At 38.5% G+C, this 247017-nt stretch overlaps 3 protein-coding genes across 5 annotated transcripts; all 3 read left to right on the top strand.

The window, feature by feature from the left end:
- The first annotated feature begins 25330 nt into the window (after positions 1–25330).
- On the top strand, positions 25331–136624 carry efna3b (ephrin-A3b). Of its 2 annotated transcripts, none has more exons than XM_053493737.1 (5): positions 25331–26186; positions 108564–108850; positions 111682–111747; positions 113959–114033; positions 134029–136624. In XM_053493737.1, the coding sequence occupies exons 1-5, from the start codon at positions 26080–26082 to the stop codon at positions 134148–134150; spliced, it is 657 nt and encodes a 218-aa protein (XP_053349712.1). In that variant the 5' UTR covers positions 25331–26079; the 3' UTR covers positions 134151–136624. The 2 variants fall into 2 exon arrangements, with proteins under 2 accessions (XP_053349712.1, XP_053349711.1); XM_053493736.1 differs by having other exon boundaries at positions 113956–114033.
- A 56880-nt stretch (positions 136625–193504) lies between these two features.
- efna1b (ephrin-A1b) lies at positions 193505–204355 on the top strand. 2 transcript variants are annotated; one of them, XM_053493808.1, is made up of 5 exons: positions 193505–193721; positions 201745–202040; positions 203081–203146; positions 203316–203426; positions 203551–204355. In XM_053493808.1, the coding sequence occupies exons 1-5, from the start codon at positions 193627–193629 to the stop codon at positions 203667–203669; spliced, it is 687 nt and encodes a 228-aa protein (XP_053349783.1). In that variant the 5' UTR covers positions 193505–193626; the 3' UTR covers positions 203670–204355. The 2 variants fall into 2 exon arrangements, with proteins under 2 accessions (XP_053349783.1, XP_053349782.1); XM_053493807.1 differs by having other exon boundaries at positions 203316–203435.
- Positions 204356–209248: 4893 nt separating this feature from the next.
- slc50a1 (solute carrier family 50 member 1) lies at positions 209249–221179 on the top strand. The gene is made up of 6 exons (XM_053495501.1): positions 209249–209454; positions 212910–212987; positions 213112–213235; positions 213471–213632; positions 219047–219166; positions 220341–221179. Exons 1-6 carry the CDS (start codon positions 209387–209389, stop codon positions 220446–220448), a joined length of 660 nt encoding a protein of 219 aa, XP_053351476.1. The 5' UTR covers positions 209249–209386; the 3' UTR covers positions 220449–221179.
- Positions 221180–247017: the final 25838 nt, after the last annotated feature.

Genomic DNA, 247017 nt, shown 5'->3' with positions numbered 1-247017 from the left:
AATGCTCACTGATGCACGTCAAGGTTGGTCCAATCCAACAGAAGAAGAAAAAGAAGAAGAAGAGAGAGAGAGAGAGAGAGAGAGAGAGAGTACTGTGCAACAGTTTCGAGCCCCCCCGTAATAACTCACCTAAAAAAATTTTGTTCATGAAACAACCTCAGCAGCAACCTCATTTCCCCTCTCGTCTGTTCCAACTACTCAGCATTCAATATCACCATTATACTAATCACCAAGTATACATAATCATCTCTTCTCATATGCACCTGTTTCTCACTGGTTTATGCCTTAAGTTAGATTTTTTTTTGTTGTTGTTGCTTGAATGATTTATAAGTCACAGTGTGGCTTAACAAAAGAAAAACATTACTCTGAAAATGGTCTCACTGGACTGAAAATAAGAAGTAGTCCTTCAGGAAACCTGTAGAACTATTCCTCAAGACAAAAGAAAAGAAAAAAATACAGTATAAGAAAGTTTGGAGGCAAATATAAAGAAATGAGGGGTGGCTGAAGACTTTTGGACAGTACTGTACAGTACATATGTAATATATATTTTTAAAAATTCAATGCAATATACTATATACTGTAGGAAGTGCAGTAGGAACAGCATCCTCTGTCAATCTATTTGGGTATTAGGCAAACTGATGGAAGTCCAGCAGTGGTCCTAGGCCTAATTTGAGGTGACTCGTGATGGATGTCTCAAAGCACTTCATTATAATGGAGTTAGTCCAACAGGGCGGAAGTCATTCGAGCACTGCTAGTACTGCTCATTTGTTGTTGTTGTTGGTTTCAATTTGGCTGCTTCCTGATTTAATAGCTTGGTAGATTGCAGTAGTCCATTATGTTTTTAATTGAAGAAGTTACCTTTTGCCGCTCATTGTTTCACAAAGCAATATATGTGCATTTACCAACCTCAGCGGCAGGTTCCCTTGTGCACTGTGATCTAAGTTTGAGTCCAGCTTAGGCTTAGTTGCCGGAAAAGAAATAAAAAAAAGTAGTATCAGCAGTATGAGAATGAAAGTTTCAAGGATGTTCTTCAGGTAAGAAATATAAGTAAACATAGGGTCATACTGTATATTAACTATTCACTATTCCCAATACCGACAGCATCGCAAAATCTTGCCAAATGAACACTGCTGCAATATTTTGACGAACAAAACCCCCTGTCGGAATACTTTCCTCGCTCTGCATCTCGATCAGGCTCTGCCAGGTGTTGGCATTAAAAAAACCCAGCTTGACTATTTCACTTGCAAACATTTATATAATTAATCTAATGTATGCAGAACTTTTAACGTAAGGACCATAGATAAAAAATTAAATAAAATAAAAAGAAATCAACTTACAGCAGCAAGTCAAAAGTAGATTAATTGCACAGGAAAAAATGCAGACCTGGCAACAATCCCTCCCCAGGTATGTGCTCTAGTACTCCTTCAAAATATATTACCACCTTCAATATGTTGTAGCCTCTGGCATGGTGCCAACATTTTGCTTATACACTTTATATTGAAAAAAAAAAAAACATTATCCTATTTTAGGATAATATGTTAGTGTCTATCAGGTTTATCAGATTTGTTTCTAATCTATAAAAAAAAAAATTGAACACGGATCAATTTGAACGTTAAAATAAACAAGGCGAATGCGGTAGTGACTATTTCCTTGTTTAGATCTTGTTAGCCGCAGTTGGTGGCTGCCTGACAGATGATATCGTTTACTTCTGGACCTTATTACTCCCATTACTTATATATTGTTTACAAGGTTACTAAATCTGCATCACAAACAGGGCACGCTACTTGTTTTAAAACAAGCACCAGGACAACGATGCTCACTGGGCGACTGAACCATTTATAACTTCATTTGATTTAGCCACTTTTTCCATTTAAACCTCATTGTAATCCTCCAGTGGTTTTCTGTGCCCTGCTGCTTTTGGCATAATTTGTGTTTCCTGGTGGTAGCAGACACTTTAAATATACTTTATAGGATATTGTCTTCTTAAGAATTGGTCTATGTCCTGTAAAATAAATTACACCAAAAAAAAATCTTTGCAGCTGAAAACATCTTCTATATAGTCACATTTATCTGGTTAATATGTTTTTATAATGGTGGAATAGACAAAGGCAGCCCTGTTGCCCTGCACCTCCAGGTTCCAGGTTTGATTTCCACCTCGGGGTCTACTTACAAAAATAGCTAAGAGGAATAGATTGTTGATTATTTTTAAGTCTTTTTTAAATCAATGTTGAGGTGCATATACTTTATGTACATTACCATAGGTTTTTATTCATTAGAAATTTTCCTCTGCACACCAACTGTGAAGTTTTTAACCCCTAAATTGTAAGTATAATGTGAACCAAATACTCCAACCTTCGTTCCATACAAGAATGCATTCCTAAGTTCATCTGAGACTCATACAGTATAAAACTTCTGAAATGTTACGGTGTATTTAGAACATATTGAACTCTTTTCTTGGCCTGGAGCGACTGAGTCGTATGGCTAACTGGAGCTAGACAGAAGGCATAGTTTTACAGTACATTCCTCATATTTTAACACCTTTTGGGTAACAAACTTTATGACCAAGACCTATGATAATGACTTTATATGCATACTTATTTTTGATTCAAGTCAGCCTTAAAAAAAAATTCTATTTCTCTATACAACATAAGAGAATATTTTCGTTAATCAGGAAGTACAAGTAGATCATTAATCTACTGTGTGTATCAGCAAAAGAACAAGAACACTAAAAGATACGTGCACTGTATGTACTGAAAAAAAAAGACCTACATTTGATAAGCTGGTTTGTTTTTTGACCTTGCATAAAAAAACAACTACAATTTTAATCAGACATTGCAACCGTATAAGCTTATGTACAAGAAGTTAACTAGTGTGAGAGGTTTCAAGTGTATAGCCAGTATTCTTCCTGCATTAATGTTTATTCGGTGAGTTGCATGGGTAAAATAAAATTATATACTGATATCTATATCTATATCTATATCTATATATATATATATATATATATATAGATAGATAGATAGATAGATAGATAGATAGATAGATATCCAAGCACCTTGTACTGTCTCATGGTTCTTCTGAACTCATGGTTTATTTGCTGTTTGGTTCACTAGCTTCTTGACCCTGACTGTCTTAATGATGTTTCTTACAAACCATCTGGAAATATCAGCAATGTTGACCTTGGGCCTGCTCTCATCCTATTGACGCACGCACACACACACACACGCACACACACACAATATTAAATAGATAGATAGATGGATGGATGGATGGATGGATGGATGGATAGATAGATAGATAGATAGATAGATAGATAGATAGATAGATAGAGTACATACTGTACATACATACTTACATACAGTTCTGTGCAAAGGTCTTGAGCAACCTCTCATTCTTTCATATTTTGCTTCCAGATAGCCAGACATTCTTGTATTTTTAATGCAGTCTTGAGGAATAGTTCTCCATGTTTCCTGAAGGACTTTTTCTAGCTCTCATGTTTCGTCAGGTTTTGGCACTCATATTTTTTACCTGACCAGTTTCAGATGAATGTTTTTTGTTTGTTAATGCAGTGACCTATGAATCATTCAAGCATAAAAAAAATCCTGTATTTAACTTAAGGCATGAACCAGTGGAAAAAAAGATGCAGATGATGACAGATGATCAGGCTGATTGCAGATGATTAGTACACTGGTGATGCTGAATGCTGAATGGTTGGAATAACTAAGAGGGAAAATGAGGTCGCTGCTGAGATTTTTACATAAACACACCAATCTTTAAATTGTATACAGTTGGACCTTGGATTGCAAGCATAATTTGTAACTTTGCAAACATCTTTCTGTAAGCGGGCTTGTATATCGAAGAAGCGGGTGGGGGGAGGGAGGGGGGTAATTTCATTGTAATTAACATGATGAAATAATAAGGAGTGGATCAAGACTTCTGCACAATACTGTAGCTATAGATACATGTATATAACACAGATTTTATATGTTTTTATATTCAATCCTTCATCTTACTCTATCCTCATATCTATGTGGGGAAAAGAAGAGTTTAAGAGTCCTATAGTGTTAAAAAAGATATAATTTTACACTTTCTCTCACAAACCTACATTTTGCTCACACTGCTTGTGAGGTCCTTCCTTAGACATCATTATTAATGCAGCTAATTAATGCATTGCCTACACTGAAATTAACCTCCCTAACAAACAGGGCTGAGCCTGCCCACACCAGGATATACAAAACATGCCCCCTCCCAAACACACACACACACACACACACACACACACAAACACAAAGAACCCATTTACCCTAATATTTCAATAAAATAAATATGATCACTACACTGTGAGAGACAAATGAATTAGACGTTCAGTTCTCAGCAGACATAACAGTTCTGATGAGAACAGCTTCAGCCTCAGCATGAGGAACACTATTAAACCAGCTAATGACCCATCAGAATAGAAACTCAAAACCATGGCAACAACAGCAAAACCGGGCGCCGTCTCTAATTACACATTGAAAAAAAAAGACAGATCCGTAATTAGAGCGAATGAACTATGGAAATTGGACATAACTACATTGATAAATGTGCTGATGACATTTGATGTGTTCCTTGCGCTGATTGTTGTATCCAGTTGATTTATTTTTTTAAATATAATTATTCGTTCAGGAAATATATAATAATTTTACTATGAGGAGCTGTTTTAGTAACAAAGGCCTGTCTTGGTATACTGTGTGTGTGCATGTGTGCGTGTGTGTGTGTGACTGCTTCAGTTTATCAGGCCGTGTGCTTTCCTAAAGAGGTGTTTTGTATCAGTAAGTGTAATTTAAGACACATCCTGAAGAAGATGTTAAGATATTTCAATCTGATCAAAAATCATAAAAGTTATTATTATTATTATTATTATTATTATTATTATATTTCAGATGGAGCTTTATGTTCTGATTATTATGACAACTCGGCTCTTATAACTCTTCCCTTTCTAACACTAAATTAAGTCTTTATGTTATTTTTTTTCTCGACTCAAGGTACAGCTGATGGGTATGAAATATGAATGTATTTATTAGTGTAAGAATGTTGAAAATGGTAACAGAAGGCCTAATTTGCACCATTTGTCTGACGGAAACCTTTTAAGCAAATGTAATTCCTTGATCAGTCCCTTCTGCAGTTTGGAAAGCTGCAAGGAATAAGATTGCTTATATTACTGTCGGCTCCTTAGACAGCTCTATTCTCGGATTGAACTGCTTCAGTGGTAAGTCGCTTCAGATGACAGCATCTGCCAAATAAATAAATCGAAAGATGTTTTATGAACATAAATCTGCTTCCGAATGCAACTATGCAGAAATAAAACTGGGGGATGACTGAGTGAATGTAGACGCAAAGGCAAAGGCAAAACAGGGCTCAGGCAACATAAACAAGACAGACTATAAGGGGGAAGAAAGACTGACTGAAAATAATGCTGTCATTGAACAATTGCTTTACTCATCCATACTTTTAAATTGATGCACTGTTTTATATTTATAACACTTGCACAATGCATGAAACACCTCCCTCAGCTCGGAATTATTGCAGCAAGATGGTGTTGGACACGATAACGGCCAGCATCATACCAAAATTAATGTTGATGATGATAATGACTAAACCTGACCAGATGTTGTTAGCTGTGTATCTGATCCAGAGACTTTTGCATGAAACACGCCAGTATTTTCACGGCTCAGCTAGTTGGAAAAATGAGGTGATGATTACTTAGCTGTAGATCAGTGATGTAACAGAGTACGTATGAAATGAACTGAAAATGTGTTTTAAACAGGAATGGTCAGGAGGTGCACTATTCCATTTTATGCCAGAAAGCTTTTTACAGCATCTGGATGAGATTTGGGAATCCTGTAGGACACAAAAACATGCTAGCAGTCAGATATAAAGCTTTTGGGATAAGAAAGAAAGATTGTTCAGGTTTCTGTATGTCATAGACAAGCTGTCTGCACCTTATTATTAATTGTTTTTATTATCATTTTATTTTATGGCTATATTGCTTGTCCTTTGTAGGACCTGAAGCCTATCCCAGTGAACTTGGGGCACACTCAGTCATACACGATAGGATATTTGGAAAAGCAAATCAACCTGAAGCATACAGTATGTCTTTGGACTTTGGGAGGAGACCAGAAGAAACCCACAAATCATGGGGAGAACATGCAAACTTCACACACATAGACAGGAGGAGACAGGAGATTCGAACCCCTAACCCTGAATATATGAGGTGACAATGCTAACCACTCAATCTCAGTTACTCATCTTATATACCGCCTTATCCTGTATAGAGGGTCGGGGGGGGGGACCTGGAGCCTGTCCCAGGAGACATAGGGCACAAGGTGGAGTACACCCTGGACGGGGTACCAATCCATCACACACCACACACATGCACATTTACATGCTATGGGCAATTTGGGAATGCCAGTTAGCCTAATCTGCATGTCTTTGGGCTGTGTGAGGAAACCGGCGTACGGAGCTAGAGGAAACCCACTAAGCACGGAGAGAACGAGCACAATCCATGTAAACAGATCCCGAGCCGGGAATCGAACCCGGACCCTGGAGGTGCAAGGTGGCAGTGCTTACCACTAAGCCACTGTGCTGCCCCATTAAAGCACCATGCTGCCTACTATATTTATATGTACATTCATTTTGATCATTCGCTAAAAAACAAGATCTCGTACTTTTGCGCTACCCCAAGCTGCTCTTCCCTTAAGATTCCCTCCCTAGTGGGCGTCCATTAGCACTTGTGTTAACTGTAGGTTCCGTTTTTGACCACTAGATGTTAAAATAATTATTTTAAGTTAAATGGGGCACTGACCACACTGCCCCATGATCCATCAACATCAACAAGGTGAGAAAATCAAACCAAACCTAGTCTGCTTATATCTGTTAAATCGCAGCATTTAAAAACGGGTGATTATTCAGTGGAGATTATGGGTCTTTTAATAGAATTATGTAGAATGAATTATAGAGTTGACTTTATATTCGTTTAACAGATGATATATACAGGTCCAAGTTAGGGTTTATCTATAAATACAGACAGAGAAGTAAGCACTAAGTGAATGCAGATACAGAAAAAAGCATTGCATTACACCCTACTGTGGGTAAATCTACACCTCTAAATCACTGTACACTGTACTGCTGTTTAAATTCATGAATATAACTTTATATTACAAATATCTGGATCTGATGTCTGGACAGGAGAATCCATTTCCATAATAATCTGAAATAATCTGGTGTACCTGTGCAAGGCTTTATAAAGAACTGTACATGTAGTAAACAGTGAATAAGTGAGTGATTTCAGACAGAACTAGTGTCTCAGCTTTATGCTGAAGGACTACATATATATATATATATATATATATATATATTTAAGTATAGTCATATATATATATATATATATATATATATATATATATATATATATATATATATATATATATATATATAAGGTGACTATACATATATATATAGTCTTAGTCAGGTGACTGGGAAAATGACTAAACTGTGACTAAACTGTGCCGGCCCCCCAGGACTCCAACTGGTTTAAATGTGTGGAATAGAGATGAACATTGAATAATTAGGAGGGGTAAATCCGGCAAGTTTTCCTACTGACAATTAAAAGTCATCATCAGGAAACACTGATTAAGATATCTAATTGAGAGAATGATTGGAATTGAAGAAGAGGAGGGAGATGCTTGAACGAGAATAGGGAGGGAAATGGAAGAGGAGTGAGAGAATGGCTGAAAGAGACAGATCCAGTTGCTGAACGAGAGAGAGAGAGAGAGAGAGAGAGAGAGAGTAGACATGATGGATGCAGTGCTCTCATTCCGTGCCCCCTAACGAAGACTCTAATTAGTGTTTGTGTAATTCTGCACTGTCTTCCCTGCCTGCTCATCTTAATTAACCACATTCATCTTCTCCTCCCCTTATTCCCTCCTTTCACCCCACCTCTCTCTCTCTCTCTCTCCCTCTCTCTATTTCTCTCTGTGCTCTCTTAAAATAACAGTCACTCTGTCCCACCTGGAGCAGACCTGTTTTTTTTTTTTTTTCTTCTAGATCCTCCCCTGCTCCAATCGCTCCCTCACTATTGCCCTCTTCTCATCTCTCTCATTCAAAATTTAAATCAGAGCAATCAGTCGACGGCCGAAGCGAAGATATCAGTCATCTACACGTGCCTCAGGTTGTAGAGCATTAGTCAAACTTTGAGCTCTCTCACTCCTTTAGATAAAATCTGACTAGAAATTTGGAAATTATTTTAGACTAGTAAAGACAGGATTTTTTTTATGAATTAAGGCTGCAGGTGTGTATAATTACTCCACAAAGTGACAATTTCATATATTATATGAAGTAAGATTTAAGCATGGTATGATGGAATCAGGGCGGCCGAGTGTATAGCGGTGAGCACCGTGTTCTCGCACCTCCACGGTTGATGGTGCGAATCTTGCCTGGGGCTGGAGTTTGCATGTTCCCCCTGTGTTTGGATGGCTTCCTCTGGGTATTCTGGTTTCCTCCCACAATCCAAAGACCCGCGTAGTCTAATTGGTGTTTCCGAATTGCCCGAAGTGAGTGTGTATATGTGTTCTTGTGCCTTGCGATGGATTTGCACCCTGTCCAGGTCCAAGTTAAGGAATCTGGATCTGATGTCTGGATTGCATTGTGTATCCTGGGATTTTTCATGAAGCATCGTGTAAATATATGAAAATAAATGTAATTAATGTTTACTCGATACAATCCTAAAATATACTGTGTATGATACATCAGAACAAAGGCATGTGTTTTTGTTAACATTTAAACTGAAGGGGCTTTTTGTAAATCTAATCCAGACTGGAAGGTCACATTTGGATGCTTGTGTTTAATTTTAAATCTATTTACTCTGCTTTTATTAATGCATGATTATTTTTTTACTACATTTTATCCCACGATCAATTATCTTGATTGCACATTTTATTTGCTTTTTCGTTTTAGAAGCACAGAGGCTTTACTTGTGTCACTTGCCTTTAAAAGATAGGAGAATTTTTTTTTTTTTTCTTTTTCTCGTCATCGTCACACGATTTCTTCTATCTGCAACTCCTGGATGGTTGACCTAACCTTTTTTAGGAAGAATAGATGTGCATTAGCTATTTCATTTCTCATTTATTTATTTATTTATTTATTTATTTTTATATAAAGCGACACATCTTCCTTGGAGGACTGACCACTATTTTTTTATTTTTTTATTTCATCCAACATTTCCTGCTTGATCCAAGTTTCTAAATCTCATAATGATTTTACCAGCATTATACATGTAATTACTTCCTATAAGTGTTAGATTATAAGTGGAATTAGGTGTTAAGACTCGGATCAGGGAGACACACATACTGTACAGTACATGTTTAGACTAAACCTCATTTATATGCACTATAATTCTCTTTCACACTCAAACTCACACACACACACACACACTTACAGACACACACGAGCCACGTACATGCGCACAGGAACAGCGCTCAAGCGTGTGTTTTAGAACAATAGCGTTTGATGAACAGCCCTTTAGTTACTAAGTGCTGCTCTGTGTAAATCTCCAAAAACTCCAAACAAGGTGTGTTTGTGGGCTCGCATATGTGTGTGCGTTTGTGTGTGAAAGAGAGAGAGAGACTTCAAATGCATTTTAAAATGTAGGGACCAATTTAAAAAGAAAAGAAATACTAGGAGTAGATATCTAACATTTTAATGTTTTTTAATGCTCTCTCTTCCAATCTACCTGTCTATCCATCCAGCCATCCTTCTTTCCAACAGTCTACAGTATCTCTCACCCTAACCCATTTTCTATACTGCTTAACCTGTGTAAGGTCCCAGGGGGCCTGAGCCTCCCCCAAGGAGAGTAGAACAGATTCCCTGGAGGACATGCACACAGACCTGAGACGGGAATCGAACACTCGACCCTGGAGGTGCGAGGTCAGATTCTTCCTTTGCTGTCCGCCAATGAATGGCAATAAAATAATACACATAAAATAGAGTAAAAAAAAATTATATATATATATATATATATATATATATATATATATATATATATATATATACAGTATATATATATATATATATATATATATATATATATATATATATATATATATGTACCGTATATATATATATATATATATATATATATATATATATATATATATATATATATATTACTCTATTTTATGCTTATTTTATATATATATATATATATACTAAACCTGTAAAGTTCGCGTGTCTGTACATTGAAAATATTACACAATTATAACAGACGCAAGATGAGTAAAAGAACACATTGGAAGGTTTTTGTCATTTTGTTTGTCTGTTTGTTTGTGCACGCATCACGTTAAAACTACTCAACGTATTTTAATAGAGCTTGAGGTAACATATACTGTAGGCTTTATTTCATCACATTCGGCCCACGGTGAAGAGAAGATATCCTACTTTGAAATTTAAATGGAAAATGCCCTTATATTGACCTTGAAAGAAATCATTACATCATCTCAAAATTTAACACGGTACATTTTTTTAAATATCCAAACAAAACATGCACAAAATATTTGCAATACATCTGGTTTAATTTTTTTTTATTTTTTATTCAAAACTGTGAAAATTGACTTATCGCATTTTGCTGTCAAACTCTTCATATACTGCACACAGTTGTATGAGCTATCGTCCGGTCGGGATGAGAATGCTTCTAATTTCGCACCATTTCTGCTCTTCAGATAAAATTAATCTTATTTAAGCATGTTCTGTTTATCTCTCAGACAAAACGAGTGTTGCATGGGTTTTTTCTCCGAGGCTGCATAATTGCATTCACCAGATAGGAAGGAGACATTAAAAACATGTTGGGGACAGCTGTTGTAATAACCAGGGAATGGTTTTAATATTTAAAACAATGCCACGAATGAAAATTCAATATTGGCCCGACCATAGTGTACAAGTTTGTGTGTGTGTGTGTGTGTGTGTGTGTGTGTGTGGGTGGGGGGGGGGGGGGGGGGGGGGGGGGCTCTGTGTTTTAATTGGCTTTTCACAGTGTTATTTATGAACCCAGTGTTATTTATGAACTTAAATAGTTGTTGAGTGTGAAAATCAGGGCAAGTGGGTGCTTAGCTCTAGTGACCAGTGTGCTCCATCCAATTCAAGCGAATCAACGCTGACTATCTCTCGCTCTCGCTCAGTCTCTGGTTTAATGCCCCTGGACCACTTTTATTCCCGAAGATGTCCACATTATGTGCCAAAGTGCCGCGTTGTCTCTGGCGATGACGCATCACTTCACCCTCTATCCAAGCAACAACAATCAGCCACCTACGTGAAGACTCGACACCCACAGAAGGCATTAGCAATCAGCAATCAGTCTCCATTTGACAGAGGAAACATTTGCTCTCAAACAGGTGCTGAGCTTTACAGCCGCAAGCCTGAACCCATCCACAATGGGCCTGGTGCAGGATTAAAAAACAAAAAAAAAAAGATTTTGGTTTCATTTCACGAAATGATTTTTTTTTTCTTGTCTAGATGAAATCGCTGGAGCATTGATGCTCTGATCATTTTCACTGAAAAAAGGTTTTTGTGTGTCTCCTGTATATACATATATATGTACAAGTCAAACTGGGACTTGTGATTGTGCAGAATAGCAGAATACAGTTATAATTTAGAATACAGTTATCCAGTTAAAATTTATTATACTATATAATTATATTATTATTATTATTAATCTATATAATCCCCTGCTATACTAATGCACTTATCCCAGTGTTTCACTAGTGCTTGGATACCATCAAGGTAGAAAGTTTTATCACCAGAAACATGAATCGATCGCCTGCTTAACATCTGGAAACCTGGCCTCCCAGGAACTCTGCATTTGGCAGACGCCCTTATCCAGAGCGACTTACATTTTCATCTCGCTATACTGTACATCTGACCAGTTGAGGATCAGGGGCCTTGCTCAAGGCAACTTGGTGGGTGTGGGATTTGAACCTGGGACCTTCCGAACCATAGTCCAATCCCTTAACCACTGAGCTACCCCCAAACTGTGGAAATGGCTGGGAGCGAGGTACAAGGGATTTAGCAATAACTCTTAGCCGAGTTCCTGTAATGTGCAAGTGGTGTTGGTGAATGATTGTGTGTTCAGTTCCCACAAACAGATCCGTCTCTTGCGCAAGTTGGTGACGAGTTAACCGTTGATTTTTCGAAGATCGGACTTTCCACTCTTTGAATGTTCTCGTAAACATCTGCAGTGGGCTTCAAGCTACTTCCTCCGGGATCGTCAGTCACAAACATACAGCCTTCTTTAAAACGTTTTCACCATTCAAATGTTTTTCAGTGGTGTTTAAAGTGTCTGATCACCGTACTGTGCTTACTGTAAAGTCTTCTGTAAATTCAGTTTTCTGAACAATTGTTTTTAAGCCTCCATTCACAAGGAAGATCATCACAAGTTCCGGTTTGACTTGAACATCAATTGTATCTCTGAATATGATGTTGAGTCGTTGAGACGATGATAGAAGTAGTGAAGCAGGTTAAGTATTATGTTTGTGTGTATAGAATCAGAAGTGATTTCCTGTATCATTATTTCCCGAATATAGAACAGAACACGACGGTTAATCACACTCCTTCTTCTCTTTGTAGAGCGGCTCATTAATGATAGATTGCCACTTCCTGAGCTAAACCATAGCCTGCTTCATTTTCAGATTTTTTTTTTCCCCCTCAATGCCCTTGAGTGTTACATTTTTGCCCTTGATGCTTGATGCACTTGCTTTGAGAGTGTGTTATTAGAAATCGGCGGTGCCCTTCTTTTATGCATTTTATAAGCTACATTACATAAAGGCTCCAGATGGACTGGAGGAGGTCATGGAAATATTACAAATGTTAATGGAGGGAGCTTTACTTTTTCATCTTTTCCATGATTTGGCAAGATTCAATCTTATAGTCTTTCCTCTGTAAAGGTTGGGTTTGGAAATGGATGCATGTTTTGGGTGTCAAATGTCACCACCAGCATGTAAAGTCAGGGGGGAAATGTTGTCCTAATGAGATCTCAAGTGAGGATGCATATCCAGTACGCATGCACAGGCGTGTAGACACGCGCACACGCACATGCACTCTTCAATAATATAATGCCTAATAATAATGTTTTGTCATTTCGTAGATTTTGTCAGCGTTTTAAGGCCGAGCGATGCTCCTGTGAAAGTCCTGGGATTTAATCCTTAGGATATAATCTTCCCCAATGAGTTATTACTAAGCTCTAATAAGAGGTAATAAATAGCAGATAATAATTCTATTTGTGCAGAGCTTTAAGGACGAAATGGGTTTTCTCTCCGCCGCGCCTGACGTCCATTACTCAAGGCGGTGACGTGCCCATCTCGATAGCTATTAGGAGCCCATGCATTTGCAAATGTGAACGTGCTAAAGAATGCATTTGTCATTAGACTCATGACACTCGTCATCATCATCTGCAACTTTTTTCTGTTTTTAAATCCCATGCCCTGAATGTATTCAAACCAGGATTCTTGTGCTGCAATGAAATTACAGTGCTAGGAAAATGAAACAGAGAATGAGAGAGAGAGAGAGAGAGAGAGAGAATCAATGTAGCAGTGCAAATGTGAGACCCGTAACAGAGCTATCGTCCCATATCAGTTAATCAATCAAGCTGTCTCGCTGTAATTACACCTAATGGCCAACCAGTTCACCCTGAATCTGGCCTGAACAAACAGGAAGTGATGTCTACGCTTCATGAGGGGATGACTTACTTACTGACACACTGGTGAAACCAGGAGAAGGCTCGTCGGCACATGCGTGCACATTTCTCGGTCTTGGGTAGATAACGGCTGCATATCCGTTCCTGCTGAGAAATGACAATGCTTCATTAGATGCATGAAAAAAATAAACAGTAGTGTGTATTGCACTGTATGTAAAGTGTGCAGGTAGGACATGCATGGAGAGTTACACTGATTGAAGCTCCACACACACACACACACACACACACAGGCATACACACTTACAAGCTCGCGTGACAATCTTGCTTTTGCCTCAGGCTATCTGGTCTCTTAAGGGCACGTAAGCATCAAACCCAGCACACACTCTCTCCTCCCTCTCTCTCTCTCTCTCTCACTCACACACACACACACTCTCTCTCTGGCTCACACTCACATGTACCATTAGAGTGTATCATGTGAACTGCTGACCCAGGCTTTTAGAAGGTAGAATGGATGGTGCTGCTACAAAGGTGAGGACTTAATCCTCAGAATTAATGTTCCCTTAGAAACCAGTGTCCTTGCTGACTATTACTCATGCCCAAAGTCTCTCGTCTTCTCAGCCACTTCAATAATGTAATCCCTTCAATAACATACACATACCATTAACTATGACACCTAATTATGAGAAGTGGTAGTTCATCTCATGAGGTCCGGTGCTACCTTCCGGTGGGGTGGTGGCTTTCATCCCTAGTGTTATCGAAAGCGTCACTGTGCGACCCTCAGCAGGTGTGACCTCTTAACTGATCCGCTCTCGGAGAGGCCTGAGTACTGGCTCATCTATTAATGCTTTTTAAAAAAAGAATTTCGGATTTCAAATAGACATGGTGTAGCCTCTCGGTGTTTATTTAAGTATCAGGTTTTGGCATTAAAATGAATATTATAATAAAATATAATGGCAAAAAATAAACATTGAAGGTAATAGATTAAGTATGCCTTAAAAAACAGTGCATTAACTATAAACTATTAACATTAATCATACTGTAACTAATTATATTGTAATTAATATGAACTATTAACATTAATTATATTGTATGTGTCCTTTAAAAAAAAACATTAATGAACATTAATATTTATAAATTGTAACATTAATGAATGATAAAATTCATAAATTTAAAAGTGCACATACAATATAATTAAAGTTATAGTTAAGAAGAAATTTCCATTTTTTGAGGACTTTAGTTGATTTTACAGTTGCAGTCAAAATAATATACAGTATATATAAATTGGTTACCAAGAATTACTAAACTCACTTGATTAATTACCTTAATAGTGCTTGTTGGGCAAATTCTATGTCCAACATATACCGTATGTCCAAATTCGTATGTTTTAATCAACATTATGAATTTCAGTTAATCGTTTCACACATGATTGCAAAATATTAATACCATTTAACATGTTGAAGTTTTACTGGAATCTTAATATAGTCCAGGAAAAAAAATAAAACTTATATTATTATTTATGATACAGGATTGTGAGGCGCCTATCCCAGGAGACATAAGGCACAAGGCGGGGTACACCCTAGACAGGGTGGCGATCCTTTGCAGGACATTCTCTCATACCCTACTGTATATTACTATTACTATTATTATTATTATTTATTTATTTATTATTATTATTATTTTATTATTATTTATTATTATTATTATTAGTTACTGACCGGAAAGGCAGGTTCAAGCCCCAGCACTGCCAGCATACGAGTGCTGAGCCCTTGAGCAAGGCCCTTAACCCTTTCTGCTCCGGGGTGATGTATCCTGGCCGACCCTGCGCCCTAACCCCAGCTTATTAACTGGAATATGTGAAGAGAAAATCATTTCACTGTGCTGTAAGGTACATGTGACAAAACATTAAATTGAATCTTGAACTAGTAGTGGTAATAGTAATTGGGTGAGAAAAATGCCTGGAAACTGCTGGACTGCAGTAACCATCCCATGTTTATCACATGCACAGGTTTAAAGTTTTTTTTCCTAAGGAATGTGCATATTAAGGTGCAGGTTTTCTGTTCTACTGTGTCTTGTGTTTGTTGGTGCTTTAATATGAATGCTTTGTGTTCCCTGGTGATTGTCTCTGTCTTATGAAGCTGTGACTAGCCTCGATCTTGTAATGTTAGTTTATGTTTATTTATTGAGGTTAAACGATTTGCGATTGCATCTGCTGGCAAATACAATCTGCTATGATCTAACTCATCATGACTGACAAACAGCAGCAGAAGGAATTTGGTTTATTATTATTATTATTATTATTATTATTATTATTATTATTATTATCTAATAGTAGGCATTAGTATTAGTCTGGCATTTTGCTGTGACTAACTTAACAACAAGGCAGATGGTTTACTTTTTATCCTTATGAAAAGATTTTTGGTAAAAAGCCAATGCTTATGCTACTAATGATTATTATTTTAGAATAAAGAATAATAGTTCTACATTGTTATATGATGAAAAACAACAATATGCAATATTTTTTCTCTTATTATCATTATTACTGTTATTGTTGTTGTTAGCTGTCATGTGCCATAAAGATGTCAGATTATCAGAGATTTCGAAGAGACTTCCTTGAGGCTTGACATTACACTCTTCAGGGGTCTTCCTTATGAATTATTTTTCCTGTCACATGATGACAAAATAGCTTCCTGGAACCTTACAGCATGCTGACATTTTAGAAAATAGACTTTGTTGAAAACCATGCTGGTTTAAAATACAATTCCTTTACCCACGGTAGTCATCTCAATAAAAAAAAAAAAAAAAAGAAAAAAAAAGGAAAGATGAAAGATTGCACAATTCAGGCACATATGGGCTCTTTAATAAGATCGAAATAATTTAGTTTGGTCCAATCTAAGAATTAGATTACATTCAATCTAAATCAAGAAAATTATATAAATGGTAAAAGTAAATGTATTTTTTTTTCTTGTTAATTGAAGTGGGTGTTTTATAATAACTTTTGCATTTACTGTTGGATGTTAAACTTCAATACTATTCATACTGAAACCTTGATCCTAATGAGGATCAGCTTATTTCAAATCTGTTTTTTTTTCTACTGTACACAAGCTTTCATTTTTTTATATTTATGTTGTGTATAAACCATTTTTTAAAATAGAAAACCATAAATACATAACTAAATGCATGACACAAATCCACCTTCATTTAAAAATAAAGTTGAAAAAAAAAACATAAATATTATATAAATATAATAAAAAATATATTACAATAAAAATGGCGATTAAGTCTCTTGTAATGTACAATACAGTATAGACATTTCCAAATGTGAAATATTTTCCAAACCCAATTATAGTTTGTTCAATTTGCTACAAGATTAATTTATTATAATTTTTTTTAAACCAATTAACCATTTTGTGCTGCGTTATATCAGATTGGAGGCATCTCTAGTTATAATAAATATATTATCCATAAAAATATGTTTAAATGATATTAACTGCTCTGATTCCTTTTAAAAAGCCAACACAGTGTACATGCATTTACTGTTATTAGATTAGATTAGATTAGATTAGATTAGATTAGATTAGATTAGATTATGAATAATGGTTTAATGACATAAGATACAAGACTGTTTGAGACAACCTACAACAAATGCTTTCTGTTTACTGGCTTAACTCTATGATGTTAATTGTCTAATTAATATTTAACAGGGACAGTTGAGCTAATTTAAAAATAAAATCATTCAGTCAGTGTTTTTTAGTTTATTTATTAATTGAAAAATAAGAAGCTTATAATACTGTATAGTGAGTGTGTACAGAAAGTGTTTTTGTGAAAATGTGCTTCAAAAAGAATTACTGCTTTGCCCTTGCTGGCGTGTTCACGTCTGACCACCAAATAAGCGACAGGAAGAACTGGCTTCCACCCAAGCAAATTAACAACAGGCACATGAACAGAGATCATAGCTTATTAATGTTTTTGCCAAAGTTAATGTATGCAGGCGCAAGAAGAAGAAAAATGAGTCATGTCATTGACCTAAATAACTTTGAATAAGAGCATCTGCCAAATAAATAAGTGTAAACATACACACATGAGAGGACATGCTGTTAAGGGTAAAATCACTATGCTGATGGACAAATCACTAGCTACAAGTTATGCAAAAACATTTGTAGAAATAGTTTTATTAAGGATTATTAAAATTTTCGTTAAAACGTTTAGGATTAGGAGGTAAGTGATGACGCTTTAATTCGGTTTGATCATACTACTGCATTACAGTTTAATACGCATATCATAATGTCATATTTTATATATAATAACAATTACCATTATTAATAAAATAACATTAAAATAAAATAAAGCTGGCGTGATATGACTTATATAATCATTATATCAGCTCATATTAATATATATATGTATTGAATATCAATATATTTATCATACAGTATGATTATTTTTTTAAAGCACACTATGTTTTTAAATGAAGCCATTTAAAATGACCGGAAAAAGAGAGTAGCTTAAAAAAACAATAGAAAAATCACAATCCACTGCAAATATAGATAAATGAGTAATAGACGCAATAATAATATGTTTTATACAATAAAAATATCATAAATATAATACAATTTCATCCTAACAAAAATACAATAAGTTGTCTTTGTACTGTACGTTAGCATTTAGGGTTAAAAAAAAATCTAATTTTTATTCATGAAATCTTTTTTTGATTGACTTTTTTATATCTCTAAAATAAAATGCACATGCTGCACAGATGCACTCCTTATCCTCTCTCTCTCTCTCTCTCTCTCTTTCACTCACACACCTTTCTCTATCACACACACACACACAGATGTGCTCACACAAAAGGAGCAAGAATTAAAGGGCGGTCCTGAGTGCAGTGCAGCTCTGAGGCTCTGATTTATGTCAGTGCCAGGCAGCAAAACGCTTGGTAAGAAAACTTGCGTGCAGGCCTCCACAATCGATCGCCGATCAGCCAATCTTCTCTCCTCTTCTTCCCCAGTTGTGGCAGCAGCAGCAGGAGTGCTATTCTCCTCTCGCCTTTGCTGATGCTGAAGATTTACAGATGAGACTGAATAAAGCGCTGAAGCCGCTTCATTTAGGCCGGTCGATAAGAGCATGTGATTTTAGCCTAGGGTTTAAAAAAAAAAAAATAATAATAATAATAAAAAAAAAAACACTAATTAGTTTAGAAAGTGCAGATAAGAAAACATAATTCCGATTACCTGGATGATTAGAAATGAGTTGCTGTTGATTGTGGGGAGAAAAAAAAAACCAAATGATTGCAGGGTTTTGGGCTTGTAAATGAGAAGACTGGTATTTGATGGTGCTGAAAACAGCACCGGATCTGCATGGTAATTTGCAGGAAAGCTGCCATACATCTTAAATATTTGACAGTAAGGGAGAGGAGGAGATCAGTGAGTGAGAGATCAAAGAGAGAAAGAGAGAGAGGGAGAGAGAAAGGGGAAAAGAGAGAGAGAGAGAGAGACGAATGAAGGGAGGTGAGGATGAGAAAGATGAAACACTTCGCGGACTGATTTTTTTTCCAACGTAAACCATCTATTTTTTCACCAAAAAATGTTGCTTCTCTCTCCCTCTCTCCCTCTCTCTCTTTCTCTCTTTCAAAACCTCTGCCCTCTCTTCTCACCGTCCATCATAGCACCAAAACCGGGATTTCTTCCATCATCCATCTTTTGCTGCAGCCCTCGTCCTCCCTTGTCTCTCGCTCCATCTCGCCCTCTTTGCCAACACGCGCTGCCCAAATAACCATTGTATTTATCTCTATCAGTCCCTCCATTTTCCTCCCCTTTGTCATGTTTTCTTGCTCCCTCTTTCAATATTTCATGCCGCTGAGTGTGTCTATTCTGAGCTCTCTCTTTCTCTCTCTCTCTCTCTCTGTCACTAACTCTCTCTTTCCTCCCTGGTTTAAAAAAAAAAAGAGCTTTCTTTCCTGTCTTCATCCCTCTTTGTTTCCCCTCCATATACGTCCTAAGATCCTTCACTTTCTGACTCTCTGTTCCATTTCCCAGCTAATGTTCTGTGTGTCCTCTTGCTTTCTTTCTGCCCTTCCTACACACACACACACACACACACTGACCATTTAGTCAGTTGCCTTGTATGCCATTAGCTAGTGCACCCTTCGTTTAACCATCTGTCTTTGTCTCCCTTTTTCCTTTAAACACGCATTGTCCGCTTTTCCAGTTAGCTTGTGGCCTGAAATTACCCTGTGCTCTCTCTCTCTCTATCTCTTTTATTGGAACGCAATGAACCTATCTGTGTCTAATGTTCAAAAAGTTCATATCTGGATTTAAACCTGAAATTGGTGTTGCCTAAACTGTATTATTATTATTATTATTATTACTACTACTACTACTAATAATAATAATAATATCATATGGCCCAACACTATTACTTTGCCCGTGGAAACAGAAAAAAAAAATACTAGCAAAACTGAAATGTAACATTAGAACATTAGAAGCAGTGTCATCATGTTGGGAGAATTCTGCCTCAACATCTGCTGCACTATTCCAGTTCATAACTGGTCCTAACTAGGCTTTTTTCCCCCTTATATAAAAATGTATATTTTTCATTTCATTTCAAACCCCAAATGGCTTTGGAACTAACAATAGAAAATCGAACAGAACTAACACTACTCAACTTTTTTTCTCATGGGTCATCTAAAGTCAGTGGTGTATGAGATTCTGCCCAGAACCATCACTGCACTAAAGGAGGAACTCATCTCTACATGGAACTGAGTCTGTTCTGTGTTAATATTTGACATCTGCATTAGGAAATGTTTAACATTCTTGTATTCAGCATATACACAAGTGCCACAAAGTCAGAGACCCTTTTTTTGGATGATAATATTAAAATATCTTAAATCTACTCATATTTATCTATAATCCCCTAATATACAGTAAGATTATAACAAATCAACTATAAGATTGTTAAACCTATTTCCAGACACACAGTAGTGTGCAAAAGTTTTGAGTCACCCCTCATTGCTTTATATTTAATTTAATTTAATTAGATAAAAAAAAAAGAATAGAACAAATGTTCTGCCATGGAAGGCTGCAATGTGCCTAAAGATACAATTGAACAGTTTATTGTTTATGTAATAACCTTATTTCCCCTCTCGTCTGTTCCAACCACTCGGCGTTCAGTATATAATCACCAGCCTGATCATCTGTCATCATCTGCACCTGTTTCTCACTAGTTCATGACTTAAGTAAGATGTTTTTTTATGCTTGAATGATCCATAGGTCACTGTCTGGCTTAACAAACAAAAACATTCTTCTGAAACTGGGCGATGAAAAATGAGAGCCAAAAAATATGAAGAAATTGGGGAAAAGCTCAAGGCTTTGAAACAGTACTTTACTGTTTTTTGATGTTTTTTATTCTTTAAAATTTCTCATTCTTTTGGCTTTTGATTTCTAGAAACCACTTTGTGCTTTGTGTGCCAAGAGCACAAATCAAAACAGGATTTATGCTTAAGAACAGAAATACAGTAAACTTCAAATCCTATATTTGTTTTTATTGTAAACTTATAATAAGACACATTCGAAAAACTTGGACCAGATTACAAATATTACACCTTAGACCTCTTTTATCATATTTGCATTAAGGATTTAGGAATTAAGAATCTCCTCTCAAGTAAAACATGTAAGCGGAACAAAAACATAACGATTAGAAAAAAGGCATCGGCGAAAACATGGTATTGGTGCTAAAATGTGTCTCACCTAGGTGAAAAGATAGGATAAGTTTATAACACCATTTTTCATAATACTTAATGCTTTTTATCTCTCGATCCATGCTTCGTTTTTTCTGAATATCCCATACACGTTTATATTTTTATCAGATAAAAAGAAACTCATTTGCTATATACAATTTCATGCACTTTTATGTCGTGTCCATAATGTTCTTGATTTTAAATCTTTCAGTGATCTTGATACATTCAGATGGAACTTGGCCTGAAAAAAGTGTTTTATTTTAAAATGCAAAATTGTTAAGATGACACTACAGATTTTATTTATTTATTTATTTATTAGCTTTTTAAGCTTTACCAAAAACCTGGAATGTTTTATTGTAAGCAACAATTTTAACAGGTCATATGCTTCTAGAAACTTACACCAATTTTTATATTAAAAATCATAAAGAAATATGAATAATTTGCATTGTCAGACAGACTGAAAATTTGACATTTCCGGGGCACGTATAAAAAATCATGTGCAAAATGGATGAAGTTAGCGACTTGAAATTTTTAGAGAAGTAAAACTGGTCTCTTCCATGTTGCATAAACTTTTAAAGTAGCTTCTTTGGCGCACACATTTTCTGTATTTTATATATATAATATAACAACATAATGTTTAGGTTGAACTTGTTAAATAGTATTAAGCACACTTACAAATTTTGGATATTTTAGTATGTCTAAATATTTAGACATAAAATCAATATCTACAAGTTGTTTTTGACTTTTGAGCAACCCTGCGTTCAAGCCAAACCGGGACTTCAGATTTCGGCTTGATACATTAAAAGACCATCTATAAAGAGAATACTTTTTAAAGCAATGTTGATCCTGTTCTAATGCAATTCCAGAGACTACTCATGGAAACTACACCAAGGAGATTAAAGCTGTTCTGGTGGCTCATGGTGGACCAACACCTTACTAATGCACATTATGTTGGATTTTCTTTATTTTGTATATAATATATTGTGTTTTAAATTTATTCTGTATTTAATGTAATATATTTCAGATTTGTATCAATTGTATCACAGACAACCCGACACACACACACACACACACATGCACACAACTGCTTTTTCCCCTCTTTTTGCACCTCTTTCACATCCCACCCCAGACCCCATGGTCTCTAACACCTCTGCCTTTTTTCCTTCACCACATCCTTCCTCTCTGTCTCTCTTTTCCTCGTTCTCTGTGTCTCTCTCCCTCCCTTTAGCCCTACTCCCTCCCTCTCCTACGCGGGCTTTATCTTTGCCAGTGTTGTTTTAGGCACAGCAGTGGAAGGTAAACAGTGAGATTGAAAATTCATGTCAGTCAGTGGAGTGAAAGAGAGAGAGGGGGAGAGAGAAAACGAGGGAACGGGAAAGATATAGAGAGAGCTGGAGAAGGAGGCAGGAGGGAGGCCAGGGGAGGGGGAGGGGGGGATGTCAGCATGGTTTACTAACACAACACTGAACACTTTGGGGAATGACAGCGAAAGGGGGGAGAGAGAGAAAGAGAGAGAGAGAAATCAGAAACTTATTTTAATAATTTCATAAGAAAACCGAATCTGCTGAAAGCCACAGCTGCGATTGTGAATTTATTTTAAAGGTCAGGTCGTTCACATAGACACACACACACACACACACACACAAAAAGAAAAGCAAATGCGTTTTTTTTTTTCTCTCTTTCTCTAATCGCTCTGCTTGCTGGATGAATGCATCACTTTGTACTCTCCTCCACATCTCTGTGTGTCACACGGCTGTCTGAGAAAGGACTTCCTGTGTCAAGGGGTCAAGCCAGTCATGCCACCCTGCTTGTGATTTCCCTCGCAGCTGATGCGTGGAGAAGACTCGGCTGGGGGAGTTCGGTATTAGGTTGAGCGTTATGAGGGCAGTGAGATTGGATTTGAGCGGGGGAAACGGGCTGTGTGACGGATAGGGCCGCGCCAAGCTAAATGTCATAAGGGCCGGTGTGCCGCCGGCCCCGGCTTTGCCACAGGGGCCATTTTTCTTCATCTGCTATCGAAAGGGAAAAGCCCGATTGGACCGGGAGGCAGTGTTGCAAATGAGGGCTGCTTTATGAAATCTGACAATGCCCCCCTCACTGATATATAAAACGCTTTGTGTTGGGAAAATACAGAAATGAAAAACAATGCGAAAGCCACGGCGGTAAGACTTTTGCCATTCTTGGCTCGACCAAACTGTCCAAAGAGAAATTTGAGAAAGATAAAGGGATTTTTTTTTTTTAAAAAGCTACTTCATGTAGCAGTCTGCTGAAAATAAAGCGTGCATGTTTGAGTGTGTACACGCATGCATGTTAACATTCGGAGATTTTTGTTTCATCCATAAATGTACAAAATGTATTTGCATGGCCGCTTCAAGCTGTCACCAAGATGGAGTGAAGGATGAAAGGGAAAGAGACACATCTCTGTAGTGGAATTAAAAAAGAGGGAGAAACAGAGAAAGCAAGAGAGAGAGAGAGAGATGGATGGCAGATGGATGAGTGTAAGACACACAAAGAAGTGACAGGTAGATCACGAGAGAGCAAGGGAGCCAAAGAAGGACAGAAATAGACTGCAAAAGAGTCAACGTATTGGGTGTAGGCAAAGACAGGGCCAAGCGACAAAGAATAACACACACACACACACACATACACACACACACACACACACACACACACACACACATACAGAAAGCTCTTCTGATATGCATGTGACTGAGATAGGCAAAAACATAAAAGAGGAAAAGACAGAGGGATTCCCCAATGACACCTCATCTCTCTCTCTGTCTTTCCTTCTCCCTCTCTTTTTCTCTCCATCCACTTTTCTTCTCTTCCCTCCTTTTCTACCAATAAATCATTTTGACTTCTCTTTAACCAACTCATTCCCAGCAGACAGGCGAGGAAACCGAAACGATCCCTCTTCCTCGCTTCCTCTCTCCGTCTCTCTCTCTGCATCCCTTCATAAAAACAGCATCACCACAGCAACATGCCCTGAGGTGACACAAGAGACAACAAGCCATCCTCAATGCAAAAATATAATGATGGGTAGTGCGTGTGTGCGCGCGCGCGTGTGTGTGTGTGCACGCTCCATCCTTATCACAGGTGCATTAACCATCAATTCTACACCCCTGCATGCAGATGAGTTGAAGAGCGCAGAGAGGAGAGAATCAATTTACTCGCCTAAGAGGATTTCCCATAATCACACTGTATTACACCAGACTTACCCATGCTGGAGGGGTGCGGGGATGGGGTGTGTGTTCTAAAACCGCACAGAACATTTGGGTTGAAAATCATCACGCTTTCATACCGCTTTATCCTCTATACAGTGTCGCGGGGGGCCTGGAGCCTATCCCAGGAGACTTGGGGCACGAACTGGGGTACACCCTGGACCCTGGAAACCCGGAGGAAACCCACCAAGCGCGGGGAGAACATGCAAACTCTATGCACAAAGACCTCGAGACGGAAATCGAACCCAGACTTGGAGGTGCAAGGCAAAAGTGAAAACCAATACGCTACTGTGCCACCTGCAAAATCATCAATTTTGGACATAGTAAAGATGCTAGAAGCAGAGGAGAGAGGATGTAGGATAGTAGGATGTAGAGTGCCCAAAGCTCAAAAAGATGGAGATTAAAGGAAAGTTGTCCCAAATAGCTGTGGTTGCCATTGGTTACACTGGAGCCTATATGAATATCTAGTTCTAATTTGATGTAGTCTTGTGTGATTTGGGACACAGCCTGTCCTCTTGTCTTGTCTTGTCTTGTCTTTAAGGTAGCTGATGCTGAAGAACGTGGGGGCTGTTTATAGCGAGCTGGGGGGCGGGGCTACGAGACGCATGAGAACAGCCTACCGAATCGCGAGAGACACAAAGAGAGAGAGAGAGAGAGAGAGAACTTGAGGCTAGTTGATGCTCGGGCCGGTTGGAGGGAGGGAGGCGAATAAAACTCGCTTGAGGACCTGTTCTCATCACATATCCGTTAAACGTGCGGTGGAGAACATCACATCAGAACCTAAGAATAATAATAACAAAAGAAAAAAAGATCAAAGAAATAAAGACGCGATATTGAAACAGAGTTACCGGAGTCTCTTCGCATCTTCGTCTTTGTTCCCTCGGCTCGTGCTCGCGCGCGCGCGCGCAGCGTCCACTCTCCTGCACTGTCCTCCGAGAGGACACTTTTTTTCTTATCAATGTCACGCATCCGGTCAGCGTAACCTCCTCCTCCTCCTTCTCCTCCTCCATCCCGACACGTTGCGTGCACGCCGGGGGGTCTCAGCTCTCCCTCTCTCAGCTCTCCCTCTCTCCCTCTCTCTCTCTGCGGCGCAGGATTGCTTTCAAGGGAAAAGGAAAGAAGACATGGGGACGCGGTGCTCGCCGTGGATTCTGAGTCGCACCCCGCATGCACAGCCCGCGTGCATCGCAGTTTGAGTACGGTTGCTGTCCTATTGTCATTATTTTTTTGCGTTTTCTTTTTTTTTCTTTCTTTCTTTCTTCCCGCGACCGGGATGGTGGTGGTGGTGTCAGTGCTCTGAGTGACGGGACCCGCAGAGACGGACCGGACAGCGCGCAAACGCACGCACGCACACACACACACACACGCACACAGAAAAACAGAGAAAGAGACGGGTCGAATAAGCAGGGATTATGGCGCTCGCCGCGCTCGCGCTCTTTCTGCTCGCGCTCACCTGTGCGAACTTTTACCTGGCGCGCGCGAGCCGGCACGCGGTGCACTGGAACAGCTCCAACATCCAGTAAGTACTCTGCCTTTAAACCAGCGGGCTGTACGACATGTCTCACTGTAAATCACATGTTATTTATTTGTTTATTTATTCATTCATTCATTCAATAGGAGAACTATTCCTTTAGTGTAAAAAATAGTGTTTTTATAATAATAATAATAATAATAATAATAATATAGCCTAAGATTAGGACTTGTGAAAATAAGCTATGGGTTACATTAGCTGTGTGGCTAATATTATATACACTTCACCCCAAACAGGTGTGCGGTTACTCTCTCTCTCTCTCTCTCTCTCTCTCTCTTTATGTCTTAACCATAAATATTAAAAATGTTTTAAAGTAAACACTTAGCTTGCTAATATTTTTAGTTAGAACTGTTAATATTTATAAACATTAGAAACACTTTACCAAACCACAGTGCATAGTGGACTGTGTAGCCTGTTAATATGCTTGTATTTGTGTGTGTGTGTGTGTGTGTGTGTTTATTTGTGCAAGCATTTATGATACATTAGCTCATTAAAAAAAAAGGTGTGTAGCAGGTTGAGTGATGAATACACTGAATCTTATCATGTCAGTAGTAGTAATGGATCTATATGTTATTTTGACTAAAGTCAATGCTAAATTCACCACATAACTTTCTTCTATTACCGATTAGACAGGACTGAGGAGTGCACGGTACACCAGTGTAACTCATTTATGCTGTTACTGCCTAATTAAAAAAAAAAGAAGCTTTTTCCTGCTTCTATATCTACTGAAGTAGAAGGCTTTGAATGTTTTAACTCTACATCATTGTACAGTACATAATTGTGTGAACTTTGACCAGATACCAAACCACACACACACACTCCACAATTTTAATAATAGTCTGCTTATTACCATGATATCAGGGAGTGCAGTTAGGATAAGTTTTTATATTTCAGTCTTGTGGCCCTGGCCTGTTATCCGGTTGAAGCCTACGCAGTGGCCTTCGGAGGGGCGAAGGTGAAAGACCGACGGCAGCTATTTGCAAGATCATTCCAGACTTGAACTTGAGAAAAGCAAAGTAGTTATTACCTCCTAATGTGCCCTTGAATTTCCTTGGTATTATTTCAAATGGAAAAACAGCAGGGATAACTACTGAGGCCACCTCTAACCATAGGTCAAGTAAAAAAAAAAAATATGAGCACTAAAATGAATAAGTGTCTCATATAACTTTCGTACAGGTTTCGTATATTTGTCATGATCAAAGAGTAGCATGCAAAAGCTTGTAAATGTATTTGCAGACGTCTACAGGAAAATCTAAAGCCCATGCACAATTTGAACATTTAATGTTCTAATAATCCCATGGAAACTAGATAGCGGATGGTGTTAAAATCATTGTTTTTTAAAAACAAACAAACTTAAAAAAATAAATAATGTACCTGTTTTGTTTTAAAGTCTCTAATCAGTTTGTCTGATTAAAAAAAAAATATATAGAGAGATATTTATTTATTTATTTTCCCCCCGGGCTACAATAATCTCGGGCTGCAGAGGACGGTTGTGTAGCAAAGTTTTTGCTAGTCAAATCATTTATTTATTTATTTTTATTATGTTACTAATAGAGCACAGGCTGCATGTGATTGACCTACCCACCCACGCTATTTACAAACTTACATTTGTAAATATAAAAAAAATATTTTATCAGGAATTAGCGAATGCACTGAATCAAACTAGTAGTTTTGTATTTGTATTTTTTTTTTTTGTCCCTATCTATGACACTGACAGAGAACTTCGGCTTTGTAGCAAAATCTGAAGTTTGACGCTCTGTTACGGGTATAAAATCAAATATCTTATTGATCAATGTAGTTGTCCCTAAAAAGTACACTTCCCAGCCCCCCAAAAATTGTGCTCACTAATATTTCATTGGACCGCCTTTTGTTTTGATTACGCCCGTGGCATCGTTTTGACAAGCTTATGCAATGTCGCAACATTTATTTTATTTCATAGTCGCATTACGTTCTTCCAAATCCTAGATCTTTTATTGCTGATTGTAGAGTCAGATCGCTGCGTAAAATCTTCTCCAGCACATCCAAAGATTCTCAGTGGGTTTAAGGTCTGGACTCCATGTGTGAAAATGATGTCTCATGCTCTCTGAACCATTCTTCCACAAAAATTTACAATTTCAGAATTTTCAGCCTGAACAACAGGGGACCATGATGTGTTCGCACCATGGACATTTCTTGTCTAAACGCTTCACAATGAAGAATGGTCTCAGCCTTAGCATGAATAAACGCAGATACTAAACGGGTGCTGGCCTGATGCCAGGCCACACTTACCACGCTCATCCACTCCACACACCACCGTGAAATGAACCGGCCTGACAAAACACAACCACAACTCAACATTTAGCTCATATTTCAGGTACGATGCTGACCAGGACATGGAAATTACTTACTAAAAAGTCACCAAAGCATTCAGTATGGTCGAATTGCATTCTGTGTCGATTCCAAACGCTGTGAAAGCCTTAAACATGTCCCTGGCCCATGTCCCAGCGCCATAACCAACATCTTCGTCTCTGAAGTGAAGCGCAAGTACTTAAACAAATACTTAAAACATATAGTTTTGTTTTAGTTTTAGTGCTGATTTTGTTTATCAAATAAAATCTGTGTGTCAGATTGCAAGACTTAGATGTGACACAGGATCTCCAAGCTCTAAAGTACTTCTCTTCTGATCCTACCTCTCTCTCTTTCTCTCTCTCTCTCAGTCCCTTTTTCTTTAGCACACTGCTACTCCCTGGGAGTCTCCGTCTGTCTCCTCTCCTCTCTGTTCCCCTTCTTTCCTCTTCAGCCGTTTTTCACCGTGACCCCAATGTGTTAGCAGTGTGTCACCATTCCACGATTCCGTCTCTCTCCTTCACTTTTCTTTCTCTCTCTCTGTCATACACACACACACACACACACACACACACACACACACGACATTCAGACAAGTTGAAATGACTTTACGCCCAGAATATATGTGATAGACTACTTAACTCACAATTCCGAGTTAAACATAGTTGTGTCTTGGTTTCTTTCCTAAAAGTCTAGGAGATCATGCAGATCTTTGCCCTAGTTTGCAGGTGGTGCTGGCCACACCGTTAATGTAGTAGCCCGGGGCGGGATACAAATTTAGAGGAAATCACGATCAAATTAAATACATATGCTCCAGCTGAGCAGAGGGGCCGTGCCATGGGATCAGAGGGACTCTTACTTAATATCTTTCCTCCCTTCACAGCCCAGAGCATAGATATTGACGTAAAAAGGGTACACTTTTAACTTTTATAAAATGTGTACCATGTTTCAGACTAAGTCACTAACCCAGATTTATTTGTTTGTGTTTTATTTTCATCGCCAGTTATAAGTAAAATTCATGCAGTTAAACATTTTTTAAAAAGTTTTTTTAAATGTTTAGCTGTATTTCTGTATTTTATACTGTTTTTTTTGTCACGTAGCACTGTCAGGCATAAGCCCAATAAAACCTTGTCAGAATTGAATTGTAGTCCTTAAATCCCAAAGCATTTTCAGACATTTTACTACTGTATGTGTTAATAAATATATAGGGATCAGGATTGTGCAGTAGAGAGTGACATATTTATTTTTTCAGCACAACCTAGTCATTATTCATAGCCATAGTCAGAATTTTTAACCAACTATACAAAGGTGACTGAGCAAACAAATTAAAAATGGGTCACACATGCAAAGTTACAGCACAGGTACATATAATCACATGTTTCTTATGCTTGTTTTTGGTTGTTTCAGTGACCCAAAATAATAATATTTGCATTTTGACATTTTTGCGATGTCATTCCTACATTCTGGTAGCGGAAAAATGTAAGCGTTTAAAAAGTATGATAACTTTGGTCCTACCCGACATATACGGAAAAAACGAAATGTACAGTCTGATGTTTGAAGCCCTCCATCAACACACACTGGTAGGATGTCCGTGTAAGCAGTTATCTTTTATTTTTTTATTAATGCTTATTGATGCTCATTGATTAATGCTGTGTTGCCGGCACAAATCCATGCCGTTTGAGTTTAAATGGTTAAATTGTAAAGATTTTCAATGGCAAATCCTAATCGATTATAGTTATTGATATCGCGTATCGTCCGGAGCCAAGATCTCAAATTAAAATTAGCAAAAGGAGTAATTTGAGTTTTGTTGCATTCCTCACAATTATCATGTACGCTACACTCTCTTCTAGGCACAGAAGTGCGGTATTCAAGCATACTGTACATCTTTACGTTTAGAAAGTGCCATAGAAAGAGCATGGACATTGGGTGAAGGACAGAACTGTTAACATTTAGCTACTGTATATTTTGCTCTGTCTTTTAATTTTAATGTTAATACTCAGCATACGGTACACTACATGTAACAGGGAATTTTAAGCTAGTTATTATTAAGTGCTAAAGTAATTACAAAAACTGCAGAAAAAATGTAAAGGTTTAATATTGTATTATCTTGTAATCAGGGCTATTCATACTTTTTCGCTCGAAGGTCCACATCTGATTTTTATTCCAGGCAAGAGGTACAGAACATCATCTTTACCTAACAATCTAGTTCCCCAAGGGTGCGTTTGTAAATTCAAACCTTCTTAATGTGAATGAACACCTTCTATAGTTAGAAAAATCATCCTAGAGAAAAAGACACAGGTTCTGGGTCTGCAAAATTAGGGAATTCTCTGGAGTGCCGTGTGAACTAAGAAGCACATCACACAACAATCTCCCCAGCATGACATGACAACAAAATATTCTAGCATGTGGAGGTCAGTGACCTTTGATATAAACATTATAATAGGCAAATAAGATAAATTATAAAGCTGTTAGTCATTAGCACAAGACGCATTACCTGAGCGGGGCCATCCATTTACCAGACGATATTTGGAGGGACGCGTTGTCCGTCCCTTCACTTCCTACGCATCTGTGTTTTAAATATATCCATTACTTGACAGTAACACTGGATACTGCAGCTGCCTTGCAGTCTAATTTTCCACCTTTAATCATTTTAAAGGAAAACTATTTGTTTTACAATTCCAGGTGTAAATTAACCACTAAAAGTGCAAATGATGTTCTGATAAATCCACCTCATAAATGACAAGAAGAAAGTGAGAGAGTACAGTTGACTACCCTTATTCCTCTTTAAAATAAACAGCATGTAAAGTAATAGCTTGTAGTACTGATTTATACATCAACAAAAAAAATCCAGCTTGGATTTAGTTTGCAAAACGTTGATGCTTTACAGCATCGGCTTGAGAATCTAATTAGAAGGAAACTTTGGACACAACTGAGCATGACTTTTTTTTTTTGCCTGTTTATTTTATTGTTCATTTCACTGATTTAACAGTAAACTTTACAACATGTAAAATTATAAATAAGAATTTATTTACAAATGCATTAAGTTGGGTTTGAACAAGGTGAAAATGACAAATACTACAAAACAGAACAGATTTCATTTTCAATTTATTCAGGGACTTTATTGTCATTTTGCATTGCACAACATTCAAATTGCATTGCGCGCTCTGAAAATAAAACATCGGTCACCTGTGTAGAAGACCATAGCGCTATCTACTAGGATTTTTCTTACTGCACTGGATTAACCACAGCAGGAATGCTTTTAGATTTTAGTCCTTTAGTGTAAAAAGGCATTTCTTTTTGTTTTTTTTTATGAGGTACAGTACATTTAGTCCAACACCTACACTGGGAAAAAAATGAGTCATGTATCAGCATATTTAAATTAAGAGGAGATTTTCCAGTCATGTAAAATATAAATTTAAATAAAAACAATTTTGTCAAGTACAGTACATAACCATACTGTATACATATGGAATATGCATTAAAATTGCTTATACGGCTGTCAATGACCTAAATATACTAAATATATAAATAATATTATTTAATACCAGGTAGCTGAATACAATCCAACTAAAGATTGAAAAGAATAATAAAAAAAATATATTAATGAAATGATTCAAATTCAAATTCAAATTCAAATTTTATTTGTCACATACACAAACATACACAGTACGAAATGTAGTGAAATGTATTATACGACTGCTATTGACCCTAAAAGAGAATTAAAGTTTACAAATAAGAAATAAATATAAATAAAAGAATACGATAAAAAATTTAATAAAAAAATTAAATTAAACTAGAAAAAAATAGAACTAAAAATAAAAATAGAAATATGATATGCATAAAAATAGAAATATACTGTACATAGAAATATGATGTGCATAAAAATAGAAATATACTGTACAAATTGAAATATACTGTACTGGTGTGCAAATATGCATAGAAGAAAGTGTCTTTGTGCAGAGGTTATTAAAGTGCTATACAAATAAAATCGAATTAAAATTGAAATATCTAAAAATATATGAATTACGCAGAATTTACAGAATATGCAAATTTAATTCGAACAAAAATCTTGGTTAAAATTGTGATGTGTTCAGGTTAAAGTTAGCCTAAACTGATTAAATGGCTCAGCTCTCTGCTCTCAGGGCTCATTGTCTCACCAATTCATTTCTATTTCTCACAGATGAAGCTTTACCGAGGAGAAAAAAATCCTGCCTTAACGTTCCACCTTCGCACTCTAGGATTGGCTCCAGTGTCACAGCAGTGGAGACCTAACCAATCATAGACGAAGCCAAATATATGCGATGGCTTCACTTAATGTTAGAATCATCCCAGTGCGGTCACTTGCACTTTTAACCACTTACACAGTAAAATATGTTAAAAATAATAAAAGCCTGGCAGTGCTGATCGGTCTCAATCTCAACTGATTTTTCTATTCATTCTATTCTATTCGTTTTTGATGCACAACTACTAGCTTTAGTGCTGTGGGTACTGTATATCTGATCTACTGTATATACTGTAAGATTTCAGTGTGTTAGCTGTTTACCGTTGTTTAAACCCACATCAAACATAAAAAAAAAACGTCAGCTCCCCTCCTCACGATGGAGGGTATTCTGTTTTACACAGATTGTGTGCCATCCCTGTCAGTACCCCTGATAATGGGTTAAAGGCATGACAAAGATGACTCCCGATTCTGCCTCAGTTTCTCCGCATACAGAACATTACAGTATGTTCACTCCCTGAACCAGCTGTGTGAATGTGGGCCTACTGAGACACAGAAGGGGCTAAAACTGAGCACAATGTGCAAGTACGGCTGAGCAATACACAAGAACTGTAGCATGACATGCTCTACAAAGAGCACAATACAAGAACCTGATAATAAGAAAATTGCAAATTTTTTACATTTTGCTTCATCTTATGAGCTTGAAAAATATTCCAATCAAATTACAGACACATCACGCTTTCTCAGTATGAAACTTTAATTTACTTTTGTTAACATGTTAACATTCTTATAAAGGCCCATTTTTTTACCATCTACAAGAGAACATGTCAAGGAACATATCGGTCATATCAAGGAACGAATAAAAAATAGACATTTGGGTAGGTTTACTGATTCGTTCAACGATTCAAACAGTAAAAATCATTATTATTTCTTAGACAGTCGAGCACAAATTACTATTACATGCATTAAAATACTTGAACCCTCCAGCTTTTACCTAAAAAACCCTGAATGTTACTCCCCTGACACCCTGAACATAAAAGGTGTGAATCTTGGACTCGACCAAAAGACTCATAAGGATGAGGAAAAGATAATGTTAAGCACCCACACACACACACACGACTTACACAATTTATAAATGTTTAACAATACACCCGAAAGGTAAGACAGAGCTTAAAAATTCATGACGAAAGGATGTGCTGATTCACACGCTGACCCGCTGAATGAGAGAAGAGCAAATCTTGGTTAAACACTGATTCGCTGAACGAGAGAAGCGTGGAGATCCGAGCAAAAGAATTCACTGACTCATGATCGTGCGATTTAGTGATGATTAAAAAATGCGGGCAGATAAACAAATTATGTGAATTTAAATAAAATCTCTAATTATAAAGTCATCTGTGAGAATGGAATTAGTGTAGCAGCAACTGAACTCGAAACGACTCGGTAACTGATATTGATTCATTCACTGAATCGCACATACAGAAACCAGATAGAAATATCTTCTGTACGGCTTGTTTTAGATGCATATGATGACTCTACATCACACTTAAAAAAGTAAGGATTATCAAATTCAAACACCAAGTTCTTTTTTTTTTTTTGTCTTTAACTTAAGGGAAGTGCATGTTGTTAAAATGCATGTAATGTAAACAAGAGTGGCTCATTAAGTTTCAGTGTAGTATACAGTTCATTAACAAATACAGTGTTAAGATGGAGAAGAAGCAGCGCTGCAGAAGCAGTTTCTTCTGTTATCTGCTCCGAGCACTCTGCATGATGGGACAGATTAGCGGAAAAAGTATCCAATCTGCATGCTTCATTTGTTTCACAAATGGAGCACATTATGCCGGTCTGCTTACTTATACTACATTTGTTCTTATTTCAGTTTGAACAGCACTAGACAGTTGTGTAGATGGAAGCCTACTGCCTGGAATAATACTTTACAAATGTATATGACTTGAAACATAACTAATGACAGTGATGATGCAACTGACACCGTCTCCGCTCGCGAATATTAACCAAATAAATGTGCACATCAAAATGATGTATTGCCGGAGTGCGCTTGAATTGCAGGCAGTTTTCAGACTCTCATTAATTCAGAAGGACTCAATGTCATTGGTTGCTGAATATAAGTAATCATGCGTCTTCTTTGCCTTGAGAAGAACATTTTATAAAGGAATGTCATTAGCTTTTTTTCAATCTGTTGTTCATCCCATTCAGATACATTGCAATAACCTAATGATGCTAGCTCTAATTATGCTAGGTCAGATAAGCCTCTGTGTGAAGTCTTGCTCTCACTGGAGACTGTAACTGTACTCTGCAACTGTGCATAACAGTATCCACCGTATTGAATGTTCAGAAGTATTATTAAAAAATAAAAAAATAAAATTGTTCATAAGAAAATTTGGATTTAGATCCGTACTTTCATATATTGCATTTCAGGTTCAGCTGAGAAGTAAATGCTTGTGTAACATCTGGCTTTCTTTACAAGACCTCACAGAGAAGCCAGCGCTAGTCTTCAATCTAAAGACGCGGCACAGTGGGCGCACAACAGGACGTGAAATTTAATTAGGCATAATTGACTTTAATAAGATGTCTACAGGATTATGTAGTTGCACTCTGCCGGATCAATGATAGCAGGGAAATTTCAGTCAAAAACCTCAGCAGGTAGAGAGCGAGGTCGATATTTCAGTAATGGAAGTCAGAAAGCATGCACTCACTCATCAAAATGCTAAATTCATCTCAGAGTTGTCGAGAGGCCTTGTTTAAAGAGCCGGACTGCTGTAAGTGATATAGCAGGAGGATTTGCGGGGAAGAGAAAAATGATTTGGCTTGAGACTTGATTAAGTTCCAGGTCGACACTTTTTGAAGCGATTTCTACGGCAAGCGAGGATGTAGAAATTAAACCAGCATTTCGGCACCAGAGTCAGTAATATTAGTATAAAAAATATGGGATTCGGCTTGGCAGCTGGTATTGACGAAATTTTCATTAAAAATCAAAAAACATAAAATCAACCTCAAGATGCTGGTGGTGACAATTAAAGGAAATATTAATTTAAAAAATGTATTAAATATAATGTTTAAGCTGAGATAAAGCGGCTGCTTAGCCAAACATCATGCTGTTGTTTTATTTAGTTTTGGTTCTTCGGGAACATTTGATAACTGTCATTTGTGATAAAGTTGATACAGAGATGCTAGGAGTGAAAGCAGACATACTGTAGTGTGTTTACAACGGTGACGGATAACACAGCTGAAGGCTTTTAAGGGTTGTCCACATACTGTGCACGGAGAAATTACTTGTGGTGTGGTTTTGGGACAGTCCAGGAGTAAACATAAACAAAATAAAATATTTGAGTCATTAGGAATTTGATGCAAAAATAAAATGAAATAACAGGAAATATGCTTTTAGTTTTTTTTTTGGAAGTTGTCTGGTGACTGTTGTTTCTGTGAATCGCTGAAACTTTTACAACTCTGAGACTGACTTTGTAGCATGAAAATGAGGAGAAGCCAGATAAATAAATAAATAAATAAATAAATAATAAAAAAAAAGGTAAGATTAAATGGTTTTCCTCTGTTCCTTTGAAATTTGTTAAACAAAAAAATTATAATAATTTATTCCAAATGTACTTTGAAATACAAAATAATAAAATAAAGAATGCAGCACTGAGAGCATAAATGAATAAATATATCATGAAATATTTCAACTATTACAGTAAATAATATTGAACTCGATATTAATATGATTAATATCTTACTCAATTGAATGATCACATTTGCCTCCTTTCTTTTCATTTTGAATTTATCCTAACACGTTTTCAAATTCATTAAAATATGTTTTAGAAGCCTGCATTTATTTCATTTCATAAGACACTTTGATTCCACAATGACACTTTTCTTTCACTCTGTTGTAAACTGTCAGTCAGCAACGATGGCACAGAGACTCACTGAGACTTCTCATATTAGCCTGGCTAATCCATTGCCGTTGAATTTTTATACATTTCTAGCTTAGCAATTCTGCTCGTAAAGATGTATGGCAAAGTTCTGCGCTGACTAAATTGATAGGCATGATGCTGTTTTTTTTGCGGAAAGTACCCATGAGGAAGTCTCCTTAATCACTGCTGTGGGACATCTTACTGTGGAAATTTTGGATTTAACACTCAACACATTTGTCAAAAGGAGAACGGTGTGTCCGAGAATGTTGCATGAGCAACCAGTCCTTATGTCCACATGCAGCATCGTGAAATATCGGAAGGCATCATAAAATTGAATAACATTAAAAAGAACATTATCATGAAAGTGGTCGGGGGTAGGCAAGAATGGCCCCTGAGTGACAGGGCTCCCTTAAACACTATGGGGACTGAAAAGGGTTGGCCCAGTATTTCAAGGAGCTAGAATCTAACAGCACCCCTGGACGTGATCTTTGAGTGAGAGAGATGGAACTCTCTCTCTCTCTCTCTTCTCTGTCAGTCCAGCTGTGAGCATTTGTGAGCTCGTATGTGAAATCACAATTTTTCCCAAGTTCGTTACTCCAAGTTTGTGGTGGAAAAGGGACGAATTAAAACATAATTAGCAAGAAAATGCGATTGGGAGAGGAGGAATAAAGAATAAAAAGTGACAGTTATAGTGAAAACAGGTATTATGAAAACTTATTGTAGAATAACGGGTTTGGTATAATTAATTTCTTGGTTTATTTCACGCTATATTAACTTATATTAGCTGCGCTTATTCATTTTATTATTTATATCATACAGTACTGCCCTTCCTTAAACAGTCGCATGTGCCACTTTGAGGATGTGTAAATGTGAATCACATTGTGTAGGACAAACAGAGATTATAAAGTGAAATGCATGAATTACAGCTGCTACTCCGTATTCATGCAGCATAAGAATGTTGTGCGTGCTTAATGTTATCTATATTCTATATGTGTGCTTTTTGTCGTTAAGTATATTCTAGTCATGATGACACACTCTTACCTCAGCTTGCCCTAGTTACACCATGCGCAGAGAAGCAGGAGAGAAAGAGAGAGAGAAAGAGAGAGAGCGAAGCATTGTGTCAGTGGATAACAGTGCTGTTATGTGTTTGTAAGTGAATAACCCTTATTTTTCATCCCTCGTTCATGCCATTTGTCCAATCAATAAGTAAACTACCGCAGTATTTCAACACAACGAGTAAGCATGGGTGCGAGCGCGATCCAGTGATTAAAGGTTTACCTGAAAAAGGCTCGGGAGTGGGTTATGAAAACCGCACACAAAGACCTAAAAAAGCCCGCACCTTTTCAGCTCTAATAGGAGCTCCGCCTGTCATTTTTCACTGAATGGAGGCTCTCCCTGCTCTCACTTCCTTCTCACTATTTGACAGCTATTATTCACACCACAGCACCATTTATTCCTTTCAGAGTTCTGTATCATGATTCTCAAAACACTGCGTGATAACAAGCTACAGTACGTCCCTACTTCCTCTCAGGTGTGCTTGTATCATGTCTGTCTCTCAATTAGTATGCTTTAATTCGGTCTTTACTTCAATTCTGACCAGGAAACGCTCCTGTGTGAGGGCTGCATCAGCTAGATTTCTGATTCACTTAATCATTTGCACACCATTGTTCAGAAAGCATTTGAATGTAAATCAGACTGTTACATGCATGTGGAACACAAAGAATCAGTACTATTGAGGACTAAATGAATTCATGTTTGTGCTGCTCATGTTTTTTTTCCCCTCTCCCTTGTATTTTCCTGACACTTTTGTGTCATCCTGACAAATGAGAATGATTAGCTTAAACAACAGCAGAAGGTCAGAAAAATTTTAGAACTGATGAGCTTTTGAAAGCACTAGACAGCTTTAAGATAAAAACACACACGCACACACACACACACACACACACACACACACACACACACACACACATATACTGGTACCATTAAGTCAATTTGCAGTGTGTAAAGCCTGCAAAGCAGAAAGAACATGTTCCTCTAAATACACTGATCTTTTAAGACATCTTGTAAGAGTCTATTGACCCTTTTTTGAACAAACATCATAGAAGCAATCATCGATTGCTTTTAAATTTCTATCGTTTGGGTCACATGGCCCCGACGAGCAAAAACAAGATAAAATTAACTCAAGGTTCGGTGCTTAATTATAAATTCGAAATAGCGATAGGTTGAAGGTTAACATTTGAACTCCAAGTTCTCTTACACCACAACAATTTTCAAAATCAATTTATGGTTACATTTGATTTGTTTAATGCAATCGCTTACATTTTAAAAGGTACAAACAGCCTGGTTTTTTTCTCTCACTTGACATTAAGAAGACAAACACACCGACCTTGTGTTACCATGACACCAGAATCTCCTGAAATCTCCCCCCATAGACCTTTAACAAAATGTTAAATAAACACTTTATATATATATATATATATATATATATATATATATATATATATATATATATAAGGGTCACTATATCTATAATGCTATCATTTTTTTCTGTTAAATAACATGTATTTAAGAGTTTTATTTTTAGTCGCAAGTAAAACCCAAGTGAATGAGTGTGACATGATAATGTATTTAACACATTAAAATACATCAGGGATGAATTTTACCTTACTTTTGCCCTCCAAAATCAGAAACCTAATAGAAAATTAAGCCAATAAGATTTGATAACTCGTCAGCACTGAAGTATAAGTCAGGAATAACACACGACATATGCAGCCTATGCTATTACCATGCCAGAGTTGGTTACATACCTACTGTATAAGTGCAGGGCCAGGAGTGTGTTACCATTACAGTACATCAACTTGCCTGTGATTACAATGATTAAATATAGTTGCAATCATCGATGAGCACACCCAAGCACCCTGCGCCATCGCCACCTAGGCACACCAAAAAGACACAGTTGGCACATGCATTTAAATTAGAAATCCATAGCATTATGACATAATAAAAAATAAAAAAATGGCGAATTTTATGTTAAGACCTCCAAAATGCACCAGATGCTGGGAAAAAAAGCATCACAAGGAACATGATGTCACTCAAAATAATGTCCCACAGAAAGTTATTAACCACTTTTCAGCATAAGTTTAAGGCATCATCACAGCTGACCCGTTTAAGAAATCAAAAATCCCTTTGCAATTTTGCATCCTCAATGTCTTTAGATTACATCGCTGATGATCATATAAATGCCCTAGGAAGAGTGTATTAAATTCTAATGGGTGCGCTTTGCAAACGACAGAAAATAACTCACTTCCTGTTGAGTTAAGCCCATGACATGCACTGTAAAATTTGTTTAGCTCAATGAGCTCTAAATGTGTACCGGGTTTCACATGCATATGTGCAAGTGTGTATGAGCTATGCAGCAAAATCTAAATCTTGTGTGAGGCCCCCGAGCAACACCAGGGGCCCAGACTCTCAGGTGTCCTAATGGCAGCAGATTTCTGACAATTTTCATGAGTTTTGAGCATGTTAAAACCCCCAAAATGCCCCAAATGGTGGAAAAATATTTCCTTAGGAAAACAATAGGCCCCTTCACACACTATGAAGACATTGGGCTGATGCCGTAGTGCTTGGGCCCTAATTTATCAATGAATGACACATTTCGCAATTGCATTGTTTAGCATTGTCGCCTCACAGCTCCAGGTTTGGGGGATCGAATCTCACCTCTGGTCTGTGTGCGTGGACCAGTGTGCATATTCTCCCTGTGCCTGGTGTGTTTCTTCTGGTTTGTTACCACATTCCAAAAACATGCACTAGCGGTTTTAAATCGATCATAGTGTATGAATAGGTGTGTGAGTGTGAGTACAATGAGCCGTCATCCCATCCCTCGAATTACCTCGGAGATACTCCAGACCCTACATGACCTTACAAAGAATAAACACTATAGCTGATGCATGGATGGATGGATGAATGGATGGAGGGACAGTTTGCATTTCAACAGTTTATAGTTAAGAATTTTATTTTGTGACACATCTTAAAGACAAGTCAGTTCTTATTAACTTTTACATTATAGCAATGATAAACAGCTGTTAACTAACCTGCATAAATCGCTTTCTTTCAAAAAACAAAACTAATTTTAATGAGAAACCCGAAAGTGTAAGGTCCCTCGTGAAGACTTGGTGGGATATTTTGTTTAGCACACTGACACTTGAGTCTCTCTCCATGGGTGTTTAATAAATCTTCTAATAAGTCTCCTAATCGTCCATGATACAAGTACTGCACCTGTGAACAAACTGATACTATAGAAACATTAAAGTAAATAAAGACATGAATATATATATATATATATATAAACCTGGTTTTATGCTGGAACTACTGTAAGCCGCTCTTGTGTTAAAAAAAATAATTCACTTTTAGACTAATTCAATTTGCCAATTCTACATCGCTGTGGTATAAAGACATCTAAATAAGTAATTATATTTAATCGTAAGAGAAAAAAAAAACATTCAGGAGAATGTATAAAAGACTACTTTTATGTTCATACGCAAGGCAGCAGACAAAAAAGGGCACCGGGTGAGATGAAGACAGCAGAGGTCAAGCCATTAACGTCTTGTTACGAGTGCGTTTGAGACTGGCATAATAACAGATGTGTGTGATTGAGGTAGCATGGAAATTCTTCATATCTCTGCACTAATGTGTTCTCGTGAAGCTGAAGATGTTACAAATTAGCAGCTAGACGTCACGATCGTATTTTGTCCTGCTCTAGGTTGAGTTTGCATACCTAGGTATGTTTGGTTTGAAGCAGTTGCTTTTGTGGAGGTAGGATCCATAGCTGGTAGGGGTTGAGGTGATTGTTTGGTTTAATGAGCTCTTCTTCCTGATGGCAGCATTATCCAGATGCTGTGCAGGATACGAGCGCTTTATTACCCACAGCAATCCAATTACTCCCCCTCTCCGTGCTTGGAGGCACAGCAGTGTTAAAACTGCCTTGGGCATTAACTCAGGGGTGCGGTACATAAGCAGGAGCGCACGTGTGTGTGTGTGTGTGTGTGTGCATAAGATGGAGAGAGAGAGAGAGAGACAGTGAACGAGTGTGTTGTTCTAAATCCAAACAGCTTTGTTTTGTACAGTGCAGATTTGGTGTAAACAAGAAGAGGTTTGTTGGCCATGAAGCAGACAAAAAAACAAAACAAAGGAACCGGACCACACTCTGCTCATTCATCTTCTCTGAGGTTTATAGCAGAGAGAGCATCTTTTCTATACACACACACAGACACACCACACAGCACACACATACACATATTTCTGACAATTACCGAGTGCTGGGCAGTCCGTGATGCTAACACCGCTACATTCTCGCTTCACTGATGCAAGACCCTGAGTAAATAGACGTAAAACACAGGTGAATAAATACATACGAATAACCTGCTGATTTCCTTTGTCTCTTATTCTTAAACACACACACTCACACACACATAATTTCGATACGGCATTTGTTGATCCAACTACTTATAGGCATGCCACCAACCAGGAAGGAAACTGTATATGTGCATGTGTGTGTGTGTGTGTGTGTGAAAGAGAGAGAGAGTAAATTCCTTTGTGTGTCTGTGTTTTGGTTTATTATGAGATAAACACTCAGCTTGAGAAAGCCTTCCTGTTGCATCGTGGCCTCCGAAAAAAAGAGTTAAGATAAAGAATGATGGTGAGAGATGGAGAGCGGTCCGAGTAATTGAGGGGTTTGACTGCACGGCGCTGCAGCACTCAGCTTCCGGCCACTGAGCTTTCGCAGAAATCAGAAAACAGAAAAACAACAGACGTTGACATGATGCCACCAGCAGCGTCCAAACACAAAGCTCTTGCCATCACTCCTGCTATTCCCAGAGACACATGATAAACAGATTCACAGAACTAAATACAGTAATGCAGAACTGAAAAAAAAAAAAAACACTCAGCTTGTCATTTGTTGGAGCCCAGCTTTCAGAGAAGGCAGCATTTCTTGGCCAACTTTATAAGCAAGATAAGGACTGTCCAGATTGGAAGGAATATGCCTAGTATGATTCCTTATTTTTATCTAATTTTTATTTCATCACATCTTGCCCCTAAATTGATCTTGCCCAAATACCACCCAGGTACCAGTTACAACCTGCGGTGGTTAAAGTCACTATCTGCCCTCTTTCGCATACATAAGCTCACAAATGCCTGAGATTGTCAGAGGTAATTTATGCCAACCATTCCATCTGGACAAACCCTCCATGACGTCACCCATCGGTTTCCTGAAAAGCTTTTTTTTTTTTTTTTTTACAGGGAGCTCTTGTTGTCGCCATTTTGATAGACCCCAGTTAATCCATAAAAAGGGCAAATGAGAGAACAAACAAAGCCTGGCTATTGGTTGGAACATGACTATCCTACCTCAGTTAATAGCTAGCAATAATATTAAGGAGACTAATATCAATTTATATACTCGCGTTACTTTGCATTAGATTGAGCTCCGTCCTCCATCTTCTACACGTCGTCCTGTGTCAACTCCTACATTTCCTGCTGTGAGTTATACTACAACAATTCCAGTTAGTTAGTTATTTAAAGTGATACACTGCAGACAGCTGTTTGATAAGCCACATCCACAATTTGCATTTTTTTCTTTTTGCCTTAATGTAATTTTAACTGATGATTTACATAAAAATTCACCTCCTATACAGTTGTCATGAATGGGAAATCTAGCTTTGGTGACCAAAACTTTTAAAAGTTGGGCATTTTAACAGGGGGGTCTATGGGGAGTGACTCACTTTTGGAGCCTAGTGGTAATTTGAGGAACTGCATGTTTTGGCACTTCGACTTCGACTCCAGAACCAGAGGATGCCCCTTGATCCCACCCAAAGATAGGCTCAGTTTCACTCTCTCAGGCACCACAGAAGACTGTAGCATTTCCATATTTTGGCCGGGTGAGAATACAGCCGAAATCATATCTACCGTACTCCTACACATTTACATTTACGGCACGTGGAAGGCACTCTTATACAGGGCGACTTTATGTTTTATCTCATTAGCAGGTGAGTTTAAGGGCCATTCCCAAGAGCCCAAAATGGTGCGGCTGGGGTATGACCGTGGGACATTTCAATTAGTATTCTAATCCCTTAATCACTGAACTAACCCTTCCCCCAACACTAGAGGTGAATGCTGAAGTGGTTGCTTGGTCTGTCAGACACATTGAGTGCTGGTAGTTCAACCCGAGGATCTTTCAAGCTGCAGTACCTCATCTTAACCAACTGAGCTAAGTTCCACAGTCACTGTTTTGGACCTGTCACTCTGACTGCACAGTATGCTTACATAGCATACACTGTATGGCCAAAAGTATGTGAAAACTGACCATTATATCCATATGTGGTTCTTCCCCAAATGATTTGAAAGCATGTCATTGTCTAGATTGCCTTCATATACTATTGCTGTATGCTGAAAGTGTTTCAGAATTACATGCTCCTTTGTACAAAGTGAGGTCAATGGAAACATGGTTTGTCAAGGTTAGTGTGGAACTGGTGTGATCTCCACCAAGCCCTGATTCCAACTGCACCTCATGGGTGTTCACTTACCATTAACTCCTGCCCACACTAAAGCACTTATGGATAAAAGGGGAGAAATGGCCACAATCACTTTTACAAAATCTAGTGAGAAGACTATCAAGAAGATTAGAGGGTGTTACAGCGGGACATTTGGAATGGATTTTCAACAAGCACATACAGTACAGTATGGGTGTGATGGTGTGTGATGTGTCTATATACAGTTGACCTTATAAAGTATTTAAGTGAATTCCTTGTTTTTGTAGGCTGTATAACAGTTATAACAGCAATCTGGCTTCCTTTGGGTTCCTGGTTTTCCTTCCACCTTTCAAAAACTGTGCATCTGGCTGGATTAGCTCTACTTAATCGCCTGTAGGTGTGAACAAATGTGTTGAGCTGTTATCAACAGATAGATGTCAAGTTGTGTGCGCGATAGTAAAAAGTGATGATGTATGACAGCTCGGATATGCAACGCTCACCATTTTTTAAAGAAAGACCACAGTTTTTATGGTGCACGTAGCTGCTGGCATTTGTTAAAATAATAGACCGCTAGCTATTTACCAATGCTTGGACCCACTGGCTAGCTATTGGTGATGGATGGAGAAGTTTAACAAACGTAGCACAATGGAAAACACAGGAGCAGGTTTTCAGTAAGGAGAACACTGATTACATAAGGGCATGCGCTGTAGCGTTATTACCTCCGTATCACGGACGATCGCTTATTGGCTAATCCTGTACAATCTGTGGCTAAGTGAATCAGGTTCATTTGTGAATAGGATCCTCAGGTTAATATTCTTTGTCCAGGGATCTTGGTTCATTTGGTTTGCTCGCACTCTAGCTTCATTTGATTTATATTTTTTGTTAACAGTGCACAAATACTGTATGTATGTGCATGTTTTTTAATCTGAGTGTCTAATAGCAATGTTGCCCAGGAAAGTATGGAAACAAGAAAGGCAGTGGCATTTATGATGTTATTTAAAATAGATTCAGGTTGCAAAGTTGTTGTTTTTTTTTGCATATATGGATATGAATGTGCATATTAAACTATGTAAATTTAGACTGTGCTGCTAACTGTTGGTACTGTATTGTAATTGTTCTACACATCTGATTATACTCATTGTAAAACAAAACATATGTCAGTGAAAGTGAAAACACAGGTGGCTCCAGATGTTAAGCAGATGTCTAGTTAAGATGATGTTAAGTTCAGATGAGCTCATGCTTTGCCACTGGTTAGAACAACCCAAAAAAGTTTCGTCCGTCCCATTCCTACAGCTTACTTTATGAAACATAAAGAGCTCTCACCTGATCGAACATTAAACATGCCTCTTATTTTTTCCCCTCCCTGCAGTTATTAACGGCACGTCAGAACGCTGATTGACGGAGTGACTGTAAAGCCCGTATATCAGATAAACGCATGTGTTTTTGCATATGCAAATAATCCCGTGCATATTTATGAGTAAACAGCAAGATGTATCTATGTGACAGCGAAGACCCGGCGCTCATTTATCAACACACTGTTATCACAGAGACGGCCTGTCAGGCAGCACGTCACCCTGCGTGTGTGCAGGCGTGCACTTTCGGGTGTTTGCACCTCGCGATGCTATGCCGAGCGAAACGCAGTTAATTAATAACAGCGGTTAAGAGGGACTGTCGAGGAGGAGGGTGTGTGGAATCACCTTCACTTATCAGAGAAATCAGTGTTAGTTAGTGAAGCGCGATCACGCCGATCAGCGCCTGTGAATACAGGAAATGGGGGGAGGGGGGGTTACTGTACTCAGGACAAGTTACTATTTTGTACACTCAAGTTTCAATACTTCACTACACAGCTTATTTACATGTGTAATCCTCGATCCTCATTAACAGTAATACGAATTAAGCACTACCTGACCAAAAAAAAAAAAAAAAGGAAAAAAGTTGCTGTTTTAGAAGGGTCCAATTATTGGGCTGCATCAACTCATACTGACTTAAGCCTTTTTTACTTTTTGGGTATCGGGATGCTGTGACAGTTGTGAGACACTGATGATGTCCTAAAATGACCAGGCGCACAGAGCCCAGACAGCCCAGTGTGTTAATCTCAGCCCACAAATCAAACAAAGAGGAAAAGCTGCTGAAGGAATCATTGATTTTCGGGTGTTGATAAGAGCATTGAGCTGTTTTTGTACCACCTCTGGTCTGATCTCAAGCACCAAACAGTTTGTTTGCATTATACTTGTTAGTTTTTTTTTTTAGGTTTGATGACTACACAAAAAAATACATAAAATTAATAAAGAATATTACCTCAGCATATTATGTATTCTCTCCATAATGAACTGTAGACCCATGTAGTCCACTATACTGTAGATCTGTTGTTAAGTAATTGTCATTATCACTTTTCTCTGCCTTGATGTAAGCGTGGGTGTTTTTTCCCTTAGCTTTGCCTTTTAGCGCTTTGTTTCTACGTTTCCATAGCTAATGACATCAGAGCATGTCAGAGTCACAGCAGGCTGCGATTTTGAATCCATAGCAATCATAGCAACCTACAATGTTGGAACTGGGCTTAAAGCCATTTCTCCCACCCAGAGAGCATTTTGCTTTCCTGGAATCCCGCCCACAAACGGCTGTGCCTTTGCCAAGTTTCGAATACACAACTCTCTCCCAATAAAATGATTCAAACCAAGCATAAAACATCGATTAGATATTATAGTAGATATTATGGTTATCTCGAAATAAATATTAGGAGTCTGTTACACACTTGAAACATTTCGCATGGGAGCTCAGCATATTAACCTTAGTGCACACTAGGTATGCTACTGTAGGTAAACACCACTGAAATCACATTTGTAATCTGTGGGCTGGAACACTGACTGGTGAAAAAAAAAAACGAATTAAACGAACACTCTAAGATTTCATTCACTAACCTTTAGCTTTGATTACAGCACACAGTGTGGTGGCCAGTTGATGTGTGAGAAGGATTCCTCAAGCCCGCGGAAACACTCTTTCACAGTTTGAGTCCTGGCCCTGCCATCAGAGAAGAATAACTCCTTTGATGTGATAACCTGGGCTTTCCCATTGCTCGAAGTCCAATCTTTATGCTTTCTAGTAACATGAACATGATTATTTTCTGATTAGTCGCATTACAAGTGGTCAACTTATGGCCACACAGCTGTTTAGTCCAAATCTTAGTTTTCATCACATCACAATGCTCCTACTTTCAATATTAAACATACTGTAGCTATGGTGTTACTGTTACCAAGTGTTTAGGTGATCTCAATTCATTCACTATCCTTCCAGGTTTTGATTAGGTTTCGAGGGGTTCTTAACTCCTTAGTTGTTTTCTTTGCTTGATGCAGCCCAATAATTTGATCCTTCTAAAATGGTGATTGTTATCTTAATTTCTTTTGGCAAGGCTGTGTATTTTTAGTTAATAATGAGGGAAAAATCTATCAATGCTCATTTGACTCTGCTAACATTAGGCTAGTGTGTAATTAACATCCATTAACTGTATTCATTAGGGATGAGGGAAATTTTAAGCACAGGAAATTTACAGCTGAAAATGGTGCAAAATAGTTAATCTGTTTAAGGCAAGAAGAGAGAGAGAGCGAGAGAGAGAGAAAAGAAAAAAAGTAATGGACAGAAAAAGAATTTAATAGGCCTAAATGATGTGTCAAATGTAATACGACTAATAAGTGTTTAAAAACCGCTGTTTCTTCGCTCGTGCTTTTCTGTTTCACTCAGCGCAGACACAGGCCAACATTTCGAATTGCTGCAGTTAAGTAGTATAAATGGCAGCTGTATATGTGTGTGTGTGTGTGTGTGTGTGTTCTACCATGAGAGGAATGTAGACAAGTGATTTGTAAAAAAGGCCTCTATCAAATATATACTGGGTTTATTTTGTTTTTACTCAGCCCTTGCCTTTCTCTCTCTCTCCCTCTCTCTGGAGAACTATGCATTATTCTTCATTTTTTGCTTCTTAATATGCCTCTTGTTTCTTTTTCTTGCACTGTGCTGGAATCATGGGATTTGTGGTTTCTAAGCCTGAGCTGGAGGCAGTGCTCAGTGAAAGAGAGAGAGGAGAATATGGAGAAATATGGAAATGAAGATGGAAATGCTGCATCTTTTCAAGCGCTTTCAGCTCAGAAGTGGGCCAGATGTGACACATGTTTCATTAGACCTACTTATAATGATGTAACACCATCACAACTCTCGCTTTCCTCCCCTTCCATTTTGGCTCTCGTTCCCTCTCCTTCTCTTCCTTTCGCGTCCTCTCCGGCGAAGACGCGCTTTGTGTTTACACAGGGGGGACGTTAGGCGAGGATCAAACTCGTGCAGCTTCTAGTGACAAAGCTGAACATTATGCGAGTCTACAGTGTGCTGTCCTGTCTGTCTAAATGTTTGATTATCTAATCATATCTCCAACGCTGCTTTGTAAACCTTTATGCTTTAAAGATACAGTCAGACTCACAGGATAGGGGAAAAAAAAGAGGGAAGAAACATTACCTCTCTCTCTTTCTTTCTCTTTTTCTGTATTCGTCTTACACACACAAAAAGCACCAAACACTCCCATAGTGCTGTCCTTTTTTCCGAGCTTTGACCCGCGCACAAAACACCTGCTATCTCACACACAGACAGCCACAGGAGACTGTACACACAAACACACACACAAACACACACACACACACATACATAGAGTCATCCTCCTCAAACACACTGAAAGACACCTGGATGGTGAAGAGAGGAATTCAGAGAAAGTGCACAGCTGGCCAGGATTTGGGAATTGGTTCGGTTTGGTGTATGTGTCTCTGCTCCGTCCTTTTATTATTGTACTCAGTAATCAGCCGAACACAGAGGGCAATTTCAACAAGGAACAAGGAAAGAATACGCAAACGTGAGTTTGACCAAGGCATCTCCCTAATCAGGGTCGGAGGTTTTACCGATTCGGAGAGGAACTGTTGAAAGCGAATCGATCCCCGTATCGCTTACTCGCTGAAAAAGCTTATCAAATTAATTCTCACTTGCGCCATTTCTCTTTCCCGCCGAAGGTGTCAGTTCAGATGAAATGGGTGTGACCTGCGTGCTCACCAGTTCCAGGAACCCACTTGCTGAATCATATGGCTTTTTTTTTTTCCTTTTCTTTTTTTCCCCCTGAATGCTGCATCTTCTATCCTTCTCTTGCGGAACATTGTACAGTGTGTATAGGTACATACAGTGTATACAACTTTTTCTAACTACCTACAAACAATCAGACAATCAGCCCGCACGTTCCTAATTACCGGCGACACCGCAATTACCAACAACAAACGAACGTACGAACGAACAAACAAACCCCGAACCGGCGTCGTACGCACGAATCAATTTGCTTAGCGAACATGTTAATACGCGGAAGTGCCGCTGGTTGAACAAATATCTAATTTCATACCTCGTTAACACAGCCGCGAATGTAGCAAGTGACTGTGAGTAACGTGGTTGGCCTCCTTAATGAAATGCCGCAAATTGGAAATGTAATTTTCATAGTCGATTATAGATCGGCAGCTGCAGAGGCGCTCGAGCTGGAAGATGGAGTTTTCTGGAGAAGAGAAGAAATCCCACTGAAATCCCCCCACCGCTCACCCCGCTAAGGCTCGCTCTCTGCAGTTCACTCCGACTATGGCCGAGGGTTTCGTCCATGTCACAGTGTGTGTGCGAGAGAGAAAGAGACACAGAGAGAGAGAGGTTGTTAATGGAGATTTTGGCCATTAAAGCCATCATTAGGTAAGCCAAGTGCGCACCAGTTCACCCTAATCATGAACATAATTAGAGAATTAGCGGGAGATGATGTGTGTGTGTATGTGTGTGTGTGTGTGTTTTAATGATGAGATTTGAAATGGACAAACTGAGCTATGACCTTGTCTCACAGCCGGCTTCATCAGGCAATGTCAGACTATTCATTTGTTCGTCTGGGTCTGATTGTAAGTCAGAAAATAGCGTGCGTATATGTGTGTGTGTGTGTGTGTGTGTGTGTGTGTGTCTTTCCCATTCCCATCACACAGCATTTAAATCTATTTATGTAATCCAGTAGCATGTCTCTTTCTCCCTTCCAGTTTTCTGATTTGTTTGAGCCAGTAAATACTCTTGGGCAGTCATCTAATAAATATGACACGGGATACAGAGCATGCGTATATGTGCGTGTGTGTGTGTGTGTGCGTGCGTGTGTGTGTGTGTGTGTGTGGAGAAATGCTCAGCTGTAAAATCTCTCTTCTATGAACGTTGCTGTACTGAATATCAATGGCGTACTGCAGCTCTTATTGGGTGTGTGTGTGTGTGTGTGTGTGCGTGTGTGAGTATGTGTGTACGTGTGCACATCCTGTGAGGGAATGCCAAAGGATACAGAGGAAGACAAAGGGCTGTAAAATCAAGGTAGGAAGGGAAGATGGTGTTATAAGAGACACTAAGAGTCAACTCTAATCACTTCATGTGTAGAGTAAAAATTATGCTGTGTCATGTGTCGAAAGATGTGACGTAACGTGGATAATGGTGAAATAATGATGCTTGGAGTTGAAATTAAATGTTTTGCCTCTCGAGGTGTTATGCACACTTCTGCGCCAGGGATCATGTTTGTTCTGTATAGGATATTATAAACTTGAACGTAGTAGTAGTAGTACCCCAGTATCCCACCAACACTGACACCAGCAGCATGACCACCAGTCCCCAAATTCTCCATCCACAAGCCAGATTACCTCATCGTGCACTTGCGCCCAACCAGGGAAGCTGCGGTCTTACAGACATTCTTACACTTAGACATGCAAAGCCAGTTTTTTGGCAGTATAACACACTCGGAGGAAAGCGCAGTCTACCCTCTTCTGCATACATGAGCTCATAGAGACCTATGATTGGCTAGGGTACCTGTGATTGACAGGGAAGAGACAGTACGTCATCCCTCCTACCCAGAGCACACGGCCAGTTTAGCGCCCTTGAATCCTGGCCACGGGCGTTCGGGATTCAATGTCAAATGCGTACAGTAAGTACTGCATACATATTAGGGCTGTCAATGCTGACGCATGTGATTAATCTAGACTGTTTAACACATTGCTATTTTTTTTATGTTAATTATTCATAATTATTCATATGACCCAGTTTGACCCTAACAGCTTTCCGTACCCTATCCGGCTGTGCGTGATAATGGCACGTTTAACACGGATTATAAGATGACTGAGGAAACATCACCAGGTGAACTGTCATTATAAAAAGCTTCTGAATGGAAGTTTGGATAAAACCAAAGTTGTGTGCTCAAGCTACCTTCAAGGGGAACTATTTTCACAAGAATACATTAAATGTGAGATGTGGGTAGTGGTGGTACAGGCAGCTAAGGCTTTCGGTTGTTGATTTTTGGATCTGAGGATCAGTGTTCGAGCCCCGGTGTCGGTGCAGTGCCGTCCCATTCGAGATATTAAACAGTAAAAAAAATGAACGATTTGTTTGGTATGTATTTATTCCGACATTGCACGTTTAAAATACAAGCAAATCTGAGTAATTAAAATTTGTGATTAATCGTGATTAATCTCAGACTATGACTAGGATTAACTGCGATTAATCACAGTTTTAAAGTACTCAGATTTACTTGTAGTACCAAGTATTTTTAACTGTGATTAACTAGATTTAATTGTTCGACAGCACTAATAAACATCTACAATTATTGACTGGACATGCGGATTTCTAGTTGAACCTGTGTTTGTTTTTTGTTTTATTATTATTATTATTATTATTATTATTTTAGTAACCCCGCTTGACAGATTATTTTATTATTTAATATGTTTCCGTACCAGATGCTATTCTCAGATGATGCAGCTTTAATATTAAACAAACACAAAAAACAAGTCAAAATCTGGATAAAAAAAATACAAAGCAACCCATTGTGGCATGAAACATCGCAATGCATAAAAGATTAGCAACTGAAGAGAAAAAAAACAATACCTGCGTTCCGTTCCACTTTGTACAGTACTTAAACCATACTTCCTGCTGGGTTACTGTAAATGTCAGTTAAGCGTCAAAATCCCTCCTTTCGGACTTCCTCCGTGCGTTACCCTGGTTGTTTGTTTTTTTTCGTTTGTTTGTTTTTCTGTGTTGTTTGGTTGTTTGTATTTCTCATTTGTTTGTTGATTGTTTTGTATAGTGTTCTTGAAAAGTGTTATGAAAGGCGCTTATAAATAAAATGTATTATTATTATTATTATTATTAATGTGAACACTTCTGAACACATCATACTTCAGAAAAAAATACTGAATGTATATTAAAACAAAAACTGATACTATTATAAAAACTATTTAAATAATGTGTTTTTAATTAATTTATATATATATATATACAGTATGTATGCGTTATTTTTATTAAAAGAGTCACATTATGCAGAATTAATTGGTGATGCAAAAAAGACGGGCGGGGGAACTTATTCAGTTACATATCATGATTGATTCTTTTGTGTGGCAATTCATGTATCATCAAACAAAGTATTTTTTTTTTATTCAGTTTTAAATGTATACACCAATCAGCCATAACATTAACATCACAACCACTAAGACAGAAACTGGTGACAGGATCCTGACACTAACAGAATTTAAACTAACAGCCCGTGTTTTGATAATATCAGACCAGTTGGCGTAGTGGTTAACACTGTGGCCTCACACCGCCAGGGTCGAGGGTTCTGTTCCCACCACGGGTCTGCGTGCATGGAGTTCTCTTAGTTTACTTGCATTCCCAAGTTGCCTGCAGTGTGTGTGTGTGTGTGTGTGTGTGCACCCTGCGATGGATTGTTAGCCCATCCAGAGTGTACCCCGCCTCATGCAAAAAGTCTCCTGGGATAGATGCCAGACCTCACCGTCCTTGTAAACAGGATGAGAGTTATAGAAGATGAACGAATGAATAAATATATACGCTCATTATTTACGAATGATTATTATATAATGTTAATATTATGTTGTCTCTGATGATAATAAATGGTACACAAAAATAATGTCAGGCCTAAACTTGTTTTTCGCTCCAGCGAAGCGCAGTGACTGATGGGTAACCTCGCTCATTCATTTCTGGAGGAGTGATGAACCGTTGTTCAGTCGCTCCCTACGCTGTTCACTGTTCACAGCAGTTTCACTCCCTACAGTCTGGAATCTTTACATGGCTGAGTAGCCCGTGCAGTCCTCCTCGCAGGGAAACTACGAGCCACAGCCAAGGACGCATATAGAGAGAGGCTAATCACAGGTAATACAAAACAGGTGAGAGGGAGAAAGGAGGCGTGTGATTATAGGGCTGATGGGAAACGGCGTCCATGAGTATATCTATACACACACATACACAGTATGATATGGAGTGAAATGCTTATACAAATGCCTATGTGACCCACTATGGAAAGATGGAATAGAACAGAAAGAGTTTACTACAATAAAAGGAAAATTGCACTTGAAGAGTGCAATTAAACTTAAAGAATGAATTTACAATATGTTGTATTGTACAATGTTAAATTGAAATAAAAAAAAAATGGGATGAAATATATTTAAATTGACAATTTACAGATTTACAAAAAATACTAATAAAATAGAATTATATAAAAATGTATAAATTACACATAATGTGCAAAGTGTAACTGTGAACTGGGAGGTATGAAAAATATAACCGATGGGAAAGGAGTGCTGTTAAGTACATCGAATGATTTCCATGTATTCAAGTATTATTTAAAAAAAAATGAATTCATAATGTCAAATTCAATAATATTAATATTTTGTATTCAGGACTAGGCAGTTTTTTATGGCGCCATAAAATAAAATGAAAAAGTTTTCCATGCTAAATGCTCTTTATAGACTGTAATAACTATTCTAATCATTTTATGTATTATCATAAGAATTTATTACAATTCCATTTCAAAATAAGATCGCTCTAACTCTGCACCGGTAGACAGTCCGTGCTTTAATATAGCAGTAAAATCATATAAATGCGATATAATATTATACAGCTGATTTACATAATGAGTCATAATATTATGATTTTTCGGCCAAGTAATGTGATGCGGCGTTATCTAACCTTACACAGTGTTACATTATAGTCTATACCCATACACAACACACAGATTCCGGTTCCAAATTTATTCTCACATTTCTAAATTTATGCGCATACACACACACGCACACGCACACATATATACACAGCAACCAATCTTCACACAGAGCTGAAATTCTGCATTTTTGTCTAATTTTGGAAGAGCTTCCACACTATTGGTATGGAGAGGAAAAATGCATGCACACTGTACACACACACACACACACACACACACACACACAAACATCAAAGACACAAATGCCTCAGGTAGCAGGCAAACAATGAATGGCAACCCTGCCTCCACAAGCATAAAATATGCAGGCGAACACTAACACACACACACAAACGCGCGCACACACACACACGCACACACACACACACACACAGAGGTACAGAGTGTGAAAGGATGAACACAGAATTTGTGAGATATTGCACTGTCACGGGATTTATTTTGGAAACAGTGCCAGCATTCTGTCATAAGTTAACTCTAACAGAGTGGAAGAGAGCGACAGGGGAGGACTCCAGAGAGCAGAAAAGAGGGAAAAAGGTGCTTCGTTAAAAGAAAAGGGGGAGGAGGAGAGGAACACGGAGCTGAGAGAACGTGCAGAAGAACCAGAGAAGAAGGGGGTGGGGATGGGGGTGGGGGGATAAAGAGTGTGTGGAGTGCAGAGGGTAAGAGCTTTAGATAATGTTCATAACAAAATTCAGAATGGAGAAAATGTGATCTCAGTGACTCTAACCGTGGCATGTATGTTGATGCTGGAGTCTTTCAGAAACTTCTGGGATATTTACCTACAACGATCTTGAGAGTGCAAACAAAAAAAATCCAATGAGCACCATTGGGGACTTACAGTATAGGAAGTGTATAGTAACGCAAATAACCACTTTGTACAATCGTGGTGAGCAGAGAAGCATCTCAAAAAAAGAAGGCATGTTAAACACTGAGGCAGATGGGCTACAAAAGATTTTATAAATATATATATATATATATATATATATATATATATATATATATATAGAGAGAGAGAGAGAGAGAGAGAGAGAGATTTTAGTTGGAATGTTACAAGTGAGTATTGCTATTGAATAAGAAAAAGTATGTGTGTGTGTGTGTGTGTTCGCATTCTGTGTTCAGGCCAACAAGGGTCATTTAAATTTGAATTAAACTTCTGGGACAGAGAATGAACGAAAGGAAACAAAAGTGCGAAGGATGGTAAATAGTCGGTGGGAGAGAAAGAATGAAGGGAGACAGAAAGATAGAGAAGGACAAAAGAGTTCCAAAAAGACACGCTGGATGTGAGGAGATGTGGAAAAGACCTGACTGACAATCAATTGTAATTAAAATGTGGGTCAACTCTACTTCAGCTGAACCTTCACGTGATATTGCCCACTTAGCATGGGCATGTCTGTCTTTGTGTCTGTGTCTATGTGTGTGTGTGTGTGTGTGTGTTCAGCTTGGGCTTTAGCCAGTAATTGTAACATCTCGGTGGTCAGGAATAAGTGAAGAAATACCAGTGAGATTTGGCTAAGGGGAGCTCTCCAGTACAAGGCTAGACGTTTAGGGCCTGCAGATTTAAATACATTAGCATGTCAATTCGTGCTCTGGCCACCTCTGATTGCTTTGAGTGAGAGCCCTTACTGCGCCGGTCATTAGGGCCTTGCCATTGCCTTTCCTATCAATCTTCTTTCCTCCTTTTTTTTTTTTTTGCATTATTATATGCAGAAATTTTCGTTTCGCTGAACAAACCTCCGATTTAAATGTCTTCTCCGAGTTTAAAACGATTTTCTACCAACATTTAGGATTCGAACATGCTTCAGAAGTAGTGCAAAAGAAAGCTGACAGCAAGGCTGTTCCATGGACTAACACATGTGGGAAAGTGTGTTTAGCCTGGCTTTTGGCACAACCCAACCGAACATATCGTAATGAAGGCCCTGTTGAGCAACACCGACTCGCTTGGCCGCCCACATTAATACCATGTGCATATGTGTGTGAAACGAGTTAACAGACAGTGCAGCAGTGATTACCGAGGCTATCCTTGGGTACTAAACGAAGCATATCCAAAGGAGATGTTCCCCCTTCGGCTTTTGAAATAATTACATATGTACTTCACCACCAATCAGACTCGTGAAAGAAGATCCAGCTTGCGGTGTGACTGAAGATCAGGTGTGTCACCTGTAATTAGAGCGAAACTTTCTAGACTTTCATTTAACTTATTGGTGTGTGTTGACAGCTCAAGCAAGATAGTGATGCCCCCATCAGGGTTCCCAAGTCTCCCAACAGCAATTTTGTCATTTGTAATTAGAGTTGATTTGTTGTTGGGTGTTTTATTTTTTTTCTCTCTCTCCTTAGCTCTCTTTATCTCGTTCCTGCCCAACAGGCCTGTCTATGGTTACTGACAGGAAGCATGAAACCTGTCACTGGCTTGGTTTGAAAACGTTACACAAGAGTGGGGTGGCATGGAGAAGAATGCTAAACAGAGCAACCGAGTCTCATAAGAAGCATCGGTATATACAGTGGAAAGCACCCTGCCTTTTTTTTTCAATTCTGCTGTAAGCAATAATATAGTTTCAAAAGGGGAAACACTTTTGAGGGTGCTTGGTTTCATCGATTTTCACGTCTTTTGTTTTATAGTCGAACCACTCGTACTGCTTGCCAGAACATGCTGATTGATCTGACTCGCTATTAGGCTTCTGGCAAACTGAACCCAGCGAGAAAAACAATGCGAAGCCTCACAAAATTCAGGACTTTCTCGTAGGCGGGAAGTACCACTGATTGTATCAACGACACGGAAATTACAATCTCAGACTTTCAATAGGGAAGGGGGGAAAAAAGCCCCGATTAGTTTAATGTGTAGTTAAACATTACATTGACTCTGTGTAGCCTAGAGCCTCACACGGTCTCTCGATACATCCTATGGCACACAGCCCGGGACACTAACCAGCTGTCTCTAGCTGTCTGAACCCGGCAAGTCAGCCTGCTGAAATCATATTTAAGGGCTTCCATACCTCCTATCACAGGCGAACCACATTGCAGCAGAAGCTCACCAGGGACTTTTCACCTGTGCGCTATTTATAGCAAGTCCAAGGTCAAAGAATAGCAGCTGCTTCAGAAGAACCTTCTCCCAGTGCAAACTCTCATGTGCAAACTGTCCAGCAGGCACCTGAAAGCATTCGTGGGTTTTACATCTAATCCCAAGGCAGCAGGAGAGTACTGCACCCAATCACATTAAATTTAAACTCCGAATTTGACAGGATTGGATACGTTTTCATGCCTTCTAGCCAAAAAGCCTGATACGCTCAACTTGCCAAATGTTACAGGATTTCTAAGGGCCGAATAATTTTGCCTCCATCCAGGCACACCAACTGTTCTGGTTAAATCTAATATTTATCATGTTTAACTCATTCAAGGTAATCTCTTTTTGGTTTACAGGAGACCCTTTAAATTGCCTTGCACCTGGAGCGAATGCCACTCCAACGCGCTCTTTAGCACATCCCACTTCTATTTCTTTTGGGCAGGAAAAAGACGCTAAAGCTCTCGGAGTACAAGAAAAAGCCATGCCACAGAGCCTTCATTTGTAAGGCAGCTAAGTCTCACTAGAGATTTCCAAATAGGATTTCTCACCCGCTAATCTCATAGGCCTGGAATTCAAAATGAGATTTCATTGATTGCCAGCACGGCACGCTAGTTTCCGTAAAGAGGTTCTAACCTGCTGGATGGAGGCCAGAGTTTATCAGACAAACAACCTCTCACACTTTATACTTATCGGCATTCGACCACCTGCCTGCCACACCGAGCTTCTGAATGTTGCTTTAGCTGATAGATACTTAATGTGAAACAGAGCATGTCTTCTCTGTTAGCCACACCACTTGGCTAAAAAAGACTAGACATAAGTCTTGGATAAGGACTTTTTCCACCCGTCCTGAATCTTCCTTGTCACACTGCAGCTCTTTATGCTAGCTGGGACAGGATTATCTAACACTTGAAGGGGCCAGTCAGATAAGCAATAGATACGCTATCATAGTTATCAGGGGTGTTTATGTGTTGAACCATATTGTCGGTGTGTGGTTTCAGCAGTAGTTTATTTCTGGGAAACAGATTTTTTTCCCTTTTTTTTTCAGAGAGACTTTGTTCTTGTAAGCGAGCCAAGTTTACAGAAACAGACAGGAAGCGGACTTGCCAATGTTTCTTGGCTGATAGCTAGCGCTTAGCTTATCTTGTGGAGTGTGTAAAAAACCTTGTGTGTGTGGTTGTGTGTGTTTTCAATAATCAGCTAGCGTAATGGTTAAGTATCCTTACACAGCCATGGGGACTGTGCTATGCTAATGAAGAGAGCTCTACAATTCACATCCCATGCTGTGAATCAGCTGAAAACAGATCCTCTTCAGGGCATCGACTCCTCCAAGCCACCCCATCCCTCAAACACACACACACACACACACACACACACACATACATACAACCAAACACACATTATAGGCCCAATGTGAGGCCTAGTTAAACAGACAGACTATTGAAAGACATAAGTGGTTGGATCCAGCAGTTATAAAGAGAGACAGACAGATGACTAAGTGGAGCTTCAGAGAAGGAGAAGTGTGGGATCTCGGAGTGTGTGGCTGACAGTGTGTAGAGGACTAGCGTAAATCCCTGGCTCAGAGGAGCCACGGGGGAAAGCAGAACGGCTTACATTCACACAGGGAGACTTACATTCTTTCATTTTATCCAGCTATTTTTCCCTCTCTCTGTCTCTCACGGGACATGCAGCCTCATCCGATGCCCCATATGAAGCATAGTCATGGTCCATTGAGTTGGACGGGCAGCAATTTGGAGGAATCCTGCTCAAAGCGCTACTCACTGGGTCATTTTCTGGCTGTGTGTGGAAGAAAGAATGGGGTGTTTAAGGTTGATATTGGAATTTCGAGCAATTCATTCCAGAGATTTCACCGTATTATAATGCTAAACTCTTAAAAGCAGAGGGTTTTCATTGCCCTCTCTGTTCTTTTTTCGACACACACATGCAGCACGGGTTGAATGGAGCCTCCTGCCTTGTATTCATATGGATATGTGTGTGTTTGAAGCAGTAGGTGAGTGTCGAGGAGAGAGAAAAGAAAGTGCCATGCTTTTATTGTTGGTCATGGGTTAAATTTGATATGGAAGGGAAAGACTTGTCAGGGTCTGTTTGTGTGTATGTGTGTGTGTGTGTATGTCTGCTAAATAATTGTCACAAATGAAATGCTGAGAAGAGTTTGCCAACTTGAGATGCTAAGATGAGATGCTTCGCCTAAATAATAGCATTATGGTTAGTCCACATGTTTTTAATTCAGGTTTTTTTTCCAGCTCCTTCCAATAGGGGTCACTACAGCATATCATCCAATCTGCACATTTTGATTTTGGCACAGTTTACACCCAGATGCCTTTCCTGACACATATTTCCCATTTTATTCAGGCTTGGGGTAAGACTAAGGGTGTCTTGCAACCCCAGTGGCAGGGGCGGGGCTTTGACTGGGACATGAACAAGGTGGAAAACCTCTACATTGAACCACCAAATGCCCCAGATCTCCACATGCCCAATTCCAGTCAATAAAAACAGCTCAATAACCAATAACAGCCCAGGTATACAGCAAAGAAGAGAAAATACATTACAACACAAGACTGTATTTTTCGCTCATGATGTGGTGTTGAAGATTTAGAATGCTGTGTGAGTGGCTTTATGAGTGACTTTTTTCTGTATTCATTTTATTAATACGATCCTGCTGAATTTCTCTTCTGTTCGTAATTGCGAGCTGATTCAATTCAATTTTTATGGGCTTAGGTGTCAGATATTGTTTTCTTACACTCTGTGAAATCTGAACTTTGGTCATATTCTACTTGATGCACTTTTCTGGGATTTTAAACTAATTTAAACTTGACTCTACAGTACTTTATGCTTGACCAGTCTCTGGCCTCAAACAAGGGAGAAACTGTATAATCCTCTGCTACATTAACGCCTTTATCCCAGTGTTTCACTAGTGCTTGGACACCATTAACGTAGAAAGTTTTCTCAGTAGCCTGGACCCATGATCGGACTGCCTGCTTCACTTGTGAAACTCTGGCCTCTCAGGAACATTAATGGCTCAAACATGTGTAAATGGCTAGGAGCATGGCCAGGACTATACCGGGGAATTTTGGTCAATCAGTAAAAGTTTGTCAGCAGTTTTATTGTTAGTTTTAATGATAGGAGTGTCAGAGGTAAGAGATATAATGTCCTCTCCCTGGCCCCAATAAAAAAAAATAAATAAAAAAAAAGCCATTTTAGAAGGATTAAATTATTGGACTGGATCAAGCATACCGTAGCAAACAGCTAAGGAAAATTGAAATTACTGGAACTGGGTAATGAACCCTTTAACGCATTAAAACTAGAAAGGATAATGCTGTAAAAAATGTAATCGGAAAAAGGTCATGAATAGAGATGACTTAAACACTTGGTGAAGTTGCTAAAGGCTAAAATTCATACTCGTAACTTTTAAACATCTGTTTTTATCATTCTAAACTCTGTCAATATCTATATTTATTGACACTTTAATAAAAAAGAGTGCTTCATGAAGGTTTTTTATGCTCAAAAAAAGTACATTAGGTGCTTTCATTTGCAACCATTATATAATGTAATCTTTGCAAAGTCCACATTCACACATACACATGCACAATACACATTTGCAAACAAATAAAAATATCTCATCTCATCTTCTATACCGCTTTATCCTGCATTCAGGGTCGCGGGGACCTGGAGCCTATCCCAGGAGGCTTAGGGCACGAGGCAGGGTACATCCTGGATAGGGTGCCAATCCATCACCAGGCACACACACATACACACACTCACACACTACGGGCAATTTGGGAATGCCAATTAGGACTGTGGAAACCGGAGTACCTGGAGGAAACCCACCAAGCACAGGGAGAACATGCAAACTCCATGGACACCGAGACGGGAATCGAGCCTGGTCGGGAATCGAACCCAGACCCTAGAGGTGCAAGGCGACAGTGCTAACCACTACACCTCCATGCCGGCCAAATAAAAATATATAATATATAAAAAGGGCAGTAATCATTGCTCAAGTGACAGTAAACACTGACAAGCTGTGATTTGTTCTATTCAGGCTTTTATGTCAGATTTAATGAACTTGAAGCATTGCTGCTGGACACAATGTCAATACATGACCCTCTGCAGTTACACTTACTACCACTTTATTAGTAATACTGAGCAGCACTCTTTCAATTCTCTTTCAAAAGCACTAAGTCAATTCTTTGTGACTTAGTTTCTACATGGTGTTGGAAACATTATTAAGAGATTCTGGTTCATGTTCATTGTCATGTTCATGAAGCTAGTGAGAGGTACTTGACACATGATCATGACCTTTGGAAAATTGTGGCCTTAAAGCAATGTGAATAGTCAGCAGTGGTACTCAGTATAATGTCGACCAAAACACAGCATTGGTGCTGATTTCATTTTTTTTATGTTAATCATGTATAGTTCAAAAAATATGTGTGCCAAAGAAGCTACTTCTCAAGTTTATGCAACATGGAAGTGACTGATCTTGCTTCCCTCAGGTTGCTACTGTAACTTCAGCCATTTGGGAGAGATGATTTTATGTGTGCCCCAAAAAAGGCAATTTTTCAGCGTTATACTGACTCAATTTTCATTTAAATTGGGAATTATTAATATTTTTTAATGGGCATTGTTACTAAAATTGGTGTAAGCTTCTAGAAGCATATGACCTGTAAAATTCTTGTTTGTTTTTTGATAAAAGCTTAAAAAGCAAAAAAATCTGTAGTGTCCGTAACCATGTCAAATTCATGTTGCAATATGCAATAAATTTTTGTGTTTTAAAATAAATAGTAATTTTTGTGTTTTAAAATAAATAGTCAAATCTAAATTAACCAAGTTTCTTCTCAATGACAATTAATATCATTGAAAGATTTGAATAAAAAAAAAGTTATGGACACTACAAAAAAGAGCATGAAATTGTATTTCTTTTTATCTGATAAAATCACATATGAATGTGCATATATTTACAAAAAATGAAGCATGGATCGGGAGATAAAAAGAATTAAGTATTGAGAAAAATGGTGTTACTGTATATGATCCTATCTAAAAATTCCCCCCAGGTGAAACACTTTAGCACCAATACCATGTTTTGGATATGTGGCTTTCAAACGCTGCTCGACTAGCATTAAGAGGCCCAGTGTATGCCACATTTTGATGGCTTCTGCATTCCGAGATGCTTTTCTGATTCAGCTTGCACCAGATTAGCTATTAACAGCAGAACTGTTTTTGCTTAAATTAGAACCAACACCCATGCCGCAGTCATGTACACCGCATTTTTCTCCATTTTGATGTTTAATGAATTTATTTACCGAAGTGCTCGTCAATATCTGCACTTGATTCATCGGATTAAGGCATACAGGTTTATCAATAAGTGGCTGGTGAATGTATACCATCTTAGCCTGAGATAGAATATCCCTTTTAGTTTCTTTTCCTTTTTTCTATAAATTATGACTAGCTTGGTCTCATGAAAAATGATGATAGTAGTCTAAAAATTGATAAATACACGATTAAGTCATCAAATATTTAGATGAATGGTGTTGAAGTTAACCATCAAAAAGAGTGGACTCAGTTTGGTCTCTTTGGGTCTCATATTTATCTGAAGAAGTGCACACACCAGTCCACCAAATAAAGTAAAAATCACATGCATCTAAATAGTTTTGCTCCTAATTCGTTCGGTGCCCGTGGTTATTTTTCACATTTTGTTCACGCGCGGCCGCTTGCGATTTATGACGCGCGGCAGTCCAAAGCATTCTGCGTATTATTTTCACCCCACCAAGCCTGTCCTTGGGTTTATTGTGTCGATAAATGAGGCATATCCTTGCTTGTGATTCCTCACACACATTTATATACCGAGGTGATGATTGGAAGTGAAGCGGTTATGCTGCGGGCTAAACCTTACTTTAATGTGCTCAGCAGTCACCTGTGAGTGATGCATTATAAACACACGAAATGTTATTATTGAGCACTCTTAAAAATATCGCAAGGAGAGGTAATACGTTTCTATATTTACCTGTCCTGGAATATGCTAGGGCTTTCTGCATTAACTTGGCTTATTTTGTATCCTTTTATACACTGTAAAATGTTCCTTTAAACTTTTAATACTAAAATACTTTAAATATGGGTTTGATATTAAAAGCATTAACAATATCCACTGTGAATAAGTTGCATTTTTCCCCCTTTGCCTTTTATAAAACAAATTTTTTTTTTTTACTTTTTTTTTCTTTTTTTTTCAATATATATATTAAATATATGATCATATGATTCATGTAGCATCCATGGAAAACTTGTTTTATTTTTGGTGGATATTATTTATATTAAGAATAGATTTTTATTAACATGATTATAAAAATACATACTTATATTGAGTCCTAACTTAACACGCTGTATGACTTATATGATTTATACATATTAACTCTTTACACATATTAACTCACATTTTCAAACTTGTTTTCATATAAAATATATATTCCGTAAAGCTGCTTTGTGACAATGATCATTGTAAAAAGTGTGATAAAAAAAAAAAAAACAGAATGGAATATAAGTAACTGTTAACAGTTGAGTGTTTGGTCAGCTTATGGTTTAAAGGTCCGATATTTTATTTTATTTTATTATGTTACTAGATGTGCCCGCGACTTCTTTTGTATGGAATTTAATCGCAAACTCATAAACCATCTTGATGTGATTACTCATCTTACGGTCCCCTTAAATCATTTTTTTTCCGCAAATATATTCAATGTACAGACACACCAACTTTACAGTTTTATTATAAATAAATTATAGATTATATTTTTTAAGTTAACACAGGTCTTCACAGGTCTTTGTTTTCAACAAAGTTCTTGACCAAAGTATGTGTGTGTGTGTGTGTGTGTGTTAATGTTCCAGCTAAAGTACCCCTCAAATACTGCATTTATTTTTATACAACTCCCTCTGTTTCGTTTCTTTTCCAAACGCACCCTTTCAGTGTTTATGTAAATAAGCTCATGTCAAGCTCCGCCCCTTCAGAGAACAGCACAGATTCTTCTGTGAGGTCACAGTGGGGGAAATCTACTTGGCTTGTTTAAGTCCCAGAAATGGGACTTTTGTGCATATGCACATTGAAGACCAATTTCTATGTGTGGAAACGACTAAAAAGAAAAATGAATTTTACATAATACAGTACGTCCTCTTTAAGCTACAGGCACATTTTCTTTAGAGGAGAGCACATCGGATTCACAAAAACACTGACGTTATTATATTACTTCAACAATTTAATCAAAGTGATTTCAAATAGTTACGAAGTTGCCTGCATCCTGCGCACACTTTATTATTTCAAGACATTGATCAAGTGTCTTGTGGCTAGATTAAATTGTGCACAATACACAGGCCGGTCCAAAAGTCTGGATCAATACCCAAAAATACATTTCGAAGTATAAATGAGATAGGAAGATGATAACTTTATCATGTCTCAAAGTAGTGCTACCTACCATACATCAGTGGCATGATTACCTAATGAAAGTGTCCGCAATGGAAAAGACCATAGCGAAACTCCGGGTAACGATGTAGCATTATACTGATTTATTGTAACTCCTCCATTTGTGGTTGCACAAAAGGCCAAAAGTAACAAGGTCAATATGTTTGTCTGGTTGTAAATAGGTTTTTCTGTCTACTTTTTTTTTTTTTGTATCAGTTTCCTATTTTGAATAACAGAGTCAGATATGTGAATGTGTAAATTTAAAGTGCACAAAAGCATAATTTTTTATACTGTACTACTTATCCTGTACAGGGTCACGGGGGGGCCTGGAGCCTATCACAGGAAACTAAGGGCATTAAGGGCAATTTTGGTTGATCTGCATGTCTTTGGACTGTGGGAGGAAACCCACAAAGGGCGAGGAGAACACGCAGAACTCGGGAATCAAACTCTCGACCCTGAAGATGTGAGGCGACAGTGCTAACCGCTATGACACTGTGCCGCCACATCAATAAATGTGCTCACACTCTGATTTCTCAGAACTTGTGTATACATTGAATCAGAGGTGGGTAGTAACGAGTTACATTCACTCCGTTACATTTACTTGAGTAACTTTTTGTACTTAGAAAAAAATGTTCTTTTATGAGGATTACCATAATTTTATTAACCATAATTTTATTGCACCATAATTTTTTCTTTTCCTTTTCATGACTCTGTTTGACCAATCAGGTCAGGCGGCAGGGATCGTTCCGGGGTTGACTTTAAAAGACTCCTGACTTGAGATCTGACCAAAGAAAAATCTTAAATCCTGTTAGATTTGGTCCTTTTCCATCTTCTGTTTTTATTAAAAAAAAAAAAAAATCATGACAAATCTCTATGGATCTAGCTTTGTTGGGGATTCTGTATAAATAAATACCTAATTTGTCTTTCGCTCTGAACACTCGCCTCTGCATAAACTTTATGTGTTGGATCAAGTGCTATTTTATAAGCAGTTAAATAATAAGGATGGAAGGCATATTGTTTAATTAAACCATGTTTAACGATTAATGCGATCATTACAACCGTGATTATCCTTGCAGCGATATACAACCAATACACCAGACTGCTATTAGACGTTTATTTCAGCGCTCGCCATATTCTCATTCGTATATCATCCAGTTAGTCTTTTCCTTTTTATGAGTTTTATTTTTAGCGGCCTTTTGCTTTCATCATAGCTTTAGCGTTCTGTAACCGTTGAAAGTGATTTTCGTTCTTCTTCTGCTTGCTCAGTGTAAACGCTTGTGTTTTTAGTGTGTTGTGTTAAAGTGCTCTGGATGCCAGTGACTGAACACGCTCAGAGTGGAAGGAACATCTGGCAACCTCAGAGACGTGAAAACCTACACACAGGTATTTTAATAATACGGCCGGGCAAATCGATCGGTGCAACTTTTGAATTGACTCGGCGAAAGTAAAAGTAGAACATGAGATCCTCCAACATTCCAAATTGAATCCGGGTGCATGTCTAATCTATATATTGCTGTAGATGATAAGATCCAGAGCAGATGAGCGAACGCTTCTTTACGGAATAGTAGTGTAGATTCCCTCATTGTCTCCATCGCGTGCATTTTGAAACGGCCTGGACATTAAGAAACCGAACGCAAGCCCATAATGAAATAATAAAACAATTTAAGTGCGGTTCCACCAGCAGGAATTGCTTTTTAAACGAGCTTTTCATGCTCGGCTCGGCAGCCACTGCAACACAATTCCACATCATTACCACGAGCCTCGGCTCTCAGTGTCACGGCCTTACAAGACAATTACATTACAGAGTAATCACCCACCCACACACACTCGCACACGCACGCGCACATGCACACACACACATACTCATGCATGCATGGACACATATGCATAATCATATAAACTGTGATCAGGGTAATTTACTCAAACAATCTCATCTCTTGAGCACCCACCAACACACACATATGTTCATCGTATGCGTAATCACATTAACAGCGATCAGGGAACTTTACCTTTTAAGCAATATCATCTCATTCTCTTTTTCAAACCACACACACACACACACTCACACACACACACGGTGTCAGGTTTGTTATAAGGTGCTAAAAGGCTGAAACAGCTGATAGCCGATTTCCTTCCAAGCTGTCAGTGATGTTTGAGGCTTCAGTGAGAATGTGTGCCAAGATGAGTGTACCCACACACACACACACACACACACACACAGAGTGAAGGTAGGAACCAATGCAGTCTGCAAGCGTAGACCTATTCACCCATTTAATTTCCACAGTGTATGTGTATTATGACAGACAGAAATGCTTCTCGAGGATTTGCACGGATATGAGATTGATATGAACGCGAGCGTCGCCGCGCGCATGCTTATACTGGCATCTGTCGAGAATTACAAATCGAAACCTATTTACCCAGCTTACGTGCGTAAAGGCTGCCTGTTTGCCTGACATGAAATCGAAGCCTTATTCACCCCCGGCCTCTTCCTCACCGCGAGGACGGAGCAATGTGTAGTTCTGGGCAGAAGTGCAAATCCACTCACTTGGCCAGTTCTTTACTTCAATCACACAACATACTGTATGAGAGAGAGAGAGAGAGAGAGAGAGAGAATGAAATAGAGTAAAGAGAAGACAATGAGAGAAGAAAAAGAGGACAGAGGGGAAGCTTTGTCTGCGATTATGTTCCTTCTCTGTTTCAGTGCCCTGCTGTAAATGATTAGGGAGAAAATTGAATGAATCCCCCCCCCCCCCCCTCCTTCATGGCCCAGTCCTGCCCTCCATGCCAGCAGAGAGAGTAGGAAAGAGGAAGATTAAAGCCAGATAGATGGCGAGCCAGAGATGGATCTGACTGAGTCAGAGGTTATTGCCTCGGAAATAAAGCTCCCAGGACATCCGCGGCAATAAAGCATATGGGGAAATCAGCTTTAATTTGAAAGGTTATTGGGAAGAGCGAACGTGGGAGACTGCAGCAGGAATACAGATTGATAGAGCTGACAGGGGTGGAGGGAGGAGAAGGGGGCACAGATGGCTGAATAAACAGCTTCCAGACAGGGAGAGAGGGACTAACCATCACTTTGTCAAAGCGGTCAGGTACAGATTAAACCTAATGATGTTCACCGGGCTAACACCGTGCCTCTTTCCTGCAAGCGCACACACCTTTCCTCTACTTGTCAGGTTCTCATGCTGAGCGTGCTCTCTTTTTATCTGCTCATACACCACGCGCTTAATCTCACTAACTAATCGATCTAATATTTGCCTCCTCAATACAGAAAACATTCCTGCAGACACAAATCTGATAGAAGAGTTTATATATTAGACTCGTTATAAGAAGACCAAGCCTTGTGCTCTTGACACGCCCATCCTGTTCAGAGTTTCAGTATGACATGAGGCAAAGCCCCCCGTTATTTATTCCTAATGATCCAGAACCCTCTGTTTTTATTGGTAATGATGCAGAACTCTCTGTTTTCTGTACTTAAGCACTTTCTGCTTGCCGTTCCATGCACAACGAATAGAAAGGGTCTTTAATTCAGGTCGGTTCCAAGAAGAACGTCACGCGTTTAATTCGCTATACACACCTTTAAATCACCCGCATTTAGTAGAAGTTACGGAAAGCCGAAACTAATTGATTTAACATTTAAAAAAATAATAATAATAAGTCCCATGAGCTCATGCGTCAGGTAAATTACGGACCTAGCGAGTAGTAATGCCGAGCAAACACATTGGCCACAGAGCTTGAGCCTTGAGAGAGGATATATGGATTGGAAAAATGCAAGACTAAAACAATGCATTCAATTCAAGTCAGCCAAAATGTCACGGCAAGACAAAATCCCTTTCTTTTTATGTTCAGCATCGACTTCTTTGCCTTTAGAGAGCTGAGATGAAGATGTTTGTTTTATTCAATTTGAAGAAATATGCGTGGTGTGCTGAGCCAACCCTTCACATGCTCAAATTTTCTACTAGATTGTTTTTTTTTTCTTTCTTTTAGACTTTTAAATGTCTATTTTTTTAAGTCTAAAAGATGATTTCTGAATTATTATAAAGTGAGCAAATGAACATTTTTCCAACAATTAATTCATTGTTAGAAAAAAAAAAAAAACAAGCCTTGGACAAAAGTTAGAAGCATCACATATTAAGTAACAGACTAGTTTGTAGACAACATAACCAACATAATGAAGGCTGTCAGGTTTTAAAGGGATTGTTTAGGTTCGTAAAGTCAGTCTTAAATAAAAACTGAGATGCATATAACTACATTACAATAGGTCGTGATGGTTATTCATTTTCCGTGACTGTACGCCATAGAGCAAGTCAGTTTAGCTCAGTGGGTCTGTAGAAGCTTCATATGAGTGTCAGCTGGAAGAGGATTGTGGAATTTAAGGCACATTTGGAGACATTTCATGACTTAAGTGACAAACTTCATGAAAAGCAGGAGCAGGAAAATGTATAAGGACCGATACCTCTTGTAATGTACCTTATACGAATCTCAATTTTTATTTAAGACAAGCTTTAAAAAGTCCCATAATCCATGAAAACAGAAACATGTGTCTCCAAAAGGGCTGTCGCAGGTTCCCAGGAAAAAAAGGATTGTATGATTTCTGTAGAAAACTGTGCAAAGTGTGCTGAGGCATTTAAAATAAATAATAAAAAAAAAAGCAAAGCAGTTTCACACCAAATACTGACTTTGTTTAGTTTGTTTTTGTTTGCTCTTCTTTATATTTCTATCACAGAGCTCTAGACAGACTCAGGAAATCCTTTGCTCGCAGGGTCATACACTGTTTAACGCCTCTTTGCGGTGCCTGGGGACGTGATCGGGGTTGTTGTCCATGATCCTCCCTCAGCTACTACTCATTCTCAGTTATTCATGTAGACTTCTCTCACTCATCATGTACACTAATGTACATTGACCTTCATTATCTCTGGCTTGCACCACTCACTTTTTGCACAGCTGTCACTTTTAATTCTTATATTCTTATATCTCGGTTTTTGCACATCTGCACTAGTCTATCCACACTTTCCATACTTGCTCGCATATATGCTGATCAGCTGTAATATTATGACCACCTGTCCCCATCTTTGCCCAAACGGTAATGACGTGTGTGTTCCGACACCTCTCTATTGGAACGTAGCCTTAACCTTATCCTTAATTTGAACTACAAAAGCGCTTCCATTGGATCGGACTGCACAGGTCAGCCTTCACTCCGCATGTGCATCAGTGAGCCTTGCCCACCCATAACTCTGTTGCCAGTTCACCGGTTTTCCTCCCGTAGATCACTTTTGGTATGTCCTGACCACTGTAGCCTGGGAACGTCCCACAAGAGCTGCGGTTTTGGAGTTGCTCTGACCCAGTTGTCTAGACGTTACAATTTGGCCCTTCTCACAGTAGCTACATTTTTAATATCTCGTTATAATGGTGACTGGAAGTGGGTGGGATATATTAGGCAGCAAGTAAAACTTTTTTTACCCTGAAGCTCATGTGTTGGAAGCAGAAAAAAAGGCAAGCATAAGGCTTTGAGTGACTTTGACAAGGGCGAGCCAATAGAAGCATGAGTGTAGATCAAATTGAGGAACTGGTTAATGCTGGTTGTGATAGAAAAGTGGCAGAACACACAGTGCATGACTGTTATGGTGGCTGGGGGGGGGGGGTTACTCAATATTAGGCGGGTTTTTTATAATGTTATGGGTGAACGGTGTATATATAGTAATTTCAGTTAAAGCATAGTTTGACAATCTTGCTAGTACAACTACATGTCTATTGTATCACTGTCCTTGCTACTGGGTGTTTGTAATTTTCTATCTATCTATCTATCCATCTATCTATCTATCTGTCTGTCTATCTATCTATCTATCTATCTATCTATCTATCTATCTATCTATCTGTCTGTCTATCTATCTATCTATCTATCTATCTATCTATCTATCTATCGACTGCACAGTACTGCGGTATTTCTAAAAAAACAATCATTCAAGAACGGAAATACGTTTCCCTGTTTGCCGACTAGAAGAAACGTAATTTAAAAAATTTCATTAAAAAAATTCATGTAAAAGGCATTTAAGCTTTTTTTTCCCGTTTAAATGAGTGCGCTAATCTACTGGGAAAAAAATAACAATGAATTCTCAAGAATTACAAAAGTGTATTTACACTGGAAAATGAGTTCTCATTTTAATTTTCAGCCTCATGTACATCAGTCTCTGTTTTAACACCTGACAGAAAAAAATGCTCGAGGTGTTTAAACACAAGCCTCATCGCCCCCTTTTCACTCATCAGTGTTCACGCGAACGTCGCCCCATTGCTTTCTGTATCAAAACTTTGTTTGCTGTACAGAATCTGGAAGTGCTCGTCTCTCTGTTATGAGGACGAGCATCTCAGACATTCTAACAGTCGATTCAGAATTAACTAGCTAGTTTTTAAACATCTTCAGGCATGCTGCGTTTAATCCATTTAGTGCATCGTTAAAATATAGAGAACATTAATGTATAACCGTTATTGGCATAAAAATAAATTTTGGTTAAAGTTTTACAAGTTTTACACCACGCTTCAACTCTCGCGTCCTGACAAGCTTTCGCAGGTTGATACATGTATGTATTGTAACAAATGGAGAAATGATTAATTAGTGTTTTTGCAAACCATAGCTCTGTTAGATGTAAGTTTTTGCACTCCTAGACAGCCACCAACCCCTAATTCCCACCTCCTCATGCCTCCACTATGATGAAAACAGTTATAGAATTAGATTACATTATACATAATGTCTGTCTTCACCATTTGCATTGCTGAAAGTGAGATTTCATCACACATGTGAGTGACTGTGGCGGTGAACTGTGTGCATGGAGTTTCTCCCTGTGCTTGGTGGGTTTCCGCCAGGTACTCCTGGTTCCTCCCACAGTCCAAAGACATGCAGATTAAGCTAATTGGTGTTAACAAATTTCCCGTAGTGCGTGAATGAGGGCGTGGGTGTGTTTATGTGCCCTGCGATGGATTGCCACCCCATCCAGGGTGTACTCCGCCTTGTTCCCTAAGTCTCCTGGGATAGACGCCAGGCCCCCCACGACCCTGTGTACAGGATAAAGTGGTATAATCGATGAGTGAGTGAGTGTGTGTGCATGTGTGTCCATCTTCTTCCTCCATGCTGCACAGCATTAATACAATGTATTAATACAAAAGTAAAAGTTCCAGCTCCAAAGTTCTCTTTTTTCGTCTCCATGAATATTTCACATGCTCTTTAACGCAGCTTCAGTTTCTCTCTCCGCCCCGTCGGATTCAGCCGATCGCAGCCCCTTAGAGTCCCAACAGCTCTATCTGCATACAAACTGAGGGATTGTGGGAAAACAGCTGGGGATCAGGGATCCTGCTGACTCGCATTGAAAACAGAGAAGCTTAATTTCATTTGTAGTGCTGAGAACAGGTAGGGTGTTAAGGGATGTTCCGGCAAGTTGTTGCTTGTGCTTCTAACAGGCTGTGTAGATCGGAATCGCATTGCAGGTCATGACTGTAGCACCGAGACGCAGGAGAGCCGCTGCTCCACTAATAGTTCTTTTGAGCTTTAGAGCTTTGAAGAAACGGAACAAAGCAGTGTTAAAATTCATACAGAGACAGCGCATGTGTCTGTTAGATCTGATTGTGTTAAAATTAAAAAAGAAAATTAAGGTTGGTTTATATTTCTGTGCTGATTGATGTTATATCATATTTGAACATATTTAAAAGTCTAATTAATGCAAAATTGGGCTTTTGTAATTTTATTTTTACGGTCGGATTCGAAAAAGTTAAATCAATATAAAAGCTAACAAACACTTACATTTAAAAATCTGAGCACAGTAATTGCATAGATAGTGTTTTTCAATTATAGTTTCTTTGCTTGTTTGCTATGTGCACAAGATAATAAAAAATAGACTAGGAAGTTTCCAACATATGAAGAAGTTGCATTCGTAGAGCTCGTTCTTAAGTCTAATTTGTCTGTAAGTCCAACAAACATTGTTCAGGTACTAGGATTCTAGTTCAAATAGCTATAATTGTCCTTGTTCTTTAGAATATGGTTGAACGATTCATGTTAATAGAACAAGCAATTTTTTCTTATCTTTTCACCTTGCTCCGTTCTCTCAATTATGTTCACTTTTGTCCATATCGTTATTGCTTGGAGCTTCTTAGCAGTACCAACTTTATTGCCGCTACTTTTACACTTGCTTCCGGACATCCTGGGATGCATGCCACAATGTACGCCGATATGGTGTGATGTGACAATGTGATCTAACTTCTGCACTAACATGTGCACACCCTGTTCGTATCTTCGAATGTTTGTAACTTGAATGTTCGTATTGTAGGAGACTTATTGTATATTATTATACTAAAATGTTGACATTAGCAAAAAAACTAACAACTAAAGTACATATCAAATCAGATCGCGGTCATAAAAAATCATAGAATTTGGAAATCTTTAGAAAAACATCTCCCGAACTTGAAAAAAAGTTTAAAAAAAGGAAAAATTAAAAAGTAACAGAAAGTTACTCAGCAGCTCTTTCTGAAAGCAGGTTAACCTGCCACATGGGCACTGTAGAGGTGCGGCTTTTACACAGTGACTGGGAACAATAAGCCTCTACAGAAGCACGGCAACTTACAGTATGTTTCTACAAAATCACCTTCAATAAATAAGTAACAACCCAAACACATAATAATTTACATTATTTAGGTAAAAAGCGCTTAATAGTTTTTTTAATTAAATTTTTAAATTTTTAAATTTAAAACTCAATCGCATCATCCATCAAGTTTATTGAGACCGTGTGAGGCAGGCAACTTCAAGCAACTTAAAGCGCGACTTGCGATTGTGCAGGATAACAGAACACAGGCATGGGAGTAAAAAGAGTTCTCTCCTTCTAGTTCTTTATATCTCACTCATTATATAAACCTTTACACTAATGTACTTATGCCATCAATGTAGAAAGTTTCCTCAGTATGCCAGAGACAGGATCAGAGTCATGATCCTGTGGAAATGGCTTGGAGCGAGGTCAGAACTGTAACCCAGCAAAGTGTGCAAGTGGTGTAGTGAATGATTGTGTGTACAGTTTCCACAGATGCATCTCTTCTGCAAGGAGAGAACAACTTTTCTATCGATTTTCAAGGATCAGGGGTTCCACTCGCCTTCTGTAAATATCAGTTTAATGCCTTCATCCACAAGAGATTGGTCCCAGTTTGACTTGAACACCCATAATAAAATCAAAATAAATATATAAGAACATATTTTAAGAAAATGTATTTTATAGTAGAGGTTTAAAATAAATGCTCTTCAAATTCACTCGATCTGTCAGTATATTTAGTATATGAATTTGTAAATTCTCAAACCCACATATATCACTTCACAGGGACCTACTTTATGTTTAGAAAAAATAAATAAATGACTGTCTACTTGGTGAGAGCTAGGCCAAATGACCTAGTCTGGTAAAAGTCTGGTTAACAGCTTAACCAGCTTATCAGACCAGATGGGAAATAAACAAACTTGTATTGAGTTCAGACTTAGCAAAAGAGAAAAAAGAAAAGAACTGAAATATCTGTAAAATGATAAGAAATCAAATGTTTATCTATATTCAAAGGATGATTGCAAGATAATAACAGCTGGTTCTTCTATACAAGGTACATTTTTGTATTGGTGCCATAACACGTTCATTCTTGTTTCCTAAATGCAGTGGAACAGAAAACTGTTTTTGTATCGACTTTTAACAATTTATTTTCAAGCCCATGAAAAAAGCCATGGAAAAGTGTATGAACCGAGTACTTAATTTATTAATAATAATCTCTATTAGTAGTAATACAGGGTGTAACAGTGAATGCACCTAAGATCAATAACCCATTATTTTTAAAAGACGATATCCAATCTTTCCTTTCATTTTTCTTTGTCTGAGTAGACAATCTGATAATCCCAATCTGGTCACCTTTAATAACTAAAAACATAGTATTGATGAGGAGCTACATCTACTGATTCTTCTTTATTTATACAGACTTTCGGTAGTAAATCACTTTCAGTGTGTCACCCTCACATACTCCCGAACATACAGGCATGGCAGTATAAAACAGGCCACACAGGAGCTCTTTATATTATTAATTTTTATATTTTTAAAACTCCTCACGATACTTACTAAGAGCTGAGTATATCAGAAGGTTAAATTATTAATGGGATATGATGAAAATAACATTTTTGGTCATTAAGCATATTTGGGCCGCTCTTCGGATTCATCTGTTCTGTTATTCTTGATGCAATTTCAGTAGCAACAGGTTTGTTTTGTTGTTTGTGGATATGAGTGTTATTTTGCAATACTGTTTTAATTATAATAATTTTATTACATTTCACGATATACAATCTAAAGTGGGGCTAATATGGAGCTACATCACCAGTCTATCTTGGTTAAAGATGGGTAGATTAGTGACCATTAACGGCTTACGTAGCGTTCTTCACCCCTTAGTTGTGTTTTACCTTTTATAGTGCTGCACATTCAGGATGTTATTTTTGAATAAAATTGCTTAAATATATAAAGAATATTTTGGTTACTACTAAAAAAAAAACATCTTAACCAATTGGTTTGTTCATTAGAAATATCTCGGTGTGGAAATGTCTTAAAACAGGTGGGAAATGCTTTAAGCCATAAAAAAGGTCCAGAAATTGAATAGGTGAAAAAAGGGCATTTTTTACACCAGGCTTTTCCAGTCTCTGCATTCTGATTGGCTAGAAAAATGCATTTCTGCAAAGGGCCATTCGAGACGTACCAGGATGCAGGATCTGAGATGCATTTAGCTTTAAAATGAAGTGACACATTTTAGAGACCTGTAAGACTTACAGCACTGTGCAAAAGCGCCAAGTTCTTGTATTTGTTTATGTAGTATTTTAATGTAGGATTTTTGTTTTTGCTCTCATTTTTTGGCAAGTTTTTGCATCTCATTTTCAGTCCAGTCCCTGGACGGAAAATAGAATGTTTTTGTTTGTTAAGCCACACGGTAACCTATGAATCATTCAAGCATAAAAAAACATTGAACTAAAGGCATGTACCAGTTAGAAACAGGTGCAGATGATGACAGATAATCAGGCCGGTGATTAGTATACTGGTGATGCTAAATACTGAGTGGTTGAAACAGATGAGAGGGAAAATGAGGTCGCTGCTGAGGTTAGGGAAATGGGAATGTGTTTAAAATTTGAACACACCTTATAATACAGTTGTCTTCCCTGAATTTTCTTTTTCTACATTGTAAAAAGATACTCTGTTAAGCCTTCGTGACAGTTCTAATCTGAGATGCTGTTAATTGTTGATTTTTGAAGCTGGTAACTCTAAATGAACTTCTCCTCCGCAATGGAGGTACATTTTGGTCTTGCCGTCCTGAGATGGTCTTCATGAGAGCCAGTTTCATCATATTGCTTAATGGTTTTTGCAAATGCACTCGACAATACTGATCATGAAATAGTTGTTCCTTCGTGTCTTAGCTTAGTTTTGAAATCTCTAGTTAATTTTAAATGTAGAAAATAAATCACGAAAAAAAAAGCACAGGTGTGTCCAAACTTTTGACTCACTTCATTTAATTTAATATAAAAAACTGAGAGGTAGCCCAAGACTTTTGCACAGTACTCTGAATGTGTGGCAATAAAAAAAGGATTTATAAAGAGCTCACTTGAGCTTATCTCTGCCCAGAACATGCATGTCTTTAGTCTCCCATCTTTCTTCATGCTCCATCTATTTCTTCTTTTTTTTTTCCTGCATATTTGTAGCGTCTTTACCCTGAGTGACATTTCAGGATTTGGAGTTAATCACTGGATCACACCAAAGGCAACACCCGACACGTTTCCGAATCTTTTTTTTTCTTGCATCACACACAGCTGAAGGACGGCGGACCAGCATTTCAGCCCTGTGAGGCATGAGCGCGCGTGCGTCGTACAGTGAAGTGTGTCATGCACACGGCTGCGCTCTGGGTCCGCTGTGAATTCTAGATGGAGTGTGACAATATTGAGTAGCATTCCCAGTAGTATAATTCATGTTTTTTTTTTTTTTTGCAATATCGCAAAAGTCGCAGTGTCTCTTCATGTCAACGGAGTCAATCAGCCAAGACCTGTCCTTCCTAACATCTGTATTAATGACCATTAAACTGTAATAAATATAGAGAAATATGTATAGTATAATCTGAGCTCCTGTTCTGTCTTTGAATAAGCTGCGTGTAAAGCATTTTAGCTTTGGGAAGTGATGTTTACTTTTAAGCAACATTAGCCTCAGAGAGATCCAGTGCAAAACTAAAGAAGCCATCTTCACACAGTGTGTCTTGATGATTAACGACATCAAGGGGAAGGAAGAAATTGAGGTTATACTTTTTTTCCCCCACTAATTGTTTCTTTTTTTAATACATTAAACACTATATTAAACTGAGCGGAAGAAGCTGCCGCCACTGAGAGCAGAAAGTAACAAACACTGCTTCTTGTCTTGTAATAATACAAAGACATCACATAGCTGAGCTGAAATGATTGTCACCTGGTGGGTCGACACAGACGCTGAGTGAGATTTTTTTCTTCTGAGAAATAAGTCTGTCGCAGATCAACTTTTTTTTTTTGTATTCTTGGATTTCATTTATTTAGTACAGTAGTTACAGAAAGGACGGTGAACCTTCAAATATTTAATAGCTGTAATGATTAAACAAGATTTGTCAGAACACTTATCACCTGTGTGTGTGTGTGTGTGTGTGTGTGTGGGGGGGGCAACTATCCAGTTCTGTGAATGTTCTAAAATTATGCATACAATATAAATGAGGTTTAACGTGCCAAGGATGTGATTCAGCCTGAGCTACAAAGGTCACACACGATGCACACACACACTCACACACACACATGCCGACAAACAGAGGATGATTCGGAGTGTAGGCCAGTGCATAGGCAGGAGGAGAAAGAGTCAGACTGACCTTATTTACTCACACTGTCTCCTTTACTTCCATCACTTTAAAGCAAGCTCCTCTCTCCCACAATGCCTTGCTCTCATGGGTTACATACAGCGAAACACAGGCAAGAAAGGAAGAAGGTCAGAGACAGAGAGCGAGAGAGAGATCATAGATTTTCATAGATGTACTTGTGATGTTCAGGATTTGTCATTCTCACCTGCAGGATTTAACAAGTTTTATAGTATAACCCACACACTCACATTTCTTCAATATGAATATGAAAGATGACGAGAGTGTATGATCTGAAATCATTCTGTGCGTTGATGTCCAAAAACATTAATGTCAGGTTTGTACCATATAACAGTTTAATCATCGCTGAGCAATCTCACACCGCCATGATTTACTCCAGTTATATCACGAGACCTCCAATTTAATTTAAATTCTCATTTTATTTGTCACATACTGTACACAACCACACACCGTATGAGATGCAGTGAAATGTTTAACTGACTTGATTACTTTTACAGTGCTACGGGTTATCACTCACACTTTTCCACACGAAAGTGACATATGACTCAAGAATGATTCTTAAAGTTGCAGGACGGAAATATATTATACCGTCTGTAAAACCAGATTGTTATGGTCTAATTGATTGGTTGGTGAGTCACAGCTGTACCTAACATCCCTGTATACTAGACAGTTAGAGTGGATGGTTACATCTATTTGAAATGATGACTTCCACCCTTTGCACAGCAAGTTTCAGCTTCTTCCCTCTGGACTAGGTTTTTAGTCCCAAGTTGCAGTACAAAGCGGTTTTAAAACAGCTTTGTTCCCGCTGTTGAATAAGATGTAGGTCTATTATATCAAGAACATAATAATGATAGTCACTACTATCATTTAACTGCATAACAAATTTATCTCCGGATATAAATAAAGTATGAAGTAACCTAATCTAACCTAACCGTCTAAAAGCCACACCCTCTCTTCCCATGCTTACAACTAGACCAAAAAAAAAAGGATTTTCATAAATTGAGTAGAGAATTAGTAGGAAACCGGAGCATACACAGAAGAAACCCATGAAGCACAAGGATAACATACAAATCTCCACGCACACACACACACAGAGCAGAGACAGGAATCAAACTTTCAGCCCTGGAGGTGCGAGGCCACAGCGCTAACCACTACGCCACTGTGCTCCGCAGGTTAAGGATCTGGGTTACTGAACAGAATGGGTAGATGGTTCGAGCCCCAGCTTCACCATACTAGCATGATGGGCCCTTGAGCAAGGCCCTTAACCCTCAACTGCTCAGATGTATAATGAGTTAAAAAATCAAAGTCGCTCTGGATAAGGTCGTCTGCCAAATGCCACAAATGTAAATGAAAATGAAAGACTTTAATTTGTTGACAAATGAAGGCTTAACTTACTTAATTTAATACAATACAGTATGTAAAGTCACCCTTACTGTATACTTGCGAAAATAAGGGCCGTCAATGATCGATCCTTGCTGGATGTGTATCGCTGCTGACAAACGCTTAACCCATTGAAAAAAATATACTTTCACTTTTACATCGGCAACACGTCAGACAACAATGGCTGAGTGGCACACGATGTAAACATCCGTCATTTGGCCAAAACAAATATGACTGTCAAGTGACATATTAAAGATTGGCGGTGGATATTTGATGGTCAGTGAAAAATAACTGCCAAATCTTACAGCTGAACAGATGCTCGATTGACAGCAGATTGACGCCCTGAGTATGTAAGACAGCCAGAGACTAATGCAACAACCGCCGGAAAGGCAAATTGTCAGTAATTTTGATTGCATGCATCAAAACAGCTTGCGACAAGTTTGACAAGTTACGTCAGTTAGTCGAACCTTAGTGATAAAAGATGTAGTGTATGTCAACAGATTCCAGGCCATTCTTATAATTTTACCAATTGGGCATTAGCCGGACTTCATTTTATTGGACGTAAAAGCCATTTAAAAGCCTTTATTTTGAGTGTAGACTTGTAGGCCACTCTCATATCCGTCAAGGCAGAAGGAGAACTTTTAATAATGATGCATCAATAATGATGATGAATCTGTTAGCGATGTTAGTGAATATGAGAAGTATATACAGTGCCGTTAAAAAGTAAGTTTCATTTATTTTTTTGCTTATTTGTTACACTTAAATGATTCAGATCATCATACAATTAGAAAAAGCTGTCCAAACCTACATGGCCCTCTGTAAAAAAAAAAAAAAAAACTGCCCCTAAATCAAACAACTGGTTGTGCCACCCTTAGCAGCTACAAGGGCAATCAAGAGTTAATGATAACTGGCAATGATTCTGGGTTGCTGTGGAGGAATTTTGCCCCACTCTTCTTTGCAGAATTGTTTTAATTCTGCCACATTGTTTAAGGTCATCTCAGTCGAATTTAAGTCTTTGACTAGGCCACTTCTAAATTTTTTAGCCATTCAGAGGTGGGATCATTGTCCTGCAAGTGATCTTTGTGTAGTTTCAAAATTTGTTGGATGATCTCAGTCATTTAAGTGTGAAAAATATGATAAAAACTTAAATATGAGCATGGGGCAAATCCTTTTTTTCTACAGCACTGTAGTTAACATACTAGGCAGGTCACAAAAGAGAATCTGGGATTAAACTTTTAAACTGATTTGTCAAAACTACCATTTAAGAAATAATGTGACTGATTTGAAAGTGTTTATTGTAATGCGTTTTTGCTCTCCTGCTTTGGTTAGCATTCAACCACAGTACATTGATGTTTTCAGGGTCACATTTTGACTGTTTGAGCAGGAGCACCTACTGTACTGTACAGTGAAAATGCCGGTCAAATGAGCATGTGTACCCTTTTACGTAATATATTTACTTCAGGTTCATATTAATATGAAAATCACCTGAAAATCCACCATCCAGTTGGATTTTGATGATTGCCACAGCCAACAAAAAACCCCTGACTGCAAATCAGAAAATATAGTTACAACCTGTCATACTCTCCTTAAGTCTGATATAATTAAATAGAACCATCAAATCAAATGAAATCATTAACACATTACCCTGCACATTGAGGCATGTTCCTTTACACCTCCAGGTTTGAAGGTTTGAATCTCACCTCTGGTCTGTGTGTGTGTGGAGTTTGTAGGTTCTCCTCATGATTGATAGGTTTCCTCCTGTACTCCTGTTTCCTCATCCAGACCAAAGACATTTGGTGGTTTGAATGTCAATAATGATGTGCATGGTGCAACAATAAAGTAAATAAACTAGAATGTTGTCTTATATCACATGCGTAGCCCTTGTTCTGGACAGTTTTTAAGTATTCACAACAAACCAATTTACTCTTTTAGTGTTAAACCTGCTGATTTGAATACCCAAGGATCTTGTAAAGATTAAAATGTATAAGGCTGTGAATTTCTCATACAGCTTTGTGATGGAGGAAAGTTTTCAAAAGAACCGATCTGCATGCTTAGCATCTCGAGCGAGGACTATGAGTCCCAGAATAAACAATAAACACTTTATATTTCAACAGGGGAACTCGTCATCTAGCTGAGATTGCTTTTCATTTTCCAGAAGTATAAAAAAAAAGGTGCGCAGGGGAGTGTGTGAACAAAGCTTCTTGTGTAACCACTGCATCCATACAGATAGTTGTGTATAATGTATCAGCTTGACTTTACACAACTGTATTGTATGTAGGGTGAAATGTAAGATAGGTGTATGTTTAGTCCCAGCATCTTATTTCAGTTTACAGGTCAGATTAACAGTAGTAGCCTAGTTTGTACCCTAGTTTGTCAGTAGGCATTTCTTTATGAGAAAACGTTCTACTTTAGGAGCCTAAGTGCCAACTATTAATTATCGAAAACCATATATATATATTTTAAAACAACTCTTAATCATGCATGACGAAAAAGAGATCCTTAATTTCTGAGTCAACCCATACTCTGTGCAGTGTGTTTACTTAAAAGTTTTAGATTTAAAAAGATTTAAAAATCCCATATTTTACTATTTCTTTATTCAAGTCTTTAACACAGGTCTCAGGGTTTCAGATCTCTCCCAAGGTCCGTCAGTTAACGCACCAGCTGGAAGCTCCCTACTGTTTCACTCCTCCTCCGAACACGCCATTTCAGTGTTTATGGTAATGAGCTACAGCAGAGCTAAGCAACTGAGCAAGGTGGGATAGGGGCTCTTCTTATATGAGGTCATATTAGGGTAAAAATCTAAGTGGCTTGTTAAAACCCAGGCTAAAACAAACATACAAGAAAACTACTAACTACTGACTTCAAAAGTTAATTTTGTGTAATAGTTCGACTTTATGTAACAACATTTTACAACCCGATGATGTAGTTTTTCCCAGTAACCTATCTATATCTATATAACTTTTTTATTTTTTTTTATTCTACTAAGTATCCCCAAAGTCCTAAAGGTTGTTTTCAATCCTTTTTTCTGATTTCTCACCACATAAAAGTGGACGTGTGAAGGACTGTCGAGAGAGACAGAAAGGGTTTGAAAGTAAGGAGAGACAAATGAAGTAAGAGAAAGCTTAGTCATACCGAGGTGGACATGAGACTCGTAACAAACCATCATATAAAAACATTGTAAAAAAAAAAACTGCAGCAACCTACAGCATTTTATAGGCCATAAAACACACGCATGTATCTCAGAGGAAGAGTTCTGGGTGATTGCTGATGGGAGGGTTTTACGAAGCTTGAAAAAAAAAGGGGGAGTCATTATTTTTTGACTGACCCCTAAGCAAACATTAACGCGCCCCAACTTTAGAAGTTCTCACACTTCACGCACACACACGTACATACATACACAAAACACACACACTTGTGTTGAACTTTAATTAGTCCGGTGTGCTTGCTTTCAAAATCCAATAAAAGAGATGCAGCGGGATGGGGTTAGGGAAAGAGAGAGAGAGAGAGAGAGAGAGAGAGAGGGAGGTGCAAATAAGAAGTGTGACAGAAGAGAAATAGATTTAAAAATGCAACAGGATGGCAACAATTTTCTGTGCGTGTGTGTGTGTGTGTGTGTGTTCGTGCGTGATTGTCCTGCTGATACAGTTTGTTCAGGTTGGGATATTTGATCTGCCTTTATCATGCAACTCCATTCTTGGCGACTGGCGGGAGTTGTTTTGGGACAAACCAGGCAGAAAAAAAAAATCCAGTCTGAATATCAAATGTTGTGCTATAGGTAGGAAAGGAGAAAGGAAGGGAGTTTTTTGGAGAGACGGATAGATAGAGGGAAATGAGGCAGCATTGCGGGGTGTCACAGGGAGAGAGTGAGATGAAGGGGGTCAATGCAAGTAGATAAGAAACGAGGGAAATGAGAAACCCACGGAAAAGGAAAAGATAGGTATTTTACATAGAGCCCGCTCACGGAGTGCCGAGTCGGCAGGAGCTGGGGAGGACAAAATGAAGAGATAATTTGAAAGATATAGATATGTAAATGACAGGGGAATAAAGAAGAAAGAGATACACAGAGTGGTGGCTGAAAAGGAGAAGACTGGCACTATGACAGGAAAAAAAATGATAGACATCATGGTGGGGGCAAAGGAGTGTGAAGGGAAAATAACGCTGTGATTAAGGGGAATGAGCAGGGAGAGTTCAGAAGACAAAATGAAGACGTGATGAAACAGAAGGAAAAGACGTAGTAGCAAGAGTGCTGGATGAGCATCACATTCACAGCTTCCTCCCTTTCACTCTTTCCCGCTCACACATTTGTCATGCAGTACTCCAAAAGTATTTCAGTCTTTCTCTTGCTTTAAACTCCTCAGCATAGACAAACCTTAGTGCCCTGGCCTTCAGAAAACTCATAGCCATCACCACTTTATCATTCCCTCTCTCTCTCTCTCTCTTTCATTCACTAATATTAAACTTTCATTCTCTTCAGTTGAGGCAAAGAAACTGTACATACATGTGTGTAGCTTGTGCACCTTTGTGTGTGTGTGTATAGATGTGTGTGAGCATGCGCTCATGTGCCCGTGTGCTATTTTTACTCTTCTTGTTCAAAGCAAATGTGCACCCAAGGACATTCTGACACTGATGGGACATTTTGATGGCCTCCATTTGGCTCACTCAAAACCATCTTTCACTCACAAGGATTAAAGGTTATAGATAGCGGAATTAAAGGTGCACTTTGGATTAAGTGTTACTAGACCTAGAAAGAATGATATCATTTCAGTGGTACTTTACACAGCCATTGTATTATGGAACATAAAATACATTAAGCATTACGGTACTGAGTGGAAGTGTTTAGTTTTTATCAGGCGTAATTGAAAATTTTTATTGCTCTGTCTAAAATCCTGGTTCTTTTAGCACCTTTAGGGTTTTCTTGAAGAAAAGCAGGGTGTGTGTGAGTGAGGTTTTTAATTTTGTTACAACACGGCACTGCAATTTATTATAGTTATATATATGCTATAATAATTTTATTATACTAATAAACCTATTCATGGTTGTAATTTAAAAGTCTTGTGAATAAGGTAATTCAAACCGGAATTTAAAAAAAAAATGATAGAATGCATTTTATCCAAATATTACTGTTAAATTTAAATAAAGGGAAGAATTGTTTGGAGTGTCTGCCACAGTTTGGGGGCTCGTCCGGGCTGAAGAGAGACAAAGATAAAGAGAAAGAGAGAGAGATAAAACTGTGATTTGTTTAATCTGTCAGGAGTATAACAGAAAAATAAGGGTGTTTTAACAACTTTGAGAGTAGTTACAAAAATTTAGCTTTATCTATGACTGTTTAGGTGCTTTACTATGCGTCAAATGGAAGGCCAATCGGTGCCGTCCTCAGCCTAAGACCGAATGTATGAAAATAAAGACTTGAGTTCTTTGTGCTCACTGAGTCTAACAATCAGGAATGGAAGCTAATTTTTCCCTTTTTCAAACTCATTATGTCACATAATGTTTCTGAAAAGATCAAAGATACACAGAAAGAATATTTTTATTCTGATGTGATTAACTTGTCAAGATAATGTCAACTTGGACCTCCCTAATTTAGTCACATGCCCACCTGCTCATTCAGCTCTACACTAACATCCAACAGCTACAGAGTAGGAAGGATAAAGCCCAACTCTAGATCTGTGCGATTAAATCGATTATGCAATTGAATTGATCTCTTGTTGCTAAATTTAATTCATTGATTTGATAGGACAGTTTTTAATTCAGAATGAATTTACACTTTTTAAATTTTTTAGGGAACCTTACAAACATTAAATGGTCTAAATATGAAGAATTCTGTAAAAAGAATTGAGAAATAGAAGCTTTCTGACCATAGATCGTCACAGACACTAGTGTTTGGCTGCAATCACTGTGATAGACAGTGCGGAGACAGTAATTTACCCCGCCCACCCATGGTCAATTTTGCTGTTCAGACTTCCAATCGTCATTGATTTTGAATTTGCAATTTTAAAAAAGTATATGTAAAATAGGAGTTTGGTAAGCAAGATTTGCAGTTCAATCAGTGGTTTAATATAAAGTTAGCTGACATGATCCTTTAATTGTGAGCCTTCCTAGGCTTCCCTTCTTTTGGCAATACTTCCTATGGTACCCTTCCTTCTCTTTTGTTTCCCAGAAGCGAATGGCTTATGCCCGTTGATATAGCAATGAATAGACATGACACTTAAAAACTCTTTCTGTGAATAAACTAGAGAACATTCAGTGGGCCATTTCATCAAAATTTTACACTTGTGTTTTTAATTATAATGAAAAAAAAATAATTTAAACCTTGTGGGTTTTTTGCCCCTTGTTTATAGACTGTCATTAAGATTCTTTCATGGAGATTCTTTTTAATTCATTCAGCTAATGGCTTTAGACCCAGTTTATCAATGATCAATGTGGAACCCTGCCAGTTCGTATGATCTTCTCATGTAACACAAGTGTATTTTAATGATATAACATCTCTGTGTTGTTTGTTAATGTTTAAGTCTTGAGACCGCAGTGTAGAAGCTGATGAAGCGTGCCCATGAGGCTACCTCAGTAAAAGGTTTTAATATGCTCAAGTAAGCAAAAGCTCATATAAAAATAAGGTTTCTCTGTCAGATCCAGATTCCAGGGCTCAGAACAGCATACAGACATGACCGAAGCAGACTCAATCTCCCGGCTTATCCGGAGCAGCTCCCCTGATTACTGACACGTACCTGCACACACTTACACACCCTATTTAAGATTCTTTCAATCTGCTGCTCATTGCATGGTATACAAACTGCCCCTCGTGTCTGCTGTTTCTATTTGCTGATGTTCTGGTCATGACCTTGTGTTAGTTCTACATTCCTGATCCTGCCAAACCCCGGTGATTGGTGTATGCTCTCTCTCTCTCTCTTTCTCTCTCTCTCTCTCTCTCTCTTTCTTTCTCTCTCTCTCTCGCTCTCTCGCCCGCATCAACCCTGGCCTTTTTCCAAGCTCCAAGTTCTTTACCTTTGCTTCATTTTGTTGTTAAGTAAATATATAAATTTATATTTCTAATATTTTCTTCGGCCCTCCTAGAAGTCAAGAACTGTCTTTCAGGAAGGTTCGAAAAGGCATGCTAAGGCAAGTTTTGCCATTAAGATAAGCTCATTCAGAAAGAAAACGTTAACTACTACTTAACTACATTTAAAATCTGCAGTACAAAAATAAGTTTATATATTTTTTCATCATTACACAGGATTATTATTTACACAGGATGGAGAGGTACTGTATAGGTGAATGGATGGAAACACATGAATTCTGCAGATTTGATCAAGATCGGATATCTTTTAAAAGCTCCCATTAAATGGCCCCTGGTTGTTTTTCCTGACTGAGTCATGGGTGCAGTATTTAATTTAGCAAATTGCTCCACACAGCATGCACACTTCACATCTCATTATATTTGTCATGAGGAGAACTCGTTTAGGTTGTTGTCATGGTGATGAAATAACCCCTGATGATGATCCAGGGTGTTTTAACGGTTTCTATACATATGGGAAATTACTTATTTTTAAGCGAATTGTAACTTTATTGAAAAAGGATGCTTTACACACACACACACACACACACACACCAGGTACTCCGATTTCCTCATACAGTCCAAACAGATGTGCTTGAGGTTGATTGGCATTTCCAAGTTGCCCGTGGTGTATGATTGTGTGTGTGATTTTGTGTGTGTGTGTGTGTGTGTGTGTGTGTGTGTGTGTGTTGATGCCTTGTAATGAATTGTGACCTCATCCGGTGCCTCCAGGGTTTAGGACTCCTGTGACCTTACACACAGCATGTGATCGGATACTGGATGCTTAGAGAATGTAAAGTAAAATTTTGGAAGAAGTTCTGCTAATTTGCTAAAGTGCTAATATCCGCTACATATGGAGACTTTTAGGGCACAGAATGTTTTTTTGTTCCAGACCTGCAGGGTTGTACTGCTACAGTGGAACAGACAGATTTGGAGAACTGGCTCTTTAGTGCTGAAACTGCACAGAACAGTTGAAAATTAGGCAGCGCTGTTGTGCGAACAGGGAATTAAAGTTGATTGCAGCGCCAATGGAATCCCTCCAACCGATATGTGTGTGTGTGTGAGTGTGTGTGGATCTAAATGTATCGCTTGTTCTTTAAGCTTCATTAGTTACACAGTGTAATGTACACCACGTGTTACACACATATCGAGCTGGGGCAGAAAGCACACAAGTGTCCAATTTTCATACACACTTACACCCACACACATACACACAAAGCATTTGACAGGTGTCCACCCCATCCAGAGCATCATATTGACTCTGCATTACGCTAGCACAAAAGTCTCAAGAGAAAGCCTTATAGACAGAAGTGCGAGGAAGAAGAAACGAAAGGGACAGAGGAAAGAGAGGCCGAATGAGAGAGATGTCACGTAGAGAATGAAGGAATTAAAAGAGAGCCAGATGGAGGGATACTGACAGAGAGAGACAAAGAAAGGTGGTGGATGACAAAGGCACTTGAAGGAAAGAGTATGTTCAAGGACAGAAAGGAGGAAGCGAATGAGATGCCTGGTTCAACAGTGTGTATTTGATCAGCGAAAGACGGGTGACCGCCAAATAAAATATTCATCATTCATACACAAAACACATCCTGTCTTTTCAGCGTCGTTCTGTTATGTTTCCACACACACACACATCCCGCAAAGGAGGTAAGAGGAGACTTGTGGGATAGGACAGAGGACATGAAGGTTAATGCAAACACATGCATCAGGCTAGACAGACTGTGATACACATAAACCCCTTCATCCGTATTACATTTCCCTGAGCTGGTACCCTACACACACACCACACACACACACACACGTAGGTCTCAGGTGGTTATGAGGACAGTGTACTAATACTAATAATCAGTATTTTGAGATAGAGACATGAAGAAATCTCACTTTGATGTTCAGTATTTCCTCCCGTCTACGCATGCATGTGAGAATTTTAAGCACAAGCACTCCTACTAATTGTTTCTGAGACATCCTGAACAGGTTGTGACATTTAATTCTCTTAAAAGAGGACACTCCGGTAAGGTTATGGCATTAGGAGAACATTGCCCTTTCACGTGTGTCCTTATCAGATTACCTCATAGTTTTAAGGAGTTGTATAGTCGCATCAGTCTTTCTTAAATAGAATACTCGTACACAGGGCTGATCCTAATAGATTATAAGCCTGAAGCAATATCCTAATTGGACCAACCCATTCCACTCAAGAGAAAGCCTGAACCATAGACTTACTGGGCCACCTGGTGGCTCAAGGCTCCTAAGCAACAGTTTGGAGTTTGAGACGGACGCGCTCATACAGTACACCCACCAGCCCATAGTTAGCTTCAGATGGAAATGTCTTTCATTAATGGAACACAGATGATCAAATCTCCATAATATTAGATATTCAATATTATTAAAATCTCAATGGTACTCCAAAGTGTAGGATGGGCAGAGTGCATGCACACACAGACATACAAAAGAAAAAAAAACTTTTATGTTGTTGTACTTTGTTTCTGCTGCCAAAGCAGATCATCCGATCCGCATAGTTGATTTGGCACAGGTTTTACAACAGATGCCCTTACTGATGCAACACTCCTCATTTCTTTCTGAGCTCAGGACTGGCACTGACTTGTGCACCCACATGAATGGGGTATCTGAGGCCGGGTCCGGGAATTTAACCCTGGTCTTATATATTAAAATAAAATGTGCAACACTATTATGAATATTATGGAACATATACCAGGATACTGTCAGAAATGTAAGATTTTATACCATAATTGTAATATTTAATATTAATTAAATACCATACTGTATGATGAAACATAAAAAAAATAAGGTTCTGCATGTACTAAACCATACAAGGAGAATGGTACATTATGTACAAACATGACATAGTAGATATCTGCTAACCTTTTTAGCCACTGTGTTACCCAATAAGCACCACGTTATTCAACAAAGTATTGTAGTACACACCATAGCAGTACCACGCTACCCACTGAATTCAATTCAGTTTTATTTACATTGCACCTTTAACACTAGTCTTTGTGGCAAAGCAGCTTTACAGAAGCAAAGGTTTAATCAGAATTCACAGTGAGAAAATGAGCAACTATATTCGCACAAACTGCCTTCTGATTGGTCAACGTTATCTAAAATGTCCCGTTCAAGCAGACACACTCATAGTTTGTTTATTTATTTATTTAATTATTATTGATTGATTTATTGGCAAATAACGAGTAAGAGCTTGAAACCATGCTAGAGTATCAGCTTGAAACATTTACGAAGGCCAGTGTTGGGTACTGTGGAAAGTCTGAGAGTTTTTTTTTTCCAGTTAATATTGGGCATAATCCAAATTGTAATTTGTAATAGTAATCCAAATTAAACATATTTAAAACTTAGGCAGTAAACGTCTAAAATTAATATCTTGAAATATTTATTTTGTATCTTATAAATATTTATATTATATCTTAAACATATTTATTTGTAATGCAAATTGTAATCCTATCCAAATTGTAATTTGTGATTGTAATCTACAATAAACATATTTAAAACTTAGGCAGTAAACCTCTAAAATAAATATCTCAAAGTGACTTCTAGCAAGTGCATATGTTTCACATAGCATAGTAAATTTTACAATTCCTTTGTAGAGCTGTTTGTATTATAGCCATGTCATTGTAATTTACTTGTTAAAATGGCTGTGATGCATTCTAGCATGTGGGATGATTTCCTAAAAAAGGTGAGCGCAGTACTGTACTGTATATCGTGGCGAAATAGACAGAATCAGATTTCTAGGATGCACAGAGGCCTCCCTTGTTTCTTCATCTTGCATACAGAGAAATAAATGACAAAGCAACAATTGTCAATTTTTTTCCTATAGATGTAGGCAATTGAAATAATGACACCGGAATAGCAACTGTGATATTGTGACTGATGTTTTCTACATTTTAAGCAAGTTGTTCATGACATGGTAGAACAACACGTTCAGATGATCGGCTTTGTGTTCCTTGGCTTGGCTTTACCTGATGTGTTTTTCACTCAAAGTTTTAGTTTTAGAGAAACAGTCATTGGAAGCAGTCAGTGTCATTTTTGGTATTTTGATATAAACAGTGTTATATAGCTCTTACAGTAGGTTTAGATAATGTTTATATCAATCACTCCGATGAGGGAAAATATAAACTGGAACACATGGTTGTTGGTTCAAGACCAGTTGATGCTGACAGAAAGGCTATTGTAAGATAGTAAGTACAGTAAGTAAGTAATAAGCACTCTTTACGTTAATGGCGAGTAGGAAAAGTGGTACCTCGGAATACAAAAACCCTGCCTTACAAATTTTTAACTTAAGTGACATTTTGCAGGTAATTTGCCTTGGCATATGAAGCATGTTTGGCATACGAGCGAATTACCAGAACACTGGCTAAGTTGTGCGTATGTCAAGGAGAAGTTGTAAATTTATAAATGTGTCAGTATAAAGCAAAGCGAGCTTACTTATTTTTTATAGGTAATTTTTTTTGTTGTGAATTTTGTGCATGATTTAGTTAAGATATAGCACCATGGCTTCTAGCAAGAAAAATCAGTAGCAAGAAGAAACAGAAACCACTTTTAGTATAATTTTTTAAATGATGTTAATTCTCCATTTATTTCATATTTTACTTAACTGTCTGTTCTAAATGTTTTTATTGTTTCTATATGCATTTACTTTATTTCCTAAGGAAAAATTTTGTTTAAATTTACAAAATTTTAATTCGTATGCCAAGGTACCACTATAGCAGTCACTCACTCATCGTCTATACCGCTTTATCCTGTGTACAGGGTCATGGGGGGCCTAGGACCTATCCCAGGAGACTTAGGGCACAAGGCGGGGTATACCCTGGACAAGGGTGCCAATCCATTGTAGGACACACACATACTGTACCATACTACGGGCATTTATGGAACGTCAGTTAGCCTAATCTGCATGTCTTTGGACTGTCGGAGGGAACCAGAGTACCTGAAGGAAACCAACCAAGCATGGGGAGAACATGCAAACTCCATGCACACAGACAAGAATCACACAGGCGGGAATCAAACCCGGAACCTTGAGGTGCAAGGTGACAGTGCTGACCACTAAGCCACATTTAAGCCATATATATATATTGTAGGCTATAAACTAGACAAGGCTGTCTGAATCCTATCCAGCCAGTTACACTCTGACTGGCCATTTGTACCTCTGTGTGCTGGCCAAGTTTTTTATCAGCCAGACAGGAGAAATGAGTTTTTTATAGCAAAGCTTTTATTGATGTGTTACATCCATAAAAAAAAAGTTCTGTACTTTTTTTTTTTTTTTTTTTTTTTAAAAGCTAACTGCAAATCTAAACACATTATGTAAAAATGTATTTTAAATCGATCAGGCGTTTCCTCATCTGGTTTGCCTGAGACCGAAGTATCATGGCGTAAAACCGCTACACACCCACACTTACACCCACACCCACTAGAGGCAAACTTTTAGTGATTAATCACTTGCAGATGTGAATCGCTTTGTGTAGATTGTAACATCCACAGTGCGTGCACATAATCTGCAGCTAAGTAATAATGATTCGTCTGCAAACTATTTTAGCACCAATAAGCAAATCTGCAGTCTTTGCAGAGCCGAGGCCGTCTGTGGTCCCATTGGACAGAGAAAGTCGATCGACGGTCGAAGGAGCGCGCGTGTGTGTGGGTCTCAGAGAAAGCCCTTTGAGTATGAGCACTTTAGACCATTACACTGCTCCAATCTCCTCCCCTCGTAACCGCTTTATTGATTCTCCATAAGAGCCTCCGAACTAGCAATATCCAGGGTTGTAAACATACTCCGCGCTCTGTGTGTGCATGCGTGCGCGTTGGGAGGGTCGTAATTCCTACAAAGGTTAAAGGTTAACACGCTAGTGAGTGTTGAGTCTACAGTTCGATAAACAAACTCATAGGTACAGAGTAAAGCAGAACTGACTCAGACAGAGAAGGTGTTTTTGTCTTTACTGCTTCTCTATTTGCTTTAATTGTTTACACAGACTTTCCGCTCCTTGTTTTGTCTCTGTTCTGTCTCACAAAGGTTTTTTTTTTTTTTTCCCCCTTTGGCTTACAGCCTGTCAGATATTTCAAGCAGCTCCTGAAAACAATTTCTCTGTAACGACCTTATGCGTATGGGATTTGTTTAACATTAACACTACGACACGCTTAGATTTCCTTGGTACAATATGTGTAGTAGTAGTGTAAGACACTAACACTATCTGAGGAAGGTGAAAGTTCCTTAAAGAGAATCATTACCGGTGACAAGGCATGGATTCATCACTACGTGCGTAATAGTAAACAGCAGAGTATGGAACGGAAACATCCTCAAACGCCGACCAACCAACCAAGAAAAGGTTGAAAATCAAATCATTATCTGGAAAACTGATGCTTATAATTTTTCTGGGATTCTCAAGGCCCAGTATTGGAACGTTATCTGGAAAAGGATTGTAACAGTGAGATGCGTATTGAAGAGCTGAAGCCTAAACTTTGGATTAAACGCAATGCACTGCTTAGAATACAGTGTTCCTGTCAATACGCATCCTCTCTATAGTCCTGATTTCGGTCCATCGGACTTGGACCTGCTTGGTCTCCTGAAAGCAGTCGTATGAGGACGAAGATTCACTTCTGATGAAGAAGTGAATACAGCGGCGCATTCATGCCTCGCCTTCTAGCCTAAAACATTTTTAATGAGGGAATACGAAAACTTGTTGACAGAAAGACAAAGTGTCTTGCAAAGCAAAGAGGTTTATGTAAAAAAAAAATTGTATTTGTCTTTACAAATTCTACAGCCAAATAATTCTCTCAGAGGTTGGCCCCTTGGTATGTGTACAGTTCCCACAGACAGATGTGTCTCTACCGTAAGTTGGTGACAAATTATCCACCGATTTTCAAGGCTGGGATCATTATATACGGACGTACGGACTTCTTCAAAACCATTGCACCATTCCACTGTTCTACTGCAGCTAAGAGTCTCACCACCGCACTGTGCTCAAAGTCTTCTGTAAACGTCAATTGGTTTCCATCCTTGATGTCCGGTTTGACCTTAAAGCCCTTTATGTTGTAATTTTCTTTTGGTAAACATTCATTTAGTTATATTATCTTAGTGTAGTTTAAGTTAAAGTGATAGTTTTAAGGACCTCCAACAGAGATGTGCACAGCATGAGCTGTATACAGCAACAGCTTATAAAGAAATAAAGCCATTTCTTGGCCAGGTAGACATTCGGTTTTGTTTTGGAGGTCAGGCGACAGAAGCGAACCATGAAAAAGCATAAATTGCACCTCCTGTTCGTGAAAAAACATGGTGTTATCAGTTCATTCCAAATAATGTATTTGTCTTTAGTCGCAATCCGTGTCTACTGACACATACTTGATTTTTTTCCCCTCTCCTCTTTCATTCCTCTTTTATCCTCCTCTATCCTCCTTTATTTTGTTCAACTGCATTTATTTCTCTCTGTCTTTAATCATCTGTCCCCATTAAACACTCCCCTCACACACACACACAGCGTTAATGCCAAAGTGATTTTAATTCATGACACAAAACCTGTCCTGTTGCCCAAGGCTTTGAAAATTGAACATACTGCTCAACCTTTCTCTCTCTCTAATGCATTTGTCGTGTGGTGGTCCTTAGAGCTCAGGATAATTGGCGCAACTAAAAGTTGCCAGCTAAACAGGACGAAAAAGAGACAAACAAAAGAGGAAGAGGAAAAAAAAAAAGAAGAATCACTAAGCAGCAAACATATGGTGAAGCTAGTAGAATGCTAGCTACGTGTAATTTTTTTCGTTCTTTCTCTCTCTCTTTCCTTCTCTCTTTCAGTTTTTTATTGATAGCATTTAATTCCATCATTAGTTACAATTACCCGTATTGCCGAATGCATCATCAAAACGACAGCTAATAGGCGTTTTTAAAAGGTCCATCTCTCAGCGGCAGGGAGGAACGCATTTTTGAATTGTTAAAGAAAATGAACAACAGTAATAAAAATGGAAGTAATGAAAGTCGCTCTCTCGCTATCGCCAAACACATAAACAACACGGGCAATAACGCGCACACAGCGCCTGCCTTTACTGCTCAGTAGGGTGCTGTGTTCTCTACACACACTCGAGTGAGCATCGCCGAGGCAAGACAATGAAGAAGAGAAAATAGATTACACCCTCAGAGCTGCTCCAAAATAGAACGAACTAAAGACAAATTGCAGGAGTGTGTGTATGACCCTCTCAAAGGAGTATTTAATATTTATTTATCTCTTGACTTGACAAACGATCTCATTTTGCATTATTGGACTTATTTTTAGAATAAAAAGATCTTTTTTGAGATCACCCTTCCTGGTCAGAAATGTGTGGGGGAAAATATAACTGCTGCATAATAATCATCATAACTCATAACTCAGTGTTTAATTGCTCCTTAAAATTGACTCAAAGTTGATTTTCTCTTTCTTTTTAAATGCCGGTCGTTATATAAGTCTTGGTTTTCTGCCATTAAGTGTTATCAAAGGGTATGGAGGCTCAGCAGTGGCCTCGTTAATATTTATGCAGTCCATTGAGCTTCCTGCTTCTTCAGACAATTTGAAACGCTTTACTTTCAGGTGACACACCCGGCTTCTTGCTTTTTAAGTGAACAACAATGTGATGTCTCCTCTATCGCTACGGAACAAACCGCGCAGAATACAGAGAAGAGGTCAGAGTTAGAAACTTTTCCTGTGTTCTGGTCAGGAAGCAGTTTTAGCTTATTTGTGTGAAGCCAGTCTCAATAGGTGTCCTAATATTTAAAGGACACTAATTAAACAATATCACATGAGAGGGAGTGCTGTTGTGATGGGTATCAGCACGGCTGTGAAGGGTGCAGCCCTGAGCGGCAAATAAAAGAACACAGATGGTTCAAAGACAATTCAGGACGACTTCGAAGCAATTATTAAGTAGGCAAAGTGATGGTTAAGATGACATAAAATTTTTCGGATGTGTTTTCCTACAAAAGAGTTGGGTTACTGTCTATTATCCCAACGCGTATAATATTTATTCATTCATTCACCTTCTATACCGCTTATCCCGTATGGGGAAGGGGAAGAACACTGGAGCACTCGGAGGAAACCCACTAGGCAAGAACAAGAATCAAGCCCTCAACCCTGGAGGTGCAAGGCAACAGTGCTAACCACTATGCCACCGTGCTACAGAAACACATCATCCAGAACACCTCAGTCAGAACAGTCTGACCCGATCTGGCCTGATCTGAATGGATTTGCAATCAGAATGAGAGTGGAGCTCTTAGCCTTGATCCGATGATTTCTCTTTGTCAGAATAAATATATTCTTTTTTTCCTTGCATGGGGTAACATTAGGTGAATTGATGCGTTTCCAGGAAGGTAAGTTAGCTTCCATTTCCAATCAGTAAACTATGAGAACAGCTTTCTCACACGCACCAGTCTTTATTTCCATCCACTGGGCCTCTGGCTGAGCAAGGGGTGCTGATTGACTGACCAAACCAATCATAGATGAGACTTGTTGAAATCTTGTAACCAATCCCCGCAGAAGGTGGAATTAAGAGAAAAGATACAAAGCTTAACCTACCTTAAACCTGGAGAAACATTTTTTTCTTCTTTAATATTTTCAGCAGATTAAATGCTTCACATTTAAGAACCACTTTGCGCACGCCAAAAAAGTTAAATTCTTCTCAAATCCTTTAGGCATGTAAGCGCATATCTTGTCTGATCAGTGTCCGTGTAAATAGTTAAGTTGGAATATTTAAGTTAGATTGAAGAAATATTAAAAAGGTATAAAGACTGCAGTTTTTTTCCTTATTGCGGACAGTTTGAAGGCATGATTGCATGCAGCTTCTCAGCAAAAACAGCCCTTTAGTTCAGTTCATCAGACCATTGTTATCTGAAAGGTCCAAAAAGACAGTCCTGTTGTGCTACACACACATAGAAAGGTTGTTTAGCTGTGGAAACATTGTGTAGAAAGTTTATTTGAAAACATTACAGATGTTGGAACACAGTTGGTATTTGGTTATTCATGAAAGTTGGCTACAAGCACTGGGATCACGGTTAATGAACGACCACATCACAGTGTTGCAAATAGGTTTTTAAAACAGAATTTAGTGATAGCATATATTTATATTTCTCCTCTGGAATGTATCCTTGAAACACTCATATTGCTGATGCTAGGGTTTTTTTTTTAGACAACTAAGCCAATTCTCTGACTGGACCTTGAACCCAGGTTACAGTGCAGAATACTAGCCACTGGCCCACCAGGGAACCTGCTGTCCATGCTAGTAAATGCACATATACACAATGACACAAAAAGCTCCTCCAAGGAGAAAAACAACTAGACGACTGCCAACAAACCATTAATCCGGGACACAGCCAACAGAAAAAAAAAGAAAAAAAACTACCATCTGCAGGATGAGCAAATAAAGGATGTAGAAAATCCATTCTATGAAAGCGGACATAATACATTATGCAGTACTAAATTAGCAAGCTACATGGGATACTGCAGTGTAGCTGGAGTTGCCGAGTGTGACCTGCCTACATCGTGAGCAATACCGTTTCCTGATTTTCACTGAGTAACATTTTGTTTCACTTCCAAATTCTTCTTCGCCAATTCCTGCTATGACTAGTACAGGTTTTAGTGCATTTGGCATTTTGCATTTTGTGACTTAACAAAAAAAAACATTCCTCTGAAACTGGTCAGGTAGAGGGACTGACTTAAAAATCAGAGCTGAAAGCTTGAGTGACAAAAAGTAATTCAGGACACCTGAAGAACTATTCCTCAAGACTACATTGAGGGGTGTGAAGACTAAACAAATGTAATAATGCTTTCCAAATGATTGTAATGGCACAGGCTCTAGGAATACTGTTACGTCTGTTAGCGAGAAGTCAACGAGCTAGTACAGTAACCCTTTACTTAAATACTTAACAAACATTTAGGAGAAGTTCATTTCAGCGCCAGGGAAGTCTCTTAATGCATGTCTCAGTTGTATCTTGAATAATGGTAGGTCAACACTTGACCAGTGTTTGTGAGCCTCACTGTCGTAGGGCTCATCTCTGGTGGAGATGAGTCTGCCTACAGGGACGAGGTGGAGCAATTGACAGCGTGGTGTGGGAATAACAACTTGCTCCTCAACACAGCAAAGACTAAGGAGCTCATCGTGGACTTTAGGAAAAATGCAGACAACATCCAGCCACTCATCATCAACGGGGACTGTGTGGAGAGGGTTTCCCCTTGCTTCCTGGGGATCACCATCAGTGAGAACCTGACCTGGGGGACACACACTGCAAAGGTAGTGAAGAAGGCCCAAAAGAGACTCTACTTCCTGAGGGTTCTTAGAAAGAACAACATCCTAGAGAAACTGCTGGTGTCCTGCACAGTAGAGAGCATCATGGTCTACTGTCTCTGTGCATGGTTCTCCAGTTGCACAGTAGTATAGAGAAAAGAGCTCCACAGGGTCATTAAGGTCGATCAGAGGATAGTCAGCTGTCCTCTCCCCTCACTTGAAGATCTTCACAGCTCCTATTGTCTCAGAAATGCAAAGAAAATTCTTCAGGACCCATCACACCCAGGACATGTACTGTTTGAATGCCTGCCCTCAGGCAGATGTTTCAGATCCATAAAGACTAAAACAAACAGACTAAGAAACAGTTTTTATCCTCCAGCCATCACTATGCTGAACACTGCTAAATGGTCAATTTGAGCTAGTGCACCATTTATGTTACAGTACAACTCAGTCTTATGTTTACATTACAGCTTTAAGCTTCATGCCAACACTGGCCAAGGGACAAGTGCAATATGCTGTACTGTATGTATGAATTAATGACAAAATAGTGTTTAGGCTCTTATCTTGTTCATTTACGTTTATATGTTTTACTTACATTAGCTTTTTTAACTAGAGTGACTGTGTTTTATTCTGCATTGGAAAATTGCACTTTAATTTTGTTGTACAATGTCACATTGCTGCAATGACAATAAAGATTCTGATTCTAGTTCTGATGCAGAAGGTTTTAAATCTGTTGTGGAGAGATTAGATTAGATTAGATTAGATTAGATTAGATTAGATTAGATTAGGCTAGACTAGAAGCCAGTGGATGGAACGCAGAAAGTGGATCGTGTGAGAACATGAGAATAAGTCTGGCACAGAGAATTTGGATGAGATTGGGATGAAACTCAAGGGAATATCTGCCAGGAGCAAGTGGCAGTAGGATAGCCTGAAGAACCTGAGTGCCCTCTGTGAAGTGAAAGAGGCAGATCAGTGTGATGTTGCAAAAAAGAAAGATTTACACAGCGAATCCTAGGGGTTACTTGGTTGTCCAGCTCTGCCCCGCATTGTCAGGTTGTGAGATGGTGCGATCTAAGAGTTCCTCGGGGAAGATGTCGGGATGCGTCCCACAGGGAATATACAGCAGCTCAGTCTTGCTTTGTAAAGATCTACCATGCATGAGGAGAGGTCTTCCAGGCATGCTGAGATCAGTGCATAAGTGTCTGAGCGAGGAAAGGAGAGGATGAGTCGAGTGCCATCAGCATAGCAGTGGTATGAAAAGTATGTAAGGGCTTGACCTTACAGAAAGATGGGTATAGAATGAGAAGAAGCACATGTGGAGAGTCAGCATGGATCAGATGTGGATCATGTCCATGTCACTTGAAAAAGAGAGAGAGAGGGGGAGAGAGGTCCCTGTTGGCAGGATACCAATTCCAAGGCATGCAAGGTTGGACAGGTGAGGTTTGGGATTGACAGGCTGCTGAGAGGTCAGTAAGGGTTAGAAGTGATGACTTCTCTTTTTAAACAAGACACAAGGTAGCGGAGTACGAGACAGCGCATGGCAATAGCGCCTGGTAGAAAAGCAAGTCAAGCTGAACGGGATTTACATAGTGTAATCACTGTTCTACACTATCTCTATGTCCCTGTTCAGAATCGTTGGTACACAAGCAAACTCAACTTGAGTACATAATCGGGATACAAATGACTCAGAGTCGGAAACAGAGAGTCTCGCACACACACACACTGGAGAGTTGCGACATAGCTATTACTTTGCTACATAGTGCTTTTGGGTTTCTCTGGTGGAGTGGAATAGTGGCAGTAACCACATTTGTCATATAAATATAATAAAGAAAAAGTGAAAGCGTAAGCTGAGCGAAAAAGAAAAAAAAGGAGGGGATTTGGGGAAAGTACAAAGGGGTAATATGAGCATTAGCACCATGCTGTTCACTACTAACAGCACACACACAGAGAGAGAGAGAGAGAGAGAGAGAGAGAGAGATTTTTAATTGTCTGTGGCAAATAGGCTTTGGAGCAAGGTGAAGATGGGTTGGAGTGTGTGTGTGGACTCTCTTTCTCTCTCTCTATCTCGCTCTAAAACTAGCATCAGTGTTCTTGAGAGGTGAGCACCCCTCTCCACAGACACATATCGATTCCTGGACAGATTTAAACCCTGCAGAACCACACACACTCAGACACAAACACACAAAAGCCATGACTACTCAATCCTTCTCAATTCCACCTCTTCTAGAAAACAAACACTGTGTATAAATGAACTGCTCACCTTTTTACACTATGCTACGCTACGCTACACACACACACACACACACACACACACACGATCCTCTCTCCATTAAACTTACTATACATATTTATGTGTCGCCGTCACCTGTACGTGATCAGACGTCTTTTTTCTTTACCTTCGAAACAGAGTTACACAACGTTATTTCCGTTTTGTGTGTGTGTGTGTGTGTGTGTGTGTGTGTGTGTGTTACCAAAACAGATGCTCTCCTTTAATTAAATAGAGAGCTGGGGTTAATTAAGAAGAAGGGAGAGAAAATAAGGGCAACAAGGGAAGACAAGAGTGCTGCTTGCTTGTAATGCTGATTGCTGATTCAGCTCACTCTCTCTCTCTCTCTCTCTCTGTCTCTCTCTCTCATCTCTGGTAGTACCTGCAGTGAAGGTCAGTAATAAATGTAGAGGTTGAAAGCATGAAAGTGTTTGAGAAACAGGACGTTTCAGATAGAGCTTCTTCATCAGCCGTGCAGGGAAAGTGCTTCTCCAGCTGAAAATTACAGTCACTAAATTTACAGGCTCTCATCACGTGTTTCTGGCAAGCTCTCGTCAGGTATTGCCGCAGTGCTGCTCTCTATAGTATCTCCTACAGGACTAAGTTTGGGATGTACACCAGAAATTCTCTCGACTTCTCTCTCAGCGCGGTTTATTAGACTACACCCGGCTCATAGCGCCATTCCTCAGAGATCACTCCCAGCATCACCATCCATATAGGACTACTTAATACAATCTAAAAAAGAATGCTGAGTTAAATGTAACCCAGTTTGAGTCATTCCTGTAACCCGGCACTGGAGAACACACCTCAGCAGCCCACACACACACAAAAAATGCTCGTTGGGCCGAGGCACGGGGCACATTCGCCCTCATTTTTGGTTTGTTACATGGTAAGAAAAATTAAGCAGGATACACTCAAAAACATTCAAATTAACAATCTGAAGTATATAATTATACTTAGCACTGTACTTCTGTACTGTACCTCGCAGCTCCTTTTAGAGTCAGGGGTTCGATTCCCGTCTCGGGGTCTGTGTGTGTGGAGTTTGCATGGTCTCCTCCGAGTGCTCCGGTTTCCTGCCACCGTCCAAAGAAATACAGATTAAGCTAAATGGTGTTTACAAATTGCCTGTAGTGTGTGTACGTGTGTGCGCGCTGTGCGATAGATTGGCACCCTTTCCAGGGGATTGTTCCCAAAGTCTTCTTGGATAAGCTCCAGGCACCATGAGCAGTACAGAAGATAAATGAATAAAAGATAAAAGAAGAGATTACAGTATTTAGAAATATAAGGATTGTTTTTAACTCTCATAATTGCGTTTTGTTATTCCGCACAATCAAAAGTCCTGGTTTGACTTTGTGTATACAAGTGGCTTGGTGTAGTAATTTTTCTAATGATGTGTTTTTTTTTTTTGTTTTTTTTTTGCACGTGCCACCTGTGGTATCATGCGACTGACATGTGGGTAAACATGTCGAGAGGATGATTTATGTAGGTTAAAGGGTTACAGTTCAGTCTGACAGCTGAGTGCTGACCTGGCGAAGCATTTGATAGCTAGCATTAGCAATATTTGACTTCTCAACCCCTTCAGCAGTCAGCTAATGGACATAGCTAATGATATTCTAGCTGTTAAAATGAGCTTCACCATTAAATTTTTAAGCTGGTTGACCTTCGCGATGATAGTGTTTTCTAATGTGTGATCCCAACTAGATGAAATTAGATACCCAAAAATTTTTTTTGAGTAACATAACAGTTAATGTTGTTAGCTAAAATTAAATAAAATGAATACAGTAATGGCCATATTGATATAATTAGTACAAATTAATAATGTGGTAGGTATATGGTGAAGGAAAGACAGGGTGCATGGGAAGAAAAAATAGTCTATACACCTAGAGGGTGAACTAGTAAAATAGTGCATAAGGAGATAATATTTTTAATCTGAACTATATAGTTCAGAGTGTAGTGTGAAGCATGGGGGTGGTAGCATCATACTGTGGTTTTTGCATTGACAACTTTTTCTTTGCTTAATTTTTGCTACTTATTAAGTTTGATACTTTATCACATTACTTTACAGCTATATCACAGTGATTTTTCAGATAACCCAGTTATTACATGGAGGTCAGAGCGCAGGGTCAGCCAGGTTACAGTGCACCTGGAGAAGATAGGGTTGAGAGCCTTGCTCAAGGGCTCAACTTGTCGGTGCTGGGGTTCGAACCCACAACCTTCCGATAGTAACCCATCCACAGCCTTAACCGTTTGAGCCACGACTGCAATCATTATACTGTATACCTTTCACTACACTATATTGACTCCACACTTTAATATAATGGTAGCATTTGGATACTGTATGACCATTTTACTGCAAAATTAGATAAAATTATAATTAGATAAAAACGCATTTTTGTACTTTTCATTTATTTTCAATTTTTTCAGCAGGCACTTATTTTTTTCCCCCTAAAAAATGCTATATAGTCTTCTTGTACAAACATTCAACTATCAATAAAACTACTTGTGCTGCATTTTGAAGCCATACTGCACTTCACTGTAATATTCATGAAAGAAAATTAAGCAGAGATATAACTATATAACTCTACTCTGCTTGCTCTACAATAAACATGAGATATTGTGTTGTGTACAGAAGCTGTTGCATTCACTATATCTGGTTACATTTGCTACAGCGTGTTCTCCAGTTGGGATTTCTGAACTTTTTTCTATAACTTTATAAGACCACTGCCCTACTGTACATGCAGCCATTCGATGCCCAAAAAAACATTATACGGTGCATCATTGTACTATAAAGGTGCCGTCTTTAATTTACAAAGTGAAACTGAAAAGACTGGAGGGTGGAACGGATGATGCATTGTAAAACTGAACTTTTTATCTAGTTTTTTTATGATTGTTAACAATCTGTGTAATTAAAAAGATTTTGTGTGCAACAAAACTCAACACATTTCTTTCTTGTTTCAAACTGCTGCCAGTGACTTCTAATAAAAAAAAATAAAAAAAACAAGGCATGGGTTTCCTATTGTGTTGTATTTAAAACTTAAAAACAAGGTAGTATTGAAACTGCATTGCATATGTACGGTACATGACGACGAACATTATTGCAGGCTGATTGTGACAAAACAGTGGGATGTGTATTTATAGTGTTTTGCAAAAGTTCAGACTGATAAAACCAAAACTAGTTTGACATATTATGGCATTTGTACTTTTTAACCCTCATGACTCTCGTACAGAATATTCTCCATTCCCCATTTTGCACTTATGAAAACTGTCTAAATGGATTTATACTATTTTGTAGTTCATATATTTATATATGTATATATAATCCCACTTAAGGCCATTCAAGTTCTAGGTTGTAATGTTTAAGGGAATTGATTCCATGCTGCAATGTAGGCCATGCATATTTACATTACTAGGTCAAAAACAAATGTATAATATACACACATACTGTAGCTCCTCCCATACACACATTTATATACACAGGAAGACTTCAGATATCCTTATAATAAACATAATGAATGTAAGTAGGCATGAATAGAATAGTCTCATATACCAGTCATTCTTGGTCATTTCATTACACCCAGTTGTTAAGACATTGTGCGAGGCTTTCGATGATCCCTAAGCTGAAATACAAATTTAAAACAATCAGAATGATTGAGCGAAGACAATGCACCTCTATTGCGAGTGAAGCTCCATCCTGCAAACACACAATTACGCAGAATGAGGATCATTCCAAGATTGTCTTTACTACAAAATCAATTACTGTGTGCACAGAGACAGCGAGAAATGGTGTGAAACAGCGTTCGATTCAATATCATGGCTTTCAGTGTGTCATTGTATCTGCTTACAGCTTAAACTGATGCGGCATAGAGCTATACAGCGTAGAGGATAACATTACTGTTAAACTAGTTCTATTAGGAGCACACGTCTTAGTTTTCATTAGTCTATAAAAAAATGAATAATCGGGATTGGCAACTCTGTAGCATATACACGTAAGATTTACACTTTATTGGAAGATTCATGGAATTGTTCAATCAGTGGCACACTATATAAAACGATCCCATTAGTGTTTATATCAAACATCAGAATGGCATGATTTGTTGGTGCCAGACCAGCTGCTGATCTCCTGTGAATGATATGACAATCAGCTGACAATCAGACGGACTTAGATAATCACTCTTTACAACAGTGGTGCGCAGAAAAGCATCTCAGCTCACATAAGCTGGGAAAATCCCATTAACTGAGCAGAAGACCACATCATGTGCCTGTTCTGTCTACAGTGTTGTCACATTTTGTATTATTATTATTATTATTATTATTTCACTATTCTGTGTAAACCACTGAGTCTGGAGATCTGCAATTTCTGAAATACTCCCTAACAACCATGCCATGGTGAAAGTCACAGAGATCACAGGTTTCTCCATTCTGATGTTTGACGTGTACCATTACTAAATCTCATGATCTGTATCTGCATGATTTTTCAGCATTGTGCTGCTGCCAACCCTGTCTGACGTGACGTGATGTGATGTGATGTAGAGGTGTTCCTTATAAAGGGAACAGTGAGTGTATATTTCAGATTAAATCCTTAAATGTCACACCCCTGGAGTAGTGGAAGACTTGCCTGGATTTATCTGGAGAGGATTTGCATACATTGCAGGCCAGGGAAATACATAGTAGTTATTGTACAGTCATTAAAATATGAGCTTAGTACTGATAAGTTGAGCATATTAACAAGGTACATAAAAATGTTTTAAGTTTAAATACCATAAGCAGACAGTGTAAAATAGCCGGAGATAGAGAAAGGACATAAATGGAATGGGAGTGATAGATGTGTTTTGGAGGTGAGTGATGGGCGAGAGCAATCAGAGAGAGAGAGAGAGAAAGACAAAGACCACAATTTTGATTTTTCATTTAATAATTGAATAATAATGTCCCACGAGAAGTGACCTAGAACTAAAACGCAGAGAGAGAGAGAGAGAGCGTCAACATCTTTATACTGTCACCTGCTGGTGGAGCTTGGTTAGTACAGTTGTCCACACTTACAGTATTAACACGGACAGATCATATCTAAGAAAGTCCTGGCAGCTCTCTGGGCCTGGCTGCAATCTGTGTACGAGCGAGAAGAGGAGGGATAAAGTTATTGATGTTTGGCTCGCTGCTCTGTCTGTCTTTCCTGTGATGGATGAGTATGGAGGAGGAGATGACAGAGGGTGCGTTAAACTCCCGCTCTGGAGAGACAGACACCATGCCGCGGTGCCCGTAAAAACCTCCCGTTTGCTCGGCACCTCGCTGCCAGCCATCTGAACACCTTATCCTGAAGTGATAGCCAGACAATCCAGACGAGATCCAGACACTTCACAGATGGCCAGTAATTCTCTCGCTCTCTCTCTCTCTCTCTCATACAGTCTTGCTTACTCACTTGCTCTGTCTCTCTCTCTTACACACACATACACACACATGCCATTATGCAAAAACGTCCTTTTTGTCCTCATCCCACCTCAAAGCAACTGGCAGGGAATAGATGATGATGGTTAGATGTGTTAGATGAGTGTTAAACGTGTGTGTGTGTGTGTGTGTGCATGTGCCGGGCTGTTGGCCGACACCGACAGCGACAACCGCATGTATGTGTTTTCTGTCACATGTGACACACATGAATGCCATCAGTAGTTAGAAAAGCACTCGGTCACGGTATAGCCGTATTCCACAGCTCCAGCAGGAGCGTTAATGTTAATGCCTTAAGTATAATTCGATCCTGTTTACAATTCAACGCCGGCTGATTTGATTCAACTGCAATTTTGCCTCGGCTGAGAGATTTCATTTACTTCAATATCAATTTTCACCCCCTCGTATAAAGAGAAAACCTCTAAACTCCGCTTAACCCTTGCACACCTCCGCTACAGCCCGTGTGAGGTAAAGACAGACTGCCGTCTTCTCACCTGTCAGGCCCGAGACACTGATTCACTCTGATGCATCTAACAAATGAAATCAAATACACCTGCGGTTTTTCGAGCTGTCTGAATCAGATAATAAAAAAATGAGATGCGATTGCCTGTGGTGCACTTACCTGTGCCAAAAAAAAAAATAAAAAAAAAATACATGTCTGGTTCAGGAGTGTCAGGTTTTAGGGCTGATGCACCACAGCTATAAACAATCAGTCCAGACGATAGATTTATAATTAACTAGCGTTGACGGGTAGAGAGTTTGTAGGAATATTTAAAAGGTTAAAGCTAAAAATAAGCTGATCAGCATCTGCCGTGTAACTGCTCTTAACTTTCTCTTCTACTCAATATTTTGACTCAATTTATGATGCAAGGTTCAGTTTTCATAGTGTACGTTGCTGTGTCGCACTTTTGTTTGTGTTTGGTGAGAATTGTAGCAGCTTGTAGCTTTATTGCCGTCACTTCTGTGTCATCCGCATACTTCGTCTCTACGCTCTAACCTATTGCAATGATTGGCTTTATTGAGTGACAAGTATAGCCACGCCCACCTTGAGGGAAAAATTGACTTCCCTTCTACTTAACAGTCTGATTTCACTTAGGGCGAGGGTCGAACTCCAAGCAAATACCGAAGGACTGGCAAAGTTGCAAGAAATTCTATAAAAAATGCAATAAAAATATCTAGACAGACATGCAGATATACAATCATAGAGACAGCAATTTTCACAAGACTGGTTTCTGGTGCTCGAACACATCAAATGACATGTAAATATAATACTGAAAGAGCGAGTTCTGATCAACGTACAGACAAAATCTTTGATATAAAAGAACGAGACACGATTGCCTGCGGTGCACTTACTCATTTCTGGTCGAGAAGCGTCAGGTTTCAGTGCTGGAGCACCACTGCTATAAACAATCAGTTCAGACGATAGATTTATAATTAACTAGCGTTGACAGATACAGAGTTTGTAGAAATATTTAAAAGGTTAAAGCTAAAAATAAACTGATCAGCATCTGGCGAGGTCCTAACATGGTTATAAAAACAGGAACCTGAGGCGGGAATCGAACCCGGACGCTGGAGGTGCAAACCAGTGCTAACCACTAAGCCACTGTGCCGCCAAATTATTATTATTGTAATTCATATAGATTAAAGTCATCATGAAAAAAACAAATGTTACAATGAAATCCGCCAGTACGTTTAGTAAGTTTAATCGTGTCGTTCATTTTGACACCTCAAAATAGTTGTGGTCTACCTCTTATCTCTTACAGTATGTAGTGTATATCAGTGTGGTGGTACAGCGGGTCGCATTGTCGCCTTCTACTATAGCTATAACTACTATAACGGGGTGCCTGGTTCAATCCTGAGCTTGGGTTGCTTGCATTTCTCCAGTGTATTTTTTTTGTGTTTCCTCAGGTTATCTCGTAGTTCCTAAAAACATGCCAGTGAATGGTTTGGTGACTAAATCGCCCCGTGTGCAAGAGTGTATTTGTCCATGGCACCTTGCATACATTTCCACCTGGCATATCATACAGTGTTCCAAGGATTGGCTCCATGACCCTGACCCTGAGTAAAGCGCTTACTGAAGATGAGTAAATGAATAATATATCAGTATATCCTTTGCTACATGCACTATATGGCCAAAAGTATGTGAACGCCTCACTGTAACATCCACATCACAGCATGTGCGACTGAGTTGGGCTTTACTCTTCCTCTGGATGTTATGGCCAGGTTTCTGGTGATGATCAGGTGATAGCGTCTACCGCTGATGAATAAATGTGTCTTAAAGGTTGATGGTTCATTCGATTGTTCGAACATTAGTAGGAAGTAATATAGTAAGCAGTTCACTATGGACAATTTCTTTTTTTTTTTTTTGCTAATGCACTAGTTTGTTGTCTCTTGGTCAGTCTAATGGGATTAACTTTGTTAAGAGCAATAAGCCATCGCAGAAATTAGCCAATGCTTATTCGAACAAAGCAGACCATTAGACAAGCAAGACTGAGTTCTCAATTTACCACTTGGCATTTTAAACGGCTTGCGTTTAGGCGTCCCAAGTGTGCGCGTGGGCGTTGATGCTAGATTAGGACAGATTGCTCGTCTAGCCTGTCTAGTGTGAGTAAACATTTTGTCCTGGTGCTTTCGTTATGAAAAATGCGATCGTTTTTCATATGCGCCGTCGCAGAAAAAAGTTAAATAAAATAAAAATCATTGCAGATAGAATCAGCGCGGTCACTAGCGTGATTTGAAGTGATTTTGCAATTAGAGGATCGATACAGGTAGACTGGTAGAAATGATGATTGATTCAGTGATTCGGTTTAATGAATCATTACACCCCCGGGCTGTAACGTGTTTGTTTGTGATTTATGCTGTTTCTTTATAAAGCAGGGGTCGATCACAGCGATGCGTCACCGTATCAAGGATTCAGACAGAGGCTGATTCTTAATTGCATTAGCGCATATCAATTATTCAGATGCTTTTCTAATGGTGACTCAGAATCGCCAGCGTTTAGCAGAATTCGGCAGAGGGAAGATGTAGGTGTTTGGCTGCGAGACAAATTTTTCATGCTTCTCTGAGTCAGCGCATAACTCGGAGAAGAACCAAGCAATGTAAACAGTGTGTGTGTGTGTGTGTGTGTGCGTGTGTGTGTGAAAGAGAAAATTCAGTTATCGTTTTCCCCAGGCCACATGGGAATATATGCCACATGTACAGTTTTTTGCCGTGGATATCTTGTTGGCCTTACACTTCATAGCATGTAGATTAAAATATCCAATATATCTAACCCTCCCTGCATTATTATCAATCTAATGCCAAGAGTGTGTCCCAGTAGGAGTGTGAATAAGACGTGGCAGGAAATGTGACAGTGACGGAAATCACCTTTCTCCTTTAATATTTACAAAGACTTGCACTTCTATTTCACCTTATTACCTGCATGTCAGAATGACCTGAGCTGAACAGAAACATGATGATTACCCTGTCTTCTTGTCTCTTTTCTCTCTCTCTAGTCTTCGAAGGGAGGGCTACACGCTGAAGGTGAACGTGAACGATTACCTGGACATCTACTGTCCTCACTACAACGTGAGCCAGCGCGGCGTGGCCGAGCAGTACGTGCTCTACATGGTGAGCTACCGCGGCTACCGCACGTGCGACCCTCAGCTCGGCTTCAAGCGCTGGGAGTGTAACCGGCCGCACGCGCCGCACGCGCCCATCAAGTTCTCGGAGAAGTTTCAGCGCTACAGCGCCTTCTCGCTCGGCTATGAGTTTCACGTGGGCCACGAGTATTACTACATCTGTGAGTGAGAGCACAAGCATTACACAACACAGCATAGCACGGTTATCATGAAACTGCTCATCCTATAAATCTGTTTTATCATCTGTCATTTTATCAGCGTTTTGACTTTAAACTTAATAAATGCTTTATGTTTTCTGTCATGTAGCTATTAGTAACTAACTGGAGGGTAAATGTATAACATTTATTTATAACAAGTAAGATCAATAAGCCTATTATAAGACCCTTTTAAAACGCTAAAATTATACAGCAGATAACTGTGCTTCTTTCCAAAATAAATAACAAATCACAAACGATAACATTTCTATTTTCCTACAGAACAAGATATCTTTTAGTTTAAAAAGATCAAATAATATCAATAATGATTTGGCGGCACAGTGGCTTAGTGATTAGCACCACCAGGGTCCGGTTTCGATTTCCACCTCAGGGTCTGTGTACATGGAGTTTGCATGTTGTCCCTGTGCTTTTTTGGGTTTCCTCCCACAGTCCAAAGACATGCAGATTAGACGAATTGGCGTTCCCAAATTATTATTATTATTATTATTATTATACAATTTTTAAATTTTAAGATGGAATATAATTGTCACCATTGGCCTCCACAGTCTCTAGTTGGATGGATAAATGATTGCATTATCTTTAAATAAAATGCACATATTTTGTAAATAGGTTTTTTTTTTTTTTGGGGGGGGGGGGTTCATCTTTTTTCTTTATGCAACAGTCTTAAACTGTATCCATTTTACTGCATGCGATAATACTGCATTTATTTTTTTATTATAATCCATTTTCAAACCTGTTTTATTCATAAACAAAAAATAATTTAATAAGATTTATCCTACCTTAATCAAAAAGTTTAAATATTTGCAAGATATTTAATACCATTAATTTAAGCATACTGTATTATCAGTTTTGTTTTCGTTTTTTTTTTTTTTTTTTTTTTAGTAATACTTTAATAAAACTAAAATCCATACATGAAGCAATTTTGGCTATATCTGGCAAGTCTGACTATACGTCTTAATCATGTATGCGTGAAAGGGTTCAACAAATAAATGAGGAGAAAAAAATTAAACAGGGGCCTCAGTTCATTTAACCAATTATGGATAATATCTGTCAGACCTCATACTGAGGTTCCATATGTTCAGAAAAGGGAAAACAGGGAACAATAACAAGCCCAATTATTATAAGTATTTTTAGTATTAAAGTGATAATTTAAACATAACACACTTGGTCTGAAAGGTTTGTTTAGTCTAAATGGGAGTATTACTGCTATTTTCCCAATTTGGAATTTATGAAGGAGTGGATGTGTGTAGTAATAATAATAATAATCATCATCATTATCATCATCATCATGCTTAAATGCTATAATTTGGTATTAATATGATAACGAATTTGGAGATCTAATAAGAAAATACAGAAGGTCCAGAATTTTTTAAAGGTTTAGAGTGGGTCCATTATGCATCTATAAAAACATCAACATTAAAGGGGATCTACTGTATTATGCAAAATTCACTTTTTAGTCATTCAGATGTATCACCTATGTGTGTATAAAATAAATAAGTGAATGAATAGATAAATAAATAAAACTTCGGGAAAAAAAAAGCTTTTTGCCTATTTTCCATTTTCCAATTGGCCCGTGCTTAAACAATCCAACTTGATTTTCTCTATTCTCTATATTGTGACCTCATATAAGAAGAGCCACTCCTCCAGCTCTGCTCTGCTGTTTTTCCGGTCGGGCAAGGCTCTGCAATAGCTCATTTACATAGACACTGAAACGGTACATTTGGAGGAGGGAGGAGTTCAATGGAGTTTTAAAGGATGACCAGTACTTCAGCTGGATCATTAACACACACACACTTTGGGGGACCTTGAGAGCTGTGTTCACTTGTTAAAGAAATCGTAAAATATGGACCCTTTAACATTCCAGAGGGCATTCGAGAGTCCTTAATCTAAATCTTGTGCTCATGAATTTTTAAGAGTCAAACATGAGTGAGTGCTACGGCCAAACATTTCTGAATAAAAAGAGGATATTGCATCAGTGAGACCTTGGAAAAGTATATTTCGAGCAGACAGTGTGTGGATGTGAGGATGTGGGGGCCAGAAATCACCAGAAACCTTTTCTGATGATTATTAAAAAGTGAAGGCAAAAAAGGTATCATTAGACAAACTTTCGACTGATCTCTTAGCTCATTATGAAAAAACTCATGGTGCAGGCAGGATGTGCTAGAACCGTGTACCGTGTGTCTAAATAGTGTTTTTACTAGAATGTCAGCCATTTAAAAAAGGTCCCTGTTATAGAATCTATTCGAATAAGACTGCTTAGGAGTTGCTGTGTTGTTGATCTCATTAGTGGCCAAGAAACTGTAGCTTCCCAAAATGCACTTCCAGTTTTCAAACTTAAAAATACCATCTTTTTTTTTTGAGAACGCAATGACCAGTCAAACGCTCAAATTCACTAATTAGCTAAAATGTTATGAACAAGCTATTATAAAAATATCCCCATATGACACATGACATACTGTATAGTGTGTAAGTGTTTCCTTTGAAGTGTACGCAGATTTAAGCTCGGACAGTTCTCTACTCTGATGTCTGTCAATGAACGCTAGAGCAGCACAGTTATGTAAGCCATCAGAATAAAAGGAGAAAACATTTATGTGAAACATCCCCTCGCTTCCATCAAACTGACGCCTCGATGACAGCTGACTACTCTCTGTGTTACTTCATACTGCTAAACGAGTGCATGATCGCATGGCCTTTCTTCTAGACATCAAGGATAACAGTGTATTATGATCACTAGGCATGTCGTATGTCAATCACTGATTGGTTGTTGTCTCTTTTAGCCACTCCCACTCATCACCATGGCCGCAGCTGCCTGAGACTGAGAGTGTACGTCTGCTGCTCAACAGGTACTGCTTTGCATTTACAGTTTCGTCTTTCCTTTTTTTCTTCCATCTCTTAACTACCAATCTACTCATTACTTAGTTGAGCAATTGATCCACTTATCCATGATCTATTCCCCATCCATGCATCACCATTCTTTGTGCTCATTCATCCATCCATCCATCCATCAATCCATCCATCAGAGCACCCTTATATGCATCTCTTTACCAATGCTTGCTCTTCTACATTTTTTCACTCACTTATTTATCCTTTCAACCACCTACAGACTTCAATCTATCTATTTTTCCACCAATCTCCCAACCATCCATTCTTGCATCTATCAAGTCTCTGTTTATCCACCCACCTATCAATTTATCCATCCACTCATTTCTCTACTATTCCTTCCTTTTTCTTCACCAATCAAAATGTGTATCCATGCCCACTTTCACCATTTCTCAATCCATCCTTCACTCTTCATTTAAACTGAATTATCCACCCATCCTGCCTCTTATCTATTCACCCAGTGCCTATCCATCTGTCATCCATCCACCCATACATATGTCTATTCATGCACCATTCTATCCATCATTCCACCCTGCATTTATCCTCACCTTTGTCCATTAACTCATAGCCATTTATTCATACATACACTTCCTTTCATTAAAGCATCCATCCATCTATCTATCCATCATCTATAAGTGACTGTATAACTATTCATCTCTTTTACCAGAATCAAGAAAAACTCAAACCGACTAACTCCCACTGGTTTTCACCATACTGGCTTTTACCAGTGGACAGATTTTAAACGATCTATCAAAAGACAGAATGTATGAAAAAGTGAGAAAGAAAAGGAAAGAAAAAAAAATACAGGAAAGCTTGATTTACATTATACAATTTCAGCCATCTTTTATAATTATTACTTGTCACACCGTATGAAATGATCCCAGTAGCTGGATTCGTTAACAGACTGCGCAACTTGTCAGATTAGACGACGAAAGAGAACGCCTACGCCCTGCTTGCATCATCAGTCAGCGTGGCATCCGTTATCGTGCGGAAAACGGAGCCACACATGGGAACTAGAAGTCCTCGGTATAATGGTAGCGATGTTCCAGATGATGAAAGCACATTTTAAAAATGTGCAGAGGTAAAAAAAATTATTCATGACTGGGTCAAAGAGGTCAATGTGGAAGGTGAATTCTACAAAGTGAGCTTAAGGTAATAAGGACGTTTCTTTTATCTGGTAGGGCTTTGCTGGAACAAGGGGGCAAGTGTGAAGTGTGGGAGCTGCTAATGTTTATTAGGTGTATTCATGAGAGCAAGGTAGAATTTTAAACGATTGCCTGCTGAAATACTGTAAATTTGATTTTGCTATTTGTCGTATTCGTGGCTTGTGGATGAACATCCTGACAACCCGCACGCAGCTGGCACTAAACGGACTTCAGTGAGCAAGTCAGAGGACGTGCTTTAAAACCACAGGTCGGAACTCAGCAAAAGCAAAATCAGCCAGTTCAGGAACCAAAAGAATCAAGTCCTCTAGTAACGTGGTGCTTCCCTACAGCTAATACAACACACTCTCACACAACAGAGATGTCTCACTTTTTCCTCTTTCAGTCCATTAGTGTTGGTTGGTTGCAATGTGAATCCAGCATAATTCTTGCAATAACTTCTTTTTCCTCTGTCAGATCTTATTTTACACCCTGATTACAGCTACTCACTCCCTTACATCCTCTGTCTCTCTCCCAGTCTGTGTCTCCATCTTTTCCATCACTCCTCTCCCTGTACGGTTCAGGTTCGCGTAGCCTGACAAACTGTTTGTCAGCGCAGAGTGTTACTTTTAACCCTTTCTCCTCCCTCACTTGAAGTCTTCACCCTTCTTCTCCTCCACTTTCTGTCAAGGCTCATGTGCGCTTACAGTGTCTCTTCCCGCCGTGTGTGCGTGTGTGTGTGTGAGTGTCCTGCTGTGTTATCTTAACCCCTGCTCCTGCTCAGTGTGTCTCTGCATTCTCGTGTCAGGATGAGTCTGGTCTGATTGCTCAGTCAAGCCTGAGCACATGAGTTCATATCAGCACACTGCTGCCTGGAGCTCTGCTCTATGGTCCACACCATCTTAACACACACACACGCACACACACACACACAAACAAATGCCATAATCCATCATGATAAAGGATCTTTATCAGATTTTATGTGTGAGAGAGAGTTTTGATTTTTTTTTTACTGTTTATTCTTACCAGCAGCTGATGCAGATGATGAAGCGCAGCCTACAGAGGCAGACTACACTCTCAGACCTAACATGAAAATTGATGACCTCGGTGAGTTAATACACACACACACACATGCTGATGGGCCACTAATAACTCTCACACATGCATGTCATTTGACTTATATGCAAACAGATACACACACACACACACGCACACACACACACGTACATACATGCACATGATTCACTAACGGGTTTGACGCACGGGCGACACTACAAACACAGACACAAGACTTACAGAAAGAAGGTAATTTTATTCGGAATATTGGGTTTAAAAGAAAGGGTTAAAAGGAGGGAGGAAAAGAAAAAAGGGAGGAAAGGATGCACGTGCAGGTGTGTGGGCAGTGCCCTGCTGGCATGCGGGCACAGGTTGGTGAGCGGTGGTGACAGGCAGAGTATCCCCCGCCCTAACTGGTGCGGTGGCAGGCAGGTATCCCCCGGACCTTCCTCGCCCCAGGCCTCTTTCCCGGCTGGGAACGGAATCCTCCTCGTGGAACACACAGCGGCCTTTCTCCTTCAGGGGCAGGGTCACGAATTCGTCTCAGTTCGAGAGTTCCAGTGCCGGGGATCCCAGTGCGGCGACCAATGTGCCATTACATTCACTCATTTATAGTCCCGGACGCATAACGACGTGCCTCTCACATGCCCGCCTCGTGCCCCTCCTATTTTGTTCAAGGTCCATTCAAACAGACCGCTAGACAGACAGCCTGACAGACCTGAGCTACGCTCCCCACCATGTTTTTTAGTGCGGGGAGAGGCCAGAGATCCATCAGTTAGGATTAATCACCAGCCGGTGCCCATTCCCGCGGCCACGCTTCTTCACACAACTGCAGAAGGGGAGGCCGCCTACCTAGAGAGCTCCGGAGTGAGCAAGAAGCGATATGAGATTTGGGCACACACCACAACACACACATATACTTGCACATGAATCACTAATAACTGTTACATATGCATGTCATTTGACTCATTTACCTACAAATGCACATTCATAAACACACAAATACACAATATATTAATTTCAAGAGAATATCCCCATGCTTGGTGGGTTTCCTCCGGGTACTCTGGTTTCCTCCCACAGTTCAAAAGCCTGCGGATTAGGCTAATTGGCGTTCTCAAATTGTCCGTACTGTGTAAATGAATGTGTGTGCACCCTGCAATAGACCCTCTCCAGGATGTACCCCGCCTTATGCCCCAAGTCTCCCTGTGACCCTGAATATGGGATAAAGCGGTATAGATGATGAGTGAGTTTGAATATCTCCGGTATATATTGTAAAGAATCTAGCAATTTACACTCTTCTATCTGTTCACACTTCTCTTACTGTCACTTTGATCATTTTCTGTGTCAAACTCAATAACAACAACAACAACGGTGTTACACAATTAAGTCATTATCACCTCAGTAACTCTGATACTGTGCGAATAAGGAGGCTGTAAGTGTGGGCAGAGGAGAGAATGGATGCATGTACAGGAGGGTAATCCAATGATTATGGTCATAGTCTGGGTCAGAGGACAGGCAAGCAGCAAAACACAAAAACAACCCATTTACAGGAGACAAGAAAACAAGCGAAACTAGGCAAACTAGAACATGAGAAACAAAGAAGTTATGTATACAAACTGGGGAGAAAATAACTCTTCATCTTTTGTTAGCAAGCTATCCACTGTGATGAGTGACGCACGGTGCTGTACTTGAGCCGCCCCATATTTCTTCACATTTTGCTCCCAAAGAGTCAGACTTTATTGTCTTTCTACAGACTTTCTAAGGGATTTCTGGCTCTCATTTTCAGTCCAGTCCCTGCTCCTAACTAGTTTCGGAGGAATACTTTTTCACAGTGACCCATGAATCATTCGAGCATAAAAAAAAAACTTCTAACCTAAGACATGAACCAGTAAGAAACAGGAGCAGATGATGACAGATGATCAGAGCGGTGATTAGTTTACTGGTGATGCTGAGTGGCTGAAACAGACGAGAGGGGAAATGAGGCTGCTGCTGAGGTCGTTACAAAAACAACCAATTCTTAAACTTTATCTGTAGGGACTGTAGGTAGGCAGCCTGTCTCGGGTTAAACATTTGTTCTTGTTTCTTTAATTTATACACACAGCTATTATATATATATTTTTACTTTCTCAATAAAAATGTATTATCATGCTCTAAATTTCATTGTGCTATAAATTTAACAAGATCTGTATGTTGAGTGAACTAAAGCGAATAGTAGTATAAAGCGCATCATACGAGTGTTACTGTGTTTACTGCGGATGTTGTGAGGAAGCAGACATGGTGATTTGACATCACTTGATGAACTCGGCATTGAGGAGATTGTTCAGAGTTCCAGAGTGCAAAGTGGTACAGATAGAAAAACAAATCAGCAGCAAAACACAAAACAGGCGAACACAATCATGACACAATAGAATAAACCGGTGACATGACAGGGGCAGAGACGAGACTGAAATCCAAACGAAACGCAAAGGGCTATAGAAACAAAACATGACAGGAACTGTGTACAAAAGACAGGAACAGTTTTTGTGACACACTTTTTTGTATTGAATTTTTACTTTTGAATGGACAGAAGGAAGGGGTTGGTGTGTTTCTATAACACCGTGGACGTATATTAATACGTATTTTGTTATGATCTGTGTTTGTTAGGCTTCTATAGTAACAGTCCATTCACAGAGACTTGTATGGCGAACGTTTAATGTAATCTCCATGTAATCTAATGATAAATCACAATTTTTTTAAATAATGCATTGTTCTTTGTGAGGGAAAAGAATCGCCTCATTAATATGCTGGAGTCCTCTGTAAGGCAATGTTTATTCATTATTTCTGGAAGGTGATTCCAGTGTCAGTACTTTGTAACACTTTGGTATAATGGCCATTGCATTTCACTGTTTTTTGTTCTGTAAACAAGCCACATTCGCTTGTAGCTGCTAAAACTCTAGAAGAGATAAGAGGAATTAACGTGTATATACTTATATACACGTTATATTTTAATGATAAAATAATTCCTGGGAAATTTCTGCGGTAAGAGATCAACAAAATACTGTCATTTAAAAAAAAAAAAGTATTATTATTATTTGGTTTGTAAGCTTGTTGTGGTTATATTGTGCTCTGTAAGCTTCCAGCAAGCAGATAGATTTCTATTGTTTTTCTAAATTAGTCTTTAGTGTTAGCAAAAAGGAAAAACACTACGAAATTAATGTGCATCATATATACCGATCAGCAGTAAAATTACATTGCACATTAACATTTACAGCAAATAACATTAACACATAGATATTGATTATCAATTATATATGCCACTAAACTGGTGACTGGATCATGGGCACACAAGGCTCATTTATGCCTGTGGGTTGCAAAGCCAAGCCCACCAAGTCCGATCCCACAGTAAAGCCAATGCACCACAACTCAAAAAAATCAATGCTGGTCACAATAGAATGGCACCAGGACCCCCAGCCTGCCAAGCATGGGCTCCAAGGCAGCATGGTCCTGTCCTCTAAAATTCCCAGAACCCAGTCTGACCCAACACGCATGGGATGTGCCCGATAGACAAGAGCCCCCCCCCCCCCCACCCAAAAATCTTGTGGGGTCATTCCACGAGGGACAAGAGGTTTGCATTGTAATGTTAGGGCTGATCGGTTTAAGTGATACTTAATGTTTTCCTCATTTCGTTTTAAAGAGGATTAAATGTGCAAAATGTACAGATCCAGTGTGTGTACAAAAAAAAACCTGAGAAAAAAAAGCATTCCTTTTTTGTATTGGGTCGGTTTTTAAATCGTCCAATTTGATTAATTTCCCCTCAAGTGACATCATATAAGAAGATCCACTCCCCCAGCTTGCTGCTTAGCTCTTCCATTGTTAGCTCATTCACATAAACACTGAAATTGTGCATTTGGAACAAGAGTGACAGTGTGAGAGTTGGAGGTATGAATAAATGCATTATCTACTGTAAGTGGTATTTCAGCCGGAGCATTAATGAGCTCACTTTGTAGGACCTCTTTGAGACCTACGATAAATAAATAATAACATATGGAAACTTGTATATTGTACGGCATAATCTAGTAGTGGCAACATCAGCACCCATTTATTTATACTGTTAGCCCTAATTTGAACTTGTCACAAACACATCCTTTCAGACACTACATACATCAGGTTGATACCTACAGTAAATATCCACACCACATATGGGTGTGTGGACAGACATTGCCAGCATTGATTTACAAGCATCTTCTAATCAACTCCTGTGCGCTGTGTAAAATTAGCACCGCTAACACACGGCGCTACTGATGACTATTATTATGTCTTATTATGTAGTGACAATGGCAGGCTAAAGAGTTGAAGGATGTTGCTACAGCATAACCATGAGTCAAACAAGGTGTGAGCTATAGTTAGCGCTGATGAGCATCATGATGCGGAGGCCAGCATTAGGTATGATTAGCTCTGACAGCACTAGCCCTCGTGCCCCCTCCTTTTCCTGTCAGGCCTTCGGTCTGACAGGAAGTTATGCTCGGCTCTGTCACAGCGAGTCAGCTCAAGGACAAAGTCTGGGCTACAGGAGAAATGACTCGGATTCATCTGACTGGTAACGGCACAAGCAGGATCATATTCATGGTGAAAATTAAATCAATAAAGTCCCAATTAATTTTGCGCCAGTGTAGGTAAGAGTATTAAGTTAACAACGATTGGTTTACAGAAAGTTTGCCGTCCTGAGTGACACTTTAATGAAAATTATAGTTAAGGGCTGGCTGTGGGTGGGTCTTCTTTCCAACGCGGACTTCTTGCTCTCTTTATAATTACGTTTCGAGTATCAGCTTACACGGAGGCCAGAGAGGAAAGGACCGCAACCACAGGAGGCCAAAATGTTCAAGTGACTGATTGTTCAGTATTTCTTAGATTGAGACAAACTTCACTCTCTCTGATATTTAGCTTAAAGAGTAAGATTAATGAGCACTTGCTGAACCGAAAATCCATATCAATCCAAAGAAAAGAAAGAAAACCAGTTTCAGCCCGTTTTCTGCATTACGCAACACACGGCTCTGAGGCTGAACTTCCCCCTGGTATATCATATAGCTCTTACTCATCTCTGCGATGCTGATAATAGTCTTGGGTAATACCAGAAATACCAATGAAGTTATTCGAACATACTGGCAGTATGATTCAGATGCTTAATAACGTGCAAAAAGAAACGTATTGAAGTGGTAAAGTGAAGCCAAGCTGTGGATGAAGTGAATTGACTAAGAGTTTAATTTTATATAAGACTAATTCACATATTATTTACACAAGCTTGCTGAAGTATTTCCACCACAGGCAATTGCTTTAGGAATACATGAACCACACTCAAGCCAGAGTTGCACTTATTTTATTAAAATGCAGCAGTGATCTGTTTACAAAAAGGGTCTATATTATTCATCAGTCTTCACTAAATCGAAAATTTTAGCAGATCAAATACCTCACTGCAGTATCACAGTGTTTCTCTGATTCTGTCCAGTGCACAGTGCAGCCTGTATGAAAATCTCATTTAAAGTCAGTGACACAGTGCTAATAGACAGCTGTTAAAGCCCGTGCATCAATGAAGGTGTGTTACACAGTAAAATCCGCAGTATTGATTTAACGCTGGCAGAGTTCATTTTAGTCCAGCTAGTCCTATAAAAACACTATGCGATGATAACACTTGAAATGTTGCTGTACAGGTGTTCATAAAGCTGCTGTTTCAACTGGACGAGCACACCATGGACAGCAAGCTTTTATCGCCTCATTTTGAGCCCCGTATGGATGCACGACTTTACCTAATGCTCTTTGGTAGACCTCTCAAGGGGGCAAAAAGTAAAGCAGTAAACAACATGGCATTTCAAACTTTAGCCTTTACTATTTCATACTTTAACCTTTAGCATGCCACTCAACCATTTGGTAGAGCGTATTTTAAGTTAATATACACTACTGTTCAAAAGTTTTAGAACACTTGCAAATTTCTTTTTTTTTTGTTTAGTAATTTATTTTCTACATTCTACAACGATACTGGGAATTTTAAAACTATAAAATAACACATATGGGATTAGGTAATTACGTAACAACAATAAAAACAACAGTTAGTTGTTATTTTAAGACACAGAGGTCAGCCTTTTTGTATTAGTTCTTGCAAGAACAGTATTGTCAAGTGCATTTGCAAAATCCGTCAAGCACCATAATGAAACTGGCTCTCATGAAGACCATCCCAGGAGGGCGAGACCAAAACCTACCTCTGCTGCAGACGAGAAGTTCATTTAGAGTTATCAGCCTGAAAAATGACCAATTAACAGCACCTCAGATCAGAGGCGTTATGAAGTCTTTACAGAGCATAAGTAGCAGAAACATCTCACTATTAACTGTTCAAAGGAGATTAATGCATTTTCTGGACGCCTTCAGCATTCCTTTACAATGTAGAAAGAAATAAAAAATCAGGAACCATCATGGAGTTAGAAAGTGTTCTAAAACTTTTGAACGGTAGTGTAGCTTATTGAAAAATGTGTTGAATATAACCTGCTTGAGCCATCTCTACCACTCAGTTGAGGTATGCTATACCCCCTCAAAAAATACTTGATGTTATTGTGTCATTAAATAGTACATATTTTTAATTGCTTTATGTGGATTCATGCTCAAAAATGTTTTAATGGTTGCACCACTACACAAAAAGTAAGCACTTTGTGATTTTTTTTTTTTGTAAAAGTATTTACACTTCACCATGCATCAACAAATTTTTTAAATAAAATTCCATAGTTTTTTTCCCTATAGGGTATTAAAAGGTTAAATATATCTACATTACATAGGGTCACTTTGCGTTTATTGTAGGGCCATAATTTGTAAACTAGATACAATTCCTGGAACACAATAATGGAGGGGTGTAGTAATGCACCACTTGTTCTGGGCTAAACAGTGAAAACAGCTCTGCCCCAGCCCACACAAGTTCCCAAGATATAAGCACTGATACAGGCTGAGTGTCCAGGGAGTGTTCGAGTGGAGGGGCGTGGCTTGGCACCACTAAAAGCCACCCATAACCTGTGAGTTTGGAGAGAAAAAAAGGTTTTTGGCCATATTTGAATGGGTTACTTGAATTTGAGCAATGCGAGTTTTTTTCCAATGTAGTAGAGTTTCTCAAGATTCTTTTTGCGATGCGTCTTATTTTTTGAGCAGACCCAAAAGGAGTGAGCTAGGAGTCACAGGAGCAAAGTGGTTCATAAAACCACTTTGCTCATGGAATTTTGGGAAAACCGTCAGTTCAATTCATTGGAAAAGTAATAACGCCACATTTCAGAGGTAAAATTTTGCACAGAAAAAAAGTCAGGGAGATATTAAGCTCCTTTTAGTTCATTATTATTGTTATATTTCAAATCCCTGTAAATATATAAAGTGTGCAAACAAACACACACACACATACACACAGAGTGCATCTTTAAAAAAAATTATATCATGCAAATATTTCAAGCTTTTTTGTTTGTTTTTAATTTAATGATTATGGATTACAGCTCACAAAAAAATCCAGTATCACAAAGCATTAGAATATTTAACTTCAAGTTTAAGTAAATTACTATTCATTCTGTACACGCAACTACAATCATGGGGAAGACTGCTGACATGACATGGTGCAGAAAATGATCATCAGCACCTTCCACAAGGAGGTGCTGTATCACAGTATATTATTGGAAAGTTGCCTGTAAAGGAAAAGTAGAAAAGGTGCAACTTGGGTGACTGTAGCCCCAAAATTGTCAAAGCACAGTCAATTCAAGAAGGTGGAAGAGCTTTACAAGGAGAGGCAAGAGGCTCAATTCAATCAAGAGCCACCATGCACAGACATATTCAGGAAATGGGCTACAACTGTTCCATTCCAGGTATTAAGCCACTTGACAACATCAGAAGCTTCTTACTTGCACTAAGGGGAAAAAGAACTGAAATGTTGGTCAGTGGTCCAAAGTCCTCTTTTTAGATGAATGTGTTGTAATGGTTTGCTCAATTAGTGTACAAGTTACCACTGTCATGCACATATCAGGACTTCTTGGAGTCATTATTCTAACCATGGACCATCTTACCCATAATATTAATTCAGTTGTATACTGTTTTTATATAATATAGCATATTTTTGACATATAAGGATAGTGATTTTTGCCATGACAAATCTTTATCCATTAAGCTACACATTTGTATGTAGGCAGTGTATAAGCTGCAGATCCACTTTCTTACAGCAGCTTCAGCAATTGTCACTCAGAAGACTGCCCTAAGTCAAATAAATTATAGCTGAGTAAGACTCTTAGCTTGGCTGTGTTGCACCTATCAGAAACCATATAGAGTGGCCTATAGTACATATTAGTGATGGGTGTTTATGAACGATTCATTCTTTTTGAACGGGTCTTTAACGTGACTCAGAAGAACGAGTAGTTTCAGAGAGTGATTCGTTTATTTTCCACTGGTCGTGCATGCGCAAAGCATTGCAAAAGGTTATGTACAGAAAACAAAAATGAGTAGTTACTTTTGAGTCTTTGGTCCAAATCGTCTGTTCTTTCGTCATGTGACGTCAATAGACGCTATGCAGTGCAGTACACAGGAAACAGAATTGAGTGATTCTTCTCAATTAGTCTTCTAGTCAGAGTCGGGTTTTTTTGTACTGCACGGCATAGCGTCTATGAGAGTCACGTGAAAAAACAATTTGGACCAGAAGATATGAGAGGTGAGCTGCCCATTTTGTTTATAATATGTCCTTAGCTGCATTGTAATATTTTCATTAATGGAACTATAAGTTGAAATTTGAGTATGTAAAAGTGCTGGGGGTCTGTTTATTGAAAATGTAACATTTTATTTTATTTCTGATCAAAAGAACGAAATTAACTAAATGACTCAAAAAATGATTCATTCATTTTGATGAACTAGATTCAAAGAACCGAGTCACTAAAATGATTAAAACTTCCCATCACTAGTACACATCAGGACAAACTATCCCTTTTCTTTTCATTTTCTGATGAAAATGGAAATAAATGGTCTGTGTTGTCAACACCGGGGGAGTTTTATGGGAAATAGATTGAACAAAAAAAACTCTAAACTGAAAATATTTACAGCTTAATGACGTGACAGCTTTCTTATCTTCAAGCAAACTGAACCAAGATCAGTTCTTTTTAAACTTGATTCTTGCACCCTCACATGGTACAAACAGTAATGGCATGGTCAGATTTTAAATGCTATTAAAGTGAGAGGTAAAAAACAAAAACAATAAAAACAAAAAAACAGTGTTACGTGATACCAAATACACTGGTACATTCCAAGAAAGGTATGACAGGTCTAGGTGCTATTTCTTACTATCAATCCTGACATACTGTACACAAACACTGATTGTGCAAATACGCCTCCATCTGATTACTCCTGATGGTCAGAGTGCCTGCACAGAAGTCAGCTGACTTATCTGATGTTCGACACGTAATACTACTACTTACAGCGCGGCTGGTGCGTCAGCTGACTTCCTGCAAATGAGCAGAATTCCAGCACGAACACGCACTAATCCCAAACATCCTCCACTGATCCTCCCTCAGGCAATGTTCAATTACTTTTCACTATAAAACACACCAGTGCTTGGAAAAAAAATAAATAAATAAAACCTCTTGTACAGTTCAAAGTGTCTTTTTCCGAATACTTATATTTTTTATTTTAGACATTTTTCCCCCACATCAAAATAGTTGCTGGTGATATTGATAGATGTATTAGACTTACAGATAAATAACAATGCAATGCATATTCCTGAACCTACTTAATATCCATGGCTATACATAAAAAATAAATGTTCCCATGATAATAGCTGTAAGCTCATGGGTTACACAGTTTGTTCATGACAAGTATATAAAATATATATGTTTGGGTCTTTATAAAAATATATGGGGGAAAAATAATTTAGATATAAAAGTGTTGTAGATTTCTGCAATTATCTAAATGCCTTTCAAAAGAGAAGCGAGTGTGCAATGTTAAACTCAGGCAAATATTATAGAAGACATTTTTTACTGGGCAACAGTCTCCAAGTCATTCAAAAAAAAAAAAAAAAACCCTTGCAGAAGAAGCTACAGTATGCAAGACTCAGCATTTTTTATACGGTATTATACAGTACTTTGCAGTCGCATTGAGAATACACAGCACACGAGGCAACAGACTGGAGGGTGACATATTGGGAGCAGAACTGAATTGCATTTTATTTATCTAAATGTCTCCACTACAGTACATGTTCATTTACTGGAGTGTATTTAGTTATGACTAAAGATGAAAATTGCAATGTTAACATTAAAAAGAAAATAATTTTAAAAATCTGAAAACTTAAATTTTATATCACAAGACATCATGAAACAATTTCTCGACAAAGCAAAGCAACTTTACAGAAACTCCACCCCACCAAACCTCATTTCACATTTCCCTGGACACCAGTTCCCTCCGCTCTTTATTTAAACTGCCAATATTGTCACTGCTATTATAGGCAGGAGTACACTTTACTGTACTTTGGGGTGAAGTGTGTGTTATATTTTTTCGTTTTTTTTTTTTTTGCTGACTCTGTAATGGCCACTTGACGCTAAACTGGACTTAAGGAGAGGGAGGGAGACATGTTGACATAAATGTTAAGCCCCAACCTCTAAGGACAGTGGAAGGTTCACTTTGTTGCTCACTCTCAAAGGTTTAAGTTACAGGATATTGTACATGATTTGCAGGAAAATAACAGGGGATCTGTTATTGAAATGCGGTAGCCTCCCAGAACTTCCGGGAGAGGTGGGATGTCTGAATTTATCACTTCAAATTATGCTTCCACAACTAAGCATGCAAAACCTTTAATTAAGCCCTGAAAGAGTTATTAACTGAAGTGGTCAATGTCATTTAATGTCATTTATAAGTATTTATACACTTTATAAATATTGTTTTGTACAGTTGTCAGATGACACCCTGCTGCACTTATTTCCCTAAAATAAACTAGCGTATTTCAGAGCTTTAAAATAACATGTTGGTGACCTGCCATCATGTAATTCGTTATTGTGTGTGTATTATGTGCCCTTGACCCTTCCCCCTTTGAAAAGACTTTGTTCACTGCTGTTGTAAAACACTTTTTCTTTCCCTTGAAATTAATAATAATACTTAAAAAAAAAAAAATTGTCTTCGTCCCAGGATACTAGACATGCAGCATCATTTGCTCTGAAAATGCAACCATAAGGAAAAACATTCAAGCAACTCTTTTCATAATGTTTTTAAAGATTTCATTAAAAACCTTATTAGACTACAATCTATGCAATACAAGCTCTATATAGATTAGTTAAGGCATCATCGGTGCTGTGGAATAAATCACAATATGTGTAATGTCTATACCAGAATCTTTATCAGAACTATTCAGGAAACAGCAAACTATTTAAACAGTAATTTTTGAGCAGAGTTTCTTTTCACAAGACAAAGTCTGTCCCATCTGTCTGACATTATGACAGTTATCTTTTGCAGCTTTGTATGCAAAGGCTTTAATTCAGCTCACCATGCGAAAGTGTACTTCACATGAAACATAAATTGTCTAAAAAGTGTTTACAGGGAGATACAGCAAGGGTTTTATTTTATTTGTAGTTTATTTCTTGCATTTCAATTTTTACTGGTTTATAGATATTTGAATATTATATACATTCTCTTCACTCTCTCTCTCTCTCACTCTCTCGCTATCTCTCTGTGATTGTAAACCTGCAATAAGAAGATGTACAGTTACAATCCTAGAAGCTGTGCATAAATAACCAATGAGTCATTTGGGCGAAATGTGCAATAAAGATGCAGAGTCATCAAGTCTTATTTTTATGTGTGGTTATACCGTATACTGTATGCTGGGTGATTTGGGGTTTTAGATGAGCCTGATATATTATTCCAGATGGTCCCCCAGTCTAGCTTTTCCTGAAACATTGGCACACTCCTAGCTCTTAAATTAAATACACATCACAGAGCCAAACATTAAATGATTTTCAATAAATATAGTAAAAACAGAAGTTGTCAGGGTTCTGAGGCATAAACAGATGCAAGTGCAGATTTATTTCTTTTTAAAAACACAAAAGTGAAACTAAACAAGTCTAACTGCATGAACTAGATTTCAAGATAGAATTAAGAGACAAACTTTAACACAGACGGTGCAAAACAAACGCTGGGCAAAGGAACAAGATCTCAAGCAACAGTTCTTAAATAGGGTGTGAAATGATACACAGGTGAATTGAATCATGGACATCTGACTTGCATGGGGGAAATTTGTGCATCTTCAGCGCTAGACTAACACAAGTAGTAAGAACCAGTGATCCATAGCTTTAGAGTTGAATTAGACACCCTAGAGTAGAGTGGGAGCATAGACAGATTAAAGGTCCCATTTGGGGCAGTGATAGCTTAAACAGTTAAGGCTTTGGGTTGTTGATTGGAACACCAGCGGGGTTCAAGCCCCAGCACTAACAACCTGCCACTGTTGGGGTCTTAACACAAAGGGGTGCTGTATCCTGGCTGACACTGCACTCGGATGCAAACTGGAAAATGTAAAAGAAAAAAAAAGTCCTTACATTTTTTTTTCTCCAAGACATTAACACAGGTCTCAGAGCTGCACCAAAGTGTGTGTGTGTTGATACACTTTAGATACACCTCAAACCTCCTCTGTTTTACTTCTACTTCTACTACATTAAGGGTAAAATCTAATTGGCTTGTTTAAACCCTAAAAAATGGAAAAAGAACAGGGGCAGAAAATGTTTGTATGGACACACACATAGTGGATACCCATCTCAATGTCTGCAAATGTATTTTGCATAATATACGTTACTTAATGTCAGTGTTACTTAAACAACCAGAGGTGTCGCTTTCTAGCAGGTAACATGTCAGCTGTTTGTGTTATTCGTGTTTTGAAATTTTATCAGTCCCTAAAACCATCCTGCAAATATCATTGTAGAAAAGTTAATCGCCCAGGATATTCCGTTTCAACACGTTACCAAGGTTTAGGAATGCAGCAAAATATGAATGTGTTTTTCAGAGAGTGTTTCTAAACAGATATGGAAAGCTTTCCCAAAAAAGGAATTATGCTTCTCTTATTTGTGACAGCATGCCAAAAGGTTCATAGGGCATTCGGCTGCGAGGTATGCATCAGGTGCGTATGCACTACAGGACATGGCGAAGACAGTATTACCTGAATGCCATGAGGGAGCAGATTGATATGATGCTTATGGGAAAAACAATGACCTAACTCATTATCATGAACATGCAGCATTCATTTTATTTATCCTTAATAACAACATGGTCAAGGTCTAGGGCTTTACGCTACATTTTATTTTTATAAAACTATAACTTAGAGAAAAAGTATCACATGCCGGCCTTGGAATTTCACTTTTTGAACTGGAGTGATGTACTGTATATAAGGTTAAGGAAGTGTCACAGCCAGGATTCATAGAACATGCCGACAGTGCTGCCATTTTTGCTTTAATGTTTTTTGTTCCTTTTAAGGGGCATATGGCAGATTTGGATTAATTAGGTTAAACTAGGAGCATTCAACTAAAACCGGGACTTGTGAAGAAAATTGTGAATTAAAACTACAGTACTTACATAGACATTTATAACAAGCACAGCACTCTGATGAGACTCTTAGCCACAGTAAAATATTTGTATGGTGCAAACCCACTGCAGTCATTCCAGTGAATATTTCATTGAGTGGAACGCCTGATCCTTAGAAATCAGCAGATAACTTATTACCAACTTGCGGATAAGAGGCATCTGTCTGTGGGAGCTGTTGGACAATCATTCATGAGTACAAATGTCCCCTGTACAGTCCTTCCTGAGTTCCTGTGAGTCCAGACAGACACGAAGCAGCCAGTTCTCACGTTAGTGTAGAAGAAATAAAGGGAGTTTTTTTACTCTGATAACTGCTTCTGTTCTGCACAATCCAAAGTCCTGGTTTCACTTGAACGCCCCTAAATACACACACGGCTGTTTGGAGCACTAAACAGAAACAGGTACATATAGTGGCACTGAGATACACAAGTAGTTTTTTTGTTCAGAGTTTGCACAAAAAAAATCTGAAAATATTGAACCATTTCTTAAATCAGAATCAAAAGTGAAATAAGTCTAACATATTGATTTGGCAATTCTGATTTGCTATTTCATTAAATCGATTATTAAACATTATCGTATTTTTAAATTTTTTTTAAAGTTTTTCACATTTCACATCTTTCTAGAATTATTCGTCCACATGCAAACATAACCAGACAACAAGAGAAAAACACCAACGTTCTGATCGGCAGCACTGAGCCCACATCACTCCACAGTTTAAACTATGTGTCTGAACACGCACACACTGGTTGCGTGTCTAGAACTGTTTGTCAGGCTGCAGGTTTGCGTCACGCAAGGTGTCTTCCATGACCCGTGCGACAAGGTGTATGTTTACAAATCTGCCTGTCACTTAAAGTAGAGGTCACACACACACGCGCATACACACACACATGCACATACAGAACTGGTTGCATGAGATGGCTGTGCTGATAAAATAACATTCCATGAATGTGTGTGTGTGTGTGTGTGTGGATTCCACACCGCAGTACATTTACTACACACCTTGCAGTGGGGGGGGAATAAACCTTTGTACAGGATTCACTGATTCGCTTCATGAATGCATGCTCGTATGAGATCTGTTCAAAAAGTCATAGACGCCAACATGTAATAAATACGTATAGTCTTTAACAAACTACGCAGTAGATACCGTATTTATACCACAGCATGGTTTAAATCCTGATTAGTTGGTTAAGGGTTGATTTATTTTCTGTAACAGCAGGTCTCTGATAATGGTGCCATTTCAAATCCCAGGTTCCTAGAAATGAGCTCATACTAACACGTTATCGTTTCTATAGTAACAGCACATTCACAGGGACTTGCTTTTCTGCGAGGGGGTATTTATTTGGCATTTACCAAAGGAGTCTCGAGCGTAGTGCTTTGTTTTGTGACATGGGAAAATCTTCAGGGCAAAGGACTTTACGGTTGGACAGGGTGCATTTTTTTTAATCAACTTCAAGACAGGGCAAAAAAAAAAAGGAAAAAAAAGTGCTCCTGAGGTCTAGTATAAAGGCTGAATGTCTCGCAGATGTTTCACCAAAGCTTGTGTATTGTAACTTTGTAGTGGTAAGGTCACATCACACCACCTTGTCACTGATTATTTTCCTTTAACAGCATGCCCTGTCGTGCTTTATTCCTTCCTTCCTTCTGACTTCACCAGTCAGGTTTATTGCTGGAGGGATCGTGTGAACCTTTAAGCTAATGAGCTCGTGAAAGGACCGTAATTGAAGTCAGATGCTCGTATGTGGAATCGACCTGCCTTGCCATATGACAACCCAACCTTAATCATCTGCACTGTAGCCTGATTAAAAGGGATTTCCATTAGGTCCTTCATCCGTCCAGGGTCGACAGGTCAAATGTATCAGATACATAGATATTCAGTAGATAGGATAGTTTTCTTTATGGTAGATATCCTGCAAAGCTAAATGCAGGTCCGTTCAAACGAATAACCGAGTACCTTAGGGTGACAGCTAAAGATCTGCAGGCTTCCCTTGATAACATCTGTGTTCGTGACTCCAGAGAAAAAAATGTGTACGTCCGAGGTTATCTCAGAGACTAGAAGGGGGGAAAAAGTGGTGATTTTTCTCAATTCTTTTTTCACTTTTGTGTTAGAAATGGATGTGCATTTTCTTAGACCTTATCTGCTGTGCCTGTCTGCACATGGTAAACCAACATCAAATTACAGTCAAGTGACATGACATGTACCAGACACAGAGCAACGTTATAGATAGCAGAAGCATGCATGATTCCTGGGTAAACCTTTTAAGCATTTTAGTGTACGATATCATGGATAGGATTCCACAGCAGAGTATCAGGGGTGAAAAGCTGTACTGTAAGATGAAGTGGAGTGTTTTACAAAAGAAAAAAACTTTTTTTTTTTTTTAATCGCTGTGTGCAGCAGAAAGCTTTTACTTGGGGTTATTGCTAATAAAAGAGATTCCTCCTTTTACCAGATGTGAGGGTTAAATTTTTTTCTCCATAAATAACCTTGAGTTCCGATCCATTCGGTTAAGATGAATAATGTGCGCGAGTTTATTGCATCAGTCTCTCTTTATTATCAGTATGAGTGAGCTCACATTTAAAGTGCATGCCTGAAGAAATCCACTTCATTTCAAGAGGGTCATGTGTGTCAATGTGTGTGTGTGTGTGTGTGTGTATATAATTTTTTACATATATTTCATTCCTGTACATATAGTGTACACACACACATGCACACTTTCAAGCTACACTTTTTCACACCTGACTTTGATTTGACTCACAGTGTTTGCGATTGGAGCGTTGCCCTCAGGCGAGCTCGGAGACTACAATGCCTGAGCGATCACACAGTCTAGAACTGGAGGTGTTATTAACGGTTTTCTTAAAACACCCCTACACTGCAAAATGTGATTTGTAGAAAGTGGTGGTTTTTCTGTAACCCAGATTGATGAAACAATACAAAGTTTACAGAGTCTTTCAAACTGTGAAATATTTTTCACTTTGAAATGCGTAGTCATGGAGAGATAACATAACACAAGAAATGGCCCGAGTGTACCCATCTTCTGGGAGCAAGATAGTGCATCATGTCACGAAGCTAAAATCATCTCAAACTGGTTTCTTGAACTTGACAATGAGTTCACTGTACCCGAATGGCCTCCACAGTCACCAGATCTTTCCCAGTCCAATGAAGTACCGTTGGGATGCACAGCTGAAAAAAATCAGACGAAATCTGCATGATCCTACAGTATGATGTCAATATATGGACCAAAATGTCTATGGAATGTTTTCAACACCTTATTGAATCCATGTGACAAAAAAACCCCAATACAAGCAAGATGTACATAAATAAGTGAGTGAGTGTTTGTTAAAAAGCCATTTTAAAACCACTGGCATTTATATGGAGTTGGATCCCCTTTGCTATTATAATAACCTCCTTACTTCTGGGAGGCCTTTCCACCGAATTTTGGGAACTAATGCGCATTAGAAATTTGTGCCGTTATTGTTTCTTCAGCTTTCTGTTCAAGTGGCATGGTGATTTTATTTAATAGCATAGTATTTTGCACATCGACCCTTTCAATCAACTCTTGGATACATCATATCTACACAATTCAATTTGATTTAATTTGTATAGCACTTTTAACAATGGGCAGTGTCACAAAGCAGCTTTACAGAATCTCAAGAAAATGAATGAAACTAGTATAAAATGTGTGAAACAATATGTACAAATCAAAGTGATCAGATTGTCCCTGATGAGCAAACCCAGGGCGAAGGTGCCAAGGAAAAAAAGCTACCTGTGATGGCAATAGGAAGAAACCTTGAGAGGAACCAGATTCAACAGGAAACTCCCATCCTTATTTGCGTGATAACGGACAGCAGGGATTGATCTGCAGTCATAAACTGTGTGTTAGGAGGCTGGAAGTTCAGTATAAGGCTGAGGTGTTTAAATTAAAGTGTTAACTTTCGACTGGAGCCTCAGGGGCAAAACTGCACACACTACAGTACATAACATTTCCTGCAGTGTTTCTTATCGCATATATTAGTTACCCACTTGTATAAAGGCAAATTAATACATAATAGAAATAGAAATTTCCTTTCACAATTCATATAGACACACTGGCTACAAGCTCTTTTTTTGTTTCGGAGTAATTTAGAATTTATACATGTGTTTGCATTTGAGGTGATAAAGGAAACGTTGCCGTTCCTTAATAATCCTGCAGGTGGCATGTTCTAAACTGTTTACACAGCAAATTATTTGCTAATCATTCGATAATTTGCTAAACACGTTAGCTTTCTGTTTGCGCTCGAGTATTTGGCAATCTGTAAAGCTTTCTAGCTCACTTGTTACTTTTCTGCTTTGCTCTTCTCACAGCCACACACACACACACTCAGCGTACTGCTCAGGGAGAGATGAGGAAGAAAGCGAGATGCCATTAATACATCTAGGACGCATGCCTCAGATGTGTCACGTTAGTCATTACCCTTGTAGCTTGTTTTCAGACAACTCAATCTCAGCAAGAAAGCAGTTGATGTTACTAAAATAAAAAGCTTTCATTAAAAATGCTGCTTATGTGATTTACTGTAATACAGGGTTGCATTTCACACCAGATATGATCCATCAATCCAAGGAGACGAGCTTATCCCAGGATACATACTCACACATCTTTTTCACACACTACAGGCAAATTTTGGGGACGTCGATTAGTCTAATGTGCATGTCTTTAGAATATGGGAGGAAACCGGAGTACCAGGAAGAAACCCACCAAACCCCCATGCACACAGCGGCGGGAATCGAACCTGGACCCTGGAGGTGCAAGGCGACATCGCTAACCACTAACTCGTCAGACTAGTAAATATGAGGTGCAAATATCCGAACTGAAAGTAATGTTATGAAGGTGTGTTACCGCTCTCCGTGATCTAACATTATGCAGCCGCAGTGTGATTACAGGCTAAACGCTAGCTACATACTGTGTATATTACAGGCCTAAACCATGTAATGTTCTATAAATATTGTATTTAATAGGTTGTATTTTATATGTCTAGTTTCTAGTTACAAATCATGCTGTATGTGAGGGCGTAACTATAACACAAGTGAAAAATAAATTTCGTGTCTAGGTGCCATGCGAGTCCAGTATAAAAGGCCACCGTGATTAGCATGGACATGGCACCTCGTCTGGATGTGTTTACTGCATCTGGGGTACAGCGGGCCATACTAATGATATGTTTGTCATTTCACTAGTGTTACAGTGCTGTTAGTATTCATTTCATTAGCAGCCCTGGAGGAATAGCGTAAAGTTCAAATCTCTTTCTGCTTTTAGTTCTAGATTTCGAGTCACAGAGTGAGTGGGTTTAGAATTCATTTTTTTTAGTTGCTAGACTAAAAAAATAAATAAATAAATGTAAAAAATGGGACAAATAGAATAATGGGGGCGAGCGACATAGATACAATTCTCATTCAATGAGAGGTGGCAAACACTTTCATTAAAACAGTTTGCGATTAGAATACACTGCAAAGACATTCTCTGGTTTGAAAAATGCTGCAGGTTGATCTGTGCAGTTAATAAATACTGTATAATAGTCTTGCGCCACTCATTATTTCTTCATATTAAGTTAAACTGAATGATGTACAGTGCTTAGAACTTTAGCGTTGCACCTCCAGGGTATGAGTTCAATCCTGCCTCGGGTCTGTGTGCATGGAGTTTGCATGTGCTTGGTGGGTTTCCTCCGGGTGCTCCGGTTTCCACCCACAGCCCAAAGACATGCAGATAAGGGTTATTGGTGTTTCCGCAGTGTGTTAATGAGTGTGTTAGTGTGTGATGTATGCCATGCAGTGAATTGGCACCCTCTACCCTGCCCTGTGCCTGATGTTTCCTGCGACCCTGTATAGCATAAGCAGTGTAGAAGATGAATGAATGAATGAACAGTACGAAAAGTTTTAATGAATGAATTGAAAGTTTGAATGAATGAATGTATTTCGAGTGCTCGATGTAGTACAATGTGGCCTACTGTAAGCATGGATTTTTCTCCCCCTATGAGCACTTTATGTGAATGAAGCTTGAAACCCGTTTTCTTTCCAGGCTGATGTCTTTTGTGCTCCTCAGCACAAAGTCTTAACACATTAGTTGTACTGCAGGTTATGGCGCTAATAATGCCATTCTGGAGAATATTTGGCGCATCACATTTCAATCGCTGCTTTTTGACTTTTAAATATAACACTATCAGTTCACTCTACACTGTGGAATACATCAACAAGGCAGAACAAACGTAAACACCAGGGTCTATGTGTGCGAAAGGGGAGAAATGCAAACACTGGCACGGCTTCAATTTATTGATATCAATTATATATTAAATCATATACAGTAGTTTTCAATATTAAAATGACAAATTCTCACCTGAGTCGCCTGGTTTTCCAGTAGTGTTGCATACACACTCTAAAGCTTCCACTTCCACTTATTCCAGAAGAATAAAATGCTGAATTATTTCTTTGTCTCCTCTCCACAGACGATTACGACAACCCTGAGGTCCCGAAGCTGGAGAAGAGCATCAGCGGCAGCAGTCCGTCCAGGGACCGTCTCCTGCTCACGGTGGCCACGCTCTTCCTCGTCGCACTCTCCATCTCCTAGCACTCGTCTCCAGGATCTCGTCATGCCACTGAGGCCTAGAGGACTGCAGGGGCAGGGTATGAGAGAGGGAGATGAGGAAAAAGAAGAAGAAGAAGAAGGAAGGAACAAAAGGACAAACGTTTTAAAACAGGAGAGGAAATTGACAGCGTAAAAAAGGAGGACTAGCAGGCCTTCTTCTGTTCAACAGTGGAACATGAACCTGGACTTTGCCAATCAGCTCGAGCTGTACCGTCAGACAGTATATGAGTGTGTGTGTGTGTGTGTGTGTGTGTGCGCGCTGAATGAGTGTTCACACATGCTGTTTGCAAGTCATTCAAGCAAAATCCTTCAATCAGTCTAATTGGGTGCTTTATTAAGTAATGAATGGCCGCTCAGCGCTGAAGTTGAACTGATGCGCGTTCATCTGCAAGGCATTAGTGGCAGAAACAATGGTTAATTTAATGTAAAGCTGCGCAGACTTTAAGCAGCTTCACTACTAAATCAATTCCCTCTCTCTCAGCAGGATCATCACGTTTCCAAACCCATGAGAAACAGGGCTGCTCAGTGCCCTCCTTCTGCTGGCGGATAAACAGGTAGCAATCGCCAGGCAGGATCATAATTTCTATTTGTGTTTTCTGGACGGATTCTGTTTAGTTGACGGAAACCGTAGCGACAGAAACTTTATAACTGCTATTGAACCGATATACTTAGAATGCTGAAAAATGTCTGAATATTCCTGTTTAGAATATCAATTTATTCATTTCCTGAAAGAAAGTGAACTTTAGGAGCCATACATTTTCTTACAAAGAGAAAACTACATCACATGGCAATCAGCATGTGTGTGTGAGTGTATGTGTGTGTTTCGAGCTGAATTCGGTGCCTGTAGAAACAGTAGCGTAGGCTGGTGATACTGAAATGCTCTGCTTTTCTCAACTGGACTGCATTTTTTTTGTTGTTTTTTTCTATACTGAGTTTCATTTTTCTTTACCTTTAACTTGAGGACACACGTGGAAACGTAATGTACATAAACACAAACACATGACAGATCTTTGGATTTTTTTTCCTTCTTCTTCTGTTAACCGGTTCTCACAGGAGCAGGAGAGCCCTGGAGCTGAAACACCGAACCGGTTCAGACTGGTTTCGATTTACACCGCTTGCTGCCCGGCTTCATCGGATCCTGAACGGCTGCCACTATAAACTGACCCACAATGGTTGTCTTTTCAACACTCAGCTCACAGCCAGCTCGTTAAAGAAAAAAAAAGAGCATTATTAACCAAGATGGAGGACTTAACAACCACATGGTTTAGCTAGCGTACATGCAAATAAGTGCTCCGTGATCTGAGGGGATTTTCTTTCCTCAGAGCGACACTCTTCTTATGACTTGTTCTTTCTCTTTTTACATCTCGACTAGCAACTTACTGGCCCTGGGGATTAAACCCCAGGTCCAGCTCAACAAGCGCAACTCCAGCTCAACAGAACAGGCTTGCAGTCGTGGATTTTTCGCCTACGGAATCATGAGAATTCCTAAGATTTAGATTTAGGAGGTTTAAGTTTAACGCGCTAAACAAAACCTAACGCGTAACTCGCGAGGAGGAAAGATTTTTGATCTAGCATCGAAGCCAAATGAAGTTTTCGATTAGCTTTTAGATTAGCGGGAACTCATCTATGTCCACTCTGTTCATTCTGCTAATGTGGTTACCATGGTAACACGCTGTCGTAGATCAAAGAGTAGAACGCTAATGACTCGAACGCTGAGTGTGACGTGGGACTCACGTCATTTTTACTGACTTTGTTTCGACTTGTATGTTGATTTTACTCGTTGTGTATTTTAAGGCTAATGTGTTCGGGCTCGGGTTTGTTCGGGGGAACGCGCGTGTGTGTGTGTTCTGTTCGGGGGTCGTTACTTTTGTTAAGAAGAGCTGATCGGGCAAAGGATGAAAAACGTATCAACTGTTGCACTTCAAAACTTAGACACGAGTTTGTGCGTGAGTGTGTGTGTGTGTGTGTGTGTCCGTGTTTGAGTGGCTGTTTAAATGGTCACATAGATGAAAGACATTGTGTTTCTTTATACTGACCAGTGTGCGTGTGGGTATGTGTGCAAATGTGTGTGTGTGTGTGTGTGTCTACCGCTTGATTGTACGTTTTAACCGCGCATGTGTGCAGGAGAGTCTGGGTCGTTTAGAAGAAACAACAAAAAGCATTTATTAGTGTTGGAAACAACCATTTAAACTCATGTTTACCTTCGACTGGAATGAATTTAAAGAACTTGAAAACAAATAAAGTGTAACAGACCGTAACACAAGGTTATAATAATAATGATAATAATAATAATCATGATAACAAAACAAACCGCCTCAGACTGCTGTTTCTTCTACCTTGTGAACTGTTTGATGGATTTCTGCACAAAACTCACTCAACATCTGGGATGTTAACTGAAGGTCAATGAAAAAAAAATAAAACGAAGGGATGGGGGGGCACATATTAATGCACACAGTTTTTCCATGCACCTTCTACGAAGACCTGTCTGTCCTCTACAATCAGCCTACCCAAGGAGACTCAATCCCTCTTTATCTCTCTCTAGCTGCATTATCACAGCGTAGATAATCTGTGTGGTGTGTGTGTTTGTGTGTGTGTGTGTGTGTGTGTGTGTGTGTGGCTCCAGAAGCAAATAGATTACATCACTAACTTACTATAAAGCCTATCTGATGCTGTGAGGTCGCTCATATCTAATCTCACCTTTACACCCACAATAACAGCATGTCTGCATACGGAACGCACAAAGTCACTTTTCCGGTGATGAGAAAAAAAAGTTTCCTGCTTATCGTTATTATTGTTTTTATTATTACTTAACTTGCAAGCTTACACCTCACACTCCAAACTCCATGACTCGCTATCCATGGGCCCTGCTTTTTTTTTTTCTCCCTGTGATTACTGTGATTGCTCTCACAGCTGAAGCATCTTGCCCAAAGCCAGGATTGAAGGCTTGGCATTATAAGCGTGCACAACAGAACAGATGTTGCGGAACAGAACCGTAATTGTTTGATTCCTCTCCTGAATCTTCAATCGACCTGACCTGCCGAGGCACAGTGGGTAGGCAATCAGGAAACTTTCCACTCGCTAATTTCTCGCACATCCTGGTGGGGCGTTTTATCATTTTCCAAGCCGTGAACGGTGAGTAAGCCGTCTGCGTGCCGTCAGGAGGCGATGCGCAGCTCTGCCGTCTGCCGTCCAGACTCCGAGTCCATTCGGAAGACAAAGGCACTAAAGCGAAGGACGGTGCCGTGTAATTCCTGTCTGACGAGAATGAGTAACACTTCACACAGCGTACGCAGTGATCCCTAGATCCTAAAGCAGGTGTTTATGAAGGAGTCGAGTTAAACAACATTAAAGAACAAAAGCTCATTCTTGATGAGTTCTCCCATCAGGCGTTCTCTCATGCTCTGTATTTCTTGCATCATAAATGTTCATCAAAATGATTTTTTTTTAGGAACTCATTTGTTTGAATTGGTTTCCTTTGATTTTTTTTTATCTTTTTTCTCAAGCAAAGCGGCCGCAATAAAGCAGTTTTCAGTGACGTGATTCGGGAGATGTGTATCTTCCCGTCTGACCTTTACCATTTCCATCATCTGATGTACAAAAGATAAGTGTACGCTTTGATGTAAGATACTACAGGGGTTAAATAGTTAGCCTGTCTAATCGTCCAAGCTGCTCCATGTCCAAAAAGTTCATTAGTGGTGGCCAGTTCATGCATGAAAATGGTTCCTCGTGCTCCCAAAACCGATCTTTCACAATTTTAAGTCCCCAGGGGAAGAAAAACTCCATGGATCGGCATTTAGTATATTCAGGTCATCAACTGACTTCATTTTATTGGCAAATAAGGTGAGCCTAGACCTGACCACCTTAAGCAAACCCAGATCATAACATGCATGATGCATCCTTCTTACCCTGATGCGCCCATCAGTCTGAAGTAGGGTCGTCCTGAATTGATCAGACCACATGATCTTTTCCAATTGCTCTAAAGTACAATCTTTATGTTTCCTAGCAAACTGAAGCATTTTATCCGATTATTTTTCTTCTTCATTTTTTCAATTCTCAGCCATAGCCCCAAACTGAAAAGTCAGGTCGTGTAAGGAAGGACATCTGGCGTTAAACCTGTGCAGATAGGATGTTCTGCTGTGGCAGTCCTTTAACAGGAACATTCAAAAGACCAACAACAACTTGTAGTAAATTGCCATTGTGGAAGGGGAATTAAACACTTCAGAACATGCCAGTTCTTTAAAAAAAAAATCATTAGAATGAACCTTTAAAAATTTTATATTATTGCGATTATTTGAGACCCTTTTTTATACAAATGTATGTAAAAATAAAATAAGTCATTATCTTATCTGTACACAGTATTTAAAGGTGTATATAAAATATGAGGAATAAACAATCAGGACAAATTTGATGGAAATATACGTGAGGAAACTTAAAATTACAATCAAAAGAACAATGCAAAAAAATATATATATGACAATTGTAAAGTACAATTTGTTAACTCTGGTCAATTGCATATATAGTACTTAAAAAATATATATTCCAAGAAACTAAATATGAGATTATTAAATCTATTTATTGGAAAATTTTACTATGTGGCCAGTCAAGTCAAACTGGGACACATCTGTGAATGACGATTCCAACTGAGGTGGTTAGGGAGCCCACTTCATGAACCACTCCATTTCCACATGTTTGGACCATTAAAGGAGTTCCTGGGAGGCCAGTGTTTTAGACATGAAGCAGGGAGTCTAATCATGGTTCCGGCATACTGCATTAGTGTAGCAGGGGATTATATAGAGACTTAAAGATCGTTTTTAACTCTCATAATCCTGTTCTGTTTTTCTGTACAATTAAAAGTCCCAGTTTGACTTGAACGCCCCTCGTATTTTTTTAATTTACATTATCTTGTTCTATTGGAAGATTAAGAATTGTATTGCTAATTGTAAGAATGAATTTTTTTTAAATAAGTCAAAAGAAAATGTTAATAATATAACAGAAATTTGAATAGATTTAACATATCTTTTTTTCTTAATTCTTAAAAGCTTTAATTAAACGCGAGTCTTTAAGTCCTTGCTGGTTGTTGTTCTCATCACTAGTATCTTTATTTTCCATACCTGGATGTCTGAACCCCTCTTTATGATTCATCAATGTGTGTGTGTGTGTAACGATGTGTGTGTGTGGATGGGGTATAAGGAGTGGATTGCGCAACTGGAACACACCTGTGTCTGAAGGCAGTTTCCAGACAACAGACAGTCATTATATTACCTCAGTCTGACCTTTAAAAACAAGATAGACACAAAACACTCAAACATCACAAAATAAAATGGATCGAAAAATAAATTTAAAAAAACAATAAAACTCCACATTTCTAATAATGGTAATAATACATTTTTTAATCACTAGTTTTATTGATTATACTTGCATGGCTTTTGGAACGGCTTGGCATAACTTCATGTGTTAACTCAGTTCAAATGTTAATCCATTGATCAAGCTGATAAACCTCTTGGATCCTCAAGATAGTCATGGAGTTTTTATTTGTGTCAGTCGTCCATGATAATGTCAAACTCGAATGAAACAGGCCCCAGTGAGGACGTGCCAGTGTTTTGATTCATTTTGAGTATATTCTGAGAAAATCTAATTAGACATGTGAGTCATAACAGTCAGTAGAGTCGGTAAAGTCTGGTTCACCGGAGTGTGCTTTTTCCGCTACGAGTAAAACTGCATGCTATGACAGGTTTGTCTCGTCTAGAGGGGAAAAAATAAAAATGATAAAGGTTACGTTTTTAAATAATGACGTCTGGAGGAATTTCTCTCATTGTCAGGGCAGCGCTGTTACCTAATTTAGCACGAGATTAATTTAATACACCAGACAATTAAGATAAGGAGCTGAAGTGTGGTAATTGATGTCGAGGCTGTTTAGGAGATTATTTCATTCTAGAGGTGAATTCCTCACAGAAAGCAATCTCCTTCGCTGTCTTCCTTTTCTTCATTTCCCTGTATGACCAGCAGATGTCTCAGTTTGGTCGGCAACCAACATCAAAAAGAGGACCGAATTCTTCCCGAGACATTTCTCCTCGGCTGTGATATAAATAAAGCTAATGGCAGTTGTATAAGACAGACCGCCCATTAAAGAATTGCAGCATCCAGATGCATCAGCATGGTGCAGTATAAACTGCTTAAAACGGACAGAAGATGAGCTTTGCCTAGCTCGCTGCATGCTAGCTGTTCCTCACTGAGGTCAACTTTTAGTGACCAAGCTTTTGTGCAAAATAAATAATTGACAAATTGAATCTAGATAATTTCTTTAAATTTCGAATAGCCTTTTGTTGCTGTTATAATAATAATAATAATAATAATAATAATAATGTATTTTATTTGTATAGGCACCTTTTCCGTCACCCAAGGTCATCATCCAATTCAAACAAGAAATTAATAACATTAAGAAGTAGCATTAAAGCAGTTTTAAAAAATTATTTGTATGGATAGAGTGTCATCACCTAAAACATTTAAAAAATCACGTGGAGATGGAAAATCAGATGTGAGTGCATGGCCCTTAAATAGTAATGCCTTACTTCGTTCGTTAGTTAGTTTGTTTAAAGAATAGAAAACACACACAAAAAAAGTTTTTATAGTTTTTATATAACAATAGTGACTTTTTTTTTTTGAGTGACTTGACAACATGAGGTCTCAAATGTCAATAAGTGTGTAACACAAACCGCAAGATGATATCTGCACGTCTGGTTGCAACATGAAAACGTTTTTCTCTAACACAGATAAGATGCCATATCTCGTATTTACTTCTATCCAAATTTACATTACAGCACAAATGTATTTAATTGCATTTTCCATGCACACACGTACACACACACACACACACACACACACACACAATCATGACAGCCCCAAGTGTCTTGCCATACGATCAATTAAGTTTGCAGACTTGTAGCTGATTGCAGGCAAGCGTTTGTCTCGCAGTTCGGATAAGGTCTGATAAGTTTGAGAGCTATGAGTTCACCTGACATGCACATTTAATCTCTGGGCAAATGCCAAGCTAAACAGCCAGGTTGTCTGGCAGAGCGATGTGTTTTTCTCCAGCTTGAACACTTCACTGCGGTCAACACTGATAATACTGCTGAGCTGCATGTAAGTAAACTGTGTTCACTAGAAAGGTCTCACCCTTGTGCAGTTCCTTATTATTTCTGTTTTCATTATATTACCCACTAATGATGATCCATCGAGTCGTTAAATGATGAATCTGGTTCTGGTAAGAACCGGTTTTTGTAAAAATGCCCTGGGTATTGCATAAGATTTTAATTTCCCCTTTTTTATGCCATGATTTACACGCATGCACTGCTGTACCCCTTGCACAGGCTGGCACATGTTGTGTTTATTACTTCTGGTAATAATAGTGAATATTCCTCCCCCTGCTCAAACACCCCATTCCCAGCTCTCACACACTCATTTGTATAAAGATTTGTCTGTTTTTTTTTTTTCTGGCTCTGATATTTTACATAATGAGTTCTATCTTTTCTAAAAAAAATAATAATAATAATAAAAAAAATCCAGTTTATTCCAGTCAGCTAAGACCTGCCAAATCATAGGGCAAACTGGTCAAACTGGAAACTATCTTTGCTTGTAGAAAGGAAGAGTCACTGCTGAAGAAAAATCACTGCTCAAAATGTTATATAAGAGGCAAGCTGTTTTTAAGGAAATGTAATCTTTTGATTGTCCACAACTTTACAAGGCAGCACCTTGGACCTAATCCTTATCACATCATGTAATATGTTCAAGATACATTTTAACCTGGGTTATACAAGGACTGCTCAAGTCAAACCCGGCCTTTTGATTGGGTAGTTATGAGAGGGAAAAACTCCCTTTATTTCTCTATATAATTCCCTCCTACGCTAATGCACTTATCCTAGTGTTTCACTAGAGCTTGGACACCACCAAGCTAGAAAGTATCCTCAATACACTGGAACCATGATCCGACTGCCTGCTTCATGTCTGAAACGCTGGCCTCCCAGGAACTCCTTTAACGGCCCAAACATACGGAAATGGCTATACAGAGGATGTGGCAATGACTCCCAGCCGAGTTGTTGTAATTAGCAAGCGTTGTTGGTGAATGATTGTGTGTACAGTTCCCACAGACAGGTGCATCTCTTCCTCAATTTGTGACAACATATCCATCGATTTTCAAGGACCATGCATTCCACTTGCTAAATATTTACGGGAACGACTGCAGTGGGCTCCGAGCCACCTCAGCTGGGACTTGATGCAGGAACGTCATTCATGGTTTCATGTTTCATGCTTTCACATGTTTTACTGTGGCTAAGAGTCTCACCACCGTACCTGCTTAAAGTTAATGCCAATTGGTTTTAAAGCTTCATTCAAAAGAAATTCTAGTACACGTCCCGGTTTGACTTGAACGTCCCTCATGCATTTAGAAACACACATTTAAACCTAGTAATCGATCAAGATTTCTGATTATTAATTATTTTTTTAAGTAAAGTTTTCAGTACATACGTAGAACTTCTGACCAACTGAGTCTACAGACTTCATTCTGCTGGATGCATTTCTACCAGAGTTCACAGGCTCTGGATCAATCATGACCCTAGCTTAGAATTATCATATAATAAAGTCAGACTGAACAATTTAAAAACAATGGCAGGTGACGTTATGTACAGTAAGCTCATGGACAACAGTCGGGGCCTGCCATTAAAAAAAATAAACCTTTCAAAACTGACATTTAAACAATAATATACTTATACACATTACATTAATTCTATTTTTAAAAGAGCAAGATTAAAAAACGACTTCGAACCTAAGCATAGAGATGATTGACAGTATTACCCGTAACTTCAAGCTTAAGATGATGCGTAAAGAATCACTCACGCTGCAACACAGAGACCCCATTATCTCATATCACCTTAAGTTAATGGATAGCACTCAGCGCTATTGCGCAACTCTGTTTTGAAATATAATCAGCTTTCTCATTTTTGGCAGCGATGTTTATATTCATCAGTACAGTGAGACAGCGACTTGTCCTTCAGGTTTGTTAACTATCCCGTGATGTTATTGTGTTTCAGATCAGTTAAATTATTGGCCTGCATTGAGTAAAGAAGACAACCTAGGACATTGATGAAATGACTGGGATTAGGTTAAGAACTGTCTAATACATTATTAAAAACTGCAAGGATAGTGCTGAATCGTCAACTTTGTGGAAGTAATGTGGTTGTAAAAAAAAAAGGTCAAGAATGATCATGATCGTTTGCTAAATTGGCATGATAAAAAAAAAAACAGCTTCAGTTCGTCAGATCTAGACTCGGCAATGTTATGTGTCAATAAAATGTAGTCAGCTGATGAGCTGAATGTACTGAATGACCAGATTATGATCACATCCATGGAGCTTTAACTTATCTGACGGCATTGTCGTATTCCAGGAGTCAAATAGTGAAAGAGTGGTTCCTCTGGATGGGAGGAATCATTTTCACACATGGACTGGCCACTACAGAGTCCTGATGTTAAACCAAATGAACTCTAAGATGTGCTGGATCAGACTTTGTGCTGTGGTACAACTTTCCCATCATTAGTACAAGATCGGGACGGAAATAAATATTGTGACTTTGCATAAGGTTGTTGAAACGATGCCATGCTGAATGTGTACGGTAATCTAAACCTAAAGACAATCCAATGAAATATTAGAGTGTGCAACTTTTTTTTTTTTGGTCAGTGTTTATAGACATTACAGTATCTTACCTTTCTCATATCTGAATAATGAAGTGTAGAATTTGACATATCTGGTGAAGGGAAAAAAAGAGTTTGTGCAATATGTCCATTCACAAACAAGCAGGAAAGCTGTACAGCTGACGGACCCAGGAGTGTTTAGTAGTCTGGTGACATGCAGAATAGTAGTGAAAAGCACTTATTTAATAAAACTATGTCAACTCAATAAACTCAATCTAATATACCCTCTATTGTGTAAAATGATTTGGTGCGTTTCATGTGTGGCTTTTTAACAACATAACTCATGGCCCTGACAATCTCAGTTTGTGTTCTCAGTGAATTATCTCTGGACCGACCTTTGTTTCTACCTTTATATCTACAAGGTCACTTCAGTACAATATGTGCATAGAATACTTTCATTTGGCATCAGAGTTTAACTCATCTTCATCTTCCTTCTCCACTTCCTTCCCATCACCCTGACGTTCACAGCTCAGCCATGTGAATGTGGCATCCATACGTATTCAAACGTGAGAAATCCGGTGCTCCTCCATCAATATGTGTGTGATTAAACATGGCCTGATGTTTGCTGACCTTTCAGAGAAAGCCTCCACTCCTCCTCATCTTCTGTGACTCAGGGCTCTGTTGCACCCGGGCTTCTGGGTTAGTGGGGTTTCCGTCTTGACTCATGAGGGGAATCTGTTATTAGAGCATGGCATACACTCGACCCGCCCACTCTCCCAGATGGCCCAATCAGAAATAACTCGCTGACGTGAATACATGAGAACACATTAGCATGCATTAGTTCCTCCGGAATAGCTTGTCCTGTCGACGTGCAGGCGGTGTGAAAGGTGAGAGCGTGCTTCTCTAAAACTGCTTCCTTTATTCACCGTACAGTGTAATGAGCACTCATTAAAACCATCATTAATCCGTAGAGACAAGCGGAAAGTGATCCATTTTTCACATAATAAGAGAAGCATGTCCAAAGTGCAGACTGTTTTAAATAACTGTGGCTTTGCTGCTTGGGCCTGTGCAAATTTTTATATGGAGAAGGTCAACCAAATAGGGACCCTAGGTGCTAATGCAAGCACTAATGATATTAATAACGCCCGAATCACATTTGTTGCCAGTGATGACTTCATGGAGCTGTCATTCCTATCCCACTTTTTCTAGGCTAAATTCAGGCTAGCATGTGAGCCATCACTCATGCTGCATGACTATATTCAGCAAAAGCAATGTGTTTCCTCAGTCAACGCATACTGACGTAGCAGAGGAAAAGTTTTTATTTTGCTAAATCATAGATGTATCACTTCCACATTTTCACGCTTCACCTTTTACTTACACTTTACTATATTTTTTTCACTCTTGGTCATATTTATTTTACCAATCTTTCCACTCTTTACCAGTCTATATCCGTTACCCCTATATTTAGCCATAAACTTCTATTTAAGTGTGTACATCTGTACAGAACTCAACATCTGACTATTATTAATGTTCATTAGCGCTGAAGTTAAACCTTCTTTAAAAAAAAAATAAATAAAAATAAATAAATAAATAAATAAAAACCGAAAAAAATATATACCGCCATAAAAATGTAGTTAAAAAAAACACATACGCTAAGCTAAGGTTTTTTTTTTTTTTTAACCTTTCAAGTGCTCTTTAATTGGGGAAACCTTTATGTCAGGTCGAATGTGAGGACATGGGAACTGGGGTGCCATTATTTATTTCTTGCAATTTGGAAAGAGCAATCAATCTACCCTGGATGTCTGTGGAGTGTAGGAGGAAGCCCAGCAAGGAGAACATGCACACTGACTGGAGGTGAAATTTGAACCCCCACCCTGGCGGTGCGAGGCAAAAGTGGCAAAAAACCAACTGGGCAGCCCAAATACAAGGTGCTTCCTTAGTAAATGTTATGTTTAAATTACGCAACTAGTTTTGTTATATCTTAGGAAAGAGCTGGAAAATATATCACAAACTAATAACACCCACCTGAAAGCAAATATGAGTTGGAGGTACTGTCAGAGAATTCACACACCATGATGACCACCTGCCATCTGCTGCCATACTCAACTCTGTTTCTTTGAATTAAATATGAACCCTGTAGTTATACCCACAGAAACACTAAAACACTTGGGGAAATAAGACAAAAGAACTTGTTTTTAGGAAAATATTTTTTGTTTAAACGTTAAATACAGTAATATGGACATTTGGAACAAAGATGCCGATACAGATGGGATCTAATACACCACTAGAACAAACTAATTTTAAACAAATCAATGAATCAATAAATCCATCAATTTTCATTAATTCCTCTTCTAAACGGCTTATCCTTTGTACAGGATCACGGGGGCCTGGAGCCTATCCCAGGAGACTTTGGACATAAAGCAGGGTACACCCTGGTCAGGTGGGAATACATTGCAGGACACCCACACTACGGACAATTTGGGGAGGCCAGTTAACTTGAGGAAACCCAACAGAGAGAACATGCAACCTCCACACACACAGACCCCAAGGCGGGGCCGGTTTGGCCAAATTAAGGCCAAAGTCCTAATCTTTATTTTTGATAATGTTACCTTTTGATGCTTGGTGGAGTACTTCGAGGAAACCCAACAAGCACGGGGAGAACATGCAAACTCCATTCACACAGACCCATGACGGGAAATGATCCCGGGCTCTGGAGGTGCAAGGTGGTAATGCTAATCACTACGTCAACGTGCTGCCTGGTTCTTAACCTAGTTCCAGTAATTTTATATATTTTTAGTTGTTTTCTTTGCTTGATGCAGCCCAACAATTTGACCCTTCTGAAATGGCGACTTTTTGGAATATGTTAATTAAAAATGGATCCAAATAGAGGGGAAAAAGTTCAAAGATTTTATTATTGGTTACCAAAATGATGGAAAAGAGCACAATTTTGACAATTCTAACTAAACAAGCAGCAACAACAAAAATGTTGTTTAAAATTGGTAAATCCTGCCACTGATTTTTTTTTTTATTATTGTTTTTTTTTTGTGTAGAAATTTAGGACAAAGATCAGAGACACACTGCACTGAGGGGTGGAAAAGAGTCTAGAGAGCAATACAAATCAGAATAATGGTTTATTGGTAATGGTTTATTAATGGTGAATTAAATTAATGTTTTCAAGGAAGTTATTTGGAAGTATTTTACACTTTATATATTTTCCTAAAACAACAATAGGTATATGCAGTGTGTATGAAAATGATTAATTAGTTACTGTAACATTACATATGGTATGGTAATGTTACAGATTACAGTTTGGAAATGTTCTTCTTAGTTGTTGAAAAGGTTATTTTCTGAGATTATTCATAATCCCTTAATGGATAAAAAAAAAAAAAAACAGTTAAAAGTTCTTATGGACATGGAAAGATGTTGCAGTTAAGTTTAAACTGAAAACATCAATCAAAAGGCAGACATTTCCTGTTGGCAAATAAATTGAAATGAACGTGATGAGGCAGGATTTACCGCCTTCTGCTTCCCCCCGTGCTGCAATGAGGCCCCACGAAATTTACATTTCAGCCAAATATTATTGAATGTGTGACATTTTCACGTTTCAATATTAGTATAACCTTACATGCATTACAGCGAAGCGGATTATAAATTCAACCATTTGTAATACAGAGTATGGTTCTAATAAAACACTTCCATGGAGGGTGTGTGAAGGCTTGTAATTACACTCAGGCTGCCTCGCCTTCTTTGTGTTTTTCTTCCCCGGCCCTGGGATATCATGGGGATTTCATTTCTTTAGCTAATTGTTTGATTAAACATACAAAAGAATACCGATTATCTGTAACTAAAGCTAGAGTGTGTCCTGAGGTCATAGGACACCGCAAACACACACACACACACACACACACACACACACACACACCAAGCTTGAACATGTTAAAGATTACCAGGCTATAGACGCTTGTAAATAAGAAGGAGAGAAAACATTTGCTTTTACTGGACCTTGTTAGAGCTTTAACAAAAGCCTAGTCCGTAAGCTTTTAAAGCTCTGCTGGGATGTTTGCATTCCTGCGCCGGTGGGCGAATTCTCATTCCAGTGGAGTTCTAATCATCCACATCTTGTGTTTTTGCTCATGCAAAAGGTCACACAAAGACTATAATACAGCACACTTATAGTATACAGTGTACATACAGACACGTTAATGATCAGTGCTAGAATAATGATATAGTGGGCTACAATCTTAATTTCACAAAAATGATTTTTCAATACAGATTTGTACCAGAGACTTCCATTAACATCTGGCCATTCTCCTGTGGTATCTCTCATCAGCTTTGAGTTTCTGCCTACACAACTTCAGCTCACTGGATGTTATCTTTGCTTTATGCACCATTTTGTGTAAACTATAAAGACTGTTGTGTGAGAAAATTCTGAGACCAGCACTTTCCAAAATACTCAGTCCAACCCATCTGGAACTAACATCCATCCCACACTCAAAGTCACCAGGATCATATATATATATGAAATATAACAATTGCTTTATTTCTAGACTGCAATCTGCTCCATAAGTAGGTTGTATATTTCTTTTTTTTTTTCTTTTTTTTTTTTTTTCTTGTATGTATTCCCATATGCGTGACAGCCTCCACCTCCTGGTCTTTCACTTTGACCCAAGTGTCAAATGCATTTGAACCAATGACTTTTCCTCAAGCTTCACTGTGTATAGTTTGACTTTGATGGATGACGCCAGTGGACAATGGCGCAGGCATGTTTTTGTCAATATAGTATATACTATTCTTGTTTTTAAACTTGTCTTGTGGTTCAATCTAGTTTCCACTGAGGGACTAAGCTGATCAATTAGTTTTGTACACCATTTAACCATAATGTTAACACATTAACCTTAATTATTAATTATATGCCAGCAAACTGGTGACAGGATCACTGGTACCCAAGGCTCGTTCATGCCTATGGGAAGAAAAGGCCAGCCCGTCCCATCCGATTTTACAGAAAAGCCAATGCAGCAAAAAAAAAGTAAATTCTGGTCACTATAGAAAGGCACCAGGACATCCAGTGCAGCACAGCCCGGCACTCACTGGGCCCAGCAAGCAAAGAGCTCAAGGCTGCAAACCAAGCCTTTAAAATCATAAGATCCCAATCTTATCAAGCACCCAAGGGATGCACCAGACAAACAAGACTGATCTACAGTGGCCCCACCCACAGCCGGAACCCATAGCATTTAAAGGATCTACTGCCAAGGTCTTGTGAAGGCCCAGGGGAACCTACACAATATTAAGTATATTGTTTTGCGTTGTAATGTAATGGCTGATAACTGTGTATTCCAGTTAATTCTTCAAACAATTAGCTGTAGGAAATCTCTTTTTTTTGTATCATAGTATCTACTGTATGACTTGCCTGAGCTAAACCCTTTGGAAAATAAACTAGTGTTCTTCCTGAACCATGTAAACATGAGAGAACATGATGAGAGACTATGCAGACAGAAACCTGAGAGGAGCCGTGAGGCAGCTGTGCTACCTGCTGTGCCACTGTGCCCCCTCAAAAGCTTGTCTTTTTCCATGATACTCTTGATGGGCATGGGGCAAACTTTAAGGTTTGGACACCAGCCATTTCGTGCTGCCTAGACAAGAACCTTTACCAACCTTATTATTATTCCTTCTCTGCTCTGCTCTTTTGGGGATGCTGGATTGTCTTTCCTTATTTCTACTTAACTTTTAAAACCATCTAGCATCAAAGTTAAATGTACTTTTGCTACTATCTCACGTTTTTTTTTTCCTTTCCTACCAGTCTTCAATAAATTCTTATGGATTTTATAACCTTTAAAACTCTAAGCCATAAACTGCTAAACCATATGTCATCATAACATCTTTATCCCATCAGGTTCACACCAATTAACACCTTCAGCCCCCATAACACTCATGTCTCATTAATGTTCATGACTTTGCAGATATGATTCTCCCCCCTAGGTTTAAATGCTACTTTCCTATCAAGCAACAAAATTCCTTACAGATTAAATCCAGTCACCTTGAACAATGAATAAACTTTTAATTATATGATGAGATCATGCACTCCCTCCAAGAGTAAATTATCACAGTGGAAAACCTTATCACGCATATAAAAGCAATACCATGCTCATGACTCTTGTCAGAAAGCCATTAAAACAATCTAGCACTACTGCTCTATCTTTGGAGAATAAGACAGCTGTTCATGTTCGGTGCATAGATATATCAAAGTGCTGGGCAAATGTACACTTTTTATAGCTCAAGTCATCTGCTGTGTCTTTGTAGATGACATCTGCTGCCATTTTCTTGATCACAGGCCAATAACTTGCGTTAGGTTAAAATATTTTTAGTGTTTTTAAGCCCACGATTTGTTAGGAACTTATATGAACACTTCAGTCATGGTTTGCATAAGAGGCACACACGAGTGCAAGTTCATCCAGGGACATCTCCGAAGCTCCTGAAATACCAACCTCTCCATATCATTAAACAAATGCTTCCAATCTCTCTACCTCCGGCATGGAAACAGCATCACGGAACGAGGGTGATCAGCATTACATTAATATTCACAATCTTCTGAAGGTCAGTGAATTGGTAATTCTGCCACCAGTCAGCTTGATGCTTCTGGTAGACCTTCAGCTACTCAAAACTCATCCTAATTCTTTTCTTTTTGTGTTTGTGTCTTGCAGATCTCACCTCATCCCTCAGGCTTAGGTAACAATTAAGGCTCAGAGGACAGGCTAATATGAAAGTAGAACTAGCCATGACAAGCATGAAGAGATGTTCACTTGACCCTTTGAAGGTCTTGGCATTCCAGCCAGAAGGCTGATGGTTCGTCTGGCCCTTGTAAAAGTCACCTAAATTACCTGAATCTTATCATAATCATCTTTATGCTAGACGGGCCCTCCTTCACTCCCACGGTCCTTCTATCATGTTCAGACTCACTATGGATTCTTCGTACCACTTTTCTACTACTCTTACAACCATTGTTTTTTGGACACTGATTGAGATTACTCTAATCAGGGACTTTCAATGAGAGTTTTATTTTCAGTTTAAATGAACAGAGATTATGTCCTCTGTGGATTTGACTTTTAATACATTTAGGGACCTGATGGACGGCTAGATATCACTAATGTAATATATACCTTGACATTTAATCATTTGTTAAAAAAATAAAAAAAATAAATAAAAAACCTGCACTTCAGCTTCCCAAGCAGTCTCATCTACAGTACTAAGCAGTTGTAGTCTTAATCTAATGACAAAAGCTTTCAATCACAGGAGACGGTATCAAAGCAAAACTTGTGATGAAACACAATAGATCATGGGACACATTAAATGACTGTTCATATCCTAAGGTTGAATAAAACTGATCATAAACCAAGAGGAGGTTCATTTCCTCTTATTTCCAAGTACAACCTATAAACAATTACACAACCGTTAGCAATAACCGTTAGCCTGAGCAATTTGATTAGGCAAGAGGCATTCCACATGGGTAACAAATGGAGCACAATAGTACTGATATGCTTAACTACGTATATGCATCACTCCATGTCACAAGTGTTCCAACAATCGTTAATTACACTAACTGTTGGTCTCCAGCATGGGTGAAAGCAGGTCTGTACGGCCCACAGTACTGGAAAGAGGGGAGAGCAGCTGTCTGCCAAAACCAACATTCAAAACCAGCCACGGAAGCACTTTTATCAAGAAAACACATCTGATAACATTTTGTCAAATTCAAATTTTATTTGTCACATACACAGTCATACACGGTACAATATGCAGTGAAATGCTCATCATATTAACAAGAAATAAATCAAGGAATAAAATAAGATTAAGTTTAGCTATAGAAACAAATCAGAACATTTTAAGAAAATGTTAAAAATATACAGTATATAAGAAATATAAAAACTTATCTGTACAAATTTGGAAAAAAATAGCAATGAATTTAAAAGGAAAATAAAAATCTAAATAAATGGAAATGTCCAGGAAGTGTGCAAATGTGCAATGTTCATAAGTGTTCGTGTCTGTGTGGTGTGCAAAAATGCAGAGATGATTAGTCCTGTGTCTCCTTAGTGCTTCTTAATTCATTCTAAGGTGCCTTTGAATGATCTGTGTTGTTTTGCTCGTGGCTAACGTAAGCTACAAAGCTAACTAGCTTCTAACACAAGGCTGAATCCCAAATCATTTTTTTAACCCCTGATCATGGGAACTACTTGGTGTGTGGAACAAGGGATTGTACACCCTAGCACATGTGGAAATATAAAGTCATTCTCAAAGGTTTCTTAGACTGTCCACCACATCTTTCTTTCATTCTCCTCTTCTTTTGGCTACACATTAATGGTAATTACACTAAATGGGAAAGGATACGAGTTAGCGAAGGAAAATACCTGATAGAATAAACCCAATAAATAATAATCTGTTGGTAATAAAAAGTGTTTGTACAACTGTTATATAAAAACCTGCAGCTGCATCACAGCCATGCTGATATTCAGTACAACAGCTTGTGTGATAAATATACAAAATGTATTAGGATTAGTGTGTATGTCATGTATACCTAATGAAAAATAATAAAGTCGTAACAAAAACAATATGTGAGGTCACAAGATGTGAACCAGATTGCAAAGATAGTAAAATAAATAACAGCTGTGTACAGGTTTAGTGTTAAGCTGTCCGAGATAGAAATAGGAAAATATACACAGAGTATAAATTGCTAGTCCAGGAAATTGTTCAAGTTATTAAAGCTTCACAATATTTGGCTACAGTAGTATGTATGGTGTAAGATAAATAAATACGATTAAATAGTTCATATATTGCACAGACACTGGACATAGTCCTAGTGGCAGTAAAGTGTAATACTACCTTGAAATACTGCAACACAGTCCAAATAAAGTGACAGCCACGCCCGAGTGTCCTTGAGCTGATGTTATAGTGACCATGAGTGTACGAGCACAAGAAGGAGAACAGACAATGGATTACATTTAGTAAAGAATCCTGATGGTTAAATAATTGTTTCATTGACAAGGTTGTAAAATATGCTTCTTGTATGTTTGTTTTAAATCTTTTTCAACATCACAGTAATAAGTAAAGATGTGCTGTGGTAGCCGCTAGCTTTATCACCTCACAGCTCCAGGGTCCTGAGTTAGACGCTGAGCTTAAATTATTGTCTGTGTGGAATTTTATCATGTGCATGGACTGTGAGGAAGGAAGGAAGCAAGGAAGGAATGAGCTATAACTAACACAACCGATAGGGCAGTAACTATCATAAGCTACCTTATAATAAACCACACAAACTAAGTCAACAGGAGTAATTCAAAAATCCACAAACTAATCTTACATAACGTCATATTACAAATAAACACTCAGAACACAAGCAAATAACAGAAAAGTTAATAAAAAAAGAGCTAGCAGATATAATCGCACATAAGATTTTTTTTTAAAGAAAGAAATATAAACAGATATTATCCAGCCTTTACCTATCACTGCTAATTCATTATTGACTTGTTTTGCAAGTCATACATCCAAAATCCTGCACAATGCTCTGTATTGGTTTCTAAATGAAAAAAAGGTGTTTATCAGTAAGACTGACGGATTCGATCAGGATTAAAAAATGCATGAGGTAAAAAATGTTGAAAGTATTTCTGAAAGTCTAATAGTATCATATTATGAGTGGCGATCAAGTCAAACCGGAACTTGTGATGAAATTTCTTATAAATGAAGGCGTAAAACCGATTAACATCTACAGAAGACTTCAAGCACTTTGAACGGTGCAAATATTTAAAAGAAGGCCTATGGGATGATGATTCCGGCTGCAGCTGTTCCTATGAACGTTCAGCAAGTGGTACGCCTGAACCTTGAAAATGAAGGAGGAGGGATGTATTTGTCTGTGGGAACGGTACACACGAACACCACTTGAACATTACAGAAAATCAGCTGTGTGTTATTGCCACATCCCTGTACAGTCCATATACTGTACATATGTTATGGCCAATATGGGAGTTCCTGGGAGGCCAGGATTTCAGGCGTGGATCAGTCAATCTGATCATAGCTTCAGCATACTGAGAAATCTTTTGAATTTGATGATCTCCAAGCACTAGTAAAACGCTGGGATAAGTGCATTAGTGTTGCAGGGGATTATATATATATATATATATATATATATATATATATATATATATATATATATATATATATATAAAGGTAGTTTTTACTCTCAAAATATGTGTTTTGCTATTCTGCACAATCTAAAAGAGTATCAGCGAGAATGAAAGGAAAGGTGTACAGGACAGTGGTGAGACCAGCGATGATCTACGGCTTAGAGACAGTGGCGCTGAAGAAAAGACAGGAGGCAGAGTTGGAGGTAGCAGAGCTGAAGATGTTGAGGTTCTCTTTGGGAGTGACAAGGATGGATAGGATCAAGAATGAGTTTATCAGAGGGACAACCCATGTTAGATGTTTTGGAGATAAAGTCAGAGAGGCCAGATTGAGGTGGTTTGGACATGTTCAGAGGAGAGATTGTGAATATATCGGTAGAAGGATGTTGAGGTTGGAACTGCCAGGCAGGAGGTCTAGAGGAAGACCAAAGAGGAGATTTATGGATGCAGTGAGAGAGGACATGAAGTTAGTTGGTGTGAGAGAAGAGAATGCAGAGGATAGGGTTAGATGGAGGCAGATGATTCGCTGTAGCGACCCCTGAAAGGGAACAGCCGAAAGACAAAGGAGAAGAAACTATTCTGCACAATCAAGAGTCCTTTCTAACTTAAAACCTTATACCACTTTTGCATATAATGATAGAACAAAAATAATGCTACACTATCCCTACACCTAAATATAACTTAACTTCAATAACTGAAACTAAACCTCTGCCAAATCCCTACAAGGTCAAGCCTCCCAGATAATGTTATCCTTGAGAGGTTATTTGGTCACCTCGATCAGCTGGTGCAAAACAAATTGTTCCTAAATTACAGATAACAAACACCTCATTTATATAAAGACTATGTACTATAAACATCGTCTAGATCAAGAGAATGCAAGCAAGTTCGAACATGCTGACAGGATGGCATGGAGGACAGCAGACTAGAGACTAAATGCTGTCACAAGGACAACATCTGGACATGTACATACATCCACACACAAAGGCACTGTTTTATCCTAATCTGTGTTATGGTGTGTTGCAGAGTCTTGCAAAGAACGCCTTCGCAGGGCCAGAAACAGGACGTGACACTGACCTTATAGGGCCTCAGACACAAAACAGATTGTGTAGAGATGTTTCAGCATGTGCACTCATTCATGCATATACAGACATCAATAGTCCTGTGAATCAATTCTGAATTGCTCACATTTCCTAAACAGGACTGACACCGGACTTTGTTTACACTGACATGGGAACGTTTGTCCATTGAGCCGGTGAACCCTCGGCCTAACCCCTTTTTTTTTTTCTCACATGGACCTGCCCTTGAGTTCTCACACTAACAGAGGCCAATTGTTTACCATGTGCCCACACACACACACGCAAAAGCAGGTTTGTGGTGTCAGTGATGTCAGCCTGAGAAACGTTCACAAACATCGCACCAGCCATCAAAAGGCACCGGGAAACAGAGGGGCTTCTGTGTTAATACATGAGCGAGAGACGAGGAGTCAGTGCGTGACAGAAACGAAGTTTTACAGCTTTCGTGCAGCCAGTTTGTATCTATCAGACATTTGATGTGGTGTAAATCCACACCTGTTAAAGCAGCCCTGAATCCAAACCTGTGATTTGAGCTGTATAACTCCTTCAGGCTGGAAGATTCCAGTTATATGGGGGTCAAATTTGTTCAATTAAGCCACACCCTACCCTCTCTTTCGGTACACGTGCAATAAACCACCTTTAAAACTGTGTGTGAGAGATTGTGTGTTGTGACAAAAAGTAGCTGGGTAAATAAAGTCGCTGGTGATGTCATGCTCTTTAGGTGTGTGTGTTAGACTGAGCTTTTTTCAATGGTTACCCAAGCTATATGCACTTCTATTTATGGAGGTTACTCCAGTATTTGCATTGTGTAGCCAATCCCAGGAGCTCTCGTGACTATACAGATAGCGATGGGAATAATAAAATAGAGGCGCCACGGCCTATCTGTTAGCATTAATGGGTGTAGTTTTGAAGAGCTTAGATAATATAATGCCATTCCCCCCCAGGTTAGCTAAAGGCTAAAAGCCAGAGGGAGGTTGCAGCTGAAGTCAATACTAAATTGCAAGCATAATACTTATTAGTCACCCAATCGTTTCCAATGTTCGAGTTTTCTTATCACAGCCTAGTGCTATTTCTATACCTTTACCCATACGAAAGCCAGTATTAGCATTTAATTCCAAATAGGTAGCAGGCTAGTTTCCTGCGAGTGTCACATTGTTGCCACAAATTAGATACATGTGGAATGGTGGCATAGTGGTAAGCGCTGTGGTCTCGTACCTCCAGGGTCAAGGGTTTGATTCCCACCCTTATGTCCATGTTCTCCTCAGTCATTGGTGGGTTCCCTCCGGGTACTTCAGTCCAAAGTTATGCAGAATCGGTTTAATCGGTGTTCCCAAATTGCCTGTGGTTTGCGTGTTTGTGTTTCAGTAGTGCGTCCTGCGATGGATTAACACCCTGTCCTGGGTGTAATATATATATATATATATATATATATATATATATATATATATATATATATATATATATATATATATATATACTGTATATATACCCCTGTAAAACACAGTGAAAAAAGTAATAATGTACTTGTTCATGTAAGGGTTGTATTTGCCTAACACTGAGACCCACTATAAGAAGAAGTTTATAATTGTTTTACAAAAACAATGGTCTTTCCATATTTTTACTTCTTTCTACATCAAAACAAATCCTGAAAACATCCAAAATATGCAATAACCTCTGTTGAACAGTTGTTATTGAGATTCGTCTGCTACTTATGCTCTGTAAAATCCTTCAAAATGTCTCTAATCTGAGGTGATGTTAATTGTTGATTCTGAAGTACTGTATCTTAATTTTCCTAATAAATTGTCTACTATAAGCAAAGCCTATTAAAATATAAAGTACTTTGAAAAAGTTCCCCCTTAAGAAATAATTCTCTAGGCTTCCTGATGGACTTGTTTGCCTCTACCAACTCCACCGCCATTATCAAGTTTGCTGACGACACTGTCGTGGTGGGCCTGATCACCAACAATGATGAGTCAGCCCACCTAGAGGAGATTGTAAATCTGGAGAAATGGTGCCAGAGGAACAATCTCCTCCTGAACGTCAGCAAGACAAAGGAGCTGATAGTGGACTTTAGTACAAAGCAGGTGAGGAACTACCAGACCCCCATCATCAAAAGGAGCCCAGTGGAGAGAGTGGACAGCTTCCGATACCTCGGTGTTCACATCACGCAGGACCTGGCATGGTCCTGTCACATCAACAGCGTGGTGAAAAAGGCCTGGCAGCGTCTCTACCACCTGACGCTTGAGAGAGTCTAGACTGCCCTCTAAGGTGCTCAGGTATTTCTACTCCTGTACCATAGAGAGCATTCTGACGGGAATCATCACAACCTGGTTTGGAAACAGCACCATGCAGGACAGACGAGCTCTACAGAGGATGGAGCTGAACGCATCATCCGCACCGAGCTCCCTGACCTGCACTTGATCTACAGCAAGCGGTGCTGGACCAAGGCCAGGAAGATGGTGAAGGACCTCAACCATCCCAACAATGGACTGTTTTCTCTGTTGCGGTCTGGAAAGCAATTCGCTCCCTGAAGGCCAACACAGAAAGACTGAGGAGGAGCTTCTTCCCGCAGGCGATAAGGTCTCTCAATCACACCACACAGGAGTAATATCTTTTAAACATTGACATTGACTGGGCAATCATGGACACATTCATGCAACACATATTTACATATCTAAAACTATTGCACGTCACTTTCATAAGTCACTTTATACAATACATGTTTATATATATCTGCCATTTTGCACATGACACTTTGCCACTTTAAAACATTTTAATGCCACTTTAAAACATTTTTAAATTTATATATATATATATATATATATATATATATATATATATATATATATATATATATATATATATATATATCCCCCCTATATTCCTATATTTTGTAATATTTTTATGCCCTTATTTATACAGTTTGTTCGTATACGGCAGTCGTACAAGCATTTCACTGCATATCGTACTGTGTATGACTGTGTATGTGACAAATAAAATATGAATTTAAATTTGAGATGATCAGGTTGGTAATAAGTATACTGGTGATGCTGAATGCTGAGTGATTGGAACAGAGGGGAAATGAGGTTGCCGCTGAGGTCATTACATAAACAACTGATTTTAAAATTGCATCTTTAGGCACTATTCAGCCTGCCACAGTAAAACATTTGTTCGCAGTTCTTTAATTTACTTATAAAAAATTGTGGTGAGCCTCAAGTCGTTGGTACAATACTGTATGTATATGTATATAGTAGACAACTAGCATTGTGGTCATGACAAAATGATCTAACCAGCTAGACAACATCTAGTAAAGTCACATTTCATTTGTTACAGGGACATACTTGAGTTTTCAGTACAAGGGCGAAACCTAATTACCTTGTTTTTTCCCCTTGGTAATACAATAAAACATACAATTTCTGTGGTCAGAATTATTTACATATCCAGTGGGATTAATCCAAAACCTTATTTAGTCATGTTCCTAACTCAAATGCAATCATTGTTAATTGAATCACTGTATTAAACTGAATTCTTATAACAGTCTGTTTTAACTGTTTACTGTTTTGGGGGATAAGATGTGGCCCAGTAGTTACGATATCTCACTTACCAAAAAACTGTTTATTGATGTTTTGTAACAATTAGTTAAAGTCTATTGTATATGTGCATGTATATTTTGTGTAATATACTTGTTTGTGTGTATCTGTTTTGAATTAAACATTGTAATGGCTGCCGGGCGCAGCACCTGGAGCTCTACATACCTTCCTGCAGAGTTTAATTTCAGCTGTAATCCAACACACCTGATCCAAAAAAAAAAAAAAAAAAAGCCCTTCAGGATCGTATTAAAAAGAAAGTCAAGGCCAGAGAGTGATGAAGCTAAACTTTACGGCATGGCGCGTCTCCAGGAAAGGAATTGAGCATGCCTTGGTTATATGATTATCATGATGAGAGATACTTAAAAACCATGACAGAAATATGATCTCTCTCTCTCCCTCTCTCTCTCTCTCTCTCCCTGCATGCATAAAGAATTGAATGGTCAATCTCTTTGGAAATTAAATTGAGAAAAGGGAATCTAGGAAGATTTTAACTCTCAAAAACCTGGACTACATTATCATAAGATTTTTTTTTAACAAGAATTGCCAAATGAATACAGGATGATTAAAATGACATTAATTAACGCTTTTTAAAATTTGTTTATTAGAACTCCCATCAGACAGCACATTATGTGTGTGTGTGTGGAAGTATTTTCCAGTGATTGTAATCAATCTAACGTGGCATGATGGTGCAGCGGGTAGTGGTGCCGCCTCACAGCTCTAGGGGTTTGGGTTTGATGCTGAGCTCAGGTTACAGCCTGTGTTGTGTTTCGCCTGTTCTCCGTTTTTTCCCACCTTCCAAAAAGCGTGCTGGTAGGTGAATTGGCTCTGCTTAATTGCCTCTAGGTAGGAATGACTGTGTGCATGGTGTTTTGTGATTGACTGGCTTCACATCTAGGCTGTATTGCTGCCTCACACACACACACACAGTGTTCCTACCAGAACCATGACCAAGACAAAGTGCTTATTGAAGACTGAATACAGATTAATATAATTACTCTACACTGTTGACAGCTGAAGACAAAAAAAAACAAAAAAAACAATAAAATGAAGGAAATGGAAGTCGCCTTAGGGAAAAGGCATTAGATTAGAAAAGACAAGTATTAATAAGATGCCATAATAAGTTTGCTGAAGTTCTAGTGAAATGATCACGTTTTGTTTCTCATCATCATTCATTACCATGGTTATCAAAGTTCACTGTGATAAAATAGTGTTAATACAGTTCAGCTGTTGAAGAAGCCTCAGGCCTTTTCTGTTCAATTCCAAAGTGGAAAACTTGTCATTAATCCAGAAGACACTGTGGCACAACAGCACAGCACTGATTTATGAGCTCATAGGGCAGAACGTGTACATGAAGACTGGCATGTACTAAAGGGCACGTTATTCCTCTTTCATTGTTTTGTTTTTTACCTTGCAGGTGAAAAGTTGAGCCTGTGTACAGGTGAAAGTCCAGTCTGCGTAAGCTTCGTGAGTCATAAACGCTGAGGCTACATCATCAGCTTCAGATAAGAAATCACATTTGAGCGTTCTCTTAAATTAAACTGCTCTTATCATGCTGCTAGAGTTCTGCACACACACATGTACACCCTGAGGCACGTTTAATGATGCACGTACGCAATCTGACTCGAGCTCAATGCCATATTACGATTTCAATATGGCAGGCTGAAATAATCAAATTCAAATTTTATTTGTCATACACAGTACGATATGCAGTGAAATGCTTAGATTTGGGTTATAAATAATAATAATAAAAAAGAATCATCAAGCACTGTATAGAATTGTTATTATGTTAATGCATAATGTATACTAGATAGCATGGTGGCTTACTGTCGCCCAAAGCTTGCAGGATTGGGCGTTTGAATCCCCCCTCCTGAATCCTCCTTGAATCCTCATTCTTGATGAGTTTCTTTCATAGATTGTATTTTTAATAAATCTTTGTCAAATCATCTATAGGTGATAAAGTTTATCCATAGTCAATCCATAAAGGGCATTAGGGTGGCACAAAAAGCGCATGTCTGTTGGAACCAGCCTATATACACCTCAGTTACCACAGGCTAGCTAGCTAAAATGCTAATATGGCTAATGTAGCTAATGTTAATTTTTTATGCATTTGATTGAATCCCGCAATCCATTCTTACCCTACATGTCATCCTGTGTCGACTCCTACATGTCTTGTAAGTGAAACTAAACAATTTCTATACAGTTGACGAATGAAAGATCTAGCTATGGAGACCAAACCATTTTTTGTACCAGGCTGTTATTGTTTATTTCTGCTGCATTTTAATGTGGGCTTTATTCTTCAGAACTGGAGGTTGCCCCTTGGTTTCCTTCCGGTACTCCAGTTTCCTTCCACAGTCTAATCAGGTGCAGTGTAGGTTGATCGGTATGTGTGTGTGTGTGTGCGCATGCGTGTGTGTGCGCTTGTGCCCTGCAATGGATTCGCGACCAATCCAGGGTGTACCCTGCCTTGTGCCATGTAGAGCTTGACAACTTAATCGATTAATTAATTGATCTTTAGTTGATTGATACAAATTTATTTAGATGGATTAGTTTTTGGTTAAGAATATATTCACACTCTATAATAAATAATGTGAAGTTAAAAATACTACCAAATTGGAAAATTCCCTAAAAGTTTCCCACAGCTTATGAAGAAAATACAACCTGTCTGCATCAGTTGGTGCAATACTGCTGCCTACTAGACTAAAGTGTGAAGCAGAAGATTGTTGCTTTGTATGACACAACCTTTAAACAATCAACAACACACAGCATTTCAATGCTTATTAGTTCCTTTTAATAGTTTTTAACACTTCAAATACATACTTGAGTAAGTATAACATCTTTGAGCGCAGCTTGAACCTAAAAGGGTAAACATCATTGCTACTAATTTAATCACTATGCCCAAATCCTACCTATGAGTTTTCTTAGCTCTTAGCACTACCTGACTTAAATCAACTAAACACTCTTTTCATAATTGAAGTAGGGAAAATACCTAGAACTAGTATTGAGAACTAGTAGGATAGACAGTGGATGGATACAGTATACTGTATATGCAGAGAGTACAATTTATTTAATATATAATTATTAAATAAATAAAAGCCATGGAGGCAGCATGGTGACCCAGTGGTTAGCACTGTCGCCAAACCGCCTGGGTTTGGTTCCCGCCATGGGTCTGTGTGCATGACGTTTGTTCTTAGAGCTTGTGCCCTTTGCTTAGTGGGTTTGTTCCAGAAATGAGCATGGCAGTGTGTGCCCCCTGTGATGGATTGTCACCCTCTACACTGTGTACCCCGCCCCGTGCCCCACGTCTCCTGGGATAGGCTCCAGGTCTCCTGCGACCCTGTGTACATTATATAGCGGTATAGACGATGAGTGAGTGAATGGGTGAAAAGCCATGGTGAATGTCTTACAGAAAATTAATGTTAAATATCATCTGCAATAGTTAAATTGATTTCATATTTATTAAATAGTTTATATTTTTTATGTTTTGTGTTGTCTAAAAACACCGTCATGTCTTGTACTAATCCATAAGAAGCTTGAAGGTGCAAACCTACATCGCTCTACTCCTCCTGCGTCACTCTCGTATAGTTTACTTCACTAACGACCTCATTATTTGACCTTATTTGCCATATGTGACAAGGGTATTTGTTTAAACAAACTCCACCATATTTTCAGTAGCGGCGTGCCGATAAGACCCCCACACACATTTCTCTTCCTGCTGATTTGTCATAAAACAGGGGCTCCTATTCCCTAATGTGACCCAGCTGTGTGCGAGTTGTCACAGCAATCCAGACTGCCAGGAGCCTGAAACGAGTTGGACTTAATTAATACCCAACACTGTCTGCCCTGAACCTCAACCCTGCTTCTCCAATCTCTCTCGCTCCTGCTGCGTATTCTCTCCGCGCAGCCGAATAACAAATGTGAGAATGAGGAGAGGAGGTCTTAATGTTGAAATTAGGCAGTGAACTCAAAAAAATGTTTCACACCCCTACTGTGAAAACACATTCTTAGGCTAACTGATATGTATAAGTGCAGCTAAACGGTGCTATTACCGCACCTCAAATCCAACCATAAACGCAACTTTAGACATTGACAAGTGAAAAGGAAATTATTTAACTTAACTTTTATAGGTTTTTGCATGGAGCATTCAAGTTGGCGGCAAAATACAAGGTTTTTTTATGCAGTGTGCAATGTGTTCTCATAACAAATTTCCTACTTGTGGGACTAATAAAGGTTTATCTTATCTTATCTTATAACATCGTAATGCCACATTTGACTTTCCACTAATTACATAATGATCTGTAGGGTCAGTGTCAAAGATTTATCAAGTCTGTGCATTTATTGATCTCAAGAAAATATTTGTACATTTAAAAAGACGATGCTGTGGGCAGCCATTTTAATTTTACCTCATTTGCTGAACTTATAGTTGACAACCACTTCCCGAGTTTCCACTTCCAATTCCAAGTAGAGAACTTTAGTGTAAAAAGTGTGCAAGTGGATATTCAGACCTCAGTGGTAACTCTGGATGCAAGCTGTGCCCAGTATTCAGTAGTTTAAATAAAAATATTCTGCCACTTTTTAAATTAAGTGTCTTTTTCCTTGTCCGTTATTAAGTATTACGTATAAGCAGTATTAAGTTTGGTGCTTTCTCTGTGGAGATGCACACCAGCTCTCAAGTCATCTCTAGAAGGTCTTTAAAACTTAAGACTCCTATAAAGATCTTAAGGTCGTTTTCCTGAAAGTACAATATTACTAATTACTCTGTGAAGACGCCCAAGTATGAGGACAACGGTAAATTGGTCCTGAAGACGTCTAGAGTGTTAACATTTTTAGGACTTTAATGGCTCCTGGAGCTCCCAATAGATCTCTAATTTGTATGGTTCTGAAAACATCCTGCATTTCTACCTGTGTCCGCTGCGTTCAGGCTGTAACAACAAAACCATGTGGGTATGAAAAAAAAACACTTATTAGTGAGGCTAATCAGAAAAAAAAGTTTTTGATTTGATAGGGAGCATGAAGGACTTTGGAGCTAGGGAAAATGTTCATGTGGTCTGACGAGTCCAGATGAACCTATTTCAAATGGATGGGGGCATTAGGGTAAAAAGGAAAGCACATGAAACAATGAACTCATCGTGCTACTGTGCCAGCCTCTATAAGTATGAATAAAATAAAGTCGGCTGATGACCGAAATGTACTCTACTAAATGACCACATCAAGTGTTTTACTTAATTTATTTATTTTTAATTCCCTGATGGCACCGGCACTTTCCAAGACTCAAATGGTGAATGAGTGGTTCTGGGAGCATGAGGGAGGACTCACTGGCAAATTTGAATCGGCCACCACAGACTCCCGATCATAACCCGGTTTATAGTCTTTGCAGAAGCCTTTATGTACTGGTTCAACTCTCCTGTCGTCAATACAAGATCTCAGCAAACGTTAATGCAGCTCTGGACAGGACTGAATGTTGTGATGTTGCATAGGTTTGTTAAACCTATACCATGTCAATATGCATTGTAATCAAAGCTAAATGTGTGATGTTTTTTAATAGTTTTCAAATGTGGTTATTTGAAAACTATATATTATACAGTGTTCACTGTACAGTGGACAATTATGGAATGCCTTTAAGGGCATTATGTATTTATTGATATCTTCCTTATAAAAGGTCCCCTATTTGACTATGACCCTCAGATGATGCTTTTTTTATAGCCCAAACCCCCCTTGTGTTATTCCTCCCCTATTTTAGTGTCTATGAACTGTACATGAGCTTCTGCTCAAACATGCCTCACCAGAGAACAGCAGAGCTGAGCAACAACACAAGGGAGGGTTTCACTTATATAAGGTCATATTAGTGGTGGTGGTGGGAGGGGGGGGGGTGTAATTGATTTGTTTAAACCCCTTTTCAATTAAAATAGATATCTCGTTTATAGTCCTCAGTTGGAATATAGAGGATGGATGGATGGATGGATGGAATTTTAAAAAGCACAAAAAGCACAGAATGTCGTTTTCTCATGGTTTAGTTTGTACATGGACTCTGGAGATCCATTTAAATGTCCAAAAATAATAAGAAAGTTAATTTTGCATAATAAGTGCTTTTTAAATAAATAAATAAATAAATAAATAACAGGATAGTGTATAAAATTTACAAAAATGCCATATTTCATTCATTAAAAAAAAAAAAAAGGTAAACTAAAATGTATGCATTAAATATATTTTATAACCACACACAAATTTCTTTGATTTAGCATCCTGTAGCTTCATTAAATTGTGTGAACAGATTAAATGTCAGTGTGAAATACTTTGATTAGCTGCAAGTCAGACTGTTTAATTTAACCAAATTTGCTTTGATTAACGAATTAAGGAATTGTTTCTTCATTTTTGTAAACTCTCTCTTGCTTTTAAGTCATATATGTTACATTTAACAGCAAAGGAAAATCATGATATCTTTATTCAATGAATTTTGTATCCCTGATGTTTCATCTTATTGACGTTACTGGCAATCTGACACACATGACCTCCACACAGATCCTTTCCACAATTTTAATGGAGAGCCCAGAAACAAAGGTACATATATAAAGACTACCTGCAAGCAGATCTACCCATACGAGTACAGACGTCACATTTAGAAGACTGTGTAAAGGCCGCTTGTCATTATCTTCGTGTCTGTGTGGGTGTATTTTAACAACACCTTCTGCTGCAAGTCTTAGTTCTACTGAAGATTACAGAATAAGACTAGCCATTTACCAAGCACAGATTATCATAGATTATCATGTCTGGAGCTGCTGTTCAACTGGGTCACACACACCAACATACTCACACGCACAAGGACTAATGTTTAGAGTTTCATGTTACCACACACACTGGATAATTAAATTCAATGTAAATTCATTAATCTTTTGTGCTGTGTAGTCAAATCCACAAATGATTTATGTTTTAAAAGATTTAAATCTATTTCTTATATTTTGTCTTGTGCAAACCAAAGTGACAATTTTACTGCAGCGCTGTGAGGAAAACATGAATGAATGAGCCATAGTAACCTGCTGGCCTACTTTTATTTCATAATATGTGCAGTTTAAGCACCCATATGCTGCTCTTCTCAGACACACACACACACACACATACTGTATACAGACAGAACTCAGACAGACTGACCCTCGGCACGAGGTGCTATAAGGTTTCGCCCTGAGCCGAGCAGACTAAACTCAGACAACCCCTCTCAAGCAACAGACAGATAAATCAGTAGAAAGGGGGATGATACCCACAGGCTTACTTTTTTTTTTTTTTTTTTTTTACTGACCAAACCTAATTTTAACCTGTTCATGTAGTGCCATTGCTCTGGCTAAATGTTTTTATTTGATTTGTATAATTGGTTTTCCGTGGAACATTTTGTAAGCTACTAATGTCTGTCCTTGTATAGAAGTGACCCATGTACCAACCTGAACCATATAGTACAAAATACACAGGGTGTTCAAGTCAAACCAGGACAGTATAACAGAACATCTAGATGAGAGCAAAAAATACTTTTTCTTTATATAACACGCACTCAAACTATGATCAGACAAATATCTAAAACACTGGCCTCCCAGGAACTCCTTTAATGGCCCAAACATGTGGAAATGACATGAAGCGAGGTCAGGAACTTATGTGGGATGAGGAAAAATTTCCTGTAATGTACAAGTGGTGTTCATGAATAATCGTGTGGACAGTTCCCACAGACAGATAAGTCCCTTCCGCAAGTTGGTGACAAGTTATCCATCAAGGATCAGACGTTCCACTCCCTGAATGTTCACAGGAACGACAAACTGGGCTCAGAGCCACCGTGGCCGGGATCATCATTCTACAGCCTTCTTTAAAACGTCTGCACCACTCAAATGTTTTATTGCCACTAAGAGTCTCATCACCAGACTGGGTTTCAAGTCTTCTGAAAATGTCAAAAGGTTTGACACTTTTGATACATAACAAGTCCTGGTTTGACTTGAACGCCATAGTTTGTAAATTTTCTTAAAATATTTGATAAAAATAACAGAATTTTTCCTTACGTCCATTTTCCTTTTATTTTATCTCATATTCTGTGCAGAGTTTCAGGAGGCATGGAGCCTATCCCAGGAAATCAACCCATTGCAAGGCACAAGCACACACACAAACACACACTCACATTTCATACGCTAAGGGCAATTATAGAACACCAATCGGCTTAAAATGCATTTCCTTGGATTGTGGAAGAAAACCAAGGTACCTGGAGAAATCCCAGCAAGCTCAAGGAGAACAAGCAAATTCCAAGGAAACAGACCAGAGGCGAGATTCAAACCCCAACCCTGGAGGAGCGAGGCAGCAGTGCTAACCATTAAGCCACTGTGCAACTCAAAGATATTTTTTTTAAATGATCAAATTTGTTTAAAGCAGCGCTCATGTCACCCAGCTACACTGTATTTGCCTGATTATTTGTAATAAAAAGAGCAAACCATATTTGAGCATTTCTATAAGTCATGCAGTTTCCAATGCATCATTTGTATACCATCCTTTACTAACATATGTCATGTTGTATTTTGGATTAGCTTGATAACTATTTATCAAAGGCAATGATTAGAAATTATTTGATGTATAATTTAAACATCCATGACTGGGTTGCCATTTCAGTGCTTTTTTATTTTACAGTTATAATTATGTGTGTACTGTAAAGGTTTAACATATCTAAGAATAGATAATCGGTCTTTCATAACAACCGACATGCATGATTTGCATGAATAATACCAAACAACCTACAGATTCATATACATAAACATGCAGACAGACACACGCCACTCACGTCCAGCCCTGTCTAGCGAGCCAAACCAGTCTTACCCAAAAATACACTCTGACCCAGACATGGCTGCTTCCCAAATAACACAACACACTAACACACACTTAAACACACATGCGCGCACACAACCCAAATTACCACAGCCTGGCTCTACCAAGGCACAGCTCACTTTATGTACCGTCATGCCAAAATACAAGCTCATCAAATTGCTTTGGATTCTGGATTTAATCCTTGCACAGTCCCAGCTTGCATACTGAACACCCAACTCTTACACCACACAAACACACACGGAAATCCTAGAAACAGGTCTATAAAACACTCGGCACATGGAGTGAATATGTCCACGTGCGGTCATGCATTATTTATGTTTCGGAATGACCCGAGTAAGATGTTCAGCGCATGTCAGGATCGAATCAATATGAGAAGTCACTGGGTCACTGGGTCAACTCTGTTTAGAAACCAGCAAGTACCTGCTGCCTGGATGATTCAGTGAAGAAAAAAAAAAAGGAAGAAAATTATAGATTGGAACCACACAGCTGTCGAGTAATGAGAGAGCTCATTACTTCGCTACACACAGTGAATAAACAGCAGGGGGAGAAAAGAGGGAGAGGGAGATGGGGGGGTGGAGGTAACTGGATTCCCAGTACCTAATGATGTCAAATTTGTTTGGGCCCAGAAGCAGAGGAGAAACAGGCTTTGTGTGTGTGTGGGAGAGAGAAAAAGAGAAAGAGCGCGCGAGAGCGAGAGAACTTTTTCGATAAGATTTATAATTTATGTATGGTGTGTTGATTGCAAGTGTGGAAGAGAGTGAGCAGATTGAGTGGACACATTTAACCGCAAAAGGTGAGACGCGTTAGAGTTAGTAAAATAAAATAGGAAAGTGATGTAATATGTGCAGCGCAAGTGAGACCTTCATACATCTCTGGGCCTCACAGTCTAACCACACATGGGAAGACTGTAATTAGGGTCATCCCAGAATAGAGAGACGGAGAATGACAGAGAAAGGGGGAGAATATAACGGGGGAGAAAAAAAAGCATGCGTGCAAAGCAACAGGACATGAAAACATGAATCATAACAAACGACACCTACAGCCTGGATTAAAGCCACTTTTAATCCTTTTTTAAGCTCCAGGTTATGACTTAAGTAATTATTTCTCACGAGAGACCCGAGCAGTCTGCCCTATACAATAGTACAGAATAATTTAAATATAAATAAAAGTCTTTCACTGAATTTTATTAATAATTTCTAATTGCTTACATAATGCAATCTTTCTTGATCTTGATGCAATCAAACAGGCTAAGTGTATTATTGCATAAGCCATAAGTATTTAAAAAATAGATTAAAAAAATAATTGTTATATTTATTCATTTATATTGTTACATTATTAAATATATATATATATATATATATATATATATATATATATATATATATATATATATATATATGCAGGGAGGCAAACATCTGGCTGTTATCAACTGATGAGAAGTGTGTGATAACGTGTGTTGTGATGGCACACAGCATATGGTTTTGACCTGCTGCTTTCATTCTGATGTTTTGAAATGTTATGCTTTAGAAAGAAAAAAAAGCAACCTGTGTTTTGAATTAAAATATAACCTTTTTTGAAGAAACCGAATTATGAACACACTGATAAATAACTGTTACCACCCAAACGCTGATTATTTTCCAAAACCTGAACATCTCCAAAGTGACTTTTTCCTCTTTCTTTTAGCAATGCTTTATACTGCTTAACCTGTTCAGGGTTTGCTTAAGGCCTGGAGCCTTTTTATGTATTAAATAAAGCCATGTTATAATTTTAACTGCTTTTTCTTACATTTAATATGGCAGATAGAATTAATACCAGTTAGTTCTTGTTTAATGTTCTAACAGCTGTAAAATGTTATTCTCTTATCCCATGTCTTGTGTTAATAAAACATAAAAAGAGCAAATATTCAGTTTGCTTGTGGTATCAGGAGAATTTTGTGTAATGATAATAGTTATTGACTTTAAATGGCAAAAATCTAAGTACACATCAACTTATTGCCTGTAAAATGCTCAGGTTGCCATTATTTGAAGAAACAATCAAAACTATACCCCTAGTTGTGCAAAGTAAAATAAAAAAAATAAAAAAAATAAAATAAAATATATATATATATATAGATATATTAAAAGCACTGATGAAAAAAATAAAGGAAATTTAGAACTAATTAAACCTCTATGCAGCACTATCAACAAATGCAGATATGCGTTCTGGGACACGACTGACACTCGAATCGAGCATGAACAATAGTTACGTTCTTTCTGCTAAACCTGTAATTGCTGCCTCATTTCCTTTGTGTGTGTGTGTTATAAAAACTGTGGCCTGGACTCGTAGACATGCTAATCCTTTAACTGGCCTTAATGAGCATTATTCCCCCTCAGGCAAAAGGTCAGTCTGTGTGCCTTTTTGTAATCCACCAAATTACACACACTGCACTCTTGACCTCATGCACACTTACTTCTAGGAGAAGGCACAGAATGCGCTTGCCTGGTTCCAATATGAGAGTTTGAGCTTTGACCTGTGGATAATATAAAGCTAATCTATAAATGACCTTGACAAAGAGGACCTCAGGCAGTAAGGAATCAGTAAAACAGTTTTATTTTTTCAGTCTTACATTGCATTTTATTTAGTTTCATGTCCTGTAGTTTATTTATGTAATTTTTTCAGGTGTATAAAAAAAAAGGAGGAGGAGGAGTTCATATCATCAGGATGAAGAACACCAAAATTTCCCTTCAGATGAGTGGCAAACTGGATTCAAGATCAAAACTGATAAGTCCAGTCATTTTTGTGTGTTAGTCTATAAATCAGACTTGGTCTTGAGGATAGCGGTGCCTGTGCAGTTACGTTTGTTTGCTAGCAACTAGCGGGTTGTAAATTTTAATTCTAAAAATGCCAAAAAAGCCAGAGTCCTTAAACAAGACCTGAAACCAGCAACCGTTCCTGACTTGATTTTTGCCTAACAAGAACATAGCCTTAAACAAAATAAACTTGAGAGGCCATCACATTTGAATTACACTACAGGCTACTTTGGGAACATAATAGGCAATGGAGAGATATTTGAAATAGACACATTTGTTCCATTGTGTTTGATAAAGCAAATGTGTTTCCTGTCAAGGTGATACAAAATAGCTAATATCATTAACCAAGTATGCCAGATTTCAGCCAAATTTCCAGTTTGACTACATCATAAATGTACAAGACAATCCTGAAACCAGTCCAAAAAAATCAAGTATTGTGAATGGCAAATATTTTGGTTCTTTTTTTTAGGCTTTGCATGAAAAACAAGGACATTGTGGTGCACAGTCATTTCTGAAGTACAGACAATCCAATACACAATGTTAAATGTTTCTACCATGTATATTACAATTAAATAGGTTCTATGCTTATAGATGCACTGTCTGCATTACACTTTGCCTTATGTGAAAATGTATTATAGACTGGTTATTTGCTAAACAACAAGATATTGGCAAAGCTAATTTTTTTTTATATATAATAAAAACTGCAATCCTGGCAACACTGAAATTAAATGCCATATGTCTGCTGTTCCTCTCTAACATCAACAACAACTATGGGATAGTATCTATAGAGTAATTCCATGGAGTTCTGCCCCAATAGACCTCTAATTAATGATTGTTGTAGGAAGGGGAGTGGGGAAGTGGTGGCTCAAGTGGCCAAGTTTAGTTCTAGATCTGAGGAGCCCCGTCGACGGTGGGTTGCCACACCCCATACCATCCAGTCCTTTAGGCAAATGGAAGAGTTGTGTCAGGAAGGTCAAGTTTTGTGTGGAACGGATTGTCTGCTGTGGCGACCCATTGACAGGGACAGCCGAAAGAAAGTGGTTGGTAAATGGGGCGGCAAGTGTGCTGTGGCGCAAGTGCACTAGATCTAGAAAAGTCAGGAAATCAATGTAGAATAAATTGATCTGTCAAGCAGCAGCATTTCTGAAAGTCTTTGGTCATTCAAACAAGCAGCTGGTCTATCTGCGGAATCTAAAATCTATGAAGTTGAATGAATAAGAACTTGCCCCAATGGACAACCCTTCAACTGCTCGACTAAACCATATGCTTCAGGGTTGTTTAAGATAAAAGCATCTAAAAAAAATTAACCATTTCAATGACATAGAATAACACTTGTTAAAAAGATCAAAAAGCAGGAAAGTAGCATAAAAAGATGAATTAAATTAAATATAGAGTGAAAGATGAAAAGAGGAAAAAGCCGGATTATTATTATTATAACAAAAGGGGCTATTATGCTATAAAGATAGAAACTGAGGTTCTGCACTTAAAAATTAAAAGGCAAGTGCTTTTGACACTATGTACACTTAACTGCACTGTTCACAGTTGCTGGGCTTGGTACACCCAAGCACACACCTGTTGTACCTTTATTCTAAATCTTTTATGTGGGAAGATCCACACTGAATAACACAACTTTACTTTAAAAGATAATAACAGACCAATTATGCATCTTAAACCTTCTTTAAATGTACATTATATAACAAAAGATAAGAGTCCCACCCAAAAGAACAAAAAATGTGCAGTTTAGCTCTTTTATTAAAGCCTTATTTGCAATTACATTTACTGAATTTGAGGTCAAAAGCAACTCCATCTAAAACTCATGATACAAACAGGGCAGGGCCCATAAGTAAGCTCAAGATAATACAATTAGCAATATTTCCGTTTTTTGTGAAAGTTTTCAATCTTTATTTAGCATCTGCATAAATATCCAGAAGGGCTTATGAGAAAAGAACAAAATACCTTCATCATATTTGCCAACTATTATGTGACATTCAGTGGGCGCCAAATATGATTAAGGCATAAATTCACACTTTGTGAAACGACTAAATAGGGATTTATCTAATGATTCAAGTGTATTTTTTTTTGTTTGTTTTAAATATGGTCTTGTTGAAGCCTGTTAAGGTGTCTGAGCTGTGCTAGGAAACATGAGGATCAGATAGAATTAAGCTAAGCCTAGCTTTTTAATACAGTTTTTAAAATCTTATGTCATTATAATCTTGTCATTATTAGCTACTTTTATTTTTTACTTGTAAGTACTGCTAAATTTGAAACCAGAATTTTGGCACAAATTAACTTGTGTAACATGAATTTCAATCACAGATTACATCCCGTGCACAGTGCCATGTTTGTGACCTTTTTACTTGCAATCATTTGCTCTAACTGCTCTTTTAGCTAATTGTTGAATATTGTAACATTTAACTGATCTAAGTGGTATTGGACTAGACTGAGAACAGACGAAGGCATGTTATTGACACAGCCATATGTTCACACAATTTGCATTTTGCACACGCACGCAAGAAAACACAAAGAAACATTGCTTTTTACAGTTATCCTGTATATCTAGTTCTTATTTGCAATCTCTTCTCCTGCGTGTATGGCACACACAAAACTTCCATATGCTGCGGTTCATTCTGGAGTGATCATGACTATGCCCCACTCCCTCTGAAGTCCACACTCCCACCCTTCCTTCTCTACAGAGGTTGAAAAGAAAGGCCATTCAGAGTGCACGTAAACATCATTATCTGAGTCAGAGCCAGTGTTTTGATGTTGCACAATCGATGACACTTATGTAAATGTTAGGACAAGTACCACTATTTGATTATGAAGACAAGTAACAAATCCCTCCCTGTGGTGCCACCAATTTCATCTTTCCAGGCCTGAATCTGAGCAAATACCAATGCACAAGCTACAGGCGGTCTTCTAATGTAGCAATAAAAACACTGCATTGATTAACTTTAGCTTTTTTATTTTATTCATGTTAGCTCTCAACCACTAACTCCCTTGATCTGTTTCGGCCTGTTCGGGGTCACACTGGATCCTGAAGTCTGACCTTACAGCATGGATAAGATATCAATCAACAATCACACTTAAACACACACTTAAAAAAGATGTTTGAGTTTATCAAGGCGCACAAGCACTTTTTTATATATATATATAATTACACTAGATCTTTTCCACGATAAATTTTCCTGCTCTGCACGTGAAGTTTGTCACCTGGGTAACCAGAACTAGCATTATAGCTAACCAGAAATAGCTACACAGTTAGCCGAAAGGCTTAAAAAGTTGCTCAGAAAAGCAGGCTCCGTCATAGGAACCAGACTGGACTGGAAATGGTGGTCAAACAAAGGAGACTTAAAAAATACGAACCATTTAAGAAAAACTCTCACTGTTTTGTTACAAAACAAAAGAGCACATTTGCGGTTGCTCAGAAGGGTTCAAGCCTTCGCATTAAGTGCTGGACCCAAACCCGGTTAGAAAGGGCATCCAAGGTAAAAAAAAAAAAATCTGTACCAAGTCGTGTACGGATCAGATGGTCCGCTGTGGCGACCCCTTGATAGAAGCAGCCAAAAGAACATTCAGGGAAGTGGTGGCTTAAATAGTTAAGGCTGTAGATTACTGAGTTTCTGATTGGAAGGTCAGAAGTTTGAACCCCAGCACAGCTAGGTTGCCACTGCTGAGCCCTTAAGGAAGGCCCCTGACCCTATCTACTCCAGGGGCGCTGTATTCTAGCTGACCCTGAGCTCTGACCCCAGCTTCTTAACTGGAATATAAAAGAAAAAAAATATTTCACTGTGCTGTAAGGTGCATGTGACAAATAACTGAATCTTATCTTATTCAGTAAAAGACAGAGACAGGTTCGCTGCACAAAGGAGCATCATGGGAGGTCTTTATACCTGCAGCTACTAGGCTCTTTAATGAGTCCCTGCAGGGCAGCGGTATTGTTGACCTTCTTGTTGCTGATGAGGAGTGTATCGGCAGTTTATTCTCACAGCTGTTGTACATTCTTAAACACAGTATGCACAGTGTTTGCACAAATGTCTTCCCTAGACACATTGCCAACCTGTGTAAATATATACAATATATTTTATGCTTTTTGTCTGCAATGCTGCAGAACTGCAATTTCCCTCTGGATTAATAAAGACTTATTTATCCCTCTTATCTTATTTCCATGAAAAGAGGAGTTAAATTTGATCTAGATACACTGTAACTTTTTTTTTATTAAATGAGGGTGTGAAATTTGTTGCCGATTACTTGCATTGCACTCTTATTTATAATGACTAAGAGCTATTGTAATACACTTGTATAAACCTCACCTGTGATTTACAACAGATTTGAAAACATCCGATATGATGAACTAAACTTTAGTTCTTTTTAACCAACTATACAAACATGAGTGATTTTTTTTTTTAACTGGGTCACATAGGCAGAGAAATAGCACAGTAACACATACACCAAAAACATGTGTATTCATGATGGTTTTCAGGTGGTTTCCTTGACTAAATACTTTTTTTTTTTTTATGCTCATTTTGAGAATTCTACATTTTTGCGACGTCATTCACATATTCTGATAGTGTTAAAATTTACCCTATATAAAACCAATGACAACTTTTGACATACCGACAACTACCTGACATATCCGAAAATCAAAATGCCCCCATGAACACACACCAGCAAGGCTTCTATAAGCTCATATATAATTTTTTTTTATTGTCATTGACCTGTGCTGAGTTGTCAGCACGTATCTGTGCTGCACTACCATGGTTCAGTGGCGTGAGGAAAACCACACAAACATGAGGTAACCATATTCAGGATTGAAAGAGAAACCCTGGCACTGTGGAGCAGTAACACTGCTCACTGTGCTGTTATACCAACCCTCCTCTTGTTTTACAACATAAACTTGACCTATTCGTAGAGGTACTCGTCGGCTTTTCAATTGCAAGAGCTAATGATCCATTTATAGTGTTAACAGCGCCACTGGTCAACAATTACCCTATAAAGGGCGTTGACAATGAACATTTATAAGGCCTTTTTAAAATAAATACTATGCATCTCTTGTGCTAAACATGTGCTAAGCAGGTGTGCTGCCTGTACCAGCTTTATTAGGTGGTATGAAGTCTTAGAATACTGGAACAGTATTCATAAAGCGATAACATAAACCGAATTGCTGTTCAATACTGTTCTACACTCTCTAAGCATTTCCTGAGTATTTGTCATTACTTGTTTGCCTTAAGTGAGTACATATTTTATCCTGCTCCCCTATTCCACCACTCAGTGTAATAATTCATCTTAATGGACTCAAGCAACGCATTATCTAGCGCCAGAATGTAGCCGAGAGCATTAGCAATCATAGCAACACTTTGAACATTATTTCTGCCAACTCAACATGCTTAAAGTCTCTCTGAATGTATAATTTGAAACCATTAACAGTAATCTGTGCAAAAATCCTTTGCTTAATGTTTTTCCTCACAAAAACATACTAATAACACAGTGCTACAGCTTTACCTTTAGAAAGAAAATCTAGGCTATATGATAAATATACAATTTGGCAACAAGACTTATGCTAAATAGATAGATGGCTAGTTAACTGCTAGTAAACAAGCTTATATTTGCCACAGGGATACATGAATGAGTCTTGATTTACACTGTCGTTTTCTTAGTGGTTTTACTTAATAGTAGCAAAACATGTCCAGGAGATGGGAAAAAAAAAAGTACAAAGAAAATGTACTTTATGTGTAAAGTATAAAGTTTATGTGTAAAATCATATTAAATTAAAAGTAGAAATATGAAGGACAAAAAAAAAATTCTCTCTATAAATATACTCAAATGTTCAAGGATAAAATGTGAAACTTATTAGTCATTGTACAAGCCTACATGATTAGCTAGTTTACTAGTCATGAGGCAAGTATTCAGCAAACTCAGACAAACCTGTTAGCTTGGTGGTTATTTGGGAATGATTAATAAAGCTGATAAACCATGACAAACCAACACAAACACAAAATTGAAATGCTAATTCAGCTACCTAATAAAGCAAGTTATTTTAACAAACCTTTATTAGGTGGTTTAGTTTGAAAAGCTAATTTAGCTATGTAATAAAAGCTAGCTAGTTTAACAAACCTTTTTACAAAACATAGCTAGCTAGTTAATTTAACAAGCTAAATTACAATCTTATCTAGCTAGCTAGTTTAACAAGCTCTTGTACAACACTTAGCTAGTCAAAGAATTTTTGAATAACTCTTTATTATCTTGATTACAACACTTAACTAGGTAAAATGCCAAACTTGAGGTTAACTTAATGGAAAAGACTCCTTTTAACTTTAATGTTTTTTTTTTTATGTAGGCAAACAAACCACCTTGGATAATGACTCCCAACAATTCATAAATAAATGAAATAAAGAGAAAAGAAAAAAAAAACTAATAAATGACTAAATGATTGAGATTTTCAATGTATTTTGTAAAAATAAATAAATAATAATAATAAAAAACATTTGGGGAGAGTGTTGTAAAATACACTATATGGACAAAAGTTTTTGGCCAAACCTGCAATGACATTGTATCCAGATACATATATTTCGATATGGAGTTGGTCAGTTGGGTTGAGGTCAGCACTCTGTGTGGACCAGTCGAGTTCTTCCACACCTAACTCATCAAACCATGTCTTTATATTCCTTGCTTTGTGCCCTGGGGCACAGTCATGTTGAAAAGGGGCTTTCTCAAACGTTTGCCACAAAGTTGGAAGCATAGCATTGTCCTACAGTATACATCTTGGTATGCTGAAGCATCAAGTTTGCCCTTCTGTGGGTATAAGGAGCCTGATTAAAACACCTGAATTCAATAATTAACAGGTTTGGCCAACTACTTTTGTCCATATAGTGTGTGTAGACTATATCATGGTTCAGCTCTGTGTTAGGAATAAGCTCTCTTCCTGCATCTTATTAATGTAGTCATCTGTAAAATGGAAAGTTATCAGAGAATAACATCCTGAAGTAATATTAAGCTATAATCACATTCTCAAGTGAAACATTATGTGTATAGAAAAGCCAGAGGCAGAGCCCTTGATAATCTTGAGTTAGTGGCAGACATTAAGTTCTTGTTAATTATGTTGTGCTTGTGCAACATTTCACACATGCATCATCGCCAATATCACACGCTGTCCCGATCAGTCACGCAGAACATCAACACAAGCAAGACATAACAAAACAACACATGAACTGACCTGAACAGCACAATGCTGCAGCGTAAAGGCCGATATGCATAAAAAAAGGGGAAACAATAACACAGCACAATATAAGCAAATAGTGTGACCCTTCAAGAGCATCTCTAACCTTAATCACAAGACATGCATAGACGTGCGGCCCAAGTGCACAGCTAAATGAGATACACACAGTCACACACGGGGAGAGGAGAGCAGACTAGGGAGGAGGTGAAAAGGTGAAAGAGAGTGGGACGACATTGGAGGAGAGAAAGGAGAAACTGCGACCTGACCGCATTGTGGTCATGGCCTGGTCATTAACACACAAACACACACACACACACACTTACACTCTCTAGCTCTCACACACACACTCTCTCTCTCTCGCTTACACACACTAAGTGGTAAACATGCTCTGCAGGAAATCTACAGAACCACTTTAACACCATGTACTTATGTACTTACATCCAAATAGACACACAGGTCACTGGATACAGAAAGAGAGGGAAAGAGTGGGAGAGTTAAAGAGAGACAGCCTCTATAGGTTTTCCTACCCTTTAGAGCAAATAACAGTACTGTATAGTATATGAAATTTTTGAGACTCTGAGGACAATGTACAGAATATGTTACTATATGGCTGTAATCAAATCCACTATTGTCAGGCCCTAAATGCCGAGATCAAGTCAAGACCGAAAAGTCGAGAACGTGTCTAAATCTTAAGTGAAGATTTGAAGGTGATTTTAAAAATATAAAAATGTATTTAAAAAAAATGTAATTACTTATTTAGCTTTTTCTTTTTAGAAGAAGGAATGAATTCTTGTTAAAGTTTGTGTATGTGAAAAAAAGACAATATGAACACTGCTCTCAGAGAAGTCCAATACAAATATAGATAAGTCTGAGACCATCAAACAAATTCAAAGGTCCAACTTGAACTGCTAAAGCGTCAATAATATTTTATTGCCAGAAATAAACTAATTAACACACACACACGATAGATAGATAGATAGATAGATAGATAGATAGATAGATAGATAGATAGATAGATAGCAAGTTTTGCAAAAACAAGTAAGAAGTATTACATGCACAAAGGTGTTAAAAAGCACAAAGATGATAATTTACATATTTTTTCTTTATTTATGTTAGTATGAATTTGGATGGCTTTGCAAAACACCATTACTCCACCTCCCCCAATTTTAATACTATGGTTAAACCAGCCTACAGTTGTCTTTGTGGCCACATAAACATACGACATATTGTTAGTAATAATGTTGGCTGAGTTTTAATAAAAAGTATATATTACAAACTCATGCTTTGTGTTTTTGTAGTGAGCCATGAAAGCCTTTCCAATTGTTAAGTTTTGTTTTTACAAGATCATGAGGGGGGAAAAAAACCTAAACACCTTAGTTTCCAAAATTATCAGCCAACTGTATAAACATCTGGGATCCCATAAAGTTCAAATAAATCTCATACCGTGATATATATATATCATATCATATATATATATATATATATATACGTCTCTTGTATAAAAAGGGTATGTGTACTATTATCCCTCTATCTAATCTTCTTTTTTACTGTAAATAATACTTTGCCAAATATTGAAGTGCATCATACTGTAGTTCACAAACGTAGCAAAGCCAGTGCTATAAATACACTGCCCAGCCAAGAAAAACTTAAGGATGATCAAAAGAAATGGACAGCGCCTGAGTTAAATATAGACAGCACTGAGTTAAATATACACAGCACCCCATATTGACGGAAAAAACTGAATTGTTGACATTTTTGCAGATTTATTAAAAAAGAAAATCTGAAATATATATATATATATATATATATATATATATATATATATATATATATATATATATACTTAGGCCCATGTGATATTTCAGTTTTTCTTTTTTAATAAATCTGCAAAAATGTCAACAATTATTATATATATTTGTTTATTATGATTGGCTCTAAGTTGAAACAGCAAAAGTTTTGTGCTTACAGTATATATCTGATTCTAAATATTTGACTCTTATATGACATAAAAGCAAGTACATCCCAAATATGTTTTTAAAGAGTGTCTTTAAGACTGAGCAATATTTCAGAAGATTGTGATAATGCCATGAGTAATACATAATCCAGACTGGTGTACATGTACAATTTTTGTATGATGCAATGTATGATTTTCTGTAGTGATGGTACAGTACATAGTAGTACGGATCTATACTTGGTTTGTATGGCTTCTGAAACTGCCAAAATGTTTTTAGACTGAAAATACAGCTTAAATAAATGTCAAAATGAACAGGATCATCACTGGTTTACATTTTTTAGCTACAATGGCTGGACAAAAAGAAAGGTCACTATTTCAAAAGAGGTTAATTATTGGTTTTGTCAAGCAGCAGTTCAGGAGAAATTCTTGAAGCGGAAGGCGGCAAACTTTGACAAAAAGTCTCCAATTTTAAGACAATGCAACAAAATTGTTGGGATTATAATGGACTAAACACCCTTAAGGGCCTGATGGAATGATTAATATTTATCATTCTACGTGATCTAAGTCTTACTCCATCTGTCTGGTATGGCGTGACCAATTACTCACCCAATGAACAACAAGCTTGCTCTAATATGTTTTAAGCTCACATTTACAGGTTCCTCTTATACCATAATGTTACATAGTTTTTTTGAAGACAGTGATAGTTCTGTTGCTTTACTCTAACATCATCTTACAGGAAAACAGATCCTATACCCAAACCTAATATAGAATTACAAAGACTTGTATTTCAGCATAAGCATCCTTAGACGTTAATAGTACATTGATAAGATTTAGTGTAGGCAGATGTTCTGATAATCATCTATGCACATTGGATTGGATGGTTTGCATACTCCTTCTCCCTGGTTAATCACAGAAACACTAAACAATCATGGATGTAAGCACAGGTATGTAGAAGAAAGTAGCATGTTTGCTCTGAGTTTCTTATATAGTAACATATACAGTAGTATGCTCATAGCCAGAGTTAAACAGATCCAATAAAGGGAAGTGTGTGGTTATAGGGACCTTGACATTTTGTTGTAAAAAATGTTGTCTTATGTTTTTTTTTTTCCCCTAGCAAAAGATTGATTTTATTATACTTTGGAGGCACTATGGCTTATGTTGTTAGCACTGTCACCTTGTGCGTCCAGGGCCTGGGTTCGATTCCCACCTCTGGTCTGTGTTCATGGAGTTTGCATGTCTTCCCCAGGCTTCCCTAGGCCTCCAGGTTCTCCGGTTTCCTCTCACAGTCCAAAGACATGCAGATTAGGTGAATTGGTGTTTCCAAATTGCCGGTAATGTGTGAAACTCACACTGACTGATGGGTTGTAAAAACGGGAATAACCACTGGCCTCCATGGTCTCTAGTTGGACTACAGAGGTTCCTAGATGGATGGATATATACATGCACACACACATACAAAAGTAAAATATGTGAAAAGAATGTTAACACTTTATATGTCTGATGTTAGCACTTATTGGAAGTTTTTTTTTTTTTTTTTGCAAAACGTGCCACGGCTCATAAAAATGCTACTGCATGAGTGTGTGTGTCATGTGCTTATACGGGTCATGCTCTTGTGTTCTCATGTTACATGTCTGATGGAATGTGTGTATTTTCGTGTCACATGTGTTCATGAACATGACAGTGACACACATTGAGATGTAAATGTAGCATGGAGGCCTCGTAGAGTTCAGCAGAATGTTATGACCTCTAGGTCATGTGAAACCAAAATAAAAGGCTATCCTCATAATCGGAATCTTAAACAGCTTTGCTACCACAGTTTTGAAATAACTGCCTTAGCATCTTTATTTTCAAATCATCAGCCAATAGATTCGGCCATTTCTAAAAGTTTATTTGGATAATGATTATTTAAACAAGGTAAGAGAATTGACATTTCATGCAACATTGAGCTCCACCTCTCCGTAAATTCATATCTTTAAAAAAATATTTGTAAATATGTTTCATTCTATGGTGCCTTGTTCACTTTGCATAAGTTGCCTTATCCCTTTCTTGTGCCGTTCCACTTGCATGCACATGATTCAGACAGGTACGACAACCTTGCACAATGGTTGCCATTATTCGACAAGACAATACAACAAGAGTGATGTTTATTACTGTATTTAAGTACTTCACACAATTAGTTATTAGGTCAGTGCCAAACACACATATCCTATTAATTGTAAAGTTATAGACATTGAAAGAATAACAGCTTTAGTAACATTTAGACTGGCTGGATTATGGTTTGAGAACGGTTTCCCACATTATTACAGACTGCAAGGACATTGCTGAACTGTCAGCTACATGGAAGAAATGAATCATTAAAACGTTTGCATGGAAATCACTTTTGGTGAGGTTGCATCACATAAAAATGATAAAGTACAAATAACAGCTATATTTAGTAACAAAAGTAAGAGTCTGCACCTGCAGTGTGAAGAGAACTCAAAGGATTGGGACTAAACAGCTGTGTGTCCATAAGAAAACCACTTGTTTGTGAGTGTAATCAGGAAAAAAAAAAAAAACTTTAGTTTGTTAGGGAGCCCAAATACTGGAGCAAAAAAAAAAAAAAGGTCATGTGGTCCGATGAGTTTAAAGTGGCCCAATTTCAGAACAATGTGCGCATCAGGATAAGAATGAAGTGATGCACTCATCATGCATATTGGCCACTGTACAAGCCTCTGGAGGCACTGTTATGATCTGGCATTGCTTCAGTTGGTCGGGTCTAGGCTCAGCAAAGTAATGTAGTAATAAAATTAAATCAGCTGACGACCTGAATATACTGAATGACCAGGTTATTACATCTATGGAGTTTGTCTTTCCTGATGGCACAGGCATATTACAGGACTCAAAGTGTAAAAGCGTGGTTCTGGGAGCATGAGAAATCATTTTCACACATGAATTCACCATCATATTGCAATCTGTAATGAAAGCTACAGGCACTATAGTGAAATCTTAGACTATGTGACATTTTTCTGGCCAGGCAGTATGAATAAAGTCATGTTTTTTCCACCTTAAATGTGATGTAGCAACCATTAACATTTTTTTTTTTTTAGATTAACCTTGTTGCATAAGTTTAAATACCAATCAACTAATACTTTTTTTAACATATTTTGCTTGCACATTTAATTTAATAATTCTAATTAATCTCCCTTGCAAACGTACTCCAGACCTATCTAATTGTGAGAGTATAAACAGTAGATCCAGGCTCTGACTGGGCCATACTAAAGAAAGCACTTCTTCTTCTAAAGCCGTTCCTTCTGATCTTTGGGTCTTTATTGTGATGAAACGTGATTTCTTTTCTTCTTTTGAATTTTTAGGCGTCTAACAGAGGTCTGTGTGTACTCATATCATACAAGACACTGTACATATACCATATGTACAGTATGTAAAAAAAAAAATGCATTATTTCAATACACACACTACTTAGTCCCCAGCGATTGATCCATATGAACACTCGTTAATCAAAGTCTTGTATTATTTGTTCTTGTTTTTTGTCTGATGTTTTACTAAAAAATAGTAACTATCATGTATCGTTGGCATTACTTATGTGCTTACTCTGTATCGTACTCTGTTGGCATGCTGAATGGACTCACACACATACTCACACACACTCCCTCTCAGACCCAGACAGTACAGTACAGTACCTGTGAAACACAGACAGTAACTGTGAAAGCTCTTTGTTCTACATCTGTAGATAGTCGGTTTTGGAACAGATGACGGAAAACATGACAGCTCTGTCTTGTCTAGTGATCTTAATGTGTATGTGTGTATATGAGTGTGTGTGTTCGTGTGAATAGATGTCTAAGCTTACCAGCAGCGCTGGTGATTTCCCGATTTCCAAGCTACATGACCAGACTATTTCTATTTCTGGCTAGACACACTTTTCTAAAGCTACACTGATGGTAAATGTGTGTGTGTGTGTGTGTGTGTGTGTGTGTGTGTGTGTGTGTGTGTGTGTTAGTCACACTGGAGCTCTCTGAAACAATAGACACACTTCGGTCCAGCGGATGATCTGGCATCCCAGTGTCTGGCTCTTTGTTTCCTGCCTTTTCCTTTTTCTCCAGCTCATTCTCATTTTCATTCACCGCTTTCCATCTCATTTCTCTCCGGCTGCTCGTCTCTTGTACACCCACACACTCGACGCTCTCCCACACACACATACACTTTTGCCACCTGTATATACTTCTCCTTGCCAGTATTGGAATTAAAATGTTTTTAAATGAGGGTCTGTGTCCATCCCATGCATGTACATGCGTGCGTGTGTGTGTGTGTGTGTGTGTGTGAGAGAGAGAGAGAGAGAGAGAGAGAGAGAATATTGCCAGTCACACCTCGCCTCCACAGAATACAAGTCAGCCCATCTGGGATCATTAAGTCAGTGCTGATGAATAGAGCAATAGCTCTTGGGCAGAGGGGAAGCACAGATTCACAGAGGTGTATAGATCGAGACACACACGTCGACACAGGTTCACACAAGACAGAATTTACGAGGAAACAAAGCCGAACGTTTAAGTGAACAGTTACAGTAAGTGGTGAGAGGTAACTTTCTATGAGAACGAAAGGTGAACTGTAAATTCAAACACTGATATTCCTAGTTATATAAGAGAATTTATATTATTTTTAAATCCTTCAGGCCTAGTGCCGATCACTAATTCACAGAAGACTAAAGACAACCGTTCAACTCAATTTCTTCAACAAAAAAAAAAAAAGATCCAATATTGGTGATACTCTGAAATCATACCTACTGCCATAACATTTAGTAACAAAAGTGTTAACGTTAAGCACACATGAGAAAATCTTAACATCAAAGGCTTTGTGCTGTCCAGGCACGATCAGACACGCATTACTTTAAAGGCCACCTATTCGTTTATTTTGTTTTAGCTACTTTTAGCATGGCATGGCGGCTTAGTGGTAAGCACCGTCACTTTGCATTTCCAGGTCCCGGGTTTGATTCCCACGTCAGGTCTGTATAGATGGAGTTTGCATCTGTTCTTAATGGGTTTCCTCTGGGTACTCTGGTTTCCTCCCACCGTCCAAAAACATGCAGATTAGGTTAATTGGCATAGTGTGTGTGAATGTTGACCAGAGGTCCTACCACAGTCATACAAAATGGGAAGAAATAGAATGGTCCCTATTGGCCTCTACGGTCCCTAGTTGGACTACAAAGGGTTCCTGGATAGATCTACATCTAAGCATTTGGCAGACGCCCTTATCCAGAGCGACTTACATTTTTTATCTTATTATACATCTGAGCAATTGAGGGTTAAGGGCCTTGCTCAAGGGCCCAACAGTGGCAACTTGGTGGTTGTGGGGTTTGAACCTGGGATCTAAACAAGCCAATTACATTTCCCCATAATGTGACCTTATATAAGATGTCCTCCCTGCTTGTTGTTTAGCTCTTGCTGTTCTCACCAGTAGCTCACCCTATTAGAAAGTGTATTATTATCTGTAAGACAATGAATTATACAGCTTTAAAACTTAATTGACAAACATGTGCAAAACTGCACACAAACACAGTCGTTCATTTATTCCAACCATCATTGCAAACAATAGTAGGACAGAATGACATTCACTGATGTAAGTGAAAAGTTACACTTTGAGGATCTCAACCTCTTGAAACCCACAAGTACACACAGTCACCCACACACTATGGGCAAATTGGAAATGCCAATCAGCCTACAATGCATGTCTTTGGACTATTGAAGAAATCAGAGTGCATGCCAAATCCACACAGACAGACTGGACATGTGTATTTTGAACCCACAACCCTGGAGGTGTGAGGCAATGGTGCTCACCGTGCGTTCTTTCAGTGCAGTCTAAATTCTTTCAGTAATGTCGGAATTCTTGTCCATGGCAATCTCGTTATATACTGCAGAAGCAATAAATAAAATGCTGAAATTGTGCCTGAATGTTGGGAGTTTAAATCCCATCACTGTCAGAGAGAGAGAGAGAGAGAGAGTATGAAACTCTCGAGGCAGGCCCTAAACTCTCAATGACTGTAATTGGATTGGATTCTGACTCAACTGTAAATCACGTTTTATTCATTTTGTTTAGAACTTTAACCATCTTGAGACCCAACTGTCATCATCCCATACATCTTGTCCCTACTACATTCTCTTTATCATTGTACTATCGTCACATGAGGACTGTTGGGTATCATTCTTTTGCCAAACTTCTTCCTGCACCGATTAAGTTCATAGTTATCAGGTGCAAATAAAGAGAAACAGTGAGGAGAAATTGCAATGTACACATCAGTAGAGACCAGGTCTCAGGGGGTTAATGTTCTGAGCTCAATTCATTGTGGTCCATGTTATATATATATATATATATATATATATATATATATATAAGGCAGATGAAATGATATGTCTGTGTCAGATGTGTCAAAACTATTGGAAAAAGCAAGCGAAATCAAGTGTGACACTACACACAAAGAGCTGGTGCACATTATACTTTATAATGATGGCAGTCTGTTATCTGTCAATTTCATGGTCCAATCTTGGATATGCTTTTTTTTTTTCATCCTACATCGTCCATATTCAGACAAAAACCTCCAGTTGCATAACCAGAACACGACAGCTACGATAGCTATCATAACATGAATCCTTTTGACCAGGGCTAAATTTAGATGTTTTTTCAAAAGAGCTGGCAATGAGGAAAGGAGTTTTAAACAATGAGACATGGATTAAAGATGGAGTTTCACATAGGCATGCAGGACATCAATCATAAGACAAGGACAGCTTTCTGAAAAGGTTTTAAAGATGAAAAATGTGGAAGATTAATATATATATATATATATATATATATATATATATATATATATATATATATATTAGTGCTGTCAAAATTAGTGCGTTAACGCATGCGATTAATTTAAAATATTTAACGCATTAAAAAAAATTAACGCAATTAACGCGGTTGCAGTTTTTTTTATTTTCTGTTGTGGCCGACGTGTGTTCAACGTGCAAAGAAGTATGGATAAGACCAAGGAAGGACTTTTAGACGGAAAGTTTCAGTATAAAACTCTGCCAGATGGTTCTGTGGATAAAACAAAAGTAATCTGTACATTTTGCAAAGCCGAATTTAAATACCAGAGAAGATTCGTCTTTGACATATCACTTAAAAGCAAAACACCCCACCGAAACAACCTCTACAGGGCCTCGCCAAGGTAAATTGCATTGATTGTTTTGAAATTCAAATGACACAAATGGCACATACCTGTGTTTTTATTTCTGTAATAAATATGGCTTTCAAGCCAACAGTTAATTTGGAGAATATTGATGGTTTATTGCAGGTATGTGTTTACATGAGAAAATCTGTGTTACAAGTTAAACAAAAATTCCAATAAACAATCATATTTGAATTTAAATAGTTTAATTGTCTTGAGTTTACATTAATTATTTACATTTACATATCCAAAAAGTTTCAGTCTTTTAATTGTGATTAATCGCGATTAATTGCAAAAAATTGTGCGATTAATTAGTTAATTTTTTTTAATCGATTGACAGCACTAAAATAAATATATATATATATATATATATATATATATATATATATATATATATATATATATATATATAAAACATTCACCTCACATAACATTAACACATTTACATTGATTATCAATCAATTATATACTAGTAAGCTGGTCACTGCCACGTAAGTTCCCAAAGATTCTAATCTTTTCAATTAAACACCCATAAAACGTCCTGAACAAACAAGACCAATTTATGCGGCCCGCATTCCAAACCACAAATAAGCTACCCCTGGCCCCATAATATGGATAATGGATAATTACTGCAGTGATCAATATGATTTAGCAGGTCATAGACGGTAATTTTTTTACCATAACTAACACAGCTAGTAACTTCTCATTTCTTAAGCAGTTACATCAGAAGATATATGTGTTCATGGAAAAAAATCAGTTTCAGAAGCGCCTGCATCAACTTAGAAAATTGTAATCTTTCTGATGCGTTATGAAAACCTGAAAGGATAGTGTTAAACTGTCAACCTTGCAGAAGATTTAAAAAATCACATGACCATGATCGCAGATCACTGAAACGCTTGGTGAAGTTGTATCATAAAAAATTAAAAGTGGAAATCACAGTCATGTTTAATAGTCAAAGTAAGACTTCAGTAGTAATAGTAACAGTCATAGTGCTAGGAGTATTGGTAGTAGCCAAAATAGTGGTAGCAGAATGTGGAGGTGGCGGTGTGTGTAGACATGCTCTGGTTTGTGAATGGAAGGTGGAGCTCGAAAAAGGTGAGTTGTGAGGATCTACACCTGAGAGGGATTTATGTAACGTGTGTCATGTGTTTCGCTGAAAAACGTCATGGATAAAGACGGGAAAGTTGAGCCGGGAGAGAAGGAGAGAGTTGTAGCAGCGTGCAGAAATGCATAGTGAAATAAAATCACAGTGGAGTGGAGCGTCACACAATAGTAAAAGTACAAGTAATAGTGGCACTAGTAGTCCAGTAGTAGTGGTAGTGGTGGTGATGGTAAAAGTAATAAGGGTTGTAGAAGTGGTAGTGGTGATTAACAAAGAGCAAACAGAACAGTAATACAACAGGCAGAAAAGGACAATAGGACAGAGAGACTGTTCCAGAAGTGTGCTTAAATTACCACTCAGAAGTGGCCATGTGGGCGAACGACGGAGAAAAACAACAGAGGAGGAAATGAATGGATGCTTTTGTTAATCATTGGCTTCACTAAAGAGTTTACCTCGTATTCTGACCAAATGTGTGTGTTTATGCGTGTGTGTGTGTGTGTGTGTGTGTATGCGCGCATGTGGGTGCTCACCGCTCCAGAGCACCCCACAGGGCAATGCAGACCACCTGTATGGTAATCACTGGCCATCCTATTGTCAGGCCAAAAAGGGAGCAGCTTGTCGGAGTGTGCCGCAACAGGGGGGGTTAAAGACAGATGCAGACATGTGTGAGTGTGTGTGTGTGTGTGCGGTAGGGGTCAACCAGTGGTGTTTTTAATTGTTGACCCCAGGTGCAGGTCACGGAAGATGAAGAGGAGATCACAGTCCACTTGTTCTAGTTCCTTTTCAAACTTACGTTCCCTCGTGCACAATGAAGGAACATTAACACAAAGCTCTGAGACTGACAGCTTTAGAAGCCAAATTGTGAGTTAACACACACATCTGCTGTCTGTATGGAGAGGCATTTTTTGGCACTTCTTCCACACAAACTGCTTCTGTTCTTCATTATATAAGATTTATTTGGTTGCGATGCTGTAAGCCGTATCATATCAGATTTCAGATCAGATCAGGGTTTTTTTTTGGGGGGGGGGGAGGGGTTAATTATGACATTGCTTAATATTCCACATCATCTCCCACTCTCTGGCTTATTCCTGTCTGTTTTTCATTTTTCCTGTACACCTTCATGTAGGATTACCTGCTGTCTCTTCTTTCTAACGAGACTGTGTGGTTTGTTTTTTTGTTTTTTTGCTTGCTTGAGATTAATACGATCCACAGCTTAATTTCTTCTTTTTGTTTTTCTTTCCACCAAACCCTCATTTTCTGCCGGCCCACACACGGTTTCTCGTTTTCTGTTTCTCCTCCTACACTCTCTCTGCATCATTCCTTCCTTTTCCAGTTTTCAGTATCACCATGTCGAGTCCACACCTAATTGATCTCTCTCTCTCTCTCTCTCTCTCTCGCTCTCTCTCTCTCTCTCTCTGTATCTGTTTGTCTCCAAGGAGTCGATAAGATATATTTGCCACCTTCTTACTACATACGTAAAGGTGGGCCAAAAGTATTGTGAGTCTGTACAGTATATGAGTGCATGTGCTGCTGTTCCACCGAAACTCTTCTAGGCGCTGTGCATTAGTTGTCAGGGGTGTTGTTGTAGTGGTTGTTCTTGTCACATAATTGTGGTAATAATAAATCGTCATGTCAGGTGGTTGAACACGCCGAGCTGCTCTGCCATAGAGACGCATCGACAGCACAATAACAACCTGGAGTCTTGTTTTCTTCAGTGTTGAGCATCTATCTTATCGTTCACTGTCTGACTAAACAAAGAGTACTTTTGTCAAAGAGATGATTTGTTTGCCTCGCTGCAAAATGGTGAGGGTATAGAGCCCATATGGCAAGAGTTTTCGCAGACTTTTTGCTGAATATTTAACATAATTTCATTGCTGCATCTGCTGGGTAATGGCTCACCAGAACATTAAAACACTGAAAACTATTATCTTTCCAGCTCAAGGAGCTTTTGTGATTGCCCCATTTTCCCTTCCATATTGCTTGACTCTCCATTACTCCTCAATCTGTTCTCGCAATGGCTGTTTTATGCATCTTGGAAGTTTCAAATGACGGTAAGGACATCGGTCTGGAATGCTGTAGCAACATTAAAAGAACACTGCAGCAACATTAGCATGGCTTTAAGGCGTCCGCATAGCCGTGGATGTGAGGCTTCCAGGCTGAATGCAGAGCCATTAACACCCCCAAATCCTTAGTAACTCTGCAACCCATTATCTAAAAATTGACCTGTTCTGCTACTAGCTGAGGGAGCTGGACAACTGTCCATTCCCATTCATATGCGCACACACACACACACACACACAATCGCATACACAGACTTGCAGTCATTAGTGGACAGCATGCTGCACAAATGTTACATCCACCCACACAGTTCTTTGGAGAACAAAGAGAGAACAGTGCGAGACAGTGCAAAAGTGTGGAAGAACAAACATGACTGAGCAAAATAGTGTAATTGGAATGAGGACAGAGCACAGACATCCCCCCCTCTTTTTAATTCTGTTATCAGAAAGAGACAATTTGTACCTAAAACTTTTTAGCACCAGCAATTTGTTTTCTAACTAGCACATAAACACTTAGTAGTCCTAAGCTTAGCTCAACTTTAAACGTAGCACAGGGCAGTGAAATAAGGAAGGAAATAAGATCATTAAAAAAAATATCCTTCCCCGAGACCATTTAACACTGGAAAACATGGACCCTACAAAACCCATCCCTTGAGGTCAGATACACTATGCACCTTAAAACTGAAATCTAGATGTAGATTTAGATCCCTTATTAGCAAGTCAGAGATGACGGTGGCAAAGAAACACTCCCTGAGAAGATACAAGGAGGAAACATTGACTGGTGTACTATACGTCAAACATAACTCTTATAAAATTCAGCATAAAGTGAGTTAAAAGTACGTTCATATTGTAGATAGGAGTACTGGGACAGGAACGTCTTTGTGATTGCATAAGACACCAGATTTATATATCTTTAAAACATAATGCTTGCATTTCTGATCTTTAATGACACATAGATCCATCTTATATCTTTCTTTTTTTATATTGCTGGTGCTTATATTAACGACACCTATCATTTTTCTTGTACACCTTGTACTTGGTCAGAGATTCTTCTTCAAAACATGCAAATGATTTCCTTTTTTTTTTTTCAATCCGATTTCACACTGAATTCAACAAGAACATTTATAACTCCGGCACAGAAGTTTCAACGGATGACTGAATAGAGAGAAGCAGAACGAGACAGGAACGAAAGGGATTTCGAGGCGACTGTGAGATTCACGGTGTTCGGCGCCAGAGGCCTGCTGAGGCCTGATCTGTTCATGAACATTTGGCCAGTATTTTTTTTTTCACCACCCACACTAGTGAATCTCCAATGCTAGCCTCTAGTCCACCATGTACAGCACGATCAGGACAAACAAAAACAGCAGTGAAGGACTGTGCATTTTATGACTTGTAATGCAAAATGAGAATCAGACTTAAATATAGATCACTGCATGGACATCACATAGCTATTAAAGAGCCACCGGCTTCACTTACTGTTACTAACGCAGATGGGGGGAAAAAAACGATTCAGTGATGTATTATGATCAATTTGTGTGGCAAATTTTGGTGTCAATAATTATTATTTTTTTTTTTCTATATTTTTGCATCTTAGGCGGTAAAATGTTGCGGTTCCTCAATGATCCTACAGGTGGCATGAACTAAACTATTGACACAGTACAGCATCCTGTGGGAGTTCAGCATTATCGCTGAATAATTTGCATTATTATTATATTTATTAATTATTATAAGTATGATCTGCATTATTATATACTAAGTTTATATAGGATTGTAAAAAAAAATCTGAAAAAATGCTGTATAGAATTATAATATATATTGGAGTATTGTTTTAATTGACACATATATGGCTAGATGTTTATTGTAAAAATTTATTCTTGGCTTAATTTCAAATGTTTACATATATTGCTTAAAATACAGTCAATATAGTCCATTTATTTTGTGGTTACAGACTCAAATTTAAACCAGTTGGCTGGTGAGCTTGGTGATCCGAGATTACATTGTGTTAAACAAATTCGGCATGAATCCTAAAAGTCCCTATATGAATATACTGTATATTTAACACATAAAGGGGTTCCTCATTTTCTTCTTCTTCTTTTATTATTCTTGATTAAGAACAAAGCGGAATTGCAAATAGGATAGTCATAAAGAATATATAAGAAAATTATTGTTTTTTCTTTAAACAATAAATCTTATACAGCTAGCAGAGATTACTATCTATTGAGAGTTCTATACACACACAAACACACACACACACACACACACACGATCACACACAGAGCGCTCGACCCCATAAAAGGTTTAGATCTTTAGATTTCGGGAAAATGACACATTAGTGAGACAAACACATGGTTAACCCAGCCATGCTTATTCATGCACTCACACTCAATCCTGACTAATAGCCCTTATCTGGAGGCTCGGGCAGCACAGGGCGTGTGTGTGCCTGCCCCAGCTTCAGCCAAGCCTGAAGAAAAAAACTTAAATGTACACTTTACTCTCTCCTGTTTTCAATTCTGTCCTCCAGGTTTTCGGGCTAATGAGGGGGTTGGGTGTCTCCATGTTGCCCCAAGGCTGGCTGAGCTCCTAAATTGGGTTAAGAACACCAGGAGCCGCAGGATGAGTGGGAAGAAAGAAGGAAAAGCCCCGGTGACTCTACAGGGGAGGCCATGATATCCTTATCAACACACAGAGAAGGATTGCTGGGATTATGCAGTTTGACTGACACCCACGAAAAGCCTGTTTTTGTTGTCAGTGCTGACACTTGAGCTATGTTATGCTCCAAAAAGCAATATTCCATGAACTCTGGCTCAACTTTGTGAAAGGCTGAAATAATGTATAGTATAAGTTAAAGTTGTTAGTGAAGTTGTTATTTTGGATTGAATTTATGTAATTCAGACCAGAATTCTGATAAATCGCTCACTCATCTTCTCTCCTGCTTTATCCTGTATAAAGGGTCACGGGGAGTCTGGTGCCTGTCTGAAGAGGCTTGAAGCGGGGTACACCCTGAATGGATGCGCAAAGTGTGTGTATGAGTGTGTGCCCACACACACATACTCTAATTCTCCCACTATGGGCAATTTGGGAACACTTATTATCCTAATCTGCATGTTTTTGGACTGTGAGAGGAAACCAGAGTACCCAGAAGAAACTCTCCAAGCACAGAGAGAACATGCATACTCCAGGAACACAGACCTGAGGCAGGAATCAAACCCGGTCTCAGGAGGTGTAAGGCGACAGTACACCACCATAAGCTGGATAATTCATTCGGTATCACATTATCATTCGGCATAACAGGCTCACAAGGGAATTTGGGAACACTAATTATCCTAATCTGCATGTCCATGTAGAGGGGAAACCAGAGTACCAGGAGGAAACAGACACGGGGATAACATTCAAACTCACAGACCTGAGGGGAATTGAACCTGGAGAAAGATTAGTCGTTTGTGAAGTGTTTGTGCGTGTGTTTTCTTAGCTCTAACAATTAGCCCCACTCGCCTCAGGCGTAGTACTTTATTTATCGAAGCTGAGCCTACAAAGAAAAAAGAAGAAAAAAACACTACGTGTGGGCGTGACCAACGTGTAGTCCACGCTTTCCATTGGTCGAGATACTTCAGGAGGCGTGGCCGGGTATTAAAACAGGCAGCACACGCGCGCGCTGTGTTTATTCTCTCGCGCGGTTGTTTGCTGATAAGTGTTGCGTTTTATTTCTCTAACTCTCTACACTCAGACAAGCGGAGCCTCGCGTGTTTCTCTGCGAGAGCTGACATCGGTCGCTTTAAACTTCACTTGGTTAAGAGTGGAACATGGATTTCCTGTGCCTGTTGTTGTGCGCGCTGCTGTGCGCCTGGTGCGTCTCCTCCGAGCGCCACAGCGTTTACTGGAACAGCACGAACCCCAAGTGAGTATAGCACTCTCTGTTTATTTATTTGTGTGCATTTCTCTTGTTTTGTTTGTTTGCACATTTCGACCTGTCGTAGTTAATGCGCTCTGAATGTGCGTGATTTCACGCATGCATATTTTTGCAATGATGTTTAAAACTGGAATTAAAAGGATTGCGCGCGCTGCCAACAACGTAAAAGAGATGAGACTTTTCCCAGCTTTGATGGTGTAATGATTGTTTACTTACACACACACATGAGTGTGAGGGCGCACCAGATTTCTTTGCGCACTATATTTATTTATTTATAAAACGAGTAGAAGAAGAATGAAACGTTTATTCTTGTGCGTGCGGGCGGACGCACGCGTGTGTGTGCTTTATGTCTCGTGAGGGTCTGGGTTTATATCTGGTTCCCGGCTTTAAATTGCACTAAGTGGACTGTAATTACTTCAGGTCTGCTTACCGCCACCATCACTCTCCCCCAAAACAAACAAACACGCGCGCGCGCACACTCACGCGCGCACAGATTGGGATAAAAAGCATGACAAACAAACAGTTGGACTAATCAGATTAAATAAGAGTTTCTCTCTTTCTCTCCCACACACACACACACACATTTACCCAGACCAACTTGTGCAGCATTCCCCCACTGACTGTCAAACCACACACACACACACACACACACACACACACACACACAAATACCCAGAGCAATAAATAGACAGCCATAAGCAAACTAGACAGAAGGCATGTCTGTAGTAGGCTACTAATTTTAAGGGAAGTCTTATGTTACAGTGTGTTACTAGGGGCAAGAAGGCACACAGCCCTGCCAGTGCAATCAGAACGTGAATGAAGCTCAAATCTGCACTGCAAATTCCCCCTGCAAGGTTAAATTACCCTTTACTGTGTTCATGCACGTCCATCTGGAATTATGTAAACACCCAAGCCGTTAATTCAACAGAGTCGATTTTTAGCTGTGGGTGTGCAAAAATTGGGCTTTAAAGTAGTTTGTAGAATTGATTGCTCTCCCATTTCACTCTGCGCAGAAAGCTTGAAATGACAAACAGGCACTTTGCGGGGATCAATACGAGACCGGGGTGTTCAGGGTAAGAGTATTGAGCCTTTAAAACAAAACCTGAAGATTGACTTGTGGAATCGTGTAGCCTTTTAGTGATCATTGTTTCTCAGCAATTCTGCTTCTCAGGAAAATATCTTACAGGTCCGCGAGCCTCAGTCACATGCTTCATTATAAACAGCTTTTATGGTTTCTTGTGTTCTTTCCAGGAAACGCTCGGTTATCAAGAGCGATAAAACACAATCAAGTGTCAGGCCTAGTTTTTACAAGAGCATCAGTAATCAAAGTAGTCATCACTCGCGCACCAGGAAATCAATCTTTGGAAAAGGGAAAAGTTTTCAGATCTGTGTTGCTGATGACCTACGCTCAGGATGCGCTGTTAGTCAACAACATTGTATCCTGCGTCACAGTTAATGGGATTGCGTAACTTTCGACTACCTGTTCCTGCTCTAACCAGACGCGGAAAGGTCTGACTCATCATCAGTCAGCATAGAGAAAAATAGAGAGAGAGTGCAACAGCTGAATGAGGAAAGAAGGGAGGGAGAGATGGAGAGAACTTATGGCCAGAAGGACGTAAGGAAACGATGCTGGAGAAATGAGCAGGAACGAGAGCCCGGATGAAAACCATGGCTGGGATAACAATTGTACTGGCAGCAGCTTATCCGCAGTGCAGATTGTCTCTCAGTTTTAATCCCAGCACGGTCCATATTTATGCTAAAGCCTTTGCTTTTACTTAAACGACAGAACCCTTGCTAAATTTAGCCAGCTTTACAATACATTTATAAGTCATAGCCACACAAGCTGTCGTCCTACTTGTAAACAGCGCACAATACACTTACAATGAGCATAATGCCATAATCTGGCAGATGACTTGTTTTTTTTTTTTATTCCACTTTAAAACCTTTCAAGCTTGCCCGCAATGTGGGAGAGGAAATGTTTCATCAGTTACATCTAATCTGTTCTTTTCACTTACATTTCCGTGTGATTTTCCACTTAAATCCTGTAAACCAACTTAGCCATTGGTGTTTCTGTGAATTTCCCGAATGCAATAATGAATCCCACTAAAACATTCAGTTAATCAATTGCTGAGTGGATTATTCCCTAACCAATGGCACTACGGACTCCCACTTGTTTGATCCGAGAACCCGCCACACAAAAAGTCGCACAAAAACACATACACGCTTGGGCTTGAAGCACATCAGTTGCTCCTGGGCGTGTACACGTTGCGTGTATGATGTTTACGCTGAAGTGTGGACGGTAATGATTTAATCCCTTGCGTGCGTCCTTGGAAAGTCGCCACTCTGGTTTGGCGTGCGTATGCCCAGGGTGACGGGCCTGTCAGGTCTGATGTCTCTACACCAGCCCTGTCTGGGTTACACAAACTTGTTTGTGAGTGTCTGTTCCAGCAGTGACGGCATGCCTCGGCTTGCAGTGTTTATACGTGTTTGCGCTTAAGGGAGAAAAGCACAGAGTTAGCAACAGCTGGGGTAAAAGTCACTGGGTCACAGAGTGTTTTTCTCCCTTCTTTTTAATGAATCCCCGTCATCATTTAGGCTGTGATTGAAGGGGATCGGCTTTATTCAGGCCTTTGTGTGATATACAGGTCACACACAGGTCTGTCTCACTTTCTCTCACACACGCGCACACACAAACACAGAATGTCTGATTTGGGTATATTTAGTAAGTGTGGAGCGCCGGCAGCAGATGCACAGCTATACTTGACCATCAGCTGTCCACTCATCCTCTGGAAATTTTCCCATATGTGTGTGTGTGTGTGTGTCTTTCTCTCCCCTTCGTTTTCCCGGTACCTGTCAGTTCCACTCTCCATCTCCACTCCCTGGCTTGCATCATGGCTCGGATGCAATCGCCTCCCTGTTTTTACTCCAAGCACCGAAGTACTTTTTGTCCTTTTAACAGTACAAAACACAGATAAAAGCTGCACCTCCTTACAAAGGCGTGTGTATTGCTTTCATCTGTAGGACTGTAGTCGTTACATTTTATTGACTCTACTGGTGTTGTAAGTGGGAGGCAGTTTTGTTTTGTTTTGTTTTTTAACATAAGAAACTTGAAGTTTTCTAAAGTAAATAATTTTTTCGAAGAGAATTCATAATTTGCAGTCTGTCATTTAAAAGACCACCTCTGTCCGTTCAGCTTTAAGCACATGCAGTCACCGGCACAGCCGAAAGTTTAAATCACCAAATACTCCTCGTAGTCAGTAAAATATGATCTAAAAAGAAATCATAAACTCGGCAGTCCTGATCTTTTATGTATGGCATTACCATGTATTCGCTAATGACCATCAAGTCCTGACTCATTATTTCTCGTAATGCGGGTTCACACTAAGTAGATCTCAGATTTGGACTTGTTTTTCACCCCATTTTGTTCCCTTCTTCTGTTTTCCTTACTTTCAGCCCCACCTCTCCGCCTTATCTCCGTCCCAGACTTCCTTTTCTGCCTGTGATTTCTTCTTCTTCATGTCCCCGTTCTCACAGTCGCTCCTCAGTCCTTTCCTGCACTCAGTCTCCGTGTTTTTCTACACCATCTCCGCTCTGAGTCTCCCACGCTGATTAGTGTTTGGATTCTCACCACACTAAAGAGTCAGTGTTTTCCTGTCACCGCTTTTGTAGTACTCTAAAAGGTATTGTTCTCGTAGCGTACACAATGTTTTGCGGTCTGCCGTCACTTCGCTCGTCGTGGCGTAGACCGCACAATCCCAGCAGCGCGTGTTTACACACCAGGCCCAGGCATTTTAATTAGGGTCTGCTCTGATTGGATTGTTTTTTACGTCCAGGCTCAGTGGCACGGCTAGCACACTGTTGCCACCTAGAGAGTGTTTAAAGTGAATCATTATCAGAATGGCTTTGTTTTTAACTCGGACACAAATTAATAAAAACAAAATCCATATCCTGTTAATGGCCTAGAGTCGGATGAGTTTGCACACGGATTCTTGGGATGTCCCGCCAGCTCACAATTAGCATCCATTTAAAAGTGAAAGAGACAAGGAGGAGGCATTATAAACAGAAAGCAGGGGAATAGAAGGGCGAGGGGGATGGGCGAGGGGTCAGACAGACGGGCAGAAAGGAAGAATCGATTCGCTTAAAAAATTAGTCCCAATGAAGAGGTTTATTATGTGATCTTAAAGGGAAATGGGAGGAAGACTAAAGGACGGGGGGATGGACCGAAGCCGAAGAAATAAAAGATGGACAAAGAGGGGGCGGAGAAATGGAGACAGTGATGGATGGGATGAAATTGGGAGGCTGAATGAAAAAGGGGGCAAGTCATCACCAATGAGATTTTAAAGAGGTGCCCAGCGAAAATGTTTAGCAGGGACAAAAAGTCACATCGTTGATTATGTTGATTAAGATCTCACTGTCTAGAACACTTTCTATGTCTTTCCCTCTCTTTCTCTCTCTCTCTCTCTCTCTCTCTCTCTCTCTCTCTCTCTCCGTGGGCTTGCATTAGACAAGCCAGCAAACAGCCGCTATGCGATCCATGGGCTCGATGTAACAACTCCTCTTGGGAATGGCGGATGAGCCGCTTAACATTCCGGCCTTGTCCTCTGTGACTGGACTAATTACTGCCATGATCGATAGAGATAGAATCGGTGGCTCATTAGCATCAGGCTTGAGCAGAAATACCACAGAACGTGAAGATGTTTCTGTGACAAGCGCGCAATCATCATTTATAAACATAAAGTCAAAGATAAATAGTAAAATTTTAATAGATATTTATATTTAATAGGCGAAATATATATCAACATTTGAATGTACACCAGAATTTGAAGCAATGTTGGAGTCAGTCAGCGTTATACAACCAGTGACGGTAAGAGGTAAGGGCGCCCCGTGACTACGTTTATCACGCTATCAATATCGCGATGTAACATTTCCAAGCACCTCGCTGTCTAAAATGAATCCAGTAATATGGAATTTCCCCCCAAAATTTCATTGTTATTGAGATGCTTACAAGGAGTAAGGGTGTGTGTGTGGGTGTGGATAGACTGGTTTTATTACCCAGCAGTCCAAGAACAAAGCACCAAAATAGAATCGAAATGCTTGTCACGACATGCCGTCACCCCTCCTTCCCCCCTCCCCCGGTAGGGTTTTACAGAAACTGGGTACACAGGTGTACGTGTGTGTGTGTGTGTGTGTGTGTGTGTGTGTGTGTGTGTGTGTGTGTGTGTGTGTGTGCGCGCGCTTGCACACGAAGTGCTGACTGCCATTATAGTGCAGTTGGTGTGGAGGGCATGTGTTCAGTGCTGACTGTCTGAACATGTTGTGTAGCGTGTGTGTCTGTCTGTGTGTGTGTGTGTGTCATGCTGACTCCGGCAGTGTGTGTGAAACGTCTGACCCTGCACTCTGACTCTGCTGACCTGCTTGACAGCTCGGCAGCTTGAGACATTCCAGAGGGAGGGAAAAAAAGATGGTTCGGGCCGAACGCTGAACCTGCACCTTGTACAGCCTGAGACACACACTTCACTCAAGCACACACACACACACACACACACATACATAACAAGTGGCACACAGAGCTCTTGGACAGTATGGAGAGTTCTAATCTTAGCACCTTAACACCACACACACACACACAGCATGTTCACTACTTGGCGACTGTAAGCCTGAGGCCCTGCAGCTGCACAGACTCCTAGAGACAGAGTTAATAAAGATAATAAAGGAAAGACGGATGAGCGAAACCCAGTGAGCCAGTTGTATCTTGAGCGTCAGTTGATTTCACACTTCGGTGGCTCGCTCTTAGCCAGGACCTCACTGTTCTAACTATCGCACGCTAACCAGAGCACGAGTCAAAGTGGCGAAGCTGAGCAGAAACGGAAATACAAACTAAACACGGTGTGATCGTTAGGCCACGGATAAAGACGGATAAATGAAATATACACGCACTCTCTGCAGGCCCACCAGCACTTCCTCATATCGGCTAATGACGCCTCGCTTCGACTCCTCCATTTTCTTTTAAAGAACCACATTGTGAGCAGGTTTTAAACAGCTCCTAATCAGGTCCGCTTCAAAGAGAAGGGCGGGGGATGAGAAGACGCAAGAGACGGACAGAAGGAGACTCCTCTAATGACCGTGTAACTTTAAAGCATTAGAACAATCAGTGTTTATGAACAAAATGTCACTAAATATAAGGCAGGAATGTTTTAGTTTATGATAAACACTAGGGTATTAGATTTTTATGTTTTAAAAAAATGATTTGGACCAAAGTGCTGGTAAGCTAACTGCTAGTCATTTACCTCACGTAGCATGTCTCTAGTGACCATGTACGTAGCCCTGAGTCTTCACCTCTCAAAATGTTCTCTCTTTTTTTTTTTTTTTCTTTTTTTTTTTATTCAGTAAACTTTCAGTAATGGCAAAACAACATTCACATTTGCTATGTTTGCTAGCTAGCTAGTGCGCGAGTTCTTAAAGCCGTTGAGCTGAGTGAGTGATATCTGTCAGGGTGATTAAGAGAGTTGTTTCTCTCATTAATAAAGAAGAGCAGTCAGGTTTAAGAGCCAGCTCTGCTGCGACTTTCAGGATTAGCAGAAGGCTAATGATTCTCCGGGGTTTGCGCACTTCGGCACAAAACTCACAACACGCATGCTATTTTCCCACACGGTGAAAAGTCAACAGGCTTAGCAGCATATACACCCCGCCGTTTGAACGTGGCTTTGATTACAGGGTGGGCGAGATGGGCTCTAATCCCAGCAGCAGCCTGTGCTAACAAGGGCAGAGTGTGTGTGTGTGCGCGTCTGTGTGTTTACCCCTTTCTGAATAGACTGCAAGGTTGTTTTGACTGGTTTGCTAATTCTAACCCAGAAAAGCAGCGGTGCAAGATAGAGGTGTGTGAGAGTGAGTGTGTGGCTGATGTGGAACTCTACTACGAGTCCCAACAACGACCACACGAGAGAAAGTGTGAGGTTAGAGAAGACAGTCTTTGCTTTGATGGCAGCTCTTACAGACACACACACATGCACACAAGTTTGCATGACGGTTATGTACTGCTTAAAGACATAAGGTTTGTAAAATGCAAATCTGCAAGCGGAGTTTATAGCATAGTAACACGGCCGGGTAGCAGCAGCCAATCAGGCATCTCGTTAGACAGCAGGATCTAAACGTTGCCGTGCAACCAGGCCTCATGGTCACCGCAGGAGAGGGGTGCATTTAGGAAATAAAATTACACACTTAGTCAAATCCAAAACTGCAGTCACTGTAAATCATTTATAAGTGTTGCTTTTTTTTTTTCTTCCCCAGAACTGAAATCGCTTATTCTTGTCAAAGACGCGCATAAAAAAAAAAGGGGAGAGAGAGAACAGATTTTAGGGGTTCGTCTGGTAAAGCGTACATCATAGTAATGAAAGTAGACAATCTGTTCCTGGCAAAAGGGAAGACAGGAAAACCTGGAGAACGGCAGAGACAGCAAAGAGACAGAGAGCCATAAACACACCAAGGGGGATGGCCGGGAAAGCAGACGGAGCCTGGGTGTCTCCTGAGCCGTCTCCGTTTTGATAACTGAAGAAAGGATGGCAGGACACGGGTCATGACTAGAGGCAGCATGTGCCAAAATTCAAAGATGTCTAATTATGAACATGGGATGATAAAGAGACAAAAGAAAGAGCATGAGTTGGCAAATAAGAGAAAGGTATTAGGTTCCAGATGGTCATGTCAGACTCTTGTCTAATCTCATCATGCGATCTAAATTCTTCAAATAACATGTGTCAGAAAAAAGAAACAAAACAGAGACACAGAGGAGAAGGGGGAGGTGGGGTCATAAAAAAGGTGTTTATGTGCTTTGACAAAACCAGTAGGAGAAGGTGATGGGTAAATAATGTCACACAGTGTCCGTCAGCCCCTGTTTTGCCTGGGATTAATGCTTGCTTCTTTTCTTATTGTGTGTTATTTTTCCCCATGTCTTTGTTTTATGTCTCCTTTGCTATTCGTATGTAACCTAACACCAGCATGTTTTTCTTCTCTCCAGCTTCATAGGTGACGAGTACACAGTACACGTGCACATCAACGACTACCTGGACATCATCTGCCCGCACTACAAGCGTGGCGAGATCCCTTCCCAGCAGGCCGAGCGGTACGTCCTCTATATGGTGGACCAGGAGGACTACGATGTGTGCAAGCCGCACTCGTTCGATCAGCTGCGCTGGGAGTGCTCCAGACCCTTCGCCGCCCACGCGCCCGAGAAGTTCTCTGAAAAGTTCCAACGCTTCACGCCTTTCACGCTGGGCAAGGAGTTCCGCCAAGGAGAGAGCTACTACTACATCTGTGAGTGTCACACCATATACAAACACGCTAAGACGTGTGAGATGTAGCAAGGGTACAGAATGATAATCTACGGGATAAGATAGACCAAACCAAACTATACTGTTCATATGCATCTTTACACCGAACCAAGATATACACTTGGTACTATCTCAAGAACTTATTTCTAAAAGTGTGAAATAGGAGTGTTGTTGTGAACTGTGAGAAAGAAGTGTAAAGTGTTTAAAGTGGTATCGACTCCTTAAATCCGTATTATTCCAGGCAATAGTTTAGTCTAATGTGTGAGGTAAATAAAGCAGACATGTCATTTTCCTATTTAGGGGGAACGAAAAGAGTCTAAACAAACACCCTAGAGCCAGGCTGACTAACAAATTTACACTGGATGTTCAAATCAAACTGGGACTTGTGATGAACTTTCTCATGAATGAAGGCGTAAGAACTATTAACATTTAAAGAAGACTTCAAGTGCAGTATGGGAATGAGATTCTTAGGCACAGAAAAAAAAATTAGCTTGGAGTTTTTACCAAATCCCCTGTACAGTCAACATGTTTGGGCCGTTAAAGGTGATCCTGGAAGGCCGGCGTTTCAGACATGAAAGCAGATCATGACTCTAGTGTATCTTGATGGTACCCAAACAGTATTGAAACGCTGGGATAAGTGCATTAATGTAGCAGGAGATCATATAAAGAAATTAAGGTAGTTTTTATCTAATCTGTTTTATCATGCTGCGCAATCAAAAGTCCCGGTTTGACTTGAACACCAGTTATACCACTTGGCTTGCTGCTGAATTTAAGTTTGAACTTATTTAATGCTGGATTTGTGCCTCTAGAAGACAATTCCATCATAAACTCTTAAGCATTGTAGGACATGTTTTCCTGTCTCCAGTGAGAGAGCTTTACATAAATGCACATATGAACCAGTTGTCTGAAGTTGCATTTAGATTTAAAAGTTTCTATAATTTTTTTTTTATAGGCACTAAATCTGTCCTTTATTGCATTTCTAAACAATCCTATATGTTCCCCTTTATCTGTTTGTGTCCACAGCCAAGCCTCTCCACCAGCACGGGAGTGACTGCCTGCGGTTAAAGGTCACCGTAGTCGGACCTCATGGTAAGACCCGAATATATTATTAGCATTCCTAGCTGTAACCGCGGCCCTGTTTTATTTGACACATGCTAAACATGTGCGAGCACCTGACACCGATGAGAGACACGGCCATTTTTAGCTCTTGTTTAATTACAGCTTTCTTGCGTATTCTGACTTTGATTGATGCTCTTAGGTTCCAAAAACCACAAGAAAACGACAGAGAAAGAGGAGGAGCCGGAGGGAGGAAGGCAAGGACGTACAGGCACGGGCGGAGCGCACAACCCATCCAACAGGCTTCCGGCAGGTGAGAAACGTCAGTGTGTCATGTCTACATTCAGCCCTGCGGGTTTATTCTAGCATCTGATCTGCTCAAGTTACACAGCAATGATGTGCGCTCATCTCTCGCTGTCTCTCTCTCTCTATTTCAGATGATCCTGTTGCTATGATTCCAGTTGTTCAGAGGAGCGTAGGCAGCTCCGCCGTTCACATCGCGCCAGTCTCCTTTATCATCACACTTGTTCCCGTCTTCCTCCTGCTCTTACACTGAGGTCCGTTTGGATCTGCTGATGAAAAGACTTTTTTTTTTTTTTTTTTTTTTTTAACCAGTGCTGGTAACTGGATCTAAAACATGGATTTTATACACAGACTTTTTTAATATGGTAAATGATGTGAAGCGTGGGTGCTGGTGTGTAAGTTGTTGAGTGATGTACCGTTGTTTGTGCGAGTGACCGTGATATTTGGATTTTTTATTATTTGCTCTACATACTCTTTGTTTTTAAAGAGGATGATTATTACCTAACAGCTTTCCCTGCCTTTTTTTATGTGTAGTCTGAAAAAACAGCACAGATTGAAGATCTTCTTTAAGCAGCAATTGTAAGGTCTGCCTAAAACCCAGTGTGTTACTGCATCTTTCTTTTTAATAAGTGTCTTATATATAGTATATATATTAAAAAAACAGTTCTCAAACTCTGTGAGCCAAACGATATGCCGGTATTCGTAAACATGTCCTGCTGTTGGACCCACGAGGACAAAGATTCGTGCATGTTCTTCATGTATGTGCAACCTGAAATGTAGCCAATTGCCAGTGTTTTGTCAAGTATTTTTTTTATAATATTTTTTGCCTCAATGCCTACAGGGTGGTTTATGAAATGAAGCACTACATATAATTTGACAGACACTAAATCTGCTAGACAGGCAAACTTACATAAGTGTGTGTGTGTGTGTGTGTGTGTGTGTGTGTGTGTGTGTGCGCATGTGTGAGAGCGAGAGAGAGAGAGAGAGAGCTGGTCTTCTCCAACCTTAGAGCATGCAGTACAACTGTACACACAGATACACACTATTGGACGCAGGGATGTGTGAAACTCTCCAAGTTCACAAGACAAGCTGTGTTTTCATTATTTCTATGGATTTGTACATACTTATGTAAAAATTGTACATAGAGAGTTATATAATGCATTTGTTAATTATGAAAATGTGCAAAAATGTGAAAGAAAATAAAAATATTGTGATATGTTAAAAAACCATTGGATGTTTTTTTTTTTTTTTTTTTTTACTACTGATTGCAAAAAGTGACATACAAACATCAGTTGCTTTCTGAAGATTTATTCATAAGGTGTGAGCAAATCTCATCTTAGCCAAGCCAAATGTCAGCACTTTGCTTCATCTCCTTCTTTTTCTTGTCTCTTGCTCCTCTTTTCATCTCTCGTACCCCTGGCCACGGCTTCACAGTCGTTATCCAAACACCCGAGCACCAGGAGTGGCGAATGAAAGGAGGGCGATTGGGGAGGGGGGGGTTCGTATTTGGTGCAATGGGGCAGGAGTGTAAACTGTCACCAGGGTGCGAGGACGTCACTTTAGTGCATTTTCTCTGGCACTTCCACCCCACTTTCTACACTCTCCGCCTGAGAAAAGTCAACACTTGTCAGGCGTTAGATTTGTTTGGCCGGCACATTTGTTGGCTTACGTAGACATCGTTGCGCTGATTTTACAAAGTTCGCTGGAATTGCAGATGATGTGTTTAAAGGAAAGACAAAAGTTGTACAAGTATGTTATGTTTAAGCAGTTGGTCTTACTACATTTGTCTGACTTTTTCTGCTTTATACAGTGACTCCAAAAAGTATTTACACAATACCCACCATAAGCATGCCCAAATGGGATAGGTTTTCTGCTTCTTTTGAAGTAACCCCCTCAGAGGGAGTTGCCTCTTTGCAAAAAATGACTGATTTGACCTTTTGGGCTGTGTCTTTGTAAGCTTTAAACAATTTGCTTTAAGCATTTTCTTCCATTTCTCAATGCATTCTCCAACTCAAAGCCAAATTTGACTGTGAATGTTGGTGGACAGCAATTTTTAGGTCATACCACAGATTTTCAGTTGGGGTAAAGTTGGGGTTTTGGCCATTCCATTAAGTCAGAAAAATATATGACAACTCACGCCAAACCATGTGAAAAAATCAAATAACATTTCTGGGGGAAAAATAAACCAAACTTACAATAACCTGCTTATATACCAGTAAATTTTTTTTAAATATGGTAATTTTTTCTGCACATTCTTGGAATAAAATTACAAAAAAAATAATAATAATAAATATTATTAAGCTTATTTTTAGTTACATTTTTACTGAAATATAATGCACAATTTTCTTGTTCTATTGGCAGATAATTTTTCTAGTTTTAGGAATTTATTTATGGAACAAAGCAAAATTTCTCTTAGAATTTTTGCTCACAATTTGGGTAACACTGGACTAGAAATAAGTTCTTACTGATATAATATTTGGTTAGTTGTAAAGTTATTATAAAAAATTATAGATGAGTTTAGCTAGATATAAGAATATTTCGCTTGCTACTGTGTCATAAAATTTATATCCTAACAAACGATTTATAGCTAATTTTCTTTACACTTTTGTAAAATAATATTATTAAGCTTATTTTTAGTTAAATGTTACTAAAACTGCAAATTAAAACATTCTTGTTCTATTGGCAGATAGTTTTGCTTTCTTTAAAAAATACATTTCTAAAAACTAACAAAATTATCTGCTGAAAGGACAAGGATGTTTTTCCTTTGCAATTTCAGTAACATTTGACTAGAAGTAAGCTTAATAATCTAATGTTTGATTTGTTGTAAACTTATTTCAAGAAATTATACATAGGTTTGGAAAGATTAAAGAATATTTTACTTGCTAAGATGTCATTTTTTGCAGTGCAAACACTTTTATAATAAGTCACATGGCTGTGCTTAGAAGTAACCAGTTGTATTTATACATAATTATTACACACCTGTCATCACTGAAATAATTTTGATTAACCCTAAGATCAGCTGTCTCTGTTGGTCATTCTTGACATCTTATTGGTTTTATCCAATACCAAACCCATAGTCCACAAGATCTTATGCATGTACAGGATCCTACTTTCTAAATGTTTAGGAGAAAGGTACAAAATAACTTAACATTAGATGTCAATAGGGCAGTGATGTTGCAAAAAACAATGAATCGGCCAAGGTGAAAATTTACTGACGTGGCTACAGAGAGACCTATAATCATTAAACGCTCAGTAACAATAGCTAATTCTAAAAGGTATGTTTGGCACACAAAAACAAGACAGTTAGCTCAATGAACACGGTGAAGCGTGGTGCTGATATCTTTGCTGCTTTTTAGCAGGGTTCTAGTCAAAATTTATAAATTGTTCCAAATTGTACCATTTGTACCTATTCTGTGCAAATGGTGGTGGCTCAGTCCGTTAAAGCTTTGAGTTAATGATTGGAAGGCCGATGGTTTGAGCCCCAGTTCCGCCAGGTTGCTGCCATTGGGCCCTTGAGCAAGGCCCTTAACCCTGTCTGCTCCAGGGGAGCCGTATAACGGCTGACCCTGCGTTCTGTCCCCAGCCTACTAACAAAGCTGGGATATGCGAAGAATAAAGAATTTCATTGTGCAGTAAAGTATATGTGATGAATAAAGGCTGAAATTAACTTTTGGCACAAAAGCTTTAGATAAAAAAAACATTACATCCTCCAGCACAGTAAAGCCCCAAAGCACAAATCCAAGTCAATAAAGGAATGGCCTGGTCAAAGACCAGATCTAAAGGCTATTGAAAATCGGTGGAATAACTTTAAGAGGGCTTTGCACAGGGGATTCTTTTACAATTTGCCAGCTCTGGAGGATTTTTGTAAGGAAATATTGACCAAATCATGCTGTTCGAAGGTGGTAGACTCTTATCCACTAAGATTAAGTGCTTGTTTACAAGCAAAATGTTCTTTAATTAAGTTTTAGTTAAGTGGTGTACACACTGGGGCAACCAGGTTACTGTAAGTTTTATTTCTAGAAGTTTCTATCTATTTCCATCTACAAAACACCCCCAGCAATGCATAGGCATTATATCCCAGGTGTATTCCTCATTTGCTCCCAGAATAACCCCAAAATTCTCCTTTATCCGAACAATGGTAAAAATAGCAAATTAAAAATAAAATACAATTAAACAAGAGGTTTTTCAGTGACTGTCCAATAAAATTATGTTCCAGCTTTAAAGTGATTAAAGACTCTGGTAGCCAGGATGTGCTGAATTATTTACACAAACATTTACATATTACTACCAACTGCTGGTACACATAGGCCTGGTACAACACAAATATACTAATTAGGAAATATAAATGATTATGTAAGCTATAGTGGGCTGTGGCAGGAAAATAAACAAAATCACGGTAATCAAAAGTTACTTTACCATCTTGTACTTGATTATTTTTAAAAAAACAGCACATTCTAAAGTGTTTTATTAGTCTTACATTATAGTGATTTACTTTTACCTTTAGGCGTTTGGCAGACACTCTTATCCAGAATGACTTGCACAAGTGCTTTGAAGTTTCCATCATTGGGTAGTTTCTTACACTGGGTTACTAGGTAACTATATAAGTACCGTCAGTCAAACACCATTGGGAAGTTTTTTTTGTGTGTATTGGCGCAAGGCAGGGACCACCCTGAACAGGGTGCCAATCCATCGCAGAGCACACACAACAAGTAACTTGGAAATGCCAATTCACCTAATCTGCATATCTTTGAACTGTGAGAGGAACCTGGAGTACTGAAGGAAACCTACCAAGCATGGGGAGAACATGCTAACTGCATGCACACAGACCTGAGCCGGGAATCGAACCCTCGACCCTGGAGCTGCAAGATGACAATCCTAACCACTACACCACCATGCCGGCCTGATTAAATATATGAATTTGTCAATAGGCACTATATAGTTTTTACTTATTTATGGTTACATTTAATTTGGTAGAACATTTGTGAGAGACGGTAGTTCCTTTTTATCACTTACATCATAATAGCTCTAATTTATTTCTTTACCTTGAAGTTAACAAGTAAAAAGAAATGTGTGCATGGAGTTTGCATGTTCGCTCTGTGCTTGGTGGGTTTCCTCCGGGTACTCCAGTTTCCTCCCACAGTCCAAAGACATGCAGATTAGACTAACTGGCGTTCCCAAATTGCCGGTTTTAATTGAATGTGTGTGTGTGTGTGTGTGTATGTCTGTGTGCTTTGCGATGGATTGGGACTTCATCCAGTTTGTACCCTGCCTCGTGCCCCAAGTCTCCTGGGGTAAGCTCAAGGCCCCCCTCACTACCCTGTATACAGGATAAACCAGTATAGATGAAGAGTGAGTAAATTACATAGCAAAATTGTAAAGTCATCTCCTGATTTTCTTTTCCCAAAAGCTTTACAGAGACAAAAATAAATGACTAAAATTATCATTATGAATTTTTTATTATTATTATTATTATTGAGATTATTTTTAGACTTCGATTATATGGAGTCCAATATACAAGTCCCTGGGACTCAGCTGTTGCTATGGAAACGAAATTGTATTACCATGTGCGCATTAATAGAAAGTGTATTTGCTGTGCAGTCGAAAATACTGTGAGATCTGATATGTAACAGTAAATTAAGACACTAATAATAAACTAAAGTGACAAATAATAAACTTTAAAAGAAACACCAGTCTGCTGTTGTTTTGTTGTAAATCTATCCGCGCTACAGGTACACGTCAGACTCCAGAACTAGTTCTCCATTGGCTGTGTGGTCGGGTTGCTTCCGGGTTCAGTAGCCAATCAAATTGCACAGAATGTGCAGCCTCCGGATACAAACACGGAAATAAAGTGTGCATACGTCAACGGTGCACAGAGCTTTAGTTGTTTGCACATATTCTTTACACCGTTAAAGTGTAAACGTTAATTAATAATAAAGTAGGATTATTATTATTACTAATCTTTCTCGTTCTATGGATTTTCTGCAGTTGTTATCATGGGCGTGCATCGTGTTTACCATCGGCATGTTCTCCACGGGACTGTAAGCTGCCACGTTATTATTTACTTCCTGTAGGACTCTTAGAGCATTCAGAGAGAAATGAACACAGCATGTGTATAACTCTCTTCCGTTCCCGAGCCATAGGGCCATAATGAATAGAAGCAGGGATTTGTGTATACATGTACAACTTGTTATAGATAACACTAAACTCATAAATGTCTCAGACTTACTAAATAAATAAGATGTACACTGTTAGTCACATCCTTTTCAACAGCTGTAAGCTCCTGTATGACTTTTTTATTTACTGTTATTTCCTCAACTCAAAATGAGTAAGAATAGCAAAAAAACAAGGAAACCTAAGTTGTTGTGAAACTTTCCACTAAAGGGTTTAAGGGTTTTGTTTAAAGTGAATACACCTGGAGATAAAAGACTCACAATGCTGTGATTAGCATATAAAGTGCGCATAATTCTAAACACACTTAAGCATTGTTGTGCGTAATTAGTTGATAGACAACTGATTCACTTACTCACTCATTGTCAATAACCGCTTTGTCCTGCATACAGGGTTGTGGAGGGCATGAAGCAGGGTACAGCCTGGATGTTGTGCCAATCCATTGCAGAGCATACACACATACACACACTCAAACACTCACTACGGTTAATTTGGGAACAGCAATTAGTATGTTGTTGGATTGTGGGAGGAAACCCATGCAAGAACATGCAAACTCCTTGCAAGAACATGCACACAGACGGGCATCCACAGGTGGGAATCGGGGAGCAAGGCAACAGTGCTAACCGCTACGCCACCGTGCCGCCTAGACTGATTCAGTCAGTGTTTACAAATATAAGGGTCATCCCTATGTCCCCAGGTTCACATGATGGCCATATTTATATGGCACATAATGGAAGCATGACAGGATCCTAATTTCCCTGAGTTCCCTATCCACAGTTCTAGGGTCCTATCCATATCACACATAATGGAAATCTGAAAATAATGTTTCTAGAGACCACATAAAATGATAACCATTAATTTAGAAGCCTTGTTCCAATATAATAAACTGGATAATATTCAGGAAATAATTTGTCGTGAGATGGGTCATATTTGTCTTGAACAGAATAAGATGGTTAGTGTGTGTTAACAGAAAACTAAGGAATATAGGGCCCTGAGAACATTCTGTAAGAATGCTCTCACAATAAACAATCCTGGTTTGATTCTTGCCCTGGGGTCTGTGTGCATGGAGTTTGCTTGTTCTCTCTGTGCTTGGTGGTTTTCCTGTAGGTACTTCGCTTTCCTCCCACAGTTCAAAGCAGATTAGGGTAAATGGCGTTCCCAAATGCGCATGTGAATGTAGATAGGAACTTCTCCCATGGTCTTAATGAATTCAGTGGTCGCCATTGTCCTCCACAGTCCCTAGTTGGACTACAGAGGTTACTAGATGGATGGATACCCTGTAAATTCAACAAAAAATGTTCTTGTCTAAATAAATGTTTTTACACTTATATACTCCATGTTGTATAAGAAGCCTTTCAGATTCAATGAATCATCTTGGCACTGTGACAATATGCCTGCACTTTATATTCGGAGAAATCCAAAACCATATTGGGTGTAATTTTATTATTTTTTTAAAGCTTGCCTTGCTACCTTGGGTTATGTTCATCTTTTAAAAGTTATAGTTCAGCTATACTAGAGCACGATATTCTGGGTTTCTCAAGGCCTTTTTATTTCTCTCTGATATGATAATTAGCCTTATTTTGCTTACCTCAGCTGATCTTCTTTGTCATTCGGCTGTTCCCTTTCAGGGGTCACCACAGCGAATCATCTGCCTTCATCTAACCCTATCCTCTGCATCTTCTTCTCTCACACCAACTAACTTTATGTCCTCTCTCACTGCATCAATAAATCTCCTCTTTGGTCTTCCTCTGGACCTCCTGCCTGCCAGTTCAAACCTCAGCATCCTTCTACCGATATATTTACCATCTCTCCTCTGAACATGTCCAAACCACCTCAATCTGGCCTCTCTGACTTTATCTCCAAAACATCTAACATGGGTTGTCCCTCTGATGAACTCATTCTTGATCCTATCCATCCTTGTCACTCCCAAGAAGAAACCATAACATCTTCAGCTCTGCTACCTCCAACTCTGCCTCCTTTTTTTTTTTTTCAGCGCCACTGTCTCTAAGCCGTAGAGCATCGCTGGTCTCACCACTGTATTAGTTAAAATATAACTTGTATAAAAACTATATATGATAAAATATTTTTGTGAATGTCCTTGTCGCCTCAATTCCAATACTTTCCGAAGTTCAGCGTCCCTGATCTGAACTGATACCATCCTAAATTTTTCCCTCAGCATATCTCATGCATTTGTGCCAATATGTCCCACTGTTGAGTTTTCTCAAACCATTTTCCCTTAGAGTGAATCTTTGGCATTTGAAAAAGCCACTTCAATACTTTATTGGCTCAAGTGTAGTTTAAGATGATTCCTTCTGTAGGTCAAAGCAACATTCACCTTCAGGGTTCGGGTTTGATTCTCTCCTCGGGACTGTGTGCACAGAGTGTGTGTGTGCGTGCGTGCGCCCTGCAATGGATTGGCAGCCGAACCAGGGTGTACCCTGTCTCATGCCCTAAGTCTCCTGGCCGTGTACATGGGATAATGCGATATAGATGACAACTATGAGCAGCAAGGGAGGAAATCTGGTCTAAACAACAGCTGTAAAATTTTATTTACTGAATTGAAATTTATGTCAGCAACTGTCTGTGACAGAAGCGGGATATTTAGTTTTGTACGTTATTTAATTCTTTACTTACAGACCATCCAGTTAAATGGATCATTTCATTCTGCATAACAGCTTAAGGGTCTGCACATTTATTTCAACGGCCACTAAACTTGGTTTACTGTTTGTACAATTGGGCTTCATCCAAACTCCTAAAAGACATTCCTGGACTGATTATGCTAAATTACCCCTAGGTGTGAATGTGTGTGCTTTGAGATAGACAGGCATTCCATTCAGGATGTGTTCTCACCAAACACCCAGGGTTCCTGGGATAGGCTGCTGATCTACTACTAACCTGATCCAGGATAAAGATGAATCAGTGAATTTTCTCACTCCCCAGGATGCATTGCTTCCCTCTGCTCAAAATTCCACACCTCCGACAACGTTCAGAAGGAAGAATAAATCAGGTTTGATGTGATAGGAATAATCTGTCCCCTGACTATATTTTTCTACCCTTATGTTGCAAGGGGACAATCAAAGTCATGCAGGTCATACTTCCCTACTGTGAGGAGGCACGAGCTTGAAATGCCTCTGAAGTCTTTTCCTAAACCAAACTTGTCAGTTCAACAAATATGCAAAAAAAGTATATAACTTTTATTGCCTCATGATGAAGAGCCACAATTTAAGCAGAGTCATTAATCAGATGGATTGGACCAAAGTCAGCATATTTCTGTTCGCTGTATATCTGACGAGTCCTTCTGTGTATATGTGTGAATATTTTGCAGGACCGATTTAAAGAAAATGAGAGCCATACAGAGTGCAGATAGTGTCCAGTTCCTGCCTTTCCTCACCACCTGCTTAAAGTGAGTGCATGCAAATGTACTAGAATCTTTCCATGTGTGTCCATTTGCATGTGTGCACATCAGTTTTGCATTCTACATAAAAAAAGCACCAGCGGCGCTTTACAGTGTCTCTGTATGTATTCAGTAATTTAGGCTGGCTGTACTACGGGGTGCTGAAAAACGATGGCACATTGATGCTTGTTAATTCCATTGGAGCCTTATTACAGTTACTGTATATCGTCACCTACTTCCATTATGCCAAAGAGAGGGTGAGTAAAATAAGATCTGAAGCCAAATAATAATTATTCTTCACAACAAATAAATGGCATAAATGGCTGTTGCTTATAACGAAAGCTTTGGTGCCAAAGGAACACTTCTATGGTATTCTACAGAAAATGCAGTAAACAGTTCCCAGGTTATATTGTTTAGACATGCAGTTGGATTTGAAAGTATTTCAAATAAATTTTGGATTGTTTTGTGTGTCTGTGTGGGTCTGTCTCCCAGAGGAATGTGTTTGTGCAGACCCTGGGCATGGTATGTGTGTTGTGTGTATCTTGGGTCTATTTCAGCATGATTGTTCCTCCGGGAAACACACAGCTTTCGCAGCTGGGCCTGGCCTGCAGCGCCTTCACCATCACCATGTACCTGTCACCGCTCGCTGACCTGGTAATCACACATCTACACAGTTTCTTTAACCTGTTTCACATATTTTAACAGTGAAGACATCAAAACTATAAAATAACACATGTTCACTGAGTGAAGAGTGCTTAAAAAAAAATCAGGACGTATGTTTAAGATGCTTCAAAATATTCTTGATGACAGCTTTGCACAATTTTTCCATTCTCTTAGCAGCAGCTGGGAGCTTCAAAATGCCATATGCACCGCGCTTGTTGAACCATTTTTTTATTTCTATATTTTTGATAAAAATGATTAATTGAAGGAATGTTTGAAAAAATATTTTCGAATTTTTCATCAAAAACATTAAATCAATTAATTTCAATCAACTTAGCTTATTAATGAATTAATTGTGCGTAACTTCAGAGGTGGGAGGTAACTAAGTACATTATTTCGTTACTGTACTTGAGTATATATTTCACATATCTGTACTTTACTTGAGAAGTTTTATTATCGGATACTTTTGACTTTTATTCTGCTCAAATCTACAGTATTTAACTACTTTTCAGCATGGCATTGCATTACTTAAAAGTGGTGTGTAGTATTTAAAGTGGGAATTTCACCTCCTGCTGACTATTATGCGTAGTTGCGTGACATGCTTTTACTTTGATATCGTCTAATTATGTAACAAACGATTGAAATCAAATGCAAAACTAGTTGCAGATGGCAGCAAAAACAGCATGTTTGCATTCGAGAGGGAGAGAGATATCTTTTACTTTTACTAAAAGGGTATTGTGAGCTAATATAAATCCTGTAACTTTTGAGGCTTATGTAAATTTCATAATAGATTTCAAATTTCAAATAGATGATTCTACTTTTACTTGAGGAATTAAAAACTTATATTTTAAGTAAAATATTTAACTGTGCCATGATAATTGGCTAGGTGGGAAAAACACATATTTCAATCAAATATACTATAAACATACACTCCAAAGCCAAAAGTATGTCAACTAAGTATGCCATCAAAGCCCATTGTAGTTCTTTCCCTGTTGCTACAATGTTGGAAGTTTACACTTTTATCAGGCCTTTGCATGCTATAGCATTGAAATATCCTTTCACTGGAGCTAAGAGGCTCAAACTTGATCCAGCATGACAATGCCACTGTCCATGAATCGATCACCATAAAGATACGGTTTTGTCAAAGTTGTAGCAGGAGCACTTGAGAGACCTTCACAAAGCTGTGACTTTTGCCACAGTATGAATGCAGATCAATTCCTGCTTTCTGTTTCCCCCAAATGAGGATGGGTTCCCTGTTGAGTCTGGTTCCTCTTAAGGTTTCTTCCTATTGCCATCTCAGGAAGTTTTTCCTTGCCACTGTCGCCCTCGGCTTGCTCATCAGGGACTATCTGACCATTTTGATTCATACACATTCATACTTATTCATACTTATTCCATACAAGCGTAAATAATTCTTTTGATTGTGTAAAGCTGCTTTGCGACAATGACAATTGTTAAAAGCGCTATGCGAATTGAATTGAATTGAACTGATGGCTTTTAGGATGAAATGGGATGCCAGCTGAATTCTAGCCCTCCTCATTCAACATCAATGCCTGATCTCTCTAATGCTAAATGCACAAATTACCACAGTCTTGTTCCAAAATCTAGTGGAAAGCCTTCCCAGAAGAGTGGAGATTATTATAACACAACTCTTCAAAAAAAAAGCACATATGGGCGTGGGAGTAAGGTGTTCATAACCTTTTTGCTCATATTGCACATTTGGTATTACAAGTGTAAAAACCAGAGCATATGCTATATATTATGTTTGATTTCATTTCCTTACAAATTTTGAGTGCAGGCATCATACAAATCTAACTTACTGAAAAGTTTCATTTTGGTTTGAAAGTTCACTTCGAACCTAATACATTAGTATTCAGTAAGAGTTCCAGTCTTCTCAGCTAAGAACAGGGATCTATGGCTACACTGAAACTAGAAAATCCAGTTTCTAGAAGTCTGTTCCCAGTATACCCTCAGAATCTTTTTCTTGCTTAACAAAAGTAAAACCTGATGTTTACTGCTCTTGTGGCTCATCCAACTTAAAGTTCAGCTTTTTATGAATTCCGAGATGCTTTTCTGCTCACCAAGGTGGTGCAGATTGGCTATTTGCGTTGTTGAAATGTTATTTTCAGAACTTTCTATGATGTTAAGTGGAAAATCACAGAGATCACAATTTTCCCCATTGTTTCTCTGATGTTTTATAGTAAACATCAAAAGTAGCTTGTATCTGCATAAGTTACGTGAACGAGAACATATTCCTAAATGAGATGGCCTGTGCATATAGTAAATCAGATCAGGAGAATTCAGTGGGGCTGTACTGTATTCTTTAACCCAGATTTTACAGTCGAAAAAGTCTTCAAGTCAGCTTTAATTTAGTTTTTTTTCCATGCTTCCTGCTGTGCAAAAAAAGAGAGGTAATGCAACACAATAGCTAAAAGTAGGACAGAAGCATGAAGAGACAGAGCAGTAGCTGAGGTGTTTCAAAAGGGCAAAGCATTAATATTGAACAGTGCTTCGGAAAGAAGTCGTGTCACCATTATTCTCTGTTAAGATCCTCTAATATTGTGGGATTTTATATTTTTAAAATTAATTTATGAACATTAATAGGAGATGAATGGCAAATACCACTATACTTTGATAGTGTAATTATTATAAAAAAAAAATTGGTGTGATTTTACTAGATTAGACAAGTGCTTTGATAGAGATGAATAGAGCTTTGCATGTTGCCATGACAATACGCAGAATGACTGACAGCCCGCAGTAAGCGTAGCAACAGTTTCAGTGCAATGAATTGGAATTGATTGTAGTAAACACAGGAGTGACAGAAACAGTGAAATGTACCAGTGGTGATGGAGTAAATATCAGGAAAGAGGCAAAGCTGCATGGCCAATAAAATTAGTGGGCCGAAGATAAAAATAATTTATATTCCTGACAGGTAACATTTTCATACACTAATCAAGACCAGGCCTGCTACTAATAAATATACTATAAGAACTTACCAGTCAAACTGTTCATCCAGCCATCAGATCCTCATTTCCTTCTGTAGTTTCTGCCCAGTATCTGGCTTTTAGAGACGGCTTTATCATAATCTTTTGAGAAACAACACTGACAACATTTCCTTGCCAGACTCAAAATCCTGGCATTTATAACCTAAAAAATGGAAAATGAATGAATCCACTGAAACCGTTGTGGTTTTGGGAAAATTTTTTTAGTTATATGGAAAAATCCTTTCCATATGTTGATGGAGTTGTATGAGCTTGCGAAGATGTTAAACATGATCAGCATTACATTTGACCTCTTGGGTGGTACTGTTACAGTAAACCGAGAACCGTTAAGGATTCACTGGCTTGTCTGTCTTATGTTTCCAACGAAAGAAATGTTTTTTACATCAGACATGGTTTGAAACACTAATCCTTTTAGAACCCAGAAAGTCCTGCTTTCTCATTTGCAGCAACGATGCTGAAACAGGGTTTATGAGTAAATGTTGCGTGCAAGCGCTCAATAATATACTAGTGTTCGTTCCCCCAAGTTCCAAATTGGTATTTATGTACAGTAATATTATTCTGTATCTAGTAATAAGATGAAACTGAATAGATAGTTTCAGGTAATGTTGGTTAACTATTTAAACAATCGCAGTAGTTAAAATGAGCATTACATAAATGTTTATTAATTAATGTTTATAATTAATTAAAAAGTAATTATTAATATTTCATAGCATTTCACTGGTGAGTTAGAACTTGGGAATCAGATTTATTGAGCCACTTCTTCTTTCCATTCATTCTGGAATGAATCGCAAACCGTTAATTTAATGTTTTCCATTTTCTGTCTCTTTGTGGATATGTACTTGTTACATGCAAGTATGTTGGCAGACACCTATGAGACCTCCCACACACAACGCCTGCATGTGTTCACAAATACACGGATATAAAAATATAAACCAGGCATAACAGGGCTTCTTTGGAATCACAGTTCCGGCTCTTACATTGATGATGATCAAACTTCTGTGACCCAGACCAATTGTTGTCTTTTGAAGTACATTAGATCTTTTTGATGGAATTAAACGTCTAGAGAGGGCAAACAAACAGCAGCACTAGAATATCATTATACATTTGAAGGGGTTCATTGCAAAATGAGATAAATCTATTCTGGCAGTTTTTTTAGAAGATGCAAAACGTATTATAAATGGGTAAAGAAGGGTGCTAAAAGCGTGTTGAAAAGCACCAATTCCAAAATATTGTGTCAAAATTATTTTGATCCTAGTAGAGTGATTTATTTTATTTTATTATTATTATTTTTTTAAATATGCAATAAATCTTAATCCCAGAGCTTTGTCACAATTGATAAATCTGTCTGGTTGTGTTGTGTAGGGAGTCACTGTCAGTAAATTAAAAAAATGTCAAAAGTTACTTTTATTCGACTTTTTATTAAAAAGATTGTTAATGATTATAGGAAACATTTAAGAACAATAAAAAAAAAAGTTTAGCTTTTTAACCTAAATGAAATTTATCACGTTTTGTGATGAAACCCATCATAAGTCTATGTATTCATTTACAGATGCATTTAAACTATACCTCTCCACCAAGTGTATACTACAACCCTAGGCTTAGCCTATGAAAAACCTGATTTCAATTTCCTCATGTAACCCAGTGACAGCAAATATAAAAAGGAACAAGATGATTTTTGACGAAGACGACTGCTGGGAGATTATCCCTTTGAATAGAGCTGCAATCTGTCGCACTCATCAAGACAAATTTGTGAGCAGTTTCTCCCAGCAGTGTGAGTGCTTTCGACTACAGCAGTGGCTTGTAGCTACCTATTTGCTGAATAAAAAAAAATAGCATTAAAAAGCATAACAATGAGAATTTTTTTTTATGCTTTCCTTCCCATATGGTGCAATCATTTTATAACAGGCAGGTGTGTTTTACATTTAATTTATTACTATGAGCATTTAGCTGTTTCCCTTTATCATCAGTGTCATACAAGCAGTACTATTCATGATCATAAATGTGGTTGTTTGGCAGTGGAACAAAGCAGACAGACTGAAACAAAAAGTACCGTCCCCGAACAATGTTTCAGTCTTTCTCTCTCTGTGTATCTCTTTTCTGTCTCCCTCTATTGTATGTGTTTTTGATCCAGTGCTCCGTTTACACAAATCCATAGTTAGTTTCCTGTCTTTCTTTTCCCTCTTTTTGTTTCTTCCTGTTTTTCATGTCATTGTGTGAGTATCCATGTCTTTATGTGCTGGGAAATTGTGTCTCTCTGTCTGTCTCTCACTGAATGTTTGTGTGTGTTTATGTGTGTGTGAGAGAGTAAGAGATATACTGAAACTTGTCAACATCCTAAATCTAAGAGCCTTTAGGCGATTAACAGATTTTAGTCCATTATTCCATTATGTTCTGTGTCTCTTCCAGCTGGAGATAATACGTTCCCGTTCAGTCGAGCGTTTGTCCTTCTCCCTCACTGTCGCTACCTTCTTTACATCCACCTCCTGGACTCTGTATGGCCTTCAGCTGGGAGATTACTACATTATGGTAAAGGAAACACACCTACATAATTCAATTTAGACATTTGTAGCAATAAAATGCCCTTGACAAACATAACAAGATGAAGAGCTTGGTGTCATGTTCGGTCTCGGCGAACATCATTTCTGTAGGTCTAAAGAAAGCCTAATTATTTTCATCTTATGTTATTTGCACGGCTTTTTTGAAATGCTTTCAAGTTAAATAGCTTTAGTATCGTGTATGTTAAACATAGATATAGGGCATATTAAATATAATATATTTTTGGATAATTTTTTAGGAATATCTTTTAGTCCTGATTTTTGATGATGAAGGAATTTGTCTCTTAGCTCTCCTAGGCATGTGTGCCACATATATATTGTTATAGTAGAACCACAATCAAGCAGTCTGCAGTAAACAAAAGTGACAAAGTCATCTTTTGGAAGTGTTTTTTTTTTCCTCAGGCATTCAGCTTAAGTTTATAGGAATGTAAAAAAAAAAAAAAAAACCTTTTTGAATACCTGCCGGCAACACAGCATAGGTCAATGACGATAAAAATAATAATAATAAAAAAAACAGGCGTATATGGAAGTCTTACCAGTGTGTGTTAACAGAGACTTCAGACTATAAACAGTTTATTTGGGTTTTTGGGTATGTCAAGTAAAACAAAGGTTATCATTACTGTAAGGGTACTGTAAAATTTATCACTACCAGAATATGGGAATGTCGTGTAAAAATGTAGAACTCTTAAGATTAGCATATTATTTTTGCAAATTTTTTTCATAAACAACATGTGTGTCTGTGATTTTTCTTTGCCTTTGTGATCCATCAATTTTTTTTTTCAAAGTCATAGCAAAAGTCATTTTGAGTAGTTGGTTATAATGAACAAAAATTTAGTTCCATTATGTTGCCAGGGTTCTACTATGTTCTAGAATATGTCACTTTATACTACACAATTCCGAGCCCTATATATGTTTATAAAATAATAATAATAATAAAAATAAAAATAAAAAACAGCAAAACAAATAATGGCTAAAATTCTCTCAGGTTTCTACAGGGAAGATGATGTAGCTGTTGGAATGATGAAGTTATATTTTAAAGTGACATCATCAAATTTGAGATACTTCATGTCAGCATCACAGACATATTCTACTGTAACAATCAAAAACGTTTATGAAATATTTAAATTCTTTCTCTTCTTTCTCAGGTGCCCAACACTCCAGGTATTGTGACAAGTCTCATCCGTTTTCTTCTCTTCAGGTTGTTTGACTCCGCTAGTCACGACAAGCCACCATATAAACCCCTCCAGGTCTAAACGGATCCAATTAAGTCACCGAGTGCCTTAGCCCTGTTCCCTGGGCCAGTCTAACCTAAATCCCATGCCACATCTTGCATCACAATCCTAACCTTATACCATCTGTGTATGAGGTTTTTATTTTATTTTTATTTTTTTATTTAATATAAGTAGTAGCCGATTCAAATTTACCCCAAACTTGTTATTGCTCAAACAATCCAGAGAGAATCCGTATTTCAACTCAGGGCTAACTGGAAGTTTTAAAAGTACATCTCTAAGCTTTGTCACACTGCCACTTTGAGTAACATTTAAACATATCTGGGTGTCTGTATGCACTGTGACTCCAATTTAAAAAAACATGGATATGTGGACAGCAAATTTCCCCGAGCCTCTGACCCTTAATTTTCCATTAAATGTACAAACAACAACTTGAGTTGTGCTTGCTAACAGATAAAAGCATTAAAATGAAATTCCAGTCTTATCTCCAAATTAGATTCTGACATCCTGAAGCGTTTTTTTTCCCCAGCTATTATTTTATTATATATATATTTTTTTAAACAAGCCTTTTAATTGCCAATTTATTTCTATTGCTTTAATCCTGGAATACATAATTTTCATGCTAACGCCTTAATACAATGAGGCTGTTTTGGTGGAGGACCTACACAAAGCTTTGATGAATGTATATATTTTATTAAATGTATATACTGGTATAAGGTATATACAGGACCAGATGAAAAAAGGATTTTTAATTTTTTTTTAAAACAAAACGTAAAAACTCATGCTTGGCAGCTTTTTGCTTTTTAAATCTGACACACCCCTGGTCCATGAATAACGTTATCGGGTGTGTTTGGTTTGGGTTGAAGCAAACATGTACACACCCTGATCTCTGGGTGTGACTTAGTTTATATTTTCATGACGTGCCAAGAGCTTAGGCACTTAAGCAAAACCTAAAGAAGAATATTGACTCCCTAGATTGATTTGCAACAGTTTATATTAGTGTGTTCTTGTGTGGGACATTTAGTCAGTCACTGAACAACATGCTATTGTTTTAAAGATGCCAAAAAAAAAAAAGGCAAAGAACCTACTAATTGGCTGGGGTATTTTATGAATCGTCATGATTAGTTTACTATAAGGGTAAAAATTTCCTAAACGAAAACACATTGCACAAGTTTTTTTTTCCACACTAGCCTTTAGAGAGTTTGTCTTATAGTACTCTAAGTATATTTGAATCCTGGTACTGTATTGTGTGTATAATGTTGCACAAATGCCAGACCCTGATAGCCTCTATTAAAGTATCTGCTTAGTAAATCTGCTCTGTCATCAACACAGCAAAGCGGATTTAATGATGACATTTATGAATCCCCTATCCTGGGACTGGTGGCATTAAGAAACTCAGTCAGAAATTCCCAAAGAATAGCAGCATAAACCAGTATTCAGCAGTACAGATTTACAAGTCCAGACTGCTTTCACCTTCCACCAAAATCTGAGAAAGGCGTGGAATGAGGAGTGAAAAACAACCGATTCGTGCGAAGGTGAGAGAGCGCAGATGGAGTTCTTGGCATGTCACTCCAGTACATCTGCTCAAGTCCAAAAGGTTTGAGTTAGAGACTGACAGGGGTGCATATTTACTGTTGGGTGTACACATAGACAAGGCCAATAAAAAGAAGGGAACTAGTGGTACCAGCATCTTATAAAATGCTTTAGTTTTAGCCCTATAGAATGGTATAGATTATAAATAAAGAAAGAAAAATGGTTTTTATACATGCTTTATTTTGTTTAAGAATCTTATACAAAAAAAAAATATATATATATATATATATATATATATATATATATATATATATATATATATATATATATACTGTACCTCAATAATCACTGTGCTCTTTTCCTCATGAAACATATTTAATATGTTTGTAAAGTTGTAACTCTTTCCATAGTAGTGTGTGAGGAGTTTCACTGGATGCAATCTTTTTAAGTTATGTTTTATCATTGCAAATGGATTGATGGATGTTTTTTCCTGTTTTTTTTTTTTTTTAGAAATAAAAGCTTATATTATGATCTTTATATAATGAACATCTTCTGTGCCTGATTTTGAAGGAAGAATTAGGGTAGAGAAGCATAGCTTAGCTCATGAATGCCCATGGATTTTCTCTTAGAGAGGATAATCTCTCAGTGAAAAGCGCAGACAAACAAAAATGATCCTGGGTATTACAACCTCCACTACATGGAATGCGATTCATGTGAGTAGCTTGATGATACTACTACTACTACTACTACTACTACTACTAAAACTACTGTGTGAGATGGCCTGACAGGTTTTCTTTTGCTTGCAATGTCACTACTAGCATGAATGCAGTAACTGTCAGCATATTCCAAGGAGGGTCTGCATGCATCTCCTTTACTCTGGTCACGCAATGAGATGAAAGCAGTAAACATCAATGTGATTGAGAGTCATAAATTTTTGGAGGTGAGCCTAAAAGACACGGGGTGCTGGGAGCTTTGGTCTAAAGACAAATATATAATACATGTATATCAGAGAGCATATGTACACATAAATGTGTACATACACATGTGACCCTTTAATTTGTGTGTAAAAGTATGTAAGGAGACAGTTTTATGAGTTTAATAGCAGTTATATTAGACAAAGTGGAGCAGTTGGTAAAGGTCCTTTTTTTTTCTTTTACTGCTTCTGCCCATTAAGCGTCTCATTCTCTACACTACAAAGCACTGATACTGAATAAAGCACTCGGGTATAAGCTAATGCATTTAAGTGCACTTAGTACATTGGGCAAAAATGTGTACGCTATGATTATGAGGGCAGCATTATGAATTATGAAAAGGGATTTACAGGGTCCGCTGTGATCAGCTTAAAGAAATGATACTGTAGTTCCTCCCCAAACTGTCGAATTTGTAACTGGATCTAAACTTGCTACACTAGTTAGCATGTACGAATACTATGTTAATATCCTGGAAGTATTCATCTTTCATTCGTTCATTCATCTTCTATACAGTTATCCTATACAGGGTCACAGGAAGTCTGGAGACTATCCCGGGAAACTTCGGCCACAAGGCAGGGTACACCCTGGACAGGTTGCCAAACCATTGCAAGGCATACATGCACACACCACTCACTCCAAGTGGGAACGTCAATTAGCCTAGTCTGCATGTCTTTGGACTGTGGGAGGAAACCGGAGTACCCGGAGGAAAATCCACCAAGCACAGGGAGAACATGCAAATTTCACGCACACAGACCCTAGGCGGGAATCAAACCCTCAATGTTGAAGATGCGAGGCCACAGTGCTAACCACTCAGCCACCGGGAGTGTATCATAATAAAATATCAGACGTGAATCGTGTGTCTAAAAAGGCTTACTCATATTCCCAAACTTTTTTGGTAGAGTGCGTGCCGAATTTATATGATGGTTCTTGGTGTCATAAGGCTTAAATCAATCAATCGCAAAATGTTACGATGCATCACCTAGGAACTGTGCCAAACTCATGCACAACTCTCAAGAACGATCTATACAGTATGTTAAAGATTCTTTCGAGTGTCAACTCATGGATCGACACACTGACTCAAAAATCTATTTTTTAAATTAGTTTTTAATTTATCTATGTTTGCATTTGAGCGGGTAAAATGCAGCAGTTGCTCTATAGCCCTACAGATGGTGCTCTAAACTATTTAAAAGCAAATTAGTTTGTTTTGGATTGTAACACAATGTAATGTAAGATTTTTTTTTTAATCAGGATCATTATAAAATCATGATACTTACAGAGTTGCAATACAAATCGAATCGGCACCTACTGTACAGTGGGGCAAAAAAGTATTTAGTCACCCACCAATTGTGCAAGTTTTCCCACTTTAAAAGATGAGGCCTGTAATTCACATCATAGGTATACCTCAACTATGAGAGACAAAATAAAAAAAATAAAAAAAAATCCAGAAAATCACATTGTGGGATTTTTAAAGAATTTATTCGCAAGTGATGGTGGAAAATAAGTGTTTAGTCAATAACAAAATTTCATCTCAATACTTTGTTATATACCTTTTGTTGGCAATGACAGAGGTCAAACGTTTTCTGTAAGTCTTTGCAAGGTTTTCACACACTGTTGCTGGTATTTTGGCCCATTCCTCCATGCAGATCTCCTGTTGAGCAGTGATGTTTGCGGCAACACGGACTTTCAACTTCCTCCAAAGATTTTCAATGTGGTTTAGATCTGGAGAGTGGATAGGCCACTTCCGGACCTTGAAATGCTTCTTACGAAGCCACTCCTTTGTTGCCCGGGCAATGTGTTTGGGATCATTGTCATGCTGAAAAACCCAGTCACGTTTCATCTTCAATGCCCTTGCTGATGGAAGGAGGTTTTCACTAAAAATCTCATGATACATGGCCCCATTCACTCATCCCTTTACACGGATCAGTCGTCATGGTCCCTTTGCAGAAAAACAGCTCCAAAGCATGATGTTTCCACCCCCATGCTTCACAGTAGGTATGGTGTTCTTTGGATGCAACTCAGCATTCTTTCTCCTTCAAATATGACGTTGAGTTTTTACCAAAAAGGTCTATTTTGGTTTCTTCTGACCATATGACATTTTTCCAATCCTCTTTTGGATCATTCAAATGCTCTCTAGCAAACTTTAGACGGGCCTGGACATGTACTGGTTTAAGTAGGGGGGCACATCTGGCACTGCAGGATTTGAGTCCCTGGCGGCGCAGTGTGTTACTGATGGTAGCCTTGTTACTTTGGTCCCAGCTCTCTGCAGGTCATTCACTAGGTCCTCCAGTGTCGTTCTTGGATTTTTGCTCACAGTTCTTGTGATCATTTTGACCCCACGAGGTGAGATCTTGCATGGAGCCCAAGATCGTTGGAGATTATCAGTGGTCTTGTATTTCTTCCATTTTTTAATAATTGCTCCCACGGTTGATTTCTTCACATCAAGCTTCTTACTTATTGCAGATTTAGTCTTCCCAACCTGGTGCAGGTCTACAATTTTTTTTCTGGTATCCTTTGACAGACCTTTGGTCTTGGCCATAGTGGAGTTTGGAGTGTGACTGAGGTTGTGGACAGGTGTCTTTTATACTGATAACAAACAGAAGTTACAGGTCTGTGAGAGCCAGAAATCTTGCTTGTTTGTAGGTGACCAAATACTTATGTTACCGAGGAATTTACCGATTAATCATATCATATTATATATCATATCACATACTGTATCAGCTGGACCCTGGTGATTCCCATCCCTACTAAATTTACCTGCCAACTGTTTGGAAATACAAATACACTCTGCTACGATTATTCTTAACAATAGTGCCACAAAGCAGGTTTACAGGAATAAGTGAGCTTCCTCACATTCCTGAAATTGATACCAAATTGGTCTGATCTTGAAATCATCGAAAATTGCAGGGAGATTTTCAGGAAAATTTCAGGAAAAAAAAAAAAAAGATAAATCTTGGACGTTTTGAAATCTTGTTACCAGCAAAAAAAACAAAAAAAAAAACATCTTAGCATTTCTTAAGTTATTGAAAGATGAATTGTAGCCCTTTTGTTCTGCCTTGTAATGAACCATAGACTATTCTAAAATATGTGGAATTCCCTGTTTAGTGTTGACATGAACAGCTTTGGGCTGTCATTAGTAGAGCACATGTAAAATCTCTTATGTGGGGATAGAGGAGCAAGTCTGTTAAAATGGACCAATTCTTCATACTAAACTGCTAGATAGTATGTATTTATTAATACTGAATCCAAGGCAAAATATGTTGATAAAATGGCTAAGTCCAACTTAATTACTAAATAGCATTAGCATTTTAAATAGTAAAATCTATACTAGATACTACATTTTGTATGGTGACGTTTACAGAAGTACGCATTGTGAGGTCCCTAGCTGTTGTATTCACAGGTTGTAGCACCTAAAGGCACATGTGTAAAGAAAAGAAAAATAAAACACACTAATGACTTGGTGTGCATAAGAAGGTTTCTCGCTTTAACCGTTTTATTCACACAAGGAGTGTTTCACAAAATAAATAGTTTTTCCAATTTACACATCCAACCTTGTACACCAAACTACAAAATACTATGCACTAATAGATACTATGCAGCAGATTACAGAATGGATTTAGCCATTTTAGTTGGCTCCTGTATGAGATGTTTTTATTAGGTCCTTAGATTTTTTTATTTATTTTTTTATTTTTTTACTAAGAATCTTAGAAGATGATCACTGGTTCAGGAATTTGGGAATTTGAGACAGTTTCCTACAGTAACACACTTGAGCTTTTGTGAGCTTCACTCCCTTTTGTTTAAATCACTATTTCATGTGTCCATTGGATATGAGATGTTTTAAATACACTCAAGTTCTTATGTATGATGAAACACTTTTCTATTTCTGATGCTTAAAAAAAAGATTCAAGTTATGAGGTCATCATGGAGTCAGAGTTGCCAAGGGGTTTGTTTGCATGCAAATGTCAGCTAGTTCTGGAACAAGGTCGTGGGTGGCAAAAGCAGCTCCACTGGTATACAGATATTGTTTTGAAGCAGGAATATAATCAGGTCAAGTATGCAAATGTAGGCTATGTCAATCAAAGTGAGCATAGTATAAATCCGTATGACTGGGAGCAGTAGATGGGACCATGACTATTCTTGGAAAGTACAAAAAGGTGCATTAATGATTATTGCAGGTCAAAAAATCGTATTCATAATTGTGAACCTTTCTTTTAAGCATTGAAAAAGCTAAGACAAAAATTTTTTTTTTTTTTCTTCTAAATACACAAAAAACGGTTTGTAATAGTTTCAGGTCTGAGATGGAAACATTGCTCAGACCTGGCAACCCACTCTACGCAGCAGATTTTGCCAGAAGTTTACTGAGTAGAAATCTGTTTTATGACAGTTGCACTAGTCGTTTCTCTCTCTCTCTCTCTCTCTCTCTCTCTCTCTGCACAGCTGAGATTCATTTTCTGGGCTTATCTGCAGCTAAGCTTCTCCCGTGACTTGTTGGTAACAATAATAGTGGTAAAATAATAAAGGCACAAATCTAAAAAGGAAACCTAGAAGACTAATCTATATTTCATTACAATCTTTCATTTATTATTTGCATTTGTAAATATTATTGGGCACTTAAAGCCATTTTAAGTATTACAGAAGCACACACACACACACACACATATACTGCTTTTGCATAGCATGTGTTTAGGGTACATTTGAAAATAACTATCAAGAGGTTTTGTTAGAATGTATTCCAGGCAATCGGATATGCACGGTATTCCTGTGATGACTGTTAAAGTGTCTGATAGTCTGGTAAAGACACTAACACATAAATTCTGCTGTATGAGAGTCACTGATGCTGACTGGCAGTAATGACGAAGATTCTGCTGAGTTTAAAGATATGTCTTTTTCTGCAAAATTGCTTGTTTTTTTTTAAGGCGTCTAACTTATAACAAAGTCGTTTGGTGATGTCATGGGCTGCGAGCTTGATGGCATTACATGCTGTGGATAGAAAGCTTGAATGACTTCAAATAGAGGAGAAAATATATTGCTTTACTGCCATGTGACACACACAGAGGTTGACACTTTCAATATATTCATCCATTTATTTCATGTAGGTTTTGCGGGTGGCCTATTCCTTGGAACAAAGCAGGGTACACCCTGGATGGGGTGCCAACTCACCAAAGGCCACACACTCAAACACACTCTATAGGAGATTTAGTAATGCTGATCAGACAACAACACATCTTTAAAAGGTAACCCACCAAGCACAGGGAGACAACTGCATAGTCCACACACACAGATGAAAGGTTTGAACCCCGGCAGCGCTGCTTGTGCAAGGCTTCATCCTTGTCAGGATCACCATGAATTCTGCATATCTCAGGAACACTGGTGGGGTCAGGAACATTCTGGATGGGTGACTAGTATATCATGGGACATCATGTACACATCTCCAACTACTATATGTTTTTGGGAGATGGGAGGACACTGGAGAACGCACAGGAAACCCACACAGACACAGGAAGAACACCACACAGACAAAACTTTAAGCTCAGGATCAAGCTTACAGCCCTGGAACAGTCAAGACAATAAAGTGTGGTCTCTTAAAGACAAAAAAAAAAATGGTGTTATATTTATAGATCTTAAGCTTGAGTACACAGTTTGGATCTGGCAAAATGTTTAGCGAGTATTGAGAAACGGAGACTACACAGCATGTGTGTGTGTGTGTGTGTGTGTGTGTGTACAGGAAAGGAGAGTGCACTGAAGAAGACTAGGTTGGGCATGCACAAGCTACAAAATTAAAATTTAAATGGATAATGGTCAGGAAGTACACAAGGGTCTTTAAATGAAAATAGATTTCTGATACTTGTAACACACAACCCTGTGTCTGTATGTGTGTCAGGCTAATTAGTCCAACAATGGATGTCTGCCCGAAGCTCAAAAACAGGATCCCTGTGTTTCCTGAGTGGTCTCCATGGGATTCCCATGCACACTCACGCACACATGCACAGGCCGTTTGTGTCATTCTGGTTATCTATACCTCACACACTAAGCTGTTGCAGTCATATTATGACTCGGACACACACGCGGGCCAGATTTTGTTCCTACGCTGTGGCTCTTTGTCTAATGTTGGGGTGTAGGCAGACTGTTAATAAGCACATATTCATTCTTGACGGGTGGTGCTACCTGCTAACGTGTACGTGCAGATCCCGAATTTGGCATCGGACTAGTTTAGTGGTTTAGTAGGGATTTGTGTGTTGTTCCAGCTTCCTTCTTCATGTTAAAGCACATCTTGGGGTTGCTTTCATGTGTGAAGCACATCAAGGTATATTACCGATTCTCAATCATAATGTTTTTTTTATGTTCTTTTTTATTTGTTTTTACCCATTGGTTATACACATCTCTCAATACTGAGCTCACGTTTTAAAATCTTTTTACACAGTTTTCTTTAGCAACATGCAGCTGAGCATAACATGTTCCTCACACCCAAAAGTTGTCAAAACTACCTTACTAAACTCTTGAACTTGCATTAAAAGGAACTCAAGAAAAACACGAACTAGGGAACAGACAGAGACAGACAGAGTGCAAGTAAATAGGCAGCATGGTGGTGTAGTGGTTAGCACCTTGCACCTCCAGGGTTGAGGGTTCGATTTCCGCTCTGGGTCTGTGTGAGCGGGGTTTGAATGTTCTCCTGGAACATTCGACCTGGACCCTAGGGATTCAAGGCGACAGTGCTAACCAATAAGCTACCACCATTTAAATTGAATTACTACAATTTACTGAATTGTGTTTGGTCAAACTATCCTGAAGAGGGCGCTAAACAAAAGCCTGGATACAACAAGACGGTGCTTACTTTGCTTTTTTTTTTTGCCTTTGAAATTATATATGGAGAGCTGCCTGCTTTAATCACAAAACTGTTAAAAAAAACTGATATCAATAGGACACTGAATTAGTTAGCATATAGGGTTTCTTGTGAGTACTCCAGGTTGTTCTCACAGTCCAAAGACATATGCTGTTTCAAAAGTTTAATAGAATTACAGCATTACAGTTGATAATTCTACATTGATTGTTTCAACCCTCTAATGCACAATCTATTTTACACCTTTTAATGTGCACAACAAGTAAAAAAAAAAAAGACCCTTTCAGTGGTCTGTAGCTCAGTGTTTCATTAACTAGGACTTTAAGAAACAATTACTTACTTTTTTGGTTTTTAATTATAAGTCATTTTGTAAATTTTTCTGTCTTGGTTTGTTAAAAAAAAAAAAAAAAAAAAAAAGCACTTGTGACCACCCATGTGGCAGCACAGTCAATAATAATAATAATAAAAATATATTTTCAAACAATTGTATTTCATTTATTTTTTTTACTTTTCTTTTACTTACAGTAGTAGAATACAACAATCTTGCTTATAAGTGTTTTAGAAACACTAATTTTTCTCACTTTAAAGCATCGTATTTCGGCAGTTAGCTATTAAAAACTCTACAAGTCAGTAGCTGGTTGGGAAAAAACACTACAGGGCACCAGTTAGCTAGCAAATACACTACAAGTTACTGGTTAGCTAGAAAAAAAAACACTACAGGTCTACAAGTCATTAGCTATCTAGGAAAAACACTACAGGTCATCAGTTAGCTAGCAAAAACACTACAAGTTACTGGCTAACTAGAAAAAAAACACTACAGGTCTACAAGTCATTAGCTATCTAGGAAAAACACACCAGGTCACCAGATAGCTAGCAAAAACACTACAAGTCATCAGCTAACAGGCAAAAAGACTACAAGTAGCTATCTAACAACAACACAACAGATGAACAATTAGCACAACAAATCGTCAGCTAATTAGCTTTAAAACAACAGGTGAACATATAACTTTTTTAATCACTTTTAACAAAAGGTATATTTTCAGAATAAGGTGCATGATTAGTATTGAAGGGAAACATACAAAACACTTACATACTGTATGTCAAATACTGCATTTTCTTACATATTGCAAATGTCTTCTAAATAGAAGCAACTGCCACCCTAAAGAGGTTTACTGCAATAAAATTTGCCCTAGAACTAGAAATACGTTAATAAATTAAATTTTGTGTTAAATTCTATTGAGATTATGTACGGGGCATTTTTAAGAATAGATTAAAATTTAAATTAAACAATATAAAAACGATTGTTTGTAGAGGAATTCATAAAATAATGACTGATCACATGTATCACATGCAAAAATATTTAACAAAATCTCAAGCCATCTCAAGCATGTTATTGTTATTGTTTTAAGATTAAACCTTTAGTGGTCCATTAAGATCAGAGTTGCATGTCTAACACACCTCAACCATTAGTGATAGTCATGGTATGCGCACATATTGTATGGATGATGTGTCTGGTGTCTGAATATTACTTTTGTTCTGAATAATTTGGGGGTGAATGCGATAAATGTAAACGTAAGTCACTCTGGATATATGGGCATATGCTTTATGCTGTGAAGGACTGCTTAGCACTGCACTTAAAAAACTCATGATGGGGGTGGAGTAGGTGGGGGATGTGAGCATATAGGGGCTGTTTACTCTGTTTTCTCCTTAAGTTAATGCCACCTGTGAGCTATTCAGCTGTTGTTTTGAAGGAAAAGTGAGGTAGAGAAAGAGAAGGAATTGAGCCGGAGGAGGAGAAGGAATGTGACTCATGCTCCTCTCGTTTGCTCAGCTTTCTTTCAGCCTTAATTTTGCCCTTCTTTCCCATCCAATAGGTTCTTTCCATGCCACGTTTATTTCGGTCGCTTCCTTATAATTGAGTGTGCTCATCTGCAGACTTTAGTTCAGCAGCTCGGGTTTGTCAGTCGTACATTATCACTCCAATCAAAGACAAAACCATAGGGCCAAAAGTGAACGCTACTGGCACATGTTAAAAGCCACAAGTATAAAAGAGAATGAACAAGGGGATGCAGGTGTCATTTAGTGTATTTTTATAATTTACCTCTCACCTTTACATACGCAATGTGCTTATTTTAACCACTGTGTCTTTTATATTTATGCACGTACACTAACCTGCCTCTCACATTCACAACCACTTTTTGTGTATGTGCTAGGTAAAGTGGTGTATGAAAGAGCCTTTTGTGTGACTGTGAGGGGTAAAGTGGTGAATGGGAGTTTTTTGTTGTATAAGAACTGTAAATGCACCCACCCACACATATCCTCACACATCCACACACACATCCTCGCACATATATACTAAGAAAAGAACAGAAAAAAACTATTAACTCAAAACTTACTGCGAATGCAGGTCTAAGGGTATTTGTTAAATTATGAACGTTTAAAAAGTATAGGTCACATTGCACTCTAACAATGAAGGGTTTCTTATGATAATTCTCGACTTTTGATTGGTGTTCCTTGGTTTGCTCCAACAGCAGGTCTAACTGGAGTGCTGCATCTAATTAAAGTCACAGGTTTGTATTATTGCATTCATTTTAAAACCTCATAACAGCTCATTCACAAAGACTTATTCTTATGGTAAATGCTACAGATGATCCAAGAATCATAATAAATGGTTTCAAAAATGTGTTGTTATTCATCAAATGACAATGAAAAATGATGAAGCATTCTTTAAATAGAGTTTTATTTAACATTTCTTAAAGGAATCTAGAGAGAGTATGAGGTAGAGGTATCAACATTGCATAGCTTTACCTTCATGGGAAAGTCTTCAGGTTCCTTGGCAACAGAATGAAAAGGTAATGGAAAAGAACTAGGAGAGAATGTGAAGATCTGTATGTGAAAGCAGAAAACACATTCAATATCCGAGGGCCATTCAAGCCTATTGACATTTACAGCAGATTTCAAACACAGTGCAATGATAACTATCAGCCACAGTAAATGTTTGAATGGTGAAAATGTTTTAGAGAAGGCTGTATGTGTGTTAATGATGATCACGCCCCAGGTGGCTTGAAGACCACTGCAGTTGTTGCGTGAACATTCCTCAAGTGGAATAATTTGTTCTTGAAAACTTGACGGTATCCAAGCACAAATAGAATGCTGGAAACATACACAAATCATTAACAGTATTTAAGTAAACGGGCACCTTTAAATAAAATAAAGGACAGAGCAAGAATCAAACACAATAAGGGAATAACAATGCAAAAGGCTAAGATCTTACAGGAGAGTAATCTATTGTCAAGACCTTGTAATTACGATATATAACACTGATATGTGAAGAAAAGAAATCACTGGGCTGTGATATACATGTGACAGATGATAATAATTATATATTATGATTAATATAATGAACCTTTTGCTTTGTATCGATGAATAGGAAATGGATGATAGCAGGGAAAACTCCGAAGAAGAGGGCCCACTGGTGGTGTGGTGGAGAACTGTTCTTGTTGGATGGGCATCTATGTATACTGCTTAAAAAACTAAAGGGAACACTTATACCCAGTTTGACTTGAACGCCTGTCAATTTTTGTACTGCATCAAGCAAAGAAAACAACTAAGGATATTTGAAATGACTGGAACTGGATTAAGAATGATTATATTATCAAAATCTGGAGCTGAACCGTCAACTTTGTGGAAGGGATGTGGCCTGAAAAACTCTCAATATTATTTATGTAGTGAAGCTGCATGTTAAAAAAAATACCAACAGGAAAAACATAGACCTGTTTAATGGTGACAATAAGAAAATGTTTATACACACACAATGTTATGAGAACTAACAGGAGTGGGATTAAACAGCTGTGTGGTCATAAGAAAACCACTTGTTAATTAGGCTTATCAGAGAAAAGGGGTTATAATTTGACATGGAGCACAAGGATTGGACTTTGGAGCAATGAAAAAGGGCTATGAAGGGTCTGATGAGTCCAGATTAACCCTATTCCAGAGTGATGAATGCATCAGGGTAAGAAAGGAAGTACATGAAGCGATGCACCCATTACGTACAGTATAATGCCCGTTATGAAAGCCTCTGGAGGCAGTGTTATGATCTGGGGTTGCTTTTAGAATTAAATTTATAAACCTATGAAAAATCTGCATATGGGAAGCTTTTTCATGAAAATCCTTCCCAATTGCAGCATATGCAAGTTGTCAGCAATTCGCCCTTTGACCTTATACTTTACTTCAGATACTAGCTGTAATGATACTTACTTGATATGGATAAATTAGCAATGACTAGAAAAAAAAAGACCACTTGTAAAAATAAAAGGCAACATGAGAAAACATGAATGCATACCCTTTCAGCTGTTTGTCAAGAAGGCTGAGAGGAGAGCGGTCTGTTGCTAAGGGAACAGGTGAGGTCAGAGGTCATCTTATAAAGCTGCATGTGCATGAGTACCTACACCTCGCCACCCGCTGAGTTCAGGTTTTATATGCGCGCCTGCTTCAGGAGGTATTTATTAGGATCCGCTTGCACTGTTACAGGTCAAAGAGATTTGTTTCTTTTTATTTTCGCTTTTCACTCAACCATTTGTTCGTGGTCCACATACCTGTGGGCTGCTCTCACACCTCCAAGCTTTTCTAATCTTAAACTTTGCTAAGACGTTTTGAGTTTTCCTTTTTCACGTCTAAGGATCTTTTAGTTCATTAATATTTCAAGCAAAATAATCAGTGCCGGTTAATAATGTATATTGTTCTAAGTGTTCTGCTAAAGCGCTGATGGAAATGACTGATGAGTTTGTGTGGCTTTTTCTCTTTGATGAAAGATTCACCACTGGGAAAGAGAGTTTCCCAGCACCAGCACTTCTGCATTATATACCTGTGTGAAACTAAGCTATATTAAACTATATTATATACACTATATTGACAAAAGTATTTGGCCAAACTTGTAAATTATTGAATTCAGGTGTTTCAATCAGGCCAATTATCCCTAGTGAAGGGCAGTCTTAATGCTCTAATGATGCTTAATGCTATAATGACGTCTTGGACAATGCCAAGCTTCCAACTTTGTGGCAACAACTGGGGGAAGATCCTTTTCTACTCCAACATGACTGCGCCCCAGTGCACAAAGCAAGAACTACTGTATAAAGACATAGACGAACTAGAATGGGATGACCTAAAACGGAGATTGTGATCCAGGCCTTCTCATTTATATTAGTGATCTCATGAATTCTCTACAGAATAAATGAAAACTTATGGACAGCCTTCCGAGAAGGGTAGAAGCTGTTATAGCTGCTATAGCTATTCTTGGAAGTTCTCATGTTCAACAGTTCACTTCTAACATACCAATGCCATGAAGGAACAATTGATGTGAGAATTAAATGGAGTGAAAATTAATGCTTATTATAAGTGATAGATTAAAAGGTAAATTAAAGAGCACAAGCTGTGTGTCAGAGAGAGAGAGATAAGGAATGTAAATCTTTACATCAATAAACACTTACTCAGTCTCATTGAGTTGATTCTTACATCGGTAAGTCACATGAGAATCCAAGTACACCATATAATAAGTACAGAATAATAATAAAGTTCTTAGTAAATGAAAAAAGGTAGTCTTTTGCCGCATCTGCTTTATTTATGACCTCCAAACCGCTAAGCTATTTCCATCAGTAATTTAAGTTTTTTATGATGCAGTTGATGAGATTTTCACATTTACATCACACTCCCGCACCAGCTCAGTGCCCAAGTTCTACAAAGAGAGAGAGAAAAAGAGAGAAAGAGAGAGAGAGAGATTTGTGTGCTTTACCTACATGCTGTGCCTGTGTATAAAATTGTGGCTGAGAAATGTCAAAATTTGTCTTCCCTTGTCAGTGATCATGCCAGCTCCAGTTACAGAAAAAGGGAGAAAAAAAACTAAAGCATGTTATACAGTTATATGCATGTTTAAAAGCAGATACACACCGGAATATGGCAGAGGTATTCCCCATAAATCATGTCCATTACATGTATTGAAATACTTGGTACAGGTAGCTCCAATGGTCCCATTATTGCTTAGTGCCTGGCTAGTGGTAGCTGAGAGAGAGAGAGAGAGAGAGAGAGAGAGCACATACTTGAGATCCTCAATTAAAGTAACATTGTGCAAGAACATTTGGAGTAACACAAATTTAGCACATCAATTGCTGTTTGGGTCCCTTAATAGGATTCAATACATTCTTTACAACAGGGACATTGTGGGCACAAATGAGGCTTTTGCTTAGATAACTAGGAAGATTGGCCACAGAAATTTGCCCAAGATTGTGGTATTTAGGGCACTCACAAGAGTTTCTTGTGGTAAAGTTAGGATTGTGATACCTAAAACAGGAATACAAACCAGTCTGTGAGGTGACCACAAAAATGAGGCAAACCAGGCTCAAGGCTGCAACCCAGAGACCAAACTGAGCCATTACAGCAAAGTCTCAGTCAAGCGCTGTGTGAGACACAAACACATTCATATGAGCACTGGGAACGGGACAGTCAGGGATTACTGACACAATTCTTAATGTTATCTTTTTCTCTGTCCAAACCCAATCTTAACCCCAAACTAAACCCAGGTATCAAAATGAAACCATTCTGCTTTTTAACTTTTGCTGAGCTTTTTGGAAAAATAGAGAGGAGAAACACTCCTCACTCAGAAAAAAAAAAGGATTTAACTAAAGTGTTGAAACTACACAAATTACCAAATTCGAAATAGAAAAGAAGCATCTGCACATTCAATGTGTTTAAACATTCTTTTACTGCAAGCTTTTGGTCAAAGACCTTCTCCAGGGCATAAACAGGCAACAAGAGGTAACTGTAGTACAGAGAATAAGAGCACCTCACTTCATTTTTCATTTTCATTACCTTACTTAATGCGCAACACCTGTAGAACTAGGCATCTCAAGTGAAATGTAGTCCTCATTATAATGGTTGACAAATTTAGCACGCAGCATCTGTAAAGACAACGAAAAAGCACAATTTTCTTATACAACAATAGAAATAAATGCTTTGTGCAACAATCATTGTATCTTAAATGTTCATAACCGATTTACATAACCTGCTCTGTGAAGGGTGATTTGTTCTATATCCTTGAATCTAAGGGAGGAGATCTAAGTTAAAAGATCAGTAATTCACTAATTCTCTGCTTAATTGGACTGGTAGTTCATTAGTAGTTTGTACAGTTCCTCAAATGTCCACTAGAGGCTGCTTCCAAAAGTGAGTCAATCCTCATTAACCACCATGTTAAAATGGCCAACTTGTTTACACAACGGTTTTGGTCTCCATTACTATATTTCGGATTTTTGACACCTGTACGGGGTGAATTTCTATGATATCACCCAAATGTGGGTGGGTTCCCTGTTGAATCTGGTTCCTCTCCAGGTTTCTTTTGCCTTTGCAAGGAAGTTTTTTCATGCCACAATTGCCTTTGGCTTGCTCATCAGGGACTATCTGATCATTTTAATTTATAAATATTTTGATTTGATTCATAAAACATTTCATACTCAATTCAATATTTTTTTTTTTTTGATTCTGTAAAGCTGCTTTGTGACAATGAGCATTGATAAATAATAGGACGGTCAATAGGGATATATAAATAAAATTTAATTGAATAGAATTGAAAATTACATTAAGCCATGAACTGTACATAATTAGTGGCAATGGAGGGGCAAACCTCTAACTGTCTGTCAAGAAACTATAAAAAAATACAATATTACAGATTAGACTCTTAAGACATGGCAATTTGTATAAGATAAGCCACATACAGTCAATGGACTAAAGAAATCCCTCCTCTCATTTAGCCTGTCTCTGATTTTCTCTACCAAAACAGAGAACAAAGAATATGCTTCTCATTGCTCCTAAACACACGGCCCAGGGCGGCATCTTGTGGCAACAGAACAAAAATAACAGGGAAAAATAAAGGCAAAGTTTAAAATGTGTGGGTTTGTGCCCTTTTGAGTTTGAGAGTAATGCAGGGTTACACAGGCATGTTCTTCTGTTTGGTGTTAATTCGTTAAGAATTATATATAACGACTTTTAGGGTGTTTCGCCTGCCAGTGCCCAAAAACCCCAGCCACTGGATGCAGTGCCGGTCCCAAGCCCTGATAAAATGGGAGGGTTGCGTGAGGAAGGGCATCCGGCATAAAACCTGTGCCAAGTTGTAGTGCGGACTGGGTATTCCGCTGTGACGGCCCCTTGCCGGGAGCAGCCGAAAGAACAACAACACACCCCCAAGGTAAAATGGTTTAATGTCTTGACTCTTAATTACAGACAGATAGATTGATAGATAGATAGATAGAAAAAAATAAAGAAAATTTAAATAGGCAAAAAATAAAACTATGTAGCTGTTTTCTTTACCATTTTTGTACATAGTTAAATAGGCTTTAACCATAATTTAATTATTAATTTCAAGCTATCAAAGGTAAAGCAAAAGATAAACCTTTTTTTTTTTTTTACCACAAACTTGAACTTGAACCAACTGTGTGGGATAGAAAATTTATTGTAAAATTTTTTTTTATTTATAATACACACGGTATATATACAACTTTTACAAGTCTTGCAAGTCCAAACAGCATATATAGATACGATAGGTTATATAGCTTATAAAGCTACTATAGAATGAGAAAATATACACAAGGGGTGTTTAAGTCAAACTGGGACATTTCTTGTGAATAAAGATCTAAAACTAATTGCAAAAATAGCTATAATAGTTAATGTGGAGTCAGCTCCTGCCCAGATGCCAACGACCAGAGCTACCACAGTTGAGCTTCAATAGCACTCTTCAGAAATCCTATTGGAGACATCACGGAGGGTTTGTCACGTTCTTTTTTTTTACAGTCCATGTTCATGCCTTGAAGAAAGTCTGACTAAAACCTTGCAGCGAAAGGTCGTTTGCACAGATTTAATGTGTGGCTGCTGAACTTTTTGAAAAAAATTAAAGTTATAATCACCTAAAACAAACTGTGGATGTCCCTACAATGTCAAAGCTGTCATATTTCACTCTTCAACCCTCCTTCTTCACCTCAATATCTTCCATATTAAATATTCAACATTCTGTATGTTTACTTTCCTTGTTTTAAATATTTTTCAAATTGTAAAACCATCATCTTATTTTCAATTTTTATTGGAAAGAAAAAAAAAATGGGGTCTGAGACTTTTTGACCCAACTGTAATTACTTATCAAAATATTTGCATTTTGCCACATCATGATTTAATATTTGTCTTTTGATTTAATATTTATGTTATATTTGTGTGACAGGATGAACTGGCCAGTTTTTTCCCATGCCGTAAACTTTGAGGTCATGGCTTTGCTGCAGTGCGTACATGCCTCAGTTTAAATTAATTTCACAACTAATATAACAGAAGCACATCAAAGCTTAATGCTGTGGGTTCTTCTATACCACACTATTAGAATATTTGTTTTTAATAACAAGATCATGAGGTAGCTTATATATATTTACATATTTTTGCACCATATTCACACTAAAGGTGCAAAACATGCACCCTTGATGGTACTACCCAAGCATCAAGGGAATTAACAGCTATTTCTCATACATACTTCTCATACATACAGCTATTTCTCATACATACTTATACCATGTAAGTGTTAAGTCTAAATATATTAATGTATAAATAAAGTCAGTATTCTACAAAACTGTCCACATTTTTTCCTCATCACATCATGACTACCTTGTACTCATAGTCGCATAACTCTAACCCATTTTACCAAGACAGTGTAGTGCTGTGTGTCCTACATTAAGGTATAAATGTAGGTCATACACCTTCATCTCAAACCCCAGTCCTTCATCTGCTGCTTTATCTGCTTAGCGCTTGCTACTGTTAGGAATCACCTGCTTTGCATCACGTATTAAACTGTGCATCGATGCATGTCTGCATTCTGGATGTTATTTTGCCAGATTGCCATTTGTCTGTATTATCATTCAACTTAGATTTTTATTACTTTACTTACTTTTATTTGTGTAGTTCACCTTGGAAAAATTAACTACAGAAATTAATAATAATACCCCTATGTGATCCTCAGTTAAAAGCTAAAACAGAAGAAAAAATAATCATTAAAATTAAACAAGGCTGAAAAAAAAAACCATAAATGCGTTGATCTGTGATAAAGATGAACTCCTTACCAGTCTACCAAAGTTTAAGCTTTTACTCAAAGTGATGCAACGTCACCTTTCTATATGGCCTTTGTCATTAGAAGCAACCAAGACACAGGATTGACCGAGTGACTTTTAGACAGTTGCCTAAAATGCTTTTTTGTAATTTTTTTAATATTGAAAAATAATTTGGCAAAATTTTATAACAAGTCCTTGTTTAGAAATACTTCAAATATTTCTACATAAATTTATGATTTAGGCCAGCAATTCAGGATTATAAACCATTGTTCTCATCTCTCACATTACACATCTACACATTATGTTCAGCCTACTTCTAACATGGTTATGACCTAAAGGAACGATTTTGATATGAGAAAAGTGGTAATAATAATACTTATACACAAGGTAAATGTGACAAACGGGCAAACCCTAAAAAAACAAAATGCTTGGTTTTACACTGTCAGATGCAAACTTTTACATCAATAATCACCCAGTTCACGTTTATCCCTGCATGAGTAAGTCAAATCAGAATCGAAGTACAAGATATGCCAATTACAAAACAATGTATAAATAGAAACACATCAATGAGCTGATTGCGATTAAAGTTCACTTGCTAAAAAAAAATGAAGGTATTTTAAGGTCTTTTGATGAATCTGCTTTCATCAGTTGTTCGGGAAGTTTTGTATGATGTAATTGACAAGCTTTTCACATTCATTTAGGTCAAGAAGGTTATCCTTGTCGGTATCATGGGTCTGTTTTGTGAGCCGCACCCGGTCAGGGTCCATAAGAACGAGAGAGAGAGAGAGTTTGAACTACACACTGTGCATAAAAAGTCTGGTTGATAAATGTCAAATTAAATTCCCTCGTCAGTGATCATGCCAGATTCAGTTACAGGAAATGGCAGAAAGATAAAAGCACCTGATGTAACATACTGTATGTATGAAAGCAGACATGTACCGCGAAATAGCTGATGTATTCTTTAAAGACCATGATTATTGCAGTGGAAGCACTCATGGTGGAGCCAACATCGAAGTACTTGGTACAGTGGTACACTCTCTTTGATTGGAGAGTGGGAGCTTTTTACTAGCTATAAAACTAAGTGTCAACTGTTTGTCTTTGCTATTTGGGTCCATATAGGATTCAATATGTCCTTTATCACAAGGACATTGTTGCCAGAAATCAAGCTTTTTCTTAAATAACCAGGAAAATGTGACAAATTTGCCCGAGATTGTGGCTTTTAGAGAACTCAGCATTTATTGGGTTGACGTTAGACTTGTCAAACAGGAATACAAACCAGTCTGTGAGGCAAACCAGGCTCAAGGCTGCAACCCAGAGACTGAAGCGAGCCATTACAGCAAAGTCTCAGTCAAGCACTTGTGTGAGACACAAACACATTTATATCAGCACTGGGAACAGGACACTCAGGGACGTGACGTGTGAAGATGGGATTAGGTAAAAATGAAGAAATAAGTTTAAAAATATCTGAAGAAATCTTTTGAGGACTTTAGGGACTTGATGTAATTATAATGCAGTTCTTTCTCTCTGTCCACATCTAAACTTAACCCCAACTTAAACTCCAGGAAAAAAGTGAACCCTTCCATTCAGCTTTTCATTTTTTGCTGACTTGAAAAATAGAGAGGAGAAACGCCTCTCACACAGAAAAAAAACTACAAAGTACAGGAACTACACATTATCACATTATAAATAGAAAAGACACATCTGCACAGTAAAAAAAAAAAAAACATCCTTTTACTTCAAGCATAAACAAGCAACAAAAGGTTGATGCAGATTAAAGTGAGATTAAAAGCACCTCACTTCATTAGCCTCAATGCAAAACACTTGTGTCAATCAGCAGAGCCTGTAGAACTAGACATCTCAATGGAAATGTAGTCCTCTTTGTAATGGACTACAAAGACATTGAATAAGCAAAATTACAATATACAAAGATAGAAATAAATTAATCGGGTAGCATCGGAATAGCAATCCATACTAGTTAATTCATAACAAAACAATAAAAAGCCTTTTTTAGAAACAGTGGTTGCAAAGTTCCTAAAGTGTGGATCCAAAAGAGCTGTCTTTGGTATAACCTCCGATTCACATCACCCTTTCTGTGAAGAGTGATCTGTTTCATACCCTTGAATTTAAGAGAGGAGAGAGGATATGACAGATGATTAAAGGGGCAAGCCATAGGGTAATTCTTTAGAGGACTGGTTCAATAGCATGATTTCAAATGTGATATTATTTTTATACAGCTGTTCTACAAACACAATCAGCTACAAGCATAAAATGTAATTGACTAAGCTGTATCACAAACACTTGTTTAGTGTTGCTCAGTATATTTTGCTAAATGTGTAACCGCTTCCATCTGACTAATGATTCTGTTGAGCGGCGCATCAGATATTAAGCTCGCTGCCAAGTGCTTAAAAACACACTAATACCGCATTAAGGCAATTTGGGGACAAATGCAACAACTCATCCAGGGTGTCAACAGACCTTGTGCTAGACCTTGTGAGGAAGGCAGCTTGGTATGTGGTATGTGGGAAAATTCATATTAGAAATATTAACCTTTAAAAGTATTTCTAAGCTCATATTCTTCAAAAGGCATTTTTTAAAAAATGTATTCCTATTTTATTCTATTTTCTAAAATTTTGACACATTAAGAAATTATTCATAAGAAATAGCCCCGTATGAAAAATTATCATGTTCCATAACTTGCTTTACCGAAGAATTATTCTCTTACTATGGCTCACCTGGCTCCAGCAGCATGGAGGGGTGGACATCTATTATCAGACTCCTACAGGAAGATCCAATCTCTTCTAAGTAAGGTCACGCCCCACGATGGTCTGGAATCCTTCTTGCAGAACTTTAAAAAAATGGTGGATGAACTTTGACTGACTGAAGGCCACTGTGGGCTCACCAAAGAGTTTTACCACTGGACCTATGACCCACAGGCACTAACCTGGCCTGAGCTACATTGTCTACAGCAGATAGCTCACAGATGGCTTCAGCCCAAGCAGAGTTCAGCCTGGCTGATGAAGTTATGGGCCTGGCCTTCACCAAACCTGAACCATCCAGACCTGTGGCATTCCAGGGGCTTTAGTCTGGTGCCCACAGTGGTAAGGGGAGTTTTCCAGCCCCCACCACCTGGGTTGTGTCACTGGAGCGTCCCAGCTGACAGACAGCTGTATGGTCCTCTCCGAGTCACCTGTGTTCATAGTGATCATAGGGAGGTTCCTGCAGCCCACATCATGGTTGACAATTGGTGGAATAGGCATTGCATTACTGCTGGTCCGATGCCTACACTGCCTTTCCCTTTTTTGATAGAGATAGAAAGATACAGGGAAAAGCTCCAATAATCCATCTACCCATCATCGCTACACTATTTGAGCGTATTGGTTGGACCTGGTTGGACCACTTCCAAAATCTGCAAGGGGCCATGTGTACATCTTAGTAATGAGGGAATATGGCACACACTAACCAGAGGCCGTTTTGCTTCAGAAAGCCATGGCCAAGGTCATTGCTAGAGAGGTGGTGCTGCTTTTGAGTCACATAAGCTTACTAAAGGAACTTCTCACTGACTAAGGAATCTCTTTCATGTTCAAACTAATGGAAGATATTTGTTGGAAGATCTGCACCTCTGTCTATCATGCCCAGAACGAAGACCTGGTGGAGAGGTTCAACCAGACGCTGGTGTCAACAGCACCCTATAAAACAACCAGCCAATGGCGAGTGGTGAGTAGAATGTTAAGGATGCAAGATGGACCGTCCTTCTTCTCTGCAGTCCTCTGCAGGAATTCTAGTAAATTTTAAAACTCTAAAAAGTATTTAGTCAGCCACCAATTGTGCAAGTTCTCCCACTAAAGGCCTGTAATTTTTATCGTAGGTATACCTCAACTATAAGAGACAAAATAAGAAAAGCAATCCAGAAAATCACATTGAAAGAATTTATTTGCAAATTATGGTGGAAAATAAGTATTTGGTCACCTACAAACAAGCAAGATTTCTGGCTCCTACAGACCTGTAACTTCTTCTTTAAAGGTCCTACACATCCCATTTTTCATTAAATGTTAATATGATCTTTAGGGTCCTAATGAAAAGTTTGTATTATACGTTAATTAAAAATTCAAAATTATTGTGTGAAAAAAACACTAATTTTACCTGGTAAAAACTAGCTCTGTTCTCAGCAACCTGTTTCAGTACATGCTAATTTAAATGCTCATGACCTCTGCTGAGCCCGCCCCCCCAGTTCTGTGGGGCGTGTCTTCCCCAACACACGTGGGGTATAGCCACGGAAGTGTAGTCCAGTGCGGGCAATGCTTTGGACTGCATTACCCACAAAGCATTGCCCACAACGCAGTGCTTTGTGGGTAATGCAGTCCAAACTGGAAAACGCTGGATTATAGAGCCCGAGCCTGTTTTCTTCAGTCGTTTTTGGTTTGATTTAAGTACGGGACCTACGCGGAAGTTTGTAATATCGCCTGACAACGCAGAAATTAAAAGAATGGACATGCATCGACTCGATTTGTCTTTCTCATCACTGCGTGGGCATGAATTAACGGGCTGTTACGCTGCCACGAGCAACAACAACATAAAGCGGAGAAACTTACCGAGAGAGATACGGACGCGATGTGTTTACTGATGTGTTTACATGACTTCTTAATCTTCGACAGACATCGTTATAAACCATCTAACGTAACAAAGGTAAGCATAATATAGTTTGCCGAATACGTACACAGTTTGCAACTAGACAATCACCTTAATGCATTGTTTATTATAAACGGGCGATTAGGGATTATATAGAGACGGATGTACATAGAGAAGAAGCCATAACCATGTTCTATGAGAGTATAAGTTAATTTACACTCCGCATTCATCGTGATTATTAGAAAAGGCGATCTGCAAAGATTCATAGTAAAATAAATCACACTCACCGAGCCTGGTGAAGATGAAGCAGGAACACGAAGCGTTAGTACAGATCCATTTTTTAGGAGCAGCTTCGTAGTAAAACCTGCTTTATATTGACCCGCGTTTATAAAGCAGTCTGGTGAAAAATGATTATCGCAAACATGAACGCATTTAGGTAAATCGGCGGGGACGTTAGCTTCAAAAACTAAATTCAGCCACTGGGTCCTCAGTGGCTCAGATACCTAACCCTAGGTAGGTACCGTAAGTCACTAACCCTAGGTAGTGAATGACGACTGCTGTGTTCGCTATTACACCTAACAACTGTACTGTAACAACACTCGCTTAGGCGCCATTTTGCTCCAGCGGCGAAAAACAAGCGGCCGACAGCTTCTTCTCACTCGGGAGGGTTTTTGCTAAAACACCAGTGTCAATCAACTAGTGTAGGAGCGGCCTCTGTCGGTGTGGCGTCAGATCGACAGGCATTTGTGATTGGCCTGATTTCAGAAGGGGGATGTTATTGTAATAAATTAAAAGAAAACCACTGGGCGGCTCTTTATTATCGTAGAGTGGTTGTGTACGCACTCTACTAACACACAGTGCAGTCCAAACAGCTTAAAAAAGTGCATGTAGGCCTGTATGACCCCTTTAAGAGGCTCCTCTGTCCTCCACTCGTTACATTAATGGCATCTGTTATCAGTATGTAAGACACCTGTCCACAACCTCAAACAGTCACACTCCAAACTCTACTATGACCAAGACCAAAGAGCTGTCAAAGGACACCAGAAACAAAATTGTAGACCTGCAATGTTGACTTTGGATCATGCAGTCCAATTTGAGAGCATTGCCAGGGTGCCACTGCTGTGCCCTTGGGCAAGGCCCTTACCCCTATGCCAGATATCAGGATGTCCAGAAAGCTGTCCATTTGTGCCAAGGCCTACAATCACTTGATGTTGACAGCCTGGCAAAAATTGTATATAAAGCTATACTTTCTTCTAAGATTCAGGAAATATTTTCCAGTTTCCAACTGTAATGACTTTGCCCAGTGTATCCCCAGATTTCAGATCTTGTTGTTTTAGGATTTGCACTTCCTCCAGGTGATTGGTTGACTTGATAACTGCATGAATGTAAGGCAGTCCAAATAAAGTAATCACTGATTTTCTACTGCATACCAACCAAAAACAGGATTACTGATGCATGAGCTCAGACCCTTTTTATTATTTTGCCTAAACAAATGAACTAAGTCTCAAGCACGCACAGTTACGCAGTTGCTAATACAAATTAGCATTACATACAGTTGCACTCAAACTTATTCAACCTATTGATTTTTTTTTTTGCCAAAATTACTAACAGACCTTTTAAATCAAGAAATCACTTAAATACAACCTGCCTGACAATGTAAAGTGTGCTAAATGATCTAAAAATGGTCTAAAGAATTTCAAAAACAGGTGAGACACAAAGTAATTGACATGTATCAGTCTGGGAAGGGTTACAAAGCCATTTTTATGGCTTTGGGACTTCAGGGAACCACAGTCAGAGCCACTGTTCATCAGTAGAGAAGACTTGAAACAATTGTAAACCTACAGGTAAACCAGCCCAAATCAATATCTAAAGAACCGCAGACTTAATTTGCCTCAAATAATCAGTGTTTATTAGTAAGATTCAACAATAAAAAAGAGTTTGAGCAAAAGAGTTCCAAGGCGAAAGCCACAACTGTCCAAAAAGTACACAAAGGCTCATCTCACATTTGCCAAAAAACATCTTGGTCATCGAAAGACTTTTGGGGAAATATTCTGTGGACTGATGAGACCATAGTTTAACTTTTTGGAAGGTGTGCATCCCATTACATCTGGCTTAAAACTAATGCAGCATTTCATCAAAAGAACATCATACTGTACCAACAGCAAATATGTTGGGGGTAGTTTGATGGTCTGGGACTGCTTTGTAGCTTCAGGGTGACTTGCCATGATTGATGGAATTATGAATTCAGCGCTGTACCATAAACTCTTGTGACCTTAAGCTCAAGTGCACTTGGGTTATGCAGCAGCACAATGATCCAAAACACACCATCAAGTCAACCTCTGAATGGCTCAATAAAAAACAAATAACATTTTTTGGAGTGGCCTGGTCAAAGTCCAGAATTAAATGCTACTGAGATCCTCAGGCTATTCATGCTCAAAAACCTTCCAATGTGGCTAAATAAATAAAAAATAAAAAAACCTGCATAAAAGAGTCAGTGAAAACTC

The sequence above is a fragment of the Clarias gariepinus genome, chromosome 4, assembly GCF_024256425.1.
Source record: "Clarias gariepinus isolate MV-2021 ecotype Netherlands chromosome 4, CGAR_prim_01v2, whole genome shotgun sequence".
NCBI lineage: Eukaryota > Metazoa > Chordata > Actinopteri > Siluriformes > Clariidae > Clarias > Clarias gariepinus.
This window is presented reverse-complemented; position numbering and strand designations above follow the sequence as displayed.

Excerpts from the sequence above, each read along its gene's own strand:
- efna3b (XM_053493736.1), top strand. The coding sequence starts at position 26,080 with ATGGCGCTCGCCGCGCTCGCGCTCTTTCTGCTCGCGCTCACCTGTGCG. Across the intron at positions 111,748-113,955 it reads GTACGTCTGCTGCTCAACAG|CAGCTGATGCAGATGATGAA; the intron begins GTACTGCTTTGC and ends TATTCTTACCAG. Across the intron at positions 114,034-134,028 it reads CATGAAAATTGATGACCTCG|ACGATTACGACAACCCTGAG; the intron begins GTGAGTTAATAC and ends TCCTCTCCACAG.
- slc50a1 (XM_053495501.1), top strand. The coding sequence starts at position 209,387 with ATGGATTTTCTGCAGTTGTTATCATGGGCGTGCATCGTGTTTACCATC. Across the intron at positions 212,988-213,111 it reads TTCCTCACCACCTGCTTAAA|TAATTTAGGCTGGCTGTACT; the intron begins GTGAGTGCATGC and ends GTATGTATTCAG. Across the intron at positions 213,633-219,046 it reads TGTCACCGCTCGCTGACCTG|CTGGAGATAATACGTTCCCG; the intron begins GTAATCACACAT and ends TGTCTCTTCCAG.
- efna1b (XM_053493807.1), top strand. The coding sequence starts at position 193,627 with ATGGATTTCCTGTGCCTGTTGTTGTGCGCGCTGCTGTGCGCCTGGTGC. Across the intron at positions 203,147-203,315 it reads CACCGTAGTCGGACCTCATG|GTTCCAAAAACCACAAGAAA; the intron begins GTAAGACCCGAA and ends TGATGCTCTTAG. Across the intron at positions 203,436-203,550 it reads GCTTCCGGCAGGTGAGAAAC|ATGATCCTGTTGCTATGATT; the intron begins GTCAGTGTGTCA and ends TCTCTATTTCAG.